Source organism: Denticeps clupeoides, chromosome 1, assembly GCF_900700375.1.
Source record: "Denticeps clupeoides chromosome 1, fDenClu1.1, whole genome shotgun sequence".
Taxonomy (NCBI): Eukaryota; Metazoa; Chordata; class Actinopteri; order Clupeiformes; family Denticipitidae; genus Denticeps; species Denticeps clupeoides.
The window spans coordinates 36,800,358-37,003,013 of NC_041707.1; the positions used below are offsets into that span (position 1 = coordinate 36,800,358).

At 45.3% G+C, this 202,656-nt stretch overlaps 18 protein-coding genes across 28 annotated transcripts; 10 read left to right on the forward strand and 8 right to left on the reverse strand.

Annotated features, from left to right (window-relative positions):
* The first annotated feature begins 1,780 nt into the window (after positions 1-1,780).
* On the forward strand, positions 1,781-5,261 carry cyb5d1 (cytochrome b5 domain containing 1). Its single transcript, XM_028997958.1, has 5 exons — positions 1,781-1,948; positions 2,496-2,695; positions 2,786-2,862; positions 3,957-4,175; positions 4,933-5,261. The coding sequence occupies exons 2-5, from the start codon at positions 2,575-2,577 to the stop codon at positions 5,161-5,163; spliced, it is 648 nt and encodes a 215-aa protein (XP_028853791.1). The 5' UTR covers positions 1,781-1,948; positions 2,496-2,574; the 3' UTR covers positions 5,164-5,261.
* A 1,408-nt stretch (positions 5,262-6,669) lies between these two features.
* chd3 (chromodomain helicase DNA binding protein 3) lies at positions 6,670-49,148 on the forward strand. Of its 9 annotated transcripts, none has more exons than XM_029001075.1 (41): positions 6,670-7,030; positions 9,308-9,444; positions 9,542-9,718; positions 10,088-10,215; positions 12,267-12,505; positions 13,212-13,339; positions 15,139-15,268; positions 15,386-15,561; positions 16,447-16,710; positions 16,777-16,980; positions 17,244-17,461; positions 18,456-18,587; positions 18,667-18,757; positions 18,927-19,118; positions 19,309-19,509; positions 19,617-19,754; positions 19,842-19,963; positions 20,706-20,879; positions 21,609-21,750; positions 21,901-22,032; positions 23,147-23,264; positions 23,374-23,498; positions 23,649-23,880; positions 23,987-24,156; positions 25,057-25,234; positions 25,369-25,455; positions 25,618-25,703; positions 27,010-27,143; positions 27,258-27,402; positions 27,574-27,739; positions 29,196-29,356; positions 29,559-29,619; positions 29,686-29,805; positions 30,354-30,473; positions 30,569-30,697; positions 33,718-33,826; positions 33,987-34,119; positions 36,831-37,026; positions 39,469-39,632; positions 39,905-40,031; positions 44,432-44,663. In XM_029001075.1, exons 1-41 carry the CDS (start codon positions 6,859-6,861, stop codon positions 44,635-44,637), a joined length of 6,264 nt encoding a protein of 2,087 aa, XP_028856908.1. In that variant the 5' UTR covers positions 6,670-6,858; the 3' UTR covers positions 44,638-44,663. The 9 variants fall into 9 exon arrangements, with proteins under 9 accessions (XP_028856908.1, XP_028856925.1, XP_028856884.1 ...); XM_029001092.1 differs by having other exon boundaries at positions 29,196-29,320; XM_029001051.1 differs by having other exon boundaries at positions 29,559-29,805.
* Positions 49,149-52,014: 2,866 nt separating this feature from the next.
* Positions 52,015-61,536, reverse strand: tnfsf12 (TNF superfamily member 12). The gene is made up of 6 exons (XM_029000809.1): positions 61,193-61,536; positions 56,125-56,206; positions 54,000-54,050; positions 53,887-53,910; positions 53,675-53,802; positions 52,015-53,122 (listed from the first exon to the last, which is right to left on the reverse strand). Exons 1-6 carry the CDS (start codon positions 61,364-61,366, stop codon positions 52,868-52,870), a joined length of 714 nt encoding a protein of 237 aa, XP_028856642.1. The 5' UTR covers positions 61,367-61,536; the 3' UTR covers positions 52,015-52,867.
* A 1,924-nt stretch (positions 61,537-63,460) lies between these two features.
* Positions 63,461-66,068, reverse strand: sat2a.1 (spermidine/spermine N1-acetyltransferase family member 2a, tandem duplicate 1). Its single transcript, XM_028989298.1, has 6 exons — positions 65,936-66,068; positions 65,352-65,403; positions 65,133-65,216; positions 64,814-64,915; positions 64,701-64,741; positions 63,461-64,611 (listed from the first exon to the last, which is right to left on the reverse strand). The coding sequence occupies exons 1-6, from the start codon at positions 66,056-66,058 to the stop codon at positions 64,438-64,440; spliced, it is 576 nt and encodes a 191-aa protein (XP_028845131.1). The 5' UTR covers positions 66,059-66,068; the 3' UTR covers positions 63,461-64,437.
* An 8,865-nt stretch (positions 66,069-74,933) lies between these two features.
* LOC114784754 (uncharacterized) lies at positions 74,934-78,882 on the forward strand. Its single transcript, XM_028970404.1, has 3 exons — positions 74,934-75,089; positions 76,754-77,376; positions 77,688-78,882. The coding sequence occupies exons 2-3, from the start codon at positions 76,803-76,805 to the stop codon at positions 77,765-77,767; spliced, it is 654 nt and encodes a 217-aa protein (XP_028826237.1). The 5' UTR covers positions 74,934-75,089; positions 76,754-76,802; the 3' UTR covers positions 77,768-78,882.
* On the reverse strand, positions 78,836-83,881 carry LOC114784738 (uncharacterized). 2 transcript variants are annotated; one of them, XM_028970379.1, is made up of 9 exons: positions 82,895-83,881; positions 82,282-82,353; positions 82,134-82,205; positions 81,053-81,222; positions 80,407-80,464; positions 79,834-79,999; positions 79,556-79,753; positions 79,286-79,432; positions 78,836-79,167 (listed from the first exon to the last, which is right to left on the reverse strand). In XM_028970379.1, the coding sequence occupies exons 1-8, from the start codon at positions 83,072-83,074 to the stop codon at positions 79,302-79,304; spliced, it is 1,047 nt and encodes a 348-aa protein (XP_028826212.1). In that variant the 5' UTR covers positions 83,075-83,881; the 3' UTR covers positions 78,836-79,167; positions 79,286-79,301. The 2 variants fall into 2 exon arrangements, with proteins under 2 accessions (XP_028826212.1, XP_028826202.1); XM_028970369.1 differs by having other exon boundaries at positions 78,836-79,432.
* Positions 83,882-85,375: 1,494 nt separating this feature from the next.
* LOC114784748 (G protein pathway suppressor 2-like) lies at positions 85,376-89,455 on the forward strand. Its single transcript, XM_028970391.1, has 12 exons — positions 85,376-85,554; positions 85,708-85,825; positions 85,913-86,022; positions 86,387-86,499; positions 86,721-86,800; positions 86,894-86,973; positions 87,119-87,293; positions 87,449-87,532; positions 88,401-88,477; positions 88,582-88,677; positions 88,943-89,038; positions 89,238-89,455. Exons 2-11 carry the CDS (start codon positions 85,732-85,734, stop codon positions 89,030-89,032), a joined length of 999 nt encoding a protein of 332 aa, XP_028826224.1. The 5' UTR covers positions 85,376-85,554; positions 85,708-85,731; the 3' UTR covers positions 89,033-89,038; positions 89,238-89,455.
* Positions 89,456-90,383: 928 nt separating this feature from the next.
* Positions 90,384-94,954, reverse strand: LOC114784762 (eukaryotic translation initiation factor 5A-1). The gene is made up of 6 exons (XM_028970416.1): positions 94,736-94,954; positions 93,220-93,394; positions 92,877-92,981; positions 92,641-92,772; positions 91,804-91,876; positions 90,384-90,596 (listed from the first exon to the last, which is right to left on the reverse strand). Exons 2-5 carry the CDS (start codon positions 93,385-93,387, stop codon positions 91,814-91,816), a joined length of 468 nt encoding a protein of 155 aa, XP_028826249.1. The 5' UTR covers positions 93,388-93,394; positions 94,736-94,954; the 3' UTR covers positions 90,384-90,596; positions 91,804-91,813.
* A 2,166-nt stretch (positions 94,955-97,120) lies between these two features.
* On the forward strand, positions 97,121-101,177 carry LOC114795826 (Y-box-binding protein 2-A-like). The gene is made up of 10 exons (XM_028989499.1): positions 97,121-97,273; positions 97,925-97,988; positions 98,110-98,143; positions 98,338-98,427; positions 98,514-98,762; positions 98,962-99,059; positions 99,602-99,776; positions 99,932-100,054; positions 100,371-100,446; positions 100,580-101,177. The coding sequence occupies exons 1-9, from the start codon at positions 97,201-97,203 to the stop codon at positions 100,404-100,406; spliced, it is 942 nt and encodes a 313-aa protein (XP_028845332.1). The 5' UTR covers positions 97,121-97,200; the 3' UTR covers positions 100,407-100,446; positions 100,580-101,177.
* A 1,720-nt stretch (positions 101,178-102,897) lies between these two features.
* Positions 102,898-110,027, reverse strand: LOC114792764 (solute carrier family 2, facilitated glucose transporter member 4-like). The gene is made up of 11 exons (XM_028984196.1): positions 109,749-110,027; positions 108,679-108,774; positions 107,339-107,499; positions 105,694-105,818; positions 105,481-105,596; positions 105,234-105,396; positions 104,892-105,079; positions 104,243-104,347; positions 103,772-103,873; positions 103,452-103,655; positions 102,898-103,122 (listed from the first exon to the last, which is right to left on the reverse strand). Exons 1-11 carry the CDS (start codon positions 109,779-109,781, stop codon positions 102,898-102,900), a joined length of 1,518 nt encoding a protein of 505 aa, XP_028840029.1. The 5' UTR covers positions 109,782-110,027.
* Positions 110,028-112,551: 2,524 nt separating this feature from the next.
* LOC114787665 (cellular tumor antigen p53-like) lies at positions 112,552-123,576 on the forward strand. Its single transcript, XM_028975419.1, has 11 exons — positions 112,552-112,689; positions 114,123-114,250; positions 114,349-114,406; positions 115,483-115,665; positions 117,237-117,423; positions 117,889-118,001; positions 118,532-118,641; positions 122,069-122,187; positions 122,370-122,446; positions 122,916-123,019; positions 123,102-123,576. The coding sequence occupies exons 2-11, from the start codon at positions 114,177-114,179 to the stop codon at positions 123,196-123,198; spliced, it is 1,122 nt and encodes a 373-aa protein (XP_028831252.1). The 5' UTR covers positions 112,552-112,689; positions 114,123-114,176; the 3' UTR covers positions 123,199-123,576.
* Positions 123,577-123,875: 299 nt separating this feature from the next.
* On the forward strand, positions 123,876-132,367 carry LOC114796805 (cell wall protein DAN4-like). The gene is made up of 10 exons (XM_028991299.1): positions 123,876-123,986; positions 124,860-126,476; positions 126,614-126,862; positions 127,136-127,402; positions 128,975-129,247; positions 129,351-129,614; positions 129,879-130,148; positions 130,977-131,071; positions 131,309-131,361; positions 131,564-132,367. The coding sequence occupies exons 1-10, from the start codon at positions 123,950-123,952 to the stop codon at positions 131,586-131,588; spliced, it is 3,150 nt and encodes a 1,049-aa protein (XP_028847132.1). The 5' UTR covers positions 123,876-123,949; the 3' UTR covers positions 131,589-132,367.
* A 1,824-nt stretch (positions 132,368-134,191) lies between these two features.
* LOC114796962 (receptor-type tyrosine-protein phosphatase eta-like) lies at positions 134,192-143,234 on the forward strand. Its single transcript, XM_028991526.1, has 10 exons — positions 134,192-134,326; positions 135,062-135,919; positions 136,412-136,660; positions 136,965-137,231; positions 138,971-139,243; positions 139,347-139,610; positions 140,439-140,708; positions 141,251-141,345; positions 141,496-141,548; positions 142,726-143,234. The coding sequence occupies exons 1-10, from the start codon at positions 134,293-134,295 to the stop codon at positions 142,748-142,750; spliced, it is 2,388 nt and encodes a 795-aa protein (XP_028847359.1). The 5' UTR covers positions 134,192-134,292; the 3' UTR covers positions 142,751-143,234.
* A 3,174-nt stretch (positions 143,235-146,408) lies between these two features.
* Positions 146,409-152,308, reverse strand: LOC114785387 (nuclear factor 7, ovary). The gene is made up of 11 exons (XM_028971640.1): positions 152,205-152,308; positions 151,936-151,987; positions 151,248-151,396; positions 151,059-151,157; positions 149,001-149,141; positions 148,127-148,264; positions 147,912-148,040; positions 147,251-147,302; positions 147,132-147,158; positions 147,020-147,046; positions 146,409-146,941 (listed from the first exon to the last, which is right to left on the reverse strand). The coding sequence occupies exons 2-11, from the start codon at positions 151,964-151,966 to the stop codon at positions 146,409-146,411; spliced, it is 1,326 nt and encodes a 441-aa protein (XP_028827473.1). The 5' UTR covers positions 151,967-151,987; positions 152,205-152,308.
* Positions 152,309-155,569: 3,261 nt separating this feature from the next.
* capgb (capping protein (actin filament), gelsolin-like b) lies at positions 155,570-164,513 on the reverse strand. 2 transcript variants are annotated; one of them, XM_028991704.1, is made up of 9 exons: positions 164,374-164,513; positions 160,726-160,919; positions 158,489-158,643; positions 157,628-157,789; positions 157,331-157,480; positions 157,018-157,104; positions 156,597-156,729; positions 156,357-156,448; positions 155,570-155,939 (listed from the first exon to the last, which is right to left on the reverse strand). In XM_028991704.1, exons 2-9 carry the CDS (start codon positions 160,916-160,918, stop codon positions 155,874-155,876), a joined length of 1,038 nt encoding a protein of 345 aa, XP_028847537.1. In that variant the 5' UTR covers position 160,919; positions 164,374-164,513; the 3' UTR covers positions 155,570-155,873. The 2 variants fall into 2 exon arrangements, with proteins under 2 accessions (XP_028847537.1, XP_028847545.1); XM_028991712.1 differs by having other exon boundaries at positions 164,379-164,480.
* Positions 164,514-165,647: 1,134 nt separating this feature from the next.
* Positions 165,648-177,656, reverse strand: polr2a (RNA polymerase II subunit A). The gene is given in 29 exon segments (XM_028991444.1): positions 165,648-168,169; positions 168,172-168,834; positions 168,918-169,067; positions 169,149-169,262; positions 169,371-169,557; positions 169,644-169,847; positions 169,965-170,147; positions 170,232-170,336; positions 170,547-170,647; positions 170,725-171,196; positions 171,585-171,790; positions 172,155-172,260; positions 172,343-172,514; positions 172,602-172,785; positions 172,880-173,102; positions 173,193-173,396; positions 173,480-173,574; positions 173,661-173,829; positions 173,912-174,121; positions 174,209-174,419; positions 174,508-174,632; positions 174,734-174,866; positions 174,947-175,167; positions 175,276-175,437; positions 175,540-175,821; positions 175,920-176,093; positions 176,180-176,316; positions 176,420-176,552; positions 177,156-177,656. Coding segments are annotated over 29 exon segments (5,907 nt in total). The 5' UTR covers positions 177,243-177,656; the 3' UTR covers positions 165,648-167,675.
* Positions 177,657-180,224: 2,568 nt separating this feature from the next.
* zbtb4 (zinc finger and BTB domain containing 4) lies at positions 180,225-197,080 on the forward strand. Its single transcript, XM_028991456.1, is given in 3 exon segments — positions 180,225-180,297; positions 188,618-189,873; positions 189,876-197,080. Coding segments are annotated over 2 exon segments (5,247 nt in total). The 5' UTR covers positions 180,225-180,297; positions 188,618-188,633; the 3' UTR covers positions 193,883-197,080.
* A 127-nt stretch (positions 197,081-197,207) lies between these two features.
* shbg (sex hormone-binding globulin) lies at positions 197,208-201,523 on the forward strand. The gene is made up of 8 exons (XM_028991695.1): positions 197,208-198,114; positions 198,201-198,298; positions 198,378-198,567; positions 198,652-198,813; positions 198,917-199,076; positions 199,641-199,783; positions 199,972-200,173; positions 201,167-201,523. Exons 1-8 carry the CDS (start codon positions 198,025-198,027, stop codon positions 201,304-201,306), a joined length of 1,185 nt encoding a protein of 394 aa, XP_028847528.1. The 5' UTR covers positions 197,208-198,024; the 3' UTR covers positions 201,307-201,523.
* The last annotated feature ends 1,133 nt before the right edge of the window (positions 201,524-202,656 follow it).

Genomic DNA, 202,656 nt, shown 5'->3' on the forward strand with positions numbered 1-202,656 from the left:
TTAATAAAATGGAAATGGTTGCTGATATTAACGTCCTGTTCATGTGAGGGGGCAAACCTTTCAACATGGGTGGTGACCATAGTGGCCTTTTTGAAGTCGGTCATCTTGGATCCAACTTTTGTTTTTTCAATAGGAAGAGGGTCATGTGACACATCAAATTTATTGGTATTTTCACAAGAAAAACAACAGTTTGCTTGGTTTTAACGTAACTTTATTCTTTCATGAGTTATTTCATAAGTTTCTGACCACTTATAAAATGTGTTCAATGTCACCAACCATTCCCATTTTATTAGGGTGCATCCATATAAATGGCCCACCCTGTATATGCATTCCCTCTCATAGCAAATATTATTGGCAATAAATGTAGTCAGCATGCAGGTGGGGGAACATTTGTTCAAACCAGTTTCTATGTTTTAAGGCAAAGAATTTTGTTCCCTTTCTTTTATATCTTGAACTGGTCTCCTCCAGCTAGTGGAGACACACAGCGCATCCAGGTGGTCACAAGGTAAAGGACGAGAAACCTCTGCTCGTGACAGTGACCCCTCCCTACCAGATGCGCCGGATGACTTTTACGGACGATTCGACACAGAATGGTGCAACTGCGAGGAAATCCAAACAGACAACATCCCTGGAAGCCGCTCGGAGAATGTCGCAGACCAGCTGGCTGATGTTCTCACCGACATCTTCAACATCTCACTGAGCACTGCCGTTGTTCCTACGTGTCTCAAAAAGTCTTCAGTGGCATGTCTCAATGATTACTGTCATGATTAAGTGCTTTGAGAGGCTGGTCATGAAATGCATGTGAAGACCCTGCTGCCCTCCACCCTGGACCCACTGCAATTTGCTTATCGTCTGAACTGCTCTACGGATGATGCCATCACCACCACCCTGCATCTGACCACCTGGACAATAAGGACACATACGTTCAGCATTCAACACCAACATTACTCCGCACTGGGTCGAGAAGCTGAGCCTGCTGGGCCTTAACACCTCCCTCTGCAACCGGATCTTGGACTTCCTGACTGAGGAAGTTCCTCAGGGCTGTGTGCTCAGTCCAATGCTGTTCAACCTGCTGACCCACGACTGTGCAGCGATGCACATCTCCAACCACATCATCAAGTTCACAGATGACACGACCGTGGCGGGTCTCATCGGCAAGAATGACGCGTCAGCGTACAGAGAGGAGGCGCAATGAATGACAGACTGGTGCAAGGGCAACAATCTGTTTCGACAAAACGAAAGAGATGATTGTTGACTTCAGAAGACAACGGAGGGACCACTCCCCACTGAACACCAACTTTAGAATTTAGAAGAGAACCTCTCCTGATATCTAGACACAAGCTCAACAGCCAAGAAATCCCTGCAGCGTCTCTACTTCCTGCGGAGCCTGAGTAAAGCCTGTCTCCCACCGCCCATCCTTACCGCCTTCTGAGAGCATTCTGACCAGCTGCATCACCGTCTGGTTTGGGAACTGCACCGTATCAGACTGCAAGACCCTACAGTGGATAGTGAGGACAGCTGAGAAGATCGCCGGAGTCTCTCTTCCCTCCATAACAGACACCTGCAACACTCGCTGCATCAGGAAAGCCGCCAGCATTGTGAAGGACTCCACACACCCCCTCACATGCACTCTTCACCCTCCTACCATCCGGAAAAAGGCTACAGAAGCACTCGGGCCCGCGCTGCCAGACAGCTTCATCCCACAGGCCATCAGACACCTGAACATTGAGGGACTTTCCTCTCTAGTACATTAGAATTTGCATATAATTACTCTGCACCTCCGTGACTCGTTTCACTGGTTTTTAGTGCTGTCTGTATGGTTATTCTTGCACTGCCTGTGTCCCGTGTTGCCACTTCATGTCCGTATGTAACTTTGTTCACATGCGACGTGTAGCACCAGGTCCTGGAGAGACGACTAGCCGAGACTATCACCACTTTTAAGAAGAAGGTGAAAACCCTCTTATTCCAAAAATATTACAGACAAATTTAACACATACACATGCATACACATTTAACAAACAAATACAAAATGTATAAATACATTATAATTTTTCTTAGTCTAGCACCCAACACTCTCCGAGCATGTTCTTCAATGACAAGTCTAAGCCTTATCAGGGCTCTTAGTTTGTATACTTGATATTCTATAGAAATCGAACGAGAATTGCTGGTGTCTTCCCATTGTAAGTCGCTTTGGATAAAAGCGTCTGCCAAATAAAGTAAAGTAAAGTAAAGTAAAGACGTCTAACGTGCACGTAGCTGGAACGGCGACGTTCAACTTGCATTCTACCTGCTGCTCCACGGTGGTAGACCCAGGTTCAAACCCCACTTACTACCATCGTGTCCCTGAGGAAGACACTTAACCCTGAGTGTCTCCGGGGGGGGACTGTCCCTGTAACTACTGATTGTAAGGCGCTCTTGATAAATGCCGTAAATATAAACGCTGCTGCGTACGACGAGAACGTGACGTCACGACGTGTCTTGCGCCATTTGCGTAGCGTGGTTTCCACGGCAACGAGGGCGACGCCAGTTCGGTCAGCGGCGCCCGTTCGAGCCGAGAGCATCGAGTTCGCACCAATGCAGCGTCCCAAATACTTCGCTCCCGCCGAGGTCGCCGCGCACAACACGCCGGATGATTTGTGGGTGTCGTATTTGGGGACGGTGCACGACTTGACCCCCCTGGTTGAAGAATTCAGAGGTACGCGCTGCTTGTGTTGTTACCTTTTGACCTTTTTTTTTTCGCCGACACCACGACTGGAATCTTGCTCTTTATCTGAAACTCGTGTAGGTGACGTCCTCCTGAAGCCCATTATTGAACATGCAGGGAAGGACATCAGTCACTGGTTTGACCCGAAGACCAAGGATGTGAGACCGTCCAACTTTTTTTTGTATTAATTTTTACTTGTTTGTTCTTTTCTGTTAATAAGAACAATTAATAAGTAACAGTACCTAAATGTTTGCATTGTCTATAGTTTTTTTACTTACTACACAGTATGGAACTTCATACATGTCTTTATGTTTTATGATTGACCCCTGCAGCTCTAATAATAATAGTAATAATATTGCTATTTATATATGATACAAGATTCAATATATAAATTACATCTAAATAATAGACTCTATATATAGTATGAATATGTTATAGTAATATTTGAAAATGGACCTGATGTAAAATATGGGTGCAACAGGAGACACTATATATATATATATATATATATATATATACATACACACACACACACACACACACACACACACACACACACACACATACAGTACAGGCCAAAAGTTGGGACACACCTTCTCATCTAATGTGTTTTCTTTATTTTCATGACCATTTACATTGGTAGATTCTCACTGAAGGCATCAAAACTTTGAATGAACGCATGTGGAGTTATGTACTGAAAACATGTTTTATATTCTAGTTTCTTTGCTCTGATTACTGCTTTGCACACTCTTGGCATTCTCTCGATGAGCTTCAAGAGGTCGTCACCTGAAATGGTTCTCCAACAGTCTTGAAGGAGTTCCCAGAGGTGTTAAGCACTTGTTGGCCCCTTTGTCTTCACTCTGCGGTCCAGATCACACCAAACCATCTCGATTGGGTTCAGGTCCGGTGACTGTGGAGACCAGGTCTCCACTTTTTGTTAAGCACATAACTCCACATGTGTTCATTCATAGTTTTGATACCTTCAGTGAGAATCTACTAATGTAAATGGTCATGAAAATAAAGAAAACACATTGAATGAGAAGGTGTGTCCAAACTTTTGCCCTGTACTGTATATGCCCCACACACACACTTTCATGGAATGTACATGAAGCAAAAGAGCCATTGATGGCTTAAACACCTCAGCTTTAGATCCCTCATGCTGCACAGTGCATGGTTTTTGACTTATTATTTGTAGTCTTGCTTGTCAGCATCAGTTGATCATAATAGTGCATGCTCTTGTTTGCTTTACTAGATTTTGACTCACGTTGACCCATTGACCGGCTGCCGTAAATATTACACCCCTCGGGGACGCTTTGTGCACGTTCCGCCACCGTGGCCTTGCACCGACTGGACCAACGACTTCGGGAGGCCCTGGTGGCGGGATAATCGCTACCAGGTAGGCCTGCTGTCTGCCAAGGCTCGGTGGATACGCATAATCAACACCCTCACCTCCCAGGAGCAGAGACTCGAGGTGAGCCGAAGACAAAACAAGGGCCGCAACACACAAGCTCACCCTGCCATCTAGTGCTCTAGGGCTTTTAATCACGCTTCACTTCACGCGTGTGCGTTGCCCACATCTGGCGAATTGGTGGGTCGCCTTGGGCGCTGCAGGTTTGGCTGCACTTCCACCCTTCGCCCTGAGGGGGGCAGCAGAGGTCAAGAGATCAGTTCCTGCACCTCCGCCTCTGCGTGCCCTCCACACGTCCTGCGTGATGGGGGTACGGGAGGGATGTTCAGGTGATCCCAAGGCGACCCACCACACCTACATACTACATGCCACACCCAAAGACTTGCTGAGGGTTCAAGCTCACCCTCTCTGGCGCCCTCGATGTCTTCATGTGCCGAGAGGCTTTTAAAAAAAAAAAAAAACATTCCCAACCCCACCCCATTTATAACCTCCTGTTTTCCTTTTCTTTCCCTGCTCACTGTCAGTTTTCCTCCGCTCCGACTCCCCCCTCGCTCTTTTTTTCTTGCCTTTCCCCTCTTGTGGTTCTTGGCAAAGCTCATTCATTGGATCAAGCATAAACAAATTCCTTTCCTCTCTTTTAGTGGATCTTGGAAGCCCCCCCCCCCCCTCCTCCTACTCTCTATACAGCCCTTGTTGAAGGTCTAAAAATGGACTGTTTCGTTCTGTGGCGGCGGCACTTAACCTGTTATGCTAAAGAGAAGGTTGAATTCGCCACGTGACCTGACCTTTCGCCATGTGACCTGACCTTTCCCTGTAAAAGGTGTGTTCAGAGGAGACTCTGGATGAGATTCTGCAGCGCTACTGCCGGTACAACTCGCACGCGGCCAGCTACACCTGGAAGCACGGCGGCGTCGTCCTGGACATGAGCAAGACCCTGCACGAGAACGGCGTCCAGGACGACGAGGAGAACTTGTGCAAGGTCGCCACGGACGGTGACCTTTTCTGCCCGGCCATGCTGCTTTATTATAATGATGACCTCACCGAGTGCTGACATGCAATGGATACTATAGATATAGATTGACAAGATTCACAACCATTTACTGTACCGTATATATATATATATACATAATAAAATCTTTATTGTTTGAAGTCTGTCTCTGCCTTCTTCACTACACTACTGCACTCTCTTGTGAAATTGTGCGCCATGCAATATTGAAAGTAAATAATAAAATAAATGGAAATAATGGTCTGCAATAACCCCCACCCCACCCCGCCCAGAACAATACTGTCTTCTGGTTGCCATGGTGATTCTTCTTATGTTATTCAGCAGCTTGTTTCAGGCGCCTCGTCTTTAATACGACTCTAATTTGCACGTCTGCGTTCTGTTGGCCATTTTTGGCTGCATGATTGAAGAGCCCTTTGTGCTCTGGACCATGATGCTGTAGTGGCTGGAGGTTCAGCACACAGCCCTGTTTCACACGTGTTCAACACCAAAAGAGACCAATACATAGTATATATTATATACTATATATATATATATATATATATATATATATATATATATATATATATATATATATATATATATATATATATATATATATATATATATATATATATATATATATATATATATATATCTATCTATATATATATATATATATATATATATATATATATATATATATATAGTTTTTTCGGACAATTGTTTTTTTATTACATGCATCCTCTTGGGTCTTTATAAAAATGGCCATACCATGATACTGCAACAAGTTGGGCTTTACATGCATTCTGTTGCTTGCTGTGCCTTTGTTCTCTCTGCATTCACGAAGTGGCTCTGTAATAAAACACAGATTTAGGAAAAGAGGGGGGAAAAAAAGTTCCCGTGGCATAAAGGCCATTGCGGTGGATTAAAAAACACATTTTTAAAAAATTATTTAATGCTGTGCCAAGAGGGTTTTTTTTAAAATACGGTATCACCAACAGTAAAGAATGCGTTCCGCATTTTGTTCTTTTCCCTTTCCGTCCTCACCGCAAACAGTTAAATGTTTTAAGCAATCCAATCTGATGTAAGTCTGGGCATGGCTGCGGCACATTTCCCCCTCCCACACCCCACGCACCAAAAAAAAAAAAATATATATATATATATATTTATATATATATAAATAAAACAAAACAAAACGGGGGACTTTCAGGATATTAGAGGTAGAAGGAAGCCATGTTTGTCACAAGGGACGGCGGACAAAAATTTATAATAATAATATTAACAATTACAAATGAGAGAGAGAGAGAGCGAGAGAGAGAGAGAGGACAAGTTATAATGTAACTAACATCGCCCCCCCCCCCGCTTTATCTGTAACAATGTGAGTCTTTTTCTTTTTTTTTAGGAGGGAGGGGAGAAAGGAGAGAGAGAGGGAGAGAGAGAGAGAGAGAGAAAAAGGAGGAGGGGGGGGGGCGTTCTGAAATAATATAGTCAGCCATTTTTTATGTAAGGGGATTTTTCTTATTGGGGGGGTTGTTAAAAAATAAATATAAGGGCGGCCATCTTTGTTTCTCTGCCTCTCTGTAGTGCAAAATATTCCTAAAAGCGACCCCCCCTCCACTTCTTCTTCTTCCTCCCCCCGCGCCGCAGATTTGAATATTAAAAACACACATATCATAATTTCGGGAGGAATAGACTTTTTTTTTTTCCTTCTTCTTCTCCTGGGGGGCGAATTGCGAGGACGGGGTCGGTGACGGGAATATAATGTCCTCTCCTCTCCGCGCCTGCGAGGAAGATGAGGGCATGTTGGCTAATTCCGAGGGAGGAGATTTTGACGAAGAAGACGACGACGACGGGGACGGCGACCTGGACGAGAACGCAAGCGACATTAACTCGCCGGCGGCGCCTCGGGAAACTGCAGCGGTAGCCGCGCCAGGTACAGTGCCGAGTCCGGGGACACTTCTGGTGCGCGACACGTACACGGTGGCACCTGGGGGGGGGTAAAAAAAGAAGAGCGAGAGAGGGAGGGAGAGAGAGAGAGAAGGGGAGAGACACCCGGCCGGGTCCCCGCAGGACGCCCGGAGTCGAGCGCTCGGCGAGCGGGCGCGTCGCGTCGCGCCGCGGCCGCCCCGGCGGTCGACGCGCCGTCGCTCCGCGGCGGGACCCCTGCTTTTTTTGGGGGGGGGGGAGTTTGTGTGTGTTGGGGGGGAGAAACCAAGTTTTCCGCTTCTTTTTTTTGCCGAACTTGCGCACCCCGCGCCGGGCGCGCCGCCCTTTTTTTTTTTGCGCCTTGTGTCCGAGTGCGTGATGCGCCGCGGCGCGCCCCCGCGCCCTGTCACTTGTCGCCAGAAGTCGGCGCGGGCGCGCGAGCGACGTCCTGGAAGTTGTCGGTCGCAGCTCGGCGCGCGTCGGTCTCCCCCCCCGACGCTTTTGTTCGTGCGTTTTTGTCGTTTTGATTATTTTACGTGGTTGCGCCTTGATTTTAATTCAGTTGCGCGCTGTGCCCCCCCCCCGCCCCCCGTTACAAGTAACCTCGAGCGGCGGGTCCGCCTCCCGGAGCCTCGCGGCCTCCCGATCACCGAGCCCCGCGTGCGGCCCGCTGCCGCCTCTGGCGGCTCCTCCGCAGCCGAGCGGGAGGCGGCGAGTCGGCCGTCCCGAGCAATGGCGGGTCCCCCCCCCCGCCCGTCTCCTGTCTGCACAGCAGCCGCGAATAAAGCCACGTTCTGCAAGTTTTTACCCCGACGTGGAACCGCTGTTAAGGACAAGAGCGCTGGGTGGTGGAGGTGACACTGTAAACCTGCACAGGGGGGGACATTTTTGGTACACTGAGTGGAAGTGATTGAAATGTGTCCTCTGCTCTTAACCATCACCCTCGGTGAGCGGTTCGGGATTCGAACCGGAAACCGCCCACCTCCTGACCCGCTAGGCCATCACTGCAGACTTTTTGTACGACGAACTAATGTGGCAGTGGTGGCCTAGCGGTTAAGGAAGCGGCCCCGTAATCAGAAGGTTGCCGGTTCGAATCCCGATCCGCCAAGGTACCACTGAGGTGCCACTGAGCAAAGCACCGTCCCCACACACTGCTCCCCGGGCGCCGGTCATGGCTGCCCACTGCTCACTCAGGGTGATGGGTTAAATGCAGAGGACAAATTTCACTGTGTGCACTGTGTGCTGTGCTGCTGTGTATCACATGTGACAATCACTTCACTTTTTTTTTTTTTTTAATGCCACAATGCAGACACGTTTTAATACAACGACGCCATTTCGTCCCCATCAAAGTGGCCCCTTAATCATTCGCAGCACTTTAAATTAGTGGAACCATTCGTTAAGGTAAATGTGTCAGGGTTCAGAGGTCATGACTTGTATTGAATTGCAGCAACCTATGCCTGCTTAGCTGGTTTACACTATTCAACATGTTGTGATCCAAAGGTATGTAGCTGGGGGATGAGGAGCTCTCCAGCAACTCCATCTACCTGCCTGCTGTAGTGGGGTGTGGCCAGGAGGCAATTTTATTCCTAATATGGATATTGTTTATTATTTTCAAGCCGTCCACTGTCAAACACATGCGAGGACTATGCATAGTAATAACTATGCTGCGTTTAAACATGCAGTATTAACATTTACAGCATTTACCAGACGCCCTTATCCAGAGCGACTTACAATCAGTACCTACAGGGACAGTCCCCCCCTCTCAGGGTTAAGTGTCTTGCTCAATGGTAGTAAGTGGGATTCGAACCTGGGTCTTCTGGTTCCTAGGCGAGTGAGTTACCCACTAGGCTACTACCGCCCCTACTAGCTGTGAATATGAACTGGAGTACCTCGGTTCGAGAACCAAGGATGTAAATGTTCGGTTTAACAGAATGCCGGAAGGACATCGAGCTCTTATGTTTAAAATAATAACAGATCGGTTGATGTTGTAAAATGCAGCAGCGGTGTTGCTATAATGTGGACCACGTCCTGGGGTGCAGAGCCCACCCGCAGACCGTCTTCAGGATTAACTGAGCCCGTCTCTCGGCTTAGCTGAGGTCAAGGGTCGCACAGAACACAATTCCTAAATGACAAGTGCGTCAGGTAGCAGCATGTCACCGAAACGAGGCTATTGTCGGGCCGTAATTGAAACCGGAAGCATTCACAGCACAGAAAAGGATTATTGTCGGCACAGTTTAGTCACGACCTCTGACACGACCCCCCCCTCCCCTTAACATGTCTTCAGATGAGTGCGATGAAGGAGGCGACACGCCCAACAGAGACAGTTTCGGGAAGAAGAAGCGAGGCCCCAAAAAGAAGAAAGAGGCGAAGAGGAAAGAGAAAGACGGGAAGACGCCCAAAGCACGCAAGCGCAAAAAAATCGTACGTTTTTTTATTTTACAGTTTATTTTTGCAAACACAACTTCTCGACAAAAAAAAAAACAGTTTCTGTGGATTACGCATCTCCTTCTTCCCTCAGGACAGTGACGTGGAGAGAGACTCGGAGAGAGAATATGGCGACAACTCAGACAGTGCCATCAGCGACTACGGGGGGTTAGAGAAGAAGAAGAAAAAGAAACACAAGGACAAGAAAGAGAAGAAGACCAAGAAGAAACGGAAAGATGACGGAGACAGCACACACGAGGAAACCGTTAAGGTTTTTTTGATCAGAATCTGATAATATATGTACCATCTTCATTGAAATGGTAATTTGTTCTGAAATTAATAGTGGATAGTGACGATATGGTATAGCAGACGTTTTTATTACTAGTGAATTGATGACAAACATTGTAATACTTGTTATCTTTACTCCATTGATCATATTTTAATATCACATTATGCCTGATTGCTCACCCTGCATGTTTCATTAAGAATTGTAAGATTCAAAACTTTCTGACAGAAACTCAATTTCCCATTCATTCGTTCGCTTATTTCGTTTGAAGTTGTATTGATTGTTAACCGGGAAGCCCCGCCCCCTGGGAGCCCAGGTGCAGAATACAGAATTCCCTATGTCTTGTCTCTTCAGCAACCGGTTGAGCAGAAGACCTCCGCCCAGCTGGCACGGGACTGGGGCCTGGAGGACGTGGATCACACCTTCACCGAGGAAGACTACCGCACGCTCACCAACTACAAGGCCTTCAGCCAGTTCATGAGGTCGGCATCCGGCTTAGCTCCGGTGCTTCTCTTTGATGCGGTTTGCACCAAATGTACACATCTGCCTTTATCTAGTTGTCACTGTTAAGTGGGTGTTCGCAAGGGGCGTGGTCTTGTAATTTAGTGGGTTAACAACTGACCTGAACGCAACGTGGGACAGGATGCTATTCCAAAAGCCACTGTGATTATGGACGCTCTTATTGTCAGTTTTTATAACCTCAATGCAATTAGAAGTTATAACTGCACACCACCTGCCATATCGTAGGGTTGGGTCTAAAATACAAATTTGCATATTAGTAGATTAAAGGCACGGATTTTAAAGGCACACATCGCCCATCAGTAACGTAGGATGAGGTCGGGAAGAGAGGGAAAAATCGCATTTCCAGGGTTTATGAAAAGCATCGTATGAATAAAATATGAACAATGAAGCAGGAGACTGCTTGACTATTGTAAAGTACAGCGTTGAGACCGTTTTTTTCCCCCATTCCTCCTGGAACCATTCCATCAACAACACCTCCATCCAGACCTCCGTCTGTAGCCTCTCCCCCAAAAGACTTGCTAGTCTTATTTCCATCAAGCTGTGACTGCCAGACTGTGAGGACGGCCTGATTTCGGACAAGCATATTCAACATACTTCCATGACGTTAGAGAAATTTTAATTATTGCGTTTGTCTAATTAAAAATTGACTTTTGAACTACATGTATACACATGAGTCTGACATAGCAGAACTTTTCAGGCGTACAGTACAGGCGAAAAATTGGTACACGCCTTCTCATTCAATGTGTTTTCTTTATTTTCATGACCATTTACGTTGGTAGATTCTCACTGAAGGCATCAAAACTAGGAATGAACACATTTGGAGTGAAATAACTGAAAACATGTTTTATATTCTAGTTTCTTTGCTCTGATTACTGCTTTGCACACTCTTGGCATTCTCTCGATGAGCTTCAAGAGGTCGTCACCTGAAATGCTTTTCCAACAGTCTTCCCAGAGTTCCCAGAGGTGTTTAGCACTTGTTGGCCCCTTTGCCTTCACTCTGAGGTCCAGCTCACCCCAAACTATCTGGATTGGGTTCAGGTCCGGTGACTGTGGAGGCCAGGTCTCCACTTTTTGTTAAGTTCATAACTCCACATGTGTTCATTCATAGTTTTGATGCCTTCAGTGAGAATCTACCAACGTAAATGGTCATGAAAATAAGGAAAACACATTGAATGAGAAGGTGTGTCCAGACTTTTGGCCTGTACTGTACATCAGGGGCCGTCGTCCAGGCTATAAGCGGTGCAGATAACGCGTCTGAGATGTATCTACCGCCCTAAGCACCTCTTCCTCTGACAGTGTTCACCGGCAATTAACCAACGGAGACGAGCGTAATCATATTTCTCCACAAAAAAACCTTTCATAAAAACTTCAGCGGCCGGGCTTGGGGGCGAATGCATAGCGCTGCACTGCGTGTTTTGCAGGCTGGCTATGAGTCGAGCGGTGCTACAGATCAAGAAGATCATACAGCAGATCTTATCTACGCACCACAGGCTCCTTCGCTTCTCCGGCCCGAGGCGCACAATTCCGCTGTACTTTTGCCGACCTTCAGTTGTCGGGCGTGTTTGCAGGCCTACTGTAAGAACAGGAAACGTGACATTTAAAGACTTTGTGGTTAAGTACGCGTATACACACAAATAGTCTTGAGGGCAAAGAGAATGCGTTAAGTGTGCAAAAATGAAACAAAAAGCTGTTAGTGAAGGCTAATGCTAAGGCAGGTTTTCCAGTGACATGGTCACTAAATGGGGACTCATATTTCCATGAATCTAGGAATGTTGCGTAAAATATTGTGATTCGTTTGAAAGTGAAGCGATCGTCATTGTGAGTGGTCAGCGTGTGGGGACCTTGGCTGTTGGGGATTCGAACCGGCAACCTTACTGCTGAGCTTGGCCTCTAGTGGACTTTGCAATTGGCAGTCACCTCACCTCGGGACGAATTTTGACATTTGTCGCTACTAGTCCCTTATTTGATTGATGTTCATGTCGCTGGTTTCCTCCTTCTTCTCTCTGAACAGGCCAATGATTGCTAAGAAGAATCCGAAGATTCCCATGTCCAAGATGATGACTATCCTAGGGGCCAAGTGGCGAGAATTCAGCTCCAACAACCCCTTCAAGGGTTCCGCCGCTGCGGTGGCAGCCGCAGCTGCCGCCGCCGCCGCGGCCGTCGCCGAGCAGGTCTCCGCGGCAACCGCCTCACCCGAGCCCCCGCTTCTACCGCCGCCCCTGCGCAAGGCCAAAACCAAAGAGGGCAAAGGTGGGTGTGTGCATGTTTGTTGCATTTGGAGCAACATGACATGAAGTTTGTCTCCTGGGCTTTGCTCAGAATCGTCTTGGCGGTCGATACAGAAGCAAAAGTTCCCCGTAACGCAGAAGGTGCAGAATACCAAATATTTCTACTCTGTCTAGTGGTGCTCTTCATCAAATCATCTGTCAGTAAAACTCAGTCCGGAGACATTTCTGCTGCACAGCATCATCTTACAGCTGTTTAGACCCAGAGAGATGCAGACATCTTTCAAGGAAAATTTTTACATTTTGTGGTGAACTGCACCCTTTAAACTTTAACGTGTTAAAAAGGTCAAATTCAAGGTGCTTGAGGTTAACTGAAGAACATCTCCTTTCTAGAAGGACAACCTCACACCTGATTAATGACTAGTGTTTTGCCTACCGTCAGAATGCGATGGTTTTGAACATTGCGCCTCTCAGTGGTAGCCTCTCAGCCTAGCGGTTAAGGAAGCGGCCCCGTAATCGTAAGGTTGCCGGTTCGAATCCCGATCCGCCAAGGTGCCACTGAGGTGCCACTGAGCAAAGCACCGTCCCCACACACTGCTCCCCGGGCTCCTGTCACCAAGGGCGATGGGTTAAATGCAGAGGACACATTTCACTGTGTGCACCGTGTGCTGTGCTGCACTTTGATATAAATGGCGGCTAATGTTGTGCGATGACCCCTTGCTCCAAAACAGGCCCGGGCTACAAGAAACGCAGCAAGAGCCCTCGGGTTTCCGACAAGAAGAAGGCCAAGGCCAAGAAGATGGCGCCGCTGCGCATCAAACTGGGGGCGCTGGGCGGCAAGCGGAAGAAGAGCAGCTCGGTAGGAAGCGCGCCCGCGGCCGGCCGCTTACTTCAGCCCGTGCCTGTATACGGATGAAGCTGTGTTCGCGCGAGCGCACGAGGCGTCTGACGAACGAAGGCATGTCTGTTTGTGTGACAGAGTGAGGACGTGCCTGGGGATGGTTCAGTGCAGGCGTACACGTGTGTGTATATGTGTACCATTAGTGTATTTCTGACTGAGTGTATCTCTACTGTCGAAATGAGGACATGCATGATAAAGACCAGCATGGGTACGTCTCTCTCACTTTCTATCTGTTCTGTCCGAAGGGGGGGGCTTAGATGGACACCCGTGTGTTTCGCTGTGTGTTTACTTTGTTCTGTGTGTGTGTCTCAGATTTGGATGGGCGTGGCTATTCGGATATCCTAACTGAGTATCTGTTCGATGAGTCTTTTAACATTCAGTACGAAGATACAGGGCACTATTTTCAAACTGGCACTAAGCATGGTGTAAGGTCAGACACTGTAGTATCTCGAAGAGACGAAACTAAATAACGTGTTTGCTGGTGTGTAATTATTTCTGATATCTACACTTAAATGTAAGCAGAGAAGCAGGAAGCCGAGGATTGACAGCTCTCAAACGTGTTGCTTCCTAATTCTGGAACATTTAAACCTGTGACGAACAACATGTCACATACACAAACGTCATTAAATGTTGTGGATTGTACTTTTTATGTAAATAGGACATATTTCACTGGACTCTTGCAAACAAGTTCATTGCATTGTGCTTGTTGTCTTTTGAAAATAGTGCCCTGTCGTTTTAAAGGAATAATCTGGCCATTTAAGAAATTGTTTCAGAGAAGTATTTATTTCACCTTATCTTGGAAAAACGTTATTTGGTTGAATGTTGAACATTGTCCTTTTATTCATTTATTGGTGTAAACAACATGTATGCTAATGTCAGTGTTGTCCTGTCCATTAAGTGAATGCATTTCATTGCTAATCAAGGAGCATACATCTTTTATATACTTATATAAGTTTATAAGTATAAGTTGTTTTTATATATATATATACACACACACACACACACACACACACATACAGTACAGGCCGAAAGTTTGGACACACCTTCTCATTCAATGTGTTTTCTTTATTTTCATGACTTTTACATTAGTAGATTCTTACTGAAGTACTACGAATGAACACATGTGAAGTTATGTACTTAACAAAAAAGGTGAAAACATGTTTTATATTCTAGTTTCTTTGCTCTGATTACTGCTTTGCACACTCTTGGCATTCTCTCGATGAGCTTCAAGAGGTCGTCACCTGTAATGGTTTTCCAACAGTCTTGAAGGAGTTCCCAGAGGTGTTTAGCACTTGTTGGCCCCTTTGCCTTCACTCTGCGGTCCAGCTCACCCCAAACCATCTGGATTGGGTTCAGGTCCGGTGACTGTGGAGGCCAGGTCTCCACTTTTTTTAAAGTACAGAATGAAGAAAACACATTGAATGAGAAGGTGTTTCCAAACTTTTGGCCCGAACTGTATACATATACATATGCGTATGTGTGTGTATGTATAGATTTTTTTTTACTGTGGTGGCAGTGTTCAGTTAGTTAGGATATTCAAATACTGTTTGCCTACTAACACTGTCATTCCTGTTCTAAAATAATTAGAGTGTGTTCATGTGCGGGTGTAGGTGGTGGAAACGACGCATGTGTGTATTGGTCTATGTGATGGCTCTGTTGGTATGGGAATTTAGACTCAGTGTGTGTGTGTGTGTGTATTTGTGTTTACTTGTGGGTTGTGTGTGCATGTGTCTCTCTTTGTGTGTCTTGTCTGTCAGAGTGAAGATGTGGACGATGAGGACTCGGAGCAGGAGAACTCCAGTGTCCACAGCTCCTCGGTGAGGTCCGACAGCTCTGGCCGAGTCAAGAAGAACAAGAGGGGACGCCCTGCCAAGAAGAAGAAGAAAAGTAAGACATCGTCCCAAACCTCCTGTTGCATCTGAGCAGACATTCTGAAACAGTGCAAACATTAACGTAAAGAGAGTAAGGAGCAGGTTGTGAGTAACGGCCCAGTGCTCTGCACAGTGCTGGGAGACGAGGAAGGCGACGGCTATGAGACGGACCACCAGGACTACTGCGAGGTCTGCCAGCAGGGTGGCGAGATCATCCTCTGCGATACCTGCCCTCGCGCCTACCACCTGGTCTGTTTAGAACCCGAGCTGGAGAAGGCCCCCGCTGGAAAGTGGAGCTGCCCACACTGTGTGAGTCATGCCGGGGGGGGGGTATAAAAGCGCCGGAGCCACTCGCAGCGCAGAGCCCAGCTTAAACACATCTGGTTTGGATAAGGAAGGCCCAGAGGAACGTGGTCTCTGGGACAATCTGGTTTCCCTGGACATTTTTAGGAATAGATTTACAAATGTTAATTTACCTGGCACTGGTTTCTAGAGCAACTTATTAGATTTTCATGAGCAATGGAGGGTTCCGTGTTAATAGTAGCCTTGGGATCAATGTTTTTTTTTTCTCATACACCAATAACCAGAAATAGATACCAATAATAATCAATAAATATTAGCATAACCAGGTATTAATAAATTGCCAATTTCTTACTCAATTGACAGGGCTTTTGATTATTCAGTGTCATGCAAGGAAGCACCACTAGATGGAGCAGTTGAAAGATGAGTTGGGTTTCTTAGCAGCCAAGGTCTCCTGGTGTCCAAAAGCTATTATTTAAGACTATATGAAACAAGGAAGGCCAAGTGAATAAATTGGGAAGTGTGAATATTATGATCCCAATTAATTCTTCAACACCCAAAAATATATCAATCAGTAGTTTGAATTTCTATTTTTTATGTCATCCCTACTTAATGTGGTCACCTATGAACCAGGTGACCACAAAGTCACTGGTTCAAACCCCACTTACTACCATCGTGTCCCTGAGAAAGACACTTAACCCCGAGTGTCTCCAGGGGGGGACTGTCCCTGTAACTACTGATTGTTATTCGTTCTGGATAAGGGCTATGAATGTAATTGTAAATTGTAAAGTTTCTTGTCTACCAGACTACTAGCGTGCTGATGTTTTGCTGCGTAAGTGCAGCTTCAACCGAGGCACTCACCAGAGAGGGGTGTGGCATTTCCCACCTCTTCAGGAGAAGGAGGGCATCCAGTGGGAAGCGAAGGAAGAAGAATTTGAGGATTTCGAGGAGGAGTGTGATGAAGGTGGAGGACTAGAGGTGGGAGGTGGAGGAGCCGGAGATGATGAGGAGGACGACCACATGGAGTTTTGCCGGGTGTGTAAAGATGGAGGGGAGCTGCTCTGCTGCGACTCGTGCCCTTCCTCCTACCACATCCACTGTCTGAATCCGCCTCTGCCCGAGATCCCCAATGGAGAGTGGCTGTGCCCACGCTGTACGGTGAGTCCCAGCCCCCCCAGGGCCAATCAGACGGTGGTTCCTGGCTGACTGTACTCTCCCCTACAGTGCCCACAAATCAAGGGCAGAGTGCAGAAGATCCTGCACTGGCGGTGGGGCGAGCCCCCTCCTCCCATCCCTGTGCCCCCTCCTCCAGATGCTCCCCCAGATGCTCCGCCGCCACCCCCCATGAAGGGGCGACCGGAGAGGGAGTTCTTTGTGAAGCTGGTAGCCCAGTCCTTCTGGCACTGCACCTGGGTCACAGAGCTGCAGGTCAGTATCAGAGAAGGGAGGTTACAAACCCAGTGGCACCTGTGTCCTAATAAATCAAATGAAACCCTTATAATAAATGAAAACTAATAATTTGAATAGTAAATAATAAAATCCCATTGTGATGCATTAGCTGTCATAATGTAATGTAATGTAATGTTAACATTCTAATTACCCAGTTGTGGCCACTCGTTGAAAGGTTTCTTTACACTTTAGTTGAAACAACAACTGAAACCTAATAAAAACTTGTTCTTTTCACCTCCCAGATGGAAATTTTCCACTCTGTCATGTTCCGGAACTATCAGCGCAAGACCGACATGGACGAGCCACCCAGCCTGGACTACGGCTCCGGGGGCGAGGAGGACAGCGGGAAGAGTGAGAAGCGGCGGGCGAAAGATCCAAAGTATGCCGCGATGGAGGAAAAGTTCTACCGCTATGGCATCAAGCCTGAGTGGATGATCCTGCACCGTATGATCAACCACAGGTCTGCCTTTTAACCAACATTTCAGACAACAAGAAGTACTTAATTTTTATTTAAATAATTTTATTTATTACATTTTTAATAGGGCTGTAAAAATGAACTCATTAACTGTTGCAATATTTTTTTCATATTTAACGTGTTAAAATTGTTTGTGCTTTTCTTGCTTGCGACAGCATCAGCCACTTAGCCAACAATGCCACATAAAAGCTGGTTTACGCTTCAGTGAAATTGCAATGAACAGTTTTGATTGGCTGGCACTTGCTATGCACTAACCTATTTTTTTCTATGCTTCTCTCTTTTTTTAATATTATAGCAAGTATTTGTGTTAAGAATTAATTGTGTAGTTCTTGTCTATTCTTTTTGGAATTCTGTGTCAGAAATTCGATTTTATTTTTATCATGTGATACATTTGTCTTCTGTTGGTACTACAATGTTTTCATTTGCTATGTGTCTACTTTTATACTCTAGCTGAAATTCAACAATTATTTCAGCCTTGCTTACTTTGCATTTGCACTCATTATAGCCACAACCCTCTATTATGGGTGCTAGTTGCCAAGTGGGTAACATGCTTGCCTATGAACCACATGTTCACAGTCACAGGTTCAAACCCCACTTACTACCGTTGTGTCCCTGAGTAAGTCAATTAACCCTGAGTGTCTCCAGGGGAACTGTCCCTGTAAGTTGCTCTAGTGTGAAACATCACACTTCACATCACACTAAAATGGTCATCCCTTTATTTATTTTTTGTACTTTGTACTGTTGTATATCATGTGCAAAGACGGATAAACCAATTGGACTTTCTGTTAAATCCGTCACAGGCCTAGGACAGTGTGCAAAAAGGAAAATCAAAAACGGCAAGACCTGTCTATTGTTGAAGAGTGTAATTTAACAGCAGATTACTCAGGATATATATTTTAAAAATGGGGGGAGTTACTGATTCATTAAAAGTTATTCTTTTCCTGATGTCTTAGTGTTTCGTTTGTGTGTTTTGGATCAGTGTGGATAAGAAGGGGAACTACCACTACTTGGTCAAATGGAGGGACCTCACCTATGATCAGTGCACTTGGGAGAGAGATGACCTGGAAATCCCAGACTTTAAATGCCACAAGTCCGCCTATTGGAGACACAGGTACAAACGGTTTTAGACCGGCTGATTTGCTTGACTTTGTAAGGGTTGAAATAATGTTGAAACAATGTTTGGCTCCCAGAGAGGATATTATGAAGGAGGATCCAGAGAAGCCGAGGAGAATGAGAAGAAAAGAGGAGAACGATGAAGCCCCTGGAACGCCTGTCAACGATGTGAGTTTTTAGTTACCTGCTGGCAGCTTTGCACCCCTCATACTCTGTGGTTTTGTTCAAATGAAATATAATCAGTGCTACGCTGCATTTATTATTCAGTAACATTTTACTAATGCAGTAAACATATGAGTCTGTCTATTAGTGAATTAATTTTGTTTATCGGCTCCAGCCAACGATTAAGTACGAGGAGCAGCCGGACTTTGTGACCGTGACGGGTGGCACGCTGCACCCGTACCAGCTGGAGGGTCTGAACTGGCTGCGCTTCTCCTGGGCCCAGGGCACCGACACCATCCTCGCAGATGAGATGGGCCTGGGCAAGACAATCCAGACCATTGTGTTTCTGTATTCTCTCTTCAAAGAGGTACCAACTGGTCTCTTACTGAACCTCATTCTTATTACAAAGTAGTTCTTATTTCTTTTACAAAGTCAAAAAGTCGAAAAATAAAATCCTATTCTATTGCAAATGGCAACTTTTTATGCTTTAATTGCAATTTCACAATAAAGTAAAGTTTGTGTAGGTGTATTTAACTATTCTCCTCTGGGACCTTCAGGGTCACACTAAAGGACCTTTCCTGGTAAGTGCCCCCTTGTCCACCATCATTAACTGGGAGAGAGAGTTTGAGATGTGGGCCCCGGACTTCTATGTGGTGACCTACACCGGAGACAAGGACAGCAGGGCCATCATCAGAGAGAACGAGTTCACCTTTGATGACACTGCTGTCAAGGGTGGGAAGAAAGCCTTCAAACTTCGGGTGAGGAGAGGACGTGCATTAAGTAAATGTGAACCTGGTTATGAATTCAATGCTTGATTCTTTCTGTTTCGATTTTTCTCGCTCTTTCCCGCTTTTCTGGCATCTAGAGAGAGGCGCCAATTAAATTTCACGTCCTCCTGACTTCATATGAGCTAGTGACTATTGACCAGAATGCCCTCAAGTCCATCGACTGGGCATGCCTGGTTGTAGATGAAGCCCACCGACTCAAAAACAACCAGTCAAAGGTATGTGTGTGTTTTTGTGTGTGTGTGTGTGTGTGTGTGTTTTTCCTTTTTCCATATGCAAGTATTACAATGTGTTTGAATGTGCAGTTTTTCAGGAGACTGAATGATTACAAAATTGACCACAAGTTGCTGCTAACTGGAACTCCGCTACAGAACAACCTAGAAGAGCTCTTCCACCTGCTCAACTTCCTCACTCCCAACCGCTTCAAGTGAGCGCACAGTAGTTGGTCACACCCTGCACACCGCACTCTGCCACAAAGAATGCATAAGATTTAGTGTGTGGTACTTCTAAAACCCTCCAGCAATCTCCTCAAATGTTTACAAATGCTCTCTTTTCACAGCGGTCTAGTTTTTTTTTTAACCAATGCAGACGTTCTGGTTAGAGAGCATTTACAACCTGTCCAATTTCCAACATTGGCTGGAGTCAGATTTTCAGTTTGCTTTCAGACTGTAACTTTTGCTCTGTCCTCTGGTCTATTCTGTAACCATTTTGCTGAGAGTTTATTTTCCAGACTGCCTGGAGTAGAATTTGATGCATTCATGGGCATATTTTCAAATGAGCTGAATAATGTGCATATTTACAAAAAACATTGAACTAATCCTAAACTGTCTGATTTTTGTGCATCGACCCAAAACTCTAAGCATGATTCAAAACCACCCAATAACTTTAGTGAAATAAATACATAAAAAAAATAAAAACATAAATTCAGTTTTCCTTATTTAATGCATTGCTGGTTTTCATTTAAACCAACATAGGTTGGCCAAACCACTAGCTCTGAAACAATGTTGTCCAAAAAGACATAACTTACCTGCAAAAACAGCATTTTACTAAATTACTAAGAATTTTTTGGAAAACCTTATGACAGAACAGAGTACAACTCAGTGATTGAACTGACTTACGTTGAACCAGAGAAAGTGGGATCGATGCACTCTTTGTGTCTATGTTGTCAGTAACCTGGAAGGCTTTCTGGAGGAGTTTGCAGACATCTCGAAAGAGGACCAGATCAAGAAACTGCATGACCTGCTGGGACCACACATGCTCAGGAGGCTGAAGGCCGATGTCTTTAAGAACATGCCTGCCAAGACCGAGCTGATTGTACGAGTGGAACTCAGTCCAATGCAGAAGTAAGTGAAGAATAAATTGTGACAGAGGAATGTTTTTTCATTGCCATGCAAATGTTCAAATTTTTGTGAAATGTATCTTAATATTCATTCTGTACAGAATGCAAAAAACAGTTCAGCTTACTCGGTAGGTGTAAAAAGATTCTTGTTGGCTATCTTAGCTAATGATAATATGCAAACTTTAATAAATTCACAAGGCTCAGTGCAGGGCATAAAGAAATGGACGCAATTGCACAACTAACAAAAACAGGGATTTACTCACAGCACACTCGGGACATTAATAACTCACATCAGTACACGGGACTTCAGTAAAACACACAATGACCAGACAGGGACAGGACACAAAAAGGATACATTAATACTAAATAAAAATAGGTGAAAACAATCAGGAAATTAGGAAGACGCACACTGAACATGAAACTCCGGGCCGGAAACACGACCCCGCAAGGGAGGATGTTGGGACCCTGCAGAAACGTTAAAAACAGTGACTGGTATTTGACCTGGGAAGGGGATCTGGCAATGTCCTATCGCTGAGCAATCGTTGAGTAATGAAAAATATACTAATTCCAAGTCTATAGCAGAGTTATACGAGCTGTACCTAATTTACTTTAGGTTTAGACGGGTTTAGTAAGTCTTAGCTGCTCTGTGAAATGTTCTTATGAGTGTTAAATGCATTGCAGCTGTTAGTCTAACAGCCTTGTTTTCTCTTTCAATATTCTCTTTTCCGGGCAGAAAATACTACAAGTACATCCTAACAAGGAACTTTGAGGCTCTAAACTCTAAAGGTGGGGGGAACCAAGTATCTCTGCTCAACATCATGATGGACCTGAAGAAGTGCTGTAACCACCCCTACCTCTTTCCTGTAGCTTCTATGGTGAGAGAGGATTGTTTTTCACTGTTTCTGTAGAAAGAGCACATGCAGATTAAATTCGGCCTGCGGCGCTTGCTCTGCAGCGCCACCTGCTGACGTAAATGGAGACTCATTTGTCCTTGTGGGTCACTCCCAGCATAATTTGTGTTTCAGGAAGCTCCCAAGACAGCGAGCGGAGCTTACGAAGGTGCAAGTCTAACAAAGGCCTCTGGCAAACTGCTGCTGCTGCAGAAGATGCTTAAAAAGCTGAAAGAGCAGGGGCATCGAGTGCTGGTGTTCTCACAGGTACACAGACACATACCAAGGCATCTAAAAAAAATTCATTAATACTGTCAGTACATGGTTGGTGGGATTGAATTTGAATTAAATTATGAAAACAAAACATTTTGCTTTGAGATGCACACATTTGTTTTAAAGGTCCCCTATTAGGAATTTAGTTTTTTGCTTTTATATCGGTCTTAGTGGTCCCCTAATACTATATCTAAAGTCTGTTTCCAAAATTCAGCCTTGGTTCAGAATTACTGTCACGTTTAACCAGTCACACAATGACATTTCCCCAGGACGCCTGGTGTGTGTAGCTTTAAATGCTAATGAGTAGGAGAGAGGCGGGACGAGGAGGAGAGCGGCCTATAGAAGTTGAGGGTGCATTTGCAGGAATTATGTCATCAGCACCATTCACTAACCGCTATGTTTGGCGCAGAGGAAGTTGTGGAAGTTGTGTCTGCATTTTTCCAGAAAAAATAAAATAAACCCGCTGGTTCTACAAGGTCTCCCATGACTGAACTAAAAAATATTTGTGCTCATTTTCACATCCAATCACCAAGCTTTGCATGTTTGGAAGCCATGATGGTCGGGGAGGGGTGGGGTGGGAAATTCTCTGGGTGGACAAAGCATGAGAAAGGGGAGGTAACCAAATTCCGGATCCGACCATCTGAGCTGCCGCACTCTGAATGGCGAAGCAGAATGGCCAAACCACTCTTTATACATATCGCCTTTTCTAGGACAATAGACAGGCTAGGGGAACACGTATTAATGTTAAATGTTATTAATGTTAAAGTAAAATAGGGTACCTTTAATTTCAATGATGGAAAAATTTGTCATATGTATGTACATCTAAATCATTTATGTATATTCTTGAGTGCTATTTTAACATAATTACATGGTATATGCAGGATGTACATGTTTTCTTGCTCACATCAGCTTTAGAATTAAATGAGCAAATTTAAATAATTTGTCAGCCCAGCCATATACAAATACACAGAGGGTTGAAATATCATTTCTCTTAAATATAGCGCTCTGGTGGAAGTTCTCCTTCTCCTCGGGGTAGCTACGACCATACTACTGCAGTCATTTCAATTTAGATATTTAATTTGTTTTGCTTTTCTTTTCTGCCCTTTAGATGACTAAAATGTTGGACCTGCTTGAGGACTTTCTAGACTCTGAGGGCTACAAGTATGAGCGTATCGATGGAGCCATCACCGGGGCACTGAGACAGGAGGCCATCGACAGGTTTAATGGTGAGGCCTTTTTCGGACTGCTGATCTTTGTCTAACGGTCTGCCCATCTGAGAAGTCTCTGAATGGCCTTTTAGATTATAACATATTGATGCGTACCTCTCTGTCTCAGCACCTGGGGCGTGTCAGTTTTGTTTCCTCCTGTCAACCCGAGCTGGGGGTCTTGGTATAAATCTGGCCACCGCCGATACTGTCATCATTTTTGACTCTGACTGGAACCCCCACAATGACATTCAGGTCTGTGAATAATATAATAAAAGAGCTGCTGTCATTCATTACAATATTAGAAGCATCACAAACATAACTGGTCAGGTGATGTATATTTTTAACATACCTCCCATCTCCCCTTGCATCCTGCATCCATTTCCATCCCACTGCCTTCCTCAGGCTTTCAGCCGAGCCCATCGGATTGGCCAGGCCAATAAAGTGATGATCTATCGCTTTGTGACACGAGCATCTGTGGAGGAGCGGATTACCCAGGTGGCCAAGCGCAAGATGATGCTGACGCACCTGGTGGTCCGACCCGGCCTGGGATCCAAAGCCGGATCCATGTCCAAACAGGAACTGGACGACATCCTCAAATTTGGCACCGAGGAGCTCTTTAAAGACGAGATAGAAGGTAAAGTGAGTGTGCAGCACTCACAGGTACACATCCACACCCCCCGGATGCCATGAATTTGGACTGGTTAGCAAAAGTCAGCTCTGTCTTTGTCTGCTGTGTGCAGCTGGGGAGAATAAGGATGAGGACAGCAGCGTGATTCACTACGACAGCACTGCCATCGAGAGGCTGCTGGACCGCAGTCAGGACGCCACTGACGACACCGACATGCAGAACATGAACGAGTACCTGAGTTCCTTTAAAGTGGCACAGTACATGGTGCGAGAGGAAGATAAGGTGAGAGAGAGAGACAGTTAAAATCTTGAAAATTAACTGTGAATACACTATGTCAGATATTTTCTTGCACTTGGTGTGCTTATAAAATAAAAATTTATTTTATATGAAATTCCATTGTTCTGATATATAAAAACAATGATATAATTTGGGGAAAAAATACTAAAGTTGTTCCACAAAATTCTATCACATTTCTGTATGAATACATTAAAACATTGTGTAATTACCTGATATTTATTGCAATTATATGTTATGCTACTGTAAACATGGTAATTCTTCTGTTGTAAAAGTGCAATTAATATAATTTGTTATTATATTTATACGTTATACTAATATTCATTATGCTTATACAATTGAAGTCTGTAATGTTGTTTTTTTTGGATACAGATTTTTTTGCATACATGTAGGGTGGTAGTAGCCTAGTGGGTAGCCGGCGTTCCGGCATTACTAGGCATGTCCCGAGTTTGGCTATCTGAGCCGGGAAAGGGTTAAAACCAGCACCTCCACACGCTCCACATGGTGAAAATTGCTCCCTAAAAATAATTTTAGCTCCCTAATTTGCCCAAGAGTTGGACAGGTTTGTATTTAACTTATTCATCATTTTGATAGGTGGTAGTAGCCTAGTGGGTAACACACTCGCCTATGAACCAGAAGACCCAGGTTCAAATCCCACTTACTACCATTGTGTCCCTGAGCAAGACACTTAACCCTAAATTGCTCCAGGGGGGGACTGTCCCTGTAACTACTGATTGTAAGTCGCTCTGGATAAGGGGGTCTGAAAAATGCTGTAAATGTAAATGTGTTATATATGCACATTATGTCAGAAAGACTGTTAAGTACATTCTCGGTGTGAGTGAGAATAATCCTAATCCTGGCATTGTGCTTCTGTTTCTGTGTCTGTAGATCGAGGAGATTGAGCGAGAAATCATTAAGCAGGAGGAGAACGTGGACCCTGATTACTGGGAGAAGCTGCTGAGGCACCATTACGAACAGCAGCAGGAGGATCTGGCGCGGAACCTGGGCAAAGGCAAGCGAGTCAGGAAACAGGTCAACTACAACGATGCGGCACAGGAGGACCAAGGTACAAACACACACACACACACACACACACACCCTGCCCAGTCATCTGCCCGCATCTACTCTCCTATGACTGTGATGCATTCTGGTGCAGTTAGGCTGGTTTGTCCTACTGAGAGTGTCTGCCGGTTCTTTCAGAGTGGCACGCTGACATATCTGATAACCAATCAGAGTACTCTGTTGGCTCGGAGGAGGAGGACGAGGACTTTGACGAACGACCGGAAGGTGAGGAGAGAAATAAGTGTGCACCAGGCCATCAAGCGGTGTGATATTTATTTTATATTTAATATTTTAACTACCTGCGATAATGTACACCTTTACATTCCGTGCATAATTAATATACATGGATACTGGTTAAAACAAAGTCTCTTTTGCTCCTTCCTCCAGGGCGCAGACAGTCCCGCCGACAGCTTAGAAATGAGAAGGATAAACCACTGCCCCCCCTGTTGGCTAGAGTGGGGGGTAACATTGAGGTGAGGCTCTGAAACCCACTGTTTCCTACTAATATGGTAGTATAACTTGGCTTCATTGGTTTACTTCAGCACTTCTCAAATAGTGCGGCGTGCCAGGGGGGGTTGGGGGTGACGGGGGGCTCTGGGGAACATGCTTGGAAGTTTTTTTGTGCCGAACAAGAGCACGCAGTCTATATGAATTACAGTTCAACGTGAAAGTACGTTGTAAGTCGCTCTGGATAAGGGCGTCTGCCAAATGCCGTAAATGTAAAAATGTAAATGTTCATAAACCAATGGAGATGGAGAGAGACAGAAATGTTGGTCTCCTTGAAAGCTAAGACGAGGAAATATGACAAAGCGTATGTAGTAGAGGTGTGAACCTTCACTGGTCTCATGATTCGATTCGATTACGATTATCAGTGCCTCGATATCGATGCATCGCGATGCATCCCAGACTTTTTCTACATGGTCACATGATGTTAAGGTCTCGTACGCCTGTGTGGACGCTCTGATTTGCTACAAAGAGAAGAAAAACTTGTAACAGTTGTATATACTGGTAGTTCTGCTTTAAATACACACGGCTCTATGTTGTGGGCGGAGTTAATCGTCTGCCCTGGTCCTGATGCAGATTGACATCTCCACCAAGCAGAGGAACTGAGGTCCTTGTATTATTTCATTTTGTATTACATAAAAGCAGTAATATTTGGTACGTGTAATGTCCAAATTATTCTGACACCTTAGTTCCAAATAGTATTCATTACAGATTTATTTTTTTTTAATTCAACTGAATGCTCACCGCACAAAAAATATGCGTGTTTTTGTAAATCCCGGTAAGATGATATTGTTGTGTTGTAGATCTCTGAACACTAAGAGAAAGATCAGCTTTTCCTCCATTCCCGCTTCGTGTGTCTGTTTCGAAGTGGCGGAAAGAAGACACCCGCGCTTGGATTCTATTGGTCGCCCGCAAAAATACGTCATGGTCGCCACGCCACGCAGCGTAAAACTCCGACACGGAACGGCACTGTATTCTGTAGAACAGGCCGCCACAGTCACTACCTGCACTACTTTTTAACGAGATTCACCAACAGAAAATCACCAAGCAACATCATTATGCTAATCGATTATGCTCTGCACTGCATCGATGCAATATCGTCCACGTCGGCATCGCGATGCATCGATTATACGATTCATTTCAACACCCCTAGTATGTAGCGCTTGGCTTCATTGTGACTACGGTGGGAGACCAGGAAAGACTGGTATGTTTAAATTCTTTAGAAGCTGAAGGGTTTGGTGAATGACTCTCTCTCTGTATCCCCCCCCCCCACAGGTCCTGGGCTTTAACACGCGCCAGAGGAAGGCTTTCCTCAATGCAGTGATGCGGTGGGGGATGCCGGCTCAAGATGCTTTCTCCTGCCAGTGGCTGGTCAGAGACCTCAGAGGGAAGAGTGAGAAGGAGTTTAAGTAAGTCATCCATCCACACTCACACACACACACACACACACACACACACAGGCAGCACAGTAAGCACAAAGATGTCTGCTATCCCATCATTGTGTCTGTCTGTTGCTCTCTCAGAGCCTACGTGTCTCTGTTCATGAGGCACCTATGTGAGCCCGTAGCCGACGGTTCGGAGACATTTGCCGACGGCGTGCCGAGAGAGGGACTGTGCCGACAGCCTGTACTGACCAGGATTGGGGTCATGTCCCTGGTTAAGAAAAAGGTGAGGTCATGGACCACTACCATGTATTCCATGAAGTTACAGTGCAAAAGTGTGCAGTGTATTTTTAAAGATTTTTCCAAAATTATTACATACGTCCAGCAAGTAAGCCAGTTCTAATCCACATTACAAAGTAAAGTCCTTATTGGTAGTTCTGTCCTCTGCACGCTGTAGGTGCAGGAGTTTGAACACATCAATGGGAAATGGAGCATCCCGGAGCTGAAGCCGGAGCTCAGCTTGGACTCGAAAAAATCGTCCCGCGCCTCCTCTCCAACCATCAAAACCTCCACGCCCACTCCAGAGCCCAGCTGCAACAACACACCCTGCACCTCCAAACCAGGTGCAGCACGCTTGCACACCACACTAGTGGTACACACTAACATACGATTGCGGCAACATCACACTTCCCACATCCTTGCTCAGTTCAATGCACTCACGGAATCTCTAATGCATAGAAATATTCTGAAATACTACTACTTTTGGTCTGAGAACAATTCTGTTGCAAACATCAAGATTGAAACAGTGTGAGCAGAAGGAGATTTGACAAATGCACAGAACCTTAGATCAGAGATGGCTGAAATTAAAGACATCTGAAAAAATCTCCCTAAAACCCAGTGCCCTCTTGCGTCCAGGGGCGCGTTTAGACAGTTTTTTGTTGGGGGGGGGCCAAGCAGGGGCACAGAGTATATAATGGGTGTTCTGCTCTTTTCATATTAAAACACATTAATACCAGCTAGATTTAAGACTAGTAGAATGAAACACTTTTTTTTTTTTTCTTCCTTCGTTTGTGGCGCCCCCTGGATGGATGGTGCCCTTAGCGTTTGTCTGTATTGCCTATGCCATGGGCCGGCCCTACTAAAACCGTCCAATAAGATTTAGGAACCGACTGAATCTGTTTATGACAAACTAGTGTTGGCCTTGAAGCTGCAGCCAAATGTTGAGACGCATCTCTGTCAGAAGCAAATCCGCTTTAGATCAGATTTACGGCCATTAAAAAGGGCATATAAATAAAGAGGATAGCGGGCAGCAATGCACAGGTTGGAGTGCGATTGATTGATGGAGTTGGCAGGGACGTAACTGCAGGGAAGTGCAATCTTGGAATCTGCGTTCCTGCGCACACTCCAGGCCTGGTCAGCTCACCTTTGTCCCACATACTGTTGCGTAAACACAAACAGTTGCACGGCGCTTCCAGCAGAGGGCGGTGCAAGGCCATCAATCAACCGGAGGAGCGTTCCCATGCACACACACACAAACTCAGATGAAAGTAAACTCAACATAATCCACAAACAGGAAACTGACCCCTAATTCCTCAAACAAAATCTTTGTTCCTCTTCCTTTTGCAGGACTTTCCCTTCCGCCCCACAAAAGAAGTAAAAAAAACAAACATTCGACATCGCTATGTCTGTTTAACTCTCTTTGACAGACATTGACCAACATCCTCTTCTTTGTGTACAGAATCAGACTTTCTACCACAATTTTCTTTAATGGATCAAATTGTCCTCCAATAGAGGCGATGGCGACATAATAGAGGTGTTAGTGATCTGACTTATAATTATTCTGAGTCTTTGTCAAAGTTTTAGGATTAAAATGGCATGTTTTTTCTGTATACTTCTCTCTACTGTAGATATACTGCCGAAATACTGTAGGACCAAGCTATTAGGGTTCGTTTGTGGCACTTTGGTACAGGAAAACAGAATTGAATTTATTATTGTTGTTAAACGTTGTTGAATTGTAAAAACCCCATAGGTTTTGTGGCATGCTAAAATTGTGGGTTTTTTTTTTTTTTGCATTTACAGCAACGCCATCACCCCTGGAGAAAAATGGAAAAGAAAGCGAGAAGGAGACAGAGGCTGACGCCCCCACTGAGTTAGAAAAGGACAAGGACAAAGAGCAAGAGAGGGAGAAAGAACGAGGGAAAGAGGTGACTGGCAACACAGAGACGACAGAAAGTGGGGAGGTAATGGACACGTGTGTTTGGTGTAGTGTCTCGAGGGCCAAATAACATTTTGCTGAAAGCAGCTGATTCACACAAGTAAATCATTATGAATAAAAATATGAGAAATAAGATTATTTGAGCATTGAATAGTAAAATAGTTAGACATTTGTAATGCATCTATATTTATATAAATGATTTGGATGTCAACTCTTGCCTATTACAGGCTACAAACACTACAAAGGAGGCGGCACAGGACACACACGCCAAGGACAAGCCAGGCACAGGTGAGAGCGTCATAACCACCACAGCCGAGTCCAAATCCAAAGAGACGGCGGACACTTCTGCTGCAGGAAAGAAGGAGAGAGGAGAAGTGGAGGAGGGAAACAGGGAAGGGAAGCAGGATACGCCCCCTGATAAATCGAAGCAGGATGGCACCGGCACTCCTTTAGGCGTCAAAAATGAGAAATCAGGTCAGCTGCCCTTCCAGCAATCACCCCTTATTTACCATCCTTAGGCTTTGTGGCCCCTGCACTGTGTCCCTTCTATCCTTACGAATCATTTCTCTAAAACTGTTCCCATTGGTTGCTGATGAACAGCATCGCAGCTCATTTCATTTACTGATGCCCACACAAACTAGCCACGGGAGCACAATCGTGTCAACCAACCATTGTTTCTCACGCTCGATTAATTCGGTCACGATTAATCGTGATTAATTCCTTGCTAAATGTGTAATCGGTTTGTTTGAAAAATGTTATTGATTTTTATATTGATACACTGGGGTTTATGTGCCCCGGGGCACCTGCTTCAGAGTTCTCCATTTGGCCAAAGTCAGTCTCAGCAAGGCTGGGATGCCATGCTGATGCCATTATCTGGCGTCGCTCCACCCAAGCAGTGAGTAGAATGATCAGTGGACGTCTCGCTGCGTCCAAGAAGTGGATTCGTCTTGGGGCGACATTTTTAATAACAGGACTGAGAGAGGGACTTGCTTAAACTGACAGCCGTACATTTTGCCTTGCAGAGACGGAAAAGTTGGAACGGTTAGAGGAGAACAAAGACAAAGCAGAAGAAGGCCCCGTCGCTGCGGAGAAAATGGACGGCAAAGACAAGGGAGACGGCCATTCTTCTGATGTCAAAAAAGGTGCAGACACGCTAGAACCGTAAACAACAACACATTCTCTTGGCTTTGGATGAGATCCGCGTGTGGATTCTAGCTTTGTTTGTCCTCCGTTACAGAGGAGGTAAAGGGTGAAAAGGATGTTGGGAAAGAGGTGAAAGGTTCACAAGAAGAAACGCCGGCCAAAGGCAACGGGAAGACGGAGCGGCCGCGCTTCATGTTCAACATCGCTGACGGGGGCTTTACTGGTAAGGGCGCCGTTCTTCTTCCCCCCCTTAGCAACAGTTGAAGGGGCTGGTTAAACAAACAGAGGGGAGCACTGGTGACAGCTGCAGTGTCTCCATCCTTTACACTGAGACTGTCCCGAACGAACCCGTGCCACCCTGGTCACTCTGATGAATTTTCTCGTTCCATGCCGTTATCAACGCAGACTTCGTTCTTGGCTCCGGTGACAGTCCAGACAGGCTCCACGTTTTGTCTAGCACAAAATGCATTTTTTGATTAAATCAAAATCGAAATTGTGTTTTCTGTTGTCAGTGGTTGCAATTAATAAAAAAACAGGACTGGATCATTCATTTAGGCTTTCGCAAATAAACAAATGTTTAGTATTAAACACTGCCATATAAAGTTATTGTCTTATCTATAATCTCTAATGTGCCCAGTCTTTGTAGTGCTGTAAATTGGGGCAGTGGTGGCCGTAATCAAAAGGTTGCCGCCAAGGTGCCACTGAGGTGTCACCGATCAAAGCATCGTCCCCACACACTGCTCCCCGGGCGCCTGTCATGGCTGCCCACTGCTCACTCAGGGTGATGGGTTAAATGCAGAGGACAAATTTCACTGTGTTCAACGTGTGCTGTGCAACTGTGTATCACAAAAGACAATCACTTCACTTCAAAAGACATACCACAATGGAGAATGTTTGCTAATATAGCAGGAATTCGCCAAACTTAGTTTTCTACTTGTACTACTTTCTTCACTCAAAATACACCGTGTTCAGAGGGTCAGCACATGATTTTGGTTATTTTGGGTCCACGTCCGCTGTCAATGCACTCGGAAAACATTTTTGGTGAGGTCAGCAGAGATGAGAACTACAACCTCCACTCCTGTAGATGGTGTTGTACAGCTGGGTACTTTGAATTACTACTTGTACTACTTTCTACTTCAAAACATGACAGAATGGTTACAGTATCTTGTATATCAGCTCTGTTTTTACACACGCTCACATGCCACACGTGGCATTTGTCACATGTTTCATGATTGGTCTGGCCGCAGCCACTGTGAGGTGTGGAGCTCCACAGTAGGTCGAAACTTGTGACCTCCACCATAAACGAACTTACATTTACATTTACATTTACATTTACAGCATTTATCAGACGCCCTTATCCAGAGCGACTTACAGTCAGTAGTTACAGGGACAGTCCCCCCCTGGAGCAACTTAGGGTTAAGTGTCTTGCTCAGGGACACGATGGTAGTAAGTGGGATTTAAACCTGGGTCTTCTGGTTCTTAGGCGAGTGTGTTACCCACTAGGCTACTACCACCCTTGATCCATGGTTAGGGTTAGGTTAGGGTTATGACCTCACAGCGGCTGCATCCAGAAGCTTTTGGCTGCCGCCGCCACGCATGCACACTCCACCGCAGCAGCTTTATAGGAAATAGTTTTAAATTAAAAATGTCTCTAATGTACATATATATATTTTAAAAGTCGGCTTCTGATTTTTTTAAGCTAATGATATTTCCAGATCTGAATTAGGGATTTCACTGAAGGACTGTTTAAAACGCTCATGTCTCTCTGGATAAAGGTGTCTGACAAATGGTGTAAATATAAATAGGTTATTAGTATTTTAACATGTTAGACAGTAAGTAGTGAAATGAAACAATGTTTCTGTGGAAACAGGTGCTACATGTAACATTTAAAACAAATTACAGACTGACATAAAATGCACATGTGTGCTGTAATAATGTGCAAATTCTGCTATAATAGAAATTTAACAGAGATATGTTCTGAACATAATGTGTGTGTGTGTGTGTGTGTGTGTTTGTCAGTTCAGAGTAGAAAGTCCCTGAGTATTCAGGTGTTTGATGGCCTGTGGGATGAAGCTGTTGCACAGTCTGGTAGTGAGGGCCCGAGTGCTTCGGTACCTTTTCTGGATGGTAGGAGGGTTAAGAGTGCATGTGAGGGGTGTGTAGAGTCCTTCACAATGCTGATTGACTTTCTGGATGCAGCGTGTGTGGTAAAGGTCCATTATGGAGGGAAGAGAGACTCAGATGATCTTCTCAGCTGACCTCACTATCCGCTGTACGGTCTTGCAGTCCAATGCACTGCAGTTCCCAAACCAGACAGTGATGCAGCTGGTCAGAATGCTTTCAAAAAGTACCTCTATAGAAGGTGGTGAAGATGGGGGGTGGAAGATGGGCTTTCCTCAGTCTCTGCAGGAAGTAGAGATGCTGCTGGGCTGACTGTTGAGCTGGTGGTGGGAGCCCAGGAGAAGATCTGCTCTAGATGACCACAGAGGAACTTCAGTGGAGAGTGGTCCCTCCATTCTGTTCTGAAATCAACAATCATCTCTTTGGTTTTGTCCATGTTCAGAAACCGATTGTTGTCCTTATACCAGTCCGTCAGCCGTGGCACCTCCTGTCTGCAGGCTGACCCAGCTTTCTTGCTGATGAGACCCACCACGGTCGTGTAATCGTCAAACTTGATGGGAATATGGAAATTCCCATTAATATGGCAATTCTAAATGGGGAAATAGTTACTAGGACATTCACGAGCGCACCCAAACATGCTACGTATTAAATAGCACATGAGAAATCTCCTTTCATATATATTTAATTAAAATATATATCTCAAAACAGTATGAATCCTCTTGTTTCTTATTTATGTAAAAAATGACAATAATAGAAGTTCTTATTAATACACTATGACCGATCTTTACTGCCACCACATTTTGCATCTTGGTGCCACAAACTCACCTATTTTAACCACATAACATGCAGTCAGACATGTCAGTACCACTCACTGCTACTATGTCCCTGAGCAAGGTCCCTTGGGTTGTACTGGTTTCACTCTTAATTTTATGTTTCATATTTATGAGTAGAGTAAATCGTCAGGTCAGAGTAAAGTTTTGTTAAATAATTATATGTTCAAAATACAAGTGCAAAGCACTTCTGAATATTTACGACCCTGCATGATAACATTTGTATGGAAGCGTTGCTATAAACAGAAACCCAATGTTACCCCCTAACATCTACTCTTTTAACTTTTCACAGAGCTCCACACACTTTGGCAGAATGAAGAGCGGGCGGCCATCTCCTCAGGCAAGATGAATGAGATCTGGCACAGACGTCATGACTTTTGGCTGCTGGCAGGCATCGTACAGTATCCTTGACGATGGCAGTCGCCATGCAGATGGCAGCTGGGTGTCAGTGTTTTGTTTCTTTCTTAGTGTTGGTTGGTCTCCAGCTGTTTCATAAGCAGCAGTAAGTATCGGTGATTCATCTAGGCGGCGGTGGCCCTTGACTCCCCGATCCCTCCGCAGCCACGGTTACGCTCGGTGGCAAGATATCCAGAATGACCCGCAGTTTGCCATTGTCAATGAGCCCTTCAAGTCGCAGGCCAACAAGGGCAACTTCCTGGAGATGAAGAACAAATTCCTAGCCAGGAGGTTCAAGGTGCTACAGTTGATTCATTACATAATGAACCATAGTGACACTCTAGACCAATGTCATTCTCTGCTATTGGATCAGAGGATCTAAAAAAAGTCATAATTTCTGTTATAGACATTCTTTTTTCATTTTAAGTTTATTGGTGGTCTGGTCTGGGCACACAGTGATTATTGAAAGCTGGAAATCACATTAATTCTAGAGCAAATATTTGCATTTGGCCTAATAACGTTTCCCCAATGTCCAACCTTGAAATGAACTGTGCTGGTGCATTTTTATTCTCCAGACAATGTTGTTTTATCATGGTATTCATACCTGTTGATTTACAGGTCCTCCAGGGGGACTGTCCCCGTAACTACTGATTGCTCTGAATAAGGGCCATAAATGTAAATGTCCAGTGCATCCTGAAAGTTTTCACTGCAACATTTTGTTATTTTACAGCCTTATTCCAAAATCGATTAAGTGTATTTTTTTCCCTCAGAATTCTTCACACAACACCCCATAATGACCACGTGAAAAAAAAGTTTTTTAAAAATGAAAAAATATTCACAGCTTTTGCTCAATACATTTGTCGATGCCCCTTTGGCAGCAATTACAGCCTCAAGTCTTGTTGAATATGATGCCACAAGCTTGGCCTATTCCTCTTTGCACCCCCTCTCAAGCTCCATCATGTTGGATGGTAAGTGTTGGTGTACAGCCATTTTAAGGTCTCTCCAGAGATGTTCACAGAGTTCAAATGTGCTCTGGAGCAGGTTTTCATGCAGGATGTCTCTGTACATTGCTGCAGACATCTTTCCCTCTATCCTGAAAAACATCCCCACAGCATGATGCTGCCACCACCATGCTTCACTGTAGGGATGGTATTGGCCTGGTGATGAGCGGTGCCAGGTTTCCTCCAAATGTGATGCTTGGCATTCACACCAGAGAGTTCAATCTTTGTCTCATCAAACCAGAGAATTTTGTTTCTTATGGTCTGAGAGTCCTACAGGTGCTTTTTATCAAACTCCAAACTGCCATGTGCATTTTACCACTGTGGCCACTGAGGCCACTGTGCTCATTGGAATGTTCAAAGCAGCAGAATTTTTTCTTTAACCTTCCCCAGATTTGTCCCTCAAGACAATCCTGTCTCAACTATTTTTCTACAGATGGACTCCAATTGAGCTGCAGAAACATCTCAAGGACAAACGGGAGGCACCTGAGCTCAATTTTTGAACCTCATGGAAAAGGCTGTGAATACCTATGTACTGTTTTCCTTTTTTTATAAATAGTTTTTGACATTGACATTACGGCGTGTTGTGTGTAGAATTCTGAGGGGAAAATGAATTGTAACATAACAAAATGTGGAAAAAGTGATGCGTTGTGAATGCTTACCGGGTGCACAGTAAATACCTTCACAGACAGGGTTTTGTGGGGACATCTGAGGGGGGCAAAATGTTTATTTACAAAAGATGAAATCAATTAAAAACCCAAACGTTTGGCTTTGTTTACTGAAGCTAATTTTAGAATTTGGGCCAGTTTTAGGCTTAGAAATGTTACACTACCAGTCAAATGTTTGCACACACCTACTCTGTGGAGCTTATGGAGACTATTTTGAGGAATCTTAATACCGGAAGCATTTATTTTTTAGCAAAAGAAAACAAAGTATGTTTCATGAATGATGAGACTCCTTTAAAGCCCATGAATACTCTTCACTCTTTTGTCAAAACAGCAAAAATAGCGGACAAGGAACACTTTCGTGACTGCTGGTAAACCATCCCCAGTGTATAACGTAACAAGACTGTGAAATTTTGTAAACACAGCAAAAGTTCCCTCAAATAACTTCAAATATGAAATATTGAACAATTTTGTACTTTTCGTAATGTAACATGCATTATTAAATAGTTAAATTGGATATAAATAGCCATAAAAAAGACCCATAAATGAGTAGGTATGTCAAAACCCTGTTGTGATCCAGCTGAGAGTAAAATGTGTTGTATGTTATTTACCAAAAAATGGTAATGAATTTTCTTTAGGTAAATGCTGAAATGGTCCTTCAGACCTTAACACCACAGAAGAATGAATTGATATGTCGTGTTTATTAGGTCTTCCTCACTAGGTCTTCACGAGGCTATACAAGAGTTTGTGATTTGTGTTTGTGTGCTGGTTGTGTAAACCCATAGTGATGGTGGCAGATGTTAATGCTGACCACGGAAATTCTGCATTTTTTCCTGTTTTTCTTTCCTCTTCCATCACATGGTTCAATCACCATTTCCTCTCTCTCTCTCTCGCATACACACTCATGCATAGTGTTGATTTCTTATCCCTCCTCCGTCTTGTTTTTCGTTCTGTTCCCAGAATAGTCCGAAGTGTGTTGAAACAGCGATGTTGCAGAAATGCGGCTCATGCGCATCACATGTCGCCTCATTTCCTGTTGGTGCATGTCACCCTCGGCCTCCCTGCTCACGTCCTCTAAGTCACCTTCTACACTCGTGCAACACTTGTCTTACACCTGCTCCCTGTCTTGCTCTCTGGTGCCCTCGGATTTCTCCTTTTTAAGATAACACTCATATGGCAGTGCTGAATAGTGGTCGGAGTCTCAATTTTCCCTCCACGGCCTCTCGCTTTAAATTATTCATCCAAAAGAATTACCGGAAGCTCAAAGGACCTCAGCGGCGTAGTGATCCAGGATCAGTCCCCGGCTCAGATCGATTTGTCTCTCTCTTTCTCATTATGTCCGTCAGCTGCTGGAGCAGGCTCTGGTGATAGAGGAGCAGCTGAGGCGGGCAGCATATCTGAACATGACCCAGGACCCCACACACCCGGCCATGGCGCTCAACGCACGGTTTGCTGAGGTCGAGTGTCTGGCCGAGTCCCACCAGCACCTCAGCAAAGAGTCGCTGGCCGGCAACAAGCCGGCAAACGCAGTTCTGCACAAGGGTGAGTCTGACATGTTTGTGCTTTTGTGTGTGCGTGTGTCAGGGGTGGAGCAAGGAGTCGGCAACTTTTGAAAATCATCATTTCATGCAAGGGATAGCCAAAGGAATAGATAAAAAGGCAGGCAATGGCTGTTAAGAGAACAATAGCTAACAGTAGGTAACAGGTAAACCAATAACCGTACAATTGCTGCAACTGTATGAGAGCAAAGTGTAGGAGGGATTTATTTATGTTTGTCGTGATGTTTGGCATTGTGATACACAGCCGCACAGTACACGGTGCACACAGTGAAATTTGTCCTCTGCATTTAACCCATCACCCTTGGTGAGCAGTGGGCAGCCATGACACCCTTGGCAGCTCAGGATTCGAACCAGCAACCTTCTGATTACGGGGCAGCTTCCTTAACCGCTAGGCTACCACTGCCACTACCACCACTGTGTGTGTGTGTGTGTGTGTGTGTGTGTGTGTGTGTGTGTGTGTGTGTGTGTGTGTGTGTGTGTGTGTGTGTGTGTGTGTGTGTGTGTGTGTGTGTGTGTGTGTGTGTGTGTGTGTGTGTGTGTGTGTGTGTGTGGATATATTTGAAAAATGGTAGTGTTATAAAACCTGTCTATACAGTAGCAGTGTTTGTGCACACAGATAGACACCATTCATCACCATTCATTACTGCTAATGGAGACGTCAAACCCAGACATATGATAAAAGTGGGGACATTTGGCTGGTTGCCACAGGAAAAACAATGAAGGTTTTAATTAAAATTAAAAAAAATACTGCTAAATAATAATAATTTGGTTACTGCTTTACTTTTTTTTTTACTCAGAATTAGATTTAAAATTAGTAGTTTAAGTGGTTTAGTAAAACCATTTAAAATGTATTGTTTTGGGTCCTCTCAAGTATGTGTGTGTTTGAACTCATTGTACCATTGTACCACATACCTCTTAAACAGGCCCTCTGCTGATTTTACCCAGCAGGCCACTCTGGCAACCCTTGCTGTTGCACAACGGCACAGGGTTGTGGGAGCCTTACAGTCCACACCACAGAGCCCCCTACTTCATTGTTAATCCAGAGCGATTAAATCTCACCCCTTTCTGCTTGGCTCATTAATTTCACCATATCAGGGCACGCTGGAAAACGCACTCGCTCGCTCTCAAGCGCGGCCCATCTCCATATCCAGCCTTCCCGTTTCTTGTGCCGTGACCCTCTTCTGAGCCGCCCAGCCAGCAGCCGTTCATCTGATGGGGCGTCCAGACCCTGTGAAACCTAATAACTGTTCAGAACAATTTCATTCTCCGTCTCCTGTCCAGATGGCGGCTCAATCTACCAGTCAAAACAAGGTTCCATCCACATGTGAAGGCCAATGTTGTCTCAGTAGCCACGTCTTTAGAATCAGACTGTAGAGTTACATTATATTTAAGTGACATTTATCCACCTTAAGTCACTTTAGAAACTTTATTCAAACCGCCACTTAGTGCACCACCACCCTCTTAAGTAAGGGCCTTGTTCACTAGTGTAAGGTCAAAGCATTCTCAGGATTTACACCAATAAATGAGTAAAACAAGAAAAAATCATCGTTTATGAGCTAGGGTGGTGGTATCCTAGTGGGTAACACACTCGCCTATGAACCAGAAGACCCAGGTTCTGTAACTACTGATTGTAAGTTGCTCTGGATAAGGGCGTCTGATACATTCTGTAAATGTATGTGCACGCTACATATTGATGGGCATCCAGAACGAGGAAGAAGCGTGTGTGTGAACTGTCACTAATTAGACTCCTCCCATTTTAAACTTTGTTTATGATAACAATTTTGAAATATTATGAAAGGTATCTGAAAAATTACACATGAACAGGACCTGAAGTAGCCTTTGATTTTACACCTGAAGGAAGCACCACACTTCAGTGCTGCACTTAGCACCATATTGAAAAATGTCCCCATAGGGTGAAGTGTCTTTCTCGGGCATACGCTGTTGGATAAGATAAGATTACTTTAATAGCCCCACAAGTGGAAAATTTACATAGTCATGGCAAAAATGACCAAAAATTGAGTATAAAATGTATATATGTGAATATGTAAACACTGCTAAATAAAAAATCTGTATGTATGTACACATAGAAAGGCAGGGAAGCTGTAACTTTGTGGTCACTGAGGTCATATGTGAGTTTGCGACCTACTAGGCCTCTGCCATTGCCCTGTTGGCTGTGGTAAATGGTTTGTATGGATGGCGTTGCTTCTAATTGATCGACTAGAGCAGATGTTTGTAATAAATGACGAGAAAAAGACTCCGGTTCACTCCAGTTCTTGCAGTTGGAACAGACTGTGCTCCGCTCCTCCATCACTAGGCAGCCCTTATCGGCGGCAGGAACTTGTGGACAGATGTGCAGCCGCTGTGGGGGTTCATTGTGTGCGCTCTGGGGCGCAGCCAGGCACTAATTGCGCCGCTGTGATTGCAGTGTTGAACCAGTTGGAGGAGCTGCTGAGCGACATGAAGGCCGACGTGACGCGGCTGCCCGCCACGCTGTCCAGAGTCCCGCCCATTGCCGCACGCCTGCAGATGTCAGAAAGGAGCATCCTCAGCAGACTGGCCAACAAGGGCACAGAGACACACACACCGCCGGTAAACACACACTCCAAAACCACACGACTGGTTAGAATAGAACCACCAGCCTGGAGTTATTTCTGCACTAAGAATCACACTGTTCCACACACACACACACACACACAGCCACACGGCCGACCAAAACACACAGAAACACCTGCTACACATGCACACACACTGTAGTTAACAACATCCCACGCGTTCTGCAGAGCAGATGCAGGGTTCGTTTTATGGCCAGAGCTGGAGCGCACTTTTGATTTTTTTTAAAACCATGTTCCGTCTTTCTACAGCCCATCCCCCCGGGACCGTACGCCACTCCGCAGAACTACGGCGCCCCGTTCACTCCCTCTCCACCGGTGGCAATGCCCCTCGGAGGGGCCAACTACAGCCAGATGCCCCCTGGTTCCTTCATATCAGGTCAGTTCCCATGGTCTGCTTCTATCCAAGGAATTTCCCAAAGGCTGATGAAAGCGTTCCTGGTGCACTGCACAGGAATCACAGTTATTAGTTCTGTTTCTTAGTAAGCAGAGCCAGCATTGTGCTTCCAGAGGGCCAATCCCATGATCCAGTTTTGTGTTTCACCAATTCCATACTGATGCAGCTATAATAATAAAATGGCTTGTTTATGGCTGAAGATTCAATTTACAGTGTTATCAAAGAAAAAAAAATGTAGAAAAGTTTCTTCTGTGAGCGACAGTCCACTGTTTGCTAATCATGTTTGTGTGATTTCATTTACAATTCACTTGTTGGTTTCAGTGTCACACATTGTGCCGTTGAACTACACAACAAATGTATAGGTTCATCTGTTTGAAACATGCATCCTGTTGTGTTTTTAGAGAGAGTCGTGTTAGGAGCACTGATATCACAACCTCTTGTCCTTAAATATGACTCCACTTTATTTAAACAGTTTCAACGGCTTCATCGTAATCTGCTACCCACTTGACAGCGGATGGAATTGCTCCACAATGCAAATGCATTCTTCTATGCATTCCTCTGTTACACAAAATTGTTGACAGTGTTGAGGACTTACATCCAATCAGTTTGTGTTAGGGCTTAACCGCATCAAAGCCATCAAATCATTTGATTGCTAGCCAATAATTCATGTAACGCTGAATATTTATCCTATATTTGGTCCAGGCACATCATTTTATTCAAAATAAAGCACTAAACCAATATCAATGCAACATCTTAAATTGCATTGTAATGCTAGATGGTAATAGCCAAAAGCCAGATGACGTAAGATAAACTGCCGCCCTTGCTAGGAAATGCTCATCAGTAAACCTCTTGAAAACAAGCACTTTGGTGACATGCTGTTTTCGTAAATTTAGCACCGTCACTTTAAGATGATGAATCATTAACCAAAATATTACAAGCTGTGAGGGCGGCAAAGCCTCGCACATATAAAAAAAAAAAAAAAAAAGAAGCATAACGGGGCATTTTGGTCCCCATAAAACAGTTTTGGGTTTAGGTATGGTTACAGTTCCAATCTGGTCGAATGTCTGCTCTTGCATCTTTGGAAATGATGGTTTTGAGTGATGAACGTATGCCACTCCGAGATTATAAGCTAGTTGCGTGGGGTGGTTTCAGGAACATAATAAAAGCTGCACCATATGGGACAGTTTTGGGGAGCGCATTTTTGACTCGCAAGTTCGTGGACTCTTCTGGCCATGCCTGTTTTGTTGGGTTTTTTTTTTTATTAGTTGTGATTTGTGATATAAATAAAGCAGAGACACCGGGGAACCAGAGCCACGCTCGGTTTTTGTTCTCATAATGTTTCGGCCAAATTTTGCCGACCTCTTATGACCTCTGCTAGTTAGGCCTCATGCTTTATCCAAAGGGGAATATTTTTCTTCCCAGACAAATTAACCAGTTACGGGTTCAGTTATGTAGGTGAAAGTCATTTTAAAATAACACAAATGTCCGTATAAAAATGTTTTTATCTAAGGGGCATAGGGTCGAGGACTGTGTTATATCAATTTTAAAAAAATTGCCCTTAGGAAGCATTATCAGGGAAAAGCTACAAGTGGAGCATTCACATGTAGTCGTCCATATTAATTCAGAGAGACATCTGTCAGTGAGGGCTTTTTTTTATTTTATGCACTTTTATTCATTAATGTCTGTGGCGTTTAAACAGTTGGGTCTTTGTGCGTGTGTTTGTGCAGTCCATGGTCCATCTCTTAAGCAGAAGTCTATTGAGGTGTGTAATTACGGAGCCGCGGGCGCGTTCCAGTTGCTCCGTTCGTGAGGATTTTCAGGCTTTTTCTGAAAATGACATTACGGTGAGCGGTCCGTGCCAAGTCAGCGCTGCACACGAGCTCTTTTCTGCTTTCGGCGGAGATATTTTTAAAAGGGGAAGAAAAATAATAAAACAGCCATCTAAATCTCAATTTCAAACCTCCCGGGGCCCCATGAATTCCCTGACTCCTGTTGCTTTCTGGAATAGTGCGCGCCCGGCCGGCCTCTGGCCCCGGAGAGCGTGATGTCTGATCGAGTCCGGCGCGGGGAGCGGGACACGCCGATCTCAGACGGCCTAAAAATACTCAGCACATGGGGAGCTCTCGTCTGAGCTCCGCTGCGGTGACCCTGTCCCAGTCGGAGTAAATCAAGCAGGGAGCCCCACACCAAAACAGAAATGGATGAGAGAGCGAGAGAGAGCGTGGGGGTGGGTTAAAGGGATATGCGAACAAATGAGGCCTGCTGGGATGTCTGTATCTCTCTGCAGAATCGCAGTAATCACCCTGCCCTGCTCTGTAACCCTAATCCCGTAAGATCTTTATTCCTGTAAATATGAACGCATGGCTTATTTTAACAGCGGCTAGCACTAACATTCCATCGCTCGGTGGGATTAACAGAGTGCTAATAAGTCCTGCCCACACCAAGGGAAACATTTACAGGCTTTTCTGTGGCTTTGTATTGTGTGAAGCTAATTTCTTGTCACTTTCATAGTAAAAAATTGTGACAATGTAAGCAAAAAAAAAAAAAAAAAAACTCTTAATGTGCAATGTGTAAGATTTTGCTGCTCCACCAAATAAGAGGCAGTACATAACCAGAAAGTATTTTTCATATTTCACAAATTGTATCAGAAAAACAAGCAGTAACCTCAGAAAGAACTAATAAAAAACAAAAACTCGGCATTGAAATGCGGCATTTGTTAATTAAATTGGCACCGATATTTTCCGACTCCCTTGCCAACTGATGTTGTGATGTTGACGGTGGGCTTTTGTATGGTTATCATTCACGCCCAGTCAGGGACAGGGAACATTGAGGGGTTGTGGGAGGAGAAAGGAGAGATCGCAGAGCCACAATCTGTATGTTTGCTCTCAGTACCTGATCTGTGGAGGCTGCCCGGTCCATCCTAATGTTCTTGTGCACATGCTGATCAGATACTTTCAACATGACTGACAGGAGGTTATAATTGATCTCAGGGCAGCGTTGCTTCTTCCCCACTAAGGCAGGACTTATGATGGCCCTGACGCTACAGATGCTATTGGAATTACGAGACAGGGAGGGCCACCGCTAGTGGATTAGCAAGCTTCAGCAAATATCTTACGTACACAATGTTTATAGTAATTTTAGTTGACTTTTATAATCTGAACTACATGTACTGTACCTGTCACCTTTAGTGTTGAAATAGATTTTTTTTAAGTGCATTATGTTGTGGCAAATGAGCGATAACCTTCCCCTTGAATGGGCGGATTTTTCATGGTATGACGGTAGATGTGTAGAGGCCTGTCAATCAATCAAAGTGCAAGGTTACAAGTGACTGAGGTGTATTTGATGCACCAGATGGTGCTTTATGTTGCAATTCGTAGTGATATTATTCACAGGTAGCAACAGCAACCTATGAATAAAAAGCATTTTTTAGATTTAGGCTAAATCTAGGCTAATCGCTACAGAGTTGTCACATTAGTAATGTTGAAACGCTTTTGGTTTAAATCTTTTAGTTCTGTGAGCATGGGGTTTGACGAACTTCAATTTTTAGGATGTAATGCAAATGTTAATTTTGCTTTGGAATTAATAAACACACACACTTTCCAAAGTTAACATTTGCATTAAAACTGCATCTTAAGTGAACCAGGTCACATACTAATAAATACTACAATTTTAATATCACTCAGCACTGGTCTCAATTCTAAAATCCCAGTTTTGTATCTGCCGGTTCACGGAAATCTTTACAGGCCACATAAATTTTCAACAGGCATTGCAGCGGCTCCCCCTCCCCCCAACCCTTTTAAATGGAGACACGCGGCTGCGGCGGTGCTGGAATATGGAAGTAACGTACGCCGCGGCACGTGGTGTGGTCCACTACGTAACGCCAGAAAAGATACTCTCGACCTGCGCTAGTTTAAAACGTCTTACAGGAACTCCATTTTTGTGTCACCAAGGTCTCAATGACTCTTCCATGACTTCATATGTTTATATCACGGCCTGGAAAATGCTCGTTTCAAAAGCTCGCGACTTTTCCAGCTTTTTAATGACCGTTGGAGCCCTGTATCGGTATTGAGTTTGAAAATTCTGTATGGTGACGCTCCCACACACAGAGAGGGACGGCAGTAGACTGCAGACTATACGTTTCCACGTAAAGAGATCGGTCGGACTCTTCACTCTGAACTAAAGGAAGCCGTATGGGAATAGCGCTCTCCATCTTGCGGGTGTTGTCACACCCTGACGAGGACCCCGTAAGGACTTAAGATCCTCTTTATCTGGCATCCTGACGGACTTTTTTTTTTTTTTGCACCGTTGGCCGCACCGCTGCTATTGTTGCTCCCTCCCCGCTGCAGTGTCTACAGTCTGCCACCTTTGTCCTCCCTCCACAGAGGCCGGCTCCTGCCTGAAGACCAAGGAGCACGACATCCTGCAGCGGCAGCGCGTGGTGGACCTGTGGAAGGACGGCAAGTCAGAGGGATCCATCGGGCAGGAGCTGCGGATGCCCAAGTCCACCGTGCACAGCATCATCGTCAAGTACAGGCTCAGCAACACGGTGGAAAACCTGCCGCGCAACGGCCGCCCCAAAAAGCCCTGAGACGCTTCTCCCAGGCCGAGGGGAAGCCAGGAGGAGGAGGATGGAGTGAAGCAAATGCTTTCAGGGAGGGGTGGGGGGGGGACAGACACGCGGGGAATGAGAGAGAGAGTGGAACGAGGAAAGCGGGGAGGGGGGGCCAGCCAGACTGAAAATATTTTAGCAGATTGAAGGAAAGTGAGGACGAAAGAACACAGAAGAAAGGAACCAGAGGTCCGTTCTTCCTCCCCTTCCTACGAGAAAAAGAGGACACAGACTTTGTCGTTATTATGTCACGCCAGGTTGTTATTAGCTGATATCAAACCCACAAAATCGTAAACCTGCTAACTACCACAGTGTCCAGGGGGACCGAACCTGAAATTAGTGACTGGAAGAATAACGAAGGATTGTAAATGAAAAAGCGCCCCATGGACGGAATTGCTGTGTTGACCTTGTTCAGAAATTAGAGGTATTCGGACAGGAGGAGGAGGCAGATGTTAAATTGCCCCTTCTTCTCTCCCTCTCACCTCAGTAGTTCCGAGGAACCCTGTCTTCCTTTTTCCCCCTCTGTTCTGCCTCTCTCTCTGCCATTCTCCATCCCTCCATCCCCTCCTCGCTCGGAGAGAAATCCCCATGGATTCGTCTTTCGCCCAGCCAGCGAGTGAATGTCTTCGGTATTCGGCCCCTTTCCGCTGCCTGCGTCTGATCCCACACACTCTTAAGCGCGCGCACACACACCTCCGGACACACGCACCGCCAGTGGGACTGGAGACTGCCGTCACACACCTGGCCTCGCTTCACCGGAGGACACGAGACCTGGACGTTCCGAAACTGGAAAAGCTGTCTGGACCAGCGAAAGTGACACCATGGAATCTCACCCAAGAAAGACGTGCATTTCCATTGAGGAAAAAATGGAAACAAACATGTAGCAGAACCCTTTTTTCTTGCGTCCGCTTAACTGGCCAATCCTGAGAGACCAGGAATGGATGACAGGGTGAAAGTTGACCGAGTGGACGAACGCCTGGGTGTATTTAAGTAGTCAAATGTCCTTGGGCGTGGTGTGGACGAGCGAACGGTTAATACTCGGGGACGAATGAGAGAAGGCAGAGCGGGAAGACACTTGGAAGAAACGTCAGTGTGCATCTCAGAGCTCAACCTGTCCGACCGGCTTATGTTCTGACCTCATTAAGCCTTATGAAAAACATAAAATCTCTCACACACACACACACACACACACACACACACACACACACACACACACACACACAGGCTTCCTAACATTATGACTCTGTAGGCGTGAGAAAAGGAAGGATTGCAAAATGCTTACTTACTGAAAACTACAGAAAAGTCACATTGAAGGAATCCAGTTTTAGGGCTGAATCTTTCCGTTTAATAGCAGAAATATCTACACGTTATTATTTTCATTTAGAGGCTTGTCTTGGTGGCCGCTGCTGATCCGCCGTCTTCCATTGCTGAAATATGACACAAACGTGGCTTTTACGGAAGGGTGGCAGAAAGGAGGCTATTGTTGGGCGTTCGTGGGGGGTGGGGAGAGAAGGGGCGGCGACAGCGTACCAATTACTCTAATCGTGCAAACGATGTCCCGCGCTGCGGCACCACTCCCGCTGGGGGATGAAAGCGAGTCCCAAGACCTGCTGTGACACATGGGACGTCTTTACCGTAAACTCACAAAGCTCCAAAATGTCCCGGGCAGGGCCTAGAACCACAGTCTGGTTGTGAACCGAATGTTTGGCATTAACAGGTTTTGAGCCTCCAGTCCATCGGTGTGGTTCTGTTCTGCACACGACAGTTCTAGGGAAATGCTCAGGTTCCGGAACAGGTTCCATAACTAGAACCTTGGCTACTGAAAACAATGGCAGTTTTCTAGCGTGTTGGAAAAGTGCCCCTTGTGAGTTGTATGGGTTCAGTGTGTGTGTGTGTGTGTGTGGCTGCTCAGGAACCGGTTCTATACAGCGAGTGTGGGAGATTGCGAGTGATTTCTCGGCCCCTGGGGATTCATTGCGTAACGCTGGTGGTTGTTTATATAGGGAAGGTGAGAGGGGGGTAGCTGCCAGTGCAGCACTCCGCGTTCTCCATCACAACCTCCATCATAACACAACCTCAGCCACCTCGCAGCCAAGAGAATAAACAGAGGCCGAGCGGAATGGACCGTAAATACGTTACAACCCTCTTGGCTCCCCAGTCTGTGAGGGTATTTGCTTTATAATTTTTTTTGCTTGTGTTCTGACTAAGCACGATCCATCTGCGTGGTGGCCTGACTCTGGCAGATGGTCAGAAACCCCTCCAGCACTTGGGGTTCTCTCTGATGGATTCATACCGTATGGAATGCTGCACGACTGCTGTACTTCTTCGCCAGACGTGAACATATCTTCCCATGATCCATCTATGCAAACCAAATGCTCGATACACACAGAATAGAATAGAGTAGAATGCAATGGAGAATAGAATAGAATAGAATACCTTATATGAGACACCCATATGAATACCTCAGTATGCTTCTAGAACATTCTGTTTCCTTTCTGTCGTGGTGTTCCAGACAGGTCAAGCTCAGAGAACTGTTATGATCATTTACTGTCACTCGTACTGTAGACCTTTCTTCAACTAGCCTCTGCCCTGTGCTCTATATTAATCACAGTATATTTAATATAAAATATACACACACACACACACACACACGTATGTATGTATGTATGTATGAAAATCTTGCCTGCTTGTGCTTCCCTGAAATATGCAGAGCGCTGGTGTAGAGCAAATGAGTCCCACAGTGCAAAACCATTTCTTTGTCAACCATTTAACAAAATCTGACAATATTCACATTGGGTTTTTTTTTTTTTTTTAAATATATCTATCAATTATATTGCGGCATATGATATTCTGAATGTATAAGCAAGATTGTTTATTAAAATCGTCCCGACTGGTCCTTTTTAGGGTGTGTGGGCTTTATTGCTATTGTGTATTGTTGGCTTGGTTACCTCAGATAACCTCTGAGTTCCGCAGCGAAAGCATCAGCAGATTCAAATCTGTCTTTCACCGCGGCAGCTCCCTCCAGCAGACCAGAGTGAGATTTCACAACCTGAGCGCGGCACAGTGCAGCGCTGACTGATCTGTGAACCTAAAAAGATGGGTTGGCGAGGCACCAAGAATTCAGATTCCTATTCCTGCCTGCACCCATGCTGTTTAGGTGAGAGGAAGTTCGGCCTGGGTGTAGGAAAGGAATCTGCACACTGTATCTCATCTCAAATTTCAGTACATTTTCACAACCAACATCATGGCTAAAAGACATAATACTGTAATGCACCATAATACAATACCTAATAGATAGGTTACACAAGTATTCCATTGGGGTATCAAGAGAACCAACCAGGAACCAAATGATGGAACTATAACCCTTCAAAAACCACTGATTGGCCAGACAGAGAATATGTAAACCAGAATTTCTATTGGTCCTTGTAGTGCAGGATGCAATAATACACACATGGACAAAAGCAATTTCTATAGCAATAAATAATTAAACAAAATAGCAGTCTGCAAGCCACAATTACCGTAGTATTGCAGTGATTGTTTCAGCCCTTGATTGAATTCCAACCCTGTACTATGATTTGGTTGGTGAATATTCTTCATAAAACATTACAGAGTGCAGAATTTTTAATTGTATGTTGAACAAATTGTTGATAATTACACAATATTACATCGCACTCATTTTGCAGGTAATTTATCCAAAGCAACTAAATTAATGTGCATTATGCATTTTCATGTTGCAGTAACAATGTTTTGGTTTTACATACATTGACTTCAATATCCCTCTGATATGTGTGTGTCTCTGCTGTGTCCCCACAGTGCTTAATGGTCCCCCCATGTCAGTAAAAAAGGAGCGAGAGACGGAGCTACTCATGGCCCGGAGGGAACAGCGTGCTGGAGAGGTCATCTGTATCGACGACTGAATCAGAATAAAGCCCTGCCAGACCTCATACACACACACACACACACACACATTCATAATACACTTGACTCACCCAGAGTCATTTACTCCCACGCCCCTGTGATCATAGACAAACACAGCCCATCCTAACATGTATGCAGCGGTGACACAATCCTTACAGACTGCCCCCACCTGCTATCCTCACCAACACACACCTATACACACACATACCAGGGGCCCTGCATTATTGCAGTCTGTACTTCTGGTCTTCTCACCTCTGTCTGTATCAACACGCACAGTACACACACACATACACACACACACTGTCTTGAGTGTGAGACAACGACGCTGCATGAATACATTTCCCCAGGCTTCATCCCATGAAACCGCTCCGAGTCATTATTGTAAACCACAGCATGCTACAGTCCCCTGCTGTACATTAGTTCCCCGAAGGACACATTGCGTATCGAGTTGAGCCTACATGTTTCATGGCGCCGGGTCTCCAGAAACGTAGCTTTTGACTCCACCCTTTACAGTAGGCTAGCATAAAGTTCCGGACGTTGAATGTGTTGCTCAGGGCTCCGGGCAGTAAAATTAATAAGAAGTCACGTACAACAATAGGTTGTAGTATGTAGCAGCTCAACGAAATTGATCAAAGGTTTCACAAGGCAGCTTGCTTATTAACAGCATGATTCATAATCTTAAACTCAAGTCCTATTACTAGAGCTGAAATACATCATGTAGCATTTACACAGGTTTAACAAATCGAGCCTACATACTACTGCCTTACGTAAGACGTGATGTAAAAAAGGTGGTGAAAGGCATTCTGGGAGTACCTGGGATTCTTAGTCTGGGTCTCGAGTTTTTCTTGAAAGGCCCCATATCATGTTGACAAGTGTCATTTGGGCTCATCCCATAGAATGTTTAGTGTAGTCCTAAAAAGGCCATTCACATGAATTTTGCAGTGAATTTTTTTCCATGTTTTCCCACTGTAAAAAAATCTTTCACAGTATTATTTCCTCGCAGCATGGATGCACTTTTCACTAAAATGTTCATTTGGATCTCGAGTCAATAAGATATAACACAATGTTTTCTTTTATTTTGACATAATTTAAAAAATAATAATAAAGGGCACTATTTTCAAACTGACACCAAGTGTGGTGCTACGCATTAAGCTTGGGGCTTGTTTGCTCTCGTAAGACGTCAGGATTTACATAAATTAAAAAAAGTATCTAATGATATTTCGGCATGTGCCGAATTTTTGGGTGCTCGGAATGAGGAAGTAGCCAGCATCAGAGCTGTCAGTCATCTCTGTTTTCCTGTTTCTCTTCTTCACGTTTCAGATTCAGAACAGCCAAGCAGTTCTTTGTTGTTTCACGTGTTGGACGCCTCACATTTGTGAACAGGCCCCACGGTTAGCACGTAGCACCGCACTTAGCACCAGTTCAAAAATTGAGGCCAAAAACCCATTTTCCCAAGCGAGTCCATGAGGAACTGCACTTCACCTGCATAGCCTGATTGCAGAAGGAGGTTTTGTCCTCGGAAAACACGACCGTGGCCAGTTTGGCCTTTGTATCTTCAGATCACCTGTTCCCTCGACATTGTTACCTCTTGTGACCTAAATCGTGACCTCTCCTCAAAACACAAACCATCCACCGCATTCTACGCCTCACCTTTCCTCCACCGTTTCTTTCTTTACCCTCTTTTTTCGTTTTTACCACTCTGTGATATCTTTGCATATTTAAACTTGTTTCTTGTGTTTTTAATTCTTGATATTATTTCAACGTTTTATTATTACAGTTGCTGTTGACGTTGTCCTTGCTGTTGCGATTACGAAGCTTCTACCAAACAAGAAAGGAAAAATAGATAATAAATTTGTGCATTTTTTCAACCATATTTCTCTGCAAACATTGATCTTATAGCCCCAGAAGACAAGGAGGTTAAAAAGACTCTGGAAATATATAAAAAGACCTTTCTGGCTTAAACATTCAGCCTCGCTAATACCCTCAAAATCTTCAAGAGCAACACACCAATAAATGCATTATCCAAAAATCCGCCAGCTGAAAAATGTCCGCTTGTCCCGGGAAAGCCTTGGAGGCTCATCATTTTGTTTTTTTTTTGTTTTTTTTATCATGTTTGTCCTCCCTTCTAAATATCCTGCACATGTCCACATCCACATGCTGTACGCGCCTTAACCAATGCAGAGTGCATCGAGTTCCAGTTAACCAGGATTTGTAATCTATGTACATGCTTGCTGGCGTAATCTACTTTTAGCCTTTAGCCAACTTGAACACGCTTCCGATCATTGAGCTAGAGAGGAAAAAAATAAAAGAAAAACTTTTAATTTATTTGACCTTATTTCCCTCCGTCCCTGGCAAAGTATCACTTATGAAGAGTATTATGACAAGTGATTTATTTGTCACTGGGAGTGTTTTGCAGTTAACTAAAAATGCTTTTTGTCAAATTAATCTCTCATCTTTCACTTTGTGCTTTTTATTTTTTTTTCTTTCCTTCTGAGATTTTTGTCTTTGTGTCTCGATATCAGTCACTGTGTACGTTGTGAAACAGAACAATCAGTGACCGTGTTGTCGAGTCCGTTTGGGCGCTACGCAAAACGTGTCAATAATGCATCTTTTATTTTGTTCCTGGTTTGTTTGTAATAAAATAAAATTTAAAAAATCTGAAACAAAAAGCCGTTGGTGTCGTGGTGAATCCGGGCCGTAATGCTGATTTACTGCCTGCCGGTAGTGAGGGTTTGGGCTCCGGCCCCCGATAGCTGCAGCCAGCTTTTCGCTGAATCAGCGGCATTCGCAGAACTCGCATAGCGCTGACTCAGAGCTCCGCTCGTGCCAGAAAAGAGGATTCACGCAGACCCTGCTGGTGATTAAGGGTTCTAAGCTGCATGTTCTAAGAGTCAAATGAGGCCCAAAAAGGCCAGTATGCTTTGTAAGCTTCCGTTTCAGGGTTAGACGAGTCAGATGTGGTCACATCACATATTTGAGAATAGAAATGAGTTTGTCGTATCACCATGGAGACGAGACACTTACAATGGGATTTTGTGCATTGTAACCCTGGTGCCACTGCTAGAAATTAAAACGCACATTTTTAATCCTCCGAAACAACATACATACAATCATCATCAATAAACTCATGGAACTTTTATAAATGAATATTCAGAATGTTCATACTGTGACATTATCACTGATCTGATCTTCATGTGAATGGAAAAAAAAAAGAATTTGATGAAAAGATTAATAGTTAAATAATGTACGAAGTAGAGAGGAGCTCTTTCTTCCCTTTTCGACAGCTGTTTGGTTCAGATTCAGGAAGCGAGAGGAAGGGTTGGGGGAAAGCATGTGGCTGCAGGGGGAAACGAGAGGTGCGCTCTGGGGGTTCAGAACCGGCAGGAAAATGGAGTCGAGCATGAAGCCGGAAATTCAGAACATTTGCAATGGGACAGATTCCAGTTTAGGATTTAATTAACAGGAATAACAAATATTTTACATTCAGCCCAGGGACGTAGATTGATTCTAGAATGCGCTTTTGAGATGTGAAGGCTGAGGTATGCGTAGATAAGTAGAAAAAAAAGATAAAATCTTTATTGTAAAAAAAAAAAAAAAAAAAGATATACAACAGGTAAAAAAATGCATACTGATACAACAGTGGGTGAAAAAAAAGAAAAAAAACCATAGCGTTCATTCTCATATTTACATATTAACGTCTTCCTCCTGTCCTCAGCCAAAAAGCCTGGCTCTGTGACTTTAAACCCTTTACAGTGGAAATATACGCATACAGAATAAATGTCTCAGATGCTACTATTTCATAGGAATGACTTAGGAAAATAAAGATGATGTTGAGGCGTTGTGACATGGATTTCCCAGCTACCTGTTGCCTGGTCACGGGTCCAACACCGTACAGAGCACTTCCAGCAGCCGTCAACCATGACTGAGTCTATGGTGATCCAACACCAAAAAAGCATCACTGCTCCGTCCGTCTTGTCCAGTCACTTTTATGTTTAAAGGTTAAAAGGTGAAGTTGAAGGCCACTTCTTTTTTTTTTTTGGAATGGGAAGGCACAGCCTCTGCAACAGACCGTGCATGAGACCCATTTCTGAGTACCTGTGATTGAGGTTTAGATACTTTGCAAGTTGGATGCTGAAGTTAGTCAAAGATTATATTCCCATTTACAGCTCCTGGATCAAATAATCAAAAAAAAATTTTTTTTTTTTAAAGTTGCCATGAATTTGAAATGCTCCAGGCCGGGCTTGTGCCACCTTTCCAAGGTCCAGCTCTACACCGAGTCCTTAAACGCCCATCAGTTGATCTTGAAGAGGCCAAAGTAGTGTTTGCCGTTGTTCCTCAGGTCAATGTTGGGGGACGTCAGCGTCTGGAGCTCGGCGCCTCGGTTAAGTCGCAGAAGGCCAGAAACTTGGCAAGGCTTCAGGAAGTGCAGGTTGTGAACCGCAGAGGACGGCGTGGTACCATGACCCTCCATGCACTGCAGGGATGGACCTTTACTTACAGACACCTCCAGCTTCACGTAGGGACTCTTATTCTCGTTGAAGTGCACCTTCAGGACATGGCGTGATGAAAATGGAACAAAGTTTACTGCAATTGCTCAACTTGAAATAGAGCAGCTACCTTGTAATTGGCTAAATCTCCCATCCATCATTAACCTTATTTCACAATGTCCAGCATGCATTCATTAACTGATATAAATATTACCCCAAGCTTGCCCTAATATTACAGAAACCAACAGACCAACCCTTAATTAAGTTGTCAAGTGAGCAGGGTAGCCTGTGTTTCAAAGTATGCAGAATTTACATGCAAACTCAATAAACAGGCCAAGTGAATTGATTTGATAGCCCATGTATTGGCCATCTGTTTTAATGAGTTCAATTAAGTGGACTAGAGGCTGATCAAACGACAATTCCCACAAGAAAAGGAACAAAACAAAAAAAGCTTGGCACCAACTGCTTCTGTGTGTTCAGTATTCAGTCATTTGTTCAAATTATTTTTAGGAATTTATTCAGTTCCCTTTCATTTGACATGTATATCTCAGTTTCGGCCAAAATACCACGCGCGCCCACATTCATATAATATGTGCCACCCACTTACTCACTTGGCAGTAGAGGAAGTAGACGCCATTGCGCTCGACTCTGAAGATGCCAGTTTCTGGATTGTACATCACAGCCCTGGTCATGTTGAGGGCTTCCTCCTCCCAGCCTCTAATTAACCCGCTTTGTCCCACTGCACCGAATAACAGGAAGAATGGAAAGTCTCACGTAGCCATTGTCCGGTTTAATAAAGGCAGTCTTTCCTGCCTTCACTTACCGCTCTGGAAGGAGCTCTTGGTTACTGCGGAACGACAAGAGATTGGAATTAAATCTGCGTCAAGTTGACAGCGCATTTAGAGCAGAGACAACGACGTCAGCCCATCCACTCACTTTCAAAATGGGACGCCACTTTCTTGCCGTTTTTCACTTTTCCTGCAGCCACTAACAGAAGAGAGAAAACAAGCGTCCTTTATTTGAGGATACGTAACGTACGAATGGCATGTGCTGAAATCTATAATAATTAATGCAGCAGATGAAACCCTGATCATTTCTGCAGATGTCGTAGGATTGCTTCGGGGTCCCGTCTGGCACACACTCGTGCTCATCCTATCGCTGTGTTTTCTACCGGACAGCTGGTTTCAGTCAAAGGAGGGAAAGATGGGAAAAGGTAGAAAAAGGCAGAGAGTGAAAGATAAAGGAAATAGAGCGTTTGGCTGCTCTGTGACCGAAAGCGAGTCGTAAAAGGATTCGGCGGGAGAACAGGAGAGGCCGCGGCGCTGCGGGGAACGGGACGACGGACATGGCTGCCATTCAGCAGAGCGCCGTAAATACAGTCCTGTCCACCTTGACAGATGGAGTCGACGGAGGTCAGCCTCTTTTTCACTTTTTTTCAGGACAATTGCATTTATGGCTCTGGTTCGGTGGCAGAAGTGCTAACGCTGCAGAAAGGCAAGCATCAAGGCGAAGGGCCACCGTAGCGAAGAGCCACAGCAGCGAAGAGCCACAGCAGCAAAGAGCCACAGCAGCAAAGAGCCACAGCAGCAAAGAGCCACAGCAGCAAAGAGCCACAGCAGCAAAGAGCCACAGCAGCAAAGAGCCACAGCAGCAAAGAGCCACAGCAGCAAAGAGCCACAGCAGCAAAGAGCCACAGCAGCAAAGAGCCACAGCAGCAAAGAGCCACAGCAGCAAAGAGCCACAGCAGCAAAGAGCCACAGCAGCAAAGAGCCACAGCAGCAAAGAGCCACAGCAGCAAAGAGCCACAGCAGCGATTCACTTTCTGCCTGTTCATTTATCTAGAATAGAATAGAATAGAATGCCTTTTATAGTCACTATGTGCATGTACAATGAGATTAAAGGCAGCTCCTTCAGTGCAGGCATATATGTACAAAAAATAGAGCAGAAAATACAAATATACAAATAAACACAATACAATACAACAAGGGCCAGGAATTACACGTTAAGTGCTGTCACATATGGAGAGAATAGATAACTATGGAGTATGGTTTTATATAAACAGTGTAAATTATATATAGTGTGTGTGGGTCACACGTTAGACTTATTGCATATTTAGGGGTGGACTGTCCCTGGAACTACTGATCGTAAGGCACTCTGGATAAGGTGTCAAATAAATATCATAAATGTGAATGTAAATGACATGCCAGTGCTAGATTTGCATCTATAGTCCTGCCGTCACAGCGTGGTGAGGCCCAATCGGCGTTGCCAGATCATCCAGAAATGCGCCAAAATCTGTATACCGTTGCCAACCGCAGAATCGAGAGCTGGTTCTACGGAGCATCCTGTCCAAAAAAATGGCCTAATGAATTAAAAGGTTACAAAATAATTCAGGCGGGGGCACCGTTTGAGGCATCAAGACTGGAAAACACAAACATCTACGGGGTGGGGTGGGGGGGTGATTTTTAAAAATGTCCTCCTGGTCTCAAAAAAAAAAAAAAAAACGTCCGTGGTGCCAGGCGTTTTTCTGGGCCCACATTTCTATCCCATCCAGACCTATAATCTTTGAATCACCAAGGCAGCTGCCTACTGTTTCCTGTGCAGCGGCTTTTAGAAACATGTTCTTTCCAGGGGTGCCATTCTGTCCGGAGACATGGAGCTGCCTTTATATATCCATCTAACGTTCAGACGTGCACAGTTCATGTTCTAATGTTCTGGTCGCTGATATTCCTGGAGCGATTTGTTCTTTTTAATGTCTATGGGGGTGAGAACTGAAGACCACAAAGTCCCAGGTTCAAACCCCACTCACTACCATCGTGTCCCTGAGCGTGACACTTAACCCTGAGTGTCTCCAGGGGGGAACTGTCCCTGTAACTACTGACTTTGTGATTGTTGTAAATGTTATGTCGTTGATTACAACATCACAAGAGTTCTTTGTGCACCAATTTTGGAGATGGTTTATCAAACCTCTGAACTCCAGCAAAGTTCGGTAAAGAAAAGTTCATTTCGTTTATGCGGCAGAGGCAGACATTGTGTTGAAAGGATTGCCCCAATGTCGTCTTACCTTCTCTCTTCATCCTGCTCCCCTCCATGATGGCTCTCTTCTCCAGGATGAGCTGTACAATCTCCTTACGCTGGGTGTTCACCTGAGAAGACAAGACATTAATGGCAAGCTGTAGCAAATCGACATTTTGAGGCTCCAAAAAAATGAGGTAGGCTTGACATTTCCTCTTCGAATCTGTGGTTTCTTCCCAATTATTTAAATACCAGGAATTTCCTACCCTTCACGCTGAGGCTGGGGGCGAAGTGGGGTGGGGGGTGCAATCGCACTGCAAGCGAACTTTCTGATAGTATCAGCAGAAACAAACAGGGCTGTACTGCGGAGAAGGGGGACGTGGGGACATTATTCACACAGCGCTCTGCACTTACTGCCTCCATTCTGCTTCTGAGTGGGCTTGAACTCTCCCGGGCTCGTGACACGACATTGTCATCATTGTCAATCGTTTGATTATTAATTACTTGTGATATATCGGTTATGAATGCCACATTCCAGCTATTTTTTTTTTTATCACACCATTTTTTAAATTCCGTCCTGACAAGTAAAGGTGTGTAGAGCTCACCAGGCAAATGAAAGAAGAAGAAGAAGAAGAAAGTGAAGTGATTGTCACATACACAGCAGCACAGCACACGGTGCACACAGTGAAATGTGTCCTCTGCATTTAACCCATCACCCTTGGTGAGCAGTGGGCTCACCAAGACAGGCGCCCGGGGAGCAGTGTGTGGGGACGGTGCTTTGCTCAGTGGCACCTCAGTGGCACCTTGGCGGATCGAGATTCGAACCGGCAACCTTCTGATTACGGGGCCGCTTCCTTAACCGCTAGGCCACCACCGCCCCATGAAATGGAATAAGTGGAGGTTAATACATTTAATACATTAATACTGACTAATACGCTTACATTTACAGCATTTATCAGATGTCCTCATCATGAGCGGGTCAGAATCAGTAGTTACGGGGACAGTCCCCCCACTCAGGGTCAAGTGTCTTGCTCAGGGACACGATGGTAGTAAGTGGGGTTTGAACCTGGGAACCTGGGCGAGTGTGTTACCTACTAGCCTACATACACCACAGTTAAGTGGTCTAACTGGTAAGACATCTGCATTTGTCCCAAATGTCATTTTACGTTTTTGCCAACGACTTTTTGCGTTGTAAATGTTGCCAAATAAATGTGCATAATGCGTATTGTGTTAATGTCTGCACGGTAGTCAGATGCATTGGAACGTGCGGAAACGAGAGTGTGCACGTCATCGTAGGTACGCTCGAGTGATGCGGAGTAACTGTGCCGTTGAAGGTTTACTCTGCCTGGTAATTACCGGCTATAAATGTGTTGCGGTACCATTTAGCAAAGCGGCTCTCGGGGAGATCAATTTAGGAGAACCACGTTCCCATTGGGAGAGCTCATTTCTGTTTTCCTGGCAAATAGCACTTGAATAGTTTGTTGCCACAGAAAGTGAGAAATATATGTTTTTTTTAATTTGCCTGTGCCCACATTTTCATGCCCATAGCATGAAATAGTAGTGGCACTTGTTTTTCAAAAGTTTAAATTTAATTCCAGGTTCCATGAGGCTAAACCCCATTGGTCTGTGGCAATAGTGGCAAGCCAGTAGATGCCAGGCGGGATTCGAACCCGCGTCCGTGATGGAGTCCGCAACATTTCCTTGATTTAAATCATTCGGCCGTAATTACAACCACGCGTCTGCACTAAGAAGCAGAAGAAACTTCAACTTTCAGCCAAGTTACTCCGAGGCTTCCAGGAAAGGCGGCTAAACTTGGAGCGCATCTGGCAGCAGAAGCGTGCGCGCTTGGCCACGGCCCAGGGCCGAAATTTCGGTCTGCGGCGACAGAAAATGACCCCCCGGCAGAGATGCGGCACCCGCACGTCCACACGCTGGATGAGTCCTGTCGCAGGGGGCCGCTCTGCGCTTCGGCAAGCCATGCGGGCCGATAAACGCCACTTTAAAATGTCGAGTTTAAAAATGACGTCAGAGGTAAAACACTGTTAAAAAAAAACGCTGTTATGAACATGCCCATAGCTGCCTTTTTTTTACGCCGCTTAGTGGTAAAACGGCGTAAAAAACACCATTCTGAAAACGCCCTAAACGCCTTTTTTTTTTTTTTTGCTGGGTAGTGGTAAAACGGTGTAAAAAAACACCGTTCTGAACATGGCCATAACACATTTTTTTACGCCGCATAGTGGTGAAATGGCATAAAAAAACACCGATCTGAACATGCAGTTAACGGCGTGTTTTACGTGTCTTAGTGGTAAAACGGTGTAAAAAACACCATTCTGAAAACGCCCTAAACGCCGTTTTTTTTTACGCCGCTAAGTGGTAAAACGACGTAAAAAAAAAAACCTTCTGAACATGCAGTTAATGCCGTTTTTTTACGCCGCTTAGTGGTGAAATGGCATAAAAAAACACAGATCTGAACATGCAGTTAACGGCGTGTTTTACGTTGCTTAGTGGTAAAACGGTGTAAAAAAACACCGTTCTGAGCACGCCCTTAACAGTGATTTTTTTTACGCCACTTAGTGGTAAAATGGCGGAAAAACGCTGTTCTGAAAACGCATGTAACGGCATTTTTTACGCCGCTTAGTGGTAAAAACGACGTAAAAAAACACCGATCTGAACATGCAGTTAACGCCATGTTTTACGTGTCTTAGTGGTAAAACGGTGTAAAAAACACCGTTCTGAGCACGCCCTTAACAGCGTTTTTTTTTTTACGCCGCTTAGTGGTAAAATGCCGGAAAAACGCTGTTCTGAAAATGCATGTAACGACGTTTTTTTATGCCGCTTAGTGGTAAAAAGGCGTTAAAAAACACCATTCTGAAAACGCCCTTAACGGCATTTTTTTTTGCTGGGTAGTGGTAAAACGGCATAAAAAAAACAAAACCTTCTGAACATGCAGTTAACGGCGCTTTTTTACGCCGCTTAGTGGTAAAATGGCATAAAAAACGATGTTCTGAACATACATGTAACGGTGTTTTTACGCCACTTAGTGGTAAAACGGCGTAAAAAAACACCATTCTGAACATGCCTTGAACACTGTTTTTTACACCGCTTAGCGGTAAAATGGCGTAAAAAACGATGTTCTGAACATACATGTAACGGTGTTTTTACGCCACTTAGTGGTAAAACGGCGTAAAAAAACACCATTCTGAACATGCCTTGAACACTGTTTTTTACACCGCTTAGCGGTAAAATGGCGTAAAAAACGATGTTCTGAACATACATGTAACGGTGTTTTTACACCGCTTAGTGGTAAAACGGCGTAAAAAAACACCATTCTGAACATGCCTTGAACACTGTTTTTTACACCGCTTAGCGGTAAAATGGCGTAAAAAACGATGTTCTGAACATACATGTAATGGTGTTTTTACACCGCTTAGTGGTAAAACAGCGTAAAAAATGCCTGAAGATGCCCATACTGGCGATTTTAACACGGCTTAGTGGTAAAATGTTGTTAAAAAAACACTGTTCTGAACACACAGTTAACTGTGTTTTTTACTCTACTAAGTGGTAAAACGGCGTAAAAAAGGCATTCTGAAAAGGCATTTTACCCAGGACGGCGTAAAATACACCGTTTTCTTGTATTATACCGATCTCCGCCCTGTAAAGTTGAACTGTCAGGACCGGCACCACAGATCTCCTACCCTGCACCGTGTTGGCACAATTCTCGTGTTTTTATGTTTCGTAACCTGATCAAATGGACACAACAATTCAGCAGTTAGGCAATATCACGGCCTGTCGTTTTAGCACTTAAAACCATAAGGTGGTTAAGATCTGATGGAAGGAGCCTGTATTTCATACCCGCATCCAAGATCATTACAATACAAGAGAACAAACGCAGTTAAGGGCGTGTTCAGAACGGCGTTTTTACACCGTTTTACGGCGTCAGCTTTAAAATCCCGTCGTGGACGTGGCGTTTATTGGGCCGGATGGCTTGCCATATTGTACTGAGGAACAGGTGACGGTCCTGCGCGCCTGTAAGTACGAGCTGCCGTCTCGGTCCGCAAGGGAGCGTCTGACAAGTACAACCACTGCGGCGGACGAATCAGGGGTCCGAGCACTAGGTACCTGCGACGTTCGGCAGTGGGTTTCTTTAAATGCAGACAACGAATATATTAAGCTAAATAGACGTACATTCACGAGCATTGTGGTGGCTGTCAGGTGATTGTTCTGCGTGCCTGTAAGACAAGCTGCCGTTCCAGTTCGTAAGGAACCGTGTATAAAGTACAAGAACTCAGCTAGACACATTTTCTTCAACGTCAGACAGGGGCGGTAATAAGGTAATTAACAGAAAACCAAAAGGCCAAGACTGACTTAGATGAATAAATGCAATACTTAAAAGTATGATTACTATAAATAGGGGCAGTGGGGGCCTAGCGGTTAAGGAAGGTTAACCTTCCGTAATCAGAAGGTTGCCGGTTCGAATCCCACTGAGGTGCCACTGAGCAAAGCACCGTCCCCACACACTGCTCCCCGGGCGCCTGTCATGGCTGCCCACTGCTCACCAAGGGTGATGGGTTAAATGCAGAGGACAAATTTCACTGTGTGCTGTGCTGCTGTGTATCACAAGTGACAATCACTTCACTTTGAAATAGGTAGAGCACTCGTTTACTACGGGTCATTCCTGAGGGTTTTAACAATAATATCGATGATTACATACTTTTGTGTTGTACGATGAAATAAACCACATGCAACACAACCGTATTTCGTGGCGTGCACCCTCGCCATCATCTCACTCACTGTGTGCGTGGAGGACTCGGTTCTGGGCTGCGAGCGACACACGTGTCTCCGCGTTAGGTGAAATGATAACGCCGTGGATGAATGTGCGTGTTTTTTTTTGTTTTTTTTTACAAATGCATTTCATACTTACTGCAGAAAGGAACCATGGAAACTAATGATAAGTTGCCAAAAATGTGTAGACACTTGTGGCGTTTTTGGTTTGTGCAACACGCGGCGGTTGCACAACGCCACCAAACGTCGCTCGAGTAATAGAAATGGGAGAATAAGACGACCTGCAGGAGACCCTGGGTCCCCTGCGTCCGCACCCGGAGTGCGCGGGTACTCACTTGTTCCACGCGTTCCTGCAGGGTGCTGAAGGAGCGGGACAGGTCCCTGGTCTGTCGCCACGTCCACACCGTAAACACGGCACTGCACCCGGCGAGCAGGAGCGCGAACGCGGCCATGGCCGCCCACACAAACCGGAGTTTGCGCATTTTCCTCTGCTGCAGCCCTCGGTGCATCGTCGGCGCTGCCCGCTCGGCCCTCTCACCGCGTCAGAAGACGGCAGGGGGACTCCCGCCGGCCCGTCGCCCCACGCGCGCGCATCTTCCCACCCGAGGCGCGCGAGTGCCGCTCCGCCGCCGTCAGAATAACAAATCGCCGCCGCGGACGGAGTCTGCGTCACGCGCGTCGCGGGCGCGCGCGCGCGCGCGTGGAGAGGTGGCGCGTGGAGAGGTTGCGCGCGTCCACGCACCCCCCCCCCCCCACACACACACACACTGTTGGTTGAAAAAAAAACACATTTATTCTTTTAAATATTTTTTTTTTTTGCAACAGTCGCTCAGATCAACAAGTGACCCCCCCCCCCCCCGCCCCCACCGAGGCGCGCCGTCACATGACCCCGGAGAACCGGAACACCAGGAACAGTTCTCACCTTAAAAACGTTTACATGTACAGCATTTACCAGACGCCCTTATCCAGAGCGACTTACAGTCGGTAGTTACAGGGGACAGTCCCCCCCTGGAGACACTCAGGGTTAAGTGTCTTGCTCAGGGACACGATGGTAGTGAGTTGGGTTCGAACCCGGGTCTTCTGTGGCGACGAACCGTAACTTTTTTCGGATCTAGGGAGAGCATCGCTCCGACTTCTCCTGGTTTAGAAATTAAAACGACCGGGGGGAACCCGGGCAGGGGGGCGGGCTACGCTTCTCCTGCTGGAGTCGATGGGAGGAAAGGGGTTTATCTGACTGGCCGAAGAACGTGTCGTTCTGCCGCATTCAACGCGCGGTGGCGCTGTCGCTCAACGTTTCACAACCCGCGGCGTTAAACAGCTCTGATTTGTGATCAAATTCTGCATTTTTTTTTTCTACAAAAGATTGCTGATCACAGAACGAGCAGTGGGATATGTATTGATGAAAAGCGAAGTGATTGTAAAACACTGCAGCACAGCACACAGTGACACAACGAAATGTGTCCTCTGCTTTTAACCATCACCCTTGGTGAGCATTTACATTTACAATTACGGCATTTATCAGACGCCCTTATCCAGAGCGACTTACAATCAGTAGTTACAGGGACAGTCCACCCTGGAGCAATTTAGGGTTAAGTGTCTTGCTCAGGGACACAATGGTAGTAAGCGGGATTTGAACCTGGGTCTTCTGGTTCAAAGGCGAGTGTGTTACCCACTAGGCTACTACCACCACTAGTGGGCACTGCAGTGGGCACTGTTCACATTTAAGAGGTCAAGGGAGGTCAGATGGTTACACTGTAGGTGTATATGGGTGGTAGTAGCCTAGTGGGTAACACACTCGCCTATTAACCAGAAGACCCGGGTTCAAACCCCACTTACTACCATTGTGTCCCTGAGCAAGACACTTAACCCTAACTTGCTCCAGGGGGGACTGTCCCTGGAACTACTGATTGTAAGTCGCTCTGGATAAGGGCGTCTAATAAATGCTGTAAATGTAAATATAGGTAATCAGCTTTACTGATTCTAGCGCTTCTGTTCTCAAACTGTTCTCTTCTGATCAGACCTGAGATGATTCGGAGATTTGAGATTTACATTTACAGTATTTATCAGACGCCCTTATTAGTAGTTACAGGGACAGTCCCCCCTGGAGACCCTCGGGCTTAAGTGTCTTGCTCAGGGACACTTAAAAAACCCTAGGCTCCCACCACCACTTCTCTGGAATTCCCTGTGTGGTGGGTGTTCATATTTAGGTATGATTTCATTTTTTACTTCCTAGTGAAAGAGGAACTTATGAAATATTGCAATGCTTGACTGAATTTGATACATACTTGATCTTTTTAGGATAAACTAGTACTCATTATTATTCAAATTGGTACTGATACTGACTGAATAAGATTTTCCAATATTGTGAACATCAAAAAATGATCAGACAGGACGTAATAACAATAAACATTTTTTTTATTGCTAGACGCTGACACCAGATCAGATCTTTCCCTTTTCCCAACTTTGTGCTTACTGTCAAATCCCAATAACCCAAACACTGACAACGAGACGGTGATTTATCAGTGACGTTCATCTGGGTCCACAATGTGAGGTCAAGAATCGCTGACCATCGCTGATAAACTGATTGCGATAGAGGATTCACATTTTCCGTAAACTGAGCACCTTTATTACACAGGAATGAAATACCATAAATATTGTACATGTATCACTTACACCACACTGTAATAGAAACCAAAAAATAACACAGAAACCCCGTCCTTTATTCCTCTTTTCAGGAGAACTGTGTTATTGTGCCGTAATAATTGAAGAAGGCTTTAACGGCACAGAGCAGCGTAGCAGGCCTCCTGTTTATCCGGCATCATCAAGCATCAAGGTCATACTGGTGGAACAGCTTCCTGCGCAGAACCCGCGCAATGCTGGTCGGCCCAGTTCTATGCCATCTTCCTGCAGCCGGAGGACGTTCCCTACCCCTCTAGTAGTAATGAATGGTTTAGGGATTTTTCGCTATTGCTAACGGCGCATCACTTCTTCAAACAGGTAATGGAAAGAGAGCAACGTCTCACATAAAAACATCACCGATACATTGGCGGTCAAAGGTTTTAACACACCTTCTGTACCGAGACTATGAAATATGCACGCTACATACGTCTGATGCACATCGTAACATGACATGCTCGTCGAAATGAGTGAAGGGTGAGCTGTCGACGTGGTGCTCAGCACTGGAACTCTTTCAGGACTGTGAGAATTTGCTGAACTGTAATCAATTATTTTTTATTCGTTTGAGTCGTTGATTTTGTTGTGTAATGTAAAAGCGACCAGAAAATAAGGGGGTGTGTTGAAACGTTTGACTCTTGGTCTATGGGGGTCACAAAAACGCTTGACCTCTGATGATCAGGGTTATGACCGAATCACACAACAAAATCTAAAACGTGAGACAGATGTTTCACGCTAAAAACACACAGAGACAATTCTAACATGCTGACAGGGTCAAAGGGTTGGTGAGTCTGACCCTGTGGAAGGTAAAGAACCTCACAGTTAAAGGGCTACGTGGGGATCGGTTTGAGTGTCACAGTCAGGGAGAGGGTCAGGGTCATGCCAGAGGGTCAGAGGTCATTTCGGTTTAAGGGTCCCCCTGCGCCAGGTGCTCCAGGGCGTCTCCTTCGCAGCGCATGCAGTGGTAGCCCATGTCAGCGGTGACGTCCCAGCACCCCTGACTGAGGTAGAACTCCAGTGACGCCTTATTCCAGTCCAGCACTGCAAAGTTAAGCTGGTGGCATCCCGCTGCAAGACCCAGCTGAACAACAGAATTAAATATGTCATAGAAATATGGGACTATAAGATAACAATAAGACGATTCCACGTAAAAAAAAAGGCCCTTCTTACCTGGGCGACTTTACTCATCAACGCTTTCCCAATGCCTTTACCTGCAGCAGGAGGACCAGGAAGACATGTTTAAATAAGCCCCTCCCACAACACTGCGCTTTCAGCTGACTGACCTCTGAACTCCGGCATGACGTACAGGTCCTCCATGTAGACCGCCCGGCCCTTCCACGAGCTGTACGTGTAGAAGTAGAGGGAGTAGCCCACCTTAGTGTGACCTACACACAGAGGCACAGCACAGACGATTACGACCCTCTGGCCACTTTATTAGAGACGCCACGTCACCTGGGCCCACCTGCACCCGCCGTGCATAATTTACATTTACATTTTATGCCTTTTATCAAGTACATTGTACATTTGTAATAAAGCGACGGAATAATCACTGCGCAGAATATTATTTAAGGTCTTTAAAATCCATGCTCGGGAAAAACGTACCGTCTTTGGACCGGTGATGTTCTGGCACCTCCGCGATTATTCCATGGAAAAAGGGGTTTTTGGAAAACCCATCTTGTTCGAGGTCTGGCGCACAGAAACACATATGCAGATGTGGGATTTCTTTTCAATGCAAGCTTTTCCAAAATACTCTTAATTAGATTTAAGATGTATTAACTGTGCATGCAATTGATCTGCGGCTAAAGGGATTTTCAGTCCCACCTCTTTGCGTGATTTTCACTTGGTCTGACACTTTCTCATATTCAGCCAGTTCCTAATAATAAAAAAGACGGACAAAAATACAGCAACAGAAAGTAATTGGGTTATGTACATAAACATCCCGTGAAGCTGCATTCTCTTAAGAAAACGGAACAAACGTGAATTCATTTACATTTACATGGGGGAAAGACATTCTGCCGCTTTTCTGCGATAACTGTCTTATTAAACACAGCAGAATGTAGTTTCCTCACTGTGTGGTGGTGATAAAAAAAAAAAAATCAATACGTTTCATAACCCAAAGGTCGGGTATATTGAACAGGAACGTGCCTAACCTGCTGACCTTCACCTCTCACCGTGAAACTGAGAATTCCTGTATCTGGCCCCGCCCCCTCGCCCCGCCCCCTCGACTCGCCCCGCCCCGCGACATTCCCCCAGTCAGGCTTCAGACAGGACACATACGGCTCTACTGTTACATATGGAGAAGAGGCGCGCACAGGCCCCGTCATAACGCGCATGCGCGGGCACCCACGATCCAGCCGTCGCCGCGACGCCGTGTCACGCCGTCGCCGCGAGCGCGGAGCACTCACCGCTATCATGCGCGAGATGTCCTTGCAGTCCTCGAGCGTGGCGGCGCGTATCGTGAAGTCCATGTCGCGGTCGCGGCGGCGACAGGGCGGCTCGACCTCGGACGGATGCGGCGGCGGCTGCATCTGCTGAACAGCGCCGTCCACGCGTGGCGCGGAACTTCATCTGCTTAAAGGAAAAGTCGGACCATTTTCAACATGCGCCTTGGCGTAAATTCAAATGTCCGGTTCGAATAGCATCTGAAATGAAGTATCTCATTAGTATTTGAAAGATTAAATCTGAATAGCCGTAGCGTTAAAGAACAACCGAAGCACAGAAAGTGGAGCTTTAATAGTTCTATATTATACCTCATCGATATGTTATACATCATGTTAGATTTCAGGGAAATATTACAATTAAATTGCATAAATATGTTCATTATTGATCTAGGTTTGCCCGAGCCAAACCCACTGTTATGCACAGCAATTATTAATTAAAATAATTAAAATGCGTCACCTGACGATGGCTGACAAAAATTGCAAATCAAATGAACATTTCATTAAATAGCTAAAACTGTTTAATAATACAGATTTACAACGCGCCAAAAACGCTTTACCAAATTTACAAGTAGCGGATCATATGGAAAGGATAGGTACTATAGACTGGAGCCGACCCGAGCACAACTAATCAGATGACTGAAAGTGAAGTGACTGTCATGGTGAGACACTGCAGCACAGCACACGGTGACACCACGAAATGTGTCCTCTGCTTTAAACCTTCACCCTTGGTGAGCAGTTTGTGGGGACATTTGAATTTTACTTTCTCACAGTATTTCTGTTTCTTGGGTTAGACGTGTACAGAGGAGTTTGATGGGAGAAAGATGCTGAGGATGGAGCTACCAGGCAGGAGGAAAAGTGGGGGGCATAGCAGTGTGCAGCACTGTGTGGGGATGGTGTCCTGCTCATGGGCACCTCAGTCGCACCTTTGGCGGCTCGGATTCGAACCGGCAACCTTCTGATCAGATAGAAATTAAGAGTACAAGATTTACAGCTCTAGTGTATATAGCATACAGGATTATACAGAGTTTGAATATGATATTGGGTGTGTTGCTTTTTATTAAACGTATAAAACCATGGGAACCGATGCTCTAGACGAAGGTTTATCCTCGGGTATTGGTGATTTAACTAATTTATTACAATTATTGGCTATAGCAATCTGATCACCCTGATACGTTTCTTGTAGTATTCTGAGGGAAATGGATCAGGGTCACAATGGTAGTAAGTGGGGTTTGAACCTGGGTCTTCTGGCGAGTGTCTTACCCACTAGGCTACTACCACCCTACGAACACTTGGACAGTCGAGACCGGAACGCCATCAGCGTTCACGTTCAAGAAAGGAGGGGAGAGAGGGGTGGAGCAGCACGTATACCGGGTCAAAGGGGGGATCAGAGGGGCAGAAATGAGACAAAGTCGACCGGACCCATGGATGTCATCAGGAGCCAAACACATCGTTTAATGGACTTTAGTCTTTTTACTCAGCAATGGACGATATTATTATTATTATTTACAATGGACGAATACATTTTAAGGTGGAATCGACATAGAGTCGTGTTTTTACGTTCTTCCTCTTCATGTACTTTCGGCTGCTCCCGTTAGGTGGCGCCACACTCTGTCCTCTCCATCGGTAGACCTTCTGCTATGCCCGCCCCCCTTTTTTTTCCTCCATCCTCAGCATCTTTCTCTCATCAAACTCCTCTGTGCACGTCTAACCCAAGAAACAGACAATACTGTGAGAAAGTACAATTCAAATGTCACTTCTTGACCTTTAAGCACAACTGAGCCTGGATTTGAACACATCAATCGGAAAAATACTCCTAGTCTTCCGTAATTTGGTAGAAATCCATGTAGTTCCATATTCCTTATATGTCGTTTATTTTACGAGTTGAAAATATAATTACGTTCATCGTTTATTGGAAAATGTTAAATATTGTATTTGAAGGTGTTTTATAAATTGCTCTAATTTGACAGGTTACCACCATGTTCCCAGCATGCATTGCATGCCTGCTATGGAATCTGACACTTCTGCAAACTGGACGTTGTGGTGTATTGTAATGTGGGATCGGGAGCCCACTCTGGCTAATAGTGGGTCCTGGGGTGGGTGGGTGGGTGGGGGCGATGTCGGGGGTTGGGGGTTTATTGCTATTTAGGGGCGTTGTAAACCTTAGCGTTACTCATGTCGAAAATTCCCTTTGACTTAATATCTTTTTTTTTCATTATTTTACAAAAATGTATCACTCCGGGATAAGAGTTATACCTGCTCGTGTGCGCATGCGCACCATGGGTCATTTTTCCCCCAGCAGTGACGCACACGCAGCACGGCATGGCGCTGGTGCCAGAAATACCCCGGGACGGCGCTGCAAATAGCACTTTCCCAAACTCGTGAAACTCGAGACGAGGTCTGACGCGAAAGTGCACGGTGGAGCTATTTCCAGACGCGGACCGAACAGCGGCGCAGGATGGAAGCGTGTTTTATTATTATTTTTTTTATGCTATACTATGTTGTATATTATGTTCCATGGTTTACAGCAGCCAGGTCTCTGGCGAATTTAGACTATAAATAGCAGCTGCTGGCGTGGACAGATGTGGGTGTGGAGGAAGTGTGGTGGGCAGCGGGACACTGGACTTCTGTCACCCAGAAATAGCCCGGCTCTGTCTGACTAACGGGCCGCCTTGTTTCCACCAGCGGTGACGTTTTTACTGCGTGGACACAGACCTGCACTTACCAATTTAATGAAGTTGAAGAAAAATGAGTAAGAGCTTAGCAATAAAGAAATGACTCCATATAAATGGGAATCATCTGCCGTTCAACTCATTTCGTTTATTCTGTTCGTTTTCACTGTTCCTAAAAGGAACGGACCTTTATGGCATCATCTTACCCACCCACAGATGGAGGACTGTTATTCATGCATCTTTTTTTTATTAAATGTATAAAACACATTTATTGCTAAAGATTGGAAACGTGCATGACGTAATGAACTTGAGGAACATCTGTCTGCGCGCGGCGCCTCCTTTTCCTGTTTAGTCTGTGACGTCACGCTCACTGATTCAGCTCCTCGCGCGGCACAAAGGGATCTTAGAACAATGATATCAGAATCCGATTCGTGGCGAGAACAGCCTGTGCTTAACCTAACGCCCAGCCTATTTAAATTAGGCCAACTTGATTTTTTCACCCCCACTCCTGCTTTATCTCACTTTTTTTTTTCCATCCCTCCATCCTATCTTTAACTACTATGCATTTTACAGAGCAACAGCGCTCACACTTTCAGCTCTCCAATAACCACATATTTCACCCATTCAACCAACGTAACATATTCAACCTCATTTAACCTCATTCCAGTCATCCCCCTGTCATCCACTCCTCTTTTTTAAATCCCTCCCATTCACCCCAATGCATTTTACATAGCAACAATGATCACACTTTTAGCCTTCCAACCACCATTACAACCAAATCAACCACATTTAACCTGCTCCCACTCATCCCCCTATTCTCCACTCCTCCTTTTCATCCCTTCATGCTCCTATTCACAAAATCCAATTAATTATATAGAGCACAATGGTCATATTTTCATTCTTACATAAATGACACGTTCCAAAATGTCACCAAATTTCACATGACGCATCATTGCCCTGTCCCGTTGTACTTTTGTACATGGTCTAAACATCACCAAATTTTACATTGCTGACCCACCCTGTTAGCATTGGAAGTGGAAGTGAAGTGATTGTCACATGTGATACACAGCAGCACAGCACACGGTGCACACAGTGAAATTTGTCCTCTGCATTTAACCCATCACCCTGAGTGAGCCCGGGGAGCAGTGCGTGGGGACGGTGCTTTGCTATTGCTATTAATGCTTGCATGATAGCATTAAAATGCTAATATTTATAAAAGAGCCCAAATATTCTCAAGTTTCAATCAATTTCTTGAAATTAACTCAACAATGAATCCGCTATGCAACTTTCTCTCAGCTCCTAGATTTTCACAATTTTACACATTCCACAAAATTAACCAATTTTACTCTTCGCCTTCGTCCTTTCTTCCTTTTTTTAATTTTTCATAGAATTGGCTAAAATTGTACATTAACTAATATAAGAACGAGTCTACTCTTCCCCTTCATACTTCATATCCTCTCATCTTTTAACTGCTTTACAAGCCAAAATCAAAGTTTGCTCAAAAAATGTCCTTTTCTAGTTCTGTTTACCCCCTCATCATGATATTAGTGTCCAGATGTCACTTAAATTCACAGGAGTAGTGTTGGTAATATTTAAAGCTATAACTCAATGCTTTATGTACATTTGAGAGGTGGAGGAGCAGTAACCACCTCTTCATCTGCTGGATGAATCATGTAGAACTGATGCAAGCCCTTGGCAAGAAGGTTTTCCCCTCTGGTGTCTTGCAGTTTTCACTCATTCTCACATGCCAGACCCCAGACTTGTTTTGCCATATTAGGACATGAGCCGCCGCATGCGACTCTGATATCAGTGTGAGGAAATGGACTGGAGTTCACTGTGGCGGTCAGTGCGTAGAGCGGCTTAATCACCGAAGCGGTCTGGGGTCGCTGCTCTCAGAACATAGTCACTCCGCGACCATGCCGTGAAACCCGCCCCCTTTTTCACAAAAGTTCACGCAAAACCCGTGGCAGAGTGTGCCACATTTGCATAACACATATCTACAGTTACCTTTAATAAGCAGGTCACATTAAGAAACAAGGAGTAAACAGTCCCATGATGCTTTGTAGGAGATGACGCCTGGTTCGTATTACGTAATTACCATTGCCGTGAGCTCCCCAATGAGCGTTGTTCCCTTAGATCAGATGTAACCAGCAAGCCGGCTGCTTCAAAGAAGAACATAATATATCATCTGCTCATGGGTTCTATGGCTTCTCTATGAAGGCAGTATAAACGACTGTGACATAACTTAGCTGCTAGACTCTGTTGAACAGCGGTTGTTGGTTTAAGTCCAGCTGTACATGTATGAAGATCAGATAAGGAATTCAAAGCCCTGGGAATAATCCCTGGGTTAAACTTTTTTTCATGTGAAGAACCTCATAGCCTGAGTTCATGCTGTCTGGGACATGCATTTGGTCACAATCAGGCTGTGTACAAGCTACTATTATTAGTCGGAAAGAGTCAAGAACAACATGCAAGTGCACAGAAGTGTCGAAAAGACTCATGCATGAGAGGGCCTGCTGTTTTTCCTTTGTATTACACAACATCTAGTGCTGCGTCGTGATTGGCCGAGCGGAGTTGAAAGAGTTTCTGAAGAGGGCATCGAGGATCTAGAACACTTTCATTGTTCATTCAACTGTTCCTTGTAAGTATTTATTTGGGGGAAAATATGGTACATTCTTTAAGGAATACACATTGCCACTTCTTCCTTGCATCCTGCTCTCGGTATTTTGTCTCGAATGTTCTGCATAGTCCAAGTTGGTCTCGTAAATAAATATTAACCTGCATCAGTGACTGTAGGGGCCATGGTGCCATGAGGTGGAATGCTGCAACGGGAAGGTCATCGTTACAAATTTCCAAATAACGAATCAGATCTGCCCATAAACGGTCTGCACCCAGTTTAGGATCAGTGGCTTTGCGCTACTGTTTCAGCGTAAACAAACAGCCCTGAACCCGGAACAGGCACGTACAGTAAGACCGGCGAGTGGGAAGACGTGGAATTGTATCCTGAGGAAGTGTCTTACAATAAGTGTGGGGGGGGGGGGGGGGGGGGGGGGTCACGGCTCAATCTTCAAAGTGCATTCTTTGGCCGCTAACCCAAAAAAAAAAAAAAACAGTCCAGGGCTCGGGCTCATGTCTGCTGGGGACAAAATACGGACCCCCAAAGACGCTCGGTGACCTGCTCGATTTGCAAGAATTGATCTTTCACGTTGTCCGTTACGAAAAAGCACAACTTTGAACGCTTTTTTAAAATATTCTTTTCCCGTATTTCTATCATTTATTTGCAGGCAATGTTACTTTTGTTCGTTGCCAGTAAGGCACTCAAGGCAACACAACACCGGCAGCTTGTGAGGAGCAGACAAAAGAAGCTGAAACGCAGAAGTGTCGGCTCAGCGATAATTGGCATAATTTTCATGATGACTTTAATGCACTTTGTCCACGTAACTCCGTGGCACTAAGCCCACGGGCTGTTTGGTTTGGAGTCTGCCCCACCCATCAACAAACCAGTCACACACACACACACACACACACACACACTCACGTTAGCAGTTCGACCAGCCTGCGTGGCTCCAGCTTGGACCAGATGGCCCATGATATCAAACTGAAGGTTTTGAGGTGAAGGTCAACCACCCCACAAGCCATTTGACTGTAAGACTTGTAGAATAAGCCACATTCTGTAGTGACCCCTGAGGCAGAGACCTCGCCCAGAGTCCCTGACCGTTGTGTACGTGGTGTGTGTGTGTGTGTGTGTGTGCTGGAGAACGCAGGTTCTTCAAAAATCCAGTGACTGTTTGAGCAGTTACTTTGACTCTTTTTTTTACTCTTTTTTTTTTTTTTGCTTTTTTTAATCTTTATACATCGACTTTCACTCATTTGCACACCTTCGCTCTACCTGTTACACATATTTTATGTTAAAGACGTAAAAGTGTTTGCCATATTTGCATATTGGTTTTCATTGTGTACTTGCAACATTTGCAATACTGTGGTCTGTAGCGGCCGCTAAAAAGCATTTCACTGCATGTCATACCGTGTATGGCTGTGTATGTGACATTTAAAATTTGAATTTGAAATCCGGTCCAGTAAGTACATTCCTCCCCCCAGCGCTCGGGTCATTTATATTCACTTTTACTTCTGGTTCATAGGCCCTCTAAGCAAACCTTTAACCTTTGACCTTTAACCACCCCTTTAACCTTGTCAGGGTTAAAAGCCGGGTGGCTCTCCCGCACCGGGATTCGCAGACGCCGATCGCTTGCCGGCGTGAATCCTGAGGCTTCGGGTTCCTTCGGTTGTGCAATTTCGCCGCGCTGGTAGCAGTCAGGCCCATTATCCCATGCGCTCATGTCTACCAGCTTCCCCCGGACACACACAAAGGCCGCTCTGTTGTCGCAAGTGCACATCTCAGGAGCTCCTCCTGGACGTTGCGTCAGAGTTGCATGTCCCTCAATGTCGTTTTACGCAAACAGCGTAATCGCAGAATTGCGATTTGTCCTAGAATATGTGTGGTGTTTTCTGAACTGAGAGAAGGACTGGTTGGGTGGGCGATACCGCCATTTTGAAAAAGACCCTTGTGGCGTTATGTGTGTTACGCAAGCAGTCGGTTACATCGTAAATTTGAGTTTTTAACGTTTAAGAAAAAAAAGAGGCGAATTTTGATAATCGTCTGGTTCTCCGCTGGTTCTCCTCTGAAGGAACGTCAGGTAGAACTCGACCCCTTGGCGGCGCACACCGTCCCGAGATGTTTTCGGCAGTGGCTGTCGTTATTTTGCTGCCACATTTTTTGAGACAGCCGCGTGTCAAAATGAGACGCGTGCGTCACAACTGCCGAGTCGTTTGCATGGCGAGGACCAGGGTGGTGCTTCCTGATACAGAGTTCGCTCATACATGCTTATTTATTCACGTTTACAGCGTTTACCAGACGCCCTTATCCAGAGCGACTTACAGTCAGCAGTTACAGGGACAGTCCCCCCCCCGGAGACACTCAGGGTTAGGTGTCTTGCTCAGGGACACGATGGTAGTAAGTGGGATTTGAACCTGGGTCTCCTGGTTCATAGGCGAGTGTGTTACCCACTAGGCTACTACCACCCTAAAAACCGCTGTAGAAATGGTCTTTTTTTTGACAATTATCTCAGCCAGAGGGTCAGAAGGGTCCTGCCTTCTCCTTTCGTCCCCGATTGCACGTTAGAAATGTTCCCCTCGCAACAAGCAGGATCTGTGTTTTTAACGGATTTCAACGGACGTCCTCTGTGAGAAATACTGCTTCTCTTGCCATTTCGATGACTGCGTTGAGTGTGTGTGTGTGTGTGTGTGTGTGTGTGTGTATTTTGTGAGCCTGCGTCTGAGGGGTGGAGGGTGGCGTCACCAGACCCTCTATAATGGCACCGCTGTATTCCCATTAGGTTGCTTAATGGGTGTGCCGCCCTTTTTACACAGGGGTACTGTGTTCTCCTGCGCGCACACACACACACACACACACACACACACACATGTTACCAGTTAGTCCAACTCAACCACCCGGGTCAGAACAACGGCAGCCCTTAAAACACACAACCTCTCCTAAATACTGTCATGGCGTTTCACTCTCTGCCGGCTGCCGCACTCAAAGTGTCAGGAATGCATTAAAGCGAAGGGACGGTGGACTGTCCGGTCGAGGACAGTATGGACCCGAAGCCGCCAGAGCGCGGCCCTCTGCGGCAGAGAGAGGGAGAGAGGGGGGGAGGGAAGGAGCGAGAGAAAGGTAGGGAGAGATGGAGAGGGAGAGAGAGAGGGAGAGAGATACTGTGATAGAAAGAGACAGACAGAGAGAGTGATGGAGGAGAGAGAGAGAGAGAGGGTGAGGGAGAGAGGGAGGGAAAGAGCGAGAGATGGAGCTGGAGAGAGAGAGGGAGAGAGATACTGTGAGAGAAAGAGACAGACAGAGAGAGTGATGGAGGGAGAGAGAGAGAGGGTGAGGGAGAGAGGGAGGGAAAGAGCGAGAGAAAGGTAGGGAGAGATGGAGCTGGAGAGAGAGAGGGAGAGAGAGACTGTGAGAGAAAGAGACAGACAGAGAGAGTGATGGAGGGGAGAGAGAGAGAGAGAGAGGGTGAGGGAGAGAGGGAGGGAAAGAGCGAGAGAAAGGTAGGGAGAGATGGAGAGAGAGGGAGAGAGAGACTGTGAGAGAAAGAGACAGACAGAGAGAGAGAGCGAGAGAGAGACAGACAGAGAGAGAGAGAGAGAGAGAGAGAGACAGAGACAGAGGGGAGAGAGAGAGAGACAGAGTGAGCGATAGAGAGGTGTAGAGGGGGGCGTGTCCTCGCCGCTAAAAAGCACCGGCCGGCGCGCGCGTCCGCGTTATCTGCGGCCAGACGCGGGGCGCGAGCTGACGCGCGTGCGGCCCACGCCGAGCAGCGAGGTCGTTTTCATCCGTGGAATAAACGCGCAGAAACGGGGGGAATAAAACGGGGGACCTCCGGCAGGTAAGATTATTGGCATCTTGTTGTTTTTTTTGTTTTTTTTTTATAATTCTTACAACCGCGAAATTGACAGAGTTGAAAACCATGACAACAGCAAAAAATACAGAGCCGCATCTGGGAAATAAAACGTCCCGTTCTGAACCAGAAAACGGCGTCGTATGAAAGTTGGCGGCTTTTTATTTCTATTTGCTGTTTGCACGCAGGCTGCATAACAACCGATGACCCCCATAATCAAAAGAGATGATCAATTTCTGTTCCTCATACACTGTTCAGGAACGGACCGATTTTCCCCTTAATTTGTTCATTCGTGTGTGTGTGTGTGTGTGTGTGTGTGTGTGTGTGTGGTCGACTTCCTGGTGCAAGAAACAGTCATCTCACCCAGACTGTTACTAATTGGCACACGGACCAAAACATTCCATTGTCCTCCGGGACCAGGAATGGTTTTGGGAGGGTGGGCTGCTTCCTGAGAAGCTCCTGCTGAACAATGGTCCCACCTCAGGAGGGGTTGGTGGTGCTCGGGGTTCAGGGCCAACATCTGAGGTTGTGCGGCGGCTCGGGCGAGGGTGGGGTTGAGAGGGGAGGAAAAAATAGGATTCCGATACAATGGCCTCCAGCGCAGTGGCTGCACAATGCAGAAGAATGTTATACATGTGTGGTGTTTTTTTTTTTTTTTTAACCGGCTCAGATGACAAAGGGTCACACGGCTGTGGTGGTTACGTAACTGCTCGGCATCCAGACACGTACCTCACATTTTTGACCCGGCCTCACACGGCTGCCACATGTGTGGAGGAGAGGAGAGGGTGACCGAACGGGCCGACTTCCTGAACTTCATAAGAAGTTCATACGTGTGATGGATGATGTGAAATTCGAGGGGGGAAAAAAAACAAAAAACAAAAAAAAAAAACCTTTTTGGACCCATCGTCGAAGGTCCCAGTTCCAAACCAAAGCCACAGGTGCTAGTGGCTCGTTCTCCAGTTGTCTGTGTAGAACAACGTTTAGAACTTTACTTTACTTTACTTTGCAGACGCTTTTATCCAAAGCGACTTTCAAGAGGAAGACACCAACAATTCTCATTCGGTTTCTATAGATTTTGAGTTTACAAAACTAAGAGCCCTGATTAGGCCCAACTTGTCAGGAAAAGAACATGCTCGGGAATTGTTAAGTGCCAAGAAAGAATTTTTATTTTGTGTCTGAAATACTTTTTGAACTAGCGGGTTTTCACCTGCTTCTTAAAGGTGGTAGTCGCCCCGGCTAGTCGAATGGAGCCGGGCAAGTTGTCCCACCAGCCAGGGACAACAAAGGGGAACAGAGTCGATTGGGATGGGAGACCCCGTGAAGAGGGAGCGAGACCTGATGTCCTATTGGTTGCAGCCAGTATCACTTCCCAAATTTTGGAAAGTTCACTCCGGCTCGGAATTGCTAAATTCTGCAACCGTGCGTCCTCCCACCGCCGCACGAGTTCTGGTTTTTCTTTCCAGCCAATCGGCGGTCAGAGATGAGACGGAGAGCCGCCTTGTTAATTATTGACTGCTCCCATTCAGAGCCATGGTTAATAAATGAATGGTGCCGCATTAATGTGTTATGGCTCAATTTAATCCCGGCGATGACGCATGTCGTTTTCCATCTCACGTCTCCAGCTTAACGCGCTCTTCCTCTTCCCGCGTTAGATCCACACCTTCTCCGACCAGAAGAAGCCGGCCGCAGTCTCCTGCCGCCATGTCCCTGGCATCGTTCCACCTCATGCAGACGCTGAAGAACTCCCCTGCGGCGCTGCGGCGGAAGTTTGGCCGCGACCGCATCGAGAACCTGTCTCACGGGGACCCCATCTTCAAGGCCCATTACCTGGGGACCAAGAAGATTTTCTCCCTGGACCTGGAACAGGCCGAGGAAGCCATCGAGCGGCTGCTGGACGCGGCGCCGGCCAAGCTGCGGAAGGACCACGCCCTGGTGGTGCGGCCGCGGTACGTGGAGGTGAAGGAGCTGAGCACGGGCCGGCAGCTCACCAAGACCTACCTGCAGGACATCGCCTACTGCGCGTCCCACACCGCCCGGCCCAACGTCTTCCTCTACATCTGCCGGCAGCCCGGCCAGCAGCTCCAGTGCCGGGTGTTCTGGTGCAGCCGGGCCGAGCGGGCCAAGGACATGACCGCCTGCCTGGCCCGCTCCTTCCAGCAGGCGCTCAGCGACTGGCAGGACGGCGGGACCGCCGAGGCGCGGCCCGGCAAGGAGGACATGCCGGGGACGCCGTCCGCCGGGCGAGGCTCCACGTTACCGGCGAGTTTGGGGAAAGGTGAGGAGGCGTACTGGGTTCAGGGGTTCAGGGAACAGCGGTGGCCTGGTGGGCCCCCTGCTTCACCAGGGGTGATGGTTAAAAGCAGAGGACACTTTGGTTGTGTCACCGTGCGCTGCGCTGTGGTGTCTCACAATGACAGTCGCTTCACTTCACTTCTCACTATTAGAAAGACTTTCTGGGGCATTTGAGCACTTACGGGGTTTATTGTCATTGCCTGCTGATGATTGGTCCACTTTCACCCCAGTTTGTGAGGGGGACGTAGGAACTAGAACCCGCCTTAAAACCTCCTTCTTCCTTCTTGCTTTCAGTCCGTTGGAGAAAGAGAGGATCGGTGTCGCACAGTCCCCTCCGAGGCATCACCCGGCGAGGCTCGGACAGCTGGCAGTGAGACTTCCGGCATCAGTGGACCAGGGGGACAGGGGGGACAACACGGACGGACCCGCTCGCACTTTTACTTTTCTCCAAAGTTGTTCTCCTCAGTCGGGTGTTCAGAGTTTGTTGCTGGTTTCTTCTGCCATTCAGGACGCCTTCGTTTTGTTTTTATTTATTTCCTGGTTTGGCTGAAGGAAGCACGAAGGACACGTCACCGGCGCTTTTAAATTCCGGCTTGTTTCCATGACGACTGTGGATTTTTAGTTTTTTTTTTTTTTTTTTCTCCTCAAGTCTTAAGTGGTGTCGTTTGCAACTCAAGGACATCTCGTGCAATTCAGTCTCCGGCTCTCCTGCACGGAGGAGTTTTAAACCTGCGTTCCGCGGCCTCCGCCGGCGTTGCCCCGCGGGTTGGGAGGTGGCGCCAGCGACCGCCACCGCTTGCATTACAGGCGGGGGGGGAGGATGAGCTTCCTGTTCCACTCTGCTCCGGTTCGTTTTGTGGACTGTGGTGCGATGGCAGAGCTTCTGCACCCCACGTTCGTATCCTGCCCCGCCCGGTCTCGTCTCAGCCAGCCATCCAAGACTTGGAGGGTGGTGGGGAATTCTTGAGATCTGGAGATAATCTGAATGTTTTACATGCCGCCCCGGCATCACGGCGGTGGTTTTGGACGCCGCGAGCCATTGTCGAGGAGGCGTCGTGCGAGGCCTTATCGCGCCGGGCGTGGCTTGTGGAGCACATCGAGAGTGCGGCCTGCCGAGGCGGAGGGCATCTTAAACGCGCCGATGTCGTGGCATGCCGGAGCGATCCGGCTTTTAACGCGGCCTCACGCCGAGGCAGCGACCTCCTACTGAGCAAGTGTAGGATGTTCCGTGAGGAGGCGGTTACAGTATTGCTTTTAGTTTTTCCGTGCGCGTTTTTGACTGACACGCTAAAGAAAACGTTCTTTTATTTTATTTTATTACTTGCCGTCCCGTGTTACAACGGCACCTCGATGGCCTAAACTACAAGGGAAGTGCCTGCGTCGAGGGATTTTTAAATATTTCTGTGTTTCTGTGTACCTTTGTTTTATAAAGTGTGTACATATTTAATATACATGTGTTTTATTGAAATATTAAAGCTTTTATAAAGTACATTTTTGTTTGTGTGTTTCATAAAAATTTTCCAGACCAAGTCTTCAAAAGGAAAAAAAAAAACAAAAAAAAACATCTGACATCTTAATGAGTATTTTTCTGTTATCACAAGGTAGGGTTGGTCATAAGGGAAGGACATTTGTCACACTGGTCGGACAGGAGTTAAAGGGACCCAACCTTTGGGCCCCCGAGTCCCAATGGTGAGTCTCCCACCCATATCTCATGGTGCCTCCGGGTTAATATTAGGCTGGGTGTATTTAAGGCCCTCGTGTCTCGCGTTTATAGCTACCAGTGTGGGAGAATGAGGAAAGAAAATCACACACACATCGGTTAATAAAAAAAAATATATATATATACACACACACACACACACACACATATACCAACAGGATATGCATTTTACCGGAGGTCCATAAAAGTCACTGTTGTGCAGGGTCTTCCACGGAACCCTCTGGCGCTGGCAGGCCGTGCTTCACACTTCCCCGAAGCCGCAGCACCTCTGACAGCGTCTGCACGTGGAGACGCCGGAGCGCCTTCACTTCCTGCACAACTGCAGAGAGAGTCGGGGAAACCGAAAGAACACAATGAGGGGCGAAAGGAGAGAGAGAGACGTCTAATCGCGCTTCCTATTCACACGGGCAGGTTCCCGTAAACCTCGGCCTTCCACACCCACCCATGTTGTAGAACACTTCTCCGCGGCTGCCCCGGACGACGAGGGCCTCCAGGAAGTTGAGCAGGGCCCCGCTCACCAGGTAGCGGTCTGGCAGCGGCAGGGCCCGGAGGTGGCGCATGTCCAGGGAGAAGGGGTTGTCGGGCGGGGGCATGGTGCACAGTCCCACCAGCTCGCTCACCACGTCCCAGATGCAGACGTCTGGGAAGGACGCGAGACGGGGGGAATTTAGCGATTTTTGCCGACCCTCCTTGACGTCCACCTGCGGAGGTGCGTCCAACCTTTGGAGGGCCAGGCCGAGATGGATTCCAGTTTCATGGGAGTGTCTCTGACCAGCGAACTGGTGCCTCCTATATCAACCAAGCGCTCGTGATTGGAACGTGTCCAGGCGTACGGACGGCCATATTTGGCATAGCCGGCCAAGAGGAATAGAGTACAGTTCTTTCCCTGCAGAGAGTCAAGATTGAAGAGAGGCTTATTGTCAACACCCCAATATACACAGTAAACAGGGTATTTCACACAGAAACCCCATTTATACAAATAATTAAAACCACCACACACACAAAGCCAAATGACACAAAAAATGGCAAAAAAATCTCTAAAACTCCCAGTAAACAAGGGATGACAAAAGACTTGGCCCTGTGCAAATTGGGTGTGGAGGTTGTTGTTACGGGTACAGTTACGTTCAGGATATTTCGAGCGAGACCGAGACGAGGCGAGACAATGGCACGCCGCCATCTTGCTCCAGAAGAGAAGGAGCGATCAGACGCTTTATCTGCTGCAACAGGCCCAGTGCATCGCCTGTGGGGAACGGGGTCGAGTGGCAGGTCCTACTACTGGCCAGATGTACTCACGGGCGCCGCAATCTCTCTCTCGCTGGGTGAGGCGGGCAGGAGGTGTGACTCAGCGCACCTGCAGAAGGAGTTGAAGACATTCCTGTTGGTTTATGTGTGTGTGTGTGTGTGTGTGTGTGTGTGTGTCACCGTGCACGTTTTATTTACAAGAACCTGATACAACCAGCTGGACCGGTGTGTGAAAGCGGCTCCCAACCCAGGGACCTCTATTCAGTCTGTCTTTTAGGAAGAAAGTGATCAGTGGCTATCAAGTCTCAGCATTATATAACCCAATCTGAAGATTTCTGCACCAGGGACTAATATGAATGGTAGTGTGACTACCAACAAATGAAACCCAGATGAGCTGTTTTCCATGTTTTCGCTCATTTGGGTGCATTTTCACAGTGGCCAAGATTAAACATTTCTGAATGATGATTGGCTGGGGTCAAGATGTGTCAATCACTGTCAAATCCCAGAATGATATTATCTGAGGCATTTACATTTTCCACCCTGGAGACACACAGGGCGTCTTGCTCAGGGACACAACGGTAGTAAGTGGGGTCACCTTCCCACCAGGCTACTACCGGCCTACGTCAGTGTTGGTTTTAATCCCTGTTGTGATCTGGACACTGGCTTCATGTAGTGGTAGAGTTTGGTCCGGAGCCACCTGCTGGGCTGTTCTGCTCGCTGCGCCCTGGGCTGTGCCGTCCTCTCTCCAGGCACGGGGGAGCTGTCGTAGCCGCTCGCAAAGCTGTAGGTGCTGCTGGAGGTGGAGCTGGGGCTGGAACTGCTGAGGGACGAAGCGGTGGAGACGGGGAAGCCGGGCGAGTGCCAGCCCTGTACGGGTCACAGAATCTGTCTGAAGGCACCAGCATATCTCCTCAAATCGGACATTTACATTTACAGCATTTATCAGACGCCCTTATCCAGAGCGACTTACAATCAGTAGTTACAGGGACAGTCCCCCCCTGGAGCAACTTTGGGTTAAGTGTCTTGCTACGGGACACAATGGTAGTAAGCAAGATTTGAACCTGGGTCTTCTGTTTCTTAGGCGAGAGTGTTACCCACTAGGCTACTACCACCCCCACACATGAGGGTGTGAGTGAGGGTCATGAATGGGGATTGTCCAGGGGTGTGAATGGCCTGACCATCTAGGGAACCTACTGCTACCCAAAAACCTTTTCTACCTCAGTTTTTAATGTTAATCCAGAAGTTTAATAAATAAAGTGAAGTGACTGTCACATGTGATACACAGCAGCACAACACACAGTGCACACAGTGAAATTTGTCCTCTGCATTTAACCCATCACCCTGAGTGAGCAGTGGGCAGCCATGACAGGCGCCCGGGGAGCAGTGTGTGGGGACGGTGCTCTGCTCGGGGATCACCTCAGTGGCACCTTGGTGATTCGAACTGGCAAACTTTTTTGATAAAAAAAGATCTTAGATCTTCCTCCTCTTCCTTCTCCAATCCCTCCTTATTCCTTAAGCTTTACTGTACATACATTTCTCACAATTTATGCTCTTAAATACAATGTGGCTTTTAAAGACAATGACCTAGCGGATAAGGAAGCGACCCTGTAATCAGAAGGTTGCCGGTTCGAATCCCGGTCTGCCAAGGTGCCATCGTCCCCACACACTGCTCCCCGGGCGCCTGTCATGGACTGTCACTCGCACCTTTATCATGCAAGTTACGCCCCCTGCTGGCTGCGTGTTGCCCTCGGTGCTTTCACAGATACTGAAACACTCACCAGGTCTTCATTGACCACGGTCAGCAGAAGCTCCTCTCTCCCTCTCAGCCACGGCTCAAAGTAGCAAAAACCCTGAAACAAGGAATCATTTTTTCATCACCATTTCCACGACTGCACTGGTTCAGCCAACATATTGAAACAGGCCCACCTGTAGGGAACCCAGCACAGCCAGATCAGAGAGGAAGCACTGCAGCTTCCTCTTCTGTTCCCTCTCGCGTCTCTGCAGACAGGAAACGGGAACAAATTAGAACGTCTGAGCACACCAACATTTACATTTACAACATTTATCCAGAGCGACTTACAATCAGTAGTTACAGTCCCCCCTGGAGACATTCAGGGTTAAGTGTCTTACTCAGGGACACAATGGTAGTAAGTGGGGTTTGAACCCGGGTCTTCTGGTTCACAGGCGAGTGTGTTGCCCACTAGGCTCCTACCACCCACAACATTCTGGCAAAATGCTGCTCGAGATGCTTTCCGTCTACAGACGAGCGGATTGCATAGCCCCTCTGTGTCCTAGCAACACCTCCAGCGCCATCAGCAGCATCCCCGAAGGCAGGGTACCATGATGCGTAGGTAATACGCGTGGGATGGTGCTGTCGTAAATTGCACTGCTTTGGGGTTTCGGAGATGACGTCACGTCCTCCTGACGACGTTCTGTGCCTCGTATATTATGCGGATCTTAACGCGTGTGGGTTTTTTTTTTTTTTTTAATCTTGCATGAAGCGTGCAGTCCGAGGTCGGGGAGTTGGGTTTTTACTCACGTTAGTTGAGCTCATGTCGGTGCGTGTACAGGCGGATTCTTCTGCATCGCGCCGAACCGGCGACGGATCGGGGTTCCAGCGAGCGTCCTCCTGCGCGTCGCGTTCCACGCAAGGGGTCGTCGTCGTGTGTCGTGACGCGGCAGAAACGCAAAAAAGGAGCAGTCGTTTATACACGCACATCACACATTAAAATATAATTATTAGCTTTCACGTGTGAAATTCTCACGCTTTGCCGCACATTTCTACAAACAGGATGTAAGAAAGTTTGGTCTAATAAATGTGCTCCTTTTAATCCGCTAATTGGCTCCTGTGTATTATTCATTACAGTAATGGCTTTCATGGACACCAGCCCAGGTTCTTTTAGGCTTTTAGTCGTGGTTTAGGAAGAGAAATAAGCCCTGATTGTATTCTGACCTGCTTTTGGGTATTATTATACGTGGCTTACAGTTAACAGTGGAAAAGCAACTCGTATCTCGTATGTTCTGTAGTTGGTGAATGCATCTCCGATCATGGCATGTTAAAAAGCTTCTAATTATCTGATGAATTCATTCAGCTTCCACTTGCATTCGGGTCTATTATTATCTGCGAACAGTCTCAGCGTTGCCGAGGATGTGCTGGTGTGGGAGCAGGGTGACTCAGGGTGACATCAGCCCGATCAAAACAGGACGGTGCTGACGCACTCCGACGCTGCTCGATTAATTATTTGATCTGGCAGAACGCTCATGCAGTGCCCTGGCCATGACTCAAGACAGGCCCACTCCCGCGGCCCACTGGTGATGGCAGCAGTGATAACCCTCTATTCGTGCCATTCAGGCCTCCATTCTCCGTGTTCAAAGGTGGCTGCCTTGACCATCAGGTTCGGGATTCCTCTGTCAGCGCGCCGCACAAGGTGAAAACCTGAGGAAGAGGACATGAACAACAAAGTGACATGAACAACACTTGTGATAGACAGCAGCACAGCACACGGTGCACACAGTGAAATTTGTCCTCTGCATTTAACCCATCACCCTGAGTGAGCAGTGGGCAGCCATGACAGGAGCCCGGGGAGCAGTGTGTGGGGATGGTGCTTTGCTCAGTGGCACCTCAGTGGCACCTTGGCGGATCGGGATTTTCGAACCGGCAACCTTCTAATTACGGGGCTGCTTCCTTAACCACTAGGCCACCACTGCCCCCGAAAAAAAAAAAAATTTAAGTGAAGTGATTCACAGCACACGGTGCAAACTATGAAATTTGTCCTCTGCAGTGGTGAGTAGTGGGCAGTGAGCAGTGGGCAGCCATGACAGCGTGTGGAGACGGTACTTTGCTCAGTGACACCTTGGGATTCGAACCGTCAACCTTCTGATTACGGGGCCACTTCCTTACATCTCACAATTGAATGAATGCACTGAATAAAAAAAACTCAAATGTAGGAGCACATCGATCAGTTTGCACACAAACAGAACATCCAGTTTTAATATCTGATATTTTAGATATAATAATAAAAACTACAATATAACGAGGTATTTTCAAATATAATATAACATAATGAAATGTTTCATGCTTTTCCACAGTTCTGGATTTGGCCAGTTACTGTGAAATCAGCTGCTTGTTACAGCATCTGCTGGTGATCTGAGATCTGTCCAGTGTTCCTTTCATGCATGAAGGCCAACTTTACCAGTGTTTAAAATTGTATCGTAGCGCCACCTTGTGGTGCTGTTTAGCTGCTGAAAAAGAAAAGACTGAAACTGGAGTTATTGCAGGATCAACTGGGCGAAATCCGATCATATCAAATGGAGATTCTCGTGATATAATAGGATTACATTAGTAATCATAATGATTAGAGTAAACATAATGATAACATTATGAGTTCAAATAAATGTAGTAAAAGTAAAAATTGAACCAGTGAAGTAAAGTAGACACACGTGTAATGATCTATACATCTCTATACATCTGTAGATTGTGGGTGGTGGAAAACAGTTTTCATACCCCGACCAGCAACTCCAGGACGCTGGTATCTGCAGGTCAACTACACATTACTAATACACTCAAGCAAAAACTTAAAAAAAAAAGCTCACGTGTGTAGCCTCCATAATGTGTTTTTAGTCGTTTTAAGTACATGCTTGTCAAGTGGCAAGTAACATGGCTGCTATCTATTTTAACTGACCCAGTTGCTAAAGGCCCAGTGGTGGTAAACTTGGACCTGAGTTCATGGGCACAATTTCTTTTGTTTTACTGTGTTGGCCATTTCCATGTTTCTTATTATGTGTCAGTTTATTCAAGAACTCCAAGAGTTGTAATTTATACATTTGGACTGTTTATAGTTCGTTTATTTAATGAAATTTCTGACTGTCCCTGTATGTCTAGGAAAGTTCGATATATTAATGTGGTATGTAGTACTCCACTACTTATCTATTATATAATTTTTTTTCACCTTGGTAAAGAGTCACGCCCACATGAAAGAAATACATTCCCCGGGTCGCCATGCGAGCCGGAAGTGACGTATACACTGGCCAGTGACACCGGATGTGAACGCTTTGGCTCGATTGAGTATATAAACATTTCGCAGAGCAGTTCGCGTCGTGTTGTAAATTCTGTCTTGTGGATTTAAATACACGCACTGCTGCATAACACAAAGCGAATGATAATAAATTATCTGCCAAGCACCCGCAATTGCTTTCAAAGTAAGTCATTTTTTTTGATTTACAGCGAACAATATAGCGAACGGGCTAACATAGCTAGCGTGATAGAGCGAAACCTCCGGTCCAGGGTGGAGTAGGGTGCAATTTCAGATGAGTTATTCATAGAGATTCTGTGTGTTTCTCTCTCCGTCGTAGCTGGCTCCCCCACTACCTGTCACGATGCCCGCTCTTCTGGAGAGACCCAAGCTGTCCAATGCCATGGCCAGAGCCTTGCACAAGCACATCATGAGGGAGAGAGAACGCAAGAGACAAGGTAGCCCCCGCTGAGGGACCTGACGTGCTGTCGCCTGAGCTTTCAACGGGACATTTGGCTCGCCTTTAACTCTGCTTTAACTTGTAGAGGAGGAAGAAGTGGACAAAATGATGGAGCAAAAGATGAAAGAAGAGGAGGAAAGGAAGCGAACCAAAGAGATGGAGGAGAGGATGTCTTTGGAGGAAACTAAAGAACAGGTATGGCCAAACAGATAAGATTATTTGTTTTATTTAATATGTGTTCGTTGTTACTAGTGTGTTAAATCAATACATTTGTCTACTGACCTGTCTCACTAGAATTACGTTTGGGGGAATAAAATGGGTCTGTGGTGGCCTAGCGGGTAGGGAAGCGGACCCATAATCGGAAGGTTGCCACTGAGCAAAGCACCATCCCCACACACTGCTCCCCGGGCGCCTGTCATGGCTGCCCACCTCTCACCAAGGGTGGTGGTTAAAAGCAGAGGACACGTTTCAGTGTTTCACAGTGTGCTGTGTATGACAATGACAATCACTTCACTTAATAGCGTGCAATCACCTTGTGGATCTGCTCAATTTCACCTAGGTGCAGAAAATGGGGGAGAAACTGCAGGGCCTGCAGGAGGAAAAGCACCAGCTGTTCCTGCAGCTGAAGAAGGTCCTTCACGAGGAAGAGAAGAGGCGCAGGAAGGAGCAGAGGTACTTCTTCACTTCATTACAAGACCTTTGACTTGTGTAAAATACAGAGTCTCCCTTTTTAATATAATTGTAGACCCTTTTGTAATTTGTAAGACACTGATTATGGAGACAATAGTTAGTCTAATTTTATGATGAAACACCAGCCAAGTAGTGTTTAGTGTTAGACCACTGTGTAATGTTAAAATGTTGTGCTGTTTAAATGAATTCCCCTCTTTCTGCAGTGACATCACCACACTGACCTCAGCAAATTATCAGCAAGCGATTCCAATGCATTCTGGACAGCATCTGCTCAGTATGCAGGGTCAGTCTGGCACTGGCCTAAATAAAGATTAATAATGTTTTGAACTGTGTATCTTTATATTCTTATTCTTTCTTAAATTCTTTCTTTTTTTAGGGAGCCCAATCAGTCATAGTCGTGCTGGAGGCCTCCTAAGTGACCGCAGTAAGCAGCTGTTCCAGACTCCTGTTATTCCTGTGAGTTCTACAAAATGTTCCTTATACCTTACAAACAGATCAGATTGAGATAAACAATTTATTAAACAGGACCTAGGACTAAACCTTGAGGAACAACCTTGATCCTTGTTCACTTTTACACATGATACTCCACTTTGTTGGATAGGGCCGTTCTTTCCCGGGTCAACATGGGTTCCCCACTAGCTCTGCTGAACATGCTCAGTTCACCAGTGGACAAGCAGTACATGAACCATTCACAGTTGGCACAGCCCAGCACCCGTCCACCTATGTGCCAGTCTCTTCTGTTCCCATCAGCTTTGCCAGCAGCTCTCAGATTAGAGGTATTGTGTGTCATTGTTGGTTAATATCAAGTTTTTTTTTTTTTTTTTTTAAACCTTTAAACCTAACCTGCCTTTGATGTATGTGCATGTGTCATTCCTGGAAGTACAGTAGTTATACTGTCTGTCATGCTCTATCTTCCCAAATCCGTCTCCAGGGGCTTCATCGTTCCAGACCATGCAGTACTTGCCACACCAGCCTCAGGGCTTCCCTGTGCACAGTCACTTCACCACCCAGCCAGGTGCTAATTCTTACCTATATAGTGTAATAGCTTGTTTTTCTACTAATGTTAATAATGATAAAAATGTCACATTGAGATTATTTAACATTAATACGAGCTCCTCCAGCCTGTTTTATTGTCCTGCAGTGGCTAGAAATGGTGATTGGTGTAAAGAGTGGTAACTTGAAAGCACGTTGTAAGTCACTCTGGATAAGGGCGTCTGCCAAATGCCTTAAATGTAAATGAGTGCTTCAGCCATTATGCTTCCCCTCTCAGAGAGCGACATCTCAGATGGTATGATCTGGAATTTGTCATCATAAGGGGAAAGGTTACCTTTGTTTCTCATGCTTGTCCACCCAGAGAATTTCCAACCCCTCCCCTTATAAAAAGTAACTCCACTGACCGTAAAGGCTTACAAATGAGCTAAGCATTGCAGTTGCTTGGCAATTGGATGTAAAAATGAGCACAAATGTTTTTTTTTTTTTTTTTTTTTAATTCAGTCACACGAGCCAGCGGGTTAATTTTCTCTGGAAAAACGGCAAACATTGTGATTGGTGAATGTCGTTGATGACGTCATTTCCACAAATTCCCCTCTACTTCTATAGGCCACTCTCCTCCTCATTTGTATTTAAAGTTACAGGCACCGAAACGGCGCGTCCTGGGGAGATCTCATTGTCGGACTGGCTAAAAGTTACTGTAATTCTGCACATAGGCTGAATTTCAGAAACAGACTTTACATCCAGTATTAGGATCTAAGACCTATATTAAAACAAAAAAAAACCTTTAAAACATTCCACTTAAAATGCAACTGGACTTCAACTGGTTTAATATTGTTTAATATTGTTAAATGAGCACCAGGTTTCTGATACAGATTTCTTTTCCTTTTAAGGCTTCATACCCACCGCTGGCATACCCCTTCAGAAGCAGTTGGAACATGCCAATCAACAGTCTGGCTTTACTGACACGGTAATTCCAAATGAAATGACTACAGTGGATAACCTGGCACATTTTCTTATACAGACTTGCCACAGCCAAGTGACTCATACACCAATGTCTCTGTGTCATTACAGGGTGCGCTGAGGTCTTTGCCGCCCCAGGCCCTTCATGTGACTGCTTCTGGTCTGATACCCACCCCTTCCATGGCTGTCCAAATCGCTAATGCCAAGGTAACCCCACCTCTTACCCTTATATGCCCGTCTTTTGTACCCTTCCCATTCTGTCAGTTTAGATACTAAAAACTGCCACATCTACACCCAGACCCCTTTAAAATGATTGATTTATCATAAAGAATTATTCCAGAATTCTTTTGACGTCCCTGATCAGAAAATTGTTAATTAAATTAATTAATTGTCCTAAATGATTTCAGCAAGTTCTCTTAAAAGACCAGTGACTGGATATGTGTTAAATGCACTTGACTTGTGGCTCTCTCAGGCTTCGTTCCAGAGCTCGGCCCAGCCCGCCCCTCGCCATGCCTTCCTGCAACACCCCCAAGCCGGACAGAGATTTTATCACCATAAGTAGCCCTAAGTAAATGCCAAATCAAGGTTTTATTTCCAAGAATGACTGTGCGAGTTGTGGATACACCCTGTAAAGTATTACAAAGAAATTTGATTTTGTTGAAAGTATTTTGGTTCATCTCGACCTCTTTAATGCAGTATGAGAGACGGTGACATGGTTCATTTGTTGAGAAACTGCTCTGAGTTTTCCATTTAATTTGACTTGGCAGAAGTGTACCGGAATCTGGACTGTTCGAGCACGACCTACGTCAGGAGCCACGAAAAACTGGATCAGCTCACCTGTTGAACAGGTGCATTTTGTCCACAAGTTGCACTGTTCACCCTGGCATACCAGTAAAATGGCCAAACTCATGTTTACCATTAAGCATTTACAGTGTATATTCCTTTTTCTTTTTAAATTTGCGATAATAAACAAATGTCAAATTAATTTGTTTTTCTCTTCAACCTCTTCAAAGCAGAACTGACTAGTTAGATTGTCTGAAACTGTGATTTATAAGTGAATTAGGCCAAATACATTTATAAACAAGTTATAAATTCATAATTGCTGTTTATATTTCATTTAATATTATCCACAACAGAGGCAAAGTGTGTCCTTTTTTCAGTGAATGGTGGAATGTTATGATGTGGATGCTAGTCATGCTCACAACTGCAATTCTTAGAGAATGAGTTACAGCCTAGTTAAGACACTGGGGCCACAAACGTTCCAATCCACAGTGAGAAGTTATGCTCAATTTTAAGACTAATGCTCATTTTACACTAATTGCTCCCATATCGGTTTATTTAATTTGCATCGCAGTATGTTGAGATATATAACCTCTCCCCCCTTTCTAAGTAAACACTGCAGCACAGCACATGGTGACAACGAAATGTGTCCCCTGCCTTTAAACCATAACCCTTGGGCAGCCATGACAGGCACCCATGGAGCAGTGTGTGGGGATGGTGCTTTGCTTAGTGGCATCATGGCGAATCGGGATTTGAACCTGCAACCTTCTGATTATGGGTCCGCTTCCTTAACCGCTAGGCCACCACTGCCCCTGCAGAGGTGCCTCAAGTATTCTTGACATTTCACCGGTCATAAGTTGAGTAGTTAAATAATGACACAACAAAACTCAGGACAGAAAGACTCGTTTATAGTGTAGATGCCCTTGATGATTCTCTGTTGCCTTTACAAAAATGTGGTGATCCTGAAAACCCCACCCCAACCTTAGCCCCTCCCAGCAGCAGTCACCACGCCCTGCCCCTCTGCCAATAAACTATCTACACCAGGGAGGCCAAGCTGTACACGAGAGACCCGCCCAAACCCTTCTCTGTCTTTTCTTTCTCAACTGGGAGGTACGTTTTCCTACTCAACATTCAATATGGCCTTGGTTGTTTGCATATTTTTATTCCTTTTTTTTCCCCCCGCACATCCCAATTATATATTAAATTCATTCTCTATTTTAACCCACAAGGGCCTAGTACAGAAAGTGAGAGAGAGAGAGATATTACAAAGAAAGAAAAAGAGGGAGAAAAGCGTTGCTGGGGTCTTATTCTCTCCTTTTTCCAGGTCCAGTGCTTCTAGACAAACCCTTGAGAGGATGGGAGGAATGTTGGGGAAAAGGGACAGAAAGGAAGGGAGAAAGGAGAAAAGACAAAAAAAAAAAAAAAAAAAGAGTAAAAATAAAAAAAAAAGTTAAAATGCAGAAAAGCAAGTTGGGAAAACAAAACAATTAAAACTGATTAAAATTTAGTCTATTAAAGTGTTACAGGAAAAGCCACATCAAGTGGTGAGAACCAGAGGGACACAAGTGACCAGAGCAACATTGACATTTATTAAAGTGTATATATATGTAAACATAACTGATATTCCTTAATGAAGTGAATCATTTGAATCAAAATGCCAAACAATATTGTCTTCTTTTAGTGCAAAAGCTAATAATATTAATATTTAACACTGAAAACCAACAAACTAAACAAGTTCATTATTATGTGACTGAGCAAGGGTTATAAAGTTTTTTTACTGAGGAAAGGTGCAATAATGAAAAGCGGATGAATTAGAATGGATACAAATATTTCCTTATTTGGTGACATTTGGCTGAAATAATAATCTAGTTAGCAGCACATAATAATGCCCCATACACAGTGGTCTCTTATGTTAAAACGAGTGAACTGACTGAACGGACCTCCTGAGAAGTTGGTGCAATGCCCGGTTCTCACCCCTCAATATGCACCGAACTCAACATCATACTGAATATAGCAGCAACACAAACAATAAAACCGCACAAGCATTCACAGCGTCAAGAAGAAGTACGTGAACCCCATTCGTGCTGCCACGACAGGGTCAGGTCCACTAGAAATATGAGTCGTTTATGGTTGTGCTCAACAAAGACGTGAGAGATCAGGTTTTTGTTGGTTAATGTTTCAGCCAGTACCTCTGACTTAGATGAAGAGCAGATCCCATTTTATGAGTAAAAGTAAAGCTGAAAACCATGGAATTCGAATGGGTTCACATACGTTTTCTAGCCACTGTATAAAACATCAAATGTGCCTTATTGCACTCGAACGCTGTCCTGTATGCAGACTTGCATACGTATTTAGCTGCTGCTCGAACACGACATACTAAAAACAACACGACTTTAATAAATATTTAAACTCTTACACCATTCTGTACACACGTCTGAACCGCTGCACATTGCAAGGTGGGTTTTAAAAAAAAAAAATGAATAATGACAAAATTCAGGACCCACGATGCTCCATAAAGAGCGCCAGCGGAGGTAGACGCCCACATGGGTTTACCTGCTGCTCTTTATTTAGTCATGGCTTTAATCGCCACGGCAGCCTCCTCGTTCATGGCAGAAAGAACAGTGATCTGAAAGACACACAGGTTGAGCATCTTATTAATATTGATATCCTGGGAAGCCACACGTTACATTTGGTTCAGTAGACATGGTCCCAAGATGAGGCCACGCTTGTGTCTACTGCGAAAGGAAAGGTTATCCAACACGCTTGTGCCACTTTGCACGTGGGTTTAAGTTGTCCAGCTGTTGGTTGAGGGACATGAGGGCGTGAAACACTGAATTGTCTGTGTCTGTAAACGCACCAAGCGCTATATAAAAGATGCACGGAATGCTCAAATCAGGAATGTTACCATTCCAGACTGGGAGGGGCTCATCGTCATTCCACACTTATGGATCATAGCTTAATAAGTAGAGACGGGAATCTAATAGGCTTGTCACGATACTGAAATTTCAAACTTGACACCGATCAAGGATGGTACTCGGCACTCAACGACAGTGCTCTTGCTTTTCACATTTTCTAGCAAGCTCGGTGTATCTGTCATATAAAGATTGGGTCCTCCTTGTGGTCTGATAGCGAATTTTCGAGAAACGGCAGATGCAAAACTGGAAATTAAGTATCGATACCAGTGCTAATTGGTATCGAAGTCGATATAAAATTACTTGATGTCTGAGAATCAATTTTTTTTAAGACCCCCACACCATAAAATGTAATTTGGCTGAGGTGGTGGTGGGTTGAAGTTGCGTACCAGCAGCTGGACTGTCCAATGAACTGGCTAGAGAGCAGCATCTTTTAACGTTCATTTAACACACACACACATACATAGACATCACTGACCAGAATCTCCTCTCCGGAGTCAAATTTGCCCTCAATCTCTTTACCCAGGTCCCCCTCTGGCATCTTCAGATCTTCCCGTACCTCCCCGCTGTCCTGAAGCAGGGACAGATAGCCATCCTGTATGCCGATTAACTGTGGAGAGTCAGAGATCCTGCATGAGACGTCCTGTTCAGAGTTTAGCACTTTCATTTTTATAGAAATTCAGTAGTACAGAGCTTCCTGTTCACTCTACAGACCTGGTAGTCCATTCTTTTGATGTTGGGGACATCCATGTTGTGAGTGGATGGGCAGATATCTTCATACTTCTTCCCAGAGAAGATGTCAATGCCCACCATGTGGACCTGTACAGCACACAAGAAGAGAAACAAAATCGACACGTGACAACTGGAGCTTCTGCCCTGCACTGCAACATTATGCATGGTTTTGTCTGCTTCCTTTGTGGGCTATTGTCCCATTCTGAATGGGGTGGCATGAGACCTATTCATTCATTCTTACACACGCATTGTGCACCACCTAGAAGCTTCTGCTGTTCACACAAACTGATCATGCCACCCCCACCACCCCACACACGAGACGGACCTTGGCGTGGCCGTGTTTGCCCGTCTTCGAGGTGGACATCTCCACAATCTTGCAGGGTCGCCCTTTCAGCACCACGAAGCCGTTCTTCCGCAGGGCCGAACACTGCATGGGGAAGGTGGCGGAGGCCCCGGCATCGCCCGTCTGGAAGTCCAAGTCTGCGTCTGCCATGATCCTTCTGAAGGATGCGGAAGAAACGATGAGCAGCAACGTACAGGCGCTTCTCACACAACCCCAGCCAATAAACACGCGCGATTTAATCTCCGGCGCAGGAATCCAGTCAGATTCCTATACAGCATGTTCAGGTGCTTAACTCCCAGTTAAAAATTACTTTTACTGGAAAAACTGCCTTATATAAATTAATAATGGCTGCAAATAAGTTAAAAGCTGATTTTTTTTGGTAAATATCTTAAGAAAATTTGCACAAATAAGGGTTCCCTCTTGATTAACATGTCCGGCAACTCGATAAAACCGCTGACTTTTTATTTCACTCAACCACGCTCTGGATTACATGATCCATGCGAATTAGTAACATTAATGCAGGACTCGAACTCATGGCGACACGGGACAGCAGCGTCGCGCACGCGGCCGCCGACGTTAAAAATAGCTCGCCGACAAAACGTGTCCGCGGATAGAGTGACGTGGACCGGGAGGAAGGCCCGACAGCACGGTGCCCGTCCGCTGTCAGAACGGCGTTTCGGGCGGAAAGTCGCGAAGCTCCGCCGGCCACGGCCCGCCTGGAGAGCGGCCTGCTCTGGGTTGCCAGATCTCGCGAGAACATAAAAAAAAAAAAAAAAAGAGCCGTGCAAACAGGTATTTTTGCGAGCAAGTCCATAATAAGCGACCGGACACTTCCAGGCCAGTCTGTACAAAAATAAACTAATAAAAAAAATCAAATAATTAATTACTACAGGTTTAACGTGTTTTGTTCCTAAATTGGGAGAGAATATGAACTAAATACATTTATCCGTAAAATATTAATAGGCAGGTCCACCATGGCGTATTCCACGCACACTTGGCAACACCGGGCCTGGTGCGCACATACGGGCCGTCGGTGACGGCAGCGGCGCTTAACATGCGCACTTCGCTGGGACACAGGCCCGCCGACATGCGGGCCACCATGACCGAGCAGATGCTCGGGCGCCGCCGCAGCCACGGGGCTCTCGTTTCCCAGACGTCCAGCGTCAGACGCGTAAAAAAAAAAAAAAAAAAACAAGCCGCCGGTGCGCATTTCGGCCGAGATCTGGTCCGCCTCTGTACCCACAAATTCACTGTCATGATAACTTTCAGGAAACGTTGCGCGAACGTTGCGGCCAGGTTCTGAAACCGAGAGTGCCCACGAGGCGCGGAGGCAGATCGCGGATCCCAACCAGAATCTGTCCGGCATTCCGCGAGGTTTACATAAGTACAGGTGATCGCTAGTTGTGAATGGGAATTTGTGTAGAAACGAGGCAGTGCGCTGATGGGAAGGAAGCTGCCAAAAGTGAGATTTTTTTTTTTTTTAGGGGGGGGGACCTACCTTTCCTCCTGTTGACTACTTCGTGGCTCTCCGACTGCCGACAACTGGCCCTGGTGATCTCCTCTCCCTCTGCTCTGCTGCCTCGGTCCTTGCTCTTCTCCGGGATCAGCTCACGCTTCACTCATTCCCGTGTGTCACGCTTCTCCTCTCCACCCTTTCCCCCCCCGTGGCACGTTGGTGCTGCTGGTGGGTCGGTCGACAGCCCAAAGTGCGAAGCCCACACTCACTCCCCCCCCCCCCCCCCCCCCCCAATCACCCGAGCGCCTCCGAAAACCGACCTCGGCACTGCGCAGGCGCGTCAGCCATCAATCGCGGAATTCTAGGGACGGTGAAGGGTGTTGCCAGGTGGGTGTGTTATACGCGGCTTACTACGAACAAGTGACTGTCCCACGTCACGCCCTTCTGCATATGAAATCATTCACCAAAACAGCAACGTACACAATCATCTGCACAAAAAAAATAATTCCTTACCTTCACCTTTCATTGAAAACGGACCTGTTAACCATTTACTTGTTTCAGTTCGCCTAACCTTTTCGTTCCGTGTTCATTATTTGCTTTGTGCATGCATTTGAAAAGAGCAACCCTGAAATGTTAACATATTAAAGTATGAATTTTAGATGCCAAAACTGAAGATGCAACTCCGACTTAAGAGGTTGTTCAAATTTCCTCAAGTGAACACCGTCTGTTACTGACAGGTTTGAGAACTTTTAAAGTATTTCTCAGTTCCTTAGAGATTGTCAGAAAGTCATAAATAGTAGGGGGAAAAAATCCAATTTGGCCACATGACTTGGCAGGCTCGTGTTCACTGCGCATGCGCACACTCCCTCTTTAAACTGTAGGCACGCCGGGAAAGGGACGCCGCCTTGAGATCTGCCACCACGGCTCTGCACAGACGCGTTATTACGCTCGTTTAGTTTGATGGGCCCAAGTTGGAGTCGGTAAGGCGTTCGTAGCCGATGCCGAGCTAACACGAAAACGGATCTTTTTATTAATTTCCACGCGCACAGCCGCCAATCCCTCCATTAAGTTGTACGTGCGTAAATGAATGAAATTCGGTAAAGCCCACCTTACGTTACGCACGCACGTTGCGCAGACGTGTTCGAAACACCCGCTCGTTCGCCACTTAGTGCCCTAATGTAAGCCAATGATCGCTTAATCAATTAGTGAATACGACCAGGGAGTCAAATAAGAAAACAAATGTCTGTCCGAGATAAAAAACAATCCCACATTCAAGCCGTATATTTTCTAAACAGGTTCTTGATTTTTATAAAAAAGCTGCATATTTTACGTAAGCATGGTCATGCCAGTTGCGGGGCCCAGCTGTTGGCCCCAGTTTGCGAAATGATTCTGTTAAATTTAGAAAGATGAAACACGACGCCCGTGACCTATGCGGAGATGGCCGCATGGCCTGATGGGAGAAGCATCGGGGAGGAAGGGGGGCAGGTGGGTCGTCTGTCCTGGACGTGATCCACCTGTGCGACGCTCCTGCCTTCACACACTATAAACAACTCTCCTAAGTAACACAAATCATCTGCCAATGTCAAATAATGTTTATCTTAATTAAAAAAAAGTCCTGCTCTGTGTTTGTGCGTATATTTTAATGAACTATTGACAAAAATACAGCACACACTGATATTCGTTTACATAATTCTTACACTTGATTCAACATATTACATACAATTATGAGAATTGTGTTGTTTTTTTATTTTCTTTGTACAGCACAGGCCAAACGTTTGGACACACCTTCTCATTCAATGTGTTTTTATTATTTTCATGACCATTTACATTGGTAGATTCTCACTGAATGAACACATGTGGAGTTATGTACTTAACAAAAAAAGGTGAAATAACTGAAAACATGTTTTATATTCTAGTTTCTTTGCTCTGATTACTGCTTTGCACACTCTTGGCATTCTCTCAATGAGCTTCAAGAGGTCGTCACCTGAAATGGTTTTCCAACAGTCTTGAAGGAGTTCCCAGAGGTGTTTAGCTCTTGTTGGCCACTTTGCCTTCACTCTGCGGTCCAGCTCATCCCAAACCATCTCGATTGGGTTCAGGTCCGGTGACTGTGGAGGCCAGGTCTCCACTTTTTGTTAAGTACATAACTCCACATGTGTTCATTCATAGTTTTGATGCCTTCAGTGAGAATCTACCAACGTAAATGGTCATGAAAATAAAGAAAACACATTGAATGAGAAGGTGTGTCCAAACTTTTGGCCTGTACTGTACTTCTTAATTAGGTTTTGACAGCTCGCGCGACTCGGACGCTGTCATTTTTCCCGCGAGATGCGCCGGCGCCCAATCGCCGGTCCGCCTCGGCCAATCAGGCGCCCGTATTGGTCGCGTGGAGCGCAGCGGGGGCGGGGCGTCGCGCAGTCGGGATAAAGCGTTTGCTGCGGCGGCTCGTGCGAACTTTTGACGAGTCGAAGGGGGGTTTCAGAGAGCCACAGACAGACAGACAGAACATGACCGACGCCGAGACGCAAGGCGCCCCGGCCCCGGTGGAAGACCGGTCGCAGGCGGAGAGGAAAGTGATCGGTAGGGCAGCCGATTTAAAAACCACGAGTTCCGCTGCGGAGCGTCGACGCGCGAACAGGGTTCCTTCACGCGGACCGTTCCGGTTCCACGGGCGTCCTGTGAAACGCGTGGGAACCGAACCGTGAGGCGGGGCGCTTCTTCCACGTGTTCCACACTTCATACGAGGCCACCGTCTCGCCAAATAAAGCTTGCCTTTCTCTCCCCCCCCCCCTTCGGTTCACGTCATTACTTAAAAAAAACTCCGAACCGGGGACGCCTCGAGGTTTAATCCACAGCCGCACCTTTCCCAGGTGCGTCTTTCACGGGCAAAACCCGGTTCGGTCCAAACGGCGCTGATTTTCCTGTCAGGAAACGCCGGCGCAGTTTTGCCGTTTGTGAGCCGCGTAGCGCGCATCCCGCCATTAGCGCGGCGCGAACTTATCCCGACACGAATCCGCGTGGAATTGCGAGCGTTTTCGCGAAATGTTCCCGGGCCCACGACCCGTGTTCGGCTGCGGTTAATTATTGACCCGCGGGCCTCGCGTTGTTCAAACATCTCGGCCCTTCGCGACGGTAAACGTCGCGCCGATAAGGTGGCTTTCTTTCTTTTTCTTTCTTTCTTCTTTAAATGTATAACGCCTTCTGCCTTTGTTTTTTTTTTTTTTTTTACAGCCACTCTGGTCCAAGGAACCGTGAAGTGGTTTAACGTGAGAAATGGATACGGCTTCATTAACAGGTACAGCCGCTTTTAATTATTGTTCCTTCTTTTGCACGCTTTTCCCGGCCTGCGTTCATTTGGGTATTTCTGTTAGTTTTTAAGGTTGTTTTTTGTTTTTTTTTTTCTTCTTCCCTTCCAGAAATGACACCAAAGAGGATGTATTTGTTCATCAGGTAAACCTCTTTCCACGCTGCTAGTAATAATTGTACTGCTCCAGCACTCCTGTGTCCAGCAATCTAGCGGTCTTCAAGGGTCCCCGGTCGTGGTCATTTCACTTTGGGGGATTATTTAACATCAATAAGAGTTCCCCTAGCCTGTCGGCGGTCCTGCAGTGGCCGATTGTGAAGCTCTTCTGTTTGTTCTTCAGACGGCCATCAAAAAGAACAACCCCAGGAAGTTCCTGCGAAGTGTCGGCGATGGCGAAATTGTTGAGTTTGACGTTGTTGAGGCAGCCAAAGTAATGCTCCCGTTTCCTCGGCTCTCCTTTTAAAGAAGGCAAAGGCATTCTTTGAAGATGAGGTTGTTCTTGTGCTTTTGACGAAGGGTGCCGAGGCGGCCAACGTAACCGGCCCCGGCGGCGTCCCTGTCAAAGGCAGCCGATATGCTCCGAACAAGCGCAGGTTCCGAAGACGCTTCTACCCCCGAGCAGCTCGCCCGGCCCAGGATGAGAAGCCTGACGATGCGCCTGCCTCCCCGCCGCCTGAAGGCTCAGACGCTCCCCAAAACGGGGTCCCTCAGAACGTCCAGCGGCGCCGGCGCCTGCGCAGACGGCCAATGCTGCCGCCTGGGGAGGTAGGTCCCGTCTGAGATTCCCCAATTACCATTGTGTCCCTGACCAAGACAATTAACCCTGAGTGTCTCCAGGGGGACTGCAACCAATGATTTTCATAATTTCTTGATTTCGATTCCACCAGCCACTTTTATATTTGCTTCTTTACGCCATGGTTGTAGATCAGTAGAAAATGAATACATACCTTACTGTGTCCAGCAGCAGCAGCAGCAAGAGGAGGAGGGAGTTGAACAAAAGAATGATGCTGAGGAGGGTGCCCAACAGAGGCAGCCACGGAGGTTCAGGCCCCGGTTCCGCAGGTCAGGGTCATGTTTCAAATGCCGTCTTTACTGCATTTAACATATTTAACACTGGGTTATCAAAATCACACCCCGCTGGCCACATCCCATGAAATCAGTAATATAGATCTGTTATTATAGCCCGGCTATATGAAGTGCTGACAACACACAAACTACAGGACCCATAATGCAGTGCTTCAGTTGCCTTTCTGAACTTGCTCGTTACGCTGCAGCAGTTCCACGTCGACTGCTAATTGGTTGTGAAGCAGCTCTATATAGTTCACTATTGCAGTGTAGTAGTCACCAAATTGGCATGCTTAGGGTGCTCTGTCTGCAATCTGCATTATGGGTTTTGTAGTTTGTGTTATCAGTGCTCCATAATAATAATAATAGATCTCTATAAGGTGATTTCACAGGATGTTGGCACGTTTGACCCGAGTCATGGCGACGCTTGTTTGTGTGCCTGTCTGCCATGCACACGAGCCAATCATCGTTTAGCGCTTATTAGCTCGCCACAATATACCCCACATGCTAGCGATCCTGATCCTTTAACCTCTTTTAAGGCCCTTCCGGCCTCGTCCACCAGCAACTGAGCAGCAGGACCAGGCTCCAGCAGATGAGCAGAAGGAGGTCTCCAGGGAGCCCCAGGTCAATGGCGCTCAGGGGGACGGCGTAGCCCAGAAACCCCGCAGACAGTTCAGCCGCCGGCGACAGCGAACTGAGTCCTCTACCTCTAAAGTGAGCGCGGTGACAATCGCCCTACACCTCACGTCATAGTGCCACTGCTTGAGGAACAAGACTAGTTACAGTCGTATTCCACGTCTCTGTTGGCCATGGTTTGTTAGGTCTTGACTGATTTTTGTGTGTTTATGCATATTTGTTTTATTGAATAGGACGGTGCCGATAAACCAGTGAAAGACCCAGAGTCGCCCACACAAGCCTCTAAACCTGCCGACAGCAAACCTTCTCCCAAATCGTCAACAGTGACTTCAAAATCGCCCCCTAAATCAGCAGAGGTGAGCCTGCCTGGAGGGACAATGTATGAACCAACTTGGGGGGCTAAGGTGCTAGGTCTCTACCACAATGATCCAAGCCCTTGATTTGTGGGTTTCGAACAACTGTGTGCCGGTTATACTTTTGAACCAGTTTTCCAGGCCCGGAGCTGGTTTCCTGTCTGTCAAAAGCCGAAGAACTGGTTCAAGGTCTCCCCCAGGCTCAGCGACGCTTACTTATCTGTTTTAGGCAAAAGTGGTCGTTATATTAACCATAACACAAGAAAACAGAAAATGGTTTTAGTAATTAGTCCTTTTAATGCCTGCGCTTTTCCAACAGGAACCGGCCGCCACAGCAGCTGCACCCTCAGAATGATGACTGAGAGTGGATGGCACCACAAGACCCCCAAAAAGAGGTGGGACTTCCTGTACCCACCATGTCAGTCTGGTGCTCTTCTTTTATTTGGGTTAATCTTATTGAAATCAGTTGAAAAGGTTTTCCATTTTTATTTAAATGTATTAACTTTTATTTTTTTATTTCCCCCTCAGGTTTTGTAATGGGGTAACAGGCAATGCTCTACGCCTGTCACCACACAATGCAGACTATTCCCCTCCTCACATCACCCCTTCTCTCTTGGACCCTTTGCTTATGGGGATGGGGAATTTGAAAGTGGGCCAACCTTGTAATGTGACTTAGGAATTGGATCATTAACAGGAAAAAAAAATAAAAAATTATATATAAATTAATGGAGGAAAAAAAAAAAAAAAAAAAAGCTTGCTCTCAGATGCCCTGCGCTTGAACGCTGCCCTCCCCCCACAAATTTAGTTTTGTAATACGAGCAAGAGCAGGAGATTGCAGAGAACCAGACCTTTTTTGCTATTTATGTTCATCTAATGAGGGGTCGAACAAGCAATCCGAGATGGTGTCTTTTTGGCATCACCTTTTGCCAAATTCCGCGATGAGAAGCGAAATATAGAATGCCCTCGATCTTCTGATTTAAGACCTGAGCTGGTTGTTATTGCCTTTTTTCCTTTTTTTTTTGTGTTCCCCTTGTCTTCCTCTTGGTCCGTATTTTTGTATGCACTGTTTTTCTTTTGGAGGGGTTTTATGTGCAATTGTCAGTTTACTAAAGGGTTTGCAAAGTCACTCTGTCTCTTCTTTTGTCTTGTGTGAACTTTGCTCCCAAATACCTCCGGAACAGTAGGTGCTCTTGTTTGACCGTTGCCAGGTTCAAATCGGCACAGCAATTCCCTCTTTTCCTTTTCTTGCTGTTGGGTGGAGCTGCAGCATAGTGAATAATTTGCTGCAAGACCTCTGCTTCATGCATAATGTTTTTTTTTTTTTTTTTTTTCCCCCCCACGCTCACTGCACAAAACACCGCTAAGAAATGCGACAGGCAAAATATGTGTAACAAATCTAGATATTTGAGCCTGATTCGTGGCTCCACGTGTTTGGCAGAAACGTCTGTGTCTTTCAAGTTGTTTGTGAAAAGGCAACGTTAAAATCAATGTATTTTTTTATTTTCTTTGTCATTAATATTTATGCAAAATAAAGGTGCAATAGGTGAGGAGGTTTGAAATCTGATTTAGATTCCCTGTAGTCGAGTGGTTAGTCACCAGCCATGCATTGGCCTAGCGGTTTAGGGAAGCAAGTTGCAGATTCAATTCCAGAACTGCCAAGCTGTCAGTGAGGTCCCATTGATCAGGGCACCGTCCCCACACACTGCTCACCGGGGGCATTTCAAGCCCCCATTCACAATGGCAAAAACTCACTTTCACTGATGCAACAGCGACACACTATCGCCTCCAAAGGTACATAGTGGTATTACGAGATTTGTTGAGCTGCTGCTAGCATCCTGGCATCAGTAAATGTATTTATTATTCAATCTTTATGACGTTTAAATCTCCACAGAAACACCCAGTATGTATGATTGTATGGGATATATATAGTTAACACTGCAAATCTTTAAAACTGTATAGAGTTGTGTAACAGCAAACACAGTTGATAATTCAGCACAAATACACGAGATTTTTTTTTCAATGAAAATAAACAAAACTACCGGCTGTAGTAGCTACACCTGTTTGCACTGTGCTTTTGCGGTGTTTTCAGAAATGTAATTTTCTCGACCGTAATTGAATGATTAATTACTGGAGTTTCAGTCTCCCCTTTGTTCTAGTCAGAAAGCTCATGCGTGTGTTCTTAACTAGGTGTGGTATCCGATTCCTTTGGCCGAGCAGTACAGGCTCGCACTCGTAAATCGTACACTATCTTAAGTCCTGCACTCTGGCTTTAAAGGAATGCCATCCACATTGGACTGCTTAGAATGCAGTGGATCTTCTGCACCATGTCCAATGTAGTATTTAACATGCAAGTACAACGAACGTCCTTGAGAGAGGACATTACATTTTACATGACTGATTAAAATTTACAAAAGTTTGGGTTTTGAAGTTTTTTTTTCTTTTGCATATGTTGAAATTCACAAAACTTTGATCCAGGGTTGGACCTGAGTTTTACCCAGAGGGCAACAATCCACTGTTACGGACAAGGTTAACAAAACACACAATCGAACGTTTCCACAGCATTCTGTTCAGTCAGTAGTACAGTCCCTACGATAAGAAACTGGCATCATCCAACCTGTCTGAAGGCCTCTGAAGATAAAGTGCAGGAATAAATCTCCAGTCTTTCTCAGGCACTCAACAGAAAAACACACGATCGCAGACGCATCCCTCGCTGTACCCATAAACACTTCTTTAACACTTGGCTAGCGCCTTGGGTCCATTTTTCTTAATAAAATAAAAAAACATATCTCCTTCCGGAACCCAGGACCGATAGAAGGAACCCTGTGGGCTTCATGTGCTTCCCGGCCTTAATTTATGCCATCGTCCCCTCCAAGATAATCCAGCTCAGTGCTGGGCTTCCCAAGGTCCATGTCCATGTCTAGATCCATGTTTGTCCTGGCAGGCAAGTGGAAGGAAGCTGCGATCTGGTCGAAGGTCTTGCCCCGTGTCTCCGGAACTCTGAAGAAGGTGAAAATGAGGAAGAAGAGGAGGAGGGCAGCGAAGATGAGGAAAACGTATGGACCGCTGAGATGCTGAGGAAGAAAAGATGGGAGATAACGCTCAGAACGCTTCACTAAATGAATAATAGGTTTCTGCAATGGTGTTTCTCGCTAATGTAATATATATTTATATAAATAGTAAGGAATGCTGCAATAGTAAAGAAGAACTTTTCGGAAGTTTCTGTACTCTGAATCCTTCTTTAACTGATCATAGGTAATATTTTGGTAAAAATTGCAAATGTCCATTGGCCACGGTAATCACGGGTAAAAAAAAAAAATAAAAAAAAAATCACTTCTAAAAGTGCCATAGTTTGTGTTAGTTATTTTGCATGTAGAAATGATGCCTTCTTCGGTTAACTTACGGCAATGTATGGGAAGAACATGCCAATCACAAAATTGGCCGTCCAATTGGAGAAACCTGCTATCGCCATGGCAGCTGGCCGGGGCCCTTGAGAGAAGAGCTCAGCTACAAAAAACCATGGGATGGGCCCGGGGCCCACCTCAAAGAAGGCCACGAAGCCGAAGATGGCCAGCATGCTGACGTAGCTCATCGATGGCACACTGTCCTGGCAACGGGGAAGAGGAAATGGGAAAGTGAGATGTAAAGGGAATGGTGTGTGTTCCCATAAAGGAATTCTGAGAAAGGCTGGACGTTGTCCTCAAAAATTTTGGTAGGACTGACCAATAGGGCGAGGGCCATCGTCATGACAACAGCACAGATACACATTCCACACAGTCCCAGCATGTGCAGGGTCCTGCGGCCCATCCTCTCCACCAAGAACAGCTGATGATTGGACAAAAATGAAAAGGAAAAAAAATGGACCCAATCAGTTTTTGCAACCCAACAATTAGTTCGTAGCTAACTGGAAAATGTCTTTGGTAGAATGATTATTCACTTTCGGAACCATACACCTCAAGCATGGCGCAGTAACCGGTTTAAATGATCTCATAATCACTAATCCACTCCTCAGTGCTTCCGTTATTCACTCAAAAACAACCTGGCAGACACAGTGACCTGCTGAACAAACGTTGCCCTGCTGGGGGGCAGAATTATCTGTAGTATCTGGACAAGGGGACGACAGCAATGTTCCCTTATCATGTTTGCTCCCAGATAAAACACGTTAAAAAGTAATAGGGTTTTCAGGGCTCTTACAGACACTACGGTGAACGCACAGTTCACCACTCCAGCTCCTATGGTGGCGTAGATGGGCTTCTCAACACCAGCCTTCTGGAAAATGCTGGTGGAGTAGTAGAATATCTGAATGGGATCAGCACAAAAAAAAAAAAAACAAGATTTTTAGTCTAAATATACATCTTTAAAAAAAAAATCATTTTGAAATTTAGGCTTCCGTTTTCAGAGATAGGGCCTATGATAAAATATAAATCATTAAGCATGTACACAAAAATACCACTAAACTTCTTAAAATAGCCAGGTTGCATGTGCAATTCAGTTCAATAAAACCTGGGTCCTGTACTACTTATTATAAAAGATGGCTGCATATGACATGTATACAATAGTCAAATTCGACCTGGAATCAATGTGATGTACAGAGCAGAATTCTATAAAAAGGTGCTGAGATTTTTGCGTGGAACCAAAAAGGATTAGTGATTGCAAAAATCCATATTTAGTGTCTGTCTATATCCAACCAGACCAACAACAAATGCAATTTTCATCTTATTCTGTTATATTTGCTGGTCTCACATGAAAACCCAAGGCCATTATTGCAGAATTTGTCCTCCACTCTTCAACTTCTGAAACTCCTATGACCCCAAGTGCGTCTCCCCGTGACCTCTGCACTTACAGCGTTGACCCCAGACAGCTGCTGTGACAGCTGGAGGAGGATGGCGATGACGATGGGCTGGCGGTACAGCGGCGATCGGAACAGCTCCGGTATGGACACCTTCCGCTCCATATCCATCCGCCGCTTCTCTTCCTTCATCTCTGCCAGCTCATCGCTCACTTCCATCCGGCCCGTTAACCTTCGGAGACCTCAGAGGAAGAATTCTTTTTGTCAATGTCAAATGTTTCAACAGTGATTTTGATTAAAATGCTCTTATTGTTTTTCTGAATCAGTAACTTCTGCTATGTGGACATTGTAAATGTAGATTCTCTGTTGAGGATCTGGGCTTGTTGCACATCTCACCACTCTTGGCGTGATGCTCCTGGCAGCGCACTATGAAGAGGAAGCGTGGGCTCTCGGGACAAAAGGGCAACAGTGCCATCTGCAGGACGGTGGGCACGACTGTCAAACCCATCAGCACAGGCCACAGATCCTTATCACCCAGTAGAGACTCCAGCCCTAAGATCTGCGCGCACACACACACACACACACATATGCACACACATAAAATGAAAGTTCATCTGTGTGAAGAACTAACTCAGAACTGTACCTGAGCAATCAGTATCCCTGTGACTATGGCGAGCTGGTGCAGCGTGCCCAGTGCTCCTCGCAAGCTAGTGGGGGCTATCTCCCCAACATACATGGGCACCAACCCTGATGCCAAGCCTATTCAAGTAGGAGAGATCAAGAGGCAAAACGTAAATGTTTGAAGCAAGTCACCCACTTTCTAAACCCAAAGCCCAAAGAGAGAATGCAAACTCACCACAGTATGCACCGATGGTGAATCTGCCCAGAATCATCATTTCAAATGACTGGCAGAGCTTGGACATGGCCATCAGGCCTGCGCCAATGAATGCAAGGAGATTGTTGATGAGCATTGCTTTCCTCCTGCAAAAACACAACGGCGTGAACACAACTGTGAGGCAGCTACTCAGCATTTCCAACCTGTTGCTCAACAAGGGTGCTGAAGACGTATTAGATGTCAGGGCAACGGAGCTCTATTGTTAAAAATATGGAAACCATCTATCTATCTATCTGTCTGTCTGTCTGTCTGTCTGTCTGTCTGTCTGTCTGTCTGTCTGTCTGTCTGTCTGTCTGTCTGTCTGTCTGTCTGTCTGTCTGTCTGTCTGTCTGTCTGACCCTTCAGTCACTCGGCTGCCAGGTTTGAGTTACACTGGGAAAGGGGGTTGCGAAATGTGCCACAGCAAAGGAACTGCTTTCATTCTACAGCTGGTCTGTACCTCAGAGATCAGATGCAGTCTGAAGGATCTAATATCTGACGAAACGCTCCATCCCAGATCAACTACTAGGGCTTTAGAGGTAGTTATCTGGTTAAAACCTCCAAAGAAGGAGAACATTTGCGCTCCAGATATGCACTAAATACCGAATAATCTGTGCTTATGACATGGACCATCAATAATAATAATCTATTCATATTTATTCATTTATTGTGAGTTGCAAGTTAGGTAGAGAGGAGCTTCTGCTTCTGTAGAGTGAAAGCCAGCATGTGCCTGCATCAGCCAACGAAGCCAGAGCACACTTTGCAGGATATGCTAGTTCGCTTAGCAGGCTGCTGCGAGTTTCTTCAAATCTGACCCTCGAACCCAAATCCAGGCCTTGTTTTTAGTTCTCCAGGCAGTTCGTTTAATACTGGGTACATGTCTCAATTTGGTGGCCAGAACATTCAGAGGACACTGCAGCCTCCATGGAATCATCCCGGGTTTCGGCAATGCTTGTTGGACTTTAGGGCCAGTGGTGGCCTAACGGTAAAGGAAGCGGCCTCGTAATCAGAAGGTTGCCGGTTCGAATCCCGATACGCCAAGGTGCCACTCAGGTGCCACTGAGCAAAGCACCGTCCCCACACACTGCTCCCCGGGCGCCTGTCATGGCTGCCCACATTTCATTGTGTCACGTTCTGTGCTTATCCTAAGGAGATTATTAACCAAATTCTCTTTTTTATCTTATTCTGGTGAAGTGTGCATTTTAAAAGCGTTTCCTGTGGCCAACACTGAAAACGCTTCTGCAATTAGTGAAAGTGAAGTGATTGTCATTGTGAAACACTGTAGCACAGCACACGGTGACACAACGACATGTGTCCTCTGCTTTTAACCATCACCCTTGGTGAGCAGTGGGCAGCCATGACAGGCGTGTGGGGGGACGGTGCTTTGCTCAGTGGCACCTCAGTGGCACCTTGGCGGACCGGGACTCGAACCGGCAACCTTCTGATTACGGGGCCGCTTACAGGATTGCGTAGGATGGATGGGACTAGTCCTTCTCAGCCTGGAAGAAGGTCACACACTGACTGCATTTGAAGGATCCTCTAAAATGGGACAGCGTCAAATGCCTCTGCCAAAGGAGTCCGTCTCTAAATTGAGACACACCCAGCGACTGGTGTGCAGTTCCCGTACCTGCCCAGCCACTCTGAGATGATGCCCATGCAGAAGGAGGAGAGCATGCCGCCGATGGAGAAGATGGCCACCGAGAGGGACCAGAGCGTGGTGAGGGCGCTGTGAGGAATGGGTTCGGAGTAGCGGTGCATCCATGTAGCGTTGTACTCCTGTTCTATAATCTGAGAGAAAGGGAGAGGGGGCGGATGGTGATGGATTCAAATTCAACACGTTCCATTTACAAGAAAGAAATGATGACGTCATCACACTGATGCGCCAGACACACAACTAGTGTATTAGAACACCACGTTACGTATTGTTGCTGATAACGTGCCCCTCTACATTCGTTTGGACGGAATTTATCAATTTCATTCAAAATGACTTTCTATCAAAAACGAGGACAAACTTTTGAATGGGAGGGTAAAACAGATTTTGTTGCCGACAAAATGAATGACAAATCTCATTAGTTTGGGTCTCGAGGAACCTCACCAGCTGTTAACTGGAAGAAAAGTGCCTCCTGTCGACCCCTTTATGTTCGTTGGCATTCAGTTATCGAGAACCTGCATGTCAGGAGCTGGTGGGATGGAATGAGAGGACTTCTTGCTAAAAGCTCAACGTATCCTAGACGTGCACATTGTCCCACTGTCCCAATGTTTTGTGTGTCGCTGTGGGAATCCAGAGCTCAGCTTCCCAAGCGTCTCCTGAAATAGCCCTTTTCTCCCGTGACGCCAGGGCAGCTGCAGTCCTCGGCTGTGACGGACACCTGAGCTGCTTTTTTTTTTTTTTTTTTTTTTTTCTCCACCAGATTCAACTTTCTCCTATAAATCCTAAAAATTTGATGCGGAATTTTCTGTACGGTTATAATAATGCTTATATCTGTTCCTTCTCAGGACACATCTCGGGACACTGGCTCCTTAAGTGTTTTGTCAACAGTGCGTCTTATCTCACGTATCTCTGCGCTTCTCCTGCACTGGATACCGGCAGGAAAACAGGCGAAGCATTAAACGTCCCTGCCAGACCCTCCTGTATCATACTAATATTACTTTTGGCTGTGTTGAAGGTGTAAAGCATGGCTGGCGACTGTTCTGAGCCTTTAGGTGACCTTTAGAAGATGAGACAATAAGACAACGGTTATGAGGGCCCGGTCTATGGAAAACTCGGCCGTGCATTTCCGCTCCAGAACGTGCAAATTCAGACGATCAGCGATTATAAATTCTAGTCGGTATCAAACCACAGCCTGTAAACATCATTTTATTTGACCGGAAATATAACTTGTGCACTGAAAGTCACGTGCTGCTACCGTAATATAAAACTTGTTTCCCCCCCCCCACAGACAATTGGGCCCGTAGTTTTGCATTTACCTGTTGCGGGGCGTTGATGACGCCGATGTTGTAGCCAAACTGAAGGGAGCCGAGAACGGCAGTGAGGACAGAGAGAACGAGGGTCCCAGTCACCCTCTGAAAAGCCACACACACACAGTACGAATGTTAAAATGACATGACAACTGTGTTATAGGCCTGTGCGCAATTTCCGATTGGTGATATGTCTGTCTGTCAAACGGTCTAGCGATTATAGACGGCTTATGTAATTGGAGTGTTGGAGGATGCAGTCGACATTTTTTACAATATGACCAAGACTTTTAAAGCCTAAATATGACTACGATGGTGCAACCATACACGGTTTATAATATGAGAAATGTCTCCTTCTCCCAACAGCACCTCTCTGGGCAAAGCAAAGCATAAATATAATTAATGGGTAGCACCAAAACTGTGAGCTAAATTTTAACTTAAGTCCCTTAAAGCAACGTTGCATGCAAGTAAATGCAAAATGCACTCGGCGGCTTCTGACCTTGTAGGGGCATCATGCAATGTTTTGTAATCAGAAAAAGAGACAGAAACTGGGTGGAAATGACTTAACATGGAAGCACATTTGTTCCCCTGACACACTAAGGGGAGGAAAAAAAAGAAGCTTTACAATTATTACCCAAAATCAATGTGAATGATTTTGTAAGAAAGGTTACGTGAATGAGCATATAAGACATCTTCAAAATAACTGAACCACTTATATGTGTATCGCTGATTGCTTAATCACTTGTAGTTGAAATGCATTCGTTTCTTGAAATGATAAGTTATTGAATTAGGACCCTTGTGTTTAATTTGTCGTTAACTTGTTAATGAAACAAGGGCGCCCTGCTCGCCTCCCCTTCCTCTCCAAGGTCACTTCTTCCGACAGATAAGAGTTCATCTGTCCGACTCCAGAAACAAGATGCTCTCAAAAGCATAATGATTCTTTTAAAAATATACATTTTTATTGTCCCAATGTAACAGAGCACACGTGTGGCACATCCAGAGCAGCATGCATTCTCACTGCAGTGGGCAGCAAGTGAAGGCGGGACAGGTGAGCAGGCAGGTGAAGGAAAGGCGCACTTTACCTCCCCTCCCAGCTGCTGAAATCCAGCCGGCATGGCTTCGCCACCGATTCCGCGATCTGTCCTTCCGGGGGGTGTTCGTGTCTCACCCCCTTCACCCCCAAAAAACAAACAAAAAAAAAAACAACCCCAAACCAGAATTTCCGCTGTGGAGGCGAGAATAAGCGAGCCACGGGTCCGAGGCGCGGCGCGTAAAAACAGTGTCCGTTCCAAACGTGCGTGCGCTCTGAGCGCAGCGCTCTGTGGTGCCCGCCCCCCCCGTGGGAACGACGTGGGGGGGTTGGGGGCAGGAGCCTGGCGTCCCGTCCGAGCTCCTGCCAGAGAGAGGTCGTCCTGCGGGCGAATTTGTCTTGACCTTATCTCCCATTGGCGGAAGGAGGGAGGAGTGTGTCTGTTCATACTGAAACGTTTTTCTTTTTTTAAATACACAGTGGGCTATTTGACTAAATCTAAATATCTACAATCCTGTAAAATCTGAAACTAATAAAAGAACTGGTGCAGCACAGGGTTGTCACCGCCTATGAAGCGGTGACTCCACACTTTCAGACCATGTGGGGGGCTTATCTGGACGCTTGTAGTTATTGTCCGTCCCTTCACTGCTCATAAATCCCTCGCTATTTTAGAACACATGCCAAAGAGGTCACACATCCAGCCGGTATAACGCCACCAACCCCCCCTTTCACCTCCTATTCCATACCGGAGGAAAAAAGATGAATCCTCCAGGCAACAGGTGCTCCTCTGTTGTGGACCGTACCATAGTGAGGACGCAGGGGTGGTGGGGGGTCACTTGGACAGTTCCTGCCGAAAACCACAGCAGGATGGGGTGCTGGGGTGGTGCGCTGAGCCGCAGCTTGCCAAAAACGCAATGGAAAAATCTCTCCGCAAACTGTTCCGCCCCTGCGTGACACACCTCCATCTCACACCACCATCTTTTCCTGTTCCCCCTCCCTCGTCATACTCTGAATGTGAAGTACAGATTGAGAAAGTGGGTGTGAACCCGACACCGGTTTCCTAAAACCGGGGCCCCACACGGGGGTCATGCGTGTACCCGCTGGCCCAGCCAGCGAAACCCAACCCCTCACGACGTCCACCTCAGATAATGAGCTAATAACGCTTGCAGGGTGGTCTCAGGCACGGCCGCAATAATAATATAAAAAAGAATCTGTAAATTCACTGTCAGGCCTGCCTACTGGCTGCGGTGTTGTTTCTAATGTCGCCAACTGACAGGGTCAAGCAGTAGCTTCATGAGGTCCAAAAAGAGAATACACTGCATTCCCAAGTACAGTTGTCTCTCCCTTTAGAAAGGTCATAGGTTACACTGAAAGGTCACGGGGTTCTTGCTCAGCTGTTGTATAACGCCACAGATTACAATGCATTAATATATTGCTTTATTATATATATAGTAACATACACAAACGTGTAGCGCTCTTTCATAAATTCATTTATGAAACTTGGTTCTGTTGTACGACTTTTTAAAATACGTATCATGGTGCCAGCGCTTTGCCACGTGAAACGAACGACGAAATGTCATTCGGACTAGGCATGTGACTGGCTAACAAAAATATGACCTCATGAGTCAGGTGACAGGATTGTGTTCCTCTGACGTATACACAAGGAGATAAAAGGTCTGACTTGGTCACCAATACAGAATGACCATTCAGGGTCATGCTTCTAGTTCTAAAACACAGATTTATATCTTACATACAGCAACAAACCTTATTTGAATTTAGGGGGGGATTAAGAGGACCTTGGAATTAATTTCCTTGAAGGTCTTTACTGAGATGATTAGAGGACCTTTAAAAGGTTGTCCATATCACTTTCCTGAACTTCAAAATAATAGTAAAAATATGACAGCTTGGTGTATTTGGCAAAATTCCTGCAAGTACAGATAAAGGAGTTGTAAATGCAGCAAAATGTTTCATGAGTGGAGGAGACAGACGATGGCTGTTCAGTGGAGAGCTTCGGTGTAGTATTTACACACAGTTACGTACAGTACAGGCCAAAAGTCTGGACACACCTTCTCATTCAATGTGTTTTCTTTATTTTCATGACCATTTACGTTGGTAGATTCTCACTGAAGGCATCAAAACTATAAATGAACACATGTGGAGTTCTGTACTTAACAAAAAGTGGAGACCTGGCCTCCACAGTCACCGGGCCTGAACACAATCCAGATGGTTTGGGGTGATCTGGACCAACAAGTGCTAAACACCTCTGGGAACTCCTTCAAGACTGTTGGAGAACCATTACAGGAGACGACCTCTTGAAGCTCATTGAGAGAATGCCAAGAGTGTGCAAAGCAGTAATCAGAGCAAAGAAACTAGAATATAAAACATGTTTTCAGTTATTTCCCCTTTTTTTTGTTAAGTACATAACTCCACATGTGCTCATTCATAGTTTTGATGCCTTCAGTGAGAATCTACCAATGTAAATTGTCATCAAAATAAAGACAACACATTGAATTAGAAGGTGTGTCCAAACTTCTGGCCTGTACTGTATGTTGTGAGCGACGAATGAAAACGAACCTGCGGGAAGGATGCAGTGCGCGGCTCTGCCAGCAGGTGGGGATGCTGGGCGATTTCGAAAGGAGCCGAGCACCCGTACGAAAAAAACAACCGCATGTCTTACAAGAGTCGACCTGGGAAAGATACGCGAACCACGACCGCGGTCGCATCAAGACGAACGACCCTCTGGCGACGTCGTTTTCCGCCGCTTACGCGCTTCCCGTTTAAAAAAAGCGCGAGGCAGCAGGCCCTGGCCTGCGATTGGCGGACCGGCGGATCAGCCGCCCAGGCCCCGCCCACGCCCCGCCCACAGGGCTCATGTTCCCGGGAATCCCCTTACAGCGTGCTCCTTTTGTGGCACAATAATATTATGCGGGCCGAGCGACTGTCCACCCTCCTGCATGTTTAGAGAAAAGCCCCTCGGATAACACGGAGGCCAGGTAACAGCGCGACTTTTCCACGTTCCTGCTCAGATTTTTACTACTTTCGTAACCGAGCCACGTTGTTCGCTCGCCTTGCGGAGGACCTTCACGCGTCGGATTCGTGAAAGTTTGAGGCCTGTGCACGGGCGACCAGATTCGGGGGTTTACAGAGCTGGAGGGATATCGATGTACAATTAAGCCAATCGATTATCCCCCACACACGACGACGATATAGACGTAGCAACTTTTTTATAGATATAGACGTAGCAATTTATCCGCAAAGTAGCTACTCTGTTTGGTGTTTGGCGCATTTCTCACACCTGCACGCAAGCTTCTGTTTTCTCGCTTTAAACGCAACTGCGTTGCCAGGATGCCCTAAAATAAATGTCGGAACAATTGCACTAACCGAGCCCCCCCCCCGCTTTGTGTGATTGAGTTCGTGCAGATCTGAAAGTTTGGCCATTTCACTATCAAATTTCTCCACAGCTGGGAGAGTAGATCGGTGCAAAATTAATGTGAGTAAACTGCTGTAAAAGAAAAAAGAAAGAACACAGGACTGAACGAAGCACGACTTTTTACAGGTTGGCGGAGGTGTACACTTCCGGCTGTACGGCCCGAAGACGGAAATTGGCCCTCCGCGAGGAAATAGTTCCAGCTCTGATCCAGCGGTTCCGCGGCTGGTCGCGTTCCCATTGTAGGATCGCGCAAAAACGAATTAATTTGCACCTTGTGCATTTTAGTGTGAATGAAAAAGGTCGCGAAATGGCTGCTTTCCCGTTCAGTGGCGTTATCGTGTTTAAAATCACTTGGCATAAACTTGGAGGTTTGGTTTTGAGAAATGTGTGGTTTCGTTTGCAATTTGACTGTAAATTGAGGAAAAGCGACTAAAGGGACTCAGATCAGAATGCCAGGCCAGAACGGGTGTCAATACATTTACAGCATTTATCAGACGCCCCGGGATTCGAACCCGGGTCTTCTGGTTCATAGGCGAGTGTGGTGTGTTACCCACTAGGCTACTATTACCATATACCAACCAATATTTGCTTTAATAATTCTGCACATGGAAGAATTAAGAGGGGCCAGAAACCCTTGTATGGGCTGGGAAGGATTTTGAACTGTTGAATTCTCAAGAAGGGGATGGATTTGACCATTTGAAATTGAGACTATATTGTATATAGTTTTTATATATATATATATTGGTCATTGTCATTGTAGCACAGCACACAGTGACAAAATAAAATCTGTCCTCTGCTTTTAACCATCACCCTTGGTGAGCCGTGGCGGATCGGGATTCGAACCTTCTGATTAGGGGGCCGCTTCCTTAACCGCTAGGCCGAAAAACATCAAGGATTTTGAAGGGCTTGTCTGGGATTTATACTTTTATGCCGGAAAGACACCATTGAACCCCCGATTCTGATTCCTGTTTGATTTTTTTTTTTGTACCCATGCAGAGTTTGCTCTGTCCTCCCGGTCACCTGCAGTGTTGGACTCTTTGAGGAGGCGGCATGGATGAAGATCTCGTGCTGCCAATGAGCCAGGGCACGTTTGAGTTGCTTTGGTCAAATCTGGGAGAGCCTGTGTAAGAGATTGTTTTTTTTTTTTAATTAACTGTGATATATGCTGTTCTGTCCATCATTTTATTTGTATAGTTCAGGTAATCTATTCTGTTTGTTTTAGTGAACTGAACACGCTCCTCCACGAACTGCCACCTCGACCAGATATCTTGCCATTAGAGGTAAGACAATTTTGTTGGACGGACTGTTGATTTTCAGACCGAAACACATTTAATGGGCAGCGTTATCCAGAGCGACTTCCATTCAGTAGTGATGGGGACCGTCCCCCAGGAGACTGCTGGGTTAAGTGTCTCGCTCGGGGACACAGTGGTAGTGTTGGAGCACAGGCGAGTGTGTTACCTGCTAGGCTGCTAACAGCATAGTTCAAATTGTGTAAGTTACTTGGGGGTCCAGTTCATTGTGTTCATCTGTCATGGTGCGATTTATTGTGCGTTGGTAAGTGTAAGTAGCCAGCAGAATTTGAGCCTCTTGAAAATGTTATTTTACTGCCATAATTTTTTTTTTTTTTTTTTTTTTTTTTATTGTTTTAATTTGTGAAAATTGAGGGTTTCATGGCAACGCGACTAGAGGACTGAAAAGATCTTAAGGGGCAGTGAAAGTGAAGTGGTTGAATTGTGGTTATATTTTCAGTCATACAAAAGCTGTGAATGATTGTAGATAAATTTTAGTGAAATAGGTTTGTATTATTATTACTGGAGGTAATATGCAATTTATAATGCAATTTTTTTTGGTGTATTACTACTGTTTTTGTCAATGCTTGTCACTCCATTGTGTACTTGTGTGTGTATATATATATACACACACACACACATACATATATACACACACACACACACACACACACAGTGTTCACACACACATATTCATGTGTCCACTCTGTACATATAAGCAAACATATACCTATTTAATTTTACATATATATTTCCCAATACATACATCCATATTTTGTCTTTGTAGATTGTATTGTGTACATGTTATACTTTATTGTTGTTTAGATTTTTCATTCTGTTCTGTTTTTTAATTTTCACTGATCTTACCTTTGTTCTATCCACTTTCTGCCGTAACAATGCAAATTTCTGACTTTATCTTGTCTTGTATTGACCACTCTACACAATGCATTGTCTCCTGTGGAGGAGCTGAATGGATATCTGGTTGTATGACTAGTAACGTGGTCCAGAGTGACTTGAAGTTGGATCAAACCTGATGTCGTTGTCGTCTTTGTTTTGGCTCCACTCAGCGGCCCTTGACGCCCACCCTGGAGGATCTGGAGGTTGTTCTGCAGCTGCCCTCTGGCTCCTGTTGTACGGACAACCTGCCCCCTACTGCCACCACCGTGCCTTCCACCAGTGACTACCCTGGAGAATATGAGTTCCAGATCCGCTTCACCCAGTTCAGCACTGCCAAGTCGGCCACGTCTACTGTGAGTCTCATTAGTAGTGCAGTTGCAATCCTTGGTTAATTTCAATTCACTGGTTTGCATTTAATTTTTCTATGGGTTTTGTGTGCATTTATTCATAAATGCGCAGTGATTGCCTAGCAGTTAAGGAAGCAGCCCCCTAATCAGAAGGTTGCCGGTTCGAATCATTTACCTTTACATTTACGGCATTTATCAGACGCCCTTATCCACAGCGACTTACAATCAGTAGTTACAGGGACAGTCCCCCTGGAGCAACTTAGGGTTAAGTGTCTTGCTCAGGGACACAATGGTAGTAAGCCGGATTTGAACCTGGGTCTTCTGGTTCATAGGCGAGTGTGTTACCCACTAGGCTACCACCAACGAATCCCGATCCACCGAGGTGCCACTGAGCAAAGCACCGTCCCCACACACTGCTCCCCGGGTGCCTGTCGTGGCTGCCCACTGCTCACCAAGGGTGATGGGTTAAAAGCAGAGGACACGTTTCGTTGTGTCACCGTGTGCTGTGCTGCAGTGTTTCACAATGACAATCACTTCACTTTTACTTCATACGGCAATTAATTTTGCAATTGACAATTCAATGTCTGAAGTGCCGATCATTAATTCTTTAAAAAAATTAATAATAGAACAACAAGGCACTGAACTGCATTTTGTATCAATTATTAATTAATTGCAGCACAGACCTGGAGGGTAAAAATTGCTAACTGGCTAATCCTGCTAACGACTCAAGAAACACCATTTAATAGGTCAGCGTGGCTTATAAACCAATGTATTAAGCAGTGTTTTTTCGCCTTTTGCAGTAAATGTTGAGTTTTATAGAATAATTTGTTTAAAAGAGTAACTTTAGAGCCCAACTTTTACCTGAAAGGTCATCTCCCATTTTACATCCTGTGGTTTTTTTTTTCTCAGTAGAAAATGTGCATGTTTTAAAAATCCACGTGTGAAGAGCAGCGTATGTAAGGAACGCGTGGCCGGCGTTCAGAAACGCCGCTGATGCAGCAGATAAGCTCAAACGCTGCCGTCTGGCCAATGGCAGCGCGCCGGCGTTCCGGCATGACTGGGCATGTCCCGAGTTTGGCTATCTGAGCCGGGAAAGGGTTAAAACCAGCACCTCCACACGCTCCACATGGTAAAAATTGCCGTGTTTTGTATTATTCCGGGGAATTTATCTCCCTAAATTGCCCAAGAGTTGGACAGGTTTGTATTTAACTTATTCATCATTTTGATAGGTGGTAGTAGCCTAGTGGGTAACACACTCGCCTATGAACCAGAAGACCCAGGTTCAAATCCCACTTACTACCATTGTGTCCCTGAGCAAGACACTTAAACCCCGAGTGTCTCCAGGGGGGGACCGTCCCTGTAACTACTGATTGTAAGTCGCTCTGGTTAAGGGCGTCTGAAAAATGCTGTAAATATGTGTTTTTTTTGGTTTAAGAATGGAGGGAGAAAAGCGTTCCTGTAACATTTTATTTTGTATTTTGGGGGAAAAGATTTCTAGGAAGTATGCCATTCTGTGATCTTTTTATTTATTTTTATTTTTTTTTACTTAAGTGATTTGATTCTTCGCTTTCCTGCAGTTCTCAACTAAGCTGAATAAGCTGTACTGCCAGCTGGCTAAGACCTGTCCGGTGGAGGTGCTGGTGAAGCAGGATCTGCCGCAGGGGGCCGTCTTGCGCGCGACCCCCGTCTACAAGAAGTCCGACCACGTCGCCGACGCGGTGCTGCGCTGCCCGCACCACCAGAACATCGCGGAGAACAACGACGGTGCGCGGTGCCCTGTGACTTGCTTTTACGTGTGCAATTTATGATTTATTGCCATTAAATTATTATCAACCTAAAATGCCAACCACAGGGAAATAGTTTTGACGTAAAAAATGAATGTAATGGCATTAGGGGGAAAAAAAACCTTCACACATTCTGTATTCGTTACATATACGGCAAAACCGTAATAATGTCATCTCCAGTTTATCGCAATATAGAAATATCCAACTTCTGTATGTCAGTTTATACAGTACAATATACAGACCGAACAATATTTAGAACAGATGTTTAACGTACATTGTATGTTGCGTTCACCATGTACACAATTTTGATTGCTGCCTGTAGCTGATGATCTTTTTCAGGGATTTTGCAAGATGGATATATAATCAACATGATGGCGCTTTGTGCATTGGTTTATATTCAGTTTAAGGCTCTGTATGTGAAAGTTTGAACTCTTGTCCGTTTTAGGCGTAACCCACCGCAGTCACCTGATCCGTATAGAGGGAACTCAGAGAGCCCAGTATCTGGAGGATGACGTCACCAAAAGACACAGTGTCATCGTGCCCTATGAGCGGCCACAGGTAATCCCGAATGTCTAGTCACTCTGATAAATGTACTAAAAACAAAAAGATAAAAAATAAAAGCGTTTTAAGGGCTTGAACTTGTTAATCATCTCTGATTATCTGATTGGTTATGTTAAGCTTTTCAGGGTTGTCATAAGTTAAGTTCATCAATTTTCTGGTAAATTTGACTTTGAAAAATATGTGCCTTAGAGTAATTGTAAAAGTAATGTGTAAGAACCCTGATCAGGAACCTTTGCCAAGTCTTTGTGCTGTGGCGGCCACTAATGGGAGGAAGAATATGAAGAAACAAAAAGTATCTTTGTCGATTCATCAGAACGTCAGGCTGAACACAAACCGATTAGCAGAATCTGTCCAGTTCTTCTCTGACCCTTCTCTGTACTTTTATATTGTTGTGATCTTACAAGCTTACAATGTGTTTATAATCATTTCCTTTAGGAACAAGTGAAGCTTCATGCACCAACATGATCCTACTGAAAAAGGAGAACTAATGGGTCTCTCTCTCTTGATCTTTTTCTCTTGTCACACAGCTCGGCTCTGATGCCACCACTCTGCTGCTCAGCTTCATGTGTAATAGCAGCTGCATGGGGGGCATGAACCGGCGGCCCATCCTCACCATCCTGACGCTGGAGACCCAGATGTAAGTTTTCGTCTGTCCTGCAAGCCATCTTAAACCCTCTTGTTTCCCTGTTGTGACCAGTGGGGCGTCTCGGTTGTTCCATTCTCAGTGTTGCGATATTAGGGAAATTTTAATATTGTATCTTGTAAAATATTTAGTATCATATTTGATAGTTTGATTAGTGCTGCATGATTCATCTAATTGCAATCGTAATTGCGATGTCAGTCTGTGCGATTACATGAACACAAAAAGCTTCTAAATGATTAGTACATGGATTGGATTGGTAACATATCCGATCCATTCTCTCCTTTGCGAGCTGACTGAAGTCTCACTTCAGTCGGATGTCAAGTGTTTGGTCACATGACTCTCGATTCGGAGACATATGGGTAGACGCCGCATGAAGAGCTGCATTGTACGTCAACGTCGCCGCCATATTGCGATAGGCGCTGCTGTGGAGTGAAGCATATACATGTCTACGGAGAGAAGTGCATAAAAATGCCTCACTCTTGTGCTGCTTGGGGCTGTACAAACCGCTGTACGCTCCAAACCAGATCCCGGGGGATTACATTTCATAGGTAAGGCTGGACAATTGTTTTGAATATATTTGGCCATTATAAAATCCTGTTTTATTAATCTTAACCTTAGCTAAGCTAGGCTAAGCTAGCGAAGCTATGCATTCCTGTGTTCAAGTCAGCCTCCAAACAACGTTTTGGCTAAACGTAGGCATTAACTATTTAGACTGTTCTTAGCTGTTTAGTTAACTTTTCTCAAACTTTGAAGGTTTCCTAAAGAAATTCACCTCTGTTTACAAATCTTAACCTTAGCTAAGCTAGCAAAGCTATGCATCCCTGAGTTCAAGTCAGCCTCCAAACAACGTTTTGGTTAAACGTAAGAACTATAATATGGGAATTTATAATGGCCAAATATAATCAAAACAGTTGTTTAGCCTTACCAGGGTTTGTCATTCGACAGTAATGTAAAAGAGTTTTTTGTGATTTATTTAATTTTATAGAATATTGTATTTTGAAAGCACTGCGCATTTCAGGTTATAAGTAGTTTGTATGTTTATCATATCGCAATATTGATCTCAATAATCGCAATATGTCTTTTTTCCCAAATCCTCCAACCCTAGTTTGTTTTTATTTTTAGCTATTTTAGGGGGATATCTGTGTGTGCAGGTGACTATTACTGTGCATAATTATTAGGTAACTTAACAAAAAACAAATATATACCCATTTCAATTATTTATTTTTACCAGTGAAACCAATATAACATCTCCACATTCACAAATATACATTTCTGACATACAAAAACAAATCAGCGACCAATATAGCCACCTTTCTTTGCAAGGACACTCAAAAGCCTGCCATCCATGGATTCTGTCAGTGTTTTGATCTGGTCACCATCAACATTGCGTGCAGCAGCAACCACAGCCTCCCAGACACTGTTCAGAGAGGTGTACTGTTTTCCCTCTTCGTAAATCTCACATTTGATGATGGACCACAGGTTCTCAATGGGGTTCAGATCAGGTGAACAAGGAGGCCATGTCATTAGTTTTTCTTCTTTTATACCCTTTCTTGCCAGCCACGCTGTGGAGTACTTGGACGCATGTGATGGAGCATTGTCCTGCATGAAAATCATGTTTTTCTTGAAGGATGCAGACTTCTTCCTGTACCACTGCTTGAAGAAGGTGTCTTCCAGAAACTGGCAGTAGGACTGGGAGTTGAGCTTGACTCCATCCTCAACCAGAAAAGGCCCCACAAGCTCATCTTTGATGATACCAGCCCAAACCAGTACTTCCACCTCCACCTTGCTGGCGTCTGAGTCGGACTGGAGCTCTCTGCCCTTTACCAATCCAGCCACGGGCCCATCCATCTGGCCCATCAAGACTCACTCTCATTTCATCAGTCCATAAAACCTTAGAAAAATCAGTCTTGAGAGATTTCTTGGCCCAGTCTTGACGTTTCAGCTTGTGTGTCTTGTTCAGTGGTGGTCGTCTTTCAGCCTTTCTTACCTTGGCCATGTCTCTGAGTATTGCACACCTTGTGCTTTTGGGCACTCCAGTGATGTTGCAGCTCTGAAATATGGCCAAACTGGTGGCAAGTGGCATCTTGGCAGCTGCACGCTTGACTTTTCTCAGTTCATGGGCAGTTATTTTGCGCCTTGGTTTTTCCACACGCTTCTTGCGACCCTGTTGACTATTTTGAATGAAACGCTTGATTGTTCGATGATCACGCTTCAGAAGCTTTGCAATTTTAAGAGTGCTGCATCCCTCTGCAAGATATCTCACTATTTTTGACTCTTCTGAGCCTGTCAAGTCCTTCTTTTGACCCATTTTGCCAAAGGAAAGGAAGTTGCCTAATAATTATGCACATCTGATATAGGGTGTTGATGTCATTAGACCACACCCCTTCTCATTACAGAGATGCACATCACCTAATATGCTTAATTGGTAGAAGGCTTTCGAGCCTATACAGCTTGGAGTAAGACAACATGCATGAAGAGGATGATGTGGACAAAATACTCATTTGCCTAATAATTCTGCACTCCCTGTATTTAGACTGTTCTTAGCTGTTTAGTTAACTTTTCTCAAACTTTGAAGGTTTCCTAAAGAAATTCACCTCCAGTTTACAAATCTTAACCTAGCAAAGCTATGCATCCCTGTGTTCAAGTCAGCCTCCAAACAACGTTTTGGTTAAAAGTAAGAACTATAATATGGGATTTTTTAATACGGGACTGCACCTTATTTCTTTGAACTTGTTACAATGACAACAAAAGTTATTCTGATTATGAAGGGGAATACACCCGACACCACACTAAAAAAAAGTTAATATGACTATGTTCTGGTATGTGGAACAGTACTGAATAGTTCAGAAAATCGCAGTCACACAACCTGCTTCTCACATGGCATTCGTTGTCTTTACTTATCCTAATAATGCATTCTGGTCTGAAATGTGACAATCCAGACACTTGCCTGGGACAACAACTCGGGAAAGTTTTAGTGATTGTTTTTGTGATTTGTGAAACGCTGCAGCACACAGTGACACAACGTAGTGTGTCCTCTGCTTTTAACCATCACCCTTGGTGAGCAGTGGGCAGCCATGACAGCCGCTCAAGGAGCAGTGTGTGGGGACGGTACCTTGATCAAGAGGAATCCAGTGGCACCTTGACATTAACCCCACCTTCCCCCATCTGTCTTATAGCCCTTTGTATTTTAAAATGGATAAAATTGCCAGACCACCAAGGAGCCTCTGAGGTCCCTTTGAGCAAAGCACCGTCCCCACACACTGCTCCCCGGGCTCATTGCTCACCAAGGGTGATGGTTAAAAGCAGAGGACTCATTTCGTTGTGTCAACGTGTGCTGTGCTGTGTCACATATTCATGCTCAACAACTTTACCAATTTCACCTTGTGTTCTGTATCTGTTTACCGCATGCCTCTTTTTTCAGGGGTCAGGTTCTGGGTCGCCGTGTGTTTGAGGTGCGAGTGTGTGCCTGCCCCGGCCGTGACCGGAAGACTGATGAGGAAAACTCTGGCAAGACAACCGGAAATAACACCGATAAAAAAAGTAATAAGAAATTTTACTCACCAAGGGTGACTGTCATTTATTACATTTTCAGACTGGAGCAGCAGCAGTACAGGCATTTTAACAATATTTCACAGTATCTTCACACACAAAGATTTCTTTTGTTTCATTTTTGATGCTCTATTTGGAAATAATAAATATTTTTATTGTTTTGTAATCAATAGAGTTTCAGAAAATCCCAGACCAAGTAAAAAAAAGGAAAGCGGACTCTGACCCTGAAGAGGAGGTATTTCTTCTGCCGGTACGTTTCATTTAAAGTGAAGTTGTTGCCGTTGTCATTGTCATTGTGAAGCGCAGCACACTGTGACACAGTGAAATGTGTCCTCTGTATTTAACAATCACCCTTGGTGAGCAGTGGGCAGCCATGACAGCTCGGGAATCAGAAAGTTCGGCAACCTTCTGATTACGGGCCGGTTTCCTTACCCGCTAGGCCACCACTGCCCCAAGAAGGGTGGTAGTAGCCTAGTGGGTAACACACTCGCCTATGAACCAGAAGACCCAGGTTCAAATCCCACTTACTACCATTTTGACCCTGAGCAAGACACTTAACCCTGTAACTACTGATTGTAGTTAGTCGCTCTGGATAAGGGCGTCTGATAAATGCTTAAATGTAAATGTTGAGTGCAATTTATTAATTCAGCTGCTTTACTGACCGTTATGAACCTAGTTACATGGTTTATTAATGTATTTGCTTATGTTTGTGCCTTCAGATACGAGGTAGGGAACGTTACGAAATGCTCAGAAGCATTAACTCCAGCCTAGAGCTGATGGACCTTGTCCCTGCGGCAGAGCAGCAGAAATACAGGCAGGAAGGGTGAGTTTGAGGCATCCATTCGCTCAAATTGGGAAAGAAAATTCAGTACACTGGTAACGTTCATGTTTCACTCCGTTCATAGTACGGCAAAACCCATGGCCAGATGCAGTATTGACAACCCTCAGCCAAAGAACGGGAAGAAGTTCATGGTGAAGGACCTGAAAAGCGATTCCGACTGAAAATCCACTTACATGCCACTTGCATTAAGATACACAATAGTGTTAAGATTCCCACGTATTGCGTTGTAAATATAGACCAAAACAGTTGCGACCAATGTTCTCCAGAGCCATCTGTCAAAGCATTAAGCACTTCCTTAAAGTAATAGTTTGTTTTTTACGTTTTATTATGGTTCCTTTGTTTGTAGATGAGGGTACAGAGGTGTATGTGATTTTTATTTTCCCTTTTGAAGTTATTTGCATATTGAGGACTGTTTCTTCACCATCTCTGTGTTTTTGTTTACTGTACTCTTTGCATTTTTGTATTCAGCAATGTGTTTCTATTTTGACATTGAAAGGTGTTTTGTATTTTTTTCTGAATAAAGAAGTTAATAAAATGTGTTTTTTTTTGTGTGTGTGTTCCTTACTTTCACTGGGTAATAATACATTTTGTTAGCACCTCTCTGCAAAACAGACACTTAACATGTTTTGTTTCTTAACAAATAAACAATAGTGTTTATCATTATTATAGTGATGATAACTTTAATAACTATTAAAACTTCAGCTTGGCTGAAACTGAATTCTGATTTGAATATGGAAAAAAAAAAGTTTTTCTTCCTTTTCCTGCTGGGTTGTATTTTCATTTTGGGGTGTGGTCATGCAACTGCAAACTTATTTAGAAGTTAGCTTTTCCATTAATATTTTGGTCATTGCTTAGGAGGTGCTGTGTTTTATTTTAGCATTCAGTTGTGCACGGTGCAGTTGGAAAGGCTACATGATGAAGAGGGGTGTAATCCTTGTGTTAATTCTGTGTAAGTTTTATTTTTAATTTATGGTGCAAAAAGTTATAGAATAGCTAACCAAAATACAAACCTCTGGAAAATGTATATAGGACCACAGTTTCCCCTTAAAAGTCAAATGTTAATGAAATCTGCAACTGTTTCACTTTTAACTAGTAATTGACTAATTTATTACTGGGTGATGTGTATGTGATACATAAAACTGAAATGAATTAGTTTAACATACAATTTTAAAGGTAAACTTTTACATACTGTGTGCTGTTCATTGTTCACAAGGGAGATCTTTTTAAAGCTGTTTTAATGTCTTGTTTTAATACAGGAATGTTCCATTTCTTATCATTAAGTATCTAAATGATGAGGTACTTTCTTAAAATTCTTAAAATGAATTAATGCTTTTTATGACATGTCATGGAAAGCAGTTTCCACCGCTAAAGCCAAAAAAAAGATTAAGTATCTTAAAATATCTTGCAATAATAGGAAACTTGTGCACAATAATGTATGGTGATGTCATAAAATATGTATAGAAGATGTATTATTGATTGGGACATTATCAATGTAATACTGGCGTAGTAAAAAAGCTACCACTTAAACATCAGCAATGTTTACTTAACATGCGTTCCTGATGTGTTCTTCAAAGAGTTTGTGGCCAAACCCATTTGTTCGCAAAATAACTTAACAAAATCTGAAACCATTTTTTTGTGTCAGGGGGGCCCAGCAATAGAGTGTATACCCACTGTTCCTCAGGAAGATGTGCAAAATCAGGAATAATCTGACATGTTTAATGATCTGCAAATATCTGAAACAGTGTGTTGGAGGAAAGAAGAACTCATCTTTTAGCTGGGTAGCTGCCTTCATCTCCTTGCCTTCTTGACTCTTCTGTTCTAGTCTCTGTTAGCGGGGCCAAACGTCAATACTTCTACCAGCAAAATGCCTCAAGTTGGGATTCTGCTCGGCGGCACTGCCAGATCTGCTACACGGACATGGTCACAGTCACTGCTGACAACATACTGCTCCTGCTGCAGAGCTTCAGTCAGAACACCACAGCTGTTTGGGTCGGCTTGCGGAGGATTCTCAATGACACAGACATCCAGCTGTCTGCGAACTCATCCAGTAACACATCAGGATTGCCCTTGTTTGCCAATGACAAGCCTCTGTGGCTCAGCAGGTTGAACAGAACACTGCCATGGTCCAGGTGGGCAAATGGTGACCCCGTCACTTACCAGAACTGGTATCTAGGGCGCCCGGTGCCAAAACCAAAGCCAGTGGAGCAAAATTCAATGATCATGCCTACCCTGCAGCCAACCTATGGGTCAACAACTGATGCTTCATCTGTTCCAAACTTTGACCCAACCTTCCAAACGACCAGTGGGCCTGGGCAAAATTACACAACCCCAGATAGGAACATAACTGGGAATGACACCTCAGTGTGTCTTCGGCTTCAAAATTTTATCAATTGTATGAAGGATACCAATCTCTTTTCTACTAGTTCTCCATTTGGCACCCAAACATCAGCTCAGATGAGCAGCATCACTGCTAATTATACCATAAGACAAGAGAATATAACAGATTCAACTAAGAGAGCCAATATTTCTAATCAAACAACGCACCCTCTGACCTTTGTGGATTCGTCTTTGGTCCCCAACTTTACAACATCCTCAACATCCTCACCAACATCAAACTCATTGACTTCTCAGCAAACTGAGAAGTCTCAGCAAACGGGTCAAATCATGGCATCAACTTCTGACCGAAACGGACAGCTTATCTCTAATATTTCAGATCCAAGCTATTCAGCTGCTTATGACACAGCCATCCCATCAACATCTAATCCAAACCTCTCAACAACTTCTGACCCAACATCCCAACATTCAACATCGGACCAAACCTCTTCTAGTACTTCTGCTTCAACATTCAAGCCCAGTACTGACCCTGACGTTGTGCCAACATTAGTGCAAATCACAGCAAAGTCTTCGGCACCCATCACACAAAATTCGGAACCAAACTTAAAGTCAATTTCTGACACAACCTTTTCACCAGTGTCGGATCCAAGCTTCTCAGCAGCTTATCGCTCAACCACCTTGCCAACATCGGATCCCAACCTCTCAACAACTTCTGGCCCAACATCCCAACCTTCAACATCTGACCTGTGTGCCCAGATACAGAAACTCACGCAGTGCCTGAGTGACGTACCGCTCTTCTCAGCAGTGTCTTTACTTAGCACACAGACTACACCCCCCACCTACAAATTGAGTACTACTGACAACACAGCTGGTCCTATCAGCAGTGAATCCCCAGATACCAGCTCTTCCACCTTTACCACCTCCGCTCAAACCAGCTCAAACCCTGGAGCAATTAGCCCCACTGCCTACTACAACGCAACAAACGCCACTTCTACCCTACCAGACACAGACGAGTTCATCGCGGATGCCTGTCTGGTTCTGCTGGCCTTTGGAATGTGGTGGGAGAGACAATGTTCGGAATTTCTACCCTATATCTGCTATGATGGTAAGCTTTACCTTCATCACAGAATATTGCTCATTCGCTAATGTGTCAGTAATGAATTTAGATCATGTTGAGTTGCTGCTCTTATGAATATACCCTTGTCTTATGTATCCCTACCACATTACGCTTGCACATTACAGAGCGTTACTTCGGAGATGTGAGCGTGTCTAACCTCACACAAAACAGTTCAACCATAACCTGGTCAGCAGCCCCCGGTGGCATCAGCGGTTACCGGCTTGAATTGACCGGAGATCATAACCTGACCATGGAGCTGACCAATCTGAGTGCACAAATCGGAAACCTGACCGCTGGGTCCCTCTACAAAGTTGAAGTTTTCCCCATAAAGTGCATGAGAGATCTCAGCCCCCAGAACATCTCTTTCTACACTAGTAAGTGGGAGATCGCTGGCATGTGCCTTTCTTCTGAATTCAGACAATTATTAGTTCCTGTTATAGTATATTTGCTTTACATTTGTGTAGATGTGTGTAGATAATAGTCGAGACTATTTAATGACGTTCCAGGAAAAGACTGGTGTTCCTAGACTTTTTACGGAATTGAATGGAACACAGCAAAATCCCTTTTACCAAAATAACATTAGAGCCAAGATAGATAGATAGATAGAACCCCAGTCATTTCTTATCTTGCCTCCTTCATTTTTCCAGGACCTGACCAACTCCAAAATTTAACCATGTCGGGAATCACAGAAACCTCAGTCAGCCTGACCTGGTCGCCACCTGCAGGAAGTTGTGACCTTTACCAAATCCGCTGGATTTTACAGGGTGGCCAAACTTATCTGAATGGAAACACCACAGAAACCAGTTACACGATAACCAATCTCCTCCCAGGAGGTTATTACACATTCATCGTCAGTGGTCAAGTTGGAGACAACTCTGTCCCTGGAATCCCTGTCAATGTCACTTCCTACACCAGTAAGGGCAGAGCTGTTTTACTCACTGGTTTGTTGTATTAAATCATAATCATTTAAGTGATTGAACACGTCGCCTTTGGGATTGAGGATACAGCAGAGAGAGGGAATTGTTCGGGCCGTGCACGGTCGTTGCCAGAGATCCAGCAGAGACATAGTGCTGTAAAGGGAGGTGCATTTGTTGCATTTTGGCACCCAGGACTACTCCTCCAGGCCATAAACTTCCCAATCAACGAGATATTCGAGGAGGCGACCCCCGACATCCATGTAGGTAAAGATCCCATAAATGATATGCGCAGGTGGAGGACCGGTGGCCAGCGGCACCAGGGTTGACGACAGGGCGGGTGACGCTCGGGTGACTCTGGTAGACCTCTGAGTTGACCCGCCATATCTCCCTGAATGGTGATGCTGCACTGGTGATTGGCGTGGTGTTTTATTTGTTTGGTTGTCTCAACAAATCGCAGTTGGGATCGGATTGGGGATAGAGCAGAGAGAGAGGGAATCAGTGTCCACTGGAAAACCAAGCAAACCGAAGGTCCATCAAAACAAGGCCAAACATCAGAAAATCACCAGTAGCATAGGGTGAGATGTTGGTTGTGGGGGTGGATGATTCTTCCGGGGATGTCTGTACCCCCATTGCTCAGTGTAACAAATACTTTAAGTGAAAGTGAAATGATTCTCATTGTGATACACAGCACAGCACACGGTGCCACAACAAAAGGTGTCCTCTGCTTTTAACCATCATGCTTGGTGAGCAGTGGGCAGCCATGAGCGGCACCTCAGTGGCACCTTGGCGGATCGGGATTCGAACCGGCAACCTTCTCATTCCTTAACCGCTAGGCCACCACTTCCCCTCAGTGGGGCAATATCAATACATGCTGATATTTAATATTTGATATTGAAAAAGGCTTGCATTGCGCAATGTTGTGGATTATATAATCAGGAGTGTGATTATATCCAATAAAATCAGGAGTGTGATTATATTGACACTGTGTTTGCAGTTGTTGCAGTTTTTGTGCTGATCGGGGATTTTATATCATGCCCACTTCCAAAAAAAGTTGGGGCGCTGTGTGAAATGTTAATTCTCAACTCTCGTAAACTAACATTTTAGTCACAAGAATAGATAGAAAATATATCAAACTGTTTATTAATGGCCTGTTTATGAAGCACTGCATTTAAAACAGCCATGATTAGCCAAAAGAACAGGGCAAGATCGCTCCCCTCAGCTTCCAGACGTGCCTGGTACCTTTGTATTGTGGCGAGCTCTCACCATAACAGGAGGAAGAAATGCTCAGCACTCTTTCAGTCTGGAATGAGAGCTTTTTACCGGTACAAGCTGGTTGGCAGAGTCAGCAGTGAAACGTAACTTTATGTTTATGCTATCATTTATTTTTGTACTGTGGTCCATTGTCTATAGTGAATAAAATTTTGAGATTTGCAAATCATTGCATTCTATTTCTTACATTTACATTAATAGCCTCTTTTTTTTTTTTTGGGGGGGGGGGGGGGGGGGGGGGGTCAGAATGCTGAGTACAGATTTCCCATGACCTGCTACATTCTTCTCATCCTTCACTAGAACCAAGTACGGTGCAAAACCTGACTGTGGTGGGACCACAGAAAAGAACCTTCACGGCATCCTGGGATCCACCAGTAGGGAACTGCTACAGCTACAATGTTTCCGTGTGCATGTGGATTGGAAGTGTCTGTGTCGTGGAATTCAGTGCAACTCAGACAGAGCGATTAGTGAACATAATTATGCTGGACCCCGGTTACAAGGTCTTAATTATGGTGAACGCACTGGCAGCAGATGGCACAGCAGGAAACACTGTTTCCCACGAAGGATTCACGCGTGAGTCTGCAGAATCCAGGTTCTGATGGATGAGTTTGCTTCTTTTTTCTATGAGCTGTGGAGGAACGTTGTTCTTGTCTGTTTTTCTGCCTCTTGTCCACAGTTCCTGACCCAGTTAGTAACCTGCAGTTGAACGTGATTAGTGCTACTGTGCTTGAGGCCGTGTGGAACAGTCCAATGGGAGGCTATACCAGCTTCAGTGTAACGTTGCTCAATTCTAATCTAATATCAGTCAGCGGATCCAACACAACACAAAACTCTGGCCAGTTTCAGAATTTGAAGGCTGGTGTGAATTACACAGTGCAAGTTTATACTGTTGGAGTAGGAGACACAAGTAGTGACATCATGACAAGCTGGACCTTCACTCGTGAGTCTTGATCTGTCTTCTTCCTCCTTTAATAATAATAATTTATACACATAAATAATATTTATGTGTAGAGCTCCCTTTCATGCATTAAATGCAACTAAAAAATATATACATCAGACTTTTGGGAATTCATTGCCAAAACTCATTTCATCATATTGGGAAGAAATAGATGGATTTTTTTCTGTGATCTGTAATTTAACTCAGTCACCAGTTGTGTAGTGTTTTAGTGTGCCTTACATTATCTTCATCTAATGCTCTCCTCAGCTCCAGAAGCCCCAGGAGAAATCAGTTTTACATCTACCAATACAACCAGCATTCAACTGGCGTGGGGTATTCCCAAAAATTCGGAAAACGAGACCATCAAATATCAAGTTTGCTGGAAAAGTGCATTTTGGAGTCTTGCTGGTTGCCAGTCGGCTAATATTAACTTCACCACCGTCAGTAACCTGAAGTCTGGGACAAACTACAGTTTTTACATCACTGTGCAGGCTGGGAATATGACCAGTTTACCTTCGACAAACAGTCAGTACACAAGTAAGTATTCAACTGCGCTGATGTCCACTGCTACCTACAGAGCTGCCTTTTTATTCGCTCCTTGCTTCTAATCTGCATCTAGAATAAGTATGAATGACCTGGCTGACTTCACACATTGCAGCGTTACATTAATGAACATTTAATGCTGTTGCAACGTTTGTTTTTTTATTACGTGTAACAAAATGCTGAATATGTTGTTGTAATGTGATCCATTCACTTAACACTTCTGACCTTGTTAAAAGGTCAGACATTCAGGGAGAGCTTCCCATTCATGGTTTAAGCCTTGTCCTAAACCAAATTGAATGGAAAGTTGAATGGAGAACTCAAATGGAAAACTTCTGGAAGTTCTCCTTTAGTCCAGCACTAGGCTTAATCCATGAACCAAAACCTGACCCTCAAATTTATAAGAAGATATATTAGCATGAACAATGGAAGCACTAGGGGGCTGTAAGGGAAACGGTCAGCAGAAAGTCCACTTGTCAGGCGGAATGAAAAACTCACAACTGACAAAACAAGGACAGGAAATGTAACAAAATGTAACAGTCACACTCGGGTTCGGCGCAGGAGGAAGGTTCTTGTGTGTCAACCGAACTTTGCCCAGGGCTACCAGAGGACCATGAGAACATCCTGGCACCCAAACTTGTGCTGTACTGCGTTCTTTATCCATTTTCTCTCTTTGGGGTGGTAGTAGCCTAGTGGGTAAGACACTCACCATGAACCAGAAGACCACAAAATCACACGTTCAAACCATTGTGTCCCTGAGTGAGACACTTAACCCTGAGCGTCTATAAAATGCCATAAATGATTTCTTCTCCTCTCACCTTGTAGAGCCCAATGTGAAGGTTGTGACCCTGATGATGCTGTGCACCTCACAAGCGGCCACCTGTAGCAGTGCAACATTCCAGGACCAAGTGCTCTCAAATGTGAGCATTTTCACATCTAACGCCCGTTGTTTAAAGTAGAGCTTTGCAATTAATTACTGACTGATTCTAGCCACATATGAAACAATTAAAACATTTTATTGGAACGAAGCATGCACTGGAGAAATCAGTTTTACATCCATATGAGCATTCCATATGCTCAAAATGTCCATCCAAATCAGGAGCAGTGTCAACAGCATTAAGTTCTAATTTTCATTCTGTGCTGATTTGTCCCTCTAGTTGCAGCAGTTTTTCTCACCAGGACTGGACGGAGTGTACCATACCTTCAACAAGTAGGAACAATATTATTTGGCACAAACACACAAACACGCACATAAACTTGCCAACACGCACAATCATTTCTAGAAATCCACTCAAAATACAACCACTGAAAGTTAAGTCATTTTCCACCGTGTTGCTAATTGTTATTGTTGCTATTGTAAAATGTGTATTAATATTTTGATTATTTTGTAATTATGTATTCCTGTCCAACAGATCAAATGGTCCCACCGGTCTGTGACATGGTCCAGTCTTCTTCCACTCACCTTTTTAACCTCTTTATATGCTGATTTTTATTTGTAGTCTTTACAGTGGTAATGCAGTTAATAATACAACATGTAAGTACAAATGTATCAATTTCATGTGAAATGAAATTACACCAACACTATAAAAAGATGATCCTTAATATCAGTTTCAGCCTCTGAATGTGAATGTACCATTGAAGTGAATTAAGATTTGTTCAGGCAGAGCAGAATAAGCAAATCCAGTTCAGCCCAAAGGCCTGTCAAAACCAGTCTTAGAATTATTGTTGTTTGGTTGAAAATGTTTTTAATTCTAACTTGTATTGAAATTTCAATTTATTGCAGAATTTGCTTATCTTTGTGAAACAATGATATTATGCATGTATAGAAACAGTCTCTGTTCTCCTATTGTTCTCTGAGCAGTGGTTTGGTTGTTTAACACTTTTTGTTATTCCCTTTCTGAACAATTTCAGAATTCCTGTCGGGAAGATGAAAAACCTTTCATTTGCTTCACCACTGCCTAACACTACGCAAATATAGTCCAAGTAAATCTCTAAATGAGGTATTTTCCTCAGATCCAACAATTTGCGACCCAGTAGCTCTGTATAGCCAAAAGACGTCTCTCTAATATAATTGTTTGGTTTTTCCTACATGTATTCTATGACAAATGACCTCTTATAGGAAAGTAACATAATTTGTTAACATGTGATAAAACCTACTTGTTCTTCTATTTCAATGTTTGTGCATAGAAACCAATAAAAACAGCTTTCATTTTTAAGCTTGTATTTGTATTGAATCATTTCTTTTTTATTGTCAGATTGTAGAAATACAGTTTGAGCGTAGTTTGGCTGACAAACACATTGAAAAAAAACATTCGAAATAACTGTTTTTGGAGTTATTGGAGTATTGCTGAAATGGTCTTTTTTGTTGCTTGTGATCTGGGTGTGAAAAAAGGAGCAGGTGGAAAAGGGGACATGCCAAAGGTGAGGCCATCCAGAGGACTTTTCTGCAGAGTGTTTCTGCTTTAGCCATGGGACTCCACCTTTTACAATAGGCCTCCCATTTTCTCAGTAAACCTTCTGTTCAACCCGAGCACGCACTCGATTGTTTTGAGGTGAATTTAGAATTAAATCAATTGCCTACACAGTTGCACAAAGGGGGTGCTAGTAGCCTGTTGAACCAGAAGACCCAGGATCAACCCCCACATGCTAGCCTTTGTGTCCCCGAGCAAGACACTTAACCCTGAGTGTCTCCAGGGGACTGTCCCTGTAACTACTGGTCATAAGTCGCTCTGGAGGAGGGCGTCTGATAAATGCTGTAAATGTAATATGTGCCTCTTTTAGTGACTTGCCCCAAACCTTGAAAAAATGCTGTACTAATGAACTGTATTACATTGCATTTCAGAGCAAGGAGGTATTGTCAACATTATACAAAATCCAACACACACATATGTACACAAGCATTGTTTGAAGTAAAAAGTAGTAAATCGTTTGCATTTTTGCACTGCTTTCTTCAGATTTTATTTTTGCAGGACCAGCCTCTGCTACAAACCAAATGTACACTGGAATGGGAATGGTGTCCAGATAGCATACAGGGTGTGCTGCAACATTTTGGGGGCATTTGTTTAAAACTAACAAATACTAATATCAGAGCACCTTTTCAGGACCTCATTGAGTGTGAAAGTGGCCACAGACTAATTTGGTGAGGTTCTTTAATGACCCCCCTGCGTATTTGATATCTTAATATGTATCTTTGGTCTTCTTCATACATCCCAGTTTAATGTTAATTTAGAAACAGATAAATAAAAAAAACATGAAATCTGGCCCTTCCTGGAATAATGCAGTCTGTTGAATGACCATGGAGGGGCGCTGGTTTTCCCACAGCCCCATCATGACACATGGTCAAAAAAATGCACTGCATGCATCATGGCATGCAAATTATGAAATTAAGGCTGCAGGTTAAAAGGTACAGTGTTCTAATTTTGCGTACGTATTTGTGTTCCTTCTACCTGTAGAACGATTTCAAAAGGCAGAATGCTGTGTCCTGAAACCTTGAAAAATGAACCACTTTGAAAGTGAAGTGATTGTCATTGTGACACACTGGAGCACAGCACACAGTGCACACAGTTAAATGCGTGCCTTATTGAGCAGAGGGCAGCAATGAAAGGCGCCCGGGGAGCAGTGCGTGGGGACGGTCCCTTGCTGAAGGGGACCTTCCAATTATGGATCTGACCCAGTTTCACACCGCAATACAGAACATTACATGTTTTTATTCCGTACACTTAATAAAAAGTAGCCACAGGTTGGAAATGTTGGTTCACATAGCCCCATCAGGAAAAGAGGCATACAGGAAATTAAAGGTAATAATATTGATTTCATTTCAAATCTATTTTCTTTTTATAAAATGAAATATTCAGTTATATTACCTGTGTGCGGTCATTGAATTCCGGGGACTTTCTATGAATTTCCTTTATGGCCTATTATAATGCTGGGAAACGTCACAGAAATCGCATTTGAATAAACCTGTCGGAGAGGTTGACCTAAAACAGAGGCTGTGTTCTTGACACCGCATGACCTCGGCTGTGTGCACTCATTCAGGTGAGAACAGACTGAAGTGCAACAAACTTTCAAGAATTTGCTTAAAACAACAGGAACTTTTATTTACTTATTTATTTATGTATTTATTTATTTTTAAACACCCAGGATGAAGGGGACCATAATTCTCGTTGCTGTACTGTGTAAGTGTTCTGCTACTCTGATCATAATTTGTTGGGTGAATGGGTGTTTTTGTGGGTGCTGCTGAAGGTTTCCAAAAGTGAATAATGAATTACGAATACTTTTTTTTTTTTTTTTGATCGTCAACTTGTCATTTTGTAATACGCAAATTTTACATCTCCAAGGAACCAAATATAAAGTACGTTTGTATGTAAATTGCTGTGATGCTTCCTTCTAACCTTTCTTATCACTGTGCTAAAATGCAAATACTCATGCAAACGCCTCATTTGCCATTTTCCACTTTTAATCTACCTTTTCTTGATATCAGATGTTTGTGCAGTACATGTAAAATGGGTTCAGTTTAAAGCTGATTCTGTTTTTTGTTCTAACACCATGATGGCTTTTCATGGCTGAAACATTTTATTCCATATTTCTACACCTGAAAAGATGTAAAACATTGGAAAGGACCCTTGGCTTGACGTTTTAATACAACAATCAAATTAAATGATTATACTGAGGATTTATCCAATGGGTTATATAAATATTGAGGACACCTTTGACCTTACACTAGCAAACAAACCATATCTTTAGGGCACAAATAACATCTAAATAGTTTTTAGGAGTTTTCATCAATTGGATTTGTCCCTTTTAGCGGCAACTTCCATTTATGCATACAAATATGCTCCATGATGGGGGTGTAAGGTGTTTCCAATGGTTTTGTTTTGTCACCACGTTCCCTCCTATTTCTTCTGTTCCAGTCTCTGTTAGCTGGGCTGAACGTCAATACTTCTATCAAACCAATGCCTCAAGCTGGGGCTCAGCCCGGCAGCACTGCCAGGTCTGCTATACGGAAATGGCCACAGTCACTGCTGACAACATACTGCTCCTGCTGCAAAGCTTCGGTCCAAATAGGACAGCTGCTTGGGTCGGCCTCAGGAGGAAGCTCAACGATAGTGGCATCCAGCCGACAATGAACTCATCCAACAGCATGTTAGGATCGTCTATGCCATCCACTATGTTTCAGGCGGAGAAAGACCCAGTTTTGTGGTGGATCAGTAGCTTAATGCCATGGTCTTGGTGGTCCAATGGTGAACCTGTGGCCTTTCAGAACTGGTATCCGGGTCGTCCTGTGCTACAGATAGTAGAGGCCCAGCCAACTCTTCGTCCAACCTTTGCCTCAACCTCACCAACATCTGGCCCAACTTCTGCATCAACCCTTCATCCAACATCTGCACCAACTTCAAACCAGAATTTTACGGGAACACCTGCACAAAATGCTACAGTTAGCAATGTAACGGGAAACTATAGCATGTGTCCCGATCTGCAGAAACTCCTGAAGTGTTTGAACGACGCAAACGCCTACTCAGCAAGCTTTCCACTTAGCACGCAAGTTACTGTCCTCTCCACAGTGTCCACACCTCCACTCAGTACCACGCAAACCATGGTCTCCATGCCTGCCACAGCCACATACTTCCCCAACACATCTACCAACAGCTCCACTCCCAGCCCAAAAGGCATACATGAGTTCATTGAAGATGCCTGCTTGGTTTTACTTATGTTTGGGATGTGGTGGGAAAGGGACTGCTCTGAACTTCTGCCATATATTTGTTATGAAGGTAAGTACAATTGCATTCTTGTATAGAAACCAATCTGTCTCAAAACTGAAATAATGGACACCCGGCTAAGAACCTGAAGACTCAGCTTCAAATTCCCCTTACTACCATGGTGTCACATCTATGGCCTTCAGCACAGACGTCAGTAGTTACAGGGACAAAGTGTCTTGCTTAGGGACACAATGGTGATTAGTGGGGTTTGAATCTGTGACTTTGGGGTCTTCTGGTTCATACACTGCTCCCCGGGCTTCTATCATGGCTGCCCACTGCTATAAAGTTGGAGAAAATGGAGACCCCTGAAAATGGAGACCCCTGTAAACCAACAAAATTTTTCACAAGGGGCACATGAACATCAGACCTGAACCATGCCGCAACAGATGACGGAGAATTTGTCAGATCTTACATTTGCCTCTGTTGCATTGCACTGCTGCTGTCTACTCCATAAGTAGACAGCTCTCTTGCACACTCTTGCACACTCAGCCTGTTTCTGAACAGATCGTTTCTATGGCGTTGTGAACTTGACCAACATAACACAAAACAGCTCGACTGTGACCTGGTCAAACGTGCCCGGCAACATCAGTGGCTACAGACTGGAACTGAAGGGAGATCATACAAGCACCATGAACCTGACCAATACAAGTGCCGACATTGGAAACCTGACCGCTGGTTCCCTCTACACAGTTCAGATTTTCCCAATAAAGTGCGGAAGGGACCTCAACTCCCAGAACATCTCTTTCTACACCAGTAAGTAGTGGATGACTTTCTTTCTTCTGAATTTAGACATTTAGATATCATTTTCTAATATAGTACATCTAATTTACATTTGTGTAGATGCAATATGCAAATACATTGAACCTTGCTGATAGGCCACAAATATATATGAAAACTTCTCAAATCCGATTATTTCATTGGCACTTTATTCTAGGTAAATGAAATGGTTTGCCTTCAACTCCCATTTGATCACCTACACTGTTTAGATTCTGTGGTTGAAATTGATTGTGTGTTCTAGCTTCAGTCATTTCTTATCTTGCCTCCTTCATTTTTCCAGGACCTGACCAACTCCAAAATTTAACAGTGTCGGGATTCACAGAAACCTCAGTCAGCCTGACCTGGTGGCCACCTGCAGGACACTGTGACCTTTACCAAATCCGCTGGATTTTACAGGGTGGCCAAACTTATCTGAATGGAAACACCACAGAAACCAGTTACACGATAACCAATCTCCTCCCAGGAGGTTATTACACATTCATCGTCAGTGGTCAAGTTGGAGACAACTCTGTCCCTGGAATCCCTGTCAATGTCACTTCCTACACCAGTAAGGGCAGAGCTGTTTTACTCACTGGTTTGTTGTATTAAATTAGTTTGGCAAATGATCAGTTGGACACTCTTATGGACGTCTTCTCCTTGTTCCAGTCGGTTCCAATGAAAGCTGCCTGCAGTGTAGTAAATTGATTGAATTGATTTGTCTGGCATCATCCTAATCATATTTAATGAGAGTCCTCAGTAAATCCTTGGTATACAATACTGCAATACAATTTGATATTTAAAAAGTCTTGCTTTGTGTTATAAGAATAATAATAAGAATAGTGACAGTGTGCCTGCAGCTGCTGAAACATTTTAGCAAGTGTTAGGGCACAGTGTAAAATATTAATTTTAATTTATCAAATTAATTGTTCATTATGCCAACTATAATGAAGCTGAGAGTGGCACTTCTCAGTATAACATGTTTAAAGATGCACCACACATTTAAAATGGAGATGAGTAGCTAAATTATATAAAAAAAAGATGTAATAAGAATTTCTGGGCAGCACAAATTGTATCAGAATGAGAATCAGAATCAGCTTTATTGTATGTTCACACATACAAGGAATTTGTTTTAGTGACAGAACTCTACAGAGCAACAGAATGACAATGACAATAAAGGTAATAATGTTACATAATGCTACATGTTGCTGCTAGTGTTGCAAAGATTAGAAATTTTGGTGGTACGATTATTGTCAGAGAAATAATCCCGATTACATGATGATCTCGATTCTTTCACATGAATTGATTTTACAATGGTATTAACATATATAAACAGCACAAACACATTATATAGAGTTTTAAATAAAATAAATAAAATAAAAGTAATTGCTGTACACATCTATAGGTAGCACAGATCATTTTTTGGTGCCAAAATCCTAAAGAAAACAAGAAAACAGCATTAAACCTGTCTACATTAGAAAGTGAAGTGATTGTCATTGTGAAACACTGCAGAACAGCACACGGTGACACAACAAAATGTGTCCACTGCTTTTAATCATCACCCTTGGTGAGCAGTGGGCAGCCATGACAGGCGCCCAGGGAGCAGTGTGTGGGGACGGTGCCCTGCTCAGTGGAACCTCAGTGGCGCCTTGGCCCCACGGCAACAAGGTGAAAGACCTGAGCTGACCTGTGCATCACAGTATCAGGGGGTGACACAGTAGAGCTTTAACAGTTCACAAATCAGTTCAAGTTGAAGTGCAAGAAGGTGAATGCATGTTCACGTTTTCTGAGTACAACCTTGAACGATGAGTTGAAAGAATTTTGCCACTACTGCTGAATATGTAAAAATACTTATTTTACACCACTATTTAAGGGAAAAAAAAAGCATTGCTTAAGTGGAAAATTTTGGCAGCTTTAAGGCTGCCCAGTAAGACGATAATGTCATGTTGTAGATCTCTGGGCACGGATTCTAATGGTCACGTGATAATACATCATGGGGCGCAGCAGTCAAAGTTCAACAGATTTAAACTCTGACCGCGGTCCACACACAAGGCTGTTGATGGTGGATTTCACACCGCAGTTCATCGTCAAACCGGTTAATCCCTGCAACCCAGGTCGCCGTTATCAAAATTTTTACGGTGGTACACTGTCTATAGTGAATAAAATATATACGGTCTGAGATTTGCAAATCATTGCATTGTGTTTCTATTCACGTATTTCAATGCACCCCGTTTTTTGGGGGAATTGCAGCTTCAAAATACTGAGTAAAGATTTCCCATGACCTGCTACATTCTTCTCATCCTTCGCTAGAACCAAGTACGGTGCAAAACCTGACTGTGGTGGGACCACAGAAAAGAACCTTCACGGCATCCTGGGATCCACCAGTAGGGAACAGCTACAGCTACAATGTTTCCGTGTGCATGTGGATTGGAAGTGTCTGTGTCGTGGAATTCAGTGCAACTCAGACAGAGCGATTAGTGAACATAATTATGCTGGACCCCGGTTACAAGGTCTTAATTATGGTGAACGCACTGGCAGCAGATGGCACAGCAGGAAACACTGTTTCCCACGAAGGATTCACGCGTGAGTCTGCAGAATCCAGGTTCTGATGGATGAGTTTGCTTCTTTTTTCTATGAGCTGTGGAGGAACGTTGTTCTTGTCTGTTTTTCTGCCTCTTGTCCACAGTTCCTGACCCAGTTAGTAACCTGCAGTTGAACGTGATTAGTGCTACTGTGCTTGAGGCCGTGTGGAACAGTCCAATGGGAGGCTATACCAGCTTCAGTGTAACGTTGCTCAATTCTAATCTAATATCAGTCAGCGGATCCAACACAACACAAAACTCTAGCCAGTTTCAGAATTTGAAGGCCGGTGTGAATTACACAGTGCAAGTTTATACTGTTGGAGTAGGAGACACAAGTAGTGACATCATGACAAGCTGGACCTTCACTCGTGAGTTTTGATCTGTCTTCTTCCTCCTTTAATAATAACAGTAATTATTATTATTATCATATTTATTTGTGAAGTTTAAAATGAAACTGAAAAAGTTATCTTCAGTGACCAGAATGTGGCTACATTACAAGACCAGACACTGAATGGTGGGAGGTCTTGGTGTGGTTAGACGGTGAACAGGTTTGGTGTGGCGTGGTTTGTGATGGTCTCCTGGCTAGTACTGATGGCGATCGGGTGTGAACGTGTGTCGGTTGTGCAGAAGCAGTGGTGGTGCAGGGCGTCACATTAAGAAAAATCCACTCCATTTCATAATTTTCCAGAATTCGGCCAAATCTATCATGAACAAATAGATGGTAGAAATTTGTATCTGAAAGGGAAAGTAAAAGTGATAATAATATAATATAATAATACAGATTTACGAAACACATTTTCAAGTAGCGAATCATATGGAAAGGATAGGTACTATAGACTGGAGCCGACCCGAGCACAACTAATCAGATGAATGTGAAAGTAAAGTGATTGTCATGGTGAAACCCTGCAGCACAGCACACGGTGACACAACGAACCATCTTTTAACCATCACCTTGAGTGAGCAGTGGGCAGCCATGACAGGCGCCCGGGGAGCAGTGTGTGGGGACGGTGCTTTGCACAGTGACACCTCAGTGGCCACTTGGTGGCTTGGGATTCAAACCGGCAACCTTCTGATTACAGGGCCACTTCCTTAACCGCTAGGCCACCACTGCCCCAAATCCGCCAAATTTAACTCAGTCACCAGTTGTGTAGTGTTATAGTGTGCCTTACATTATCTTCATCTAATGCTCTCCTCAGCTCCAGAAGCCCCAGGAGAAATCAGTTTTACATCTGCCAATACAACCAGCATTCAACTGGCGTGGGGTGTTCCCAAAAATTCGGAAAATGAGACCATCAAATATCAAGTTTGCTGGAAAAGTGCATTTTGGAGTCTTGCTGGTTGCCAGTCGGCTAATATTAACTTCACCACTGTCAGTAACCTGAAGTCTGGGACAAACTACAGTTTTTACATCACTGTGCAGGCTGGGAATATGACCAGTTTACCTTCGACAAACAGTCAGTACACAAGTGAGTATTCAACTGCGCTGATGTCCACTGCTACCTACAGAGCTGCCTTTTTATTCGCTCCTTGCTTCTAATCTGCATCTAGAATAAGTATGAATGACCTGGCTGACTTCACACATTGCAGCGTTACATTAATTAACATTTAATGCTGTTGCAACGTTTTTTGATGCTTCTGACCTTGTTTGGTAAGATATTCAGGGTCAGGATTAAGCCTAGTCCCAGACTAAAAGAGCTGAATGGAGAACTTGAAGAGTGTAAGTTCTTTTTTCATCTCGCACTAGGCTTAATTCATGATCTGATTCATACATTTATAAAGACACAATTATCATGAGTGAAGGAAGGAGGGTGTGAACCAGAAGACCAGAAAGTCCCAGGTTAAAACCCCACTGACTTCCATAGTGTCCCTGAGCAAGACACTTAACCCCGAGTGTCTCCAGGGGGGACTCCCCTGTCCCTACTGAGTATAAGTCGCTCTGGATAAGGGCGTCTGTAAAACAGCATAAATGTAAGTACATGAAATGATTTCTTCTCCTCTCACCTTGTAGAGCCCAATGTGAAGGTTGTGACCCTGATGATGCTGTGCACCTCACAAACGGGCGCCTGTAGCAGTGCAACATTCCAGGACCAAGTGCTCTCAAATGTGAGCATTTGCACATCTAACGCCTGTTGTATAAAGTAAAGCTTTGCAATTAATTACATAATTTTTTTTAATGAATTTAAAAATGAAAACAGGACCAGTGTCAACAGCATTAAGTTCTAATTTTCATTCTGTGCTGATTTGTCCCTCTAGTTGCAGCAGTTTTTTTTGCCAGGACTGGACGGAGTGTACCATACCTTCAACAAGTAGGAACAATATTATTTGGCACAAACACACAAATACGCACATAAACTTGCCAACACGCACAATCATTTCTAGAAATCCACTCAAAATACAACCACAGCAGCAAATGAAAATGCTGCCGACAGGATGGAAAAAAGCGGCTAGCCAGGTGCTCCCAGTCTTATACGCACAAGGGTTCTAATCACCCTGAGCTGATGCTCGTTCAGCATGGGTAATTAGAACCCTTTATATGTTGCTTTTTCAACCTCACTCCCTTGTCCTGCATTTTGGATGTGTTCACTTTCTGTTGATTTTTTTCATTGTTTTTTGGCCATCGCACCTCTTTTCTGTTAATTTATTTAAATCACATGTTCCTTTGAGATCTAGAGCCTCATTTTGCCTCATTTTCACCCTGTGGCAGGTCAGGGTGGGTATAAATAAAATATAGTAAATGTAAAGAAACTGAAGTGTTCGCTCATGATAGGTTATAAACCCAATTCCTAAAAAGTTTACAATGACAAAACTCATAAACCTACAATTCAGGCCAAAAGTTTGGACACACCTTCTCATTCATTATATTTTCTTTATGATCATGACCATTTACATTGGTAGGTTTTCACTGAAGGCATCAAAACTATGAATGAACACATGTGGAGTTATGTACTTAACAAAAAGTGGAGACCCGACCTCCACAGTCACCGGACCTGAACCCAATCCAGATGGTTTGGGGTGAGCTGGACTGCAGAGTGAAGGAAAAGGGGCCAACAAGTGCTAAACACCTCTGGGAACTCCTTCAAGACTGTTAAGTCCATAACTCCACATGTGTTCATTCATAGTTTTGATGCCTTCAGTGAGAATCTACATATGTAAATCGACAGCTGTGTAAATGTAACTGTCAACTGTGTATGTAAATGGTCATGAAAATAAAGTAAACATTGAGTGAGACGGTGTGTCCAAACTTTTGGCCTGTACTGTATATTCACAACCGGACACCGAAAAACGCACTTTGTCAGAGATTTCAGTATTTCAAGAGAAATATGAGCTTGTTAGTTTGTTTGTGTGGCACTTGCATGATTTCCCAGTGTTGGCATGGGCTTCTGCTTGAGCATCAGGTGGTTTGCAACCACTTACTGCTTCTGTTGTAAACTGTGTATTAATATGATTATGATTATTTTGTAATTATGTGTTCCTATCCAACAGATCAAATGGTCCCCCCAGTCTCTGAAATGGTTTCCAATTTTCTTCTGCTTCATTATGGATTTTTGTGTCTGTGTGTGTGCATGTGTATGTGTGTGCTGGACTGGAATGTTTTCATTTTCAGCGTTTGCAATGGTAATTTATTTAATTTCCAAATCTATAACTACAAAAGTATCAATTTCATGTGAAATGTCTTTTATGTACATCATTTCAAACACTAAAAAACTGGTTTGGTATGTTCCTTATTGTCAGTTCCAGCCTCTGAATTTAAGAGTAGTTGAGGCAGAGCAGAATAAGGAAATCCACTTCAGCCAAGTGGCCTGTCAAAACCAGTCCTAGAAAGAGAGGAAACCAGTTCATAAAAGGGAGATGGAAGGATGGTCCAGGGGATTAACTTGACATCAAATCCCAAACCGCCAAGGTGCCACTGAGCAAAGCACCGTCCCCACATGCTGCTCCCCGGTCTCTTGTCATGGCTGCCCACTGCTCACCAAAGGTGATGGTTAAAAACAGAGGACACATTTCATTGTGTCACCATATGCTGTGCTGCAGTGTTTCACAGTGCAAGAAATCAGTGAAAGCATCTAAGCTACAAACAATTTAAAAGTGGAAAAAGGGCGAAATGTGCCCTCTTCTTTTAACCCGCCACCTAAGTGGGCAGCCATAAAAGGAATCCGGGGAGCAGTGTGTGGATGGTGCTCTGCTCAGTGGCACCTTGGTGGTTCGGGATTTGAATCCACAACCTTCCGATGACGGGTCTGCCTCCTCAACTGCTAGGCCACCACTGCCCTCCTTACATGACGGGAAAAAAAAACTTTCTAACATCAATCAAATATTGGTTTACCTAAACAGCCTATCTCAGAATTCGCTTATTTACCTAAAACAACGCCATTGTGTGTATAGAGAAAGAGACTCATCCCGTTATCCTTTTTATTCTAGTTATAGCTGTAATACAATATTCTTCTTCATCTGTAGACTTTTGCTTGTAAGAGATCATTCACTAGTTTACAGAGTTGTAGCAGTTCTTATAGGACATCTCACTTTTTAATCCTTATAATTTGTGTGTTTTAAGTTTAGTTTCACTACTGCCTACGATTGTGAATTAATATAGAAGGAGTTATAAACTAAATCTGCAACAAACTGCAACCCAGTAGCTCTGTACAGCCACTAGACGTCTCTCTAATATAATTGTCTGGTTTTTCCTACATGTATCCTATGGCAATTACGTATTTAATTTTGACGACGTAAGATGAATCCTACTTGTACTATATTTTGAACTTTTGCAAATAAAAAATCAATAAATGCATTTTAAAAATAGTTTTTAGTTTGAAGCACGCATTGTATTCATCGTTTCACTTTCATCATCAAACTGTAGGAATACGATAGAAATCTGAAAACATTTTGTCTGACACACAATAAACAAAAAAACTTTTAAATAATTGTTGGCCAAAAAAATTTTGGGGGGGATTTGGAAATTTGGGGTGAAATAGCCCAGTGAGAAAAGGCAGTAAAAGAGAGAGGTCAACAGCTGAAATTCAAATTCATTTAACAAAGCATACCAGCCTTTGACGCTTAGCAAGAGAACTGTTGGCATTGCCTGACCATTTATCAGTACTTGCTGAAGCCTCCACAGTGCTGTAGTCGTGTTAACAGCACAGGGACCAGAACGAATATTGGACTGCATGCTGTTGTGAGAAGTTGGGAGCAGGAAGCTCGCAGAATAAACCTATCAGCATTGCCAGCACCACGGCACTTTTTTTTTTTTTGCTGTGCTGATCAGTGATTTTCTACCGCTGACGTGTCGATATGTCCCACATGCTCTGTAACACACATCAACAAAATTGGAATAAAAACTGTTTTATACTAAACTATTTTGTTCAGAGCTGGTTAGGCTCAGATGTGACTCATAACCTGGAAATGTTGTTCTTCAAACCAAGACATTTTGGGATAATGCCATGACTTATGTATTTTATTATATCATATATCATAATGTATATATAGATGTGTGTGTGTGTGTGTGTGTGTGTGTGTGTAAATAATATATATAATAAAATACATAAGCCATGTGTGTGTGTATGTGTGAGTATATATATATAATTATAGTAATCTGACTGATTATAATTTCTCTAAACACGCTGTGACTGGATTTAATTTCACTTGTTCACCAGGTTATTTAAAATTAGCACTCTTAACTGTCTTTATTTTACTATCGCTGGAAATTATAAAAACAATATTTCAGTTCAAGTTCCTTACAGAACATGATCAGAAGCATAAACATGTATAGAATGTTTAAAATCAATAAAAAAGAGTTGAATAGCTGAGGACCACCTAAGGACCACCACCTGGGCAGGGCAGAGGTGCTGTGGAATCCAGAGTGGACAGAGTGACTGTGCTGACGCTGGGGGGGCTGCAGATTTACATAATCTCTTTATGTGCCAAAGGTTAAATAAAGACAACTTCAATTTAAGCGTGTTTGTGGTGAATGTTTGATATTCTGTACTAATTCCTACAAATGCCCAGTACAGGTGATGCAATGATCTTGCTGTAAACTATAACAGTTACTGAGAACCCACACACACACACACACACACACACACACACAATGCTGTAACAGTCACACATACAGAAGGAAAAGGGGTACCGTGAATAAAAAAGGAAGTGAGTGGGTGAAGTCATTGACTTTTACATAATTTGAGACAATTTATTAAAAAATTTACATGTAGCATATTTACAGAAATTCTTTTGTCTCAGTTATAGAATGCAGGGCTAATTTCAACTGTGAACTTCATCATCTTAAACATTCACCTCCCAACCTTCAGATAGACTGGAGACGTATAGAGATTACAATACAGATATTAAAAATGATTTATTGTCAGAACCAAGAAGTGAAAAAGACATATTGCACATAAATATAAGCCTTTACATCAGCCCTTTTATAGAATTGAAAAAAATACAAAGGCAAAAAGTACATTGACTCAGTTGATCTTTGCATAATTAAAATCAAATAAAAAAGTTTTGTTTATATAATTTTAATTATTACACAATTACACATATTACACTGATTTAAATTAAAAACCTTTTTTAATATCATCTTGATGAAGAGAAACACAATTCTTTTCTTTGAAAATACACATTCATCTCCCAAGCTTCAGATCCACTGTAGACGAAGAGGACATGATAAAGACGATGTCAAAGATGATTTCATTTTAAAATCATCTTTTAACTAGTGAACTAGTTAACTAATGAACATTAAATATGCTTTTATTAGCTGTTATATTCTGCTATCGTATTATATGTTTCTAATTAGATTAATTTTATTATATAAAAACATTCAATAATATTCATAGACAACACAGAAATTTAACCAATACAGGATTTAAGAATACTATTCTATAAAAAGACAAACAGTTAAACGCACACATGAATATATATATAATACATAACTTGATGTAGTGCAGTTTGATTTATTTATTTATGTAAATGTTACTTTTAGAGTATTTAAGAATATATAACATTTTAGGATTTATTTTAAAATTGCACTTATATGATTTCCTTGAGTGCAGCTGTTTTTAGTTGTTTATTAATATTTTTTGAACTCTTGTCTAGTATTGTGTTGAGGTTTGAAGAACGCGTTAAACTCACAGTGGGTCCTGCCCAGCAAAATGGCCCCTCGTTCCTGCACAGGTTCACAGCACGGTGGCCATGGTGGGCGAGGTGAGCGTCATGAGAGTGCGTCCGTCCAGGGGGGCGAAGAAGGGGTAAAGTTTTTCGCGGAAGTGGCCCATGAAGGTGTAGATGTGTGATTTGTTCTCGGCATTGTAGAAGGAGATCTGGCCCTCCTCGTAGTCCAGGTAGATGCCCAGCTTGCGGGGTACCAGGGTGAGTGGTAGCGCCGTCTCAGGCTGTGTGCAGGCGTAGAACTGCCGGGTACTCCTCCATAGGGTCCAGTAGCCTTTGGAAGGGCACATGGGAAAGCGGCCATGTCGCTGGGACGTGGCGGTGGTCACTCCCACCCTCCAGTAGCCGTTGTTGGCCAGGTCCACCTCCCAGTAGTGGCGTCCGCTTATGAAGCCCTCCCAGCCCAACACGCAGGGCCAGCTGTCGAAACGCTGGGGGCTGAAGGGCACTTCGGCCTCACTGATGCCCTCCTGCACCTTCTTGTGGTCCTGGGACAGGTTCAGCCACGGGTGGTTGGTCATGGGGTCAAGGGTCACGTCGGCTGAGGGGGAAAAGCATCTCAGGGTCAGCGTGTTCTCTTTTGATTTTGTGGCGTTAGTGAATGTGAGAAGATGCTCACCGGCTGCGTTGCAGATCCAGCTCCACACTGAGGAGAGAAGAGACACACACACGCGTCTTAAAAATGTCCACGCTGCAAACATTCAAAGCTGGTGTGCCTTATAAAGGATTACCTGAATTGGGGATGTACCTCAGAGTGCCTGAACAAAGACGAGAAGAAACAAGAACGTTCATTTCAAACACCTTCGTCCTCAATTGTATTGATGTGGGAGAGAGAGGGCTGGAGCCTCACCTGCTGTCCACGTGCGCTGCTTAGCGGAGAGCCACAGCTGCGGGATCACGCCCTGAGCGACAAAAACTTTCATTTACTTCTCATTCATTTTTCATTTATTTCAGAGCGAATCATATGAGGGTTAGTAAAACGGCAGGAAAATTCATCACAGCCATAAAGAGCCACAAATTGCATGGTGCATTTCTTTTATATAACTTTTATATAACTTACTAAACTTTGAACTTGCAATCGAAGGCATTTGTTGGTTGTGTTTTTGTGTGTCTGTGCGTGCAAGTTTAACACTTTCGTTTTGATTTAACAAGGCCAATATTTTTCAGCCAGCTATAAAGTCAGAGCTCCCTGGTAAATCTCATGGTTACAAGGTCACTTCCCACCACAGGCAGGTCACATGCCCTAGAGAACGTTCTAGAATACTAATATATTCAAATTTGACAAAACACCACCACATAACAAGACACATTCATGCATGATCTGAATGATATTGGCACAATTCTTTGGCCCAACCATGATTGTTTTTCCCAATTGTATTACAGAGCTTTTATGTAAGAGATGGAGTATGACCTGAAAGAGGTTTTATTGAATTGTTTTGGCAGCTCTCCCACCGTTTATGGGGCCGTGTGCAAGATGTTGCAATGATATGGTTGCATGCGGGTCACCTCACCTTGCTGTCCTCTTTGAGCAGAGACCAGGTGATGAACTCCAGCAGGGGCATCAGGCTGACCAGCCTCTTCTTCCTCAAACCGACGAGCCTCAGAGTCTGGCCAAGCTCTTCTCCCAACATGCCACAGTTCTGAACACACAGAGAAAGAGAGAGATTGATGGATAAGTAGTTTCGTTGTTTTTAATACTCTACGGCAAAATTCGGTCTTGGCTCACCTCGGAAATAGTCAGGATCTCCTTGGCCCACTCCATAGCCCTCTGCTCAAGGAGTTCTTTCTGGTCCTCCTCGAACTCCCTGGCCTCCGACTGGCCCTGCTCAAAACGTTCTCTCATCCACGAGCTGTTTTTGGACAACTGAGAGTGGAAGAGAAGGTGTCCTTCTGAATAAACTGTATATGAGGAGGCCTTTATTATGAGTTATTTAAATGAGGTTTATTTTATACACCCTCGTATAACAGTAACCAATGTTCTACATAAAGTGTAAAATATCTGCCCGTTTTTTAAATTCCTGGGTTGGTTAGAACCAAAGCCTACTTCAGCCTACCAGGAGAAAATTTCACGGATGACTTTATACCTTCATATAGTCAGAATGTTGTTTGTGTTTTTGCTATTGTATCGTTTACATTTTTACTTATCAGACGCACTCATTCAAAAAGACTTACAATCAGTAGTGTCAGGGACAGTCCCCCGGGGGATACTCTGGGTCAAGTGTCTTTGTCAGGCAATGGTAGTGAGTGGGGTGCTCTTCTGGTTCATAAGGTGAGTGTGTTAGGGTGGTAGTAGCCTAGTGGGTAAGACACTTGCCTATAAACCAGAAGACCCAGGTTCAAATCCCATTGTGTCCCTGAGCAAGACACTTAACCCTAAGTTGCTTTAGGCGGACTGTCCCTGTAACTACAGATTGTAAGTCGCTCTGGATAAGGCCGTCTGATAAATGCTCTAAATGTAAATGTGTGTTACTTGGTAAAACCACATAAATTTTTCCTGCACTGTGATTTCAGTGTACAACAGCCCTGAAGGAGTTTTGACCACTGAAATCGTCTTTGTCGGTTTGACCTAGCTTTGTGGTTTAGAAGAGAGGAAGTCCCACCATTTCCACGCTGTCGAGCTCGCTGGCCCACTGCAGGATGAGCTTGCGGCTCTCCTCCAGACTGCGCTCGGTGCGAGGGTCCACCTTCTGAGCCTCAGATGGGCCGGGTCTGTTTGTGACTTCTCCTGCAATGTTACCTTTCTAAAACACACACACACACACACACGTGCACCGGCATCAGCATCACTATGCACTCTGTTCAATTTTAAAAAACCTTTTCCGGGTAGAACGAAGAAGAGTATAATGCTCTGAAGAACGAACCTAAAACGCCTGGCCTGTTATCTTCACAGTGCACCTTTTATCCCCTCGTAAAGGAAGTTAATGACCTTCAGTCCTCGTGTGCCCCATGCCAAAGGCCCCATCTCTTCTGCTCCACCCTTCCCTGGCTGCATATTGAGAAGAGCACGTGCGCTGGGGTCAGAGGCTCTATCCAGCATTACGGGGTCAGACAGATAATGCGCGGGTCGTAAAAGTGCGATAACGCGCCTCTGGCCTCCATAAAGTGTATCATCTGCTCTGTCAAAGAGCAGGGAGACGTACACGTCGCCCCAGGCAACGCGTATCGATTTTCCAAAACCCTGGAAGGTTCATCCAGTCAACGATCTGACGCCATTAGTCAGCAAGCACCTTATCAGGACCTGCTCACCATCCAACATGCACTAAACAAGAAGAACTGCTCGTAGACAGTAAAACACGTCTTTGTATGTGTTTTTATTGGAAGAAGTTTCCTCAGAAACTTTCTTTAGACCAGCGGCGTGCTCTGAAATCGGAGAACCGCGGCCCTCTGTACAGTAGCCGTGAGTTTACTCAGAGCCTCTGTGAGGTTTATGGGACACGAGTAACATTCCTACACAAGCTTTACTGGTTCTAATGAAATGTTATGGGGGGTCAAACACCCATGCCTGCAGAAACGGTGCTTCCCAGCAGCTATAAAGGGCGTCTATATGATCGGCTAGGTAGTCCATCGCCCTCACCCTCCACTCACGTCAGCCAGATCTTCACACGAGGAAGTAAACTTCAAACAAATGTGCATGTTGGAAACCATGTGCTGCAACAACTAACGCACTGAAGTCCAGCTATAAGCAGGAAATAACATGGAATAAACATCTTCACCTCGTCCTGATTCCCTGTAGTTTGACATCAGCGTCATCTAAATTGTTTGATATCTCGGCCATCATCCAAATTGCTCTGTCCTTCAGTTGCCACATTGTCACCCATGGGCTTTATCTGCTTATCTCACTTTGCCAGATAAGGTTCTCACGCTAAACCCCCCCCCCCACACACACACACACACACACACACCCTTTCCCACACCACCACCACCACTCATTCCCGTATCCGTGTTTTCACAGTGGTTTGTGATCTAAAAAGCTTGCTGTCCAACTGTTTGACTAAAAAAAGTCAGAAAACTGTTCTGAACACCGTTTACATTTTTACGTTTTTTTTTTTAATTATGATTAATACTACAACTACTTACTAGGCTTTGCTATTTTACTCTATTTATTGTTATTTCTCAGTGCATTTTACATTTTTTTATTTTTTTAACTTTTCTTCCTTCCCGTTAGATTAATTAAGTAATTAATAAATTAATATGATTATTCTGAGCAACTGTATAACCAAGAGCAATTTCCCTCTGGGATTAATAAAGTTCTTTGAATCTTGAATCTTGAATCTTGAATTCATGTGGTTTTCATATTAAGACACATTAATAACTACTAGTTTTAAGATTTTTTCCCCTGGAAGGATGGCGCCCTTAGCATTTGCCCATGTTGCAGATGCCCTGGGATGGACTATCCTTTTCGGTACTTTAGAAAAACTGTGACAGAATAAAGGTCAATTTTATTTTATTTAGAACAGAAGGCAAGTTGAAGTTCTGTGCACTGCTTTTACACCGGGACCCAGGGTCATGCAGAGCTGTTTCTGGCAGCCATGAGCAGAATACCAGTTCGAAATCCAGAAGTGGCTGTTCTAACGAGCATAATAGCCTTTCTGAGCAGGAACACCGAGGTTAAGATGGCGCTCTTCATCCTTACATGCACGGTTGAGCGGAAGGCCTACCTTGCAGACCTGGGCCACCTGTTCCTTCCAGTGATGGATGAACTGGACACACTCGTCCAAGCTGCGAAGGTCCTTCAGACTCTGCTGACGCTGCCTTTGCTAGGAGACACGCAGATAAATGAAACCTTCTAGAAGGTTCAACGGGGGTCCTTCAACCTTTTTTGCATCAGTCCATGGTGAGCTGGGTACCTGAGAACGGGTCGAGGTATCGACGTTCTTGAATGGGCTGTTGGGAACGGAACTGTGGGCCTTGAAGTCTTCCTCTGGAACGTTCCAGCGAACCGCCCCGATGGAGTTGCTCTGGGTTGCCCCCTCCAGATTCAGCCTGCGGTTTATCCCTGCGGGAACAGGGCGGGCCAGTCATATTCCACTGCAGAAGGAACACCGATGGGAAGGGAGCTTCTGCTCGGAAGCATTCGTGAAGGCCAAATTGCACCTAAACACCAACATTTTCCCGTGGCGTATTCTGTGGCCGTAGACATCGTCAAAATCCTTCAGTTTAGAAGAAGAAGCATTTTAGCCTGCTGACCCATGGGTTCAAATCCCAGTTACTACCAAGAGCAAAACGTACAGCTAAACAAAGAATGTAAATGTGTTCGTAAAATTAACGCAAACCTACTGAACTCCTCTGCGCCCCAAATATTAACATCAAATATTAACAATTAATTATAATGTCTGCTCTACTTATCCGCTAATTAGATCAACCATGGCGATTGCAGCCTTTTTAAATGCACATCAAGTGATGACACTTAATATTATTGCCCCCCCATTTTCTGTACACAACAGTGGCTGGATTAAAGGAAAAATGCATGATGACGCATGATGATGCAGCATTTGCAGCAAATGAAACAATGAAATGAATCGGGCAGTGACATACTCTGCGTTTTGTCTTTCAGAATGCCCTTCATCTTGATCTGAGATGTGCACTCCTGCAAATACATTTTTAAAAACAACAACAAATAAATACATTTAAAAATGTATTCATTTGAAAATGTACGTTTCAAACATAAAAAAGTAATCAGAACATTATTAAATGAGACGTGAGAGAAAAGAAACTACGAAGCCAACTACCACGTTAAAGGTACAAAAATGGCAGCGTTTGGTGCCAACATTCTGAAAGAAATAAACGGAAAAAACAAATCCTACCCGATGTCTGCAGGGAGGGTGACTGGTCACAGAGATCCCGAATCGGACTGGACGGGAAAGTCTGCTCCTCGGGAGTTTTTATCACATGGAGGTGTGTGTGACCTTCGGACTCTTAAAAGCGTGGGGAATGCCATAATGCGCCTCTTCCTGTAAACGCAGGGAGAACGGGACAGTTTGGCGTCAGGGAAGCAGAATTGCTGTTTATGGTGGTGAATGGGGCCAATATTATGATTTTTTAAAATATATTTTATTATCACAATGAAGAATTTTTGCGAATGAGGACACTGGCAGTCACAGATTGGGTGGGTTGGTGATGATGCCACCCTGCTTTGTTTTACTCCCCAAAGCACCACAAGACCACATGCATGAGGTTACATCTGGGGAGACCAGATGTAGACAGGAAACCGATCCAGCAGCACCGGCAGAAGTGAATAGGCATGTAGGATGCTCACGATGAATCAGATCAAAAACCCTTACAGGTCTCAAAAAGGAGAAAAGAGCACGTCTGATTACCCTATTCACAATTACAAATACAGCTTTACTGCAGACATTAGAAGTGCAGACCAACATAATCTCTATAACTTACTTTTGAATTTATCATAATAATTTGTAATAATAATTTATTATAATTAATTTATTTGCATTATTACATACATGTTCTATGCTTAATACATATATTAAGCTAAACAATGTATATGTGTAATCAGTGTTTTGCCGGTATAGGAATATATAATCTTTTTTTATTGCAAAAATATTTATAAAATATATATTCAGCTAAATTCTTAAGCTTTAAGGTTTCAATTTAACCATGTATGCCTTTTAGTTTAATAAAAAATGGGGAAATAATACATTTTTTAAAAACTTAAAACTAAAAATTTAGCATGTATTAGCACTTTAAAATGAAATATGTGTTTTAATGTTTGCGGTTAAAAATCAGGCTACACTATGCTTGTTACTGGTTTTATCTGGTTTCTCCTTACGCACTGGAGGAACTTCTTGCTTCTCTAGTTTCATGCAATTTCCAGAGCATGAAGTATATGTACTATGTTAAGTTAGGGTTAGGGTTTTTTTTTTTTTATTACATTGTGTGGACAGAATACATTTGTTTTATAGTACCATTCTTGCAAACACTATTTCACAAATAATAATGGTTAATAAAATATAAATGTAATTATAAATATAAATGAAATGATAAACAATTAAATAAAGAAAACGTGAGAAAATATTTTCATTCAAAATAAGAAATACAGCATATAATAATAATAATAATTAAAAAAATGTCTGTTAATGTAAGATTTTTTTGTTGCAAAATGTATAACTCTGTTATGTCTGTAAAAATTAAACCATCTGATTTATTTATGGTGCCCTTTAACGGTATTGCGGTGGGGTCATTTTGCTCTATTGTTCAGCTGCCCTGGCAACACACCTGACAGGGGAATGATCAGACGGAAAAATCCATCCTATCTGACCTGTGATTGCGTGCGTGTGAAACCTCAGACCCTGTACTAACATCTTCTCACAGTTACTTAAATGCTTGGCGCGTACATGGTGTCACTTTGTACATTACTTTAAATGTTAAAACAGACCTTGCAAATCTGACACCTTATTTTGTCAGGACAAAATCCTGATTCATATTTGACCTTTACCTGTGTATTACACTAATGCTTTACACAGTGACACTTTCTTCCCAACTCAAACTGTTACTCATGGGGGAGGTCATTCCTGACCCTTATCCCAGTTTATTTTTGATCGGACAGAAGACTCCCTGGCCTACGGAGCATGAAATATTCAGTCATGATGACGAGCGCAAGTCATTTACTGCCCAGAGACTGGGTGTGGACTTCAGATGTATCATCATTCAGTAAACAGTAAAACCTATCCTTGGAATTACGTAATAAAAAACATGTACATGTCACATGTGCGCTCTTGTTTATACATTTTTGTTGGATGGCAATAGATCTGAAAGTGATTCTACTTTAAAAAAAAAAAAGATTTTGCTCTAATTTAACACAAAGCATTGCTCAGTGTTGGTGTACATGTGCTGCAAGCTTATATTTTCATGAAAATGATTCATGAAATGTTTTAATGCAAAACCTGGGTGGTATAGGGATGCAGGAATGTAAATCTTATTAAAATCTTATTAAAATATATTTTATAGAACAAGCTACAAAAAATGGATTAGAATATTTATCTGGTATTGAATGTGAATTCTATTTTTACAGTCAAACATAACAGCTATAAATAATGTTTTTTTTTTGTTTTGTTTTTTTTTACAATATTGCCTTGAAATTTGAAATTGCTTCAAAGACGCAGAGACGCAGTCCATTTCGTAAGATGTGTTGAGAGCGGGAAACCATTAAAACCTGGGGCTCGGAGAGGTTTGCAGGAAATGCAGACAGATCTGCACTCCAACCAGAGCCAAGTACTTGAAACTGGGAGGAGCTACAGCCCACCAATAAAACCAATACAGAGATGAGGCAGCACCTTCCAGAACTGTTTATCTCAACCGCTCACGTATCTGCGTAGACCTTCACCTAAAAACCTTGGACTCTTACGGTCGCATCTTCAGCAGCCATGTTTTCCCAGATTTAGGCCTGGAGCACTATTACCGTACATGTGACTGAATATAAAAAAAAAAAAAGACAATTATAAACAGTATTATATATACATATATATATATACACACACACACACACACACACACAGTCAGTTCAACTACACCCGCAATGTGTTTGTGGTTCTTGCTGATGTAATTAAAGGTGATTTATAATGTTTGAAACATGCGATCAATGGGACATAAGGAACGGTTGCATAGCAAACAGCACCTGCCCAGGTTATCAGAGCAAGCCGTTTTTGCTCTGGAACTCCCTGACTCTGGCTGGTGTCCACCTAGATTTTTGTTTCCAAACAGCCCATGGAGATGTGTGTGTGAAGGGAAGTGATTGTCATTGGGATACACTGCAGCACAGCACACGGTGACACGGTGAAATGGGTCCTCTGTATTTAACCCATCACCCTTGGCGAGCACTGGGCAGCCATGACAGGTGCCTGAGGAGCAGTATGTCGGGACGGTGATTTGTTCGGGATTCGAACCTTCTGATTACGGGGCCGCTTCCTTAACCGTTATGCCACCACTGTGTGTGTGTGTGTGTGTGTGTGTGTGTGTGTGTGTGTGTTCACCCTGGTGCACTCTCCACTGCTTGAAAAAAAAAAAGATAGTGGGTGGATGTAGGATAGCAGATGGAGCTGAACTTTAGCCATCCAACGTGTGACAGGGGCTCATCTCCGTTGCAAAAGTTATAAAACTGATATCATCTGTTATCATATAACTACCACTGTAAACAAAAGTTATTAAACACAGAGGAGTTGGTTTATTTATTTATTTTAGTTAAACAAAAATATGCTTTAAAAAAAAAATTCTACAATGATAGGATCACCTTGGCTTGAAATTGCACCAACTGTGAGATGCGCCGCCGCTGCACTGTGTCGCTCTGCATACGACAGTGTAAAAGTTATCCATCATTTCACATAGCGCATACGTACAGAAAACCGCCTTTCAGAGGCAGACAGCTATACAATTATGACAAAACACTAGACTTAAAAGCATCGTCAACTGTAAGTTTTAGATTTTGAGCGCAACATGTATGTGGGTATGCAATGGGTGGAGCTTCAGTTCCAGTTTTGAAAGAACTGCTTGAAGATAACAGTCTCTCGGCCTTGGGGCAGAATCTCCACCTGGAGGAAACACGAGGGACATCACAACATTATAGTCATTTCTACAGGTGCAGAATGCAACCTCGTACAGTAAATTAAACCTTTTTTCCCCCAATTAACATATTAATAATAACATTGATTAAAAAAGCCCTCTTTTTCCAAGAGTATGTTACTGTGGTGACCTGTGAGGATATTCGTTTTTTTTTTTTTTTTTTTTAAGGACCAAATCTGGAATATAGGTATACTGGGACAAACTCTAAGAAGAGGTTCAGCCTATTGCAGCATTGTGGCTATTGCACTGCAAATCACTTCAAACAGAAATAAAGCATTTAGAAAATACATAGTAATGCTGACGTTGCCATATTTCTGCATAATACAGAATTCCTAAAATCCCATATGACCAGTATGTGTTCAATCCAAGTCACGTCTGATACACACCTGAGTTTTCATTTTGGGGTAGTTCATTTTCTGAATGAAGTCATCGGCCATCTTCAGGGCTTCCCTTTTCTCTTCTGCATTGGCTCCACTCCCTATAAATAAACAGAGTGAGGCAGTAATTAACTGCAAAATCACCTTATTTCACCCCAACATGAACAATGAAATGTAAGAAATGGCTACAAAATGTAAGAGTCTGAGCAGGAATATACATACATACATACAAAAATCCATCACTCTCACCTTTCCAGACAAAGATCTTTCCATTGGCTCCATTGTCGAGAATGAAGCAGTCATCGCGCACCAGGAGATCCTTGGCAAATGGATTTTTGTCAGACACTTTGGTGAGTTTCATCGACCCTGTAGCGTCCGAAACCTAAACAGAGACAGAGCAGAGTATGCGAAACACGAGTGTCTTCATTACGTCCTCCACTGTCACAACATGGTATAACATTACCATGTCTGTCTTTAAATTATATGTCATTATTTGGAGGGGAGGGGACTGTGGCCCTGCACAGTGCAAACTCGTCTGCTAATTTCTACACAGATTCTGTATGTGAGGGTGTGATTCACAACCAATGTTAATATCCGGTCTCATGTTTACCAGGATTTTTGCCACCTGAATCGTGATCCGGTGTGTGTCCGCACTGCAGTGATTAAGTACCTTATAGAGGGAAGCTGTATTAGAGGCGTCGGCTTGGCTGTCGTCCTCCGGGGTGCTTTCTTTCAGCGCTGGCATTGGACCCAGAACCTGTGAATCAACCAAATGTGGCACGGGTTTACGACGCAGCTGTAGAAACGTCTCGGGCACAAAAAAGGACACAAGATTAATGGCTTTTTTATTGACTGAGTAATACTGTTGCTAATGACTATGGTCCATGCAGCAGAGATTAGCAGCTGCTGCAGTCGGGGTCTGACAGCCATAAATGCTGCATCATATCTCATCAATGATAAGCAGGGTTTGAGTGGAGAAGCACCTGCAGCATCTCCGGCGTCTCCTCTCCCTCGGCGATGTTGGCGATCTGGGCCTTGCCGTGTCGCTCCGTGTCCCGGATGAGCGTGGCGATCTCCCGCACTTTCTGCTTCTCGAAAATGTTGGCCTGTGAGCCGACCCAGGATACTATGTTCTGCAGACGTGAGCACAAGAGGAAGTGGTGAAAGATTGTGAAACACTTGAAAAATGGCGCTTCCTTTCTAGGACGAAGGCATGCAGTGTTCTATTTAATATGCCTTATTTGACGATCCATACAGTATGTGAGTCAGAAATTCCTTACATCTCCCAGGTCCAGGATGAAGCAGTCTCCCTTGTTGAAGCTGGCCCAGCTCAGCTCCACCTCCTTGGCCCGAATGTTGCGCTTGCCTTTGATCTGATACAACCTCTGAACAGGACCAGATCCTGATTGGGCTTTTCTGAAACCAGACTCGACTCCCCCTTCCTGAGAGTGACAGGGGGAGACGAGGAAAACGATGTACACACTCAAGAGAAACGAGAAATGTTCACCAATACAAACATGGCCAAAACTATTACATCAAGACCCAGGCTGGTTTCTGTTTTTTTATTTATGGCAGGAATAATGGGGCTCTTCACAGTCATGTGGCTCCAATAGTGTTCTGTTTGTATGGGAACCCATTTACAGTCGCATTGTCAAAGATATAACCAATATATAGACCAATGTCCTCAAAGAAATGGTGATCAGTCACTGAATATCATATGAATAGTTGATCTCATGTTGATCTCATGTGAAGTGATTCTCATTGTGAAACATAACGAAATGAGTCCTCTGTCAATCACCCAGCAACCTTCTGATTACGGTCCGTTTCCTTACCCACTAGGCCGCTGCCCAATGACTGTGATTCATTTAAAATATTGAATTAATTATTTACTATGCACGCATTGAATCAGTACTTGAGGGTGGGTGTGGAACCATGCAGGGATCACTCAAGGCCATACAGACAACTTAATGCAACTGATTCGCCAACACGGTGGCGTTCAGGAAAATTTAATCAATGGATTTATTTGGCCGTGGTTGAGATTTACCAAATCAGCCCTTGGCTTTTATTTATTTAGGAAAAAATAAGTGTTTTGTGATGCTGTGAAGTGTTAATGATGCTAAAGCCTTCAAAAAAATATTCACCTTGTAGGTGACTCCCCTGGGAAACAGCTTCATGAACTCTGGCGACTCGTACCCCTGGACCTGCCGGTGCTGGACAGGGTCACCGCTTAGGAAGTTGTCCAGCTGGGTAGCCAACATGGCACAGGCCACTTGCTCATCACGAGAGGACTTCTCACCTGAGGAAGGGAAGTCATGAGAAGAAACTTGGAGGACCAGTTGTAGCTCATGTAATAAGAACAACATTCAATTCATTCTTCCCGGTGAAAAAAACAGCAAAATGGTTTAGCTGGTTAACCAGAATTTGTTTTCCATGAAACAAGCCTTCGTCAAACTAGCTGAGCAACCAGTGTGACCAGTAACCATACGTGGCATGACCATTTACAGCATTAATCAGACACTTAGAATTACGTGTTCAGGGTTAAGTGCCAGGGACACAATGGTAGTAAGTGGGGTTTGAACCTGGGTCTTCTGGTTCATAGCCGATCAAAAAAACTACCAGATCGGGGGTTACAAGCCGGATTTGTAATAATTGGCTCCACATTTGGGCTCAGTCCGGTTTAATGTTGACCACTGATTTCAAACCAATGCTGGGTGATAAGCATGGGGCTTGTTAAAGAGGAGAAACAATCTGCCCTTTTTGTTGGCGTGTTATGTTCATGAGCGTGCATGGGAAAAAATGGCCCCTGTTTAGCACTTAGCACTAGGATATTGCTGGGATACTGTAGGAGGCAAAGGAGGTGGTTGGAAATGAGAGCAGCATGGGTGACATTGGACTTTGGAACTGTACATATCAAACAATGGCTCTCTGAAAGGGGCATGTCAGTCATATCACTGAGAATTCTGGGATGCGGCAGATGGCTTAATGGTACTGACAAACCAGCTTAGTGTTACCAAAGTACCGGATGCACGATGGAAACAACAGGCACATTTGAGCACTGTAACAACCCTCCTGAATCTTTAATGGGTCTACACAAAACCCGCCCTTCCCCTTTTTCCCCTGGGATTCTCCCCTTTCTTTACCCCCCTCCATCCACTGCCTAGGTCGTCGACAGCTTTTGCTTTTCTTTATGCCTCGTGACACACGGTCATCCCTTTTGGGCTGGGCTGCGGCCCAGCTTCTGGACACGGTCCACAGTCCATGCGCCAGAGGGTTTAGTGGAGCGTTCACATGCGCCTTTGTAAGTGAAGTAGGGATAAGTAGAGCGAGAGATAGTTTCTACTGTTCTCCTGGTCTCTCTCCATTTCACCCCACGAAAGCGGACATTTGTGCCCACTTGTTAGTCCTCTAACACCTCATCACAACGAAACCAACCTCAGAAACCTTGTACTTCATCATCTGCTTATATTTACACTCAGCCAAAAGGTCATACACCAATGACCAACATGAGCAAACGATGACCACTGATGGTCTCAACAGACCCTGATTTGGTCCAAAAGTCTTGATCACTGATAAGGCAGCACTCTATAAAGCTACATGTACAGTACAGTCCAAAAGTTTGGACACACCTTCTCATTCAATGTGTTTTTATTTTGGTAGATTGCCTTCACTGAAGGCATCAAGACTATGAATGAACACATGTGGAGTTGTGTACTTCAGTGAGTGAAAAAAAGACCTTTTCTTTTCCCTTTGAAGGGTTTTGGTTATTATGGCGCCAATGTGTTTGAAGCATAGCAAAACTCTGAACACATTTGGTGTCCAGAAAGGCCTAGTGTAAAGTAAAGTGTAGTGATTGTCACATGTGATACACAGCAGCACAGCACATGGTGCACACAGTGAAATGCGTCCTCTGCATTTAACCCATCACCCTGAGTGAGCAGTGGGCAGCCATGACAGGCGCTGGGGAGCAGTGTGTGGGGACGGTGCTTTGCTCAGTGGCACCTCAGTGGCACCTTGGCAGATCTGCAACCTTCTGATTACGGGGCCGCTTCCTTAACCACTAGGCCACCACTGCCCCTTGCCAACACTGCCCCTCAAATGTAGTGGTAAATGGAATAAGCGGAACTTGGCACCCAAGCAGTGGTTTGCCAAGTGGGTAAGGAAGCGGGCCTGTAATCGGATTGTTGATGGTTCACATCCCAAACCAACAAGGTGCCACTGAGATGCCACTGAGCAAGGTACCGTCCACATATGCTGCTCCCCGGGGGGGCCTGTCATGGCTGCCCACTGCTCACCAAAGGGTGATGGTTAAAAGCAGAGGACACATTCCGTTGTGTCACCGTGTTTTTCACAATGAACTTCAATGCACCGCAGCACTCACCAATCCACATATGCAGGTCTGCACCCTGATCACCCCGGTTCTCCAGCACCAGATAGGAGTCTCCGTTGAAGAACGCGCCCTGTTCGGATGAGTTCAGTGGCACCGCCTTCATCTTTTCCACCCGCCAGCACCACAGACCGGGTTCACGGATCTCTGGGCCGAACTGACCCGGTGCTGGCTGGAAGGGGAGCATTCTGCAGAGACAGAGAGGTGGAATAAAAGATGGATTACTGTGAGATGTGAATGTGTAAAAAGACCAAAGGAAAAAAAAAATCCCTAAAGAGTCGGAGGACTTTTTACTGAAAGGTCAAATAAAAGGGGAAAGCGGTGAATCCGGTGGAGGTAGACAACACACACAATACGCAATTCTGGATGGAGCAATTATTAAGAAATCCAAGACACATATTTAGTATTGTTAGTAGCAGAAAGTGAAGTATATTTGCTGAATCTGTTTTTCCCCCCCAGAGTCAACTCTTTTTACCTTCATGGCTGCTTGCTTCCCTATTGTCGTAATCAAAAGCCGCTTCATTCAAATTAAAATTTTATTTGTCACATACACAGTCATACACGGTATAATATTCAGTGAAATGCTTTAGCAACAGCTATAGACCTCAGTATTGCAATTTATTGCAAACATAACCAAATATTACAATTTTATGTTTTTTTAAAATAAAATATGTGTAACAGGTACGGTGAAGGTGAGCAAAGTGAAAGAAAAGTGAAAATTTGTGCAAAATTCTGGTGGGACTGAGTCCAGAAGTGATTAAAAGTGCTGGAGTGTATTAGAGTTCTGTCCTATGTAGTGTAGTGTCATGAGATGCTCATTAACACGAGTGAATGATAAACCTTCAGGACTGTAGGGAACTGTCCCCGTTGTCCAACTTTTTTGTTTGTTTATTACATAGTTCTCTGCCTTCAGTTTTGTTTTATAATAAAAAAAGACCCATAAATGAGTGGGTGTGTCCAAATAGTGTAGCAGTACATTATAATATGCTTATATTTGTATTCATGTATTTACAGTTGCAAAAAGCCCCACAATGACACAGACATCAGGCAGAAATTTGCACAGGACACGCTGTGGTCTGGCCTAAAATGCTGCGTTGGCAGGTTTGCCGTTGCCTACTCTATGCAAACAAATACGGTTCTTGTTCCTCCCATCACAAGCTTTACATTTCTATTCAGAGTGCATGCGTCTATCAATTTGAATTAAATTTTTTTTTTTTCCCACCTGTATGAAAATACATAAAGTCATTTGTTTCCATTATTTCATTTATAAAAGGTCAACCTCTAATCTTTCAGCCCCAAAGTATTGGCTGTATAATTGAAGAGTTATCAACATGCACATGATCTTCTTTGTTGAAACGGGCTGTGTCATTGTGCCACCATATCCACGTGTGACAGCCGAGTGACTGACAAGACTGTACCGTGGGTGGTGGAGCCGAGTGCCCATTGTATTTTAGGCAGGGTATAATTAAATACGCAGGGTCAGGTGCAGGACCACGTCACGATTACGGTGAACACCGCCACAACATTGAAGCCACTGGCAGGTGAAGTGAACGACATTGTTCCTCTAGTTACAGTGATCAGTCTGAAGTACCACAGAACTTTTAGATCATGTGGACGCCTGGTTGTTTAAGTGGGACAGAGGTGCACTTTGTGAAGGTGGACGAGGCAGTGTGATGTTCTGGACAATGTTCTGCGGTGGAACCTTTTGGTTCTACATCATTGTTGTTGATCACGCAGGGCAGTGTGGGCCAAGTGGGTAAGGGAATGGACCCATAATCGGAAGTTACCACTGCTAACATCCTGGCCTGTAGCTGACCCTATTCTTAAGCAGGTGGTTTTAATGTTGTGGCTGTTTGGTTTATGTGAAAGGGATAAATCTCAGGCTGAGGAGTTCCAGAAAGCGTATAGAAGACCTTTGCTCTTTAATACCATCCTGGGGAAAAAACGATGCATCAGCGGGCGCGAGGAAGCCCTGCGATAATGAGGCACGTCACCGTGGTGCCCGTGGGCGTGGCCTCTACAGTAGGTGAAAAGCTCAGCTCTGACTGCCCCACAGTTAAACATTTCGCAACTCGTGGAGGACACGTTAAGAGCTTCCGCAGGCCTGTGGGCTATCCCCACAAACTCCCTGAGCTCAGCATAGTTTCCTCATAGTTTGTCTCCATGGTTACCCATATGGTTTCTCATTCCTTCCATACAACCGTTTCAGTATAAATATGTTGCATTAATGAAACCAGTCACTGAGCCTTAATTCCATTTGAAAAATATCTGAAATATTCATGACTCGCGATATAATTTGCGTTTAAGTGGCTGTGAAACTGTCAAACGTGCTGCCCAACTGGCACCTGTCAGTAGAACCTCATCGTGACACCAGACCAGCCAACTTGAACAAACAGGATGGGGGTGAAGAACGAGAGAGAGAAGAGGAACCGAGGAAGGTGGTTCGCCGCAGAGCTGTGGAGGTGGCCCGTGGCACGCTGTAAACGCCCCGGACGCTTCCTCTCTGTGGAGCAGTGGAGCCAAATGCACGTTTAGCTCCAACTGCACAAATTCCCAGGTGCAGCGCCGTCTCCTTTTCGTAGACTCGCCGCCATATAACCACCACTGACTACACACCAGCACTTTTTTTTTGTGCCGTGGGACGGCTAGAGCCGTTCAGACAGGACTAAATATTTGAACAGAGACCCGGGACGAGGTCTAGAAGCCGTCCTGCCGGGCGTACGATTACAGAAGCCACCATCATCACAAGGCCGCTTCCACGATGGAAGCCAACGGCAGGGAGAAAAACGCCCCCCCGGTCCACTTAACTGCATGATCCCCTCCGGCAGCTCCGGCACGGCACCCGACTCCTGCTCCATTCCTGCGTCCGCGCGTGTGTGTGTGTGTGTGTGTGTGTGAGAGTGTCTTCACCTGGCCCGGTTAGCTTATATGCGGCAGTAACCAGAGCCGGGGTGATAATACGAGCGGCCGTGGAGAGGACGCCCGGTGGGGGGAGTCGGGTTCCTGACAAATGCTAAACACCACTGTGATAATTACTGTCCGCCTGTCCCCTCCACCCGTCCATCCATCTCCAGACAGAGAGAAAAAACACACACACACACACACACACACACACACACACACACAGAGCGGCCTGAACATAGTCAGAAGAGAGCCAGTGTTTCAACACAAGCCTGCCTCTTCCCTAATCCGCCACTCTCGCACCCTGAACAGGTATTCACACACACACACACGTCTGCACAAAGACTGGGTGTGGCAGGAAAAAGGGCCGGGGCGTGTACGAAAGATGACTTCCCTCACGAAAATAAGCATGAATCTAGATCTTCTTCCACCCATGAATTTCCACCAACTGTTCTGACTGCGACTGGGGTCTTCAAACTCACACAAATGAGGTTGGAACTGTGACGAACCCCTCTGGTCCACACCCGTAGGCTCCTGCAGAGGAACGTAGCTTGTAATGAAACGGCAGCCGCGCAGACAGGAGAGGAAGTTCAAGGAGAGCGTAAAAAATGTTGTGGGGAGGAAGCGAGGTAAGACTTGCAGCGCCCGCGAGCCTCGAGAATGTGAGAGGAGGAAGTCTTGAAGAAAGAGAGAAACCTCAAACTTGCAGAAGATGAGCCGCGGATTTATTGGTAAATTTACCTTGCCTGAGATTTTTCTTGACTTGGTGAGAGGTCTGCAGATGAAGGTGCTCCGTCTGGCTCCTCTTCCTGTTCTTCTTCCTTAGCTCGCACTTGTGGTCCAGCCCCTTGGCTTCCTCATGGTTAAACCCACGCGGAAAGCCGAACGAGAGAGGGAGGAGGTTTCTGTCTATATTTGGTCATTTGATGAGTTGAGCAGATATGATGTAAAATCAGCTTTTTCAGCTTTTTTGGGAGGGGGGGGGGGCAGCGTCTCAGGCCGCACCTTCAGGCATGGGCGTCATGTGAGAACCTGTCTTTAGAGAAGCAGTGATTTCCCACGTCTAGGCCTGCATGTAAACGTGTGGGGACAGCTCATATAGTACTGACGAGACGAGAACTGGGTTTCAATTAAACACTGGGCTCTGGCTGCATGCTGATTGGCTGGTGCCGTCACCACTGACGACAGATTAGTGGACGTCCCTCAGACTAGGACTCCAAGTTCTGTATTTCAGTGTCAGTGTTCGAGTGCAGTGGTTTTGCTTTTTGTAATCCATTGACAAACCTTCAGTTTGATTAAAAATAAATAAATAAATAAATAAATAAAAACGTATAATTTTCCCTAATATCAACACAGCAAAAAAAAAAAAAGGTTATTGATATTAATAAAATTATCTTTTTTTATTAAACCCCTTTCATGGATTAAGCCTAGTCATAGACTAAAAGGCATTTTTTTTGAAAGGACAAAGCAGTTTTGAATGCCAGCCTAAGGGCATTACAGGGTAACACTCGCCTATGAACCAGAATACCACAAAGTCCCAGGTTCAAACCCCACTTACTACCATTGTGTCCCTGACCAAGACTCTTAACCCTGAGTGTCTCCAGGGGGACAGTCCCTGTAACTACTGATTGTAAGGCGCTCTGGAAAAGTGGATAAGTCTGATAAATGGCGTAAATGTAAATTACAGTGAATTGTTGGAATATTTAATACAAACCTTAAACCTATCGGTTTTACTGGACAAATCAAAACCACTCATCTGATGCCTACTGCACGCCCATTTCACCCTTTTTTTTTGTGTCAGGGAAGGGGGTTTTGGGCTAAATAAGAAATAAAGGTTGTTGATTGGTTGATAATTCCTTTTCCTATCTGGAGCAAGTTCCTCATCTTGACATTACATTGTTCCCAGTTACTGGAGTGTTTCAATAGGAGACAGTAAACAAAGTGTAGTAAAAGATTTTTATTTTTCTGAAGTCAAAAAAAAAAAAAAAACGATAGATACAGAGAAGTAAATCAGGTTGATTTCTATACAGTGGCAAGTTTTACATTTTGTAATTAAAAATCTTCCATTTCCTAAAAGAACTCACCCAGCCTTTCAGCGCCAACTCAGGAAAACCCTGTCTCACCATGGACACAGTCACATACAAGAAAAGCGCAAAAAAAAAAATTAACACCCCTCACGACCTCATACAGACACCTGCTGGGTGACTGGATCTCTCTCTCTCTCACACACACACACACACACACACACACACGAGACCCAAGGCGAGGCTGGGCTGCCCTGGGTGCATAGCCAATCACAGCCTCCGAAACTTCAACGGTCCAATCAGTCAATCAAGGACTGCACATGAACCACAAAAAAAATGGTTTGTGCACCCCAAAAAGTCACTGGATGCAATAACATTCCTCAAAAAGTTCAGAATTAGTTCCAGAATTAGTGCTACCACTCCCCATCCCCCTTAAGCCACATCAGGTACACATACAGTGGAAGAAAATGGACAAAACACAGATTTTTAGAAGGGATTTGGTGCAGTTCGCAATATTCCAAACACTCCACCTATAAATAATTTATCTTAAGCCCATGTCTGGTTTCCATTTTGTCCGGGTGAGGAAGGGTCTAACGCAAGTGCTGTCCATTTTGTCCATCTTACTACTACAGACCCGCTAAAATCAAAAGGAAAGGCAGGTTTATACTGTAGTGCCAGACGTGGAGGAAAAAATATTTTTCACAGCTTTACGAAGCCAAAACCAGAACTGGGAAGAACAAAAAAGGTTAAACTCTTAACCTTACACACATCATTAATTATTCACAGAGTAGTTATTTCAACTTTTCTTAAATAAGCTCAATAATGAATCCAAAACTAGGAGAAAATTCTGAAATAAATGCTTACACGTATGCTATTAGAGCCCCAAAACATTATCAAATGAAAGAAGTGAGACAAACCTAAAAATTATTAACACACACACTAAACCAGGGTTGATTTTCATGCAAAGAGTAAACCAAAGCAAACATCTTGCTAAATTCCGCAGTTTTATTTTAAGGAAGTAAAATGCGTCACTGGAAACGCGACTTTTTGTTCGGGAGGGGGAGCTGGTGAGGAGGCTCCGTGTCCATAAGGCTTTAAAACTGTACAGGGCGTGGGGAGGTGGGATGATGGAATCAAGTGTGAAAAGGGGCCTGTTTCAGCTTCCATTTGACTGACATCCTGGCAAGTCGCTTATATCGATTAATTAAGGCGACACCGAGCCTTTCTTCCCCTCTTTAAAGCAATGCAAGTAGCAACTTGAAATAGCACAATTTTACACAAGAACCTCAGAACATCTGTGCCCTTTGAATCTGATACTGATTCCAGGAAGAGAAGTCAGGCAACAAACCCAGCAACCGTTACTTACAGCTGGAGAGAAGGGAAAGTCAGATATGTGTGAATAATTTTCATTAAAGGTCTGCTCTCTCCTCTTTCAACACCAACATCATTTGGAAACCTAACAAAACATTCAGCATTAAGCTGAAAAAGCATTAAAGACAAATACAAAATCCACCATTTGCTTTTTTTCTGTGTGGGTTTTTACCAAAAGGCTTTTGACAATACTTCTCCTCTTTGCCTTTACATCAAACACTGAATTTCAGAAACTTGGAGAGAGGAAAGAAGACACAGGATGAGAAAGGAGGGGTGGTTTAAAATGCGTTTTCCACCCACATCCTCCCATCTATTTTAATTAATATTATTATTGTGGTTGGAACGCCAACCAAAATGAAAAGCCACCAAGGAAATGAATGTCAAGGCAGCCTTCTCCTGGGCTAGTATTCAAGTCTTTGAAACACAAAAGGTAGTAAAGACAGTTCAGGTCCACAGGAGGAAAGAGGCTGAAGAAAAAGTGGCCCAAGCCCGAAAGAGGGGAGAGGGGGAGGGGAAAAATTTCATAAGTGGGACCCCAGCTTTCTCCGCCTCCCCCAGATGGGCAGCCCTTCAGTCACCCTGCCCAGATCCAGAGGACCTATCGGCGGCGTAAAATAAGCCACTTCAGTTCTCATCCCGCAAAGGCCTTCAGTTGTTTTCTTCGTCGCTGTCGTCGGGGCTGATGGCCGGGCTGGTGAGGCTGTAGGTGGGGGAGGTGGGGCTATATCCTGGAGAGGTGGGGCTGTAGGTGGAGCCCTTGGGGCTAGTGGGCGAGTATGTTGGAGAGGTGGGGGAGTACTTGGGAGAGGTTGGGGAGTAGGTGGGGGACGTTGGGGAGTATTTGGGGCTTGTTGGGGTGTAGGTGGGAGAGGTGGGGGAGTAGGTGGGAGAGGTGGGGGAGTATTTGGGCGTGGTCGGAGAGTAGGTGGGTGAAGTGGGGCTGTATTTCGGTGAAGTAGGCGAATACTTTGGTGACGTTGGGGAGTACTTGGGCGACGTTGGGGTGTACTCCGGAGAGCTGGGGCTGTAGGAAGGGGAAGTTGGGGTGTATTTGGGAGATGTGGGAGAGTACGATGGAGAGCTGGGGCTGTAGGATGGAGAACTGGGGGTGTAGGTTGGGGACTGAGGTGTGTACCGGGGCTAGAGGGTGAGTAAGAAGGAGAGGTTGGGGAATAGGAGGGTGATGTTGGAGAGTAGTTTGGTGACGTCGGGGTGTAGTTAGGGGAGGTGGGACTGTAGGATGGAGACGTGGGGCTGTAGGATGGAGATGTTGGCGAGTAGCTTGGTGAGGTTGGGGTGTAGTTAGGAGACGTGGGGCTATAGCTTGGTGAAGTTGGGGAGTAGGAAGGTGAGGTTGGAGAGTAAGATGGAGAAGTCGGTGAGTAAGATGGTGACGTAGGCGAGTAGCTGGGAGACGTGGGGGAATACGAAGGGGACGTAGGGCTGTAACTGGGCGATGTAGGACTGTAGCTGGGGGAGGTGGGGCTGTAGCTTGGTGAAGTCGGGGAGTAGGAGGGCGAGGTTGGCGAGTATGATGGAGAAGTCGGGGAGTAGGACGGAGACGTGGGCGAGTAGCTGGGAGACGTGGGCGAGTAGGACGGGGAGGTGGGGCTGTATGATGGAGATGTGGGGGAATAAGAAGGGGAGGTGGGGCTGTAGTTTGGGCTGGTGGGAGAGTAGGATGGAGAAGTGGGGGAGTAGGAGGGTGATGTTGGAGAGTAGCCTGGGCTCTGGGGGGTGTAGCCACCAGGAGAGCGAGGCTCGTAGGCAGGGGAGGTTGGAGAGTAATTTGGAGACATGGCACCACCTGCAGGTGAAAGAGGGGATAGTTACATTTCTATCATTTGGCCCAAAATGTAATAAAACCAGAGAACATGCTACTGTACTGACCAGGTGAAGGGATGTAGGGGCTAGCTGGCCCAGGAGAGCCGGGAGATCCCGGCGTGGGAGACCAGGCAGGAGAGTAGCCTGGAGAAAAGCCGCTGGTGTCAGAGGCAGCACTGGGAGAAAAGCCAGCAGCTCCAGGCGTCATTCCACTTCCTGTGGAACCAAAAAGGGGAACATGATTGGTCACAAGAACTGAAGGAAGTGAAAACTAAACCATAACGGCCTGGAACTGACCAATGCTGGGTGACCAGGCACCATACGCTGGAGTGGCCCCAGTGTTCCATGGAGTCATCGCTGGTGACATGCCACTCATGGGGCTCGGGGCAGAACCGAAAAACATGCCTGTCGCTGAAAAAGGAAGAGGCGACTGTTTATAGACTGAGAAGTGTAGTTTAGGAAGACTGTTAAGTGTGTGTTAAGTTTGGTGGGGTGTGTGCGGCATTTTAAATCACTCACGTCCAGCCACGCTGATGCCGGGTATGTTGGTGGGTATCTCCATGCCGTATTTGCACTTTTCGGCGTCCAGTAACAGGTCGAAGCAGCCAGTGCCAGCAGGAGCCAACTGCCCCAGCATGATGTTCTCAGACACCCCCTTCATCGGGTCACACTCTCCATGGGAGGACGCCTCCATCAAGACGTCCACCTGAAGAGTTCCATGTGTGTTCCAATTATAATGTCACCGAAAACGAACTAACCAACGTGTGAGAACTCTGAGTGCGAGCGACTCACCGTCTCCTCAAAGGAGCACTTCATGAGCGGGCCGGTGTCCTGCCTGTTAATGCCGTGGCGGGTGATGGCCATGAGATGCCCTCTGCATGTCATGGTGTCGCACAGCAGGGCCAAATGCCGGTAGTTTACGTAGGAGCCGTCGAAGGAGATCACATGGTACAACTCCCTTTCCAGCGCCTTCCTCACTGCCTCAATGCCCAACACCTACGACAACACGGCAATATTATACTACAATGTTCCTAACGCCAACTACCTGAGACTGCTGCGTGGCAGGTTAAATTATGGCATGGGTTTATAGGGTTTCGGTGTTTCAAATCTTACGGTAAAGATCTCCACAATGTCGTTGGATGTGGTCCTGACAGGGTCCACATCCTTCTCACTCAGAACCCTCATTAGGCTGACACCATCAGTCTCAAGGATCCACTCCTGCAGTGCCTTAAACTCCCCGTCCTCTGTGATGATGATCTTTTTCTTGTTGTCAGTCTGCGGGAGATGCATGTATACCTAAAGGGGGACCCAATCAGAATCTGTTAGTTGAAAAGTATAGGGAGAAAGAACAAAGTGTTAGAGCCTTGGTTGACAACCTACCTTGCTGATCTGCTCAATGCCCTGTAAAGTCATGTCTGTCAGCATGTTGGACTCGATGCATCTCAAGAACACATCGTCATCCATCTTATCCACCACCTCCTCGTCCTGAAAGGATGAATTTAATTTATATTTTGACCCAAACACGAAACACTGCCTTGCTTAAACTGGCCCAAAAATGTGGTAGGATGCACACAAGTCAATAAAAGACCAGTTAAAAAAAAAAAAAAAAACACCATGAGTCAATGATCATGATACATCTCAGAAGGTTCCTGGCCCATTTTAGAAACACGCTGCACAATCAAGTTTTTGCCTGACCTCTTGGAACTTGTTCTCGTCGCTGTTCATGATGCGGATTCGCAGAACCAGCTTCTCTGCGTTGTCGTCATTGAAGATACAGTTCAGGTCGTCTCCGAAACCTGACAATGGGGAAAGGTTAGCCTAGTCTTCCGAGTAAATAAATATGGTATGCGTGATTAAGAAGTTTGTAAACTACCTGCATTGATCTTCTCTGCGATCTGCTCCATGGTCAGCTTGCGGTCGGTCATGTGCTTGCGGTCCAACTCAATGCGCAGCAGCCAGGGCGAGATTCGGGTCACGTCAAAGTCAGGCATCTCATAGTAGACGTTCACCCACTCCTGGTCCTCAGTCACCACCGTGTTCTGGGGGTTGGGGTCATAGTAGATGGCGGTGTTGGCAGTCACCTTGCGCAGGGTGGTGTGCTCCAGGCGGCACAGGATGTCTTTGGCTCTTTCCGCGTCTCGAGCCGCCTGGCCTAGTAAGAAGACCGTAAGGGAGGGGGTCTTGGGCCGCTTTGAGATGTTGATGAGCTCCTTGAGTCGAGGCACACCCAGTGTGACATTCTTGGCTGACACACCGGCATAGTGGAAAGTGTTGAGGGTCATTTGGGTGGCGGGCTCACCCAGAGACTGGGCAGCCAAAGCACCAACCATCTCACCGGGATGGGCCTGGTAGGGGCAAACAAATACATAAATAAAATTCACTCTTCACATCTATGGCAACTCTTCCCAGGGATGAGCTGGATTTGAATAACAAATCGCTATGATAACATCATGGAGATTCAGACCATAAACGTGCTCTCAAAGCAACGTATTGAAAAAGAACAGCAAATGAAAGTTGAAGAGAGAATATTAGTATTTCTACTTTATCAATATGTCGTGAAATGCAGTTTAGTGGTTAAAGTCCCCTTTAACAAAAATTTAATTTTATGAGATGATTTTACATTAATATGAGTTCCCCTAGCCTGTCTATGGTCCTGCTGCTAGGACCAATTTAAAAAGAAAGGACAAAATTCATAATAGGGGACCATTAATATATGCAAGGTAGACTGCTTACAATGGATTGGTTGAATTTGGTCTCAATCTCTCCCAGCAGCCATTCAAAGGCCTCAGCGCTGAGCCGGAACTCCTCAGTCATGCGTCTTGAACACAGGGTGGAGCGTAGGTGGATGTTGAAAAGGAGGGTGGCGTTCTGCTGGGCCTGTCTGCTCAGGGGGTCGTCGCCATTGACGATGACCAGCTTTTTACTTAACTCTTGAACACCTTGAAACAGAGGGGAAGCAACAGTTGAGGGAAAAAAAAAAAAACCTAGGCTGCCGTAAACAAAATTAAAAATATATATCCAGTTACGCTTAAATAGATATGCAAATCTTGATGCCATTTCTGGGGTCATGTTTCATCTCAACTCGCATCAAGTGCTGCCTCAAGGACAGCACCCTGAACACTGAAAACTCATTAGCACGCTGAATATAGTATGGGCTGGGCTTTATTTAGCCATAAGTAGAGCCGGGAGAGCCACGGCATTAAAGTAACTATAGATAGACAAGCGACTGAGCAATAAGTTGAGGAGAGTATTAAATAATCAGAAGCGTTCTTAAACGAAATTAACAAATGACCCATCACGCACCTTCTACAACCCGCAGGGGGCTGAGATCAGTGGGGGTCCGAGTGTTTATTCGAAAAATCTTCTGAGCGTTCCAGATCATTCTGGCCAGGTTACACGGCAGCACCACCTACAGGAGACAACGGTCATTACATCTGTTGGTAGAATAGATGTAAGTGCCACCAAGCTGAAAGATTTAGTTAAATGAAAACCTTGCTGTCCCCAGTTGGGAAGATGGCCCGCAAGATCTCTCTGTCGTCCCTCATCTTCTCAAACTCCCTCTCCAGGGCACTCTGCACATGCGCATTGGTCATCACATCCTTCACCACGTCCTCCTGTAGCGTACGCCGCAGCGCCCTCTCATTGGCAAAGTCAAATCTGAACCTGTAGAGTTAATGATTAGTGGATTAGCGAACTCTAAATGGCAAAAGAGAAGTTGTCTGGTACAGGAGAAATTCTCCACTTTCTTACTTTTTCTCGAAGGCCTTGTTGGAGGGCTTCAGTGTTGCCATGTTCTGGAACTCGACAGCCTCACCCGCCAAGCCGTCCTCTCCGTAACGCAACTGCACGACCTGGTTAATGGAGTTCCTCACGGTGCCGTCGTACTTCACCATGACCGACTCCATAGACTTGATCAGACGACGTTGGATGTACCCTGCGTATTTACCACATTGGAGGACGCAACCACTTTATTAGTCACCAGAAAACATCGAGCAAACAGCAACACAAAACAAGGTGCAAGAGCTCACCCGTCTCGGCCGTTTTGACAGCCGTGTCGATCAGTCCCTCTCTTCCACCCATGGCATGGAAAAAGAACTCTGTTGGTGTGAGTCCGGCCAGGTAGGAGTTCTCCACAAAGCCTCTACTCTCAGGACCATAATCGTCTTTGATAAAGTGGGGCAGTGTGCGGTGCTTAAAGCCAAATGGGATTCGTTTACCCTCAACGTTCTGCTGACCCACCACAGCAATGACCTGGAGATGGGTTATATTTGGCATTAAAAATGGTGAACTGACAGCTGATACAGAATGTATGTTCATTAGATATTCTTTATGACCATGCACCTGTGAAATGTTAATTTTGGACCCTTTGGACCCTGCCACCACCATGGACTTGAAGTTGTTATATTCTGAGAGAGACTTCTGAGCAGAGGAACCAGTTTTGTCTCGGGCGTCGTTCAGGATGCGGTTCACCTGGTTCTCGAAGGTCTGCCTGAGCGTGTTACCTGGTGTGGGCTCCAGCTCGTTGTTGTGTGCCTTCTCAATGACCTGCCGAGTGAGTAAAACTGTGTGAGTGGGTCACTTCCACTTCATTTGTCAGCATTAGACGAAATACTGGTGGTGATACCCACCTCTATCACATCCTGTTTGGCCTTCTTTATAGTGTTCTGAATGTCAAGGTAGGTCTTTGCATCAGCAATGGAGTCACCAATACCAATTGAATGACCTGAGCAAAAAAAACAAAAAAGAAAAGAGGGGTATGAGAAACATAGAACAGAACAGACAGAGTTGCATTAAAATGTCTCCCATTACCCTCAATGAGCAGCCAATTGTTGACCACAGTCTGGATGTTGGAGTAAAAGAGACGTGTGACGTCATGACCCATCTCAAGGTAGGAGATATGGACAAGGGAGCCAGCTGATGTTCCCAGGGACTTCTTACAGAGGATGCCCATGATAAGCTCACCATTCTCCACAATCACCTACAAGATGAAGTGGAGTGTTTCAAAGAGTTCAAAACCTACCTGCGTCAAACCGTACGCATGCTAAAACACAACACTGCACCTTGGTGTCCCCAGGTGAGATGTGCTTGTATGGCCCACTGTCCTCCTCGTCTGGATGGGTGCTGTGGGTGCGGATGGCGTTGATGTGGCCTGGGATGATGAGGCTGAAAACCTGCTTCCCCGTCCATAGTGGACGAGGCTTCAGGATGGCCGGCTGAGGCACTTTTCCATCCCAGGTGGAGAGGAACATGAGCAGGTTCATCACCTCCCCCTGTTAATGACATTAAAGACCAATTCATGATTAAATAACCACGCAAGGTGAATCCGTATCACCCACAGGGAAAACATCTAGACACACCCGCTCTAAGAAGACGTCCCTCTTGGTGAACTTGCGAACAGCAGTGAGGGTGTCCTGCACAATGCCCATGACGGGTCTGTTGGACTGGGGCGTGACTATCATACGTGGCACCATGGCCAGTTCCTGGATTTCAGCTCTGGTTTCCAGAGACTGGGGAAGGTGCAGGTTCATCTCGTCCCCGTCAAAGTCAGCGTTATAGGGGGTGGTTACACTACAGGATGAAAGAATTTCCTTTATTAATAAGCCTACATTTACATTACATTCCTTGAGAATGTAGTGAATAGCAAAGAATTGCGTACCTGAGATTTAACCTGAAGGTGGACCAGGGCAGGATTCGTACTCTGTGACCCATCATGGACATTTTATGCAGCGTGGGCTGTCTGTTGAAGATGATGATGTCACCATCGCACATATGCCGTTCCACCTAAAAGATAAAGGGACCACATCACATTCAAACGCTCAAATGGAAAAAAAATGAAAAAGTGAAAAAAAAAATGCTTAATCAGAACTTAATCATCTGAATACCTTATAGCCAATCTGGAGGTGAAGGTCGCTTGGCTTAGGGTGAAACCGCAGGTCGATACGGTCACCATTGTCACGGATGATGTATTTGGCTCCAGGATACTGGCTGTTGCCTCTCCTCACCAGTTCTTGCAACCTGAAAATTGCCATCAGCATTTTGAAAATTGGGAACTTCAGAATTCTAACTTGTGATCAATGGGAAGGAACATCACATACCTGTCAATGTTGAAAGGCGTGACAATCTCAGGGAACGTCATGTTGGCAGCAATGGAACGAGGGACCCCCACCTGGTCAATTTGCAAGTTGGGGTCAGGGGTGATGACAGTTCGGGCGGAGAAGTCCACACGCTTCCCCATCAGATTGCCACGGACACGGCCCTCTTTACCCTTCAGACGCTGCTTGATTGATTTCAGGGGGCGCCCCGATTTTTGCATCGCCTAAGACAAGACGCGAGAACACAAGAATTAAAAAAAAAAAAGAATAAAAAAGGAGATATAGGAAGGAGTTTCAGCCAAACTACTTTTTTTTTACATGCTTGCACTCACTCTGGGAAGGCCCGGTAGCTCGTTGTCCACCATGGTGGCGACGTGGAACTGGAGCAGCTTCACATCCTCTGCAATGACGTGAGCTGCAGCGCCACTCTGCTCATTTCTCCTCAGCTGGTTGTTGATTTTCACAATGTCAGCCAATTTATGAGTCAGGTCATCCTGTAAAGGGATGGAGGAACACAATAAATAAGAATAAATTCATGTAAACAAATTAAAAGTAGCAATTAAAAACCACTGAGATCCACAAAGCATTGGGCTCACCTGATTCCGGGCAGAGCCCTGCATGACAACTGCAGGTCGGACAGCGAGAGGGGGAACTGGCAGCACAGTGACAATCATCCACTCTGGCCGAGCGTACTTTGGGTCCATGCCCAGGATGAGATCCTCCTCATCGGAAATACGCTTGAAGATCTCAAGCACCCGTTCGGGGCTCAGGAGAATCTTCTTCTCCTGAGAGTCTTCGTTCACATGCTTCCATTCAGCGTACAGCTCCAGGCCTGAACGACGGATGCGTGGCTGGTAACGCCCACAGCCACCGTGACCCTGAGGGCAAAAGAAAGAGGGGGAAGATAGAAAAATGTAAACTTAACAAGGAATCCTGCAATATGAAGCAGACGAACCTAGATGAAACCATTTAATACCTTCTCCTTTGTAATGTCCTCCTCAGTCTCTTGCTGCTCCACACCAAACTTGTTGTCCATCTCCTCACCGCCCTCACAGATGTTCTTTCCTTTACACAAGTCATAGACGTGGGTAAGGCGTTTCCTGGGCTGACCCTTTGACTTGGCCAGAATGTCCTTTATTTTTGGGTTATTCTGGGGAAGAAAAAAAAAAAAAAAAAAAAAAGTTCAGGTCTGTGGAATTAAAAAAAAAAAAAAAAATGCAAGTGGGTGATACTTACAGCATCCACCAGAAGTCTGGAACAAAAGAAGCAGACACAGCGAAGGACCTTCATGATCTTAGAAATGAAGCCAACGTGAAAGACAGGCTTGGCCAACTCAATGTGTCCAAAGTGGCCTGGGCACTCAGTCATGTTACCTGAGCAAAAAATACAGTAAACACAGCAATTAAAAACGGCAAAGACAAAAAATACGACCGCACCTCAAAAACACAAAACGTCAGGACAAGCAACGCAATATACCTGCACATGTTTGACACCGGCCTGACCGCTCAATGACCCCTTGCCTAGGGTCCATAAGTCCCCCGAGCTTAGGGCGACCTCCCTCTGTGGTTTCGGGGTACTTGATTCCCCCTTCGGTGACTGACATCTTTTTCTAGATCAGGCAATAAAAAAATATCGATATATAAATTATATTTTATATAACCATTTTCCAGCTTGTGCAAACACTGCTCAGTGACTTACAGGAAGATAAATAACTAGCGACATCATTTCATAACCAGTTCAGAGCAAAAATTAAGAGGAATGTGGTGCATTTAAAAAGTAATGCATGAGTAAAGAAAGCATACGTGTTTTTCTCGTTTATTTAAAAAAATAACCTTTATTTTCAGACAACATAATTGAGCATTTGCGTAAATCTAAGTTGAGATTTTACAGGAATAAGCAAGGAACGAAAAACTAGCACGTGCCAGAAAGAGAAAAGAAAACGCATAAAATGTTGGAGGGGTTTATGGAAAATTTACTTGTGCTCACACTGAGGTAAGAAATGGAAAAGTTTGGCCCAACTTTGCAACGTGCGCCTACTGTATAGCTGGCACATGAGTTAGCTTGAGTGCTAACAATGCTAACCAGACGTAAAGACGCGTTTGCTGGTGAACAGCACAGGTCTATGCAAGTGACGCAATACCGAAGCATTTATATAAGTAAAAGCAGGTGAATGTATGAATTAACAGCAATCCCCCCCTCCCGAAAAACCTACAAGCTCATCTGGACTGATGATGCCGAATTGCACTCTCTTGATGAGGCGCAATGGGCATGCGCTGTCGCTGGAGGGCGGTCCGTGCATCCTGTCTATTCAAAGAGACGCGTCCTCCCCCGGCACGCCGCTTTGAAAGAAAGAGCAGCCCGAAAACGCCACCAAGACTCTCTCCTGGTCCCCAAAGGCGACCGGAACGCCTCCGATGGCGGCTTCCCGGGCACACGCGTCGCCTGGTGCCACTCGCGCCGCTTATTTACCTCTTTAATATTAGCTACTCTGACTGCTTGCTGTCCCCCTCCCTTTTCTGAACTACTCTCCAGTGCGCTCTCAGCGCATCTGAAGGCGAATGGCTCGTACGCGCCGTTATATAGACTGCACGCTGTGCTACGGGTTCACACGGGCACTGCGGCAGGGGCCGAGCGGTCAGTGGGCGGGACGCCTTGCGACATCGCGACGCGCTAATTCGCCGATTCGGGACGCTTCCTGAATAACCCACGCCCATTGCCGTGGAGCCAATCGAAAGACAGGTTTGCGCGATACTCGTAAAGCGCAACGCTGCCCGGAGACGCCGCCGCCATTGGGCGAAATGAGTGGCCGGAGGCGCGCCAGGTTCGCCAGAAACGCGCGGCTGTGGACGCGGAGCGCGTACTGACGCGCGGTTCGTCGCCGCGCCGATGAATATGTAAACGCGTCGCTCGCTCGGCCAACGGCGGCGGGGACCGGACGGTGACGACACGACGCGGCGCTCGTCTGGTCCGCCTCTCCTCCCCCGAACGTTGCCGACTGTTGCCGAAGCGAAGCGGAAAAGAAAGAAAGAAAAAAAAAAAGCCGCCTTGTCTCGTCCGTCGCGCTGCGGGTCAGCGACGACTCTGCGGCCATTTTCAGGTGTTTTTTCCCCTTTTTTTAAAAAGAGGCGCTGAAAGAAACCTCGTCGAACCCACACGGTCAGACGCGTCGTCGAGTGCGCTTTGCAACGCGCAGACGGTTCCAACGAGACGTTTTCGTTTTACCGAAGCGTTGCGGGAGTGTGTCGGAGTCCTGGAGCTCAATTAAGGACCGCGGCCGGACCAGCCGCGCTGTTGTCGGTATGAGGGCTTGGAAAATCCCCGGAAGGCCCGAACCCGCCAAAACTCGTGTATTTTGTTCTAAAGAACCGATTGTTTTTAAGGAGACGAATTTCCTCAGGGTTTTTATTGTGTTCTGCGCTGTAAATATTTTTATAACGTGTTTCGAAAAAAACTGACCATTAAATTATGAAATTATTACTAAAATTTAACCTTATGTTTCTTTAAAGTGCTCAGTGGCTTTAAGACGAAACATACATGGCGTGTTAGTTGGAGTTTTTGGTGAAACCGATGCCTAAAATATTGCGTTTTTGTTCTAGTTAGTTAGCCGGGTAGCTAACTGCTCAGCCTCGCGTCGCTGAAGGGGACCGCTTGGCCGCTCCGCGGCGCGGGGGATTCTTGGGGAAAAGCAGGAGAAAGCGAGCTCGATTATCTCCTCGGAACGACCTCCGGCGAGGATGCGACGCCACCCCCTCCCTCGCCTCCGTGCGTTCGCAGCGGCCGCCGGCCGTGTGCGGCGGTCCTCGCCTCGGCGAGCTAGCTTGTTAAAAACATGGCCGCCGCGGAAAGCCGAGTTTGCGGGGCGGCCGTCGACGCTGCCGAACAATAAGTCCTTCGGAGCTCCGCGCTCGGACCGCGTCGTCGTCGTCTTCGCCACCGTCTCCATTTTCATGATTTTTTTTTTTTTTTTTGGTGCTTCGGTATGATGTGTCTGGGTAAACACGTAACGCCTGGATCACGTTCGGTAGTCGCACTTTTTTTTTTTTTCGCGACCGACGTACAGGGGCAACAAAAAGCGGCTTTGTCGGTTTGTGTCGTTTCGGTAGGAGCGACTGTTGCTTCCCTTTTAACTTTAGATGGCGGTGTTCTGTTTTTGTTTGTTTTTTTTCGGTACAGTTCGTGTGGAACGAAGTCGGTCGCTTTCTCGTACGCGCCGCCGTCAACATGGCGCGCCGTCTCTGCTTTGCGGGGAAAGAGGGAAACGAGTTCGACGTGAGCCGAGACGCTTCGGCGCGACCCCGGCAGCGGCGTGGTTCTTCGCCCGCGGCAGGGGCCGCAGTTCGGTTCCGTCGCCCGTTACACAACGCCTTAATCCGGCGGGCCGCGGTTTAAAAACAGCCATTAATTACTGTAAATTAAGGGTTATCCATTGTTTTGTTTTTTTTATTGTTGCAAAACTGGCTTTAACTTGACAAATGCAACTTTTTGTAGTACGCGGCACACAACAGTGTATGTTTGTTGCCGGGAGTGTGTTTTGCTTGAATGACACATGCTGTGACACCCTTGTTTATGTCCCAATAAAGATGCTTTTTTTTTCCTCCAAACGCGCCGGCTGAGTGCTGTGAACATCATTTCTGGACTGCGCTCCAGCTCCCGTTGTCAACAGGCGGCCTCCCGAATTTGGTTTGTTAAAACGAGATATTTCAGCAGATCGAGAGAAGCACGCCGTGAACGTGGCTACGATGGCGATGCGCTGGACTTCATATTTCGGGCGTTCGTCCCCCTCAACTGTTGTTCTTTTAGTGAGAAAAGGACACTTTTTCTCTTTATCGGAATGCACGAAGCGCGCACCGTGGTGTTTGTCTCCCCCTGGGGCCGGACGCTGGAGGTACAATATGGCGCAGTCCATTTAAGACGCCGCCTGCTGGCCACGGCACGGAACTGCAAGCGCCCAGGAGATTGCGCTTCTGTGTGCGCAGTCAAAAGGGGAAAAAAAGTTCTAATAGAACGCGTGGTGGTAGACGCAATCACGTGCTGAAAATCAAAATGTCCTTTTACCAATATTTTACCATCGTATAGGCGTAAAATATAAACTAGTCTAACTCAACACTTAAAAACCTAATTCCTGGGTTTCTTCGTGAAGGGTTGTGTTACACTGCAGGCATGAGGGGAAGATCGAGAAGTGTTGAAGGTTCACACAGAAAGGGGGGGGGGTATGTGTGAAGGTGGGAGGGACACCAGAGGGAACTGAAGCTGCCACCGGGCTGTGCAGTTGGTTCGGCACCAGGGGGAGGCAGACGGGAATCCATCTTGGCTCACAGAGTCGGGATCTCTTATGAGAGTTCCTTCTGGCGAAGGTGAGGTATCCAGCCGTGAGTGGACTTGGTGGATTCTGTTTTTTGACTCTGGCACCAGAGTTCAGGGCTCTGCATGGCTTAAAGTTTTAGTTCAGTCACCTTAATGTGCTATAAACCTTTACACTTTTAAATCATTTTTATGGGCTTTAGATTAGTTATTCATCAGGGCACAATTCCGTATCTAGTGAACTGTTTTGTCGTCAGAAAAAAATATCTACGTATGAATTTTAGATTTAATAGAACAAAAATGATGTGTTATGTAGCGGGTTTTACATGGTATGTGTTTTTCTCATTTAAATAAAACGCATACACCCACAATCCAAACGGGTGAGAATTATGTCTCTTAATGACCATTATTTTAAATCCTGTATTTGTACAAGAACATCTTTCCAAAAAAAAAAGATAATTTGAAAAAGGGGTACTAAAGATGGCCCGGCATCATTCTGGAATCACGTCTAATTGCCGGGTTAGCAAGGGAGGAAATTGGAACGGTAGCAGGAATGTTAAGACATGCGCCTTGACGATAAATGAGAGCGAGGCTTCCGCTTAAAGAGATTCGGTGGAACAAATGAGGCCTTGGGTTGAACTGAATGCCAGTAGCCCTGGGGAACTGAAGGGAATGTCCTGTTCCCGCCATGTCGGTTTTCGTATTGCAGCTCCACTGATTCATGGTTTATTCATCTTAAGGAAAAATTATTTACAGACAATCCTCAATTTGCTGTTAAATGACCTGAGGCAGATGAAGCGCCGCTCGGGCTATTTATTGCTTGGTATATGCAAGGCAGACAAAAGTCCAGCATCGTTCATTAATTAGAAGAAGAAGGAAAAAAAAGACGGACTCATAACTCTTCATCATGCCGTGCCGGAGAAGACTCGTGAGACGCTCTCTGGCACAAATCGCACCGCAAACCTGCAGCTTTAATTACTGTAAATAGGTAATTAGAATATCTGGTGACATGCTCACAAACGCGCCGTCAGACAGCAAGTGTGTGGCGGCTCTTCCAGGAGGGAATAAAAACCAGGGGCGCTCAATTAATTGCGCCTGATTCCGCCTCCCCGTTTCAATCGGCTTAGTTTTAATCTGGACTCCTCTGTAGGCGCCAAGTCTGGCCTGCTTGGTGCTTATGTGACTCTCTCTCTCTCTCTCTCTCTCTCCACGCCTTTTCGTAAGTCTCTTCCTGCTCGTCCTACCTCTGTCACTTCCAGACGCCGCCGTCTCCCATTGTCCTCCATGTTGGCGTCTCTACTGCCTCATCTCTTTTTTTTTATTTTTTATTTTAAGCGCACGCACGTGTGGAGCGACAGGAACTACCACACGCTGACCATGTGGCCGTCCTCCTGCCTGACCAACCCTCCTTTCTTGCTTTCTTTCTGTCTTTTTTTTTCCCCCGAGTTCTCTCTCTCTCTCTCTCTCCTCTTGTGTTTCCCCCTGGCTCCCTGCCACTGACCATCTGCCTTTCTCTTTCTTTCTCTTTCTTTTTCCGCTTTTCTTTCCCCTCCATACTCCACCGCTCATCCCGTTTCCCGGACCGTCCCGGAGAGTGCAGCTTTCGGATCGGGGAATCTAATTTAAGAGCGCGCAGTGGGAACGGCACCGGGCCGCGGCTGAAGAGGCGCCTCAAAGTGCTTAGCGGTGGAGAAACTGGAAATATCAGCCGCTCGGCATCCGGGTCGCCCTTTCTGACGCCCCCCCCCCTCCCCTAGCCGAAATCCCTCCGGCCCTCCCCGACGCCTCGGCTTTGCCGAATTGTGCACATACACAACAGGGCATTCAACGGCACCCCGCCCTCCGCCAAATTCTGCCCGTTCTCTCCCACCCTCCCGGTACGGCATGCCTGACTAGCTGCCTGGAGATGAAGAAGCTAATTAATTTGATTTAGCCGTCCCTTCCCTGGCAGTGGAAAAACCAACGCCGCCAACACACGCACCAACACCGCGGCTGTCGCCACCCCCCTATCAGGCACCCCTCCCGAATGATTTTCCACCAGTCCCCTCGCTCGCTCTCTCTCTCTCTCTCTCTCTCTTTTTCCCTCCACTGTCCAGCTCCACGTACGTGGGCTTGCTCTCGGCGTGCTCCCACGGTCGCACTAAACCTCTCCACCATCTGCCCGACGCGGTACAGGGCGCCGGCGGCCATTTCTGCCACTCGATCATCCGACGCGCGCGTCCCGCGGCCGGGGGAATTTCGCGCTTCCGCCTCGCGGAACGGGCGCAGGCGTCATTCTAATTACGAGCCCGGTTTATTATTACCGCCTGCGGTGAACGCCGTCCCCCAGCACAGGCCCACGTGGTCGGCTGAACCAACGTTCGCCATTGCGCTGCGGCTGTTTGCATTTTTACATTTTATCCAGAGCGACTTCCAGTCAGTAGTTACAGGGACAGTCCCCCCCCCACTGGAGACACTCAGGGTTAAGTGTCTTGCTCAGGGACACCATGGTAGTGAGTGGGGTCTTGAACCCGGGTCTTCTGGTTCATAGGCGAGTGCGTTACCCACTAGGCCACTACCACCAATATTTTATTAACCAGCCCGCCGCTGTTGGCTAATAGTACAATAAGCAAAATAATTACTGCCGCCGTGCGTGGCGGCACGCACGAGGTCGCGGTTTACGTCAGAGGAGACGTTATGGTTGCGTCACCGGCTCCGGCACGCGGGATATTAAAAGCAAACAAAATAAGCAGGGAGCTGAAAGCTGGACACTGAAGTGATGCCAGGCAGCCCAGGAACATCATCTGGTAATTAATACCGGCAAAGAAACGGTTTGGTAATTAGATCTTGCACGGCAGGGGGAAAAAAAAAAAAAAGTAAATCACCCAGTCAACATTTTCTTCCTTGCCAGCGTTAATTTTCCAAAAAAACCAACGTGATATCGTAAAATTTGAGCCGCCACACTAAATGGGTCCCAAAAGAAATCCGTCGACGCAGCCATGGCCGCCCTGACGGCGCTAAAGATCCTGGGCCAAAATGGCACCTGCGCAGCGCAACGCCTGCTTCCCCGCGTCACGGCCGGGACCGTTCTGGACATGCCCGCCGTCCCTCCTTTCCCCCAAGCGCTCACCGGGAGGCTGGGCCAGGCCGTCTCCAGATGTCCTTTCCTCTTTCACGCTGTGGTGCTTCGGCGGCCCACCAACCCGCCAAGCGTCCGCTGACCCAGATGTCATTTAAAAATGCCCTTTGATCAGCGCTGGAAAGGGGGAGCAAAAAAAAAAAAAAAAATTGGGGGACACTTTCCTTTTTTCCCTAGACGGTGAACGAGCGTTTAATGCAAAGTTTTATACTCCTGTTTTCTCCAAAAAAAACCCAAACCCCGCCCGTTAAGCAACTCAATCTGACTTTAACTACATGTTAAGTGTTCAGTGTTTTACAAGCACACATTACGGAGCTTGATGGTAAAATCCATATTATCAGCACAAGACGACAAGATCTCAGCTTTCGGTATGATCCACATGTTTACCTGTAGCTCGGCAAGCTACGTGGCACGTCTGCAGCCACATTAGCCGGAGTCACCTAAAACCGATGGCCCTTCCTGCCGCGAACGCGCGAACAGCGCTTCCTGCGGCGCGCCGGCGGGCCGCTCGGACTCTCCCAGAGTGCAGGGCCGCACACCGGCTGCATCTACAGGACAATGCGGACGCGCAGGCACAATGAAAGCGCGCAGTGGAACGGGAGGGGGGTCGGGGGGGGGGGGACAAAAAAAAATGCGTCAAAGTTCCTCTGGAAGCCGGAGAGGTCACGGGCGCGCCGTCCAATCCAAGCGGCGTTCCCATGGAGACAAGTGTGCTGACATACAAAAAGACGGAGGGACGGGGAGGGTGGCGAAGGGGCGAAGGGAGCGACAGCCGTGTGCACGCACACGTACGTGAGGCGTGCGATTCCAGCCCGATAGAGGATGAAAGGTTCCGGAACATTCCGGCGGCTCGCCCGCCCCTCTCTTCCTCCCGTCTCTGGCCCGGAGTTAGGCGTTGCACTCGGCGGGCCCTCGGCCCCCATGAGTCACGGCTGGGACGCGGGGGGAGGGCCCGCCGGATCTGCGCGTGCAGATGTGGGAATAACAAGGGCCCGGCGGTGGCCGGCGCGCAGGTGAGGCCCACGCCCAGATGGCAGATCCAGGAAGTGCGCCGGGGCCCTCGCCAACAAAAGCACACGCAGCTAAAAGGAAATCGAAGTGCGTGCTCCCGCCCTCGCGATCTCTGCCCCCCCTCGCAAGCCCGCTTTACGACAGTTTCACTCGTTTAAAGCGTGGTTCTCGCCACCGGCCGACTCGCCCCGTCCCCCCCTCTGTCTCTCGTCTCTCTGTCCGTCTGTGCCGAGCCTTTTTTTTCTTCTTTTACAGGTTGGCACAGCTCCTGTTTGTTTTCAGCCATTTTGGGGACTGGCAGTGCTCGTAACAAACTGCTTAAATGGCGTCCTTTCGCTCTCCCTCCCTCCCTCCCTCCTCCCTCGCTCCCCCTCCCGCTCTCTCTCCTTCCCTATCGCCAGGCTTTGTGTATATAAAGTAGTGTGTGTCTGAGCGAGTGTGTGTGTTTGCTAAGAGCCGTAGTTCCAAATAAAAAGAGGATTGGTATCAAAATAGAGTTGGGGTGCTGGGGTGGGGGGAAATAGGGGAATCGTGTGTCAGGGGAAGAGTGAAGTGAGAAAAAGAGAGAGAGAGGGAGAGAGTCAGAGTGCGAGAGTCGTTTCTGCCCACTGTCTCCACACACACACACACACACACACACACGCTCAGGCAGCGGTGTGTGTGTGTGTGTGTGTGTGTGTGTGTGTGTCTCTCTCCCTGTGCTCGCCGTCTCCCACACACACACACACACACACAAGCAGACGGGGCACACACAGAAAGAGGGAGAGCGAGCGAGCGAGAGAGAGAGAGCGAGCGAGCGAGAGAGGGGGAGAGAGAGAGAGAGCGAGAACACATCGCAGCAGAGATGCAGCAGAAGGTTTTCCGAGGTACGTTGTCTTCTTGTGTGCTTGCCTAGCTGGGAAAGAGAGGGGAAGAGGCGGCTCCGTTCACCGATTCGGTTTCTCTTCCCCCCCTCCGGCCCTTCCCTCTCTCTCCCCACTTTATTGCCGCGCTCCTGGCTGTTGTTGTTTTCTGTGGACAGCAGAGATGGAAGCCTTGTTTTGGTAGTGCGTGGTGTGGTGTGGTGTGGTGTGCGGTGTGTGTGTAGCGTGTGTGTGTGTGTGAGTGTGTGTGCACGCGCGCTAATGAGGGCCTGTCTCCCTTATCCTCTCCTGTCTTGCCGGGGAACCACGCAGTTCCTTTTTCAGGGCCGATGACTCGCTCCGTGACGGTAGTGCAATACGCAGAAACTTTGCGCAGGTTTTATTTCTTTATTTGTTAACACCGACGGGGGTCCTGGGGGTCGGCTCGAGCCACTCCGGGTCGGGGTCCGGCGCGCGTCAGAGGAGACGTTAGGAATGACGTGGGCTATGTATTTTGGGAAGCGTTTTTTTTTTTTTTTTCCTCCTCCCGGCCTGATGGGTCACTTTCCACCAACTTAAGATAATAGTAGGAGGGCTACTCGCACGCCCGAGGCGGCCCGGACGCGGTGTCCGAGGCGAGAAACGGTCTGTCGAAAGCCCTCGGTGTCCCCGTTGCCGTTTTTGTCCCCAAGACTGTGTCCGTCGTGTCGCTGGGATAATCCTTCCTTTTTTTTTACTTGTCGGGAGGGCAGCGCTGGCGAGGCTTGGGAGACCAACCTGGCCCATCTCTACTCCAAAAAAGTTTCCTCGCCACCAGAAATAAAATGACCCGTGAAGCCATGCTCTGTAAAAGGTCAGAGGTCACTAACTCCTCAGGGCCTCAGGCGGGCTGTTTACGAGTTCAGAGTTGTCGCGCCCTGGGTGGCAACGTAATCCCGGCTCCGCCGGAGCTCTGGGCCGAGAAGCCAGCCAGTGCTACTCTGTCCACGCAACGAAGGGCAAAATGGCCGAGGAGGCTGCTGGTTTTCAATTCTGGCAAGGCGCTCGTCGTTTTTTGAGCCCCAGGCCTGAAAGGCAGAGGAAATGGGAAAGATCTTGTGGGGACAATGACCTCCTGCCACGTCACCGCAATCGTCCCACTTGTTTCAAGAAATCTATGGCAGCAGCCGATTTGTCAGAATTAATGAGGACGGATTCACGCACTTGCATTGCCGAATGCGGCGAGGACCTGCACGAGGAAAACGGTTGTGCTGAAGACACATTCTCCATGAACCCCAGACGCTCCCCTTTTGTCTTCGGTCAGCTCTTTCCCAGTCCCATGTTTCTTCACCCTCCATCACGTGATCTCATCTGGCCGGGTCAGCCATGCTTCCTGACCGGAGCAAAAACCCAGCTGCTGTCCCTGAAGGTAGGCCTCCATGTCGCAAAAAGTTGCCCGACCTCGCTCCACAGCGGCATTTATGATGCCCGGGAGCACGACGCTGAGAAATCCGACTGCTGATAAGAGGCGCAACCTCGAGCTGAATGCGTAATTTACCACGTACTGTCATGGCGACACGATGGAGAGATGGACACATTCAAACGAACGAGCGGAAGGTAAACAAGAGCAAACACACTAATACGTCACATACATTTGGGGCCTGACGGGGACGTGATACGAGATACAAACATTCATACGAACAATCAACCAGACAAAAACTCTGTATCGAACCGCAGAGGCGGAGTCGGCCAACCCCACCCCACCCCACAGTCAGATCGTGACACATACAGTTTCATTTAATTCATATATTTTGGCCAAGAGTTCGACTTTTAACTACACAGAGACCCCTACAATGTCTGAGCGCGTGAGGAGGCCATGGTGCGACCATTGTATGTAATGGGAGGGGTTGCACGTGTGTGTGCGCTGGGGGTGGGGCTGAAGCCCCAGACACGCTTGGCCAACTTCTTGTGTGCGGCGCTTGGGAAGGAAGTGTGTGAGCCCAACACACACCACACACACACACACAAGAGACGAAGACAAGAGCGCGTCGGGGCGGCAGATGCGTCTTCCAGATGAAATTGTGACATTTTTCGCCCCGCCCTGCCCGACTGGTCGCCACTGCCTTTTAAATCCCAGCAGGTGCACAACCGCCCTGCTGTAAATGTCTTCCTATGTCTGGGCCGTATGCCACATGCAGCATTTTTTTTTTCTTGCCGTTAACATGCACTTCCTAAAAACGATCTTGGTTCAATAACCCCCGTTGTCCGTCTGAACGTCCCTTTGACTTCATTGTTTACCCGTGTGTACTTGTGTCTTCATGGATCGCTTCTTTTTATGTACAGAAAAAGCGGCACATTTGAAGCCATTTTCATTTTGGTGTGCTTTTGCCCCCGTACGTATTTTTAGGCTCGGCAATATCTGCTCACTTCCTTTAGAACGCGCTGTGCTCGCTTCCGCACGTCAGCAGGGGACTGGGGCTTCACAGTAACCCGTCCGCTACGGATTATTTCGATTGGGGGACCGTATAGAATGCATGTGCCCGCCAGCGTGTCTCCGGGTTCCTGTTTAAAGGCTGGCCTTCTCCCGCTGTCTCCCGCTCGACTCTCCCTCTCTCCCTCCTCTCCTCGCTGCAATAACAGTGCTGACCTAGTTTCTGTGTGTTCAGGGCCGCTTGTGGAATTTTACAGAGGCCTGCCTGCCTCGGTGCCTGACTGAAAAACGCGGGCAGAAAAGCATGACTGGGGATTTTTCTCCAGTCGCATCGTTACTGCTGCTCCACGGCAGATCCCAGCTCGACCGGCCATTTTGGTGGCGAAGGGAGGAAAGCGCGACGGCGAAAGAAGCGACATTTTAGAAGGCATTTTGAGGGAGTGCCTTTCTTCAGTAGCAGGGCGGCTGAAAACCTCTACGGCGGGTTTTTTTTTTTCTGAGGCGTAATGGAAATGAGGAGCAGCGCTGCTTGTCCTTTCTGGCCTTGCTGCGACAGATCCGACCGGATGCATAGGACGGAAAAACAACCCCCCCCTTCCCTATTCCTCCTCCTTCTTCTGCTAACACACACACACGCGCGCACACACACTATCGCTTAGAAACGTGTCAGACAGACAACATAACATCACAAAATCTCAAAAGAGCACCGACTCAAAGGAACGCAGAGTTCCTTGAGGATTAGAGTAAGTGCTTATTTTCAGGCCCATCACTATGTGACTTGTATTCCTGGATATCTTGATTGTATCTGAGCAGCGTTCAATTAAGGGACAACTTGTAGCTCAGACAAGCTGATCTCTCACAGCACTTCCGCAATCCTGACGTACCGAAATCAGCTTCTGCTCTCCGCACCCTTATGCAACACCCTAGCATGTTACTGTCTGTTGATTAAGATGCCACAATCTCATAATGTGTAACATTTTTTTTTTTTGCAGGTTTGCGGGTAGGGCCATGGTGTCCCAGGCCATGTTCTGGGACCCCCTCTACGCAGACGTCCTCCTATTACAGCTGAACGAGCAGCGTCTGGCGAACCCCGCCCCATTCTGTGACCTTACACTCATCACCACCGACAACGCCAAGTTCCATGCCCATAAGAGCATCTTAGCTGCCTGCAGAACTTACTTCCACCAGCTGCTGTCTTCCCCACCCACCACTCCTCCCTGTGGTCCTTCCTCTTCTACTACTCCAAGGACTGACAGGGTTGTTGAACTGCCTTACCCCCAATCCAGAGTGTTGTCAGACCTGCTGGACTACATCTACACCTCTTGTGGCGTTGGTGAAACTAAACATCTGACAGAGGTGGGCCACAGCCTGGGTGTGCCTTTCGTTGCTGGCCTGGTGACCGAGCAGAGCAGTCAGATGAAAAGCAAAAAAGTGAAAGGAAACAGAATGGAGGATGATAGTGACAGGGCAGATGGCGGAAAAACAACAAATATATCCCTCCGTTTTCCCCTGTGTGCAGAATTGCCTGATCCAACTGCACAAAACCGCTGTTCCACTCTCTCTCCCCACTCCCCCTCTTCTCACGAGCGAGGCCATCGGGAGGCACCATGGAAAATGGATGCCACGATGGACAAAAAGCTGCCTCGATTGCCAAAAGAATCCAACACGCCATCGGCCACCTGCTCCTCCTCACCCATTGATCTCACCGCAGCGGTCGGAAAGGACTATAAATCCCCTCCAGTTTTTCCCACAGCTGGTCCTGACCCCCAGTTTCAGAGACCATCCTTAAGGCCCTCCCCTGGACCAACAGTTGGCAATTCAGGACCGGCAGTTGGGGGCGGTCTTCTTAACGGCACCAACCCAGAGCACTCAACGACAGAGACGGCGCATATCCTGTTCAACCTGAGCACTAGGGCCTACCAGGGCCATGGGAGCAGAGACCTAGAGAGAAGGATGGACCACAGTCCAAAAGGAAACCATGAAAATGGAGACAGTCCCCATGGTGAGCTGGGCTTTTTGCAGCCCATCAACCCCCCTCCTCCTCCTCCTCCTCCACCTCTTCTCCATTCTGCTGCTTCTCTTACTCCACCTCCACCTCCTGATACATTTCTGAGTCCCCCTCAAGACATCCCAAAGCCAGAGCTTCTGTGTGGGGTATGCCACCGTCTTTTCAGCACTGCCTCCTCCCTCACTGTCCACATGAGGCTGCACAGAGGTGGACGAGCCCTCAGCTGCCGCCACTGTGGCAAGCCTTTATCCATAACAAAAGACTGCAGTCCCATGAGGCCACGTGCAGGCAGTCCTTACCAGTTCTGCCCATCCAGCCCAAAGAGGAGCCATTGGACAAGGCGGAGGAAGAGCTGGGAGATAATCCTGCAGAAGGAGCTCCCTCACAGATGGACCAAGCGCTTGGCCCCTGCCGTCGAGTAAAGAAAGGACGTGGATTCCTGGGACGTCACCGTGTGTCATTTACTCAGACTGATGGGCTGAGTGAGGATGACCACTTTATCAAGGTGGTGGATGGGCATATTATTTACTTCTGCACTGTTTGCGAACGCTCCTACATGACCCTGTCTAGTCTGAAAAGGCACTCAAATGTGCACTCATGGAGGCGCAAGTACCCCTGCCATTTTTGTGATAAAGTCTTTGCACTGGCAGAGTATCGCACCAAACATGAGGTCTGGCACACAGGTGAACGGCGCTACCAGTGCATCTTCTGTTGGGAAGCATTTCCCACCTACTACAACCTCAAGACGCACCAGAAGGCCTTCCATGGCATCAGCCCCAGCCTCATCTCCAGTGAAAAGACAGCAAATGGTGGCTATAAGCAAAAAGTCAATGCTCTCAAGCTGTACCGCCTGCTGCCAATGCGCTCTCAGAAAAGACCTTATAAAACATACAGTCACTCACTGGCTGATGGACTGTTACTCACGCCTGACACAGGAATCCCCCTGCCCTTGTCTATGGACTGTAGTCTACCTACTCCACTGGCTCCCAGTAACCAACAATCACTCATTGGTGACACTCATCATGACCTGAAGGAAGACCCAGATGGCTTCCCTGTAAACATATGTCTGGATGAGGAGGGAATCTCAAAGCTGGCTGCTGCCCAAAAAGCCATGGCAGTGGGAGCAAGTGTCGAGGGAAACACGTCTGAGCTGGGGCAGCCTGGCAACATTAGGGGTCAGAAGAACCTCCTAGGAGATTGTGGTAAAGCAACATCAGTTTCCTCTGTCATCACCTATGGACACCCCAAGCCATCAGTGATTGTCCATGGCACAGCCATGTCATCTTCTGTAATTGTTCACAGTAACCAGATCTTTTCTGGGGGCACCAAAAGCCCCCTAAACAGCTCCTCCCCTCTACCTAACAATGAGCCATTGGCAAAAGCTTCACAGCTGCCACCAAAAAAACATTCACAAAAAGAGCGTTTTGATACCCATGAAGAAGTGGACGATTCAGAACAAACAAAAACACACAAGGCAAGGCAGACAGATGCAGTTAAGCACCATAAGGCACGCAAGGTGCACAACAAGAGTTGTTCTTCTGGAAAGTCATCCACCGAACCAGCCACCTCAGAGGCCAAGGGCCCAGGACCTCTCTGCCAGATCACTGTACGAATCGGAGAGGAGGCAATTGTCAAACGAAGCATTTCAGAAACAGACCTAATGAGAGATAAAAGTATGCCTCCCTGTAAAGCAAAAAAGAACGACACCTCTGATGAGGATCAAAGACAGTCCAGACACCCACATCATCATCATCGTCACAAGCACCGCTCTCACCGAAGCGCCAGCCAGGAAAACACAAGTGGAGAGCTCCAAAAGAATACAGCCAAAAGCCCTGTCAAAGTCAGGAAGTATTTCTTCCGTCAGGAGGTGCGGGAAGAGGAAAGTGACCAAGACACTGAGGACAATCTGTGGAGGCCATACTACTCCTACAAGCCTAAACGGAAGGCACCACATATCCAAAAGGCAAAGGGCTGGCAACGGAAAATGCATTACAAGCGATCTCTTAGACTGCTGAGGAGAGTCGACAGAACCGTGAACTACACCGATAAAGAGGCGGAAGAAGAAGAGGATGAGGAGGACAAGGAAGATGTTAAGAAAGAGGAGGAACAAAGTACAACAGTCAAAGATAAGAAAACTATTACAAACACGGCACATATTGCTTCCCAAGTGGAAAAACAAAACAAGAATCATCTTGTGGTAAAAGAGGAACAGTCTCCTACTACATTTTTTTCTGCTGACCCAAAACCCTTCATGGACACCTCAATGCCATCAAAAGACAAATCTGAGAGACAATGGCCAATGGGACAGGCTGCAGAGTGTGGCACATGTGGGCGGTGGTTCTCCAGCTCAAAAAAACGAGACAAGCACGAGCTTACACACTTACTAGAATTTGTGTGCATGCTATGTCAAGCTTCATTTACTTCCCAGTCAAAGCTTGAAGAGCACCAGAAATTCCATCATCCCAAAACCAATTCACTCCACCCACCAGCCTCTTTTCCTTCAACTAATGGAGATGATGCCATGGGAATGGAGGAGGGAGAGGACACTGTTAGGAGCATTAGGGAAATGGGTTGTCCAGCTCGTGTAGGTAGGAGGCCCTTAGTTAGACATACCTGCCCGCACTGTGGTAAGGTATGTAAGACAGCAACAGCACTGGGCCGCCACCTTAAACGACACGAAAGTGGCGATTCAACAGACACTCAAGAGACACAACCAACCATGCCCAGTGCAAGCCCAAAAACAAATGGCCAGACTCTGAGCAGAGAGCCAGAAACAAACAGTGGAAATCTTCAGCCTACCACCGTAATTAATTACACTTCATTAGCTACCCAATCAGTACAGCAACACCCAGTATCCAGTAAATGTGATCAGTCAACAAGCCAGAATCAGTCAAATGAAATGAAAGCCAAGAGTCCAATCATATGGCAATGCGGTGAACCAGAAACTGTGACTTTTGAAAGAGAAGCCAGTCCACAGGGTACAAGGCCTTTGCCAGAAAACGTCCCCAAATTGACAACTAACAGGCACAACATTCTGTCATCACCTAGCACTGTACTTGTCTTGAATGGTGCAGAGTGCTTGGACTATAGAACAACAAAAAAGAAGAACCTTGATGTTCTTGATCAGAGAAAGAGCGTTCCTATAGACAGACCTGCTGACAGGCCAAGTGCCACTTGCTCGATTAAGTCATCCAAATCCCAGGTAAAAACAGACAATGCTTCAGCAATGTCCATGTCTACTGAACCTGTCAGAGGAATTCATTTGATCCAAGACGGACCCTCAGACAAAACAAAACAGGGTAAAAAGGAGTCTTGTGCGCTTTACAGTAATGCCCAAGAGGCTCAGGATCTTATGGTCCCAATCTTGTCCCAGAGCCCCTGCAACATCCAAGCCCAGGACCTGACTATGCCAACCATCCTGGCAAGGGAGAGGGAGCGAGCACAACAGTCAGCCAATCCCCAGGCCGAGCACCCTAGAGACATGCAGGGCGTTCTGCTTGTACCCAAAGAGGAGCCAATGAGCCCTGTTCCGTCTCCAAAATGTTCCGTTGTTCAAACCACTACAACCTGCACTCCACAGAAGCTCTCAAAGTCTCCTCAGTGTTCTCCAAATGCTGTTGACCTGCACACGACTGCACACCAGGAATTGGCACATTCCCGGCGTGTTAGCCGCAGCACTGACAGACATGGACTAATGCTACAAGCTAGTTCAGCGGGTGGCATTGAGCGACCCTCTGCCCATGCTCTGCTGCTTCCCAGGGCATCAGAACCTAAGCATGAGGAGACACCTATTAGCACTCCAATGGACCCTCAGAGGGAGGGCACTGGCTACCCCGTCCAGGATCTGCCCCTGCCACTGATTACCCCTGGAGGCTTCCGCTCTGGAAAGAAGCAGGATGACAATCTTCTGATGTCTTATCCTTCAGGCCATCTTCCCTTTGGATCATTGGGCAAAGTGGTCCCACATGGGGATCTGGCCAAACTGCCCTTTTACCCTGATCCTTACCACCTACTGTATAGCCCACAGCTGCTAGCGTACCCTTATAATCTAGCTGCCCTCCCTATGGCCCTAAACATGATGGCACCTGGGGACAAGGCCGAGTCTCTGCCCTTCCTGCCTGCCCTTTTCAACTACGCTGCAGCTGCTGCCCCTTATATGGGGACGGCGCCACACACCTTAGTGGCAAACCCCGCCCTGTACAGCAGCAGTAGCAGCAGCGGCAAAAAACGGGACAGCGCCAACCCATGAGAGAAGATGCTACAGTGTGCACCTAAGGAATATTTAAGTAAAAAAAGGAGACAGAGCCTTTGAGTGAGGGCTTTTTTTTTTGTTTGTTTTTTTTTTTTTTTTTTTTGCTTTTTGGTAAACACTCTCACAGTCCTTGCCTCTCTTTTTGTAGTGATGAGACCTAGGCTAATTTTTAGAGAAGGGGGTAAAGGGATGAACCAGGGGTTTTCAGAGGGAAGGGGAGAGAAGCAACAGCAGGGAAGAGAAAGGACAGATACCCTGCCCTCCCAGCCTCCCTCTCTCTCGCCTTCATTCTGATCAAATGTGCCTCCAGTGCACTGCTCCTTTAGTCCAGTCTTTCTGTCGTAGTTGTAGAGCTTGACAATTTGTGCTCTCAGACTCCTAATGTTAATAACTCTACTATAACAAAAAGTAATAACAGCTAACAGGGTGTGTGTTTTCCTACAGTTAGTACAGTCTGCTTCCCTTTATAGTGGCCGTATGATAATAATAACTATATTATTATAAATAATATGAATGCTAATGATGTGACACCTCAAACTGAGGCTAAAGCTTTCGTTTTAGTGGAGGAAAGGGACGAGCTGGATTGGCCTTCATTCAACACAATATCAGACAGATGTTTGCTTGTGTGTCTCGCAGGTTTCGGGCAGATTCAAGAGTGTGTGCCTGTCGTATGTGTGTGCCGGTCGTGTGAACACATATTGTGAAGACACAGAGAGCATTTGTAATCTGTGTATGTGAGCGGGATTGTGCAGGCACGCACTTATGGTTTCTGTGTATGCGCGTGCGTGCGTGCGTGTGAGTTTACACTTGCTTATGTGGCTACTATCAGCTGCATGGCTTTTTTATCCATTCCACAGAGATCTGAGGTTGCACATCATTCCTGTTTCTAGTTGGGTTAGCCTTTGGTAGGTAAACTTTGAGACCAGATAGGACCCCCTTTCCCATTTTCAGTCTAAGCGTAGTAAGCCCAACTCAAGATGGAGGCTGGAATCTAGTCTGTGCCTGTTTGTGTGTATATATACATATATAAATATATAAATATAATGCCTCTAACCGACTAACAAAGACCATGGTGGCCAGATGATAAAAAATCAAGATCAGTCAAAGGCTGTTTCTGTTTTCCTCTTCCCCTACTGCATATCCACAAGAAACTAGACATGCCGAGTTCTGCTATAAATCTGGCCACCAGACAAGAAGTTAGAGTAGCTGGTCCATGTACTTCCAGTTCTCCTGCATTTCTTCTCATTTCTTCCACTGATTAAAAACAATAGTAATAATAGTAAAACATGAATTTATTGAATTAAAAAGTAGCGCCAATAGCAAATGATCTCAAACTTATCTTAGTGGCCTTTCTATCCCAGCTTCCCCTGGTGTCCAACCAAAGACACACTATTAACTTGGCTGAGTCTGAGAGTGTAGTGAAAAGGAGGTAGGGAGAGAGACAGAACGAGAAGCCAACGTGTTTCATTTTACACAAATGAATTATTTGAGAATGTGAATAAGCGCAACTCTCTCCATTTAGATGTTTCGGGGTCAGAGCTGCCTTGCATTCTAGTCAGGCATAGCTGGTGACAACACATGATGTTCTAGAGAGTTCTGCTACGTGCCAGCCTGCGCTTCCTTTAGCCACTAGCAGCTCCTCTCTTCCCTTCTCCACCACCGAATGGATAACAGGGATGACGTCAGCCACTCCTGACATTATCACAGAGTCTCAGTAGGGGTTGGGCTTAGGGTCCATTGTACCGGAGTTCCCCTTAGATGCCTGCTGGGAGTGTTGTTTTTTTTCTGTTATGTGCGTATCTCTCTGTGATTTTTTATACAATTTTTTTTTATGTATTCCCTCTTTTGGTAGAAAGAAAACGGTTCTGCGGAAAGGGTTTTTGAGTACACATAAATATGAATGTAATTTTAGTCATGAGGTTAATGAAGTACATAAGAAAAAAAGCATTATGGTAGATGGATTCTGTTTTCTGACTTGAAAATTAACATGTAATGAACCGTTATGAAGTCTTGGTATATATACAGTAGTACTAGGAACATGGCAACAAACTTGGGTTCAGTATCCACAACGCATGACCAACACTTGCTTCCTTCAAAGCATCCTTTCTGGTGTTGTCCGAACTGTCACTCACTAATTTCACCTCTGAGATTCTTTTCTTTTCACTCCCATTTCGCCCCAATCTCCGTCCTCTTTATACCTGTACCCCTCCTTTTCAAAGATCTAAAACCAAAAGCAACAGAAGCCACGTCTTATGTTTGTTTTAATCTGTACGGGCTCTGTGTAATTACCCCAACACTACTGCACAGACCCCCTTCCAGATCCCGCCCTGCCCGACCAAGCCCTACCTCACCCCACGCCTCGTCTCCGGACCCCTTTCCAAAACATTTCACAGCCTGCCTTTGAAGAGTGTGTGCGCATTTGAAAAGGAACAAAAAAAAAAGTGCGACTAATGCCCCAACACTGATTGTTTCCATAGTGGACAAAGCACAGCCTGACAAACTGTAGAATCCGATGTGGGTTTGATGGGGTGTGGTTACAAGCCTTGGTTGCAAGTGTGCAGAGGGGAACGAATAAAACCAAAACAATCGCCATGTTCCTTGGTAGCATGGGGGTAACGCTGTTAACTCTGGCTCTGTCCTGCATTGCTTCTATGAACTCCCTCATTCATGTAGTCAACTATGAACAGGCAATGAACGGCAAGAGTTATCATGGGTGAACAGCTGATGAAAAATGCACATGCATTGGATGCTATTATCCACTGAAACACCGAACTGTGTGGCGCGCTACTATCTGCAGGTATTCTACTTGCTTTGTCCATTTTCAAGCACGACGTAACTGGAAATATCAGGACAAAATCAAAAAGACTTTACTGGCTGTGTGCAATGAGGGATGGCTGTAGTTATATGAACGTGGATTCATTGTCTATGTTCATGTTAAAGTGATACCGCGCCATAGTTTTAGAAGCCATCGATATGTATGCGAGGGTTTTAAAGTGATGTTCATAATGAGTTAGTCCTATTTCACTGAAAGGCTTGTAGCCACAATGCACCCAAACAACTCCACTGGTTTTTAATATATTATTATTATTATTATTATTATTATTTTGTCGTTGTTGTTCTCCGTTCTCTCCCTCTCTCTTTCTCTCTCTCTCCATGCTACAATCATACAAATAAAGTATTAACCTGATGACCCAATCTTATGAGCCAAAAGTGTTTCTTTTACTATTAAAGGGTTGTTTGTGTGCTATATAATAATAATACTTTATGATTATTACTTATTATTATTAATATGAGGTTGTAGTTTAAATAATTTTCCACCAGAGGGTGATATGGACTCAGTTCTGTTGGCTAAAAAGCCAATAAAAAATGTATATGTCTTCATGCAAGTTTTGCTATTGATATTTTTAAAATGTCGGTCGCTATTTTGGCGAAGGGAATAAGAGCCATCAGACAACTAGAGAACAACCCCACCATCAGGGTACGTGACTATTACCAGCTTCACTAGCACAGAATCACATGGCTGTTTTTCGGTTGGGGTCTTTACTCCCACGCACCCTCACCACACACACAGCACTCGCTCGTGGCTTTCAAGGTTGCCCTGGAACAGGCAAACAAACATCAAACATTTCACAAAGGTCATCTGTTTTGCAAACACGGACCGACTGAGCTGTCCAGCTCCAGGGTAGTTAAAGACCCGACTTCGCAAGCGAGCCTTATCTTCCCCGTACAGCTGCTTATGGAACTAAATCCCAGCGTAATTGCAAATATTAAAACCGTTTCGCACCTCCACCAATGCACATTAATTTAATTTGATTGAAATCTACACACCATCATTTGGTGTACATTAAAACTTGTGAAAATTGAATAGTTGAGCCAATGGAAAACAAGCATGTCTACAAATCCAGTGCAGACTTTCTGACCACGGGCATCCCTATTTAGCATGACCCCCAGTCAACATAGACACACTCACGCACGCAAACACTCTTTTATTTCCAGCCTGGCTGGTAGAAGCCGGAATTGACCATCGTCCTATCAGATATTTCTGAGGGACAGGAGAGTGAGTGACTGACCTTTGGTAGGCTCTGTCTAGTCTGGTGGCTGCAGGTCTGTGCGCAACACACTCAGCTGTGCACTAAGCCATGGAGCTCACAAACGCTGGTTTAGGGGTGCTGCTCCTTGCCTTCTTTACTGCTTGGGAGGGAACTGGGTCCCAAAGTCTAAAAGTAAAGGTAAGCAACCTATTGATCTATCTATGCATCTCTAGCCATCTATCTAGAACAGTGAATCAGTAAGACTGGTTGAAACTCTGTCTTAGAGAACGTTTCCAAGCACTGGCATCATCAACCTTGGCAACAGAGACAACAAATGGACTCCTTTAATGAACATCAGCACCAAACTGTCTGAAATCACCAGGTCTGCCTCTGTCTGACCTTCTTGGCATTCATCGATACGTTTGATCAGGTTTTACCAAGAAATATGTTTCCCTCTACAGAATCACATCTCATTTTGAGTTCCGAACCTTTGACCCAGAGGGTGCCATATTCTACGGGGATACCAGAGATGGACAAGACTGGTTTGTTCTCTCCTTGCGAGGGGGCATTCCAGAAATGCAAATTGGCAAAGCCGACATCCTGGTCTCTGTGACAGGTGGACCTAAACTCAATGATGGCCTCTGGCATAAGGTTTTGAGATATTTTCATAGTACCTGATAACCTTGTTGCTACAGGTCTTGCACTGTGAAGTCTGGAGTGGAATTTTGCTTACAGATGGAACTACGCAGCGAAGGCATGCTTGTGGTGCTGGAGGTGGACAACAAGAAAGAGCTGGTGGTGGGACTGCACTCTAAAGAAGCTCAGGCAAACATGACAGGATACATCAGGCTCGCTCTTGGTGGGATCCTGGTGGATGAGAAGAAACTTGTTTTTCAGGTCTGTCCTTCGCAAAAAATTAAGCTTTGATTATATCGCTAAAAAAACTGCTCCGTCCATTCATGGGTTTACCTCCATCCCTTCAAATCTTTCTCCAATTCAGTTTGGGCCTCTCATGGATGGATGTTTAAGGCAAGGCCACTGGTTAAATCTCAGCTCTCCATGGGATACTACACTGGAGGTGATGCCCACGGCCTGCTTCCCGAAGATCAAAAAAGGAAGCTTCTTCCCTGGGACCGGATTAGCCGCCTTCAACACCTCTGGTGAGAAACAGCCGATTGAACACAGAGATGATGTATTCAGTTCAGTGACCATTTAATACATTTATAAACTAGTCCAGACGCTGAACTGAAGATCTGATGAGGGCAACATTAATAATGAGCACCAAACACTGTCATTAGAGAGCTTCCTAATCTAAGGCTAAAATGAGCTAAAATGAACAGGTTAGCTCGGATTCTATAATCTGATTGGCCAAAGCAAATTCTAAGTCACTGTAATCATACAGGAGATGGAGTGCAGTCTGACGTCTTTACTAACTGACATAAAAACAGGAAATAAAACCTACTTCTCTTGTATGTGTCATTGTATTTTGATCACTGAAGACTTTTGGCGAGGATGTACCAAAAATGTTTCGGTAATGTTTGCTTTGGCAGAACATCCCAGTGACTAAGACAAACTGAATGATTATAAAAACAGATCATTAAACATAAAATGCTCCCAGATCTGAAGGGAATAAAATAAAAAAGGGTCTATTGTTCATACAGAAGCTTGGGTCCTTTCAGATCTGGTCGAAACGTGACTAATTTGTCTGGCTTGTTTGAACACAGACCTCCCAGGACCCTCCCTGGAAGACACTATCTCTATTTCAGTCAACATGTCCTCAGATGACTGGAGCGGGACTCTGATGTACATGCAGGTTCTCCCTTCCCGCTCGGCTACACTAAGAGTGACGGGACAAAGCAAAGCCAAGGTGACAGTTTTTGGGGACATGCCCCCTACATTTCATGCATCAGTATTTTCCAGTCACTCTTACTTTAGGAAGTAACAAAAATCGACAATCAAAATGACCATAATGACACAATTAAGATCAACAATGCCACCTGCAACATCAGTTCATCAGTACGCGCCGTTTAATGCACCATTTTCTCCCCGTCACAGAAGCTGTCAGTGACCCTCAGCACAGAATCTGGTGCTGAAAATTATGACATTGAGATAGACTCACCTAACTTTCATCTTGCAATCCTGAGAAACACCATGACCTTTAAACTGCACAACGAAGAAATTAAACTGCAAGACAACAACCAGGACTTCCTAGCCAGATGGAAGGAGGGCATGCTACTGGCTTTCGGAGGTGTCCCAGGTAGGACAGCGGTCATTTCCATTTTAGAATCAACACCGGTTCGGTTTTGTTGTGCTGATTTGTAGTAGACGATATCAAAATGTCAGTGCCCGATTCCAAGGCAAATCATCTGATCTGTTTATATCATTTGGAGTTATAGAACACAGATTCAGGAGATCAAGCAATGCACACAAAAAAAACAATTAATGAGGCCTAGGGGATTAATATGATAATTATTATGCTAGTTTGGTTAATAGGTGGTTAGGGAGCAAACCATTCATTCTGAATGGAGATCCTCCAGAACATTCCCAAGAGTTGGCGCTTTGTCGCCACCTATGGGTGAGGATGAGCCACAAACTTTATGCTTCTCCAAATTGTAATATAGTGCATATATACATAACAAAGAAATTAACTTCACTCCTGAACACTTTTCATTCAACTGGCGGATTTATACTAGCACTACATCATAATAAATTTGCTCACAATCTTTTTTGCTATGTAAAAATGGTCATAATCGAATTTTTCTATGGGCAGTTATTTTAATTTGGCATCACAAATTACTAATAGTTTAGAAAAAATGAATAATGGGGCTACTGGTATAGGCTCTTCTGTGTTGATATCTGTGTTCTGTAATCCCTATGTTAAAATGCTAAATTTGATAAATCAACAGATTCAGTTAGAGAAACAATGTTTCTTTTAAATATTATTTCTGTTGTCCCCATATAAATGTCCCCATATGTCCCCATTTAACTATTTTTGTTGTCCCCATATAAATAAGGCTTGGCACAGTATGCTGGCTATGAAAAATGTAGTGCAATTAAAAAAAATGAGATTATGACTCAAATACACATTTCAAATACCTACCACATGGCCACAGAAAGGTTTAAAAATCAACCAAAGTAACATGCACTGATTAAATCAGCATCTAACGGCATCATATAAAATGATAAGACAATGTTTATGATTATATGATCCTGGGTGTGTTGACTTTCATGCACTCTTTTTCCCCCACAGGTGACAGTGTGGAAAACAAAGGTTCTGACTACCTGGAAGGCTGTGTGGATTCCATCCACATCCAGGGGAATGAAGTGGATTTAGATGAGGCCTTGTTCAAAGATCCATCTGTCTTTTCCCATAGCTGTCCTGTTAGTTAACTAGTTTTGGACACTGTAAAGCTTAGTTATTCTCTCCTTTCACTGATACACATACCTCACATCGGTCCATGACGGTACTTAAACAGTATTTAAACAGTGCAGGTTTCAACAGTGTCCAGGTGTCAGACAATGGAGATTAGTGGCTCAAAACCATACACGTACAGTACAGGCCAAAAGTTTGGACACACCTTCTCATTCAATGTGTTTTCTTTATTTTCATGACCATTTACATCAGTAGATTCTTACTGAAGGCATCAAAACCCACGTGGAGTTATGTACTTAACAAAAAAAAGTGAAATAACTGAAAACATGTAAAAAACGCCCTTTGCTCTGATTCCTGCTTTGCACACTCTTGGCATCCTCTCGATGAGCTTCAAGAGGTCGTCACCTGAAATGGTTCTCCAACAGTCTTGAAGGAGTTCCCAGAGGTGTTTAGCACTTGTTGGCCCTTTTGCCTTCACTTTGCCATAACTCCACATGTGTTCATTCATAGTTTTTATGCCTTCAGTGAGAATCTCCCAATGAAAATAAAGAAAACACATTGAATGAGAAGGTGTGTCCAAACTTTTGGCCTATGCTGTATACACTGAATGTTACCTACTGACCCATGTGACCCATTCAAGTATAAATGTACAAATAAAGTTTACTCGGAATCGGCCAAGCCATTACTTACCACCTGCTCATCATCTGTCCCATCATTTCTCTTTGTTTGTGAGGATATTATTGGTGTTGGGGTAAGGGGTGGACGTGTGTATTCAAAAACATTAAGTTTTAGCAGGAATCCTATATTATATTACACTTTCCGCATTCTTACACATGAATTCAATGCTGTCTAAAACACGACTCTACAGCATAATGCAGACTCCCTGTAAAGCTTTAATAAAGCAGGAATGACCTTAGAAGCTGATTTGCATCCGTAAGAGATTGAAATGTAATTCCAGACTGCTGATTACGAAGGAAGTAGTCTCACGTCTGAAATATTCATTCGGTCATTTCGCCCCGCTGCGAATCTGCCGCTGAATGCCGAGCTGTTTTGAGAACGGTAACAACGTTAATTGGGTAGAATCTGTGAAACAGGCCAATATATATACTTTATATAATGTAAAATATATTCACCTTTCTGCGATACAAAGAGCCCACTTTAAACCATTCAAGTGCCAAGTCGTTATGACAGACACAAGTGAGAAAAGCATGTAGCAGGTAGCTAAATATTTTAAATATCTTTACAATATACATTGCCTCCATTACCACATTACAGGAATCATGTAATTATTTACCTCCATCAAAAATTTACGTGAAATTAGAAAACGTGTCACGAACGAACTTATTTCCATGTTGCCAAGTTTGTTA

What these genes read in the sequence shown, in the direction of transcription:
- cyb5d1 (XM_028997958.1), top strand. Translation starts at nt 2,575, where the DNA reads ATGCAGCGTCCCAAATACTTCGCTCCCGCCGAGGTCGCCGCGCACAAC. An exon ending in CCTGGTTGAAGAATTCAGAG is followed by an intron (nt 2,696 to 2,785) that starts GTACGCGCTGCT and finishes AAACTCGTGTAG; the next exon opens with GTGACGTCCTCCTGAAGCCC. An exon ending in TTGACCCGAAGACCAAGGAT is followed by an intron (nt 2,863 to 3,956) that starts GTGAGACCGTCC and finishes TTGCTTTACTAG; the next exon opens with ATTTTGACTCACGTTGACCC.
- chd3 (XM_029001051.1), top strand. Translation starts at nt 6,859, where the DNA reads ATGTCCTCTCCTCTCCGCGCCTGCGAGGAAGATGAGGGCATGTTGGCT. An exon ending in GGCTGTGCCCACGCTGTACG is followed by an intron (nt 16,711 to 16,776) that starts GTGAGTCCCAGC and finishes TCTCCCCTACAG; the next exon opens with TGCCCACAAATCAAGGGCAG. An exon ending in TGTATTCTCTCTTCAAAGAG is followed by an intron (nt 19,119 to 19,308) that starts GTACCAACTGGT and finishes TGGGACCTTCAG; the next exon opens with GGTCACACTAAAGGACCTTT.
- tnfsf12 (XM_029000809.1), bottom strand. Translation starts at nt 61,366, where the DNA reads ATGCACCGAGGGCTGCAGCAGAGGAAAATGCGCAAACTCCGGTTTGTG. An exon ending in TGCAGGAACGCGTGGAACAA is followed by an intron (nt 56,207 to 61,192) that starts GTGAGTACCCGC and finishes TTGTCTTCTCAG; the next exon opens with GTGAACACCCAGCGTAAGGA. An exon ending in TCTACTTCCTCTACTGCCAA is followed by an intron (nt 53,123 to 53,674) that starts GTGAGTAAGTGG and finishes CATGTCCTGAAG; the next exon opens with GTGCACTTCAACGAGAATAA.
- sat2a.1 (XM_028989298.1), bottom strand. Translation starts at nt 66,058, where the DNA reads ATGCAGCCGCCGCCGCATCCGTCCGAGGTCGAGCCGCCCTGTCGCCGC. An exon ending in AGTGAAAATCACGCAAAGAG is followed by an intron (nt 65,217 to 65,351) that starts GTGGGACTGAAA and finishes TCTGTGCGCCAG; the next exon opens with ACCTCGAACAAGATGGGTTT. An exon ending in TGATGAGTAAAGTCGCCCAG is followed by an intron (nt 64,612 to 64,700) that starts GTAAGAAGGGCC and finishes TCTGTTGTTCAG; the next exon opens with CTGGGTCTTGCAGCGGGATG.
- LOC114784754 (XM_028970404.1), top strand. Translation starts at nt 76,803, where the DNA reads ATGTCCCTGGCATCGTTCCACCTCATGCAGACGCTGAAGAACTCCCCT. An exon ending in ACCGGCGAGTTTGGGGAAAG is followed by an intron (nt 77,377 to 77,687) that starts GTGAGGAGGCGT and finishes TCTTGCTTTCAG; the next exon opens with TCCGTTGGAGAAAGAGAGGA.
- LOC114784738 (XM_028970379.1), bottom strand. Translation starts at nt 83,074, where the DNA reads ATGTGCGTGTATAAACGACTGCTCCTTTTTTGCGTTTCTGCCGCGTCA. An exon ending in CCGACATGAGCTCAACTAAC is followed by an intron (nt 82,354 to 82,894) that starts GTGAGTAAAAAC and finishes TCCTGTCTGCAG; the next exon opens with AGACGCGAGAGGGAACAGAA. An exon ending in AGAAGTGTTCTACAACATGG is followed by an intron (nt 79,433 to 79,555) that starts GTGGGTGTGGAA and finishes CTCTCTCTGCAG; the next exon opens with TTGTGCAGGAAGTGAAGGCG.
- LOC114784748 (XM_028970391.1), top strand. Translation starts at nt 85,732, where the DNA reads ATGCCCGCTCTTCTGGAGAGACCCAAGCTGTCCAATGCCATGGCCAGA. An exon ending in TCCAGACTCCTGTTATTCCT is followed by an intron (nt 86,974 to 87,118) that starts GTGAGTTCTACA and finishes TTTGTTGGATAG; the next exon opens with GGCCGTTCTTTCCCGGGTCA. An exon ending in AGTCTGGCTTTACTGACACG is followed by an intron (nt 88,478 to 88,581) that starts GTAATTCCAAAT and finishes GTGTCATTACAG; the next exon opens with GGTGCGCTGAGGTCTTTGCC.
- LOC114784762 (XM_028970416.1), bottom strand. Translation starts at nt 93,387, where the DNA reads ATGGCAGACGCAGACTTGGACTTCCAGACGGGCGATGCCGGGGCCTCC. An exon ending in TCAAAAGAATGGACTACCAG is followed by an intron (nt 92,773 to 92,876) that starts GTCTGTAGAGTG and finishes GACTCTCCACAG; the next exon opens with TTAATCGGCATACAGGATGG. An exon ending in ACTCCGGAGAGGAGATTCTG is followed by an intron (nt 91,877 to 92,640) that starts GTCAGTGATGTC and finishes TGTGTCTTTCAG; the next exon opens with ATCACTGTTCTTTCTGCCAT.
- LOC114795826 (XM_028989499.1), top strand. Translation starts at nt 97,201, where the DNA reads ATGACCGACGCCGAGACGCAAGGCGCCCCGGCCCCGGTGGAAGACCGG. An exon ending in TTCAGGCCCCGGTTCCGCAG is followed by an intron (nt 99,060 to 99,601) that starts GTCAGGGTCATG and finishes ACCTCTTTTAAG; the next exon opens with GCCCTTCCGGCCTCGTCCAC. An exon ending in CGCCCCCTAAATCAGCAGAG is followed by an intron (nt 100,055 to 100,370) that starts GTGAGCCTGCCT and finishes CTTTTCCAACAG; the next exon opens with GAACCGGCCGCCACAGCAGC.
- LOC114792764 (XM_028984196.1), bottom strand. Translation starts at nt 109,781, where the DNA reads ATGCCGGCTGGATTTCAGCAGCTGGGAGGGGAG. An exon ending in CAGGGATACTGATTGCTCAG is followed by an intron (nt 105,397 to 105,480) that starts GTACAGTTCTGA and finishes GTGTGCGCGCAG; the next exon opens with ATCTTAGGGCTGGAGTCTCT. An exon ending in TGTTCTTCCCATACATTGCC is followed by an intron (nt 103,123 to 103,451) that starts GTAAGTTAACCG and finishes TTTCTTCCTCAG; the next exon opens with CATCTCAGCGGTCCATACGT.
- LOC114787665 (XM_028975419.1), top strand. Translation starts at nt 114,177, where the DNA reads ATGGATGAAGATCTCGTGCTGCCAATGAGCCAGGGCACGTTTGAGTTG. An exon ending in CCAAGTCGGCCACGTCTACT is followed by an intron (nt 115,666 to 117,236) that starts GTGAGTCTCATT and finishes GCTTTCCTGCAG; the next exon opens with TTCTCAACTAAGCTGAATAA. An exon ending in CAGAAATACAGGCAGGAAGG is followed by an intron (nt 123,020 to 123,101) that starts GTGAGTTTGAGG and finishes CTCCGTTCATAG; the next exon opens with TACGGCAAAACCCATGGCCA.
- LOC114796805 (XM_028991299.1), top strand. Translation starts at nt 123,950, where the DNA reads ATGATGAAGAGGGGTGTAATCCTTGTGTTAATTCTGT. An exon ending in GACAAGCTGGACCTTCACTC is followed by an intron (nt 129,615 to 129,878) that starts GTGAGTCTTGAT and finishes TGCTCTCCTCAG; the next exon opens with CTCCAGAAGCCCCAGGAGAA. An exon ending in GTGTACCATACCTTCAACAA is followed by an intron (nt 131,362 to 131,563) that starts GTAGGAACAATA and finishes CCTGTCCAACAG; the next exon opens with ATCAAATGGTCCCACCGGTC.
- LOC114796962 (XM_028991526.1), top strand. Translation starts at nt 134,293, where the DNA reads ATGAAGGGGACCATAATTCTCGTTGCTGTACTGT. An exon ending in GCCATATATTTGTTATGAAG is followed by an intron (nt 135,920 to 136,411) that starts GTAAGTACAATT and finishes GTTTCTGAACAG; the next exon opens with ATCGTTTCTATGGCGTTGTG. An exon ending in GTGTACCATACCTTCAACAA is followed by an intron (nt 141,549 to 142,725) that starts GTAGGAACAATA and finishes CCTATCCAACAG; the next exon opens with ATCAAATGGTCCCCCCAGTC.
- LOC114785387 (XM_028971640.1), bottom strand. Translation starts at nt 151,966, where the DNA reads ATGAAGGGCATTCTGAAAGACAAAACGCAGA. An exon ending in AGATCCTGACTATTTCCGAG is followed by an intron (nt 148,041 to 148,126) that starts GTGAGCCAAGAC and finishes CTGTGTGTTCAG; the next exon opens with AACTGTGGCATGTTGGGAGA. An exon ending in GAGGTACATCCCCAATTCAG is followed by an intron (nt 147,047 to 147,131) that starts GTAATCCTTTAT and finishes TTCTCTCCTCAG; the next exon opens with TGTGGAGCTGGATCTGCAAC.
- capgb (XM_028991704.1), bottom strand. Translation starts at nt 160,918, where the DNA reads ATGCTCCCCTTCCAGCCAGCACCGGGTCAGTTCGGCCCAGAGATCCGT. An exon ending in CCAGGGGAGTCACCTACAAG is followed by an intron (nt 157,790 to 158,488) that starts GTGAATATTTTT and finishes TGTCACTCTCAG; the next exon opens with GAAGGGGGAGTCGAGTCTGG. An exon ending in TCATCCTGGACCTGGGAGAT is followed by an intron (nt 157,481 to 157,627) that starts GTAAGGAATTTC and finishes TCACGTCTGCAG; the next exon opens with AACATAGTATCCTGGGTCGG.
- shbg (XM_028991695.1), top strand. Translation starts at nt 198,025, where the DNA reads ATGGAGCTCACAAACGCTGGTTTAGGGGTGCTGCTCCTTGCCTTCTTT. An exon ending in AGCCGCCTTCAACACCTCTG is followed by an intron (nt 199,077 to 199,640) that starts GTGAGAAACAGC and finishes GTTTGAACACAG; the next exon opens with ACCTCCCAGGACCCTCCCTG. An exon ending in GGCTTTCGGAGGTGTCCCAG is followed by an intron (nt 200,174 to 201,166) that starts GTAGGACAGCGG and finishes TTTCCCCCACAG; the next exon opens with GTGACAGTGTGGAAAACAAA.